The following is a 228,737-nucleotide window of genomic DNA, read 5'->3' on the forward strand; positions in this document are numbered from 1 at the left end:
GCAGCAGAATGTATGGGCTCTTGTCAGGTATATATTATTGGTGGCAGCAGAATGTATGGGCTCCTGTCAGGTATATATTATTGGTGGCAGGAGAATCTATGGGCTCCTGTCGGGTATATATTAGTGGAGGCAGAAGAGTGTATGGGCTCCTGTCAGGTATATATTATTGGAGGCAGGAGAATGTATGGGCTCCTGTCAGGTATATATTATTGGAGGCAGGAGAATGTATGGGCTCCTGTCAGGTATATATTATTGGAGGCAGCAGAATGTATGGGCTCCTGTCAGGTATATATTATTGGAGGCAAGAGAATGTATGGGCTCCTGTCAGGTATATATTATTGGAGGCAGGAGAATCTATGGGCTCCTGCTAGGTATATATTATTGGAGGCAGGAGAATGTATGGGATCCTGTCAGGTATATATTATTGGAGGCAGGAGAATGTATGGGCTCCTCTCAGGTATATATTATTGGAGGCAGCAGAATGTATGGGCTCCTGTCAGGTATATATTATTGGAGGCAGGAGAAAATATGGGCTCCTGTCAGGTATATATTATTGGAGGCAGCAGAATGTATGGGCTCCTCTCAGGTATATATTATTGGAGGCAGCAGAATGTATGGGCTCCTGTCAAGTATATATTATTGGAGGCAGGAGAATGTATGGGCTCCTGTCAGGTATATATTATTGGAGGCTGCAGAATCTATGGGCTCCTGTCAAGTATATATTATTGGAGGCAGCAGAATGTATGGGCTCCTGTCAGGTATATATTATTGGAGGCAGCAGAATGTATGGGCTCCTCTCAGGTATATATTATTGGAGGCAGCAGAATGTATGGGCTCCTGTCAGGTATATATTATTGGAGGTAGGAAAATGTATGGGCTCCTGTCAGCCATATATTATTGGAGGTAGGAGAATGTATGGGCTCCTGTCAGGTATATATTATTGGAGGCAGCAGAATGTATGGGCTCCTGTCAGGTATATATTATTGGTGGCAGGAGAATCTATGGGCTCCTGTCGGGTATATATTAGTGGAGGCAGAAGAGTGTATGGGCTCCTGTCAGGTATATATTATTGGAGGCAGGAGAATGTATGGGCTCCTGTCAGGTATATATTATTGGAGGCAGGAGAATGTATGGGCTCCTGTCAGGTATATATTATTGGAGGCAGCAGAATGTATGGGCTCCTGTCAGGTATATATTATTGGAGGCAAGAGAATGTATGGGCTCCTGTCAGGTATATATTATTGGATGCAGGAGAATGTATGGGCTCCTGTGAGGTATATATTATTGGAGGCAGGAGAATGTATGGGCTCCTGGCAGGTATATATTATTGGAGGCAGCAGAATCTACGGTCTCCTGTCAGGTATATATTATTGGAGGCAGGAGAATCTATGGGTTCCTGTCAGGCATATATTATTGGAGGTAGTAGAATGTATGGGCTCCTGTCAGGTATATATTATTGGAGGCACCAGAATGTATGGGCTCCTGTCAGGTATATATTATTGGAGGTAGGAGAATGTATGGGCTCTTGTCAGATATATATTATTGGAGGCAGGAGAATGTATGGGCTCCTGTCAGGTATATATTATTGGAGGCAGCAGAATGTATGGGCTCCTGTCAGGTATATATTATTGGAGGCAGCAGAATGTATGGGCTCCTGTCAGGTATATATTATTGGAGGCAGGAGAATGTATGGGCTCCTGTCAGGTATATATTATTGGAGGCAGGAGAATGTATGGGCTCCTGTCAGGTATATATTATTGGAGGTAGGAGAATGTATGGGCTCCTGTCAGGTATATATTATTGGAGGTAGGAGAATGTATGTGCTCCTGTCAGGTATATATTATTGGAGGCAGCAGAATGTATGGGCTCCTGTCAGGTATATATTATTGGAGGCAGCAGAATGTATGGGCTCCTGTTAGGTATATATTATTGGAGGCAGCAGAATGTATGGGCTCTTGTCAGGTATATATTATTGGTGGCAGCAGAATGTATGGGCTCCTGTCAGGTATATATTATTGGTGGCAGGAGAATCTATGGGCTCCTGTCGGGTATATATTAGTGGAGGCAGAAGAGTGTATGGGCTCCTGTCAGGTATATATTATTGGAGGCAGGAGAATGTATGGGCTCCTGTCAGGTATATATTATTGGAGGCAGGAGAATGTATGGGCTCCTGTCAGGTATATATTATTGGAGGCAGCAGAATGTATGGGCTCCTGTCAGGTATATATTATTGGAGGCAAGAGAATGTATGGGCTCCTGTCAGGTATATATTATTGGAGGCAGGAGAATCTATGGGCTCCTGCTAGGTATATATTATTGGAGGCAGGAGAATGTATGGGATCCTGTCAGGTATATATTATTGGAGGCAGGAGAATGTATGGGCTCCTCTCAGGTATATATTATTGGAGGCAGCAGAATGTATGGGCTCCTGTCAGGTATATATTATTGGAGGCAGGAGAAAATATGGGCTCCTGTCAGGTATATATTATTGGAGGCAGCAGAATGTATGGGCTCCTCTCAGGTATATATTATTGGAGGCAGCAGAATGTATGGGCTCCTGTCAAGTATATATTATTGGAGGCAGGAGAATGTATGGGCTCCTGTCAGGTATATATTATTGGAGGCTGCAGAATCTATGGGCTCCTGTCAAGTATATATTATTGGAGGCAGCAGAATGTATGGGCTCCTGTCAGGTATATATTATTGGAGGCAGCAGAATGTATGGGCTCCTCTCAGGTATATATTATTGGAGGCAGCAGAATGTATGGGCTGCTGTCAGGTATATATTATTGGAGGTAGGAAAATGTATGGGCTCCTGTCAGCCATATATTATTGGAGGTAGGAGAATGTATGGGCTCCTGTCAGGTATATATTATTGGAGGCAGCAGAATGTATGGGCTCCTGTCAGGTATATATTATTGGTGGCAGGAGAATCTATGGGCTCCTGTCGGGTATATATTAGTGGAGGCAGAAGAGTGTATGGGCTCCTGTCAGGTATATATTATTGGAGGCAGGAGAATGTATGGGCTCCTGTCAGGTATATATTATTGGAGGCAGGAGAATGTATGGGCTCCTGTCAGGTATATATTATTGGAGGCAGCAGAATGCATGGGCTCCTGTCAGGTATATATTATTGGAGGCAAGAGAATGTATGGGCTCCTGTCAGGTATATATTATTGAAGGCAGGAGAATCTATGGGCTCCTGCTAGGTATATATTATTGGAGGCAGGAGAATATATGGGCTCCTGTCAGGTATATATTATTGGAGGCAGCAGAATGTATGGGCTCCTCTCAGGTATATATTATTGGAGGCAGCAGAATGTATGGGCTCCTGTCAGGTATATATTATTGGAGGCAGGAGAATATATGGGCTCCTGTCAGGTATATATTATTGGAGGCAGCATAATGTATGGGCTCCTCTCAGGTATATATTATTGGAGGCAGCAGAATGTATGGGCTCCTGTCAAGTATATATTATTGGAGGCAGGAGAATGTATGGGCTCCTGTCAGGTATATATTATTGGAGGCAGCAGAATCTATGGGCTCCTGTCAAGTATATATTATTGGAGGCAGCAGAATGTATGGGCTCCTGTCAGGTATATATTATTGGAGGCAGCAGAATGTATGGGCTCCTCTCAGGTATATATTATTGGAGGCAGCAGAATTTATGGTCTCCTGTCAAGTATATATTATTGGAGGCAGGAGAATGTATGGGCTCCTGTCAGGTATATATTATTAGAGGCAGGAGAATGTATAGGCTCCTGTCAAGTATATATTATTAGAGGCAGCAGAATCTATGGGCTCCTGTCAGGTATATATTATTGGAGGCAGGAGAATGTATAGGCTCCTGTCAAGTATATATTATTGGAGGCAGCAGAATGTATGGGCTCCTGTCACGTATATATTATTAGAGGCAGGAGAATGTATAGGCTCCTGTCAAGTGTATATTATTGAAGGCAGCAGAATCTATGGGCTCCTGTCAGGTATATATTATTGGAGGCAGCAGAATCTATGGGCTCCTGTCAGGTATATATTATTGGAGGCAGCAGAATCTATGGACTCCTGTCAGTTATATATTATTGGAGGCAGCAGAATCTATGGGCTCCTGTCAGGTATATATTATTGGAGGCAGGAGAATGTATGGGCTCCTGTCAGCTATATATTATTGGAGGCAGGAGAATCTATGGGCTCCTGTCAGGTATATATTATTGGAGGCAGCAGAATCTATGGGCTCCTGTCAGGTATATATTATTGGAGGCAGGAGAATGTATAGGCTCCTGTCAGGTATATATTATTGGAGGCAGCAGAATGTATGGGCTCCTGTCAGGTATATATTATTGGAGGCAGGAGAATGTATGGGCTCCTGTCAGGTATATATTATTGGAGGCAGGAGAATCTATGGGCTCCTGTCAGGTATATATTATTGGAGGCAGCAGAATCTATGGGCTCCTGTCAGGTATATATTATTAGAGGCAGGAGAATATATGGGCTCCTGTCAGGTATATATTATTGAAGGCAGCAGAATGTATAGGCTCCTGTCAGGTATATATTATTGGAGGCAGGAGAATGTATAGGCTCCTGTCAGGTATATATTATTGGAGGCAGCAGAATGTATGGGCTCCTGTCAGGTATATATTATTGGAGGCAGGAGAATGTATGGGCTCCTGTCAGGTATATATTATTGGAGGTAGCAGAATGTATGGGCTCCTGTCAGGTATATATTATTGGAGGCAGCAGAATGTATGGGCTCCTGTCAGCTATATATTATTGGAGGCAGCAGAATGTATGGGCTCCTGTCAGGTATATATTATTGGAGGCAGCAGAATCTATGTGCTCCTGTCAGGTATATATTATTGGAAGCAGGAGAATGTATGGGCTCCTGTCAGGTATATATTATTGGAGGCAGCAGAATGTACGGGCTCCTGTCAGGTATATATTATTGGAGGCAGAAGAATCTATGGGCTCCTGTCAGGTATATATTATTGGAGGCAGCAGAATCTATGTGCTCCTGTCAGGTATATATTATTAGAAGCAGGAGAATGTATGGGCTCCTGTCAGGTATATATTATTGGAGGCAGCAGAATGTATGGGCTCCTGTCAGGTATATATTATTGGAGGCAGCAGAATGTATGGACTCCTGTCAGGCATATATTATTGCAGGCAGCAGAATGTATGGGCTCCTGTCAGGTATATATTATTGGAGGCAGCAGAATGTATGTGCTCCTGTCAGGTATATATTATTGGAGGTAGGAGAATGTATGGGCTCCTGTCAGGTATATATTATTGGAGGCAGCAGAATGTATGGGCTCCTGTCAGGTATATATTATTGGAGGTAAGAGAATGTATGGGCTCCTGTCAGGTATATATTATTGGAAGCAGGAGAATGTATGGGCTCCTGTCAGGTATATATTATTGGAGGCAGCAGAATCTATGGGCTCCTGTCAGGTATATATTATTGGAGGCAGGAGAATCTATGGGCTCCTGTCAGGTATATATTATTGGAGGCAGCAGAATCTATGGGCTCCTGTCAGGTATATATTATTGGAGGCAGCAGAATCTATGGACTCCTGTCAGTTATATATCATTGGAGGCAGCAGAATCTATGGGCTCCTGTCAGGTATATATTATTGGAGGCAGGAGAATGTATGGGCTCCTGTCAGGTATATATTATTGGAGGCAGGAGAATCTATGGGCTCCTGTCAGGTATATATTATTGGAGGCAGCAGAATCTATGGGCTCCTGTCAGGTATATATTATTAGAGGCAGGAGAATATATGGGCTCCTGTCAGGTATATATTATTGGAGGCAGCAGAATGTATGGGCTCCTGTCAGGTATATATTATTAGAGGCAGGAGAATGTATAGGCTCCTGTCAAGTATATATTATTGGAGGCAGCAGAAACTATGGGCTCCTGTCAGGTATATATTATTGAAGGCAGGAGAATCAATGGGCTCCTGTCAGGTATATATTATTGGAGGCAGCAGAATGTATGGGCTTCTGTCAGGTATATATTATTGGAGGCAGGAGAATGTATAGGCTCCTGTCAGGTATATATTATTGGAGGCAGCAGAATGTATGGGCTCCTGTCAGGTATATATTATTGGAGGCAGGAGAATGTATGGGCTCCTATCAGGTATATATTATTGGAGGCAGGAGAATCTATGGGCTCCTGTCAGGTATATATTATTGGAGGCAGCAGAATCTATGGGCTCCTGTCAGGTATATATTATTAGAGGCAGGAGAATATATGGGCTCCTGTCAGGTATATATTATTGAAGGCAGCAGAATGTATAGGCTCCTGTCAGGTATATATTATTGGAGGCAGGAGAATGTATAGGCTCCTGTCAGGTATATATTATTGGAGGCAGCAGAATGTATGGGCTCCCGTCAGGTATATATTATTGGAGGCAGGAGAATGTATGGGCTCCTGTCAGGTATATATTATTGGAGGTAGCAGAATGTATGGGCTCCTGTCAGGTATATATTATTGGAGGCAGCAGAATGTATGGGCTCCTGTCAGCTATATATTATTGGAGGCAGCAGAATGTATGGGCTCCTGTCAGGTATATATTATTGGAGGCAGCAGAATCTATGTGCTCCTGTCAGGTATATATTATTGGAAGCAGGAGAATGTATGGGCTCCTGTCAGGTATATATTATTGGAGGCAGCAGAATGTACGGGCTCCTGTCAGGTATATATTATTGGAGGCAGAAGAATCTATGGGCTCCTGTCAGGTATATATTATTGGAGGCAGCAGAATCTATGTGCTCCTGTCAGGTATATATTATTGGAAGCAGGAGAATGTATGGGCTCCTGTCAGGTATATATTATTGGAGGCAGCAGAATGTATGGGCTCCTGTCAGGTATATATTATTGGAGGCAGCAGAATGTATGGACTCCTGTCAGGCATATATTATTGGAGGCAGCAGAATGTATGGGCTCCTGTCAGGTATATATTATTGGAGGCAGCAGAATGTATGTGCTCCTGTCAGGTATATATTATTGGAGGTAGGAGAATGTATGGGCTCCTGTCAGGTATATATTATTGGAGGCAGCAGAATGTATGGGCTCCTGTCAGGTATATATTATTGGAGGTAAGAGAATGTATGGGCTCCTGTCAGGTATATATTATTGGAGGCAGGAGAATGTATGGGCTCCTGTCAGGTATATATTATTGGAGGCAGCAGAATGTATGGACTCCTGTCAGGCATATATTATTGGAGGCAGCAGAATGTATGGGCTCCTGTCAGGTATATATTATTTGAGGCAGGAGAATGTATGGGCTCCTGTCAGGTATATATTATTGGAGGCAGGAGAATGTATGGGCTCCTGTCAGGTATATATTATTGGAGGTAGGAGAATGTATGGGCTCCTGTCAGGCATATATTATTGGAGGTAGGAGAATGTATGGGCTCCTGTCAGGTATATATTATTGGAGGCAGCAGAATGTATGGGCTCCTGTCAGGTATATATTATTGGAGGTAGGAGAATGTATGGGCTCCTGTCAGGTATATATTATTGGAGGCAGCAGAATGTATGGGCTCCTGTCAGGTATATATTATTGGAGGTAGGAGAATGTATGGGCTCCTGTCAGGTATATATTATTGGAGGCAGGAGAATGTATGGGCTCCTGTCAGGTATATATTATTGGAGGCAGGAGAATGTATGGGCTCCTGTCAGGCATATATTATTGGAGGCAGCAGAATGTATGGGCTCCTGTCAGGTATATATTATTGGAGGCAGCAGAATGTATGTGCTCCTGTCAGGTATATATTATTGGAGGTAGGAGAATGTATGGGCTCCTGTCAGGTATATATTATTGGAGGCAGCAGAATGTATGGGCTCCTGTCAGGCATATATTATTGGAGGTAGGAGAATGTATGGGCTCCTGTCAGCTATATATTATTGGAGGCAGGAGAATGTATGGGCTCCTGTGAGGTATATATTATTGGATGCAGGAGAATGTATGGGCTCCTGTCAGGTATATATTATTGGAGGCAGGAGAATGTATGTGTTATGATCTGCTACAGGAACTAAGGAAAGACAGGAGAATTGTCCCTACAATAGAACTAAACTAGATCCCTACGATGTAACGAGGAACCTGATCCTGCGATCAGACCCGCTAAAGTCCTCGGCTAGTCTGAACGAAGACCTATAGATGTGAGGGAGGGATCCCTACAAGAACTAGGGACTGGGATAAGTTGGACACCTCTTAGCAGAAATAGTAGCAGTCAAAGACAAACACACAATAAAAAGCATAGAGGTCAGAAGACCTAGCAAAACTAACAGAGAACGGCAACAGAGCACCAAGCTAGCTCAAGAGTTGTAAATACAATGAAGTCCAGCAAGACCAGGAGGGCGGAGCCGGATTAAATAGGCAAAAATGGTCATGTGACCTGCAAACTAAAAAAAAACTAACAGGAGAGTTCAAACAGTATGGGCTCCTGTCAGGTATATATTATTGGAGGCAGCAGAATGTATGGGCTCCTGTCAGGTATATATTATTGGAGGCAGCAGAATGTATGGGCTCCTGTCAGGTATATATTATTGGAGGCAGGAGAATGTATGGGCTCCTGTCAGGTATATATTATTGGAGGCAGCAGAATGTATGGGCTCTTGTCAGGTATATATTATTGGAGGCAGCAGAATGTATGGGCTCCTGTCAGGTATATATTATTGGAGGCAGCAGAATGTATGGGCTCCTGTCAGGTATATATTATTGGAGGCAGCAGAATGTATGGGCTCCTGTCAGCTATATATTATTGGAGGCAGGAGAATGTATGGGCTCCTGTGAGGTATATATTATTGGATGCAGGAGAATGTATGGTCTCCTGTGAGGTATATATTATTGGAGGCAGGAGAATGTATGGGCTCCTGTCAGGTATATATTATTGGAGGCAGCAGAATCTACCGGCTCCTGTCAGGTATATATTATTGGAGGCAGGAGAATCTATGGGTTCCTGTCAGGTATATATTATTGGAGGCTGTAGAATCTATGGTCTCCTGTCAGATATATATTATTGGAGGTAGGAGAATCTATGGGCTCCTGTCAGGTATATATTATTGGAGGCAGCTGAATGTATGGGCCACTGTCAGGTATATATTATTGGAGGCAGCAGAATGTATGGGCTGTAGTCAGGTATATATTATTGGAGGCAGCAGAATGTATGGGCTCCTGTCAGGTATATATTATTGGAGGCAACAGAATCTATGGGCTCCTGTCAGGTATATATTATTCGAGGCAGCAGAATGTATGGGCTCCTGTCAGCTATATATTATTGGAGGCAGCAGAATGTATGGGCTCCTGTCAGGTATATATTATTGGAGGCAGCAGAATCTATGGGCTCCTGTCAGGTATATATTATTGGAGGCAGGAGAATGTATGGGCTCCTGTCAGGTATATATTATTGGAGGAGGAGAATGTATGGGCTCCTGTCAGGTATATATTATTGGAGGCAGGAGAATGTATGGGCTCCTGTCAGGTATATATTGTTGGAGGCAGCAGAATGTATGTGTTCCTGTCAGGTATATATTTTTAGAGGTAGCAGAATGTATGGGCTCCTGTCAGGTATATATTATTGTAGGCAGGAGAATGTATGGGCTCCTGTCAAGTATATATTATTGGAGGCTGGAGAATCTATGGGCTCCTGTCAGGTATATATTATTGGAGGCAGGAGAATCTATGGGCTCCTGTCAGGTATATATTATTGGAGGCTGGAGAATCTATGGGCTCCTGTCAGGTATATATTATTGGAGGCAGCAGAATGTATGTGCTCCTGTCAGGTATATATTATTGGAGGTAGGAGAATGTATGGGCTCCTGTCAGGTATATATTATTGGAGGCAGGAGAATGTATGGGCTCCTGTGAGGTATATATTATTGGATGCAGGAGAATGTATGGGCTCCTGTCAGGTATATATTATTGGAGGCAGGAGAATGTATGTGTTATGATCTGCTACAGGAACTAAGGAAAGACAGGAGAACTGTCCCTACAATAGAACTAAACTAGATCCCTACGATGTAACGAGGAACCTGATCCTGCGATCAGACCCGCTAAAGTCCTCGGCTAGTCTGAACGAAGACCTATAGATGTGAGGGAGGGATCCCTACAAGAACTAGGGACTGGGATAAGTTGGACACCTCTTAGCAGAAATAGTAGCAGTCAAAGACAAACACACAATAAAAAGCATAGAGGTCAGAAGACCTAGCAAAACTAACAGAGAACGGCAACAGAGCACCAAGCTAGCTCAAGAGTTGTAAATACAATGAAGTCCAGCAAGACCAGGAGGGCGGAGCCGGATTAAATAGGCAAAAATGGTCATGTGACCTGCAAACTAAAAAAAAACTAACAGGAGAGTTCAAACAGTATGGGCTCCTGTCAGGTATATATTATTGGAGGCAGCAGAATGTATGGGCTCCTGTCAGGTATATATTATTGGAGGCAGCAGAATGTATGGGCTCCTGTCAGGTATATATTATTGGAGGCAGGAGAATGTATGGGCTCCTGTCAGGTATATATTATTGGAGGCAGCAGAATGTATGGGCTCTTGTCAGGTATATATTATTGGAGGCAGCAGAATGTATGGGCTCCTGTCAGGTATATATTATTGGAGGCAGCAGAATGTATGGGCTCCTGTCAGGTATATATTATTGGAGGCAGCAGAATGTATGGGCTCCTGTCAGCTATATATTATTGGAGGCAGGAGAATGTATGGGCTCCTGTGAGGTATATATTATTGGATGCAGGAGAATGTATGGTCTCCTGTGAGGTATATATTATTGGAGGCAGGAGAATGTATGGGCTCCTGTCAGGTATATATTATTGGAGGCAGCAGAATCTACCGGCTCCTGTCAGGTATATATTATTGGAGGCAGGAGAATCTATGGGTTCCTGTCAGGTATATATTATTGGAGGCTGTAGAATCTATGGTCTCCTGTCAGATATATATTATTGGAGGTAGGAGAATCTATGGGCTCCTGTCAGGTATATATTATTGGAGGCAGCTGAATGTATGGGCCACTGTCAGGTATATATTATTGGAGGCAGCAGAATGTATGGGCTGTAGTCAGGTATATATTATTGGAGGCAGCAGAATGTATGGGCTCCTGTCAGGTATATATTATTGGAGGCAACAGAATCTATGGGCTCCTGTCAGGTATATATTATTCGAGGCAGCAGAATGTATGGGCTCCTGTCAGCTATATATTATTGGAGGCAGCAGAATGTATGGGCTCCTGTCAGGTATATATTATTGGAGGCAGCAGAATCTATGGGCTCCTGTCAGGTATATATTATTGGAGGCAGGAGAATGTATGGGCTCCTGTCAGGTATATATTATTGGAGGAGGAGAATGTATGGGCTCCTGTCAGGTATATATTATTGGAGGCAGGAGAATGTATGGGCTCCTGTCAGGTATATATTGTTGGAGGCAGCAGAATGTATGTGTTCCTGTCAGGTATATATTATTATAGGTAGCAGAATGTATGGGCTCCTGTCAGGTATATATTATTGTAGGCAGGAGAATGTATGGGCTCCTGTCAAGTATATATTATTGGAGGCTGGAGAATCTATGGGCTCCTGTCAGGTATATATTATTGGAGGCAGGAGAATCTATGGGCTCCTGTCAGGTATATATTATTGGAGGCTGGAGAATCTATGGGCTCCTGTCATGTATATATTATTGGAGGCAGCAGAATCTATGGGCTCCTGTCAGGTATATATTATTGGAGGCAGGAGAATGTATGGGCTCCTGTCAGGTTTATATTATTGGAGGCAGGAGAATGTATGGGCTCCTACCAGGTATATATTATTGGAGGAAGGAGAATCTATGGGCTCCTACCAGGCATATATTATTGGAGGCAGGAGGATGTATGGGCACCTGTCAGGTGTATATTATTGGAGGCAGCAGAATCTATTGGCTCCTGTCAGGTATATATTATTGGAGGCAGGAGAATCTATGGGCTCCTGTCAGGTATATATTATTGGAGGCTGGAGAATCTATGGGCTCCTGTCATATATATATTATTGGAGGCAGCAGAATCTATGGGCTCCTGTCAGGTATATATTATTGGAGGCAGGATAATGTATGGGCTCCTACCAGGTATATATTATTGGAGGCAGGAGAATCTATGGGCTCCTGTCAGGTGTATATTATTGGAGGAGGAGAATGTATGGGCTCCTACCAGGCATATATTATTGGAGGCAGGAGGATGTATGGGCTCCTGTCAGGTGTATATTATTGGAGGCAGCAGAATCTATTGGCTCCTGTCAGGTATATATTATTGGAGGCAGCAGAATCTATGGGCTCCTGTCAGGTATATGTTATTGGAGGCAGCACAATGTATGGGCTCCCGTCAGGTATATACAACCCCTGGCAAAAATTATGGAATCACTGGGCATGGAACATGGAATATTAAACAACTGTTCATTCAGTTGTTTAATGTTGTTGAAAAAAAGCAGATCACAGACATGGCACAAAAGTAAAGTCTGTTCAAATGGCAACTTTAGGGCTTTAAGAAACACTAAGAGAAATCAAGATTAAAAATGTGGTACTCAGTAGGGGTAATATTTTTTTCAGACCAAGCAGAGGGAAAAAATTATGGAATCACTCAACTCGGAGGAAAAAATTATGGAATCACCCTGTAAATTTTCATTTCCAAAACTAACACCTGCATCAAATTAGATGTGCTCTATAGTCTGTAGCTAAAAAGGAGTGATCACACATTGGAGAGTTGTTGCTCCAAGTGGACTGACATGAATCATGGCTCCAACACGAGAGATGTCAATTGAAACAAAGGAGAGGATTATCAAACTCTTAAAAGAAGGTAAATCATCACACAATGTTGCAAAAGATGTTGGTTGTTCACAGTCCGCTGTGTCTAAAATCTGGACCAAATACAAACAACATGAGAAGGTTTTTAAAGGCTGTAGACCAAGGAAGACATCAAAGTGTCAAGACCGGAAACTTAAAGCAATATGTCTCCAAAACCGGAAATGCACAACAAAACAAATGAGGAACGAATGGGAGGAAACTGGAGTCAATGTCTGTGACCGAACTATAAGAAACCGACTAAAGAAAATTTGGATTTACATACAGAAAAGCTGAACAAAAGCCATCATTAACACCTAAACATAAAAAAACAAGGTTATAATGGGCTAAGGAAAAGCAATCGTGGACTGTGGATGACTGGATGAAAGTCATATTCAGTGATGAATCACGAATCTGCATTGGGCAAGATGATGATGCTGGAACTTTTGTTTGGTGCCGTTCCAATAAGATTTATAAAGATGACTGCATGAAGAAAACACGCAAATTTCCACAGTCATTGATGATATGCATGTGACTGCATGTCAGGTAAAGGCACTGGGGAGATGGCTGTCATTACATCTTCAATAAATGCCCAAGTTTACATTGATATTTTGGACAGTTTTCTTATCCCATCAATTGAAAGGATGTTTGGGGATGATGACATTTTTCAAGATGATAATGCATCCTGCCATAGAGCAAAAACTGTGAAAACATTCCTTGAAAGAAGACACATAAGGTTAATGTCATGGCCTGCAAATAGTCCGGATCTCAATCCAATTAAAAATCTTTGGTGGAAGTTGAAGAAAATGGTCCATGACAAGGCTCCCACCTGCAAAGCTGATCTGGCAACAGCAATCAGAGAAAGTTGGAGGCAGATTGATGAAGAGTACTGTTTGTCACTCATTAAGTCCATGCCTCAGAGACTGCGAGCTGTTATTAAAGCCAGAGGTGGTGCAACAAAATACTAGTGATGTATTGGAGTGTTCTTTTGTGTGTTTGTTTTTCATGATTCCATAATATTTTCCTCAGAATTGAGTGATTCCATAATTTTTTCCCTCTGCTTGGTCTGAAAAATAAAATACCCTTACTGAGTACCACATTTTTTATCTTGATTTCTTTTAGTGTTTATTAAAGCCATAAAGTTGCTATTTGAAATGACTTTAGTTTTGTGCAATGTCTGTGATCTGCTTTTTTTCAACAACATTAAACTGAATGAAAATCCTCTGAGCCAGGTGATTCCATAATTTTGCCAGGGGTTGTATTATTGGAGGCAGCAGAATGTATGGGCTCCTGTCAGTTATATATTATTGGCCTATACATTCTAGCCATTTCACTATTAAAGACAATTGGAAGGTTTAATGGTGGTATATATTAGTGAAGGCATCAGAATATATGGGCTCCTGCCAGATATACAATAGGTACATCAGAATCAGGGGCATAATGTACCTGGTGGATAAGGGGCCAGCTGACGCCCGCCTCTAGTCCTTGGACACACATTCCGCTGAAGTGTATTGCAGTGCAAAAACTTTCCGGATCCGGATCCATACTGCCGACCAATCAGAGGCCACCGGGGGTGCATGGCAGTGACGTAATGTGCTCCCGTTAGACACCAAAATCAACTACCGGCTTCAGAAGTGGACGCTGCATGGCGTGAGAGTGCTAGGAAGGTGAATATTGACCAACAGCGGTGCCATATACAAGGATGGGCTGTGCATTATACTGTATGGATGACTTTGGGGCTCATTAAAGTGTATGGAGGAGTATGGGGAGTGCATTATACTATATGTAGTAGCATTACACTGTGTGCCGAATTATTAGGCAAATGCGTATTTTGATCACTTCGATACTTTTTGTACATGTTGTCCTACTCCAAGCTGCATAGGCTTGAGAGCCAACTACCAATTAAGTAAATCTGGTGATGTGCATCTCTGTAATGAGGAGGGGTGTTGACTAATGACATCAACACCCTATATAAGGTGTGCTTAATTATTAGGCAACTTCCTTTCCTTTGGCAAAATGGGTCAGAAGAGAGATTTGACGGGCTCTGAAAAGTCCAAGATTGTGAAATGTCTTGCAGAGGGATGCAGCAGTCTTGAAATTTCCAAACTTTTGAAGCGTGATCACCGAACAATCAAGCTTTTCATGGCAAATAGCCAACAGGGTCACAAGAAGCGTGTTGGCCAAAAAAGGAGCAAAATAACTGCCCATGAATTGAGGAAAATCAAGCGTGAAGCTGCCAAGATGCCATTCACCACCAGTTTTGCCATATTTCAGACCTGCAATGTTACTGGAGTATCAAAAAGCACAAGGTGTGTGATACTCAGGGACATGGCCAAGGTAAGGAAGGCTGAAAAACGACCACCTTTGAACAAGAAACATAAGATAAAACGTCAAGAATGGGCCAAGAAATATCTTAAGACTGATTTTTCAAAGGTTTTATGGACTGATTAAGTGAGAGGGACTCTTGATGGGCCAGAGGCTGGATCAATAAAGGGCAGAGAGCTCCACTCCGACGCAGACGCCAGCAAGGTGGAGGTGGGGTACTGGTATGGGCTGGTATCATCAAAGATGAACTTGTGGGACCTTTTCGGGTTGAGGGTGGAGAGAAACTCAACTCCCAGACCTACTGCCAGTTTTTGGAAGACAACTTCTTCAAGCAGTGGTACAGGAAGAAGTCGGTATCATTCAAGAAAAACATGATTTTCATGCAGGACAATGCCTCACCACATGCATCCAACTACTCCACAGCGTGGCTGGCCAGTAAAGGTCTAAAAGAAGAAAAAATAATGACATGACCCCCTTGTTCACCTGATCTGGACCCCATAGAGAACCTGTGGTCCATCATAAAATGTGAGATCTACAGGGAGGGAAAACAGTACACCTCTCGGAACAGTGTCTGGGAGGCTGTGGTGGCTGCTGCACGCAATGTTGATCGAAAACAGATCAAGCAACTGACAGAATCTATGGATGGAAGACTGTTGAGTGTCATCATAAAGAAAGGTGGCTATATTGATCACTAATTTTTTTGGTTTTTGTTTTTGCATGTCAGAAATGTTTATTTCTAAATTGTGTGCACTGATATTGGTTTACCTGGTGAAAAGAAACAAGCGAGATGGGATTATATTTGGTTTTTATTAAGTTGCCTAATAATTCTGCACAGTAATAGTTACCTGCACATACAGATATCCTCTGAAGATAGCCATATCTAAAAAAAACAACAACTCCAACTTCCAAAAATATTAAGCTTGGATATTTATGAGTCTATTGGGTTGATCGAGAACATAGTTGTTGATCAATAATAAAATTAATCCTCTAAAATACAACTTGCCTAATAATTCGGCACACAGTGTATACTGTAGGGGGGACTATGGGGCATTATAACGTCTGTGGTCACATCGGGGAGTATAATGCCCCCAGAACAGGGGATATATATAACAGTATGGGGCTCTAAGATAAGGGACATATACCAGGATGGAAATTATATACAGTATAGACCAAAAGTTTGGACACATCTCATTTAAAGATTTTTCTGTATTTTCATGATTATGAAAATTGTACATTCACACTCAAGGCATCAAAACCATGAATTAACACATGTGGAATTATATACTTAACAAAAAAGTGTGAAACAATTGAAAATATGTCTTATATTCTAGGTTCTTCAAAGTAGCCACCTTTTGCTTTGATGACTGCTTTGCACACTCTTGGCATTCTCTTGATGAGCTTCAAGAGGTAGTCAATGGAAATGGTTTTCACTTCACAGGTGTGCCCTGTCAGGTTTAATAAGTGGGATTTCTTGCCTTATAAATGGGGTTGGGACCATCAGTTGTGTTGTGCAGAAGTCTAGTGGATACACAGCTGATAGTCCTACTGAATAGACTGTTAGAATTTGTATTATGGCAAGAAAAAAGCAACTAAGTAAAGAAAAACGAGTGGCCATCACTACTTTAAGAAATTAAGGTCAGTCAGTCTGAAAAATTGGGCTAACTTTCAAAGTGTCCACAAGTGCAGTTGCAAAAACCATCAAGCGCTACAAAGAAACTGGCTCACATGAGGACCGCCCCAGGAAAGAAAGACCAAGAGTCACCTCGGCTTCTGAGGATAAGTTTATCCGAGTCACCAGCCTTAGAAATCGCAGGTTAACAGCAGCTCAGATTAGAGACCAGGTCAATGCCACACAGTTCTAGCAGCAGACACATCTCTACAACAACTGTTAAGAGGAGACTTTGTGCAGCAGGCCTTCATGGTAAAATAGCTGCTAGGAAACCACTGCTAAGGACAGGCAACAAGCAGAAGAGACTTGTTTGGGCTACACAAGGAATGGACATTAGACCAGTGGAAATCTGTGCTTTGGTCTGAAGAGTCCAAATTTGAGATCTTTGGTTCCAACCACCGTGTCTTTGTGCGACGTAGAAAAAGTGAACGGATGGACTCTACATGCCTGGTTCCCACCGTGAAGCATGGAGGAGGAGGTGTGATGGTGTGGGGGTGCTTTGCTGGTGACACTGTTGGGGATTTATTCAAAATTGAAGGCATACTGAACCAGCATGGCTACCACAGCATCTTGCAACTGCATGCTATTCCATCTGGTTTGCGTTTAGTTGGACAATCATTTATTTTTCAACAGGACAATGACCCCAAACACACCTCCAGGCTGTGTAAGGGCTATTTGACCAAGAAGGAGAGTGATGGGGTGCTGCGCTAGATGACCTGGCTTCCACAGTCACGAGACCTGAACCCAATCGAGATGGTTTGGGGTGAGCTGGACCGCAGAGTGAAAGCAAAAGGGCCAACAAGTGCTAAGCATCTCTGGGAACTCCTTCAAGATTTTTGGAAGACCATTTCTGGTGACTACCTCTTGAAGCTCATCAAGAGAATGCCAAGAGTGTGCAAAGCAGTCATCAAAGCAAAAGGTGGCTACTTTGAAGAACCTAGAATATGACATTTTTTCAGTTGTTTCACACTTTTTTGTTAAGTATATAATTCCACATGTGTTAATTCATAGTTTTGATGCCTTCAGTGTGAATGTACAATTTTCAAAGTCTTGAAAATACAGAAAAATTTTAAATGAGAAGGTGTGTCCAAACTTTTGGTCTGTACTGTGTATATATTTTTTCTGGTGGTAGAGAAGGGTGGTCCAAATTTTGCACCAGGCCTATCACTTTACTTACGCCTCTGATCAGAATATATGTGCTCCTGTACGGGATATGTTAGTGAGGACATTATAATGTATTGCCTCCTGGTATGTATTTATTAGTGATGACCTCGGAATATATGGGCTCCTTTCAGGTATATATTAGGAAAGGCATCACAATAAATCCTAGCCCGTTTACTAGGGAAGACAATACAATGTATGCATAGCTCCCAACTCTCCCGGATTCAGCAGGACTGTCCCTATTTGACGTCTCAGTCCAACTGTATCGGAACGTGCGGTCTTTGTCCCATCTTCTTCTCACTGTCTTCGCTGGCTCTGTAGCTCCTCCTCCTTTTGGGACACGTTTGATATCAATCTGCACACATTCATTAGTTAAATAAACAATTCTCTTCTGTGATCTCCCCAAGACTTGAACTAATGAACTGCATGTTCGCAGGCAGGAGCTCTAGCAATGAGCCATATCCCACACTGAAGAAGATTGAATCATTTGGCTGTATTGCAGGCTTTGACCCTAGAAGCCAATTATACAGGTTCATATAAATATAGATACATTGAAGGGATGTATGTCCTTGCAGTATAAGGGTGAAGAAATAATCATTTTTTAAGCAAAATAAACACAAAATTGTCAATTTTATTCCTAATTGCAAAAATTTAATTTTCTCTTTTTTTGTGAGTGTTGTAGGCACTTGAATTTACATCATCTACAACTGCAGGCAGGAGCTAAACCTATGGGTCACAGGCTCTGCTGATGACAGTGGGATCATTTTGTTTTATACTTTAAGCTGCATTTTAGGCTGACTACACAGGCAGATTATACTGGTAGTATGTCCCTTTATTCTACAGGAAGAAGACTTTTTCTCTTTCTCTAAATTTACACAAAAAAAAAATAAAGGAAAATAACATTTTTAATATGCTTTAAAAAAAATAAATATCACAAATCAGCAAATAACATGAACATATTTAGTGTAACGACTAGTGATGAGCGAGCACTAAAATGCTCGGGTGCTCGAAACTCGGGTCGAGCACATTGGAATACTCGGGTGCTCGACCCGAGCAACGAGCCCAATGTAAGTCTATGGGAAACTCGAGCATTTTTCTGGTGGTCCCCCCCCCGGCGGTCTGCAGAAGGTCAAAAATTGCCCAAAGCGATGGGAACGGTGCTCAATTAAACGTCAGGCAGGCAGAATATATAGGCAGGTAGGGTATATAGGAGGGTGCATGAAAAACATAGCAGGGCACTTGGAACACACTAGTGCCCTCCAATTTTCATGCACCTGTCTCTTTAAAAAAGCTGGCCGGCAATTCATCAGCGGCATACACCGGTACCCGACAATTTAGAACAGAAAGAATAGAGCATCACAGATGGATTAGATAGATATTATATATGTGACTGACATGTTTCTATCTAATCTGTGATGTTCTATTCTTTCTGTTCTAAATTGTCTGGTACCGGTGTATGCTGCTGATGAATTGCCGGGCGGCTTTTTTAAAGAGACAAAAACACTATTATTTTTTTTTAATAAAGCCTTTATTTTAACACTAAATAACAAGTACAGTAGCCAACACTGTCACTGTACTTAGATATTATATATGTGACTGACATGTTTCTAAGTACAGTGACAGTGTAGAAAGAACAGAGCATCACAGATAGATTAGATAGATATTATACATGTGACTGACATGTTTCTAAGTACAGTGATAGTGTTAATTACTGTACTTGTCATTTAGTGTTAAAATAAAGGATTTATTTAAAAAAAAAAAATTGGCGTGGGGTTCCCCGTAATTTTAGTCTCTAGCGGAGGTTAAGCAGACGGCTGGGGCAGATGTTTGAAGCCTGGGAAGGAGGTAATACTCACGGAGCTTCCCAGGCTACTAATATCAGCCCCCAGCTGAATACCTAGCCTTTACTAGCTATTAAAATGGGGGACCCCCAAAAAAATGACGTGGGGTCCCCCCTATTTTAATAGCTAGCAACGGCTAGGCAGACAGCTGGGGGCTGATATTAATAGCCCAGGAAGGGTGCCATGAATATTGGCCCCCTCCCAGGCTACAAACACCAGCCGTCAGCCGCCCCAGAAATGGCGCATCCATAGGATGCACCAATTCTGGCACTTAGCTTCGCTCTTCCCACTGCCCTGTAGCGGTGGCAGTGGGGTAATAGGGCTGGGGTTGATGTCAGCTTATAATGCCAGCTGACATCAAGCCCAGGTTAGTAATGGAGAGGCGTCTATAAGACACCCCATTACTAACCCCATAGTCAAAGTTAAAAAAAAAACACAAAACACACAGAATAAAGTCCTTTAATTGAAATAAACACAATTCTTTATTGTTCTAAATTAAACCATACTTACCATCACGCCCATTCCAGCTGAAGCCAACGATCTCCTGCAATAAAAGTAAAATAATAAAGCAACATCATCCTTACCTTTCCATGGTTCCCAAGACGGCTCCAGCTCCGCTACATTCACATGACAGGCTGGACCGCAGCAGAACGCTGCCATCCAGCTTGCCATGCCGCAGACACTGAGAAGCACATGTTAAGGAGCTGAAACTCCTAAACCCTTCATCCAATTTTAATGTGGATACCCTCAAATGAAAGCTGAAAGTCTGAACTTCAACTGCATCTGAATTGTTTTGTTTAAAATTCATTGTGGTAATGTCTAGAACCAAAATTAGAAATATGTTGTCTCTGTCCAAATATATATGGCCCTAACTGTGTGTATATATATATATATATATATATATATATATATATATATATATATATATATATATATATATATATATATATATATACACATATACATACACATATACATACATACATACATATATACATACACTGCTCAAAAAATAAAGGGAACACTCAAATAACACTTCCTAGATCTGAATGAATGAAATATTCTCATTCAATACTTTGTTCTGTACAAAGTTGAATGTGCTGACAACAGAATCACACAAAAATCATCAAAGGAAATCAAATTTATTAACCAATGGAGGCCTGGATTTGGAGTCACCCTCAAAATTAAAGTGGAAAAACACACTACAGGCTGATCCAACTTTGATGTAATGTCCTTAAAACAAGTCAAAATGATGCTCAGTGTGTGGCCTCCACGTGCCTGTATGACCTCCCTACAATGCCTGGGCATGCTCCTGGTGATGTTGCGGATGGTCTCCTGTGGGATCTCCTCCCAGACCTGGACTAAAGCATCCGCCAACTCCTGGACAGTCTGTGGTGCAACGTGACGTTGGTGGATGGAGCGAGACATGATGTCCCAGATGTGCTCAATCGGATTCAGGTCTGGGGAATGGGTGGGCCAGTCCATAGCTTCTATGCCTTCATCTTGCTGGAACTGCTGACACACTCCAGCCACATGAGGTCTGGCATTGTCCTGCATTAGGAGGAACCCAGGGCCAACCGCACCAGCATATGGTCTCACAAGGGGTCTGAGGATCTCACCTCGGTACCTAATGGCAGTCAGGCTACCTCTGGCGAGCACGTGGAGGGCTGTGTGGCCCTCCAAAGAAATGCCACTCCACACCATTACTGACCCACTGCCAAACAAGTCATGCTGAAGGATGTTGCAGGCAGCAGATCGCTCTCCACGGCGTCTCCAGACTGTCACGTCTGTCACATGTGCTCAGTGTGAACCTGCTTTCATCTGTGAAGAGCACAGGGCGCCAGTGGCGACTTTGCCATCCTGGTGTTCTGTGGCAAATGCCAAGCGTCCTGCACGGTGTTGGGCTGTGAGCTCAACCCCCATCTGTGGACGTCGGGCCCTCATACCACCCTCATGGAGTCGGTTTCTAACCTTTTGTGCAGACACATGCACATTTGTGGCCTGCTGAAGGTCATTTTGCAGGGCTCTGGCAGTGCTCCTCCTATTCCTCCTTGCACAAAGGAGGAGGCAACGGTCCTGCTGCTGGGTTGTTGCCCTCTTATGGCTTCCTCCACATCTCCTGGTATCTGCTCTGGACACTGTGCTGACAGACACAGCTACCCTTCTTGCCACAGCTCGCACTGATGTGCTATCCTGGATGAACTGAACCACTTGAGCAACTTCTGTGGGTTGTACTGTAGACACCGCCTCATGCTACTGTACCTCTAGGGGTGAGAGCAATGGCAAATTGAAAAAGTGACCAAAACAACAGCCAAAAAGGAGGAGAACGGAGAAATGGTCTTTGGTCACCACCTGCAGAACCACTCCTTTATAGGGGGTATCTTGCTAATTGCCTATAATTTCTACCAGTTGTCTGTTCCATTTGCACAACAGCAGAAGGAATTGATTCACAATCAGTGTTGCTTCATAACTGGACAGGTAGATTTCACAGAAGTGTTATTGACTTGGAGTTACATTGTGTTGTTTAAGTGTTCCCTTTATTTTTTTTGAGCAGTGTATATTTTATCAGCAGGGGTACCGTTCTATAAAGGCCAGAATTGGAGTGCCTCCCTTCCAGCTAAACTGAATCGTCTCTGCGATCTGTCTGTTCTATTAATCCCATTTATTTTGTGTAACTGTATATTCTGTACTGTATAGTCCCCCTTTGTAAAACGTTTTGTATATTTTTTCATAAACTCTGCCTCCCTTTTGGATTAAATATAAAATGTAATAGTCCTGTTTCTTTTGCTCTGTAATCGTTCATTCCCCGAAGCCATATGCTACCAGAAAGCAGGCGTCCGATCAGGCCTGTACTTGAATATTTTAAAACGGATGGTTGGTGGCAGTGCATAATCTAATTAGGTTATCGTGAAACGGGCAGTGATCTACGGGGGCATACACACATATTCCATGCGCTGGAATTCGGTGGCGTGTACGCCATACACTCATTGATACTTAGTGAGTAATCGGGATCATCTGTGTGTGCGAATCCCTGACAAATTGACAACACCGGTGGGATATTGTATGATCCTTCTGGTGTTGCTTCTTCACAATTGGTGGCAGCAGTGGGATATTACAGAACATCAGTGGCTGGATTAAGCAATCATTCCTGTCACTGAAAACTTTCACAGTTCTTGCGAGAATTCTGTGCAAAGTTTTAAAGAATCAGACTCAGTGTTTTAATATTTTTTATCTGGTTCATTACTGTACATGTAGCAGTTGCATCCCCCCTTCTCTTGCTTGTTTTTCTGTCCTATCTTTTGTTTGGCAATAATGGCTACAAGTGGAGAGTCCTGGTATCACCGGCAGTTAAAGGACACTTTCACTGTACTCTGTGAGCTGGGACAGATTGAAAAAACCGAGGCCCAGCTGATTACTGAACTGTTGCAAGGTGCTAGAGAGCCAGTGGGACAGCAGAGCCCTGATGATGGGGCGGCCAGCCAAGGCACGGAGGCGCCGCTGCAGGGGTCCCACCTGTGATTGCCAGCCATACCCGCAGCCAGGGTAGTGTCGACCCCCACCTGCAGGTGGCCTTGGAGCAGCTCGCGGCAGATGATCCTGACGGACGACTGCAGCTGATCCTGAAATTCCAGGAGTGAGCAGAGCAACAGGCCCAAGCTGACCGAGAGGCTGCTAAGCGATGGGCCCAAGCGGCCCCGCAGGAGTGGGCAGAGCAACGAGAGGCTGCCGAGCGGGAGCTACAGTACCAGCTGGAGCTTTCCTGGATTCAGAAGGAACCATCCCCCACACAGACCCGTGAGTTCAACAGTGCCAACAGCTTTAAACCCTGTCCTGAGCATTTTCCTGTAATGGAAAGGGATAGGGACTTGGACATATGTCTGTGAGGATTTGAAAAAGCCTGCAGACAATACCAGCTGCCCGAGGACCAGTGGGCCAGATATTTAACTCCAGCGCTCAGAGGAAAAGCTCTGGAGGTGTTTGCGTCTCTCCTTCGAGACGAAGATGGAGACTATGAGGCCATCAAGCAGGCCCAGATAAAAAAGTACCAGCTTAAACCTGAAAAAGTTCAGAGCCCTTAAACGTAGGCCACATGACTGCTATGGTGATGTGGTAGATGGGCTCAGGACTAACTTTGAGCAATGGGTCCAAGGACTGTCAGTCACCACCTTGAACGACCTGAAGGATCTGATGGTGAAGGAACAGTTTCTTCATCTTTGCCCTGTGGAAGTGGTGGAAGTGAGACAGTTTGTGCTGGACCGAGAGCCAAAGGAAAAGCCAAAGCAGCCCACATTGCAGATGCCTATGAGGCCAACCACACACCAGAGGTACGGAAGTCAGCCACCGCCAGCTGGAGAGGGGGTAAGCCGACAACCACCCCCAGTGTTCCAGCCAGCCGGCCCTCAGGGGGTTCTGCCCCATCTTCCAGCACCCGGCCTGCATTTGACTCCCGTAGGTGTTATACTTCGACCAAACGGGTCACATCAGCCTTGTCTGCCCAGAGAGGCAGAAGATGAACCCCACACCTGAGGCCCCAGGGCCTACTGCAGCCATTCTTTTTGTGGCTGGGGCGGTTGGCAGAGCACGTGAGAACTTACAACCGGTTAGAGTGTGTAACACCATTACTGTTGGGCTTAGGAACACTGGTGCAGAATGTACCCTCATCCGCCTTGAGTTCGTGTTACCAGAAGAATTCATTCCTGGAAAAACCCTCACTGTCATCGGGTTTGGGGGTGTTCGCCATCCCATACCAATGGCCCAAGTTTTCCTGGACTGGGGTGAGGGGAGGGGGTTACGGGAAGTGGGGGTGTCAAAGAATCTCCCCACTAATGTACTATTGGGAACTGATCTGGGACAGTTGGTTGTCTGATACTTTCCTGACAACCGTCCCAGATCTGATATTTAATGTGATGCAACAGTCAATAATGTCGATTTGATCCATAATGAAAATGTGTGTTGTGGTAAAGGGGAACTCAGCCACATCAAGCCGTGGAGTGATGCTGCTGAGGATGCCCTAAAGGGACCTAGTATAAGTGATATAGGCGATGGGAGCAGGTGTAGCACCCTGAGGATTCGGCTGCTACAGGGGTATTGCACCTCAACCCAGAGGTGTGATATTCCACTCCCGGGTAAGGATGGAGTGTGGAACTGAGCTCGGTAGGCTGCATGCACTACACACATCCCATTTCCGAGGAGCAGACCGACGGTACTCCCACTTAGAAATGTGCAGGTACGACCGAGTCTGTTCCTGGCTGGAGTGGGAGGGGGGTGGAACATCCCAAGTAGTGTAGGGGCAGATAGGGGGAGCAGCCTGGGTAAAGATAGGAGCTCATTGGGTGCTGGTCACCTGAGCTCACACATAGAGGGTGTATATAAGGTGGGCACCAACTAAGAACAGGGTCAGTCAGTCTGTGAGTCTTTGCAGAGAAGTCAGAGGAAGAGGAGCAGAGCAGTCCCAGAGTGAGAGAGGAGAAGAAAGAGAGACCCAGAGGGGGTGAAAAGAAAGGACTCTGAGAACCCAAATTCAATCCCCGGGTGAAGAGTCGGCAATAGGGTACCGGATCCCAAACTGGTGGGGGCAAAAGCACACCCTAGCCAGAGACCGGAGGCCGTGGGCAGCGTCTGCCACGGCCACCCACCACATCCACCCCGAAGGCAGACCACGTGGAGGGTCAGGGAACCCAAGGCCAAGGGTCTCCCAACAGAAGGCCCGAGGGAGCTGGACCTGGGTGGATCACTAGTGGGGACGGCCAGAGAAAGGACAGAAGGAGAGCTCAGGGTCACGCTCCGGACTCGCTTGGGGGTTGGCTGGATCCAGGACCTGGTGGACGCAGCACGGCTCGGGTGGTCACTTGAAGCTGGAGTGACCGGAACATCAGCAGTGAGTAAATACCCTAAACTGCACAACCCGACTCTGTCTTCATTACCATCTATGCTGCACCACCACAACCCCCATTCTCTGCACCTGACCCCCTGAGGCTATACCCCACCCGTTGGGGGTTATACCATCAAAAGCTGCACCTACACCATCAGCCTCAGCGGACCCTGCTGCAGCGGCGGCCATAGTGACCGCAATACAACGGGTGGCGTAGTCGACATTAAGAACTTATTAACATCTGTAGGACTGCCACATACAACTGAGTTTGACACCCTGGGCACGGACCGGGTCACAGCCACTCGGAAGACTACAACCCCCATCTGATCCGGCTCCGGATATTCCCCCTAAAGAATATGGCCCAGGGGGCGCGTCAACTTTGGCGTAGTCGGCAGGATTACGTGCCCGCAACACCCGGGTACTGCGTGCCTGAAGAAAAGAACGAGTTTACCTCAAAAAGAAGTCCCCTGCCGGTTCCGGAGGGTCCCCGCCATCGGACCCCATCACCAGTCGATTCCAGCCGGTTGTCCGCCATTAACAGCGTTTTCCCGCCATCTGCAGAGTTTCCCGCCACTGGGAAGCGATTCCCGCCATTTCCAAAGGTTTCCCGCCTTGGAAGAGCGGACGCCATTATGGGCGTGCCAGAGGGTGGCGAGAGGCCACCTCCCATCGTGGGCCAGGACCGAAAATGGCGCCAAAAGTGGAAACCGCCCCCACCAACAGAGACTGTGATGCTAGAGGTGTCTGTCAGCGTGAAAGAACAGCCCCTGGAGCTGACAGTCACCAAGTGGCCCCGGGACCGCCCTCGAGGGGGGAGGAGACGAAAGAAGAGAACAAAGATGGGTGCCGCCTGGAGCAGTCTGGAGCGAGCGCACCCGGAGGCAAGAAGCCTGGAGAAGAATATCGGAGGAGCTTACCCGGAGATGGCGAGAAAGCAGAGCAGCACCGGCCCGTTGGCCAGGAGCCTGCTAGAAACAGAGGAGGGAGCGCAGAGCAGCACCGGCCCGCTGGCCAGGAGCCTGCTGGAGACAACAGTAGGAGAGCAGAGCAGCACCGACCCGTTGGTCAGGAGCCTGCTGGAAACAACGACCCCACTAGGACTAGTGGAGGTCCTAGCACAGCTCCCCCGAGACCGGGAGTGTGCACAGACCGCTCTGGAGGGCCTCGCAAGGAGGATGGCCCGGGTGCAGCGAGAGACGTTGGCGGAGTGGAGCCGTGAGATGGCCCAGCAGACCGAGACCTGTCAGCGGAGCACGCCACCCGAGACGAGGAGACAGACCGCCTCTGAGGATGGCGCAGGAGGACTGAAGGCCGGAGACGGCGCCGAGAAGGGAGCCGAACGAAAGGAGGCAGGTAAAGGGGACGTCTATACCCCAAACCGGGAAACCGCGTACCTGCCCCAGCTCCCCGTCGCAGAGCCCGAAGTCTATCCTGCCGTGCCCGTCGCTGCAACGTCACCGCCGCAGACTAGGCCTCAAACGGGAGCCGCGACCCCTGTGACGTCACACGCCTCGACCCAGAGCGTGACCAAGCAGGAAGTACCACCAGCCTGGTCGCAAGGCCTAGTACCCCCGGGCGCCGCAATACCAACAGCGCCCCCTACCTCCGCGGAGCCCCCGGCCTGGTCGCAGGGCCAAGTAGCCCAGGGCGCCGCCGTCCTTACGGTGCCCTTTACCTTCCAGATTCCCCAGGCCTGGCCGCAAGGCCCGGGCAACCCGGGCGCTAACACCACCGCGCCCATAAGACCAAGAGTGCCGCATCTGGGAGAGGACCGATACGCCCAGCATACGTGCCCGGATGGGCAGCCATTTATATGGCCACCGGAGTTCCACCATCCCCGACTCCGGAGAGAGAGACCCCTGGATGAACCCCTGATCCCGGCTCCAAAGCCCGTAAAGAGGATCTCGCCCCCGCTAGCGGAAGCACAGTTTGAGTGGGACCCCACCGGAGAAGATCTTATGGGATTCACTCAAGAGACTCGGGCAGCTGCAGCGGAGCGTGCTGAGTGCTGCCGCCAACAGCTCGAGGACTTCGAGAGGGAGCGGAGAGAGAGGCGGGTCCGGGAACAGCAAGCTCAAGTAAAGAGCGCGGAGCAGAAGAGCCGGGCCAGGAGAGACCCCCGTGCAGCGCATAGTCCCCGCACCACCGGGACTGTGATAAAGTTTAACATGCAGCATGGGTGGGGCTTCATCCGAGACCACCGCACCCTAGGCGACGTCTTCGTGACGAGGAGAGACGTTGAGTCCCACCTACCGGAGGGACACAGAGGTCGTGACCTTTACATCGGGGACGAGGTCACCTTCACCCGGCACAAGTGTGCCAAAGGACCCTACGCCCTCCATGTGCATCGCCTGACGGAGGAAGAGCTGCGGTGTGAGGAGGAAGAGCAAGAGGACCCGGACGGGTCTGAAGTTAAAGGTAACCACAAAGAAAGAGCAGGAGGACGTCATCGTTGAGTACAGCAGAGTACAAGCTGTATATAGTTGCCCGTCGGGGCACAGTGAACTGTTGTTGCTATTATAGTCCCCGTTGGGACCAGCAAATTGAACTGTTACCCGTATTTCCCTTAACCCCTCTGACCGAGGACTGAGAGCGGTCATCCCTTTCCTAAATACCTGGCCGAGGACTGAGAGCGGCCATATCCCCTTGTAAATAGTTGCGCTTCCTAAAGCGCCCCCTACCGGTTTTATAAGAAAACCAGTTTTCCAGAGAGACTGTCGCACTTTACCCGGTCACACGTTGCACAGTGACCGGAGGAGGAGCCAGAGGCGACGAGAATGTTTTATATTGAAATATATATATATAATGTTTTATATGTTTTATATGTTTATGCAAAAATTTGTATGTTTTTGGTGTTATGTCTTACAGCCCGAGGACGTGCTGTGATTTACCAGGGGGGAATGTAGCACCCTGAGGATTCGGCTGCTACAGGGGTATTGCACCTCAACCCAGAGGTGTGATATTCCACTCCCGGGTAAGGATGGAGTGTGGAACTGAGCTCGGTAGGCTGCATGCACTACACACATCCCATTTCCGAGGAGCAGACCGACGGTACTCCCACTTAGAAATGTGCAGGTACGACCGAGTCTGTTCCTGGCTGGAGTGGGAGGGGGGTGGAACATCCCAAGTAGTGTAGGGGCAGATAGGGGGAGCAGCCTGGGTAAAGATAGGAGCTCATTGGGTGCTGGTCACCTGAGCTCACACATAGAGGGTGTATATAAGGTGGGCACCAACTAAGAACAGGGTCAGTCAGTCTGTGAGTCTTTGCAGAGAAGTCAGAGGAAGAGGAGCAGAGCAGTCCCAGAGTGAGAGAGGAGAAGAAAGAGAGACCCAGAGGGGGTGAAAAGAAAGGACTCTGAGAACCCAAATTCAATCCCCGGGTGAAGAGTCGGCAATAGGGTACCGGATCCCAAACTGGTGGGGGCAAAAGCACACCCTAGCCAGAGACCGGAGGCCGTGGGCAGCGTCTGCCACGGCCACCCACCACATCCACCCCGAAGGCAGACCACGTGGAGGGTCAGGGAACCCAAGGCCAAGGGTCTCCCAACAGAAGGCCCGAGGGAGCTGGACCTGGGTGGATCACTAGTGGGGACGGCCAGAGAAAGGACAGAAGGAGAGCTCAGGGTCACGCTCCGGACTCGCTTGGGGGTTGGCTGGATCCAGGACCTGGTGGACGCAGCACGGCTCGGGTGGTCACTTGAAGCTGGAGTGACCGGAACATCAGCAGTGAGTAAATACCCTAAACTGCACAACCCGACTCTGTCTTCATTACCATCTATGCTGCACCACCACAACCCCCATTCTCTGCACCTGACCCCCTGAGGCTATACCCCACCCGTTGGGGGTTATACCATCAAAAGCTGCACCTACACCATCAGCCTCAGCGGACCCTGCTGCAGCGGCGGCCATAGTGACCGCAATACAACGGGTGGCGTAGTCGACATTAAGAACTTATTAACATCTGTAGGACTGCCACATACAACTGAGTTTGACACCCTGGGCACGGACCGGGTCACAGCCACTCGGAAGACTACAACCCCCATCTGATCCGGCTCCGGATATTCCCCCTAAAGAATATGGCCCAGGGGGCGCGTCACAGGCACAGACACCAGGAAGCAGGTCGTCAAGTGCAGCTGACCAGTGTCAGGACAAATGGTGACATGGTCGGTGGTAGCTGGCCCATGACTAGCACGGCTCCAGAGGTAATGGGAAAGAATGGGAACATGGGGATCATAAAGAAGGTGGTCCCGTGCAGTGACCAGGAACCACATGGCCAATGGCAGCTGCCCCATAATTAGCCCAGTTCCCAAAGTAACAATGAAGGGTGGGAAGGTAGGCCCTACAACTGGGCGGGGTGAAGGAAATGTGTGTCCCACTGTCTGTCAGGTGTATGGGGAGAATATACCCATAGCCTGTCTCAGAGGGGTGGGAGAAAGATACCCCGAACCGTTCAAGGTGATCAGAAAGCTGAATTTCCAGTTGGTCAGGGTGGTGGGCGAGTTGGGTCCATAGCTCGTCGGACGACTAGGAAAAGGTGGTTATCCCCCAGGGGGACGGCCTATCTAGCTGCTGTCACCAATAGCCCGGGAGTCTAGAACGCAGGTCGCACCCTGCCTTCCAGACCCTCGTCATGCAGCGGGGTAATAAGGCCAGTGACTGCCCCAAAACCGGTACCGGATGGTTCCGGTGAGGTTCGGGGCTTAGCTTCGCTTCTGGCTACCTCCAGCCAGGAGTCCAGCACCGGTCTAGTGACGCAGAGTGGCTCCCCGGAGAAGCACAGGATCCAGGAAGGGTGTCCCATAAGTTAGACTTAGGGGGCGATCTCTAAATTAGCCCCTATGCTACCTCAAAAAGAGGGGGATGTCATAGAAAATATTTAGAATCTCTCTCCCCCTCCTCTATACCATTTGTCAAAGGAACAAGAGCTTATACTCTAACCTGTTGCCCATATGCAAATAGCAGGAGCCACTAAGTGTCAAGGCTAATCGTCTGCGTGCGCGAATCCCTGACAAATTGAAGGCAGCGGTGGGTAACTGTATGATCCCTCCGGTGTCGTTTCTTTACAGTGTACGACGTGTGCAGAGCCATGTGTGTACGTGTGCGGAGTGGAGCCATATGTACGAAGTGTGCGGAGCGGAGCCCTGTGTGTACGACGTATGTGAAACTGAGCCGTGTGTGTACGACGTGTGCGGAGCCGTGTGTGTACGGCGTGTGCGGAGCGGAGCCGTGTGTGTACGACGTGTGCGGAGCGGAGCCGTGGGTGTACGATGTGTGCGGAGCTGAGCCGTGTGTACTGAGCGGAGCCGTGTGTGTATGATGTGTGCGGAGTGGAGCAGTGTGTGTACGACGTGTGCGGAGCGGAGCAGTGTGTATTCGACGTGTGCGGAGTCGTGTTTGTACGACGCATGCGAAGCTGAGCCGTGTGTGTATGACGTGTGCGGAGCCGCGTGTGCATGAGGCATGTAAAGTGGAGCCGCGAGTGCACAAGGCGCGTGCACGACATGTACAGAGCGGAGCCGTGTGTGTACGATGTGTACGGAGCGGAGCCGCGTGTGTACGGAGTCCTGTGCGTAGCACGTGTAAGGAGCAGAGTCGTGTGTTTATGAAATGCACGGAGCGGAGCCGCGTGTGTACAAGGTGTATGGAGAAGAGCTGAGTGTGCACGACGCATGCGGAGCCACGCGTGTACGAGGTGTATGGTGCGGAGCTGCGTGTGTACTAGGTGTGCGTGGCGGAGCCACGTCTGTTCAACGTGTGCAGAGCTGCATGTGTGTGGAGTGGAGCTGCATGTGTACGAGGCGTGCGGAGCAGAGCCGCGTGTGTACAAGGCATACGGAGCTGAGTCGTGTGTAAAAGGCGTACGGAGCGGAGCTGTGTGTACGAGGCATACGGAGCAGAGCCGTGTGTACAAGGTGTGCAGAGTGGAGCCGCGTGTGTACGACATATGTGGAGCGGAACCGTATGTGTACAAGGTGTGCGGAGCCGCGTATGTACGAGGTGTACGGAGCGGAGTCACGCGTGTACGATGTGTGCGGAGCAGAGCAGTGTGTGTACGATGTGTGCGGAGCGGAGCAGTTTGTGTACGATGTGTGCGGAGCGGAGCAGTGTGTATACGACGTGTGCGGATCCGTGTTTGTACGACGTATGCGAAGCTGAGCCGTGGTGTATGACGTGTGTGGAGCCGCATGTGCATGATGTGTGCGGAGCCTCGTGTGCATGACGTGTGCGGAGCAGAGCCGCATTTGCACGAGGTGTGTAAAGCGGAGCCGCGAGTGCACGACGTGTACAGAGCGGAGCCGCGTGTGTATGTGGTGTACGGAGCGGAACCGCGTGTGTACGGAGTCCTGTGCGTAGCACGTGTTAGGAGCAGAGTCGTGTGTGTATGAAATGCACTGAGCGGAGCCGTGTGTGTACAAGGTGTATGGAGCAGAGCTGAGTGTGCACGACGCATGCGGAGCGGAGCCGTGTGTGTACGAGGTGTATGGTGCAGAGCTGCGTGTGTACTAGGCGTGCGTGGCGGAGCCACGTCTGTTCAACATGTGCAGAGCCACATGTGTGCGAAGTGGAGCTGCATGTGTACGAGACGTGCGGAGCAGAGCCGCGTGTGTACGAGGCGTACGGAGCTGAGTCGTGTGTAAAAGGCGTACGGAGCGGAGCTGTGTGTACGAGGCATACGGAGCAGAGCCATGTGTACAAGGTGTGCAGAGTGGAGCCGCGTGTGTACGACATATGCGGAGCGGAACTGTATGTGTACGAGGTGTGCGGAGCCGCGTATGTACGAGGTGTACGGAGCGGAGTCGCGGGTGTACGAGGTGAGCGGAGCTGTGTGTGTCTGAGGTGTATGGTGCGGAGCTGCGTGTGTACTAGGCGTGCATGGCGGAGCCACGTCTGTACAACGTGTGCAGAGCCGCGTGTGTGCGTTGCGGAGCTGCATGTGTACGAGGCGTGCGGAGCAGAGCCGTGTGTGTATGACGTGTGCAGAACGTGTGTATGATGCGTACAGAGCAAAGCCACGTGTGTACGACTTGTGCGGAGCGGTATGTGTATGACATGTGCTGAGCGGAGCCACGTGTGTACGATGCGGAGCAATTTGTGTACGAGGTGTAGGGAGCGGAGCAGTGTGTATACGAGGTGTACAGAGTGGAGTAGTGTGTACGAGGTGTACGGAGTGAAGCTGCGTGTACGAGGTGTATGGACCGAAGCCGTGTGTGTATGAGGTGTACAAGCGGAACTGTGTGTGTACGATGTGTAGGGAGCAGAGCTGATGGTCTCAGAGAGTCTTTGTGCCCTCTTGCTTCTCAGTCCCAAGTCTGCCCGCTACAGAAGCAGGTCCCTTAAAATAGTTACAGCTGTCCTCATTTCTTATTGCTTGAGCATTTAATGAATATGCTTAATTAGTCCTTCTGACTTGTGAGTCAATAAGCCACAGGGTCCACAATGGTTAAGCAACATAATTAGCAAACATTCATTGTTCCAGAATCAAAGAGGAGACAACAATCAGGGTTATGCAAATACTGGTCTGTTCTTCCCCAGCCACAGAAATGCACATACACTATCTTTATGTTGACTTGTGAATGTATTTATCTTGCATTAACAAATCTAAACGTCTGGCTTATTAAGATTATAGGCTGTATCATCACACTCACCCTTCCTCTGACTCGCCGTGATTAGAGCAGCTGCGACTTCAGGGCCTCCAGGGCCGAATACTCCCACCCGTGACACCCCGCTTTTGGCGGGCCCCCAAAGAGAGAAGGCAACGACAAGCTTAGGAAGCTGACAGTCCATTGAGGTACATGACAAGGTGACAGGAGGGTCCCAACCTGGTTTTTCCGAACGTCTACATGGGGCCAGGTGATCGGAGGGTTCCTACCTGACTTCTCCGATAGTCTCCATGGGGCAAGGTGAACGGAGGGTCCCAATCTGGCTTCCCCAAACGTCTTCATGGGTTAAGTGATGGTCAATGGAGCAAATTTGTATTCTTCCTGCTAGGTAAGTGGTCCCTTAGCCTGGCATCCTGTAGCTATGTTCCTCTTGATGGAGCCATGGTATCCCGCTGTTCTGTAGAATCTCTTCTTTTTGCAGAAGGATAGAAATCACTTTTTATACCCACATCTGTGGTTCAGGCCATCATCCACATGTCAGAGGAAAGGTTGGATAAGGTCAACTCTCATTGTTTGAGTATTTAATCAAACTGGAAAGTTTGTTCTTCACTGTTTGCGAGTCAACAAGCTACATGGACTTATACAATGGGTAATCAACATATTAGCAAACAACAGTTGTTCAATAACCCTGAATCCCTGTTTCCCAAAAATAGCAGTAAAGTAAACTGTAGGAGCTGATATAAGGGGTAAACAGCAGGTATTCAGCAATTCACAAACACCAATTCAAGAGTCAACTTTCAGCAACAGTCTATGTTGCTTGACCTACCTAAGATAAAACAAATTCAAGAGTCAACTTTCAGACTCATATGAACAATAGTCTATATCTCCTGGCCTACTGAAAATATATGTTAGGCATAATTAAGATTAAATACTGTGTCATCACAGTATCAAATACTTATTTTCCCCACTGTACATCAGTGTGGGACAGGAGGAGAGAGCAGTTCTGTCAGTGATCGGGAAGACACTGTCTCAGCATTCTCCACCGTCACAGGAAGCTGCCTCCAGACTAAAAGAGGCACTCACTTATTACCAAGATATTTTCATGTTAAAAGTGGTGTCTATTAATCCAAAAAGACAGTAACTTCTAAATTAATTTCATTTTCACATTTAATTATAAGACTGTTATATGTTTTTTGTACAATTTGTCAATAAAATATATAGTTTCTCCCCACATGCATTATATTTGATGTTTAACAAAATATGTTTTCTATTAAATAATTTGTAACATTCCAAGTAAGATAATGGCTTCTCCCCTTGTGGGATTTTAGAGGTTTAAGAAAATAGCATTGTTGTTTAAAACGTTTCCCAGATTCTTAGTATGAACATTGCTTCTCCCTTTGTGTGAATTCTTTGGTGCTCATCAAGACTTGATTTATATGTCCAACATTTCCCACATTCTGAACAAAAAAAGTCTTTTAACCTGTGTGAGTTCTCTGGTGTATAACAAGATGTGATTTCTGTTTAAAATATTTCCCACATTCTGAACATAAAAAAGGCTTCTCCACTGTATGAGTTCTCTGGTGATTCTGAAGGTGTGATTTCCGTACAAAACATTTTCCACATTCTGAACATGAAAAAGGCTTCTCCCCTGTGTGAGTTCTCTGGTGTGTAAGAAGATATGATTTCTCTACAAAACATTTCCCACATTCTGAACATGAAAATGGCTTCTCCCCTGTGTGAGTTCTCTGATGACTAACAAGAACTGATTTCCATACAAAAGATTTTCCACATTCTGAACATGAATACGGTTTCTCCTCTAAGTGAGTTCTCTGGTGTCTAACAAGGCGTGATTTCTCTACAAAACATTTCCCACATTCTGAACATGAAAAAGGCTTCTCCTCTATGTGGGTTTTCTGGTGTCTATCAAGGTATGATTTCTCTACAAAACATTTTCCACATTCTGAACACGAATATGGCTTCTCCCCTATGTGAGTTCTCTGGTGTATAACAATAAATGATTTATTTGAAAAACATTTCCCACATTCTGAACATGAAAAAGGCTTCTCCCCTGTGTGACTTCTCTGATGTTTAACAAGCGATATTTTCTGTGCAAAACATTTACCACATTCTGAACATGAAAAAGGCTTCTCCCCTGTGTGAATTCTCTGATGTGCAACAAGCGTTGTTTTATGTCCAAAACATTTCCCACATTCTGAACATGAATAAGGCCTTTCCCCTGTGTGAGTTCTCTGGTGTTTAACAAGCTGTGATTTCTGTACAAAACATTTCCCACATTCTGAACAAAGATATGGCTTCTCCCCTGTGTGACTTCTCTGATGTGCTATAAGATTTGATTTCAATCTAAAACATTTTCCACATTCTGAACATGAATATGGCTTCTCCCCACCAGTATGAATTATCTCATGCCTAACAAGATCCGATTCCTGGTTAAAATATTTCCCACATTTGGAACAAGAAAATCTCTTCTCCTCTGTGTGAATTTTTTGATGTTTAACAAAATAGGTTTCAAGGGGAAAACTATTTCCATATTCTGGATGTGTAATTGGCTTCTTTGCTTTAACAGCAGTTCGGGTTTCAATGCCTCTCTTCTGACTTTTATTTTTTTTCGTAGTCTGTAATGAATCAGAAGATAGGACCTGTTTCATAGGATCAGATGATAAATCTGTGCTGTGAAGGGATGATGGTATATCTGGAGTAATGACATTCACTTCAAATGTATCCTGTGTGATCTCAGAGTCATCTGATATAAAAATTGAAGAGGTCAGTTGTCCATCTGATCTCCTGGTACCGTCATCTGCCAACAACAAAAAAACCAATTATTTATTTTTGAAAAAAATATCCTGGAAATTTATATTTTTGAACATTTCTACTCAAAATGTCCATAGAAATTGTAAGTTACGTAGTAAAATTTAATTATTAACTTAGACAATAGCAGTTCACATGATTAATAGAAGACCTCATAGCATGAACCATTAGAGCATGGTGTTCAACTGTTTGTTCATTCTGCCACCTAAATATTGGAACCAAAAATTGTTATGTAGGCAAAAATAATAGTAATAAAAACTTCTATTTATCCCGCAAAAAGCAAGCCCCTATTCAGGTGTCAAAATAAACACTACTCCTATAGATGAATTCACTTTTCAGCCATTCTGTAACACTGGATCTGCAAATGGTGTGTCACATCTCCTCTGGGATGTGCTCCTGCGATGTCTGCTTCTATCACCAGTCGCCGCCATCATTCATTCTGCGGGCGGCACTGGTGCTCAGCTCCCGGCTTGTGTATTTGATCCTGGCCCATTTATTGACTACTCTTGTGTCTCCTGATTTTGTATTTTCTTTGCCCTCTAAAGTCTAGTCCCCTCAAAGTAATTTCAAGAGTGATTTGTTACCCAAAAAATAGCTTTTGTAAATTTAATTAAACATATAAAAACTTATTGCTAAATTTGTAATCCGCCATCATGCAATGGAGACCTTTTTTTAACCGCTTCACCTCTTTGCCTGTTTTCACCTTCCTAATCAGGCCAATTTTTTCAATTATGACCAGTGTCACTTTATGAGGTAATAACTCTGAAACGCTTCATCAAATCCCAGTGGTTCTGAAGTGTTTTCATGACATGTTGTACTTCATGTAAATTTTAGTCGATATGATTTGCATTTATTTGTGAAAATATAGAAAATTTGACAAAGAAAATGTGAAAATTTAGCAATTTTCAAACTTTTAATTTTTATGCCCTTAAACCAGTGAGTTATGTCACACAGAATAGTTAATAAATAAAATTTACCACAAGTCTACTTCACATCAGCACCATTTTTGAAACATAAAAAAAGGAAGTTAGAAGGGTTAAACTTTTATAAACAATTTTTCCCAAAAATTTACAAAACCAATTTTTTTAGGGACCACTACCAATTTGAAATAACTTTGAGAGGCCTATGTGACAGAAAATGCCCAAAAGTGACACCACTTTATAAACTACATCCCACAAAGTGCTCAAAGCCACATTCAAGAAGTTTATTAACCCTTTAGAAGCTTCACGAGAATGAAAGCAACGTAGAAGGAAAAAATTAAAATGGTACTTTTTCCCCACAAAAAATATTGCTTTAGTCACAAAAGATGTAGTTACTTGCCGGTAACGAGATTTCTCAGAGCCCATGACGGCACCTCGGAGAGAGGGGATCCATGCTTCAAGGACAGGAAACCTACAGATAAAAAGGGCGGTACCAGTCTCCCGCATCAGTTGTTTACAGAGCACGAGAGGACCTCCAGGTTAATAACACAATACACAATATTATTATGATGCTTATCAGGAACACCATGTGACTATATATAAACTACAAAAGTAAGTGTGCACACCAACGCGTGAAGGGAGGGAATATATGGGTGCCGTTATGGGCTCGGAGAAATCCTGTTACCGCTAAGTGACTACGTCTTTCTCCTTCCCCCACGACAGCACCACAGAGAGAATTACAGAGAAATGTAATATTAGGGAGGGGCGACTGCTTCCAGAACCCTTCTACCAAAAGTAAGGACTGAAGAAGAGGCTAGGTCCAGCCGATAATGATTAAAGAAAGTAGAGAGAGATGACCATGTAGCAGCTCTACATATCTGTTCTATCAAAGCCCCAGCTCTTTCCGCCCAGGAGGCTGCCACTGCTCTTGTAGAATAAGCCTCCAGATTCTCCGGGGTGGCTTCACCACGTGAGGAGTATGACAGGGTGATGGCTTCACTTATCCATCGCGCCAACGTGCCTTTAGAAGCTTTCCGCCCCTTTCGAGGTCCCTGAAAGCACATAAAGAGAGCCCAGTCCTTCCTACACTCCTGTGTGGCCACTAGGTACTGGGTTAGGCACCTTCTGACGTCTAGTGTATGCAAGTCCATTTCTCCCTTGTTTTTGGGATTGGGGCAAAAGGAAGGGAGGGAGACCTATGAAAACGAGACACCACTTTTGGTAGGTAGGCTGGGTCTGTTTTAAGGACAATTCTATCCTCCAAGAATTGAATTGTGAATGGATGGCCTGCAGATAAAGCCTGGATATCACTGACCCTACATGCCAACTTGAGTGCTACTAGCAGTGATGTTTTAAGGGAAAGGGTTCTTAGAGATGAGTCTGCCAAGGGCTTGAAGGGAGGTTTGGTCAGAGGTGAAAGGGCTAAGTTTAGATCCCAAGGAGGCGAATTCTGAGAGGAAATAGGTCTAGGATGACAAGCTGGCCCCGGCGAAAGAAGGTCCGGAAGTTCTGGAAGCACCCTGGGGTCGGAGATGGACATCATCCTCAGCAAAGAGAACCATGTCCTCCTCGGCCAGAAGGGGGCTATTAAGATTACCTTTGCTCTGTCCTCCCTGATCTTCTTTAGAACTGCCGGAATCAGGGCAATCGGAGGAAAAGCATAGCCTAGTGTCACGGGTGTGTTGCCACGAAGATCGTCACGAGTACACAGCCTGACTTCTCGCAGCTGACTTGTTGGTGCTTTGTGTTTTCTCGGCAGTGTAGGAGTTAATTCTCTCTCTCTCTGGGCTAGCTGAGGTCCAGCCTCGCCCAGCTGCAATCAATGCTTCTTTAGTGAGACTCCTTTATATTCCTGCAGGTCTGTTTGGGAGGTGTCGGTGAAAGCTTTTCATTCAGACTTACAGAGCGGATCGTGGTGTTTGGAGTTGCTGAGATAAGTGTATTTGGAAGTGTTTTTTCCCTTTCCTCGCTTTATCATTTATCTCCTTTCCCGTTGGTGTTCCCTCTGTTGTAGTTGTGTAGAAGTTGTATGCAAGGTGGTTTTGGTTTTTCCCTTGTACTGTCTCGTTCGTCTAAATACTGTGTGTGGGCATATTATTTCTGGTTCCCAATTGTTGTGATCGGGGTCCTTCTCAGGACTAGATTACTTAGGTGCAGGGATCCTCAGGAGGTAGGGGTTACGCTGGCGGCCTGGACCTCTGTACCTTTAACAGTACCTCCAGGGTGAGGGATTAGTCAGGGCCCCAGCTTAGGGTCAGCTTAGGCCCCCTACCTCCAGTATTCTGTGACAGTGTGACATTTTCACCGACCAACTTAGTTTTTCTCCAGCTACCATGGATCCAGTAGCCGGTCTAGCTCGGCAGTTGCAGAGTTTGTCCATGGGGCTGGCGGACGTTAGGTCCAAGGTTTTGCATCCTCTGGAGCAAGCCGGACCAGAACCTAAAGTAGCTCTCCCTGACAGGTTCACTGGGGGGCGGGACAAGTTTTTTGTTTTCCGGGAGGCATGCAAATTGTACTTTCGGCTGCGGCCTCGGTCATCGGGCAGTGAAGAACAAAGGGTGGGAATTGTCATCTCGCTCCTACAAGGGGACCCACAATCTTGGGCGTTCTCTCTTCCCCCAAGCTCCCCGGTTCTCCAGTCAGTGGATAGGTTTTTCGCTGCTCTGGGACTCGTATATGATGACCCAGATCGGATCTCCCTTGCTGAGTCTAAGTTACGTAGGATTCAGCAGGGAGATCGTCCGGCGGAGGAATTCTGTTCGGAGTTCCGTAGGTGGGCCACGGACACCCAGTGGAATGACCCGGCTCTTAGGAGCCAGTTTTGTCATGGTTTATCCGACAAATTACAGGATGTGTTGGCACAGTATGACTCTCCCGCGTCACTGGAAGCCGCTATGGCCCTTGCTATTCGCGTTGACAGACGGCTTCGGGAGAGGTGCGGGATAACTCTACCCCCTGTAATGTCTCCACCTCCTACAAGGTCCCCTCATATGGTGGTTCCCCTGGTCAGTCCGGAGGAGCCTATGCAATTAGGAGGGACATCATTTCGGGGAAGGGGACCGGTGGTGCGCCATAAGACAGGAAGGTGTTTCCTCTGCGGGAAAAAGGGACATTTTATTGGGGGGTGTCCATCCCGTCCCTTGCAGAGTAAAGAGTCGTCGAAAAAACTGTTGATCCCAGGTTGTGTGGTGGACGGCAATCTGGGAGTAGGTATTTCGTCCCTAGGTTCGTCTCAGTTTCTCGTACCGGCGGAGGTGGTGGTGGGTACGAGAACTGAGAGGATATCTGTTCTTCTGGATAGTGGGGCCGGGGCTAATCTGGTTGATGCTCGGTTTGCCCGGGTTCAAGGTATGCGATTGAGTGAGTTGGCTAAACCCATCCCCATATTCTCGATCGATGCCAGGCCTCTCGGTCAGGGAAGTTTTTTGCAAGCTGTGCATGGCGTAAAACTTCAAGTGGGGGCAATACATAAAGAACTGTTGTCTTGCTACGTGTTGGAGGGTCTTCCCACTCCTATAGTGTTGGGCCTTCCTTGGTTAGCTAAGCATAACCCGGTTATTAATTGGCAAACCAGAGAGATAAGCCAATGGAGTAAATTCTGTAATAAAAACTGCATGAACACGGTCATCGGTGCGGTTACTCCTTGGGTCTTACCTCCATTTCTGGCGGACTTTGAGGATGTATTCTCGGAGAATGGGTGTCAGGAACTACCTCCTCATCGCGAGTATGACTGTTCTGTAAAACTGCTCCCTGAGGCCAAGTTACCTAAAGCTAGGTTGTATAACCTTTCTGGTCCTGAGAGGCAGGCCATGAAGGATTATATTTCTGAAAGTCTGGCTAAGGGGCATATTAGACCTTCATCTTCACCGGTGGCCGCGGGGTTCTTCTTTGTTAAGAAGAAAGATGGAGGCCTACGCCCTTGCCTGGATTTCCGTGAACTTAATCGGATTACGGTCCGAGATCCGTATCCGCTCCCACTTATTCCCGATCTCTTTAATCAGATCGTGGGCGCCAAATGGTTCTCTAAGTTGGATCTCAGGGGGGCGTACAATCTGATTAGGATGAAGGAGGGGGATGAGTGGAAGACGGCTTTTAACACTCCGGAGGGGCATTATGAGAACCTTGTCATGCCATTCGGTCTGACTAATGCCCCGGCGGTGTTTCAACACTTTGTTAATGATATTTTTCGCCACCTGGTGGGACAGTTTGTTGTCATATATCTGGATGATATCTTAATTTACTCGCCGGATCTGGTGTCTCATCAGGAGCACGTTAGACAGGTGTTACAGATCTTGCGGGATAATAAACTGTATGCCAAGTGGGAAAAGTGTGTGTTCGCCGTACAGGAACTCCAGTTTTTAGGCTTCCTGGTTTCAGCGTCCGGTTTTCGTATGGACCCTGGGAAAGTGCGGGCAGTTCTTGAGTGGGATCGGCCGGAGAATCTTAAGGCACTACAACGTTTCCTGGGGTTTGCTAACTATTACCGGAAGTTCATTCGTAATTTCTCGTCCATGGTTAAGCCTCTCACAGACATGACTAAAAAGGGGACGGATTTTTCTAGGTGGTCTGACAAGGCTTGTCAAGCATTCTCCTCCTTGAAAAAATGTTTTGCCTCGGCACCTATACTCATTCAACCTGATGCGTCTCAGCCATTCTTTGTAGAGGTAGACGCTTCCGAGGTAGGGGTGGGAGCAGTATTGTCACAGGGTTCGTCCCCTGGTAAGTGGCATCCGTGCGCCTTTTTCTCTAAAAAATTGTCGTCCGCTGAGAGGAATTACGATGTCGGCAATAGGGAACTCTTGGCCATTAAGTTAGCTTTTGAGGAGTGGCGCCATTTTTTGGAGGGGGCAGTTCATCCGGTCACCGTCATCACCGATCACAAGAACCTGCTATATCTGGAGTCCGCTAAACGTCTGAATCCCAGACAAGCTAGGTGGTCATTGTTTTTTACCAGGTTTAATTTCGTCGTTACATATCGTCCTGGGTCTAAAAATGTAAAGGCGGATGCCTTATCTCGTAGTTTCCCTGGGGCCGGGAATACGGACGACCCGATTCCTATTCTTCAGGAGGGGGTGGTGGTTTCGGCAGTATGCTCTGAGCTGGAGGAGGAGATATTGGAGGCTCAGGGGGACGCCCCTGTTGGACCTCCGGGGAGACTGTTCGTTCCAGATCAGTTGCGACAAAAGGTGATCGAGGCACACCATAACTCAGTTTTTGCAGGACACCCGGGGAGTAAAGCAACTGTGGATCTCCTCTCGCGTCGGTTTTGGTGGCCTAACTTACATAAAGAGGTGGTAACTTTTGTCGCGTCCTGTGGGGTTTGTGCGCGCTCTAAGACCTCACATACCCGTCCGTCTGGGGCCCTTTTACCTTTGAAGATCCCGGAGCGTCCTTGGACTCATCTGTCTATGGACTTTATTACGGACCTCCCTCCGTCTTCGGGTAAAACGGTCATACTCGTTGTAGTGGACAGGTTCAGCAAGATGGCACATTTCATCGCTCTTCCGGCTCTCCCTAATGCTAAAACTCTTGCGCAGGTGTTCATTGGGGAGATTGTGAGGCTTCACGGGGTACCCTCCGAGGTGGTGTCTGATCGGGGGTCTCAGTTTGTGTGCAAGTTCTGGAGGGCGTTTTGTGCACGGCGGGGGATGCATTTGTCATTCTCGTCGGCTTTTCATCCTCAGACCAATGGTCAGACGGAACGTATGAACCAGAGCTTGGAGACATATCTTCGGTGTTTTGTGTCAGAGAACCAGGAGGACTGGGCTTCTTTCCTACCTCTGGCAGAGTTTGCTCTCAATAATAGGCGGAGCGAGTCCACTGGTAAGTCCCCGTTTTTTGGGGCATATGGTTTTCACCCCCAGTTTTGTACTTTCACTAGGGGGGGCTCTTCGGGAGTTCCGGAGGAGGAACGATTTTCCTCATCTCTCGCTTCAGTATGGAGAGGGGTGCTGAAGAATCTGAATACTATGGGGAACCGATACAAACGTATGGCTGATAGGAGGAGAGTGTCTGGTCCGGACCTAAGTGTGAACGATCAGGTATGGTTGTCTACCAGGAATATTAAACTTAAGGTTCCCTCCTGGAAACTGGGTCCCAGGTTCATCGGGCCGTACAGAATCAGTTCTGTTATTAATCCGGTGGCATTCCGTCTTGACCTCCCCCCTACGTTTAAAATTCACAACGTGTTTCACAGATCATTGCTTAAGAGGTATGTGGCGCCGGTGGTACCGTCACCTTTACCTCCCCCTCCTGTGGTTGTCAATGGTAACTTGGAGTTCCAGGTATCGAGGGTCATTGATTCACGCTTTAATCGCCGGTCCCTTCAGTACTTGGTTCATTGGAAGGGGTATGGTCCTGAGGAGAGGATGTGGGTTCCTGCGTCGGATATTAACGCAGACCGATTAGTTCGGGCCTTCCACACGACTCACCCGGATAAACCTGGCCCTGAGGGTCCGGAGGCCCCTCGTAGAAGGGGGGGTACTGTCACGGGTGTGTTGCCACGAAGATCGTCACGAGTACACAGCCTGACTTCTCGCAGCTGACTTGTTGGTGCTTTGTGTTTTCTCGGCAGTGTAGGAGTTAATTCTCTCTCTCTCTGGGCTAGCTGAGGTCCAGCCTCGCCCAGCTGCAATCAATGCTTCTTTAGTGAGACTCCTTTATATTCCTGCAGGTCTGTTTGGGAGGTGTCGGTGAAAGCTTTTCATTCAGACTTACAGAGCGGATCGTGGTGTTTGGAGTTGCTGAGATAAGTGTATTTGGAAGTGTTTTTTCCCTTTCCTCGCTTTATCATTTATCTCCTTTCCCGTTGGTGTTCCCTCTGTTGTAGTTGTGTAGAAGTTGTATGCAAGGTGGTTTTGGTTTTTCCCTTGTACTGTCTCGTTCGTCTAAATACTGTGTGTGGGCATATTATTTCTGGTTCCCAATTGTTGTGATCGGGGTCCTTCTCAGGACTAGATTACTTAGGTGCAGGGATCCTCAGGAGGTAGGGGTTACGCTGGCGGCCTGGACCTCTGTACCTTTAACAGTACCTCCAGGGTGAGGGATTAGTCAGGGCCCCAGCTTAGGGTCAGCTTAGGCCCCCTACCTCCAGTATTCTGTGACAGTGTGACACCTAGCGGGAAATTCCATGGAATCGTGAAGGCGTCCAACGCTAAGGGGTTCCCTTTGGGGTCTATTGAGCAGAACACCTCCACTTTCCTGTTTTGACTGTTGGCGAATAGGTCTATGGTAGGACGTCCCCACGTCCCTATGATCTGACTGAACACTGATTCTTTCAGTTCCCACTCGCCTTGTCTCAGCTGGGTTCTGTTCAGGTAGTCTGCTCTGCGATTTTCTACCCCCCTTATGTGGAGGACCGATAGGGACTTCAGATTGCTTTCGGCTAACTGAAAAATGGTCTCTGTCACTAGCATCAGAGGACAGGACCGGGTACCCCCCTGGTGGTTTAGGTATGCTACTACAACCCGGCTGTCCAAGAACACCCTTACGTGGTGACCCCACAAAGTGTCCAGGAATTCCAAAAGGGCGAATTCCACTGCTAGCAGCTCCTTCATGTTTGAGGAAACTGAACTTGGGTCCTTTGTCCAAACCCCTTGAGCTACCTGGTCGTTCAAATGAGCCCCCAGCCTCTGGGGCTTGCATCTGTGGTCAGGATTTGATGGACTGAAATCGCCCATGGAATACCCCAGGTCAAATTGTCCATCCTTATCCACCATCCCAGAGAAGACGTAGTTTTTGATGATAAAGTTAGCTGACCTTCTAAAAGCCCTTTTAGAGAGCTTTCGGCTCCTAGAATCTCCCACTGCAACTGTCTGGTATGTATCTGAGCCCATTGAACAGCAGGAAAGCAGACTGTCATGGAACCTAGGAGGGACATAGCTTTTCGTACAGACATGGACGGGTGATCCTTTATCCGAGAAATCTGAGCTATAATCTTCGTAACCTTTCCTGCCGGGAGGCGACATTCTTGATTTTTTTTTTAGATTTAAAAGCCAACCTAAGCTGATCAAGGAATCCATGACTCTCGTTAGTTGGTTCTTGCAATGCTGGAAAGAACGGCCTGTTACTAGGAAATCGTCCAGGTATGGGACAATCAGTACGTCTTGTTCTTTCAGGTGTGCAGTTACCTCCGAAATTATTTTGGCAAATACCCTTGGGGCTATGGCTAGGCCAGATGGGACAGCAGCAATTAACTGGAATTCCTTTGGGGGGGCGAAGAGCCATAGCGTGTTTCCAGAACCTTTGTGCTACCAGTAACGTGGACAAATGATGGACTTGATTGGGGAACTTGTTTTTTTTGGGATTTATGGATCGATTTGAAGCTTTTGTTGTGAACATTTTACATAACATTTTGGATCACATTTACAATCACATTGGGGTTTCCATTTAAATCTCCATATGATGTGATTTTGATGAAACCCCCGAGGGATCCATTCACTATAATGAGGCAGCAGAGTTACTCTGGACTCCGGCTGGCCTCTGTTCAGCGGTGTCCTTTTCAGAGGTGCACAAAACTGTGGCAAATCACACTTTTATGCACGCCTAAAAAGACGGACACCGCTGGATCATAGGCCAGACTGCGTCCACAGCGCCTCCATCTGCCTCATTATAGGGAAAGTTCTGCCAGGGAATCCGTCTGAATCATGTATTTCAGAGATTTACATGGAAATCCCAGTGTAAGCGCTTAGCGTAGAGCGCAGGATAAATGTGAGCTGAGCCTTACTGCGATATCTGGGAGGCAGAGTAAATAGTACGTCAAGAATAGATTTGATTTTTTAAGTCGTTCCTCGTGCTGTATAAGTGATTAGATGACTTTATTCTTCAGATTGGTGCAATTACAGAGAAACCAGATCTATATAGTGTTTTATGTTTGACTGCTGTCACACACAAAGATGCTTTTTTGGGGGGCAAAATCAAGTTTTTGCATCAACATATTTTGAGAGATATAATTTTTCGATATTTCGGCCAACAGAGTCATATAAATATTACTTACATAGGGCTGCGGTCTGGGGTCTGCATCGAGAAAGAGTGGGTGCTGTTACTTTTGTGGGGCTGCATGCTGGCGGTCTGCTTGTGGCTTGTTTTTTTGTGGGAAGAATTGATGTTTTTATTGGTACCATTTTCATGCACATAACATTTTTTTATCACTTTCTATTCCAATTTTCGGGGGGCAGAATGTACAAAAACCAGCAAGTCAGGAATTTTTTTTTGTTTGTTTGTTTTTTTTGCGATACCACATTTATATACTTTTCTTACGTTTTCCGCTTTTACACAAATAAAACCATGTTATAGAAAAAAGAATTGTTTTTGCATCGCTATATTCTGAGAGCTATAACTTTTTTACTTCTCCACTTAAAAAGCTGTATAGCGACTTATGTTTTGCGGCACAAGATGAAGTTATCAGCTGTACCATTTTTAGTTACATTTGACTTTTTGATTGCGTTTTATTCCACTTTTTGTTAGGCTGTATGATGAAAAAGCACAGCTTTTTGCCTCCCCACTTTTTTTTTTCTTTTACGGTGTTTACTGAAGAGGTCAACTAGTGTACCAGTTTTACAGTTCGGGTCGTTCAGGACATGACAATACCAAATGTGTACTTTATTTGTTTATTTTCGTTTTTACATAAATATACCTATTTATTGGTGTAATTTTCTTTTTTTTTTAATTAATTTTTTTTTACTTAAACCATCTATGGGACTTCAACTTTTATTTTAACTCTAATGGCTGATATAATGCATTGCAATGCACCAGCACTGCAATGCATTATACCTGCCAGTATTACACTGACAGACCGTGCTCCTGGCATGTTTCAACAGGCTTGCCAGAGGTCGTTATGACGACCACGGGTTGCTCCGGTCGCTGGTTCTGCTCCGGTATCCTTGGTCTCCTGCTCTGGTCTCCTGCTGCTGCGGTAAGCTGTTGATCCTGCTGCTTGCTAATCCTGTTGCTGTTGAAAGAAGAACAGAGAAGACTTTGGTAAGTCCATCTCTGATCTCCCCTCATCCACCCCAACCCCCTCCCCCCACCCCCTCCCCCTCGGTGGGGATGTGTGTGGGGGGTACCCGGGTACCATCCGCACATTGAACCGCGTGATATCCGCTTGTGCACATGTGCTCGTACGGATATTATGCGATTCAATGCAAGACAATGGCGGCGATTACGCTGCGTGTACGCAAAATTAATGGACATGCTGCATATTTTTCCGCAATGATAATCCGCAGCGGAAATTTCCGCAGCATGTGCACAGCACATGCGGATTATCATTGGGGACCATGGGACACGTATTACCAAGCGTTTTTTAAGCGTTTTTGCTGCGGAGATTCTGCGGCAAAAACGCTTGAAAAATGCATAGTGGGCACACAGCCTCACACTCCAGTGTTCCGAATGGCCATGACCCGGACACATTTTGAGGCCATATACAAGCTCTTGCATTACAACGATAATGCAAGGTGTCCTGCACGAGACGACCCGAACTTTGATCGTGTTTTCAAAGTTCGGCCGGTCATCAAGCACTTCAACAACAAGTGTGCCCCAAAGGGACATCTGCGTGGATGAGTCTTTAATCCATTTTAAAGGGGTGGCTTGGATTCCGGCGTACCTGCCCATTAAGAGGGCCAGGTACAGAATCAAGCTGTATAAACTGTGTGATAGTACCTCAGGGTACACTCACAAGTTTAGAGTTTATGAAGGGAAGGACTTCCGGACTGAACCCCCTGAATGCCCCCCTGTTCTGGGAGTGAGTGGGAAAATTGTGTGGGATTTGGTGCACACACTGCTGGATAAAGGTTATCACTTCTACTTGGATAACTTTTATACCACTGCACCTCTCTTCAAGTCCCTCTCTGCGAGAGGTATCGCAGCCTGCGGTACTGTCCGCAAAAGTCAGAGAGGCCTCTCGAAGACGCTAATTGGGCAGCTGCTCAGAAGGGGTGAGAGCAGAGCCCAATGTAGTGACCATCTGCTGGTGATCAAGTACAAGGACAAGAGGGATGTCCTTTTCTTGACCACCATACATAGTGATGGTAGCACCCTCAGCACTGTACGAGGTTCCACTACACAAGTCATCAAACCAGACTGTGTAGTGGGTACAACAAGTACATGGAGGGAGTTGATCTCTCTGATCAAGTCCTCCAGCCGTACAGTGCTTTGAGAAAGGCCAAGGTGTGGTACAAGAAGCTGGCCGTGAACATCGTACAGATGGCAATGCACAACGCTTTCCTTCTATCACAATGTGAAGGCCAATCTTCTACGTCGTACCTTCACTTCCAGAAGGTAGTGATCAAGGCCCTCATATTTGGCAGTGGTGACGGAGTGGACCCCAGTATTTCCGGAACTGAAGGACCTTGAATTATACAAGGCCAGCATTTCCCAGGGGAGGTCCCTCAAACAGGGAAAAAAGGTAAGTCACAAAAGTGCCGAGTATGTTACAAAAGGGGAATACAGTCATGGCCAAAAGTTTTGCGAACGACACGAAAATTATATTTTCACATGATCTGCTGGCCTCTGGTTTTTATTAGTGTTTGTCTGATGTTTATATCACATACAGAAATATAATTGCAATCATATTATGAGTACCAATAGGTTATATTGACAGGTAGAATGAGTTAATGCAGCAAGTCAATATTTGCAGTGTTGCCCCTTCTTCTTCAAGACCTCTGTAATTCTCCCTGGCATGCTCTCAATCAACTTTTGGACCAAATCCTGACTGATAGCAGTCCATTCTTGCATAATCAATGCTTGCATTTTGCCAGAATTTGTTGGTTTTTGTTTGTCCACCCGTCTCTTGATGATTGACCACAAGTTCTCAATGGGATTAAGATCTGGGGAGTTTCCAGGCCATGGACCCAAAATCTCTATGTTTTGTTCCATGAGCCATTTAGTTATCACCTTTGCTTTATGGCAAGGTGCTCCATCATGCTGGAAAAGGCATTGTTGGGCGCCAAACTGCTCTTGGACGGTTGGGAGAAGTTGCTCTTGGAGGACATTCTGGTACCATTCTTTATTCATGGCTGTGTTTTTAGGCAAGACTGTGAGTGAGCCGATTCCCTTGGCTGAGAAGCAACCCCACACATGAATGGTTTCAGGATGCTTTACAGTTGGCATGAGACAAGACTGGTGGTAGCGCTCACCTCTTCTTCTCCGAATAAGCCGTTTTCCAGATGTCCCAAACAATCGAAAAGGGGATTCATCAGAGAAAATGACTTTGCCCCTGTCCTCAGCAGTCCACTCCCTGTACCTTTTGCAGAATATCAGTCGGTCCCTGATGTTTTTTCTGGAGAGAAGTGGCTTCTTTGCGGCCCTCCTTGAAACCAGCCCTTGCTCAAAGAGTCTCCGCCTCACAGTGCGTGCAGAAGCACTCACACCAGCCTGGTGCCATTCCTGAGCAAGCTCGGCACTGCTGGTAGTCCGATCCCGCAGCTGAAACAGTTTTAAGATACGGTCCTGGTGCTTGCTGGTCTTTCTTGGGCGCCCTGGAGCCTTTTTGACAACAATGGAAGCTCTCTCCTTGAAGTTCTTGATGATGCGATAGATTGTTGACTGAGGTGCAATCTTTGTAGCTGCGATACTCTTCCCTGTTAGGCCATTTTTGTGCAGTGCAATGATGGCTGCACGTGTTTCTTTAGAGATAACCATGGTTAACTGAAGAGAAACAATGATACCAAGAACCAGCCTCCTTTTAAAGTGTCCAGTGATGTCATTCTTACTTAATCATGACTGATTGATCGCCAGCCCTGTCCTCATCAACACCCACACCTGTGTTAATGGATCAATCACTAAAAAGATGTTAGCTGCTCCTTTTAAGGCAGGACTGCAATGATGTTGAAATGTGTTTTGGGGGTTAAAGTTCATTTTCTGGGCAAATATTGACTTTGCAAGTAGAGTAATTGCTGTTAAGCTGATCACTCTTTGACATTCAGGAGTATATGCAAATTGCCATTACAAAAAATGAAGCAGTAAACTTTGGAAAAATTACTATTTGTCTCATTCTCAATACTTTTGGCCATGACTGTACGCAAGGACACCATTTATCAATGAGACACCTGCCCCGACAAACCTGGCCTGTGCATGAAAGAATGCTTCAGAAGGTACGATACTTTCATGCACTACTAAATTAATTTCTGACGTATGACAACCTGATGAACACTACACAACTGATGTATGACACTACATTATATAATTCACAAATCAATTATCAGTTCGAAAAAGGGGGCACTTGTTGGGCATTTCCACTGTTTAGGCACATCAGGGGCTCTGAAAATGTGACATGACGCCCGCAGCCCATTCCATCAAAGTCTGCATTCCAAAGCGTCACTCCATCCCTTCTGAGCCCTGCCGTGCGCCCCAACAATGGCTTTCTCCAACAAATGGGATATCAGCGTACTCAGGAGAAATTGCACAACAACTTTTGGGGTCCAATTTCTACTGTTACCCTCGTGAAAATAAAAAAATTGCGGCTAAAAGATCGCTTTAGTGGGAAAAAAAAATATTTTTTTTTCTTCACGGCTCTACGTCATAAACGTTTGCGAAACACTTGTGGGTTCACCACACATCTAAATAAGTTCCTTAAGGGGTATAGTATCCAAAATGGGGTCACTTGTGGGGGTTTTCCACTGTTTAGGCACATCATGGGCTCTCCAAAAGCGACATGGCGTCCGCTGTCAATTCCAGAGAGTTTTGCGTTGAAAATGTCAAGGGGTGCTCCTTACCTTCCAAGCCCTGCTGTGCACCCAAACAATGGCTTTCCCCTACATATGGGGTATCAGCGTACTCAGGAGAAATTGCATAACAACTTTTGGGGTCCAATTTATTCTGTCACCCTTGTGAAAATAAAAAAAATGGGGTCTAAAGTAAAATTAGAGTTAAAAAAAAAAAAGTGAAATGTTCATTTTTTCTTTCATGTTCGATTAATTGCTGTGAAGCACGTGAAGGGTTAATACACTTCTTGAATGAGGTTTTGAGCACCTTGAGGGTGCAGTTTTTGGAATGGTGTCACTTTTGGGTATTTTCTGTCATATAGACCCCTCAAAGTGACTTCAAATGTGATGTGGTCCCTAAAAAAAATAGTTTTGTAAATTTTGTTGTAAAAATGAGAAATCGCTGGTCAACTTTTAACCCTTATAATTCCCTAGCCCAAAAATTTTTTAGTTCCAAAGTTGTGCTGATGTAAAGTAGACATGTGGGAAATGTTATTTATTAACTATTTTCTGTGATAGATCTCTCTGATTTAAGGGCATGAAAATTAAAAGTTTGAAAATTGCGACATTTTAAAAATTTTGTCAAATTTCCGTTTTTTTCCACAAATAAACGCAAGTCATATCGAAGAAATTTTACCACTATCATGAAGTACAATATGTCATGAAAAAAAATCTCAGAATCAGGGGGATCAGTTGAAGCGTTCCAGAGTAATTACTTCATAAAGTGACAGTGGTCAGAATTGTAAAATTTAGCCTGATCATTAACGTACAAACCACCCTCGGGAGTAAAGGGGTTAATGTTATCGATCATAAAAGTGATGTTTGGCCAGAAAGACTGGACCGGGTCTTGTAGGGACCATATGAGAACATTCAGCAGCACAGACGGGAGATAAGGTAGATTCATCTAATGAGATAATCAGAATTCTAGGAAGGTAACAGCATCATTACCCTCCACTTTCTCTTAGAGACCCATCATAATAATTTTGATTGAATGATTTTCTAAATTGTCAGCACATTCTACGTACGCTGTCATTTGGCTTTGTAGTTTACAGATCTGGGCAGGTAAGGGTTAACTTCTAATTTCAGGAGGTAGGTAGATCCTCCAGGTTATAAGCTCTATAGAAGAAGGGCTTTCAATGCCCAAAGTAATTTGAAAAGTATCGGGTTTAGGAATATGTAGGGATATAACAGCAGAATGGTGATCACATGACTGCAATATGTCCGGACTTCACCACCGAAAAAGCAGTGAAAGCTGATGACTGAGAAGAATCTGTGACTTCTCTGTATTTAATGATTACTACTCACCTGGCCAGTTATCTGTAGGAATCTCCTCTTTACACCACTCATCACACCTCACATATGTCTCTGTAGTATTATTATGGGTCAGATCTTCACCCTGAAACAAATATTGTAAAAGTCACCGACATATGGAGAAGTCACATCTATGATCAGCTCTAATCCTGCCATCTCCACCATTCTCATTACACAAGTATAAAACATATAACATTAGTGGATTAAACAAGACCTTCACAGCTGTCTACACATCATAGGGGAGATCTCATGACACCTTCTCTCCATTTACCTGATGATCCTGAGGAACATTGGGATCTTCTTGTTTACAGTCTTGTGGAAGAAGAGGACGGGGACATCTCTCTGGTGTTGTCCTCTTACTGGTTAGATCTGGAGGAAACACATACAGGGACTGAATTCAATCTTTACATACAGATCATTATAGGCCATGTGTATTTAGTCCTCTCTATTACCTGGTGATGTGAGGGGCTGGCGAACCTCCATCATGACGTCCTGGTACAGATGTTTGTGTCCTTCTAAATACTCCCACTCCTCCATGGTGAAATAGACGGTGACATCCTGACACCTTATAGGAACCTGACACATATAATGATATTGTCATCCCCCCATTCCCTCATGGCATTACTATATAATGTCCCAGCATTCCCAGCAGTGTCACCTCTCCAGTCAGTAGCTCAATCATCTTGTAGATGAGTTCTAGGATCTTCTGGTCATTGAGGTCCTCATGTATCAGGGGGTGAGGTGGAGGCCCCATGATTGGGCTCAGTGGTCTTCCCCATCCCTCAGACACAGAGTCCTGACAGCGCTCACTAGAGGTCTTCTTCACTACTGTGTAATCCTGGTAATGGAGAGACACATTAATAAATCTCACTACAGACATTTCCAGAGTCCTCACCTCTCCAGTTCTGTCCATCTGTTATTCCCATAGATAAGAATGATGTAATGTGACGTCATCAGAATCTCTCACCTCTCCAGTAATCCGGAAGAGGATCTCTAGGGTGAGGTGTAATATCCTCTCTGCCATTTTGTTCTTGTCCATATCCTTCCTTGATTGGTAAATCAAAAAAATTGTCTAAATATAGAAGAACTCCACTGAGAAGATCCGGTATTATAGGGACCTGAATGTGAAGAAGATTGGAACGATGTAACATCATAAAGAATCCCATGTAATACTACAATTACTGGAGATAATAAGGGGAAACATATGAAGAGATATAATTTGTAGACTTTATATTCTCTAGTCTCGTATGGAGTGGAACATAAGTTGAATTGCTGACCAAGTCATCTCCTCCATGCTCCCAATCACTGGCGATGTTGGCCATTGCTTCTGCAACTAATTGGCCATAGGTATCTCAAGATTGTTGGGACTGACCAGGAAATAGAGAGACTGGTGGAGGACTCAAGCAGTGGTGGCTCAGGAGTAGTGTGGAATCATCAATGTGTTACTATCTTTACTACATTCTGTTATTTTTCTTGTCATCTAATAAAACCTATATACTTTAGATCACGGATCAAACAACAGTGTATGTCTCTACTTCCCAACACTGTTATTGCTATTGTTACAGCTAACAAAGAAATTCCCTAAAATATCAATATCTATTAATCCATTTAAAAACAATCCTAGAAAAACCCACTATGGTGAGGAGATATGTCAGCTAATATAGTGGAAATAGATGCCCAGCTGATAATGTGTATAGCTGAAGGCTTTTGTCACTCTATAAAGGGACCATATTGATGACATCACACACTCCCAGAATGCTAGAGGGCTAATGCAGTGAGAACAAGTGTCGCCAAATGGTGCATAGCGCATGGACGCCGGCAGCAGGATCTTCCAGGGAGCATGTGCAGGTATTCCAGACACAAGAGGACAAGATTGCTATTTGCAAATGTGTCCTGGGCCTCATATAATGTCAGGTTATGTAAAACAGCGCCCCGTACTGTTGCATGAGCAGTACGAGTCCATCGATGCCGAGCGCACGCCCCGCTGTCACAGCAACAGTCAGTTGCCTGGACGAGGCGCCTCGTTATGCTCTCCATAAAGTTCACAAACGGTTAGACCCACAAAGGGTTAGATCCCTGTGTAAATTTCATTAGTCAGTACACAGGAATCTAAATAGACAAGCTACTCCGCCCCTTTTTCATTTCGATGCCTTCAGATGTCAGGGATACAGCTGATCTCTTGGTGAAATTGAATGGTACATGGCATATAAAAGTTTGGGCACCCCTAGTCAAAACTACTGTTACTGTGAACAGTTAAGTAAGTTGAAGATGAAATGATCTCTAAAAGGCCTAAAGATGAAGATAGGTAATAGGAAAGACGATGATCCAGCTCCAGAGACTCCAATAGTAAAAACAAATGTCTTTTATTTAGAATTTTTTAAAAATATCCAGATAGCGATAATGTAACTCCAGCTGGTCGAAGAACAAAATGGAAGGGAAACACAGGGCACCAAGGAGGGGTGCGCTACCATTTGACGCATTTCGAGCGAAGACCGCTCTTAAATTTGGTATGAATAAGTGTCAGACATCCCTTCTTATGCTGGCACTAATCAAGAAAGGTGCTGCAGGTGTGTAACAACCCAAGATTGCAAAGAAAAAAAAAATAATAATTTTTGTAAGAGTAGTGAATTAAAAAGCAACGGGAATTTTTAAAAACGAGAATGAGACACCAAGTCAGTAATGTAACATGAACTCTTTTATATAATTTAAGCCTGAGGGAATTCTAGTATCCAATACATAAAATTCAAAACGCCTCCCTATTTCCTATTTCTGAGAGTATTTTGTCTGTCTCCGCCACGGATGTGGCGGGGAACATTTTCTATAGCATTAGCTAATAGGCCTTTAATGCATTTATTATGACAACTGATAAAATGTGTGGAAGCACCAGACATACTACGATTAGATTGATGGGAAATATCATATAAATGTTCCCTCAGGCATACTTTGAATTTCCTAGTAGTTGATCCGATATATTTTAGATTACAAACAGTGCACTCAATAATGTAAATAACATAATCAGTGTTACAATTCAGAAACCCTTTTATTGGATATACCTTGGAATTATTTTTATCCGTAAATGTTAATTTTTTTTATGAAACCAGGTGGTAGCGCACCCCTCCTTGGTGCCCCTGTGTTTTCCCTTCTATTATTGTTCTTCCACCAGCTGGAGTTACATTATCGCTATCTGGATATTTTTAAAAAATTCTAAATAAAAGACATTTGTTTTTATTATTGGACTTGGATCATCGTCTTTCCTATTACCTGTCTACTGAGCGCAAGCAGCAGCGCTGATCACGGATCCCGGAGACACCCAGCTGGTTCATGGAGGTGAGCTGTTTTTTTTTCTTTTCCCTTCCCTAAAGATGAAGATGACACATTTCCTTTGTATTTTAGGCAAAAAAATAAAATAATAATAAATATATATATATAAAATGGCCCAATACAATATTTTGGCCACTCTGCATGGTTAGTGAGGGCCATTGTAAAACCCTCAGCTTGTGTCTTTTGAGGTAGTCTATTGTGGATTTTGACGTGTGTTTGGGATCATTATCCATTTGTAGAAGCCGTCCTCTTTTCAACTTCAGCTTTTTTACAGGTGGTGTTATGTTTGCATCAAGAATTTGTTGAAATTCCATTGAATCCATTCTTCCCTCTACCCGTGAAATGTTCCCCGTGCAATTGGCTGCAACACAACCCCAAAGCATGATTGGACCACCCTCATGCTTAATGGTTGGCGAGATGTTCTTTTCTTGAAATTCTGTGCCTTTTTTTCTCCTCACATACCTTTGATCATTGAGTCAAAGAGATCTATTTTAACCTCATTGGTCCACAGGACTTTTTTTTAAAAAATGCATCAGGCTTGTTTAGATGTTCTTTTGCATACTACTGACACTAAATTTTATGGTGAGGAAACAGGAGAGGTTTTCTTCTGATGACTCTTCCATGAAGGCCATATTTGAAGGCCAATGTGGGTAAGGAGGGGTTCCTGTTACTCGTGTAGGTCTGCGTGGGGAAGAAGGGGGGATTTGTTACTTCTATTGAGCTGCGTGCTGGGGGTCTGGGTGAGAAGGAGGGGTGTGGATAACTGCATGGGCTGCATGCGAAGGGGTCATATTACTTGCATGGGGCTGCAGTCTACAAGGAGAAAGAGTGGGTGCTATTACTTTTTGTGGGGCTGCATGCTGGCGGTCTGCTTGTGGAAAGAGGGGGTGTGGTTATTTGCGTGGATCTGTGTGCTGGGGGGTCTGCGTGGTGAAGGACAGGGTGCTATTACTTGTGTGGGCTGCGTGCTAGGGTTCTGCGTTGAGGAGGGGTCATGTTACTTGTGTGGGACTGCGTGCTGGGGGTCTGAGTAGTGAAGGAGGGGGTCCTATTTCTTTCATGGGGCAAAATGCTGGGGGTCTGTTTGGAGAAGGAGGAGGTGCTATTACTTGCGCGGGACTGCGTGCTGGGGATCTGAGTGGGGAAGGATGGTGTCCTGTTACTTGCATGGGGCTGCATGCTGGGGGTCTGCATGAGAAATAAGGGGGTGCTGTTACTTGCATGGGGCTGTGTGCTGGGAGACGGAGTGGGGAAGGAGGGGGTCCTTTAACTTGCATGGGGCTGGGGGTCTGCGTGGGAAAGGAAAGAGTGCTGTTACTTGTGTTGAGCTGTGTGCTAAGGTTCTGTGTGGGCAAAGAAGAGGTGCAGTTACCTTAGTGGGGCTGCGCGCGGGGGTCTGTGTGAGGAAGGAGGGGTGCTGTTACTTTTGTGAGGAAAAAGGGTGGAGACACGAGGGTGCTCTCGTTCGCTGGCCTGGCTGTCTTTAGATAAACCACATAGACCAGGGCTCTTCCCACTGAACTCCCGTACTCCTTCCCTGTGGGCAGAATACTACTCAGACCACACAGAGAGGGTAACACAATGTATCACCAACAGACAATAATATATAGTACAGTCCCAGCAAGAACACAAGATTGTAATTTGCACTGAGTCTCACCCTTTCGTTGGCTCGCCGGGTATTAGAATCACTGCGATTTCGGGGCTTCCAGGGCCGACTACCTCAACCAGTAGCACCTCGCTTTATGTGGGCACCCACAGAGAGGAGGTAGCGATAAGCTTAAGAAGCTGACCGAGTACAGCAACGTATGTGGCCAGGTCACCTGACTGTCCCAACCTGGATTCTTCAGACGTCTTTGTGTGTTCAGTGATGGTCAGAGAAGCAGATTTGTATTCCTACAGCTGGGGCCTGGGTCTCTTAAGCTGACATTATGTACAGTCTCTTACAGAAGGAAAGAGGTCTCTTTTCTACCCACAAATGTCAATCAGGGCTTTTTCCACAGGCTTGGGGAAGGGTGGGAGGAGGCATTCTCTCTCTCTCATTGTTCCAGTGGACAATTAACCTGCAGATTTCTTTCCTGCAATGTTTGCAGACAGTCACCAAATAACAAACATCAATTCTTCAAACAACCCGCACCTTTGTTCCCAAGGAAAACAGAACAATAAGCTGCAATGGCTGATACAATAGAGAATCAACAGCCATTCACCAAATCATCATACAACAGACAAATCTACAGGAAGATGTACAGACTGGTGTGAACGACGGCTCATGTGCCCTGAACTATGAAATAATACAACTGCTATAATTAACAATAAATGCTGTGTCGTCATAGAACGGGGGCTGTTACTTCCGTGGGGCTACATGCTGGGGGCTTTGTGGGGTAGGAGGGGGTCCTGTTACTGGCGTGAGACTGCGTGCTGGGTGTCCGCGTGGGGAAAGGGGGTTCTGTTACTTTCGTATTGAAGGAGAAGGTCCTGTTTCTTCTATAGGGCTGCGGTCTGGGGGCTGCACGGGGAAGGAGGTGGTTTGGCAGGTTTGTGGATGATGCGCTCCTTGACTGGAAAGGAGACAATTCCATATACCTAAAATTAATTTCTTATTTAAATTTTAATACTGGCAACATCATAGTAGTGTGGAATCATTAATTTGTTACTATATTTACATTTTCTTTTTTCCCTGACATCTAATAATAAAACCTATATAAATGTACATTAGACCACACATCAAACAAAACAAAAAGAAGTGGTCATGAGCCCTCAGCTATGTAGAAAATAGTTTTCTTTTACCAAATAAAGAGTTTAAGTCCAAAAGATGAACACAGCAGTTTAAACAGCGTCATCCACAGCCCACCCCAAGAGGAAGGCAGGGCTGGCGCCATTCCAGCAGGAGAGGACACTTATGGGTCGATGTATGTCTCTACTTCCCAACACTGTTACTGCTATTGTTGTATATTCAGCTAACAAAAAAATCCAATAAAATATCAATATCTATTAATCCATTTAAAAATAAACCCAAACAATACGAGATATAGAAAAACACAGTATGGTGAGGAGACATGTCATATAAGATCTGTAGACAGTGGAAATAGATGCCCAGCTGATAATGTGTATAGCTGAAGGCTTTTATCACTCTATAAAAGAGACCATGTTGATGACATCACACACTCCCAGAATGCGAGAGGGCTAATGCAGTAAATGGTGGATAGCGCATGAACGCCGGCAGCAGGATCTTCCAGGGCGCATGTGCAGGTATTCCAGACACAAGAGGTCAAGATCGCGATTTGCGAATGTGTCCTGGGCCTCAGATAATGTCAAGATGTCTAAAACAGCGTCCCTTACTGGTGCATGTGCAGTACAAGACATTCGATGCTGAGCGCACGCCCCCGCTGTCACAGTAACAGTCAGTTACCTGGAGGAGGCCCCTGCGTGGCGTAGCAAAGGATAAGATATATCTGCAGTTTACAAAAAATGCCACGAGAACCAATAAATGTCAAAGCAAGTGCGATATTAAGGCTATGTGCCCTCGATGCAGAAATGCTCCGGATTTTTCCTGACCGTTTCTGCATCTCCCTGGCAGAAAAAACGCATGAGGATTTTACATGCGTTTTTCCTGCCAGGGACAAGCGTAAGTTAAGCGTTTTGATCATGCGATTTCGCATGTGGATTGTCAAGCGCTTTCCAAGCGATTTTAGCATCACTTGGAAAGTGCTTGACGACTTGGTCACACTATATAAATCCATGCAACCGGCATGGATTTTATATAGTGTGACCAATTTAGTTAAAAAAAAAGATAAAAATGGTAAAAAATAAAAAAAGTAGGCATTAGACCTACTGGTAATAGGGTTTCCAGGAGTCCCTCATGACAGCACCATCAGGAGGTCGTCCTTCATATCCTTGATAGGGACAGGAAACACACAAGAGGTTAAAAGGCCCCTCCCTCCACCCTCAATCCAGTGATTTTCCAAGTACCACACCAGGATGGATGCAACTCTATTTTATTTGCCTTTCAACAATCTATGTTAATTTCACATAGCCGTTTAGGAATATTTAGGGAGGGAATATAATGGGTGCTGTCATGAGGGACTCCTGGAAACCCTATTACCGGTAGGTCTAATGCCTACTTTCCAGGACGTCCCTCCTGACAGCACCATCAGGAGAATACCAGAGTATACATTTAGGGGGGACCACTGCCTGGAGGACCTTCCTTCCGAAGGCCATCTTTTGGCCTGATAGAATGTCCAATTTATAATGTTTACAGAAGGTGTTCAGATTTGTCCAAGTTGCCGCTCTGCAGATCTGGTCCACAGATGCCCCTGCTCTTTCCGCCCATGATGCGGACATAGCTCTGGTAGAATGGGCTCTAATATTTTCTGGAAGGGACTTCCCCTCGGCTAAATAGGCTAGACTAATTAATGATCTGACCCATCTTGCTAATGTAGCTTTTGTTGCTTTTCTCCCCCAAACTATAAATAGGTTGGAATCTATACACCAGTCCTTCGTGACCTCTAGGTATTGTAGAACTACTCTCCTGACATCAAGTGAGTGGAAAGTTAGTTCCTGATCATTCTTATAGTCCTGATAAAAAGAGGGTAGAACTACCTCCTGATTAATATGGAAAGGGGTAACTACTTTTGGCAAAAAAGCTAGGTCTAACCTGAGGATAATACAATCGTCTAGGCATTTCAAGTATGGGTCTCTGATTGAGAATGCTTGAATTTTCCCTATCCTCCTCGCTGTGGTTATTGCGACTAGGAATACTGTCTTAAGTGAGAGGAATTTTATGTCTGATTCTATGAGAGGCTCGAAGGGTTTGTTGCATAGGCTCTCTAGGACCATATTCAAGTCCCATGGTGGGATATGGGTTTTAATTGTTGGTCTTAACCTTCCTTAACAAATCTTTCTACCCATGGATGGTCAGCTAGTGGGTAATCCATGAAAGCACTCAATGCAGCGATTTGTACTTTTAATGTGCTGGGCCTTAGACCTTTTTCAAACTTGTCTGCAAGAATTCTAATATTTTGGGGAAATCTGGAACGGAACTCTCAGATGCTGTTTGGTACTGTAAACAGAATCTCTTCCAGATTTTTGTATGGATGGCCGATGTTACCGGTTTCCTACTATTTTGCATGGTTGAGATTACTGCGTCTGATAGGCCTCTAGATCTCAGGATCTGCCTTTCGGGGTCCATGCCGAAAGCTGGAGAAATTTCACATCGGGATAGAATATCGGGCCCTGAAACAGCAAGTCCTCCCTCTCCGGAAGGATTATTGGATCCTCCAGGGATATTTTCTTCAGTAAGGGGAACCAACTTCTCTTGGGCCAGAAAGGTTGGATTATTATAACCCTGGCTCGGTCTTCCTGAATCTTCTTTAGCACCCACGGTATCAGGGATATAGGAAGGAATGCATATGCTAGATTCATGTTCCATTTCTGAGATAACGCATATCCCTTCTGGTCTGTCTTCTGGATTGAGGGAGAAGAATTTTCCTGCCTTTGCGTTTTTCCAAGTAAAAAGATCCCATTGGGGAATGCCCCATCAATGTGTTACCTGACGAAACACCTCCCAGTTCAATTCCCATTCTGACTGTAGAACAGTTTCTCGACTGAGGAGGTCTGCTACTGTATTTTGAGAGCCTTTTAGATGTACTGCAGATATTGAAAGGACCGAACTTTCTGCCCACTGGAAGATTTTGCCCGCCAAAGATAGTAGAAGGTGGTGACGAGGACCTCCCTGATGTTTGAGGAAGGCTACTGATGTCATGCTGTCTGTTAATACTCTGACATGTTTACCTTTTAGATGTTCTTGACCCCTTTTCAACGCCTCCCAGATGGCCTGAAGCTCTCTTAGATTTGATGATCTAGGACGATCCTGCGTTCGCCAGGTACCTTGTAGATATTGACCGTTTACGTGAGCCCCCCAGCCTCTGCTGCTCGCATCGGTAGTGAGAGTCACGAATGGGGTCAACCTCCATATGACTCCTTCGTGTAGGTTGGCTTTGGAGGTCCACCAAGTCAATGATCTTTTGGTTACCTTTGATAAGGAAACCTTTTTGTCCAGATCGACCATTTTCCGACTCCAGGTTGATAGAATTTGTTGCTGCAACTGTCTTGAATGGAATTGGCTTCACCTGACTCCCGGTATAGAAGCTGTCATGAGACCCAGGATTTTCATACATTCCCGAATGGTAACTTTCGTGTTCCTCATGAATTCCTTGATCTTGACTCTGAGCTCTGTCTGTTTCTTTTCCGGCAGAAAATACATTTGTTGTTCTGAGTCTAGAAGGATTCTCAAAAAAAAATCTTTCTTCTTTCTGGTACAAGATGTGATTTTTCCCAGTTTATAATCCATCCTAAATTTTTCAGGGTCAGGATGGTTGATGTTAGTTTTGTCTTCAGCTGCTGTGGAGAGTCTGCCAATACCAGGAAGTAGTCTAGATACTGAATAATTAATATTCCTTGTTCCCTGAGGAACGCCATAACTTCGGCCATCAGTTTGGTAAAGATACGTGGAACTGAAGAAAGACCAACCGGAAGACAAGTAAACTGGTAATGCAGAATGCAGTCTCCTTCTTTTACAGCAAACCGTAGAAATTTTTGACTGTGACGGTGAATTGGGACATGATAATAGGCCTCTTTGAGATCTATTGTACACATCACCATGTTGTGTCCGATTAAGGGAATTGTCGACCTGATTGATTCCATTTTGAATTTTTTGTAAACGACTGATTTGTTTAGAGATTTCAGGTTTATTATGGTGCGCTAATCGCCCCCGGGTTTCTTTATTGGAAAAAGACCCGAGTAAAAGCCCAGGAACTGTTCTGCTTTTGGTACTGGTATTACTGCTCCCGATTTTATTAGCTTCCTCACATCTGTTAGCAGCCTTTTGGAGATCTGGGCGGAATGGGTTGTTGTCAGGTGAAACCTTCCCTGCGGAATCTGTCCGAATTTTATCTTGTAGCCCTCTGCGATAGACTGGAGAATCCATGGGCTGTTGGTAATCTTCATCCAAGCTCCGTGGAAAAGTTGGAGTCTTCCTCCCACTTTCCTGGCATCATCTTCTACGTGTGTTAGCACTTGTAGAGGGAAGGGGATTCCTTGAGATACCTCCCTTCTGGTAGCTCCATCTACCTGACTTCCCTTTTCCGGAATTTCCTCCCTGGATGTCTTCCTCCTCAGGTGGTCTTCCAGTTGTTCCAGCCATGAGTATATACTCATGGATCTTGCAACTGAAGTGGATGCGATATTGGCTTTTATTATTGCTGCAGATGTTTCCCAGGTCTTTTTATGGAGACTGTCTGCTTTCCTATTAATTGCATCCTTTAGAGATGATGAATCCTCAAACGGGATGGATGTTTTTTTCACTACCCTGGCAATCAGGATATCAATTTTTGGGGTTTCCGTCCATAATTTTATATCTTCTGGTTCGAACAGTAGGAGAGTTCTGAAGCTTCTGGGAATTATTAACTTCTTCTCTGTGTCCTCCCACTCTTCCAGGATCATTGCCTTAATGTAATTATTCACGGGAAAAACCTTATTCCTGCGGGTTCTCAACCTCCCAAACATCTCATCCTGCACTGATGATGGTTGGTGAGTGTCTTCTATCTGCATAGTGTTTCTTACTGCAGTTAACAGTGTATCGGTATCTTCCCAGGAGAAGAGATATTTTTTCTTCTCTTCTGGAGGGTTAATGATAGAGTCTTCCCTGTCCTGATCGGAGGCAGAAAAATCCGACAACTCTTTTTCCCCAGAACTGGACTCCAGCTCCTGACGTGGCCTCTTGAGACGGGGCGCACCCTGAGGAGCTTGTGGAACGACTAAGTCTGTGACAGTACTCTGCACTTCCTCTCTTACTATGGCTCTTAAGTCTGACATGAAGGAGGAATGTTCTTCTTTGACAATTTTTGCAATACAGGTAGAGCATAACTGTTTTCCGTATGTGTCCGGTAGTTTCTTGTTACAGATGGCGCATCTCCTTTTCTTAGGAGCTGAGGTCATCGAGTCTTTTTTAGGTGTCTCCTTGTCCTAAAAAGACACGGAGCACAAGACTTTTACTACCGTATATCAATGGGAATGAAGTGAGAAGAGGGGAAGTACCCAGTAAACTTACTTGGGCTGGAGGTTCAGTCAGAGTGTCAGAATGACCAGTGGATTGATCTGCCATTGCTGGTGTGCTGGTTGACTGATGACCTTAGTCCCACCCACCCCTTAAATAGATCTCACCTGTCTTCCATCTGAATCATCAGAAAAAAAGGGCATTTCTCCTTTAATTTTTATTTTGGCGCCATTTTTTTCAAATTTTCCGGAAGTGCGTTCCACCGTGGAACGCATGCCGGTTACTAGAGGTTCGCGTATCGCTCTCTCTGTAACCGGAAGTGCCGTCTCCGCCATCTTGCGCACGCTGGAGTATGCAGGGCTGCAGCAGCCGGAACCAAGAGCCCCCTTTGCGGGGAAAATGGTTCCACTCCCACCGGAAAAAAAGGCTGAGGGACCCCTGGATTCAGTGGGGTGTCAGCCTCTGGACCCTGGCAGGAGGGAGGGGAGGAGTGCGAGGACCCCAGCCCGATCCTCCTGCGCCCGGCTTCAGGAACTCCTGCTACCGGTATGTAACCTCTTCTGTGTCGGTCCCTGATAGGGACAGGAAAAACACTGGAGTGAGGGGCCTTTTAACCTCTTGTGTGTTTCCGTCCCTATCAAGGATATGAAGAATGACCTCCTGATGGTGCTGTCAGGAGGGACGTCCTGGAAAAAAACATACTCACCTATCCGATGACCCCCGGTCTCCTTATCCGGTGCGTCCGGTCTCCCCGATGTCTCGCGGTTGTGTAACAGGACCTTCCATGACGTCATTTAGTCATGTGACAGGTCACGCGACCACCGACGTCAGCGGTCGCGTGACCCGTCACATGACTAAATTACGTCATGGCAGGTCCTTTTAGACCATCGCGAGCCGCCGGAGAGCCAGGACGCATCACTATGGAGACCGGGGGCCATCAGAAGGTAAGTATAATGTATTTTTTTATTTTAAAATCCTTTTTTTTTTTTTTTTTTTTTTTTTTTTTTTTACAGGTACTATGGTACCCGGGTTTGGAGGAGAGTCTCCTCTTCTCCAGACCCGGGTACCATCCGCACATTGAATTGCTTAATATCCGCATGTGCACATGTAGTCATGCGGATATTAAGCAATTCAATGCAAGTCAATGGTGGAGTAAACGCCGCGATTACGCAAAATAATTCGTAGTCCTGCGGATTTTTCCGCAATGATAATCCGCAGCGGAAATTTCCACAGCATGTGCACAGCACATGCGGATTATCATTGGGGAACATTGCAGACCTACTAAGAGTTTTTTAAGCGTTTCTGCGGCGGAAATGCCGCTGCGGAAACGCTTAAAAAACGTATAGTTGGCACACAGCCTAACATCTATAAGGGAAAATATATAATGCAAGAGATTCATATAAGTTACTACAGATATTTACATATCTTATTAAGAGCTAAAATAGATATAATCAGAATCAATATGTACAGTTGCAATTTCTCTGTAAAAGCCCAAAATAGGCAGATTAGTATAATGTAGATACATATATCAGTCAGTGCAATATTGAAAGCATGAGTGTGTGGAATAAAACCTGGGGCTCATAGAACAGTAGATATCACCTGTGGTGTACACCATGATAAGAGGTGTCTAGCAATGCAAAACTTGGCTCTCTTGTATGGAGTCAGAAGTAGTGTAACCGGCTTACAGTAGAAATTCCCATATATAGATCCTAAATAAAACCACCAAGGTCATCTATTCATTCAATCCCGTGGGGGCGAGAGTCCAAATGGAAAATCCACAGGCATTCTATTTGGAGGATTAGTTTATTCCAATCTCCTTTTCCGACATTTTGTCTGACAACCTCTAAAATACAAAAGGAAATAGCTCTGTTGTCACCCTGAAAATACTCTCTAATAAGTCTAGGTATCCCTTTTATGTCTGTTGTTGCTAAAGGTGTTCACTGATGAGTCTTCTAATCTCCCTTATAGTTTTTGCCCAAAGTCTAAATATTATGACATTCTTACTAAAATTTTGGTTGAGGGTCTGGATAAAAAAACTAATCTCAAAGAATGAATCTGAATTCATGGCACCTAATTGTCACCATTCTCACTTTTTATGTTCTCAATAAAGTTCCCAAAGGGTTAGACCCACTTACAGGATGACAAAACCTAAGATAAAAACAGAATGAACATATTTCCTACTATAAGTAAGTAAAAAGCAAAAGTGCATATAAGGCTGTGTGCCCACGTAGCGTTTTTCAAGCGTTTATGCTGCGGAATTTCCGCAGCGGAAACGCTTGAAAAATGCTAGGTAATCCGCACCCCATGGTCCCCAAGGGGATTCCGCATGTTCTATGCACATGCTGCGGATTTTTCCGCAGCGTTTATGCTACGTACAAAAATCCGCAGCATGTCATTTAATTTTGCGGAAGTGCAGCGGAACTCCCGCCATTGACTTGCATTGAGACGCACAGAAACCGCGACTGTACATTTGTACAAGCGGCTTCTATGCGTCTCTATGTGCGGATGGTACCCAGTTCTTGAGGAGAGGAGACTCTCATCCAGACCTGGGTACCATTGTACCTGTAAAAAAAGTATAAAATAACAAATAAAGTTATATTCACCTGTCCGGCGGCTTCTCTCTGAATGCCGGCATCGCTTGAGGACCTGCGGTGATGTCACAGTCATGTGACCGCAGGCCCTTCACCGCTCTGTCTCGCGATATGCCGGCAGCCGGGAACCAGACAGGAACGAGCGCTGCTGCACACACCGGGGCCTCGGGGGTGAGTATAGCTTTATTTGTTTTAATTTTTACGGTTCACACTGTATAAATCCATGCTGTTTGCATGGATTTATACAGTGTGACCTAGTTGTCAAGCACTTTCCAAGTGATGCTATCGCCTGGAAAGTGCTTGTCAATCTGCATGCGGAAACGCATGTGAACCCGCATGTGGATCCGCATGTATTCTGCAGGAAAAACGCATGCACAATCTGCATGCGTTTTTTTCTGCCAGGGAGATGCAGAAATGCTGCAGAAATTTTCTGCTTCATTTCTGCATCGTGTGCACATACCCTTAATAACATAGGATACTTAGTAAACACTGCTTAGGATTAAAAAAAAAAAAAAAAAAAAAAAGGGTAAAAGCCATCTATGATTTAGGTTCTTGCACTCAGTGCACACAAGGTTAAGGCCTCCCTTTCTTCGAGCCAAACATTACGTCATTTTTGACACATGGTAAGGTTTTATTACTAGAGGTTAGGGCCTTCAATACTAGGTGCTGATGAAATGGATTTTACACTTTTTTTTTTTTTTAATCAAAACAGTGTTTACGAAGTATCCTATGTTATCTATATGCACTTTTGCGTTTCATTTAGTTTCTATCTTAGGTTTTGTCTGTATAATGACCAGTGTGAACATGCTCCTACAAGTTGTATGTATACCAACTTATATTCCAGTTCATTTCTTTCCGTTTTGCTGCACTTAGAGGACAAACAATATGGTCTGAAATAAATTCCATTAGTCAGTACACAGGGATCTAAATAGACAAGATACTCCGTCCCTTTTGTCATTTCAATGCTTTCATATTTCAGGGATACAGACGATCTTTTGGTGAAATTTAATGGTATGGTCATAGAGGACAACATGATTTGTCTTAAATAGATGTAGAGGAACAATATAGCAATATTCCCGATGAAGTAGGGATCATGGAAGCTAATGATTTCTTTAAATCCAAAACCATGCAATGTAGTGACCATAACCAATTTCTTTCCAAATTACTTCAATTTATACTTACCCATAACTATTTCCTATTTAATGGGAAGACATTTCACTAGCTCAGAGGGACCACAATGGGGTGTCTCTGTGCCCTCTCTTATTCAAATCTACTTATGTGCTGGTGGGAGGAGATAGTAGTTTTCCAGTAGTAGGCTTGATGGAACTCCAAGACAATGTTCTGGGCCATATACATAGACGATGTGTTCCTTCTATGGTCCGGATCCGCTATAGGAATTCAATTCATTGTTGAGTGCTGGAATATCAACAACATTGGCCTCAAATTCACACCAGAAATTGGCAGCACAAAATGGCCATTCTTAGACCTCATCATTAGAAGGGATAGGCAAGGAAATCTGATAACTCGCACATGCCGTAAACCAACTGACACAAAAAAATTTACTCAAATGGGAAAGTCACCACCCTGTCCCTCTCAAAAAAAGGTTTCCCTAAGGGACTATGTAATGTACCAGAGTACTGGGGCCAGGAGGCACTTTTAGGCCCAGATGTAGGTGCCACGCGGTGGTATGACTCTTCTGCGGTGTAGTGCAGTTTGGGGTGTCACGGTGCTCCTACCTGGTTCTGGCGCTTCAGACCCGTTCACAGGGTACATCTAATGGATTTAGAGGTAGGTAGGAAGAAGGCAGACCAGACCTTGGTATGAACAGTTCAAATTGTTTACTGCATCACAGATCAAGTAATCACTGCTTCTCCAGCATTTAGCTGCAACACTGGTTTTCCATACAGGTGGCGGCTGAATGGCAGCAGGACTGATACTCTGATATGGTGAAAGGTTTGGCCTTGCTGCGATGGGCTCTAAAAAGACTGTCTGGCAAGGTATTTAATCCTGGCAGCCCTTGTGCCCTACACCTAACCTCTAGACAGGCTTGACTCTAACCGCCAACTGCCCCCAGGTCAACATAGTGACCAGACTACAGAGAATGTTGATCAGACATCCTCTAATACAGGGTTCCCCAACTCCAGTCCTCAAGGCCCACCAACAGGTCATGTTTTCAGGATTTCCTTACTATTGCTCAGGTGATAACTGCATCACCTGCACAGGTAATAATTACACCACCTGTACAATACTAAGGAAATCCTGAAAACATGACCTGTTGGTGGGCCTTGAGGACCGGAGTTGGGGAACCCTGCTCTAATACAGCCCTTTGACGACCCTTATACCACCACCTGCTGGTCTCCAGTGCTATTACAGAGCAACAATTTACATTTAATTTAACAAAATGACACCAGGCAATACATCAAAGCATGACTTATTCCACAGGCTCATATGAATGCAGAAATGTTTGTAATGGCCCCTTTTGGGTCATTACAACTCTATCTCCTTATTAGAAGAAATTGTTCACAAATTAATGAATTTAGGATGTAGACGATGAGCTTAAGGAATAGATTCATCCAGAGAGGGTAGCCCAAAACAACTTTTGATTCAGCGAAAGAGGGGACAATAAAATAATAGTAAGAATTATAGGCACATTTGACAATCAAATCAGGTCTATTGGATAAATAAAAAACATAGAGGCATACTTTGAGCAAATCCGGATGTAAGGGATATCATTCCACCTAATTCAAGTATCACCTACAGAAAAGGTCCATCTATCAGAAACTGACTAGTCCACAGTTTTAATAAAAACCAACACAGGAAGGTACTTGGCTAGACCGTAGAACCTGTGGCACTTTTATATGTGGTGACTGTGATTTCTGTAACTGGATTAGACAGTGTAGGAGCTTCACTGGGGAATGTTCAAACAGACAGTTTTTATAAAAGATTTTGCAAACTGCAAAGCAACAGGTGTTGTATACAGTATATGGCCTCATGTATCTGCCCTTTAAATTATGTGGGAAAAATAAAAGGAATTTAGAATACGCATCAGTGAACACCTCTGGGGCATCAGACATAGAAGGGATACAGAGGCATTTATAAAAGCTGACCGGTGTTATTTGATGCTAAAATCTACATGAACAGGGTTTTAGGTTTTGTTCTTTACTATGGATGTGATTTTTTTTTCTGGCATTTTCTCCTTAGGCTTCTCTATATTAAATGAAAAATTCCAGAAATAAAAAAAACTGGAATCAACAATGCTTGTAAAACACTAGGCAAACATCATGAGACACTTGGTGCACCTTTTATATCACATATTTAGAAAAAATCTCTCTTTTTTGCACATCATACATGTATGTTGCAGATATGTTATGGGTACGACTGTAATGCTAATGATGCCAATTTAATTATTTGTCAAAAGTACCAATGACATCTAATAAGGTTAACGGAGTTACAGGGCTTCCTCATTTACCCTTCTCATCCGCTCAATTTAGGGGGCGGCTGGGTTTCTATGTCGCCTAAATCCCTAATAATGGGTCCGCAATATACAAAAGTCTATTAGGTCGATCTAGATCCTCTATGTAGATTGTGAGCCCCAATGGGGACAGTGCCCATAATGTCTGTTAATTGTAAAGCGCTGCGGAATATGTTGGCGCTATATAAATAAAAAGATTATTTTTATAGATGCAGCGTTCAATAAGTTACCTCTTAAGGCTCCCATACACATTAGATTAAAGCTGGCAGAAACCGCTGATTTCATTGGGAATTGGCCTCCAGCCATATGATGTCAGAGGAGAAGGATCTGGCATGCAGATTTTGAGCAGATGATCTGTTTGCTCTCCCTGGAGATAATCCTCTGCCCATGACTCTCTCATAGAGACCACAGGAAAGCTCGACCAAGTAAAACAGCTGTGTGTGGGGGAGTCGGGAGAAATAGACATCAACTGAATGTTTGACCGGCCAACTGTAATCTCATGTGTATGGGGCTATTAGTATTACACTGACAGGCAGGAATAATTCACCGCACTACAGTAGTTCAGTGCATCACCAGAGCAATCAGAGGCTTGTATGTTGTATGATCGCACTAATGAGGGTTGTGGAAAAAAAAGCTTAAAATATTTTAAAGACAAAAAATAAATATCACAGGTTTAGTAAGATCGAAAGAGAACATTCTCCATTCTTGATGAAGACAGAGAGAAGACATCTTCTATATATCTGAGGTAACTGAAAGACAACATCCATTATTTTATTTGAGGCAGAAAGACAGAGGCAGAGAGCCTCCTCCATTATATCTGGGGCACAGAGAGGGGGAGCCCTGTGCTCCCCACAGACACATCCCAATATATCTCCATGACAGCCGGAGCCTAACAATGGAGTCCTAGAACGATGTCATTAAATTATCAAGAGAAAACAAACAAGATAAAATACAGCGACATTCACTAAAGAGATAAGACGATCTACTTCTGGAATAATCTGTCCCCAGAATGTCTCCATTACAATATACAGCTCATACAGCAGATAACAGCCCCTCATACATCTATAGCACCGGCCCCCCGGCCCAGATCCACATCTCCAGACTGAGAAACTGATCCAGGAGGTCGGTGCTGTGTCCCGGGGTCATCTGTATCTGCATCAGGAATGAGGGGAGGGAGGGTTTATATATTAGGAGGTGGGTGGGTGGTGCCAAGATGTGGGAGGCAACTTGTACTATTTTACTGTGTGTGGGGGGATAGCTGTCAGGCAAGGTGTGGCAAAGTGCAACACAAAGGGATAAGGGGAAGGGAGCCCAGACATTAGGGAAAGGGAAGTGGAGACCTCCTAGGCTGATTTGATATCACCCTGTCTCCCCTATCATCCCTATATTGGTTCCTCACCAACTGCCGCACAGGAACCTAAAACCCTGTATTTAAGTAAAGCTAGGCCCTGGCTACGGAAGGGGGGGGGGGGCGTGAGCGCTAGTCAGTCCCCTCTAACAACTAAAGACAACAAGGTACACAGACATGTAGGAAAGTAACTTAGCTTGAGCCGACTTTGGAGAGATAGCACACACGTCCTTTTAGCACCAGAGAGTAAGTAAGAACTGCACTTGTTCCAAGCCTTCACAAGGAAACATGTGAATATCACCGATGCCACCCTATAGCAGACTGAAAGTATTTAAACATCCAGGCCAGCGTTTTAATTAGAGCAGGAGGGAGGTGGCCGCTGGGTCCTAGAGTGAGACAGCTTCTAAGAAGGCATCTGTAATGCCAAACAAAGATCTCCTGCAAACAACTGCAGGGCGACTGTCTGTCACATCTGACACACCTGTGACAGTATCCCATCCTCTACGAGTGGCCTCCGGACACTCAGGACCGGGTTTCTCAGGATAAGAGGTGTGAAATGAACGAATCAACCTGGGAGCGTTCACCTCTGATGCTGAAACCCACATCCTCTTCTGGACCATAACCCTTCCAGTGCACCAAGTATTGTAGGGAACAATGTTGGAGACAAGAATCTACAATCCTCGAAACCTGAAACTCCAGATTGCCATCAACCATTACTGGGGGCGGTGCTAGGGGTGATGGCTCAAGAGGTTCCACATATTTCTTGAGTAAGGACCTGTGGAAAACATTGTGGACATTAAGGGCCTGAGGAAGCTCAAGACGAAACACTGCTGGGTTAATGAAGGCGGTTATTTTGTACGGACCAATAAACCTAGGCCCCAGCTTCCAAGAAGGGGCCTTCAATTTGATATTCCTGGTAGACAACCACACAGTCATTCACATTCAGGTCCGGACCTGGCAAGCGTTTTCTGTCAGCCATATGTTTATACCTGTCTCCCATGATCTTCAAATTACTCAGGACCCACTGCCACATCGAGGAGAGTGACGAAGCAAAATGGTCCTACTCAGGAACTCCCGAAGCTCCTCCCCCACTAAAGGTACCAAACTGTGGATGGTAACCGTATGCACCAAAGAACGGTGACATGCCAGTGGATTCTTGACAATGATTATTAGTGACAAATTCTGTCAGCAGTAAGTAGGATGTCCAATGCTGAGTTTTGGAGACAAAACACCTCAGGTAGGTCTCCAAATTCAGATTGATGAGCTTGGTCTGACCACTTGACTGAGGGTGGAAACCATAGGAAAAAGGACAGCTGCACCCCCAGTCGAGAACAGAACACTTTCCAGACTTTGGAAACAAACTGGCTCCCCCGATCTGACACCACATTGGAGGGAACCCCGTGAAGCTTCACAATCTCATTTATGAACACCTGAGCAAGTGTCTTGGCATTTGGAAGAGCAGGTAATGTGACGAAGTGAACCATTTTACTGAACCCATCTACAACCACCAAAACCAACGTTTTGCCTGCAGAAACAGGTAGGTCAGTAATAAGATCCATGGACAAGTGTGTCCATGGCCTACTAGGGATAGGTAGCGGAAGAAGAGTACCAGACAGACAGGCAAAACCTTAGAATGCGCGCAATTACTACAAGCAGATACGTGTTCAATCACATCCCAATGCAACCCCGGCCACAAAAAATGACGAGAGAGGAGGTCCGTGGTTGCCTTACCATCTGGATGACCAGTGTGACGACACAGCTTTTCTTCTTAATTATGCCAGACAAATTCAGTAAGCCAGGAGCCATATGCTTTTAGCTTCATATTGACTTGGTGTTCCACTTTGGTTGATGAACACAGGCTATTGTTTGAATAATCCTGAATGTTGACACTTGAGTTGAGATGTACTGCAACATATTGTCTGCAAATCTAGCAAGATAGAGACATGGAGTACATATTATACCAAACCCTGCAAGTTGATAAAATGCTCAAACAATGAGTAGGGTTGACTGAGTATAGGTGCAGTGGCAACATAATTCTTTAAAGGGAATCTGTGACCCCCTGGCACTTATCTGACCTCTAATATGGGCATACAGGTGATAGAAATGTGAATCTATAAATACCTGTATGCCTCATATTAGAGGTCTTGTTGCTGTGAAATGTCTTTTTATTCCTACAAGTTTCTGATGCTGTGGAGCCGGTGCCTGGAAGAAATCCCTGCCTCCTGTGTGAATTACCATGTTTCTCCCCTCCCCTGTATGTCACAGTGCCCTGTGATGTGCAGTTGAAGAAAAATCCAGCCACTGTGACATGCAGGGGAGGGGGGAAGCATTGTAATTCACACAGGAGGTGGGGATTTCTTCCAGTCCCCGAGACTGGAATACATCAGAAACTTGTAGGAATAAAAAGACATTTCACAGCAACATGACATCTAATATGAGGCATACAGGTACTGTAGGTATAGATTTACATTTCTATCACCTTATGCCCATATTAGAGGTCAGACAAGTGCCAGGTGGTGACAGATTCCCTTTAAGGAAGAAAAAGCCTGGAGGGAGGCATCCCACCATTTGGAAAAATCAGACCCTTTCTTGTTCATGTCAGTAAGGGGCTTCCCAATTACAGAGTAATTTTGAATGAATTTCCAGTAAAAATTAGTAAAGCCCAGAAAACATTGTAGAGCCTTCAGGTTCTTGGGACGGTCCCAATCAAGGACTGCACGGATCTTCTCCAGACCCATCCGAAAACCTGAAGATGACAACAAGTACCCCAAAAACTGCATCTCCTGAATAGAGAAAACACATTTTTCTAGTTTGACATATAGTTTGTTATCCCTTAATATCTGGAGTACCTGTTTAACATGCCCCCGATATGTCTCTAAATCAGGTGAGTAAAAAAAAATATCGTCCAGATAGACCACCACAAACCTCCCCACCAAATGATGGAAAATGTCATTTATGAACTGCTGGAATACCGCAGGTGAATTAGTCAAACCAAAAGGCATAACCAAACTCTCGAAATGCCCTTCAGGGGTATTGAACGCTGTTTTCCATTCGTCCCCTTCTCTGATTCTAACCAGATTGTAGGCTCCCCTTAAATCCAATTTGGAGAATACCTTAGCTCCCACAACCTGGCTGAACAAATTAGGAATCAGAGGAAGAGGTTATGGATCACGGATGGTAATTTAATTACCGGAAATCTAAACAGAGATGTAGATCGCCATCTTTTTTCTTTACGAAGAAGAACCCTGCCGCCACAGGCAAAGATGAGGGCCTATTGTGTCCCTTCTCCAGACTTTCCACAATGAAATCCTTCATGGCTTGTCTCTCAGGGCCAGAAAGATTATACAGTCTGGACTTCGGCAGTTTAGCTCTGCAGGTCAGGTTAATAGGACAGTCATATGCCCGATGAGGAGGCAAATCCTGAAACCCCATCTCAGAAAAAAACGTCCACAAAACTAGACAGAAAAGCAGGTAATATTAACAGAGACTGTAGCAAGGGAAATATCTAAATAGTTCTCATGGCAGTAATCTCCCCATTCAATAATCTCCCCGATTTGCCAATACACCAAAGGATTATGTTTCACCAGCCAGGGAACAAAACAATTGGGGTGGGAAGATTGTCCAGGACATAGCAAGGGATTATTTCACAATGAACCAACCCCACCCTCAGTTTTACATTGCGTACAATCTGAGTAAATGCTTTCTGTGCAAGTGGCGCCGAGTCGATGGTGAAGATAGGCTTAGCTAAAGTACAGCAAACAAGACCATGAGTTTTCACAAACTCAGCATCAACCATGCTGACTCTGGCTCTACTGTCAAACACAGACATTTTCTTGGTTTTGCTCTCTAGCACCACCTCTGCTGTCAGGACAAACCAGGAACTACAGGTTGGAGACAAATGCGCCGTTTGCTTATCCAACTCCAGACTACCAAGAGTTAATAGTCTCATTTTTTTCAGGAATTGAAGGACAGGTCCTTTTTTCCCACAAAAAAAAAAAACCACACGCCTTTTTTCTTGCAAATATATGATGTAGAAACACCCCCTAACTGCATGGGTTCCTCCACCTCGCCCAGTACTGGTTCACCGCCAAACCGCTCCCCTGGCAGAGGTACATAACCCCGACAAGAAGGCCCCAGAGAAGGTGGTCTCACCCGTCTATCCCAAAGGAGTCTATCAAGATGTATGGCCAAAGACATGGCAGCCTCCAAGGACTGAGGGGTTTCATATACTGTCAAAGCATCTTTCAACCTTTCAGTAAGACCCTCATAAAATTGGCTTCTAAGAGCTAAGTCATTCCATTTAGAATCTGTTTCCCATCTACAGAATTCAGAGCTGTATGTCTCCACTGACGATTCCCCTGCTGAAGGCGATGTAGCCTAGAGTCAGCCAAGGCGACTCAGTCAGGGTCACCCCCCCCCCCCCCCCCCCGGCTGCAACCGGCTCTGACATTCGCTGATGTCACGTCATGATTCCGGATGCAGCCGGGGGTCTCGTTACCCCGTACGTCACACCCAGCATCCACCGAGAGCTCTCCCTCTCCCCAATCATTGGGAAAGCGCGTGGTGAATGCTGGGTGTGACGCGCTGGGTAATCCCACCCACAGCCCTGCATCCACCGAGGGGAGCGAGGGACGTGACATCAGTGGTAGATCACGTGATGCCTGTAAGCGGCCAGCGATAGCGGCGCTCACAGGCACTATCTGTAACACAAGGTAATTACAAAATCCCTCAGGGGCCCCGGGGGGATGCATTGGGGGGGGTTATAAAAAGTTGTGAACAACTTCTTTAATCAACTTGCATAGTTTGTCCTACATTGCTGGCAAATCAACAACACCCTTGGCTGCTATAATACGTAATCAGCATATTATGAAACAGTATTGCTCCATTACCCTATCTTGCAAGATTTGCAGACAATAAATTGCAGTACATCTCAACTCAAGTGTCAACATTCAGGATTATTCAAGCCGTAGTCTGTGTTAATCAACCGAAGAAGAACACAGGTTAAAAAAGTCAACATACACTGTGTTCCAAATTATTATGCAAATAATATTTTCTTAGATTTTCCCAAATTACCTATATGAACTGCAGTCATTGTAATTTTCCAGTCAAACAACTATTAGAGTACAATTGAAAGGTTTTTGTACAAGGTTTTTCCACATACCTCCACCTGCAGAGCCGCCACCACATATATGGCTGTTCTGTGCGCACAGGACCTGTGATGAGGTCACAGGAGGGGAGGAGTCAGGGGTCACATGATCAGGGGCCTCCGTGGATGCAGGACTCTGCTGTGCTGGTTGTCATGGTGCTGGATGAGGGGAAGGTTATGTGTGGGGTCAGGAGGGGTTTACAGTGTGGATGTAGCAGAGCCGCGTGTGTACGGAGCGGAGCCGCGCGTGTACGAGGCGTACGGAGCGGAGCCGCGCGTGTACGAGGTGTACGGAGCGGAGCCTTGCGTGTACGAGGCGTGCGGAGCGGAGCCGCGCGTGTACGAGGCGTGCGGAGCGGAGCTTGTACGAGGCGTGCGGAGCGGAGCCATGCGTGTACGAGGTGTGCGGAGTGGAGCCGCACGTGTACGAGGCGTACGGAGCGGAGCCGCGCGTGTACGAGGCGTACGGAGCGGAGCCGCGCGTGTACGAGGCGTACGGAGCGGAGCCGCGCGTGTACGAGGCGTACGGAGCGGAGCATGTACGAGGCGTGCGGAGCGGAGCCGCGCGTGTACGAGGCGTGCGGAGCGGAGCCGCGCGTGTACGAGGCGTGCGGAGCGGAGCCGCGCGTGTACGAGGCGTGCGGAGCGCAGCCTGTACGAGGCGTACGGAGCCGCGCGTGTACGAGGCGTGCGGAGCGGAGCCACGCGTGTACGAGGCGTGCGGAGCGGAGCCTGTACGAGGCGTGCGGAGCCACGCGTGTGCGGAGCCGTGTGTGTACGAGGTGTGCGGAGCGGATCCGCACGTGTACGAGGCGTACGGAGCGGCGCCGCGCGTGTACGAGGCGTACGGAGCCGAGCCGCGCGTGTACGAGGCGTACGGAGCGGCGCCGCGCGTGTACGAGGCGTACGGAGCCGAGCCGCGCGTGTACGAGGCGTACGGAGCCGAGCCGCACGTGTACGAGGCGTGCGGAGCGGAGCCTGTACGAGGCGTGCGGAGCGGAGCCACACGTGTACGAGGTGTGCGGAGCCGTGTGTGTACGAGGTGTGCGGAGCGGAGCCGCACGTGTACGAGGCGTACGGAGCCGAGCCGCGCGTGTATGAGGCGTACGGAGCCGAGCCGCACGTGTACGAGGCGTACGGAGCCGAGCCGCGCGTGTACGAGGCGTACGGAGCCGAGCCGCGCGTGTACGAGGCGCACGGAGCCGAGCCGCGCGTGTACGAGGCGCAGGGAGCCGAGCCGCGCGTGTACGAGGCGTAGGGAGCCGAGCCGCGCGTGTACGAGGCGTAGGGAGCCGAGCCGCGCGTGTACGAGGCGTAGGGAGCCGAGCCGCGCGTGTACGAGGCGTAGGGAGCCGAGCCGCGCGTGTACGAGGCGTAGGGAGCCGAGCCGCGCGTGTACGAGGCGTAGGAAGCCGAGCCTTGTGTGTATATTATTGAGTTTCCCACTTACAACCCCATTTCTTTGCCCTGCACTCCCTGTATTATAGATTTGGGGCATCTTGGTAGAAGTTTCTCCCTGTCTCTTACCTAGACCTTGTTAAATGGTTCAGTATTTGATCAGTATTTTACCTCTGTATTTGTAAGCCTAAACCAGTAGTGGGTGATAAATACAGAAGTGGTAACGTGTTACTGTTATACTTTCCCTCTTATTGTTCCGCTCCTGTTTTTTGCTTACAAATACTGATATAAAATACTGATCAAATACTGAATGTGTCCTTACACTGACTCTTGGTCACGGTTACAGCATTATTTGCTCCGCACTACGGGCACAATTACCCCGCGACCCTTTTCTACACAGTTTTATGTGTGGAATGCAACGTGTGATTTCTCTTCTTGGAGACACACACACAGGTGGTAATTATTACCAGTCACCAGACGTCTGCGATATGGCGATATTAGGTTTTTGAATGTCCTCTTATTTTTTAGGACGTTAAAAGTATGTTAAGTTTAGCAGGAAATTTTCAGAATGGATCTGTCTTTTTTGTGATCTATTGATTTCTGAAATGTCTTTTCGGGGCTGAACTATTATCCTGCAGTAAATGCTTCACCTCTGGGAGTTTTCATCATCGCATTTAGTAAGATTGGTAAAGGGGTTGTCAGGAGCCTCTCCGCTTCAGAAGTGAGCAGCTCCAGTAACGTTCCGACCCCACACACATGCACGATCAGCAGGTATAGTTATTAGATATTGATGACAGGTAGATAGTGATGAACGAGTGCTCGGTACTAGAATTGAGCAGGTCGGACGCTCGGACGGACTCAACTCGAGTACCAAGTATAATGGAAGTTCATGGGAAACTCGAGCATTTTTACAGAAGAAGCTAATAGGAGGGATGGGGGGCAGGAAAATCGCTGTAATGGATGGAAACCGCTCTAATGGAAAGGGAACAGCATGGGGAAGACGTCTGGACGCATCTCTGACTCCAAGGTCGCTGCTGAGAACAGTGTTGTCAAACTATTACTCCTTTTAGTGTACGTTCCCACGATCAGTGTTTGTTCAGACTTTCACGCAGCTGAATTTCCATGTGATGCCCGCACCTCAGCTCACTTGCGTTTTTGTACGTGTTTTTCCTACATGCGTTTTTGTCCCTTTTTGCTATGTTATTAGGTGTGCAAAGATATACACTGCTCAAAAAAATAAAGGGAACACTTAAACAACAGAATACAACTCCAAGTAAATCAAACTTCTGTGAAATCAAACTGTCCACTTAGGAAGCAACACTGATTGACAATCAATTTCACATGCTGTTGTTCAAATGGAATAGACAATAGATGGAAATTATTGGCAATTATCAAGACACCCTCAATAAAGGAGTGGTTCTGCAGGTGGGGACCACAGACCTCATCGCAGTACCAAAGCTTTCTGGCTGATGTTTGTTTTGTTGGTTATGCTTTCACACTTGTGGTAGCATGAGACGGACTTTACAAACCACTGAAGTTGCTCAGGTAGTGCAGCTCATCCAGGATAGCACATCAATGTGAGCTGTGGCAAGAAGGTTTGCTGTGTCTGTCAGCGTAGTGTCCAGAGGCTGGAGGCACTACCAGGAGACAAGCCAGTACACCAGGAGACGTGAAGGGGGCCGTAGGAGGGCAACAACCCAGCAGCAGGACCGCTACCTACACCTTTGTGCAAGGAGGAACAGGAGGAGCACTGCCAGAGCCCTGCAAAATGACCTCCAGCAGGCCACAAATGTGCATGTGTCTGCACAAACGGTTAGAAACCGACTCCATGAGGGTGGTATGAGGGCCCGACCTCCACAGATGGGGGTTGTGCTCACAGCCCAACACCGTGCAATGACGCATGGCATTTGCCACAGAACACCAGGATTGGCAAAGTCGCCACTGGCGCCCTGTGCTCTTCACAGATGAACGCAGGTTCACACTGAGCACATGTGACATTGTCTGGAGAAGCCGTGGAGAACGATCTGCTGCCTGCAACATCCTTCAGCACGACCGGTTTGGCAGTGGGTCAGTAATGGTGTGGGGTGGCATTTCTTTGGAGGGCCGCACAGTCCTCCATGTGCTCGCCAGAGGTAGCCTGACTGCCATTAGGTACAGAGATGAGATCCTCAGACCCCTTGTGAGACCATATGCTGGTGCGGTTGGCCCTGGGTTCCTCCTAATGCAGGACAATGCCAGACCTCATGTGGCTGGAGTGTTCCTGCAGGATGAAGGCATTGAAGCTATGGACTGGCCTGCCCGTTCCCCAGACCTGAATCCGATTGAGCACATCTGGTACATTATGTCTCGCTCCATCCACCAACGTCACGTTGCACCACAGACTGTCCAGGAGTTGGCTGATGCTTTAGTCCAGGTCTGGGAGGAGATCCCACAGGAGACCATCCGCAACCTCATCAGGAACATGCCCAGGCGTTGTAGAGAGGTCATACAGGCATGTGGAGGCCACAAACAAGCCTCATTTTGACTTGTTTTAAGGACATTACAAATAAATCCGCAGCATGTTCATTAATTTTGCGGAAGTGCCCCCATTGACTTGCATTGAGACGCATACAATGCGCGTCTGTACATTTGTACAAGCGGATTATATGCGTCTCTATGTGCGGATGGTACCCAGGTCTGGAGGAGAGAAGACTCTCATCCAGACCTGGGTACCATTGTACCTGTAAAAAAAAGAATAAAATAATAAATAAAGTTTATATTCACCTGTCCGGCGGCCCCTGCAGCGCTTACCTTCCAGGACCTGAGATGACGTCGCGGTCATGTGACCGCAGGCTGTCTCGCGAGATGCCGTTAACCCGGAAGAAGCCAGGACGAGCGCGACAGCACACGCGGCGGGGGATCTGGGGTAAGTATAGCTTTATTTTTTTATTTTTACGGTCACACTGTATAAATCCATGCCTTTTGCATGGACTTATAGTGTGACCTAGTTGTCAAGCACTTTCCAAGTGATGCTATCGCCTGGAAAGTGCTTGTCAGTCCGCATGCAGAAACACATGCGTTAACGCATGTGGGTACTCATGTGAATCCGCATGTATTCTGCAGGAAAAACGCCTGCACAATCTGCATGCGTTTTTTCTGCCAGGGAGATGCAGAAATGCTGCAGAAATTTTCTGCTTCATTTCTGCATCGTGGGCACATAGCCTAAAGAATGGAGAGGTCTGTAATTTTTATTGTACGTACACTTCAACTGTGAAAGACAGAATCTACTAATAAAAAACAGAAAATCACATTGTATGATTTTTAAATACTTATTTCATACAATAAAATGCTAATTAATTATGTAATTAATTTACTAAAAGTCTGAATGTGGGCTAACACTGATGGGAGGGGAAGTTTCATATTTCTATTTTTGCTCCTAAGTCTGTGTGCCCACAATGCATTTTTTAAGCGTTTCCGCAGCAGCAATTTCGCCGCAGAAACGCTTAAAAAACGCTTGGTAGAAGGCCTGCCATGTTCCCCAATGATAATCCGCATGTGCTGTGCACATGCTGCAGAAATTTCTGCTGCGGATTATCATTGCGGAAAAAAACGCAGCACTACCAATTATTTTGCAGAAGTGCTGCGTTTTCGTCGCCATTGACTTGCATTAGATCGCATGCATTCCGCTTCACTGGATCTGTACATGCGGATTACATGCGTTTCAATGTGCGGATGGTACCCGGGTCTGGAGAAGAGGAGACTCTCCTCCAGACCCGGGTACCATAGTACCTGTAAAAAAAAGAATAAAATAAAAAATATACATTATACTTACCTTCTGATGGCCCCCCGTGTCCTTGTCTCAGCTTGCTGGCAGATCACGGTGGACTGAAGGACCTGCAGTGACGTCATTTAGTCATGTGACGGGTCACGCGACCGCTGACGTCGGCAAGTCCTTTCAGTGTACCGAGAGCAGCTGGCAAGCCGAGACGCATCAAATAAAGGATCCGGGGGCCATCAGAAGGTAAGTATAGATTTATTTTTTACCATTCTTTCGGTCACACTATATAAATCCATGCCGGTTGCATGGATTTATATAGTGTGACCAAGTCGTCAAGCACTTTCCAAGTGATGCTAAAATCGCTTGGAAAGCGCTTGTCAACCCGAATGCGGAAATGCATGTGAAGAACGCTTCACATCCGCATGTCCCTGGCAGGAAAACGCATGTACAATCCACATGCGTTTTTTATGCCAGGGAGATGCAGAAACGCTCAGGAAAAAATACGGAGCATTTCTGCATCGAGGGCACATAGCCTAAAAGTTCTTATTGGCTCATAGTTCATATGGAACTTTTCCTTTGTCTGTGAACCTATTTAAGTGCCTACATGTGCAGAATAAAGCAGAAGTCCTGAGTACATGATACAAGGCTGTGCTGTATTGATTTCCTGAGCGCTTGTAAACAAATCTTATTTATTTAGAGTTTGAAAGGCACAGAAGAGAGTGTATTTCGCTCACACAGTTTTCACAAGTTGGAGAGTTAGTATGTGTTAACGGACAAGAGAGAAGGTTAGAGATAGAGGATGAGTAACAGATGGGGAGAGCTGATTATCAGTGGAGATGTCAAAGGCTACTTGCTATGTAAAATAACAGTATTAACCTGCAGATATGGGGTTAATCTGAAAGTTCAAACCATTCTGACCTGGTGCGGTGCCAACCCTGAAAGGCCCACTGCCGGGGTAAATTGAACTTTATTCCCCCCAGCAGCTTCACTCTTTCTGTCATAGGGGAGGCAGTTTCTGTGCGTAGAGAGCGGGGGCTATAACCACACCCCTGGCACTCACTGACAGCCGGCCCTAATGATTAGTCAGCTGTCAGTCAGTGCCGATGCAGAGGTTACAGCCACCATTCTCTATACACAAAGCAGTGACTGAATCCACATTGGCACCTCCCCAATGACTGAAAGAGCAAAGATTAATTTCCTACCGGCAGTGGAGCTCTCAGGGCAGGAGCCAACCGCTACTAATCTGTAGATTAACCCCATATCTGCAGGTTAACATTATTTATTTTACATGACAGATTCCCTATATGGTCTTCGCAGTCTGCTATATAAGGTTCTATGAGCTCAGCCTTAGGTCTTTGTGATTTCCATTATGTGCACAGCTGCTTCTCTATTTTGGTTGATGGTAAAGACTTTGCTTGTCCCTGACCACGTTCTTCAGTTTCCTGATAGCCTTATAATAATGTATGTGCCCACGATGCAGAAATGCTCAGGATTTTTTCCTGAGCGTTTCTGCATCTCCCTGGCAGAAAAAAATGCATGCGGATTGTACATGCGGATTGTACATGCGTTTTCCTGCCAGGGACAAGCTGAAGTGAAGCGTTCTTCCACATGCATTTCCGCATGCGGATTGTACATGCGTTTTTCCTGCCAGGGACATGCGGATGTGAAGCGTTCTTCACATGCATTTCCGCATGCGGGTTGTCAAGCGCTTTCCAAGCGATTTTAGCATCACTTGGAAAGTGCTTGTCAACTTGGTCACACTATATAAATCCATGCAAACAGCATGGATTTATACAGTGTGACCCGAGAGAATGGTAAAAAATAAATATATACTTACCCTCTGATGGCCCCTGGTGTCCTGTTTCCCTCCGTTCTCCCTTGCCAGCAGCGGTACACTGAAGGACCTGCCGACGTCAGCGTCGCGTGACCCGTCACATGACTATGATGTCAGCGCAGGTCCTTCAGTCCATTGTGAACTACCGGCATGCGAGGAGGAGCGCATCGGGGGCCGCCAGAAGGATAAGTATATATTTATTTTTTATTTTATTCTTATTTTTTACAGTTTTCTATGGTACCCAGGTCCAGAGGAGAGTCTCCTCTCCTCCACACCTGGGTACCATCCGCACATTAGAAAGCATGAAATGCACATCTACATATATAATGATGCGTAATCCATGCGATCTAATGCAAGTCAATGGCGGCGAAAACGCAGCACTTCCACAAAATAATTGGTAGTGCTGCGTTTTTTTCCGCAATAATAATCCGCAGCGGAAATTTCCGCAGCATGTGCACAGCACGGATTATCATTGGGGAAAATGGCAGGCCTTCTACAATGCTTTTTTTAAGCGTTCCTGCAGCGTTTTTGCCGCTGCGGAAACGCTTAAAAAACGCATCGTGGGCACACAGCCTAAACTGGTGTTTTCTGACTGACTCATCAGCTGTTTCTCGCAGACACTACATTGTACAATCCATCCGTGGCAATGAGAAAGAGAAGGTCGCCTCCATGTTATCTGAGGTACACCGAAAAAGCCAAAAATAACAGCCCCTCATACAGCAGATCTGCTGAATGTCCCAGATCCACATTTCCAGACTTGGGAAACTGAACTAGGACGGTGCTGTGTCCCGGGGTCACCTATAGCTGCATCACTAAACTTAGTATTGTTACTACATGTACTACTAGATCCCTTATTTTGCAACTTGAGCATTTATCTTCCCAACTAAAGGGGAAAGCTTCTGGAGATCAGATTCTGGAGAAATATTACCGCACTGTTTCTCTATAACGTCAAAAAATAGAGGCCAAAAGTCCTAAGTGCTTAGTGGAAGCTGCTAATCTTATACACATGATAAATACTTTTTAGGCGTCAAGTTATTACAATTATGTAATCATAATCGGCAGGTTTGGTTGGAGACTTTATGTTTTTTTATTAGTGAATGTAGAAGATCTGACACTGGACACACACTGTAAAACTGCAGTAGGACGTTTATTGTTTCTTCAACATAAATTGATAACATTTAGATGGATTCAGACAAACCTTCCTACAAAACGTGATTAACAAAGTCATTACTACAGGACTGTATGAGAAAGTGATTTATTCTACAAGAAACGGATACTTCGGGCCTGGCCTCCAACATGTTAGTCCCAGATGGGGTCTTTGTCCCTGGAGCTTCTCTACACGGTATAATGAGACTCACTGATCTTGTTCATATAAAGAGCATTTAAGAATAGAAACCGCCTAAATATGAGGACCTTGTCTGATCTATATGTCCTTGTATAAAGAACTATGGAGATAGCGCTATTTTTCTGTATAAAATATGTGAGGTTGCTGTAGCCCTAATATTCCTGTGCAGGGGTCTCTGTATAGATAATATTACCCCAGCTTTTTCGATAAGAAGAATGGAAAAGGGGATTGGGGACATTTAATTGTGATTTCCCTTTAATCCCTTGTCTTATATGTACAGCACTGCGCACCGCTATGATAGAGTGCGGAGGTCAGCTCTATATAAGAGCTGACATCAGCAGCAACGCCCACGATTGGTGCTGGCACCAATCGCGGGCGTTTAACCCCTCTAAGGAGCATCGCAGAGGGAGTGAGCTCCCTGTCTGCCCCCATCGGCACAATGCGATCACAATTGCGTTGTACCGATGGTCTCCATGGTAACCCTGGAACGCAAGATGGCCGCGGGGTCACCCAGTGGCAGTGGCCTATCAGCTCCTGCTCGGAGGAGGAGCTGACACGCCTTCTCCTAGTGTGAGAGACGCTGCTCTGATGCCCTGCAGTGCAGAAGCATTGCAGAGTAATAGATCAGCGATCTGTTCGTGTAAAGTTGATGTCCCTTCCTGGGGTAATGTAAAAAACTAAAAACAAAGTTGTTAAAAATATATAAAAAAAAAATCCCAAAGTAAAGAACAAAAAAAATAAAAATATTAATTCAATAAATACCAAATATATATACTTTTTTATATTTTTTTACATAAATAAATGAATGTATCTCCGCTTCCGGAACGACCCGACCTATAAAACTGTCACACTAGTTAACCCCTTCAGTGAAAGTGAACACAGTAAAAAAATAAATAAAAAACAAGGTAAAAAAAAACTATGCTTTATCATCATACTGCCAAACAAAAAGTGCAATAAAATGCGATCAAATAACGAATGTAAATAAAAATGGTATAGCTGAAAATGTCATCTTGTACCGCAAAAAACAAGCTGCCATACAGCTCCATCAACAGAATAAAGCGATGCAAAAATAATTATTTTTTCTATAAAATAGTTTTTATTGTGTAAAAGCGCTAAAACATAAAAAATATATAAATGATCAATTTTACCACACGCAGATCATAAAAAAAAAAAAACACTTCCTGAATTGTTGGTTTTTGTTCATTCTGCCTCCCAAAAATCGGAATAGAAAGAGATCAAAAAATGTCATGAGCCGAAAAATGGTACCAATGATAACTTGTCCAGCATAAAAGAAGCTGTCACATGACTCTCTCGGCTGAAATATGGAAAAATTATAGCTGTCTAAATAAGAGTATGCAAAAACTTGTATTTACAATAAAAAGTGTCTTTTAGAGTGTGACAGCAGCCAAACATTAAAAACCTAAATAAATCTGATATCGTTGTAATCACACGGACCCGAAGAATAAAGTCGCCTAATCACTTATACCACATGAGGAACGACATAAAAAATAAATAAAACCAATTCTTCCCCTGCTGTTGATTTGTTCATTCTGCCTCCCAAAGATCGCAGTAAGGCTTGGCTCACATTTATCCTGCACTCTACGCTGACCGCTAACACCAGGGTTGCCGTGTAAATCTCTGAAATATGTGATTCAGATGAAACCCCCGAAGAAGATTCTCTTTAATGCGGCAGATGGAGGCACTGTGGACGCTGTCTGACCTGTGATCCGGCGGTGTTCATCTTTTTAGGCATGCATAAAAGTGTGATCCGCCACAGTTTTGTGAACTTCTGAAAAGAAGGGCAGGTTTCATCGGTCACGTCACTTTAGATTTAGATGGAAACCCCAAAGTAAGTAACCCACTCAGGTCCGTCATATGTCAACGGAAACATAGGGGGCTTCCACTTTACTTGTTGTACAAAGGTTCTGGAAAAGCACTATTGCTCCTCACCCCCTAAAAGAAATTCTGCAAATTCTGCGTTCCCAAATCCAAATGCCCCCCTCCCTTCTGAGCCCCAGTGTGTCTAAACCACATTTAGCGTCCACATGTTTGGTATTTCTGTGGCGAAGAGAGCCTGCCTAATTTATGAGTGCGTGTCTCCAGAAGAACGCGCTGGTCAGTACAACGTACTTGTCACTGCAATGGCAGTTTAAAATTTTCAATCAGCAACATCCACTACTGCTTGTTTCTGGAAAAAACACATGGAGTCAAAATAGTCACTACATCTGTAGATAAATTTCCAAAGGGGTATAATTTTCAAAATGGGGTAACTTGAGGGGGGATTCTGCTCTTCTAGCACTTAGGGGCTCTGTATATGGAGTCCGCAAACAATTCTAGGAAAATCTGCACTCCAGGAGGCAAATAGCACTCCATCCCTCCTGAGTCTTGCCATATGGCTAAGCAGTACTGTACAGCCAGATATGATATATTTCTACATTCAGCAGAAATTGAGAGACACATTGTGGTGCAATTTTTACTCATTTCCCAGTGTCAAAATGTATAATCTGGGGCTAAAACAAAATTTTGGTGGTAAAGATTAGGGGGTCTACCAATGTGACATGGCACCCTCAAACCAGTCCAGCAAAATCTGAACTCCAATATGGTGCTTCTTTCTTTCTGAACATTGCAACAGGGCCTCAAAAGTAGTTTTTGACCATAAATGGGGTATCGGTGTGGAGAAATTGTACAACAAATTTGGTGTTCATTTTCTCCTATCCTTGTGAAAATGAAAAGATTTGGGGAAAAAAAAAACATTTTTTGTGGGTAAAATTTTTTTTTTTACACATCAACGTTGTAAAATTCTGTGAAGCACCTGTGGCTTCAAGGTGCTCACCACACATCTAAATAAGTTCCTTGATGGGTCTAGTTTCCAAAATGGGGTCACTTGTGGGGGGTTTCCACTGTTTAGGCACATCAGGGACTCTCCAAACGCTAATTATGCCAGCAAATCTTACATTTCAAAAGTGAAATGATGCTCATTCTCTTCCGAGCGCCCAAACAGAGGTTTTCCCCCATATATGGGGTATCGGCGTACTCAGGAGAAATTGAACAACAAATTTTGGAGTCCAGTTTCTCCAGTTACCCTTGTAAAAGTAAAAACAAATTGGGTCTAAAGTAACATTTTTGTGAAAAAAAAAGTGAAATGTTTATTTTTTCCTTCCACATTCCATTAATTCCCGTGAAGCACCTGAAGGATAAACTTCTTGAATGTAGTTTTGAGCATCTCGAGGGTGCAGCTTTTAGAATATTGTCATTTTTGGGTATTTTCTGTCATATAGACCCCTCAAAGTCACTTCAGATGTGATGTGGTCCCTAAAAACAAGGTTTTGTAAAAATGAGAAAATCGCTGGTCAATTTGAACCCTTCTAACTTCTATAAACAATCTCTATAAGGTAAATGGATGGGTGTTTACGTGTCCATAACCAGACAAACCTACATGTGTGACACACAAACTACATTGTTTGTAAAATATAACATTTATTAGTCAATATACTAAAAGCCACATAATAGAGATAAAATAGGGAAAGGTAACACAAACAAAAGGACACAGGGGTGGGTACCAGCTATCACCGAGTTTACATACAACAAATCAATTCATTAGGACCAACCTCCACATAGATATACTGCAAGTATTTAAATAAAGACAACAGTAAAGTGCATAGTGCTAATTGTATGGTTCCACAAAAGTAGATATATAATAATGCAGCATAAATGAGTGAATGTGGTGTGCGGCAATAAAACATGTATGGAGTGACAGAGCTTATACTAACCCGTGTGACCAGAATCCGACACGCGTTTCGCCAGGAGCTTTGACGAGGACTAATAAATGTTATATTTTACAAACAATGTAGTTTGTGTGCCCTTCTAACTTCCTAAAAAAAAAATATTTTTCAGAAATTGTGCTAACGTAAATTAGACATGTGGGAAATATTATTTATTAACTATTTTGTGTGCCATAAACTCTGATTTAAGGGCATCAAAAATAAAAGTTGGAAAATTTCAACATTTTAAACATTTTCACCAAATTTCCGATTTTTTTCACAAATGAATGCAACTCATATCAAAGAAATGTTACCACTATCATGAAATAGAATATGTCACGAGTAAACACTATTAAAATCAGTGGGATCCGTTGAAGCGTTCCAGAGTTATAACCCTATAAAGTGACACTGGTCAGAATTGAAAAAATTGGCCTGGTCACGAAGGTGAAAACAGGCTTCAGTATGAATGGGTTAAAAAAAGACATAATAAAAAAAAACTAATTGAAAAATATACAGGTCCATTTTCCCACCACTTTGTCTGTGCTCTCAAATATTACAATTTGGATACAAAACCAGAATTATAGAAAATGTGTTCAAACACCTTGTGTGGAAAGGTGGAGATTGTGAGCTGAAAGTAACTAATAAATGGCAGATCACTGACATTGGGGGTCAGGAAGGAGAGGGGGGAGGATATTTGGGATATTTTTTTTTCCAGGGTGGGGGTAAGGGTTGCTATATTTGTTCATATAGTGTATAGATATAAATATACAGTATTGTTCAAAATAATAGTAGTCCAATATACAGGTGCTTCTCACTAAATTCAAATATCATCAAAAAGTTAATTTCTTTCGGTTCTTCAATACAAAAAGTGAAACTCATATAGAGTCATTACAAACAGAGTGATCTATTTCAAGTGTTAATTTCTGTTAATGTTACGGATTATGGCTTACAGCCAATGAAAACACAAAAGTCATTATCTCAGTAAATTAGAATACTTTATAACAACAGCTTGAAAAATGGTTTTAAAATCCGAAATGTTGGCTTACTGAAATGTATGTTCAGTAAATGCACTCAATACTTGGTCAGGGCTCCTTTTGCATCAATTACAGCATCAATGCGGTGTGGCATGGAGGCGATCAGCTTGTGGCACTGCTGAGGTGTTATGGAAGCCCAGGTTGCTTTGATAGCAGCCTTCAGCTTGTCAGCATTGTTGGGTCTGGTGTCTCTCATCTTCCTCTTGACAATACCCCATAGATTTTCTATGGGGTTAAGGTCACGCGAGTTTGCTGGCCAATCAAGCACAGTGATACTGTTGATTTTAAACCAGGTATTGGTACTTTTGGCAGTGTGGACAGGTGCCAAGTCCTGCTGGAAAATGAAATTTCCATCTCCAAAAAGCTTGTCGGCAGAGGGAAGCATGAAGTGCTCTAAAATTTCCTGGTAGACGGCTGCGCTGACTTTGGTCTTGATAAAACACAGTGGACCTACACCAGCAGATGACATGGCTCCTCAAACCATCACTGATTGTGGAAACTTCACACTAGACCTCAAGCAGCTTGGATTGTGTGACTCTCCACTCTTCCTCCAGACTCTGGGACCTTGATGTCCAAAGAAAATGCAGAATTTACTTTAATCTGAAAACAACACTTTGGACCACTGAGCAACAGTCCAGGTCTTTTTCTCCTCGGCCCAGGAAAGATGCTTCTGGCGTTGTCTATTGGTCATGAGTGGCTTGACACAAGGAATGCGACACTTGTAGCTCATGTCCCAGATAAGTCTATGTGTGGTGGCTCCCGAAGCAATGACTCCACCAGCAGTCCATTCCTTGCGAATCTCCCCCACATTTTTAAATGGCCTTTTCTTAACAATCGTTTCAACGCAGCGGTTATCCCGGTTGCTTGTGCACCTTTTTCTACCACACTTTTTCCTTCCACTCAACCTTGCATTAATAAGCTTGGATACAGCACTCTGTGAACAGCCAGCTTCTTTAGCAATGACCTTTTGTGGCTTACCCTCCTAGTGGAATGTGTCAATGACTGCATTCTGGACATCTGTCAAGTCAGCAGTCTTCCCCATGATTGTGGAGCCTACTGAAACAGACAAAGGGAACTTTTTAATTGCTTAGGAAGCCTTTGCAGGTGTTTTTTGTTAATTATTCTAATTTACTGAGATAATGACTTGTGTTTTCATTGGCTGTAAGCCATAACCATCAACATTAACAGAAATAAACACTTGAAATAGATCACTCTGTTTATAATGACTCTATATAATATATGAGTTTCACTTTTTGTATTGAAGAACTGAAATAAATTAACGTTTCGAGGATATTCTAATTTCTTCATAAGCACCTGTATATAGTATATATAATAGACCCTAAGAAAGAAGTAGTGAGTCCTTCGAAACGCGTCGGGTTTTTTTTGGCCACACTAAGGCTTCATGCTTTTGGCAGTGACATCACCATTGCCTCGCCACGGCTGTCTTGCGATCACGCGTCAGCGCTTCCAGCGCGACGCTTTTGAACTTACACACAGGGATACCTACAAGAGGACGCTCCCGCTTCATACAGCCGGCTCATCCAGGATCCATAACTGCGCAGTGCACATTACACACTCAGGCAGGAAACATTACCTGACACGGCAACTGTCCTCTGCTTCCCGTTACTTACGCAGTGCCACACTGGAAGCCGCCTATTCTTCAGCACAGTAAGTGGATCATTTACAATCAGGGCTCGTAACTACTCATGTGGCATCTTCTTATTCTACAGCTGGCCATGAGCTTTAATATGGGCATAAATACAGTATCATAACACACTCTAGGCACTTACTAGCACGGTAGTTCTCAACATTTCTTTATAGTAGTCCAATATGACTAACCAGATAAATCACTGTTTTTGGTATAAATTATATTACCACTTGGCAAACAATTTACCAGTTGGTGCAGTAGATTCTAAGAAAACCAACAGACTCAGCATTCATGATCTGCATGTTTTTGAGTCTGTATATTTGAATAATTAATTGAAAGGGGGGTTGTTCAAAATAATAGCAGTGTGGAGTTCAGTGAGTGAGGTCAATCATTCTGTGAAGAAACAGATGTGAATCAGGCGGCCCTTATTTAAGGGTGAAGCCAGCACATATTGTACATGCATTTCTCCTTGAAAGCCTAAGAAATATGGGTCATTCGAGACATTGTTCAGAAGAACAGCGCACTTTGATTAAAAAGTTGATCGGAGAGGGTAAAACTTATAAAGAAGTGCAGACAATGATAGGCTGTTCAGCTAAAATAATCTCCACTGCTTTAAAATGGAAAGCAAAACCAGAGAGATGTGGAAGGAAACGGAAGACTACCATTCGAATGGATCGAAGAATAGCCAGAATGGCAGAAAGGCTCAGCCAATGATCAGCCCCAGGATGGTCAAAGACAGTCTCAAGTTACCTGTGAGTAGTGTGACAGTTAGAAGACGCCTGTGTAAAGCTAATCTCTTAGCAAAAAGTTCCCGCAAAGATCCAATGTTAAAAAACCCCACATGTACTGAAGCGGATACAATTTGCCAAAGAACACATCAACTGGCCTAAAGAGAAAAGGAGAAACATTTTGTGGACTGATGAAAGTAAAATTATTTTTTTTGGGGCCAAGGGTCGCAGAAAGTTAGTCAGACGACTCCCAAACTCTGCATTCAAGCTACGGTACAGTCTGGTACAGGTGGTGCAAGCATCATGATATGGGCATGTTTCTCAAACTATGGTGCCGGACCCATTTACCGCATACCAGGGATCATGGACCAGTTTGCATATATTATAATACTTGAAGAGGTCATGTTGCCTTACACTTTAGAGGATATGCCAGTGAAATGGGTATTTCAACAAGACAATGACTCTAAACACACCAATAAATGAGCAAAATCTTGGTTCGAGTCCAACAAACTCGAGGTTATGGAGTGGCAAGCCCAACCTCAAGACCTTATCCAATAGAACACTTGTAGAGTGACATCAAAAATGCACTTTCTGAGGCTAAGCTAACAAATGCCAAAAAGTTGTGGGATGTAGCTAAATTATCCTGGGCTGGAATAACAGTTGACAGGTGCCAGAAGTTGGTTGACTCTACGCAACATAGATGTGAAGCAGTTCTAAAAAAACTGTGGGTATACAACTAAATATTAGGTTAGTGATTCACAGGAATGCCAAATCCTCAAAAAAAGGAGTACATATTGTGAGTTTGTAAATACAAATGCTGACACTACTATTTTTTAGAACAGTCCAATGTTCATTTTTTTTTAAATTTTCTGTAAAGTAGTTAAAAATTATATACATTTCTCTTCATGTTTTGAATTAGAAAACAGTGCAATGTTCCTAATGCATGGAAATAAAAACTAGTATAAAGATTTTGTGCTCAACTCATGTTTTTGAACACACTGCTATTATTTTGAACAAAACTGTATAACAATGAGAAACATTCAGTGCACATAGAATATTGCTTTTTATTTCCTTATTACATCAAAGATATTAGTAACTGCAGATATTTTTAATTCTAATTATACAATTCTAATTCTGTATTTTTCGGACTATAGGACGCACTTTACCATAAGACGCAAGCCAGGTTTAGACAATAGAAAATGGGAAAAACATTTTCCTTGGTGTAAAGTTCAGGAGTGAATATCACTAATTGTAATGCACTGGGAAGTAATAAATATATTGTTAGTGTTATATTTACACTAGCTATAGAGCCCTTTCTACGCCCGCGTGGCGAGCATTTTTATTGGTATATGGTCTCCCATGCTGGTATGTGCTGCCCCCATCCTGGTATTTGTGCTCCCCAATCCTGTTCCTCCATCCTGTTATGTGCTGCCCTCATCCCTATCCTGGTATGCATGGCACCCCTCACCACTAATCCTGGTATGCATGGCACCCCTCACTCCCAATCCTGGTATGTATGGCACCCCTCACCCCCAATCCTGGTATGCATGGCACCCCTCACTCTCAATCCTGGTATGCATGGCACCCCTCATCCCCAATCCTGGCATGCATGGCGCCCCTCATCCTGGTATGCATGGCCCCCCCAGATCCCTATCCTGGTATGCATGATACACCTCATCCCTATGCAGGTATGCACGGTAACCCTCATCCCAAATCCTGGTATGCATGGCACCCCCTCATCCCCAATCCTGGTATGCATGGCACCCCTCATCCCCAATCCTGGTATGCATGGCATCTCTCATCCCCAATCCTGGTATGCATGGCCCCCTGATCCCAAATTTGATATACATGGCACCCCTCATCCCAATCCTGGTATGTATGGCACCCCTCATCACCCAATCCTGGTATGTATGGTACCCAATCCCTCATCCTGGTATGCATGGCTTCCTCATCCCCAATCCTGGTATGCATGGCACCCCATCCCTCATCCTGGTATGCATGGTCCCCTCACACCCAATCCTGGTATGCGTGGTCCCCTCATCCCCCCAATTCTGGTATGTGTGGCCCCCTCATCCCTCAATCCTGGTATGTATGGTACCCCTCATCCCCCAATCCTGGTATGTGTGGCCCCCTTATCCCCCAATCCTGGTATATGTGGCCCCCCCATTCCCCAATCCTGGTATGTGTGGCCCCCTCATCCCCCAATCCTGGTATGTGTGGCTTTCACACTGTACACACATACAAAAAAAATAAACACTTATACTCCCCTTTCTTCCTTCTCCTCCAGCGCTGCTGTGTCCTGTTCTGCCGGAGGAGTGCGGCGCCGGAGCACCTCGCTGTCCGGCACCATTTTGCTGAAGACACACTGCAAATGTGTCTTCAGTAAAATGGCCCCGGATAGCGCTATGCGCATGCGCCGATTCCGACGCCTTCACTCCGGCCAGAAGAGAGGCGCAGCGGCAACGCTCCTCCTGGTCAGGAAAGTATGGCGCCAGAGATCGCGGTATGCGTTCAGTGTCTACGCATACCGCGATCTCCGGCGCCATACACTCCTCTTGCCTGTAATGGCTCCATGCATTCTTCTGTCTGGAGCCAGACTGCGCAGGCGTGTCGCGCTTGCACAGTCTATAGAGGCTTCAGACAGAGGGACGCTTGGACAATTATATTATAGATATAGTATCACAGCACCGGCAGTAATGAGCACTCTGCAACGCACATACATACACACACAACACTGCTGAACACCCTGCACATTTACATACACACAGCTCTGCTACATTTGCACATTTACATGCACAAACCTCTATTTTTATTATGCTTTGCTTATATAGCGCCATCTTATTCTGCAGCGCTCTACAGACATTATCACTGCTGTACCCAATGGGGCTCACAATCTAAATTCTGTATATATCAGTATGTCTTTGGAGTGTAGGACGAAACTGGAGAACCCAGAGGAAACCCACGCAAGCATGGGGAGAATATACAATCTCCTTGCAAATGTTGGCCTTGTTTAAATTTGAACCCACGACCCCAGCGCTGCAAGGCTGCAGTGCTAATCACTGAACCACCATGCCGCAGCTCTATAACAAACAAACATTCATACACAGCTCTACTACATACAGTGGGTACGGAAAGTATTCAGATCCCTTTAAATTTTTCACTCTTTGCAGCCGTATGGTAAATTCTAAAAAGTTCATTTTTTTTCTCATTAAAGTACACTCTGCACCCCATGTAGAAATTTTTGCAAATTTATTAAAAAAGAAAAACTGAAATATCACATGGTCATAAGAATTCAGACCCTTTGCTCAGTATTGAGTAGAAGCACCCTTTTGAGCTAGTAAAGCCATTAGCCTTCTTGGGAATGATGCAACAAGTTTTTCACACCTGGATTTGGGGATCCTCTGCCATTCTTCCTTGCAGATCCTTTCCAGTTCCGTCAGGTTGGATGGTGAACGTTGGTGGACAGCCAATTTCAGGTCTCTCCAGGGATGCTCAATTGGGTTTAGGTCAGGGCTCTGGCAGGGCCAGTTAAAAATGGTCACAGAGTTGTTCAGAGCACTCTGGAAGAGGTTTTCATCCAGGATGTCTCTGTACTTGGCCGCATTCATGTTTCCTTCAATTGCAACCAGTCGTCCTGTCCCTGCAGCTGAAAAACACCCCCATATCATGATGCTGCCACCACCATGCTTCACTGTTGGGATTGTATTGGGCAGGTGATGAGCAGTGCCTGTTTTTTTCCACACATACCGCTTAGAATTATCACCAAAAAGTTCTATCTTCGTCTCATCAGACCAGAGAATCTTATTTCTCATAGTCTGGGAGTCCTTCATGTGTTTTTGAGCAAACTATGCGGGCTTTCATATGTCTTACACAGAAGATTCCGTCGGGCTATTCTGCCATAAAGGCCCAACTGGTGGAGGGCTGCAGTGATAGTTGACTTTGTGGAACTTTCTTCCATCTCCCTACTGCATCGCTGGAGCTCAACCACAGTGATCTTGAGTGTTACGGATCCGGGTGGTGGAACCTCTGTGCTGCGGTGCAAGGAGGGACCAGAGGGGCGTAACTAGGTATCAACTGGGACCGGCCAAGGCCGTATGGTGGCTCAATCGACTCCGTGACTAGGGAAGGACCGAGCAGAGGGACCAGGTGCAACTCTGGGGACCGACCTTGTATGAGAGCAGGTGACTCCTACGGGTCAGAAGGCAGGGACTGACCGGTACAGCAGATGAGCATGGCAGGCAGGCTGACGGGTGATCCGGGCAGACGGACTGGCAGGCACGGCAGGTAACAAGCAGGAGCCTACAGGTAGGTGGGTTGGTAGGCACGGCTGGTAACAGGCAGGAGCCTCCAGGTAGGCTGGCTGGTAAGCACGGCAGGTAACAGGCAGGAGCCTCCAGGTAGGCGGGCTGGTAGGCACGGCAGGTAACAGGCAGGAGCCTCCAGGTTGGCTGGCTGGTAGGCACGGCAGGTAACAGGCAGGAGCCTCCAGGTAGGCTGGCTGGTAGGCACGGCAGGTAACAGGCAGGTGCTTCCAGGAAAGCAGGTGGACAGAGACCATAGACAGACTGGCGGATTGGACTGTAGACAGACTGTCGGGCTGGAGAGTAGACGAGCAGGCGGACTGGACTTGTAGTCAGGCTGACGGGCTGGACTGGTAGTCAGGCTAGCAGCGGGACCTGAGGGCTGAAGCAGAGTATCACACACAAAGCTACAACCTTGCACGGGCACTACCATATTGGAGGAGGTGCCTTTTATAGGGGAAGTCCTCCGGCCATTGGCCGGGGACTTTTTAGGACGGCGCACGGCCCCTTTAAGAGGGAGGGAGAGAGCGCGCACCCTAAGCACAGAGCCGGGGAAGCTGCGTGCACCAGCAGCAGCTGCAGGGAGGCCAGAAGACGCCGAAGCAGGACCACGGCGGTACGGGGGACGGCGTCTCTGCCGGGCAGGAGGCAGAGACGCCGATGCTACAGTACCCCCCCTTTACGCCCCCTCTTTTTCAGGCCACCAAGAAATTTTTTAAGGAGAAGCGGGGCGTGGATGTTCTCCCTGGGTTCCCAAGTTCTCTCCTCTGGGCCGAACCCTTCCAATCCACCAGAAAAAAGTTTTTTCCTCTTACCCTTTCGGTGGCCAGAATGTTCTCTACCTCATAGACGTCCTCAGCGGAGACCGGAGCTGGGGAGGTACCTGGATTGTCGGAAAAAGAATTAAGCACAACTGGTTTGAGGAGAGATACATGGAAGGAGTTGGGAATCCGTAAGGTGGCCGGGAGTTTTAACTTGTAGGCTACTGGGTTGATTTGCTTGAGGACTTCAAAAGGGCCGATGAACCGTGAACCCAACTTATAGGAGGGTATTTTGAGACGAACATGTTTGGAGGAGAGCCAAACCTAGTCTCCCGGACGGAATTGAGGTGGATCCAAATGTCTCTTATCAGCATGCTTCTTCATCTGCTCGGAGGATTGAAGAAGTGCGGATCTAGTGTCCTCCCAAATAGTGGAAAATTTGCTGATCAGAGACTCCGCGGCTGGGTTGTCCACTGAAGTGGAAACGGGAAAAGGAATCCGGGGATGTTGACCGTAGACCACAAAGAACGGGGACTTGGAAGAAGATTCGCTCTCATGGTTGTTGTAGGAGATCTCGTGGTAGGAGCTCCACCCAATCGGTATGGTGAGCGTTGACGAAGTGCCGGAGGTAGCTGGTAAGGATCTGGTTGATACGCTCCACTTGGCCACTGGACTGCGGATGGTAAGCGGAGGAGAAATCCAGGGTGACATCCAGCAGCTTACACGTAGCTCTCCAGAAGCGCGAAGTGAACTGGACCCCTCGATCAGACACAATGTGGAGGGGAAGGCCGTGGAGACGAAAGATGTGATGGATGAAGTCCTTAGCCAGCACAGATGCAGACGGGAGACCAGGCAAAGGGATGAAGTGAGCCATTTTAGAAAAGCGGTCAGCGACCACCCAAATAACCGTACAACCGGCAGAAACAGGGAGATCAGTAATAAAGTCCATAGCAATGTGTTGCCACGGGACAGCAGGTACGGGAAGAGGCAGGAGACGGCCGGCAGGAAGATGTCTGGGAACCTTGTTGCGGGCACAGGACGAACAGGCCGTGATGAAGTCTACCACATCCTGGCGCAGGGTAGGCCACCAGTAATGCCGGGTAATGAGCAGGAAGGTCTTCTTCTGGCCAGCATGGCTGGCTAGTTTGGATGAATGACCCCAGCGAAGAACCTTCTTACGATCCAGAACCGCTACAAAGATCTTACCGGGTGGGAGACTAGACAGATCCAAGGGGGCCACATTCAACACTTTGGAGGGATCGATGATATGCGTAGGCTCCTCCTCTTGATCGGAAGACAGGAAGGATCGGGACAAGACGTCTGCTTTAACGTTCTTGTCCGCCGGGCGGTAATGTAGGGTAAAGTTAAAGTGGGCGAAGAACAAAGAACACCGGGCCGGACGCAGATCGAGTCTTTGGGCGTTCTGAAGATAAGCCAAGTTTTTGTGGTCAGTTTAGATGACCAGCGGGTGCAGAGTCCCCTCGAGCAGGTAACGCCACTCCTCTAGCGCCAATTTGAAGGCTAACAGTTCTCGGTATCCTATGGAGTAGTTGCGCTCAGATGAGGAGAAGAGCTTGGAGAAGAAGCCGCAGGTTACCATTCTCCCGGATGGAGATTTCTGGGTGAGCACCGTTCCGGAAGAGGAAGCATCAACCTCCAGAAAGAATTGTTTGTTGTTATCCAGACAGTGCAGCACAGGGGCAGAAGAGAAGGCTTGTTTTAAAGAGAGGAAGGCCTCATCCGCTTTGGATGTCCATTCTTTAGGATTAGCACCCTTAAGGGTGAGCGCAGAGATGGGTGCAGTCCGGGAAGAAAAATGCGGGATGAAGAGACGGTAATAGTTGGCGAAGCCCAGGAATCGCCTTCAACCCCTCCGGAGGGCCACTTTAAGACGGCAGAGACCTTCTCGGGGTCCATCCGTAGACCTGTCTTAGAGATAATATAGCCCAGGAACGGAAGAGAGGACTGCTTGAAGAGGCCTTTCTCAAATTTTGCATATAGGTGATTCTGAGGGAGCCTAAGCAGGACCTGACGAACATCCCTCCGATGAGAGGGAAGATCGGGAGAGAAGACCAAGATGTCGTCCAGGTACACCACCACGCAAGAATATAAGAGGTCACGGAAGATGTCATGAACTAATTCTTGGAAGATGGCGGGAGCATTACAGAGTCCGAAGGGCATCACACAGTATTCATAGTGACCGTCCCGGGTATTGAATGCCGTCTTCCACTCGTCTCCTTGGCGGATCCGGACCAGGTTATACGCCCCACGAAGATCGAGCTTGGTGAAGATCTTCGCGCCTTTAAGGCGGTCGAACAGCTCAGAGATGAGCGGCAGGGGGTATTTGTTTTTGACAGTGATTTGGTTGAGTCCTCTATAATCGATACATGGGCGTAGTGAACAGTCTTTCTTTTTAACGAAGAAGAATCCGGCTCCAGCCGGGGAGGAAGATTTCCGGATGAATCACCTAGCCAGATTTTCTTCAATGTACTCCGACATGGCCCGGGTTTCGGCTAACGACAACGGGTAGATAAGCCCACGGGGTGGAGTGGCACCGGGTATCAGGTCGATAGGGCAATCATATGGCCTATGGGGTGGCAGAGTCTCTGCCTCCTTCTTGTCGAAGACATCAGCATAGGACCAGTAAGGTGCCGGTAGACCAGGTAAATTAGTCGGAGTAGATGGGGGTCGAGCCGGGCGAACCGGAACCAGGCAGGTCTCATGGCAATCCTGCCCCCAACGGAGCACCTCACCGGATTGTCAATTCAAAACGGGTTAATGTTTCTGTAGCCAGGGTAGACCTAGCAAAAGGGCGTGAGAGAGACCGGAAAACACATGGAAGGAGATCCTCTCTGAGTGCAGCATTCCCACCTGCAGGGTTACAGGCTCTGTGACGAGCAAGATGGTCACCGGAAGGAGTCTTCCATCCACGGAAGCGACGGCCAATGGTTCGGCCAGAGGTTTCGTAGGAATCTGATACTTCTCTACAAGGGACTGGGATATGAGATTCCCAGTGACTCCGGAATCCAGATGTGCGGTTTCAAAGAAGAGGTTCTCTCCACAGGAAATAGAGACGGACAAAGTCAAGAACGGAGAGGATTTACTTTTGCCTAGGATGACCTCTCCGAGCGGTCCTAGACATTGGAGTTTCCCGGCTTCACCGGGCAGGAAAGAATCAGGTGCTCCTTATTACCACAGTAGAAACAGCTCCCCTCGGCTCGGCGTGTCTCTTGGCGAGATTTGACCATCTTGGTCTGGTCGATCTGCATAGGTTCGGGCGAGCGTGCCCAGGGAGTTGCAGGTTGGGAAGCAGGTTTCTGGAAAGCAGGAGCAAGACGAGGAAATCTTCTCTCCCGGGTAGTCTCCTTAGCACGTTCTAGGAAACGGATGTCAGTCCGGGTTGCTAGTGACACCAGGTCATCCAGGGTGGTAGGAACGTCCCGGCCGGCTAACTCGTCCTTAATTTCGGCCGGAAAGGCCCTCCCAGAAGGTGGATACCAGGGCCTCGTTGTCCCAGGCAAGCTCAGAAGCGAGGGTACGGAACCGTATGGCATTCTGGGCCATGGTGAGACTCCCTTGGCGGAGACGGAGCAATGAGGAGGCAGTAGAGATCCTTTGTCCGGGTTCATCGAAGACCCTCCGGAAGATCGGACACCAGGGAATCCCCTCTCTCCCATAGAGGGTTAAGCCATACCAATGCTTCCCAGGTGAGGTGAGACATGATGAACGCCACCTTTGCCCGGTCGGAGGGAAACTGATGCGGCAGAAGTTCAAGATGCAGCGTGCACTGGTTCAGAAAGCCCTGACATAGGACGGGGTCACCTCCAAAACGAGGAGGCGCAGAAAGCCGGGGGCCTAGGCTGGATGCCGTGGTAGCGGCGCTGCCGGAGCGGGTGTCGCTCGACTTGAGGCAGACACAGGTGGGACCGACAGCGTGTCCAGGCGAGAGTTGACAGACCGCAGGTAGGTCAGGATGGTTTCCTGTTGGGATCTCTGACGAGAAACCTCCTGGTACAGGTCAGCAAGCGAAGGGGCCTGGGGGCCACCGGGTTCCATGGCCCGTGCAAAACTGTTACGGATCTGGGTGGTGGAACCTCTGTGCTGCGGTGCAAGGAGGGACTAGAGGGGCGTAACTAGGTATCGACTCGGTCCGACCAAGGCCGTCCGGCGGCTCAATCGACTCCGTGACCAGGGAAGGACCGATCAGAGGGACCAGGTGCTACTCTGGGGACTGACCTTGTATGAGAGCAGGTGACTCCCACGGGTCAGAAGGCAGGGACTGACCGGTACAGCAGATGAGCCCGGCAGGCAGGCTGACGGGTGATCCGGGCAGACGGACTGGCAGGCACGGCAGGTAACAAGCAGGAGCCTACAGGTAGGTGGGTTGGTAGGCACCGCTGGTAACAGGCAGGTGCTTCTAGGTAAGCGGGCTGGCTGGCATGGCAGGTAACAGGCAGGAGCCTCCAGGTAGGCTGGCTGGTAGGCACGGCAGGTAACAGGCAGGAGCCTCCAGGTAGGCTGGGTGGTAGGCATTGCGGGTAACAGGCAGGTGCTTACAGGTAAGCAGGCGGACTGAGACCATAGGCAGACTGGACTGTAGACAGACTGTCGGGCTGGAGAGTAGACGAGCAGGCGGACTGGACTTGTAGTCAGGTTGGCGGACTGGACTTGTAGTCAGGCTGGCGGGCGGGACTTGTAGTCAGGCTGGACTTGTAGTCAGGCTGGCAGCGGAACCTGAGGGCTGAAGCAGCGTATCACACACAAAGCTACAACCTTGCACGGGCACCTCCATATTGGAGGAGGTGCCATTTATAGGGGAAGTCCTCCGGCCATTGGCCGGGAACTTTTTAGGACGCCGCGCGCGGCCCCTTTAAGAGGGAGGGAGCTCGCGCGCGCCCTAAGCGCAGAGCCGGGGAAGCTGCATGCACCAGCAGCAGCTGCAGGGAGGCCAGAAGACGCCGGAGCAGGACCGCGGCGGTAAGGGGGACGGCGCTTCTGCCGGGCAGGAGGCAGAGACGCCGATGCTACATTGAGGTTCTTTTTTTACCTCTCTCACCAAGGCTCTTCTCCCACGATTCAGTTTGGCTGGACGGCCAGGTCTAGGAAGACTTCTAGTGGTCCCAAACTTCTTCCATTTAAGGATTATGGAGGCCACTGTGCTCTTAGGAACCTTGAGTAATGCAGAAATTCTTTTGTAACCTTGGCCAGATCTGTGCCTTGCCACAATTCTGTGTCTGAGCTCCTTATGCAGTTCCTTTGAGCTCATAATTCTCATTTGCTCTGATATGCACTGTGAGCTATAAGGTCTTATATAGACAGGTGTGTGCCTTTCCAAATCAAGTCCTATCAGTTTAATTAAACACAGCTGGACTCCAATGAAGGAGTAGAACCATCTCAAGGAGGATCACAAGGAAATGGACAGCATGTGACTTAAATATGAGTGTCTGAGCAAAAGGTCTGAATACTTATGACCATGTGATATTTCAGTTTTTCTTTTTTAATAAATTTGAAAAAATTTCAACATTTCTGTTTTTTTTTCAGACAAGATGGGGTGCAGAGTGTACTTTAATGAGAAAAAATGAACTTTTTAGAATTTACCAAATGGCTGCAATGAAACAAAGAGTGAAAAATGTAAAGGGGTCTGAATACTTTCCGTATCCACTGTATGCACATTTACATACACACAGCTCTATTACATATACACATTTGCATACACATATACTGTGTATACATTACCACATTTTGCAGTTCCTTCCAGGTCATGTGAAAGGTTCTGGAGCTAGTTAGGTGGAATGTCCTTCAGCTGCTCACTCAGAATGAACAGCCTCTGGGCAGGTCTAGTTATATTCCTCTCCTGCCCTGCAGCGACCACAAATATTAGTGTTCGGCAGGAGGAGAGAACAGTACCGTCAGTGATCGGGAACGGCTTTGCATTCTGCTCCGTCATTAGCAACAATTTTGTGTGCTAAAAGTGCGTCTAATAGTCCAAAAAAATACAGTAAGTTCTAAAGTAATTTCCCTTTCTCGTTTAATTATAAGACTGCCTGTTATATGGTTTTTGACAATTTGTCAATAAAATATATAGTTTCTCCCCATGTGCATTATTTTTGATGTTTAACAAAATGTTTTATAGTAATTCATTTTTCACATTCCAGGTATGATATTGGCTTCTCCCATTGTGGGATTTTAGATGTATAACAAAATAGTATTATTTTTCAAAACATTTCCCACATTTTTAATATGAACATTAATAGAGGAGAACTGTGTGAATTCTCTCGTGCTTAACAAAAACTGATTTCTTTACAAAACATAATCCCCATTCTGAACATCAATATTGCGTCTCCTTTTGTGAATTCTCTGGTGCTGAACAAGACTTGTTTTATCTGACCAACATTTCCCACATTCTGAACATAAATATGGCTTCTCCCCTGTGTGAGTTCTCTGGTGTGTAACAAGGTGTGATTTCCATGCAAAAGATTTTCCACATTCTGAACACGAAAAAGGCTTCTCCCCTGTGTGAGTTCTCTGGTGTATAACAAGGTGTGATTTCCATGCAAAACATTTCCCACATTCTGAACACGAAAAAGGCTTCTCCCCTGTGTGAGTTATCTGATGTGTAAGAAGATATGATTTCTGTCCATAACATTTTCCACATTCTGAACATGAAAATGGCTTCTCCCCTGTGTGAGTTCTCTGGTGAGTAACAAGCGATGATTTACGTACAAAACATTTTCCACATTCCGAACATGAAAACAGCTTCTCTCCTGTGTGAGTTCTCTGGTGTGTAACTAGGTGTGATTTCTGTCCATAATATTTTCCACATTGTGAACATGAAAACAGCTTCTCTCCTGTGTGAGTTCTCTGATGTGTAACTAGATGTGATTTCTGTCCATAACATTTTCCACATTCTGAACATGAAAAAGGCTTCTCACCTGTGTGCATTCTCTGGTGTATATTAAGGTGAGATTTCAGTGCAAAACATTTCCCACATTCTGAACATGAATATGGCTTCTCCCCTGTGTGGGTTCTCTGGTGAATAACAAGATTAGATTTATGTTTAAAACATTTCCCACATTCTGAACATAGATGTGGCCTCTCCCCTGTGTGAGTTCTCTGATGTGTAACTAAGTGTGATCTCTGTCCATAACATTTTCCACATTCTGAACATGAATATGGCTTCTCCCCACCAGTGTGAATTCTCTCATGCCTATCAAGAGCTGATTGCTGGTTAAAATATCTCCCACATATGGAACACGAAAATCTCTTCTCCCCTGTGTGAATTTTTTTATGTTTAACCAAAGACGTTTTGAGGGGAAAACTCTTTCCATATTCTGAATGTGTAATTGGCTTCTTTGCTCTCAGAGCAGTTTGTTTTGTAATGCCTCTTTTCTGATTTTTATTTTTCTTAGTAGTCTGTAATGAATCAGAAGATAGGACCTGTTTCGAAGGGTCAGATGATAGTTTTTTGCTGTGAAGGGATGATGGTATATCTGGAGTAATGGCATTCACTTCAATTGCATCCTGTGTGATCTCAAGGTCATCTGATTTAAAAATTGAAGATGTCAGTTGTCTCTCTGATCTCTTGGTACCATCATCTGCCAAGAATAAAACCAATTATTTATTTTTTAATAAAATATCGTTGAAATTTCGATTTTTGAACATTTCTACTCAAAATGTCCATAGAAATTGGAAGTTATATAGCAAAATTTAATTATTCACTAATACAATGACAGTTCACAGTCTAAAAGAAGACCTCATAGCATGAACCAGTAGAGCGCGGTGTTATTATTATTATTTATTATTATAGTGCTATTTATCCCATGGCATTTTACATGTGAAAAGGGGTATACATAATATAAACAAGTACAAGAATCTTAGACAATAGAAGTTACTCACTGGTAACAAGGGCTCACAATCTAGGTTTCAACTATTTGTTCATTCTGCCTCCCAAATATTAGAATAAAAAGCCACCAAAAAATGTTATGTAGACGAAAACGATACAAAAAAACTTCTACTCATTCTGCACAAAACAGGTGATTGAGGAAACATTGGGAAGCGCAGGCCCTGTCCAGCCACTAAGAATAATGATTTCAAAAGTTATTTGTTACCCAAAAAATAGTTTTTATAAATTAAATTTAACATATAAAAACGTTTTGCTAAAGTTGTCATCCTTCTATGATCCTAAAAAAATAAAATAAAAGAACGTTAAAAAAAACCCAAAAACGGGATGTTGGACAAATGCTGCTGACCAAAAGTAGAAATACGGTAAATGTTATTTATTATTTTGTCTGGTATTATTATCTGATTAAGGAGCATACAAATTTAAAGTCTGAAAATTACAAATCTTACTAAATTATTTGTAATTTTCAGGTAATTTCAAAAATAAATGCAAAATGTATTAATCTAAAATGACCAGAAACATAAACTACAATGTGTCACAGAAAAAAAACATATTTCAGAATCACTGGAATCAGAAGAAGAATCCAAAGTTATCACCACATAAAGTGACACATGTGAGATTTGAAAACTGGGGCCTGGCTAGGAATAGAGATGAGCGAACATTTCAATGTTCGGTACGGAAATGTTCACCGAATATTTAGACATTTGCCAAATTTATTGGTCGAATGTTCGTCGAACATTACAGAATGCCATAGGATTCAATTGGGGAACAAAAAAAAGCATATGCAACACCTTCAAACAGGCCCAAAAGCAACTAAAACACATCAAATTAGGGGTAGACACCAGGAAAGTGCCATCAATTGACCCAAAGTACAAGTACTAGAATTATTATTATTATGACAGGGACATTTATTCCGTGGCGCATTACATGTGAAAAGGGGTCACCGACTGGTACAAGTGGAGAGAGGACCCAACCGCGAGGACGCACAAACAATGTACAAGGGATGGGTGAGGGTACAGTAGGTCAGAGTACAACTAGTCGTGCAGCGGTATGCTGGAGCGAGGCTTACCACAGATTGCATGCTTGTCACAGGAAGTGGGTCGTCAGCTTCCTTTTCAAGCTTTCCACAGTAGGCGACAGTCTGATGTGTTGGTGTACAGTGTTACACAGTAGGTGAGAGGTAAGGGACAAATCTTGTATGCGATTGTGACAAGAAGAGATAAGAGGGAAGTAGAGAAGGAGATCTTGGAAGGATGGGAGGTTGCATGCAGGTAACTAGTACAGGGAGACTAGGTCACACATGTATGGAGGAGACAGGTTTTCGATGGTTTGGTATGCCAAAGTTAGGCTTTTCAACTGGAGTCTCTGGGCAACAGGGAGCCAGCGCAGGGATTGACAGGGGGAAGAAGTCTGGGAATAGCGGGGTGACAGGTGGATTAATCAGCCAGCACAGTTTAGGATAGATTGGAGGGGTGTAAGAGTGGTAGAAGGGAGGCCACAGAGCAGGAGCTTGTAGTAGTCGAGGCGGGAGATGATGAGGGCGTGTTTTTCTAGACTCATGGTTGAGGAATGTGCGGATTCCCGACATACTTTGTAGTTGGAGTCAGCAGCAAGTGGAAAGGGCTTGGATCTGATGTTTGAAGGACAGATCAGAGTCAAGCTTGCGGAACTGGGGAGAGTGGGCAGCCATTCACTTTGATAGATAGATCAGTTGGGGGGGGGTGAATGAGATGGTGGAAAGATGATGCATTCTGCTTTATCCATGTTAATTTTTACAAATCTAGCAGAGAAGAAAGATGAAATACAGGACACACATTGTGGGATTTTGGTTAGTAAGGAGGTGATATCAGGTCCAGAGAGGTAGATCTGTGTGTCATCAGCATAGAGGTGATACTGAAAGGAGTGAGACTATGAGCTGTCCCAGGCCGAAGGTGTAGACGGAGAAGAGCCTAGGTCCTAGAACTGAACTTTGGGGGACACTGACACATGGTGGGTGAGATGAGGAGGTGGTGTGAGTGGGAGACACTGCATGTCCTGTCGGTTAGGTGTGAAAAGATCCAAGACAGGGCCAAGTCTGTGATGCCAAGAAATGAGAGTCTGAAGTAAGAGGGTATGGTCTACTGTGTCGAAGGCAGATGACAGGTCTAGGAGGAGGAACACAGAGTAGTCTTGCTTGGATTTGGCAGTTACTAGGTCGTTGGTGACTTTAGTCAGGGCAGTTTCAGTGGAATGGTGAGGTCAGAAGCCAGATAGTAAGCGGTCAAAGAGGGAGCAGGAGGAGAGGTGGGAGGACAGTTCAAAATAGGTGTGTTGATTCAGTAGTTTGGAGGCATAGGGGAGAAGTGAGATCGGGCAATAGCTAAACATAGGATGGGTCAAGGGAGGGCTTTTGGAGGATGAGTGTGATCAAGGTATGTTTGAATCATGAGGGGAAGATGCCAGTTGTTAGTGACAGGTTGAAGAGGAGGGTTAGGCTTGGGATGAAGACTGGGGTACAGTTTGGAAAGAGGTGGGATGGTATTAGGTCAAGTTCACAGTTGGTGAGATGTGTTTTGGAGAGTAAAGATGATCTTTTGTGATGGCGGAGAAGCTGGTTTTGGAGGAGAGTTGAGTCATTATGAGAAGCGGCTGTTGGGACTTTAAGCAAAAGCTTTGCCCTATATTGTCAATCTTCTGCTTGAAGAATGAGGCTAAGTCTTCAGCTGAGATGAAAGGATAGGGAGGGGGAGCTGGTGTACAGAGGAGGTACTTGAAAGTACTGAATAGCGGTTTAGGGTTGTGAGACACATATGAGAGATGAGAAGTAGGTTTGTTTTGCTGCAGTGAGCAATTGTGCAGCATTTTTAAAACTTCTGTTACTGGACTCCACTCCCTATTGTTGGCAGTCGAACAGCGGTACACCTTGTAGATGAGGGGCAGGAAGAACATGTGCTCCAGTAGATGACAAGCGCTTCATCAAGTGGCCTCTGCTCCTCTTCCTGCACCTTAAAATCACGCAAAGTACAGTCCTCAGAGGTGGCACCCTAATTACCCTTGTTTTCACCCACGTGACAACTCTCCAACCGGCCAACTGATTGTGGGGAACCACAGATGGGCGAGTCTGCAGAGCTTTTCACACATTCTATTTCGGGGCTTCAGAGGTCTGATCCAAAGCTTCACAGACTCAAAAGGGGGAAAGCATGTGTAGCAATGCCCAAAATTTTTTTCAGTTGATCCGGGCCCGGACGAAGTATGGTCCGAGAAGAATCCAAACCCTCATCACCAGACGTTAATTCCTGGGGGCAGGCATGGATGGGTTGGAGAAAGAAATAAATACACACCAGAACATGGAGAACTTAGCTAATATAAACTTAGCTGGAGAACTAACCTACTAAACAGCTAGTGTTGGAGAACTAAACCACTACACACCAGGGGATGGAGAACTAAACCACTAGACACCAAAGTGTCACTAGACAGCAAGTGTTGGAATCCCCAAGGCTTGCGAGACAAACCTCTGTATCTAACACTTCCTCCAATACTTCTGCATCCTCCACCTCCTCTCGGGCCTCCACCTGCGCCCTCAACCTCTGCCTTACTGAGACACGTGTTCCAACAGTGCAGAGAGAAACCCCCTACCTCTGTACTGCGCAGCCAGGGCTTACCGCATCAGGCAGTGTTAAAATTAATATGCCTTGCAGATTGCAGTCATACAGCTGAAGAGATGTGGACAGCTCTCCAGGCTGAATTTGAACAATGGCTGTCTCCACTGTACCAGGAGCAAGGGAAGGCTGTGTGCGATAACGGTGCAAACCCGGTGGCGGCTCTACGCCGGGGCAACCTCACACACGTGCCTTGCATGGCTTGCATCCTCAACCTGATGGTACAGCAATTTCTCTGCCACTATCCCGGCATGGATGTGCTGCTGCAGAATCCACAGTCTTTGCGCGCTCACTTAAAACTATAAAAATGAACAGGATCTTTAGTATGAAAACCAGACTACTAGACAATGAGCAAACTCCTTCATGGTGATAGAGGCCACATCTCCTTAGCTTGCTGGTACTTTTATGTGGGAATGAGCTTGTCTCCAACCAGCCAGGGATAACCAGTGAATGGCACACCACGGTTTGGTATTGGCACCCAGTACCAGAAGCGAAGCTATCCACAATTTCCGTACCTCAGGAATTTTATTTGGTAGACTGGCTGAGAAAACATTAGTTTCTCACAAAGGAGCTGAAGACACTAAGTGGCAGTAGGTGCAAGTTTCACCAGCATGACCTGTTTGTTATTGTTAGATATCAGAGGGAGAACTTAACTGGGCATTGCCAAGGTGCCATATTGCATCTTAAATTTATAGACCCTGCACATGTGGCCTTACATTCTACAGGATGGTGGGGAAGGAGACAGTAGGTTGTGGCGTTGCATTAGCTACGGTGGTGTTGAGGTGGCAGCGAAGCAATGGCAGGCTGTAGTCTGACTTGAAGAGATGGGCTTTCAGGTTGTGTCTGAAGGATCCGAATGTGGTGGCTAAGGCACAGAATTCCAGCGGATGGGGGATATTTGGTAGAAGTATTGGAGATGATTGGGTGAGGAACAAATAAATGTGGAAAGAAGGAGGTCTTGGGAGGACCGGAGATTACGGAAGGGAATATATAGGGAGATTAGTTCAAAGATGTATGGAGAAGAAAGTTTATGGATGGCTTTGTACGTCAGTGTTAGTAGTTTAAACTGGATACGCTGGGCAACTGGGAGTCAGTGAAGGGAGCTTCTAGATTGCAATCTTATGGATTGCTAGAGCCAGTCCACAGTAAAAGAGCAGCCATAGGGTGTCTTCACACAGACTTTTCTTAGACAGGGCCGCTTCTCGGCAAGGTTGGATGGGCCCACCAGAGAACTGGAGAATCCTCCGGTGGGCCCTGGCTCCTTCTTCAGGTGAGTTCATAGAGCAAACCTTGCAGGTTGTGATGATGATGAGGCCATCCATCTCCTTAATTTTCAGGTACTTAGAATGCAAGCGCAAGTATGCAGCCAGCCACCCACCCACAGGCAGCAATACTAACCTGGCACATTTCTGGACAGCAGCTTGCACTTGAAATGTTGCCTTTTAGGCTCATGGAGGCGGAAGCTTTTCACAACCTCATGTCGGCAGCGGCTGGGTCTCCGTACTTGGTCCCAGCCGCCACTATTTCTCCTGCTGTCATCCTCGCCTTCCACAAGCACAGGTCCCAGAACATTAATGCTGGTACTTTTCTGTGGGAACCTGCTTGGCCCCTACCAGCCTGGAATATTTACAGTGAAGTATGGCACGGCGCCATGGTATTAGCTGTACCTCAAGTACCAGTAGCAAAGCCATCCCCAATTTCCTTCTCAAGAGTTTAATTTGGTAGACTGAGTGGCTGGCCAAATACACTAGTTTCTCACAAAAAAAACCTGAAGATACTGAGTGGCAGTAGGTGCAAGTTTCTCCAGCATGTTAGATATCAGGAGAACAGAGAGGGCAGCACAGTGGCTCAGCGGTTAGCACTGAAGCCATGTAGTGCTGGGATCCTGGGTTTAAATCCCAGCAAGGACAATATCTGCAAGGATTTTGTATGTTCTCCTCATGTTTGCATGAGTTTCCCCCTCAGTAAAAAAGCAGCCATAGAGTGTCCAGGAACCTTCACACAGACTTATCTTAGCCAGAGCTGCTTCTTGGCATGGTTGGACGGGCCCACCAGAGAACCGGAGAATCCTCTGGTGGGTCCTGGTTTCTCCATCAGGAGAGTTCATAGCGCAAACCTTGCAGCTGTTATGGGGCTCTTTAGCGGGGAAGAAAGGTGGTCCCTCAGAATCAAATCCCCGGTTGGGTTTAATGTTCTTCAGTCTGACAAAGCTTCTTGGTGAGAGTTGTATTTCACCACAGCCATATTCCTTAGCTCGGTGAAAGGACTGGCATAGAGGGAAACCGCATCTACTCTGGCTGTCATTTCTCCCTAAAAGTCCTCTAATGCAGCTTGTTGCATAAGCAATGGCAACCCATCAAACCTCACCTTAGCTCACACTTCTCGGTGGTGCTCAGACACAGACAAAGATCTTTCTTTACGCCTTAAATTTAATCACTACAAAGTTGGACAATGGCCTGATCTGCAATGCGTTTTGAGAAATAATGTGCATAAGCAAAGACATGGTCTAGGCCACTGAAGGTCATTAAGTGAAACTCATACAGCTTTCCCACTGACTGAAAGAGGGTTATCAAGACTTCCAAGACAGCCAAGAGTTCCCTGTCCTCACCAAGAGAACGACTGTCCATGTTCTCCTCCTCATCCTCCTCATTATCACCCAATTCGCATTGAGATGAGATGAGGCTGGGCTGCATATTTCCTTGCTCCGCCTGCAATGCCTCCTCTTTAACTGTGAGTATCGAGCATTTAAGTAGACAGAGAAGCGTGATGGTGCCGCTAATTATGGCGTCATCGCCACTCACCATCTTGGTGCAGTCCTCAAAGTTTTGGCAGACGGCACAGATGTCAAACATCCATGCCCACTCATCAGCTCTTATGTGCGGAGGCTGACTTGAATGCCGATGGGAATGTTGAAGCTGGTACTCAACAACTGCCTTCTGCTGCTCACAAATCCTTCCCAACATATGCAACGTTGATTTCCAACATGTGGTTAAATAGCACAACAGTCGGTGAGCTGGAAGCTGCAAACGATGCTGAAGCACTGCTAGGGTAGCGGAAGCTATAGCTGACTTTCTGAAATTGGCAAACACGCATTGTATTTTTACAAGCAGCTCTGACAAATCTGGGTAGGTTTTGAGAAACTGCTGAACTACAAAGTTGAGCACATTTTGTGCTCTCTCATTACTAATTTGTACCCCTGTATGAAGAATAATATCAGCATCGAAGAATTAAAAGATGAAATATATCCTGCTTTATATACCAAGGTACTAAGAAAACTAATTTTGATTATATCTTGTGTACCTCTGTGACAAGAATAGCTGCACCAAAGAATTAATTTCAGTAAAGTAGAACTAGTATAATGGTGACCGACAACTCTTCCAGTACAGCCAACCCAGCAGATAGAGACCCAATAAGGATTCTCCACATTTCCAAAAATTAGTGTCAGACACCAGCAAAGTGGCATCAATTTCAGTACAGTAGAAATTGTAGAATTAGGAACTACACCTCTTCCATTACAGTCAACCCAGGAGATGGAAACCTAACCTGGAGTGTTCATGGTTCCCTAAATTAGGGCCAAACATCAGCAAAGTGGCATCAATTTCAGTACAGTAGAAATTGTGGAATTAGGAATGACACCTCTTCCCCTACAGCCAACCAAGTAGATGGAGACCCTTTCAGGATTCCCCACATTTCCAAAAATTAGTGGCAAACACCTGCAAACTCGCATCAATTTCAGTACAGTAGAAATTGTACAATTAGGAACAACCCCTGTTCCCCTACAGCCAACCCAGCAGGTGGAGACCCTATCAGGATTCCCCACATTTCCAAAAATTAGTGGCAGACACCAGCAAAATTGCATCAATTTCAGTACAGTAAAAATTGAAGAATTAGGAACGACATCTCTTCCACTACAGCCAACCCAGCAGATGGAGACACAATCAGAATTGTTCACATTTAAAAAAAATTAGGGCCCAAGACCACCATTTCCATGGCCTACAGATTGGAGATGGTGGCGTTCAACCTCTTAGCTTTGTCATGTGTAGGCATAAACAATCTTTTACGTGACCACAACTGCGGGATTGAGGGCTGGCTGCAGTGCTGAGAGAGGGCAGAGTAAGCAAACTGCTAGACCATGAGTGAGGTGCAGGTGGAGATGTGACAGTGAATTGAGAAACATATGTTGTGCTCAGTGAAACAAACACAACAGGCATGTCCGCTTCTGTTACAGCTGACGGGCTCTCACTCAGCCTGACTGGAGCGGGTTTACAACCATAGGTTCTGCAGTCGTAGACCTGCGTGACAATATTTGGCACAGAAACAGAATAAGAGGAAGAAGCAGCAGATGCATTTGATGGGGCGGCTGATGGTTGTTTATTGAAAACCAATTTTGATTTTATCATGTTTGTGTACCTCTTTGTGGAGAACAATATCTGTACCAAATAATTAATTTCATTACAGTATAACTATACTAATGGATGGAGACCAAAACCTCTTCCACTACAGCCAACCCAGGAGATGGAGACCTAACCAGGAGTGTTTAAATTTCTCTAAATTAGGGCCTAACACCACCAAAGAGGCATCAATTCACCAGAGTAGAAGTAGTTTAATGGAGACAGAAATCTCTTCCACTACAGCCAACACAATATATGGAGACCGAATCAGGATTCCCCACATTTCCAAAAAATAGTGGCAGACACCAGAAAAGTTGCATTAATTTCACTACAGTAGAAATAGTGTAATTAGGACCGAACCTCTTCCAGTACAGCCAACCCAGTAGATGGAGACTCAATCAGGAGTGCACATCCTGTCATTCACCACATGTCAGACTTGTACTCTGTTGTGCAGGTGCACAAGCTGGTCTAAAAAATGTGTGAAAGAACTCACAGAAATTGCTTCTGCCACTTACACTACTGCTGCTGCTAATATTTTGGCGTTGACGAATTGATGTGCCGGAGGTTGGAAGTGTAGAGTTGCGATGAACACTGTGTGCCTCACTGCTTGCTTGGGGAAAACCTATTTTGAGGTTGTGTAAAAGCGTGATTCGATACTCTAGCATTCGTGGGTCCCTTTCCAAGGCGGGAAGCATCTGGCCAAACTTACTCTTATGAAGTGGATCGGACAGAGTGGCAACTCAGTAGTCAGCACTATTTTGAATCATAACTATATGATGATCATGTTGCAGATAGTGCAACAAGAACACACTCATATGTCAGTCTCTTTCACGAGGTTCAAGCCTATGCTGTGTTGGTGGATGAGTAATTCTGATGCTCGTTTCCTCCTTCCCCTCCTGCCAAACACGAACAGAGAGGGGATGATTATCCTCTTCATGTTCTGACTGTTGCTCGCCCTTCACCTCTTCCTCTTCCATTTGTTCCTCGCCTTCACTAACACCTTCACTAACAGTTTTTCTGGTATCGCCAAACCTCCTCGAACACAGTGAACCATCCTCCCCTGGCACCCTGAGATGTCCCCTAGTGTATGATGTTAGTAACAGAAGAAAGTATTTTTTTTAGTGTGGATAAGGCCTGTAAAACATAGGAGATATTCTCCAAATTAATACAAACTGAGATGTCCCCTGCTGTATAACGTTAGGAATCAAAGAAAGTATTTTTTGACTGTGGATGAGGCCTGTATAACATAGAATATATGTTCCAAGATATTTCAAACTCAGGTCTAGCCTGCTGTATCACGTTAGTCACAGTAAAAAATAATTTTTTTTCCTCTGCATGAGCTCTGCACACAGTTGAATTTCACCGCCACTAAAATAGTAGGTGGCTTTTAGCAAAGTGTATCACGTTTGCGAGACAAAAAAAATCTTTTGTGGACTCTGCCTAGCAAGACAAAAAAAATCTTTTTTTTACTCTGAAAACAGCTGAAGTTCACCGCCACTAAGATAGTAGGTGGCTTTTAGCAGAGTGTATCATGTTTGCGACACAAAAAAAATCTTTTGTGGACTCTGCTTGCCAACAGAAAAAATATATTTGTTTTACTGTGCATGCAGCTGAAGTTCACCCACTAAAAAAATGACAAACTGGGCAAACACAGCTTGCACTATCACATTAGTAAATGATAAAAAAAGGTTTTTGTGCTCTGCACTCAGAAGCTTTGCACTGACAAGCTCTACTACATGATGCCCGCAGTGATGAGATGTGTGGGAGCTTCAGAACGCTCGCTGCAGAGACCGGAGCAGCAGGAGAACGAGGAGGAGAGGTGAGTATTGTATTTCTTTTTTTGTTAATCAATGAGTACATTCTGGTGGTCATAATACTGTATAGAGGACTATAGGGAGCGAGTTATACTGTACTGACTACGGGGAGCGCATTATACTACATGGAGGACTTTGAGGAGCGCATTATACCATATGGAGGACTATGGGAAGCGCATTATACTACATGGAGGACTATGGGGAGCACATTATACTATAATGGAAGACTATGGGGGATGCATTATTCTGTATGGAGGACGCATTATTCTGAACGGAGGACTATATGGATTATGGGGTGTGCATTATACTGTGGATTATGGGGTGTGCATCATACTGTATCGACTATGTGGAGTGAATTCTACTTTATGGACTAAGGGGAGTGGATTATACTATATGGAGGACTATGAGGGTGCATTATACTATATAGAAGACTATAGGGAGTGCATTATACTATATAAAGAACTCTTGGGATGCATTATACTGTATGAAGGACTATATGCAGTGCATTATACTATATGTGGGACTATGGGGAGCACATTATACTATATGGAGGACTATGGGGCCAGATGTGACAGCAACACGGGGGAAAGGTAAAGGGAGTCCAGACACTAGGGAAAGTGGAAGTGGCGACCTCCTAAACTGGACTAGCATCACCCTGACTTTCCCTACCGTCCCTATACAACCTCCGAAGCTGTCGCTGATCACGTGCCTCGCCCTACTATCCCTGGCGTAAGGCTATAGCTGGGGATGGAAGGAGATGAGCACTAGTCAACCTTCGCTAGCACTCTAAAGACAAAATGGGAAGACAACACAAGGGAATAACAACTTAGCTTTTAGAAGAAACTCCAACAGGGCACACGGCCTCAAGACTTCAAAGAGGACGTGATGCTGCTTTAGCCAAGATCCAAAGCAGAAATGCATATAACTGGCGAAGCCCACCTGGAGAGACCAGGTATATATACACCCAGGCCAGAGGGAGATAGTAGGTTGTCTTTAGAACCCAGTGACTATCTAGGATGCTGTCTGCAATGCCAAACGTGGAGATCTCCTACAGGCCACTGCAGGGCGACTGTCTGTCACCTCCGACACACCCGTGACATTATATGGAGGAATTCATTATACTGTATGGAGGACTATGGGGAGTGCATTTTCCCATATGGAGAGCTATGGGGAGTGCATTATACTATATAGAGGACTAATGAGGATCCATTATACTGCATGGAGGACTATGGAGGGTGCATTATACTATATCGAGGAATATGGCGAGCAGTAAGCTATATGGTGGAGTATGTGGCCCATTATACTATATGGGGCTATTATAATATTTGCAGGGCTATGTGGGGTCCATTATATAACATTTGGAGAGCTATGGAAGTTTGTGCGTGTGGAGGATACTGTGTAGGAGTTCATTATTGTGGTATCAAACTACGCTTGTGTGGCACTTTTGATGACATCAACCTTTATGGGTGCAATGAAAGGGGAATCTAAGCCTTCAGTAGGAGGAAAAAGACTGCAAAGTTGTGAGGTATGCTCTTCCGTGACAAGGCCAAATATCAATTTTTTATTTTTTGCTGGGTGCGGGGGCCCAATTAGAACTTCTGCTATGGGGCCCCATGATTTTTATGTACGCCCCTGAGTATATGGTCTGGATACTCTTGGCAATCTAAACCATTGCAGTAGCCCATATTTTCTGCCAGATGAGTTTCTTGAAGAAATACTATACATTTAAAGAAAGCTTTTTAAAATAATGCAGAGCTGAGGTGCCTTAAATTTAGATCTCAGGCATTTGGCAGAGACAAAGGAGACCTTTTATTAACCCCTTTACAGCCTGTTTTCACTTTCCTGACTACGCCAATTTTTTTAATACAGACCAGTGTCATTTTATGAGGTTATAACTCTGGATCGCTTCAACATGTCCAGGTGATTCTGAGAATGTTTTTTCATGATACATTCTACTTCATGCTAGTGGTAAATTTTGGTCAATATGATATACGCTTTTGTTTCTGAAAATATCGAAAATTTGACAAAAAAAACCCTTTAACATTTTGCAATTTTCAAAGTTTGAATTTTTATGCCATTAAACCAGAGAGTTATATCACACAAAATAGTTAATAAATAAATAGTTAATAAATAAAATGTACCATTGTCTACTTCACATCATCATCATTTATGAAAAAAATTGTTAGGAAGTTAAAAGGGTTAAAAATTTATCAGCAATTTCTAATTTTTCCAACCTAATTTACAAAACCAATTTTTTAGGGGACCACATCCCATGTTAAGTGACTGAGGGGCCTATGCCAGCGTTTTAAGAACTACAACCTTAAAGTGCTCAAAACCACATTCAAGAACTTTATTAACCCTTTAGGGACTTCACCAATATAAAAGCAATGTGGATGGAAAAATGAAAATGTTACTTTTTCCCACAAAAATATTGCTTTTGCCAAAAATTTTGAATTTTCACAAAAGTAACAGAAGAAAATGGACCATAACATTTGTTGTGCAATTTCTCCTGAGTACACCAACACATCATATGTGGTGAAAAACTACTGTTTGGGCACATAGCAGGGCTCGGAATGAACGCCTATCGACTTCTGGAGCGCAAAATTGGCTGGAATAGATAGCGCACACCATGTCGCATTTGCAAGTGCCCCTGATGTGCCTAAACAATGGAAACCCCCCACATGTGAACCCATTTTGAAAACTAAACCCCTCAAGGAATTTATCTAGAGCTTTGGTGAGCACATTGAACCCGTAGATGCTTCACAGAATTTTATAATGTCGAAAATGAAAAAATACACTTTTCCCATAAAATGTTCCTTTCCTTTAAAATGGAAAGCAAAACCAGAGAGACGTGCAAGAAAACGGAAGACTAGCATTCGAATGGATCGAAGAATAGCCAGAATGGCAAAGGCTCAGCCAATGATCAGCTCCAGGATGATCAAAGACAGTCTCAAGATACCTGTGAGTAGTGTGACAGTTAGAAGACGCCTGTGTGAAGCTAATCTCTTAGCAAGAAGTCCCTGCAAAGACCCAATGTTAAAAAAAACACATGTACTGAAGTGGATACAATTTGACAAAGAACACATCAACTGGCCTAAAAAGAAATGGAGAAACCTTTTGTCGACTGGTGAAAGTAAAATTGTTCTTTTTGGGTCCAAGGGCCGCAGACAGTTTGTCAGACGACTCCCAAACTCTGCATTTAAGCCACAGTACACTCTGAAGACATTGAAGCATGGTGGTGCAAGCCTCATGATATCGGTATGTTTCTCTAACTATGGTGTCGGACCTATTTACCACATACCAGGGATCATAGACCAGTTTGCACAAATTAAAATACTTGAAGAGGTCAAGTTGCCTTACCACTGAAGAGGCCCTTGAAATGGATGTTTCAACAAGACAACGACTCTAAACACACCAGTAAACTAGCAAAATCTTGGTTCGAATTTGAGAATGACATAAAAAATGCAGTTTCTGAGGCAAAGAACAAATGCCAAAAAATTGTGGCGTGTAGTCAAAGCATCCTGGGCTGAAATAACAGTTGACAGGTGCCAGAACTTGGTTGCCTCTATGCAACATAAAGATTCACAGGAATGCCAAATTCTCAAAAAAAAAAAAAAAGAGTAAATATTGTGAGTTTGTAAAGACAAATGCAGACACTGCTATTTTTTAGAACAGCCCAATGTTAATTTTTTTTATATTATATGTAAAGTAGTTAAAAATTATATACATTTCTTTTCATGTTTTTAATTAGTAAACAGTATACAATGTTCCCAATGCATGGGAATAAAAACTAGTATAAAGATTTTGTGCTTAACTCATGTTTTTGAACACACTGCTATTATTTTGAGCAATACTGTAAATGTGTGCTGAGCCTTGCTGTGATCTTTGGGAGACAGAATGAACAAATCAACAGCAGGTCAAGAATTGGTATTTCTTTTTTTACGCCGTTCCTTATGTGATATAAGTGATTAGACAACTCTATACTTCGGGTCAGTGGGATTACAGCAAAACCAGATTTATATCAGGTTTTATGTTTGGCTGCTGTCACACACTAAAAGATGCTTTCTTTTACAAAAAAAACAAGTTTTAGCATCGCCATATTTTGAGAGCTACGGTGGGGAAAAAAAAGTATTTAGCCAGCCACCAATTGTGCCAGTTCTCCCACTTAAAAAGATGCGAGAGGCCTGTAATGCATATACAACACCTAGAAAAACACTTCAAATTAGGTGTAGACACCAGGGAAGTGCCATCAATTGACCCATAGGACAAGTACTATAATTATCAGTACTGTGACAGAGACATTTATTCTGTTGTGCTTTACATTTCAAAAGGGGTCACCTACTGGTACAACAGGAGACAGGACCCTGCCTGCGAGGGCACACTGTCACGGACGTGGTTTGTGGAACCACTGTGCCACGGACCCCGGAGAGCCAGGAGGGGCGTGACTAAGCAAGCACCGGACTGTTCACTAGAGCCTCTGATGGTGAGGTTAGATTTGGCTCCTGATGAACGCCAGGTGCCACTCCAGGACAGACCAACGGACGCGCAGCAGCAGCTGGACCCAGTAGGACAGACTAGATGGTGCAGCAGGCAGAGTCTGTATCAGGAGTGCAGCAGAGTCTGTATCAGGAGTGCAGCAAGCAGAGTCTGTATCAGGAGTGCAGCAGGCAGAGTCTGTATCAGGAGTGCAGCAGGCAGAGTCTGTATCAGGAGTGCAGCAGGCAGAATCTGTATCAGGAGTGCAGCAGGCAGAGTCTGTATCAGGAGTGCAGCAGGCAGAGTCTGTATCAGGAGTGCAGCAAGGACTGGTACGCAACCATACACAACTTAGACTGCAGAACAGTAAGGTTCCACTACAGCCAACCCAATAGATGGAGACCCAATCAAGATTCCCAACATTTAAAAAAATTAGTGGCAGATGCCAGCAAAGTGGCATCAATTTCACTACTGTAGAAATAGTGTAAATAAGACCCACACCTCTTCCAGTACAGCCAACTCAGGAGATGGAGACCTAACCAGGAGTGTTCACATTGCCCTAAATGAGGGCCTAACACCACCGAAGTGGCATCAATGTCATTAGACTACAAGTAGTTTAACGCAGACCCATACCTGTCCCACTACAGCCAACCCAGGAGATGCAGACTCAATCAGAAGTGTTTACATATAAAAAATAGGGCCTAAGATCACCATTTCTGTGACCAACAGATTGGAGATGGTGGAGTTGAACCTCTTAGCTTTGTCATGCGTAGGATGAAACAATCTTTTACGTGACCACAACAGTGGGATTGAGGGCTGGCTGTAGTGCTGAGAGAGGGCAGAGTACGGTGAAACAAACTAACCGATAGACCGTGAGTGAGGTGCAGGCGGAGATGTTACGGTGGATTGAGAAACGTGTGGTGTGCTCAGAGAGACAAACACAGAAGGCATGTCCACTTCACTTACAGCTGACGGGCTGTCACTCAGCCTAACTGCAGCGGGTATACAGCTGGTTCTGTCGGACACCTGCGTGACATAACTTGGCACGGTAACAGAGGCGGAGGAAGAAACAGCAGATGCGTTTGATGGGGCAGCTGATGGTTGTTAAGGTGCGCTGGTCCGCATTTCATTGAGGTAAGATTCCCAGCGTAAAGAATGTTGTTTGAGCATGTGAACGTTCATGCATGTAGTAGTCAAATTATTGCAGATTTTCCCTCTACTGAGTTTTTTAAAGCAAAGTTTGCAGCTAACGTAAGTTGGCTTATCCTTTGCAGTGAGAAAAAAGGCCCATGCTAGGCAACCCTTGCTGCCCCTGCGAGCAGCAGACCTGAGACAGCTGCTGGCCATAGCCACGGTTATGGCAAAGGATGCATTGCTCTTCGTGCTTGCATCACTCCGTGTCTTCGCCGTAGGGTGAAATGTAACCTCCTCTTCTTACTTCCCCACCTCCTCAGATGAGCTACTCGGCTGCGTGACTCTGGGTTCACACCAAGTAGGATCTTCAACCTCGTCATCATCCAATGTGTTATCCCATTCCTCGCCCTCAGAGTGACCCCTCTCCTCTTGTTGCCCTGACAGCACAGCACAGTACAGTCCGCATGAGCCTCAGGTACCTGAGTCTCATCGCCATCACCTTCCTCCCCTGTGGTTAATGTCTGGTGAGGAGGGTCAGGAACCTGCTCGGACCCTACTTCATCCTGCCCCGAATCCAAGCTAAAAAAATTTTGGGCATCGGTGCAGATGCTTTCCTCCCCTTGACTCTGACTGTTTAGAGTACACTTCTGATGCCCATGGTGTAGAATGGGTAAGAGTTCTACAGACCCGCCCTGTCAGTTGGGCAGTTGTTCAGTTGTGACGCAGGGGGAAGCAAGAGTAATTGGGGTGCCACCTCTGTGGACTGTACTGCGTGTGATGTTGAGGTGGAGGAAGAAGAGGAGAGGGCAGTGGAAGCAGAGCTTGCCATCCACTGGAGCACCTGCTCTTTCTGAGCCTTATCTACAAGGCGTATCACTGTGCGGCTGCCAAAGGAAGGGAGTGCAGTAGGCCGTCCACTAACATAAGTTGTCAGTTGTCTTTGTATAGGACCTGTTTGTGTTGGTTCACTAGTGCTTTCACTAACATTACCACGTACCCCACGTACACCTTGAACACCAAGCCTATTCCCTCTTCCATCACGCCCTCTGTTTTTCACACTCATGTTAGTCAGATACAGTGGTAGGAGCACGCAATTAACTAAAGAAAAATACATTTTTTTCCTGTGCAACAGCTCAGCACACACCTGAATTTCAGCGACACTAAATGCAAAGGTAAGATATGCTCTGCCGTATAACGTTACTAACAGACAAAAGAAATTTGTTAGTGTGCATGAGGCCGATAAAACCTACGAGATATTCTCCAAACCATTTCAAACTGAGATGTCCCCTGCTGTATTACTTTAGGAACAGAAGAAATTTTTTTTTTGAATGTGGATGAGGCCAGTATGACATAGAATATATGCTCCAAAATATTTCAAACTCAGATCTAGCCAGCTGTATCACTTTACTCAGAGCAAAAGATATTTTTGGGTTACCCTGCATAAGCTATGCGTCCAGATGACTTTGACCGCCACTGACGTAGTAGCTGGCTTATAGCTCTGTGTGACTTTTGGCACAGGAAAAAACATTTTTTGGACTGGGCCTAGAAAGAGAATTTTTGTTTTTTTAACTGTGAAACCAGGACAAGTTCATTGCCACTAAAATAGGATCTGCCTTTTAGCAGACTGGATCAACTTTGCCACAGTAAAAAACCTTTGGTGGACTTTACCTCTCAACCAAAAATATATATAGGTTTGACTGTGCGTACAAGCTGAATTTGACCCCCACTGATGTAGTAGCTGGCTTATAGCATTGTATGACTTTTGGCACAGGAAAAAATATTTTTCAACTCCACTAAAATAGTATCAGACACTAAAAAAAAAAACTTTAGTGCACACAGCTTTCAATACCACAATAGCAACAGAAAAAAACACAGATTTTGTGCTCTGCAATAAGAAGCTCTGCAGACTGTGCAGTGCACAATTTCAACCCCACTAAATGAAAAGGTGCACTGCGCTTACTTGATCACATTAGCAAGAGCAAAAAAAGATTTACTGAGACATGGAGCTCTATACCGGCGGTGCACAGCACTATTGTATGGCATGGGCACTCTGTTTCTGTCAGAATCTCAGTACTTGCACAAGAACACCAAAAATGTGCTGCACCAGCGGTTGCAGAGGCACACAGGCCAGGAATTATCTACACTATCTGACTGCCACACAAGCGCCCATCTATCCAGCTAATATCTCTCATTACACAGGAGCACACTGAGCTGCGTTTGTCTCCAGCAGTGACATGGATATAATGGCGCTGAGGGAACATGACCGCTTTTTATATTGAGAGGACATATGATTTCTGCAGCTAATTGCAGAAGCCCTTATGTCTGGACAGTGTAGATGCTTCCTGCGCTATGACTTGCTGGCCGCAATTTCCTCAGTTAAAGTTACCACCCACAGGAAAAAAAAAAAAAACAGTGCGCCACTGATCTGACCTGTTCTAAGCTCTCCACAGCCCCCACACTCACCTTGCACATGTCACCGCTCATCATACACTTGCACTATGCTAACAAAACTGTTCAAAACGCCATGGTTGCCCGGTATTCGCGAACCCGCACAAATTCGTTGAACTTTTACGATTTTAAGAAAATTTGCTTGCCTTAGCGATCACGAATCCGAATGTGCCATAGTCGTGCCGAATTTAAAACTTTCAAACATTCGCCGAACAAATTCGCTCAACACTACTCTAGAGCAGTGATGTTTTGGGGATGTTGCAGGGCAACACGGACTTTCAACTCCCTCCAAAGATTTTCTATAGGGTTTAGTTCTGGAGACTGGCTAGGCCACTCCAGGACCTTGAAATGCTACTTACGAAGCCACTCCTTCGTTGCCCTGGCGGTGTGCTTGGGATCATTGTCATGCTGAAAGACCCAGCCACGTTTCATCTTCAATGCCCTTCTGATGGAAGGAGGTTTGCACTCAAAATCTCACGATACATGGCTCCATTCATTCTTTCATGTACACGGATCAGTCGTCCTGGTCCCTTGGCAGAAAAACAGCCTCAAAGAATGATGTTGCCACCCCCATGCTTCACATTAGGTATGGTGTTCTTTGAATGCAACTCAGCATTTTTTCTTCTCCAAACACGCCTAATTGTGTTTCTACCAAACAGTTCTACTTTGGTTTCATCTGACCATATGACATTCTCCCACTACTCTTCTGGATCATCCAAATGCTCTCTAGCAAACTTCAGACGGGCCCAGACATGTAATGGCTTAAGCAGGGGGACACGTCTGGCACTTCAGGATCTGAGTCCCTGGCGGCTTGGTGTGTTACTGATGGTAGCCTGTGTAACGTTGTGCCCAGCTCTCTGCAGGTCATTCACCAGGTCCCTCTGTGTGGTTCTGGGATTTTTGCTAACTGTTATTGAGATCATTTTGACATCACGGGGTGAGATCTTGAGTGGAGCCCCAGATCGAGGGAGATTATCAGTGGTCTTGTATGTCTTCCATTTTCTAATTATTGCTCCTCACACCAAGCTGCTTGCCTATTGCAGACTCAGTCTTCCCAGTCTGGAGCAGGGCTACAATGGTGGTTGACTAAATACTTTTTTCCCCACTGTATAGTGTTTTTATATTTCTGCCAACAGTCATGTGAGGTCTTGTTTTTTGCAGGACAAGTTGACATTTTTACTGGTACCATTTTCAGGCACCTAACATTTTTTGAACACTTTCTATTCTGATTTTCTTGAGGCAAAATTAACAAAGACTCATCGTATAGTAAAAGTGATAAGGTAGCTTTATTCTTCAGGTCAGTACGATTACAGTAATACCACATTTATATATTTTTTTATGTTTTGCTGCTTTTACACAATAAAAAATATTTGATAGAAAAAAGAATTGTTATTTGCATCACTATATTCTGAGAGCTACAGTCTTAAGAGTGAGATAGAGCTTTTTGCTTTTCTATAATACCCTATTTGAGCCCCAAACCAATCAGTAGTGTACACCTACAAGTACAAGGATGCTTATGGTATCTGCAATCCCTGATGAAGGAGGCCATAGCCTCGGAAACATGTTGGATTAGCGCTGGGTGAACCTCCTTTTAGAGCAAGCCCACAGCCTTTGTGACGTCACACTGATACATATCGAATACATCCTTGTTCTTATTTGCCACACAGGTGTGACCGGCCGGCACACATCACTGGCTTTAGGTGGATACCTTCATCTCAGTGTGCAGATTCCTGGTCAGACACTGGGTGGCACCCCTTGTCTTCATCTGCCTTGAACTATACACCTACTATTCAGCTATTACAGGAATATTGCAGCCTCTCCATACTGGACTCCCTGCTGACTGCCACTACACCAGCCTGACTGGCACGCAGCAAGAATCTGAACTGTACCGCCACATTAGCCGCACCGGCACACAACAGATCCTGCTTCATCGGATATCCTCATCATCCAGTAGCCACAGATCCAGATCTCCTGCACCGTTAATGCTATTCCTATCCACAGCAGTATCGTCTGCATGCTCACAGTCCTGAGCAGCTATCCAGGTGGATAGTGAACTGACAGGCCGTGTCAATAATTGTGCTGCACTCCCCCGCTGTCTGGAGCATTAACTATTAGAGTTTGGAAGGCTCATCATTTTTTCCTGTGTACAGCTATTTCGGTTGACAGGTAGGACCATTTGTCTAACATTTTTATAAATGAGTAGCATTGCAGCGCATCCTTGTATTCTTTATTAGCATTTGGCATTTTAGCACTGGGGCACATAGTGCTTTAGGATTGCAGCTCTTTTGCTAACTCATTAGCACATTCCTTAAGGCAGCAGCACTATTGCATTTCATTTACATATTGGTTATAGATTTCCTTTACAATTGTTTTTTGCCGCATTTTTGACGACGTTCACTTAAGAGATTCACTAGTGTGACAGTTTTGTATGTCAGGTCGTTTGGAACACGGCGATAACAAATATGTGTACTTTTTTTTGCTTATTTTTGTTTTTACATAAATATACCTATTTATTGGTATAATTTTCTTTTCTTTTACTTAGTCCCTCTATGGGATTTGAACTTTTATTGCTCAGGTCGCTGGTCTAATGCATTGTAATGCATTTTACCTGTCAATATTACACTGACAGAAGCCTCTTAGACCATGCTCCTGTCATGGTCTAACAGGCTTGCCATAGGTCTCTGACTCTCAGACCCTGAGGTCAACATGACAACCTTGAGTTGCCATGACAATGATCAGGCCCTTGCGATGATGTCGCAGAGGCACTAATCAGATGGGAGAAGGAGCCCCATCTCCTAGCCTCCCAAATGCTGCAATCGCAACATGTTACATTTCCAATAAGAAAGTATGTTCAGGGGAAGAATTACAAGACTAAACCAGAGATGCAGTCATTTATGGTGGACCATTGAAGCTACTAGGAGTTCTGGCCAGAAGAGTAGAGAAGGTATTAGTGCTCCACATTTCAGGAGATATTGTGCAGTAATCTGAATTCTTTAGGATTGAAAACAAACAGCTTAGAAATATATCATGGCACAAGTGTAAAGTTTTTTGTGTAGTTTACGACAATTCTCTTTGATTTAGTTGGTTTTAAAAGAAATTGGAAAATCAGGATAAAGGGAAACTCTGCTGTTATTGTACAGAAATCCACACTTGCCCTCACTGCATATTTAATGTTATTAATCGTAAAAGTGAACTTTGGCCTAGAAAAACTAGACCTGGTCTTGTAGGGACCATATGAGCACATTCAGCAGCACAGACGAGAAGGTAGATTCATCTAATAAGATTTCAGGGTTCTAGGAAGGTAACAGCATCATTACCCCCCACTTTCTATTAGAGGCCCGTCATAATATTTTTCTTCTAATTATTTTCCAATTTGTCAGCACATTCTACATACCCTGTCATTTGGCTTTGTAGTCTACAGATCTGGGCAGGTAAGGGTCAGCATTTTCTAATTTCAGAGGGTAGGTGGAATCTCCAGGTTGTAAGCTCTATAGAGATAGGGCAATCAATGCCCAAAGTAATTGTAAAAATTTTGAGTGGAGGAACATGTAGGGGTCTAACGGCAGAATGGTGATCACATGATTGTGATATGTCCGGACTACGCCGCTGACAAATCAGTGAAAGCTGAACACTCAGAAAAATCTGTGACTTCTCTGTATTTATTGGTTACTACTCACCTGGACGGTTATCTGTAGGAAACTCCTCTTTACACCGCTCATCACCCCTCACATATGTCTCTGTAGTATTATTATGGGTCAGATCTTTACCCTGAAACAAATATTGTAAAAGTCACAGACAGATGAAGAAGTCACATCTATGATCACCTCTAATCCTACCATCTCCACCGTTCTCTTTACACAAGTATAAAACACGTAATGCTGGAGGATAAAACAAGACAGAGCACAAGACCTTCACAGATGTCTACACATCATAGAGGAGATTTCAAGACACCTTCTCTCCATCTACCTGATGATGCAGAGAAAAGCTGGGATTTTCTTGTTTACAGTCCTGTGAGAGAAGAGGACGGGGACATCCCTCTGGTGTTGTCCTCTTACTGGATAGATCTAAAGGAAACACATACAGAAACTGAATTCTTTCTTTACACGCAGATAATGATATAATTATAGGCCGTGTATATTTAGTCCTGTCTATTACCTGGTGATGTGAGGGGCTGGGGAACTTCCATCACGACGTCCTTGTACAGATGTTTGTGCCCTTCTAAATACTCCCACTCATCCATGGAGAAATAGACAGCAACATCATGACACCTTATAGGAACCTGAAACATACAATGATACAGTCATCACCCCAATCCTTTCATAGCGTTGCTGTATAGTGTCCCAGCAGTGTCACCTCTCCAGTCAGCAGCTCAATCATCTGGTAGGTGAGTTCTAGGATCTTCTGGTCATTGATGTCCTCATGTATCAGGGGGTGAGATGGAGGTCCTGTGATTGGACTCAGGGTTCTTCCACATCCATCAGACACAGGGGCCTGACAGTGCTCACTAGAGGTCTTCTTCACTACTGTGTAATCCTGGTTATGGAGACACACATTAAAAAATCTCACTACAGACATTTCCAGAGTCCTCACCATCTAGTTCTGTCCATCTGTTATTCCCATAGATAAGAATGATGTAATGTGACATCATCAGAATCTCTCACCTGTCCAGTAAGTCGGTAGAGGATCTCTAGGTTAACTTGTAATAGCCTCTCCGCCATTTTGTTCTTGTCCATATCCAACCTTAATGGGTAAATCAGAAATTGTCTAAATATAGAAGATCTCCACTGAGAGGATCCAATATCGTAGTGACCTTGATGTGAAGAAGATGAGATCGATGTAACATCACAAAGAATTCTGTGTAATAATACAAATACTGGAGATAATAAGAGGAAACATATGAGTAGATATAACATGTAGGTGTTATGTTCCAGTCTGTACGAGACTAGAGAATACAAGTTGAATTGCTGACCAAGTCAACTCCTCCATGCTCCCAATCACTGGCTATGATGGTTATTGCAACTAATTGGCCATAGGTATCACAAATTTGTTAGGACTGTCCAGGAAATACAGAGACTGGAGGACTCAAGCAGCGGTGGCACAGGAGTCGTGTGGAATTATTAATGTGTTACTATCTGTACAATATTCTCTTTATTTCCTGACATCTACTAATAAAACTGATATAGTTTGGCCACACAGCAAACAAAAAAAAGAAACGGTCATGAGCCGACAGCTATGAAGAAAGCAGGTAAATTTTTATTAGATAAAAGAAGTCTAGGTCCAAAAGATGAACATAGCAGTTTCAACTGTGCCATCCACAGCCCACCCCAGAAGAAGGCAGGACTGGCACCATTCCAGAAAGAGGAATCGGTCGGGTCGGTGTATGTCTCTACTTCCCAACACTGTTATTGCTATTGTCGTATATACAGCTAACAAAGAAATCCCCTAAAATATCAATATCTATTAATCCATTTAAAAACAAATCTAAACAATACGAGATATAGAAAAACACAATATTGTGAGGAGATATGTCAGTAAATATTCGTAGATAGTGGAAATACAGTACAGACCAAAAGTTTGGACACACCTTCTCATTTAAAGATTTTCCTGTATTTTCATGACTATGAAAATTGCGCATTCACACTGAAGGCATCAAAACTATGAATTAACACATGTGGAATTATATACTTAACAAAAAAGTGTGAAACAACTGAAAATATGTCTTATATTCTAGGTTCTTCAAAGTAACCAACTTTTGCTTTGATGACTGCTTTGCACACTCTTGGGAATTCTCTTGATGAGCTTCAAGAGGTAGTCACCGGAAATGGTCTTCCAACAATCTTGAAGGAGTTCCCAGAGATGCTTAGCACTTGTTGGCCCTTTTGCCTTCACTCTGCGGTCCAGCTCACCCCAGGTCATTGTCCTGTTGAAAAATAAATGATGGTCCAACTAAACGCAAACTGGATGGAATAGCATGCCGCTGCAAGATGCTGTGGTAGCCATGCTGGTTAAGGATGCCTTCAATTTTGAATAAATCCCCAACAGTGTCACCAGCAAAGCACCCCCACACCATCACACCTCCTTCTCCATACTTCACGGTGGAAATCAGGCATGTAGAGTCCATCCGTTCACCTTTTCTGCGTCGCACAAAGACACGGTGGCTGGAACCAAAGATCTCAAATTTGGACTCATCAGACCAAAGCACAGATTTCCACTGGTCTCATGTCCATTCCTTGTGTTCTTTAGCCCAAACAAGTCTCTTCTGCTTGTTGCCTGTCCTTAGCAGTGGTTTCCTAGCAGCTATTTTAGCATGAAGGCCTGCTGCACAAAGTCTCCTCTTAACAGTTGTTAAAGAGATGTGTCTGCTGCTAGAACTCTGTGTGGCATTGACCTGTTCTCTAATCTGAGCTGCTGTTAACCTGTGATTTCTGAGGCTGGTGACTCGGATAAAGTTATCCTCAGAAGCAGAGGTGACTCTTGGTCTTCCTTTCCTGCGGCGGTCCTCATGTGAGCCAGTTTCTTTGTTGCGCTTGATGGTTTTTGCAACGGCACTTGGGGACACTTTCAAAGTTTTCCCAATTTTTCGCACTGACTGACCTTCATTTCTTAAAGTAATGATGGCCACTCGTTTTTCTTTACTTAGCCGCTTTTTTCTTGCCATAATATAAATTCTAACAGTCTATTCAGTAGGACTATCAGCTGTGTATCCACCAGACTTCTGCACAACACAACTGATGGTCCCAACCCCATTTATAAGGCAAGAAATCCCACTTATTAAACCTGACAGGGCACACCTGTGAAGTGAAAACCATTTCCGGTGACTACCTCATCAAGAGAATGCCAAGAGTGTGCAAAGCAGTCATCAAAGCAAAAGGTGGCTACTTTGAAGAACCTAGAATATTAAACATATTTTCAGTTATTTCACACTTTTTTGTTAAGTATATAATTCCACGTGTGTTAATTCATAGTTTTGATGCCTTCAGTGTGAATGTACAATTTTCATAGTCATGAAAATAAAGAAAAATCTTTAAATGAGAAGGTGTGTCAAAACTTTTGGTCTGTACTGTAGATGCCCAGCTGATAATGTGTATATATGGTGTATAGTGCATGTACGCCGGCAGCAGGATCTTCCAGGGCGCATGTGCAGGTATTCCAGACACAAGAGGTCAAGATTGCGATTCACGCATGTGTCCTGGGCCTCAGATAAAGTCAGGATGTATAAAAACAGCGCTCCTTACTGGTGCATGTGCAGTACGAGTACATCGATGCCGAGCGCACGCCCCCGGTACTGTGTGAACTCCAGTTCATGTCTTTCAGCTTTGCTTAGAGAACAATCTATAGTGCCAGGAGTAAGCTCCATTAGTCAGTACACAAAGATCTAAATAGACAAGATAATCTGCCCTTTTATCATTTCGATGCCTTCGTATGTTAGGGATACAGCAGATCTCTAGGTGAAATTGGATGGCATGGTCTTAGAGAACAAGTACAATACTATTTGGCTTCCATAGATGTAGAGGCACAATATAGCAATATTCCCATGAAGTAGGGATCATGGAGGCTAATTATTTCCCTAAATCCAAAACCATACAATGTAGTGAACACAATCAATTTATTTCCAAATTACTTCAATTTATCGTTACTTTTAACTATTTCCTATTTTATGGGAAGAAATTCCACCAGCTCAGAAGGACCGCGATGGGGTGTCCCTGTGCCCCATCTTATGCAAATCTCCTTCTGGGCTGGTGGAAGGAGATGCTAGTCTTCCAGGAGTAGGCTTGATGGAACTCCAAGATAATGTTCTGGGCCATATATAATGTTCGTTCCATGGTCCAGATCTGCTAAAGAGTTCAATTAATTTATAGAGTGCCTGAACATCAACAAGTTCAGAATACGGCTCTTCTGAATTTCACGTCATGCGCAGTGCGCCTTTGAAGCCGGAAGACGTACACCCGGCTACAGTTGCGCAGTGATGCTGCCAAAATGAGCGGCATGCATGTACGAGATTTGTATGAACTGGTAATAACGGCTGGTGCAAATTATGTTATCATGCCCACAGGAGCGTGATAACATGGAAAGAGGGCCGACTATTCTGGTGAAACTAATGCCACAATGACTTGCCAAAGCCCTAATTAGCACTGGAAAAGCAGACCCTATAAATGCTTTTATAAACATTAAATTTAATAATATTATAAAAGTCTGTTACGCAGGGATGTGAATGCTGCTGGGTTGCTGGGCATGGGGGACCCGACAGGTTCCCTTTAAGAGAAAAATAAATATCACAGTTTTAGCAAGAGGGAAAGAGAACATTCTCCATTCTTGATGAAGACAGAGAAGACATCGTCTATATATCTGAGGTAACTGAAAAACAATATCCACTATTGTATTAGGGTATGTGCACACAGTGCGCATTTGCTGTGGTTTTGACGCTGCAGAATTTCTGCACCATTTCTGCACCTAATATGCAAATTAGGTTAATTGCGGTTTTGCCGCATGGGTTTTTTGATGCGTTTTTTATGCATGCGTTTTTCATGTCTTCATGTTGAAATTTGCAAAGTTTCAGAGAACAGGGTTTTTTAAATAAACTTTATTGATCATGTAGCGTTTTTGTGTTTCCGCTGCGGAAACGCTATTGAAACACACATGCGGTTTTTAAGCATTCGGATTTTCCTTATCTAATGAAAGTCTATGGGGAAAATCCGAATGTGTTTCCGCAAGATAAATTGACATGCTGCAGTCTGGAAAGACGCGCCTCATGTCCGTTTTTTGCGCACCCTGCGGAAACTCATAGTGGGCATGGTATTTCTAGAAATCCCATCCACTATGCTTTAACATCTGGCCGCTGCAGTTTTGATGCTGCATAAAAACTCAGCGTCAAAACCGCAGCAAATCCGCACCGTGTGCACATATAATGGAGGAGGCTCTCTGCCTCTAAGGGTATCTGGGGAACACAGAGGGGGAGTCCTGTGTTCCCCACACACATCCCAATATATCTCCATGACAGCCGGGGCCTAACAATGGAGTCCTAGAACGATGTCATTAAATTATAAAGAGAAAACAAACAAGATAAAATACAGCGACATTCACTAAAGAGATAAGACGATCTACTTCTGGAATAATCTGTCCCCAGAATGTCTCCATTACAATGTACCGCTCCTACCGCAGAGAACAGCCCCTCATACATCTATAGCATCGGCCCCCCGGCCTGGATCCACATCTCCAGACTGGGGAACTGATCCCAGAGGTTGGTGCTGTGTCCCGGGGTCATCTGTATCTGCATCAGGAATGGGGGAAGTGGGGGTTTATATATTAGGAGGTGGGTGGTGTCATAGTGTGGGGGGGGTGGCGGTACTGTGGGAACATTATACTGTGTGTGGGGGGATGGCTGTACTGTACTATGTGAGTAAACGTGTTTCATTACTTCCTGTTTCCATAGTTGGGTCCTATGTATGTATCAGAGGAAAAGGAACTAAATGTCAGAATTCTTAGAAAGCGGCAACAAAAAAACACCAAACCAGTCTCAGCGCTGAAGGGGTTAATGCGGCATGCGCCCAGTAATGGGGAATCTCCACATACCTCCACCTGCAGAGCCGCCACCACATATATGGCTGTTCTGTGCGCACAGGACCTGTGACAAGGTCACAGGAGGGGAGGAGTCAGGGGTCACATGATCAGGGGCCTCAGTGGATGCAGGACTCTGCTGTGCTGGTTGTCATGGTGCTGGATGAGGGGAAGGTTATGTGTGGGGTCAGGAGGGGTTTACAGTGTGGATGTAGCAGAGCCGCGTGTGTACGAGGTGTACGGAGCAGAGCCGCGTGTGTACGAGGCGTACGGAGCAGAGCCGCGCGTGTACGAGGTGTACGGAGCGGAGCCGCGTGTGTACGAGGTGTACGGAGCAGAGCCGCGTGTGTACGAGGTGTACGGAGCGGAGCCGCGTGTGTACAAGGTGTACGGAGCGGAGCCGTGTGTGTACGAGGTGTACGGAGCGGAGCCGCGTGTGTACAAGGTGTACGGAACAGAGCCACGTGTGTACGAGGTGTACGGAGCGGAGCCGCGCGTGTACGAGGTGTACGGAGCAGAGCCGTGTGTGTACGAGGTGTACGGAGCGGAGCCGCGTGTGTACAAGGTGTACGGAGCAGAGCCGCGCGTGTACGAGGTGTACGGAGCAGAGCCACGTGTGTACGAGGTGTACGGAGCAGAGCCGCGCGTGTACGAGGCGTACGGAGCGGAGCCGCGCGTGTACGAGGCGTACGGAGCGGAGCCGCGTGTGTACGAGGCGTACGGAGCGGAGCCGCGTGTGTACGAGGTGTACGGAGCGGAGCCGCGCGTGTACGAGGTGTACGGAGCAGAGCCGCGTGTGTACGAGGTTTTTGGAGTGGAGTCATGTATGTACAACAAGTACGGAGCGGAGTCAAGTGTGCGTACTATGTTCATGTGTTATGCTTGTGTAACAACTCACTCGTGATAATAGGGAATATACTAAAAACTGCAACTGACCCTTCAGGTGCCTGTACAGACTAGAGATCCTGACCCCAGTGGTTCCTGCGTGACCAGACAGAAGATGGCAACAGAGACCTAAAAGGCCGTCGAGTTGCTTCACGTTCCTCCTAAAGAAGTGGAGGGCAGAGCAGAGTGTGAATTACAGTGGGGAAAATAAGTATTTGATACACTGCCGACTTTGCAAGTTTTCCCACCTACAAAGAATGAAGAGGTCTGTAATTTTTATCGTAGGCACACTTCACCTATGAGAGACTAAAAAATAAAAAAACAGAAAATCACTTTGTATGCTTTTTACATAATTAATTTGCATTTTATTGCATGAAATTTTTATTTATTTATTTTACTCACTTATATAACACCGTTAATTCCACAGCGCTTACAGACATTATGGGCACAGTCCCCATTGGGGCTCACAATGTACATTCCCTATCAGTATGTATTTGGAGTGTGGGAGAAAACCTGCGCAAAAACGGGGAGAACATATAAACTCCTTGCAGATGTTCTCCATGGTGGGATCTGAACCCAGGACCCCAGCGCTGCCGAGGCAGTGCTAACCACTGAATTAAGTATTTGATACAATAGAAAGACAGAACTTATTATTTGTTACAGAAATCTTTGTTTGCAATTACAGAGGTCAGAATTGTTATGGTAAATATTTATACTTTGTTTTATTATTTAGACAATTCATATATCTTTGATAATTTTGTATTTTAGTATTAGCTTTATAAGTGTTATTCATAAAAGCGATAACATAGGGCGTTGTCTCTGATATAGTGATGTCTTTGTTACAGAAGGCATAGAAAGCTGGGTAGAACCAGTTTTCTAGGAATTTAACAGTTTCCATGATTTAAGACCTAGTTTTTCCCAAACTTAAATATTCCTTTTTAGGTAAAGCCTGTAAAGACATTCCCTTTTTTCCTTATCTCTTTGCTTGTAATAAAGATATATGACCAGGCATCGGAGACTCAGACGAGTCTGGGACACAGAATTGGTTGTGTGTTTTCTTGTCTCCGATCGATCGACTCCCTGATTTGATCAAAACTGGCAAATGTGTGAAGCCTCTTTGCATATAGGTTTCCACATCATTACATGGTTCTGAAAATCCGGGATTGTCAGAACTGGACCTCCTTTGGACCCAACTGCAAGGATATCTCTCTCGGAACACTGAATGATGATCCTCGGTGAGTAGCCCATTGTGCTACTAAAAAATAAGTGTTACCTAGAGGGCTCCAAGACAGGTAATTGGTGGTCCGAACAAGACAATCTCTGTTGAACCATTGCCGGTATTTGAATTTTGTTTGTATATTTTGTGGTCTGTCATATGTTTCAATGTGTTTTTAGATGTATAACTGAGATTAAATGACGGTTGAATTAACATTGAATGAAGTGACAAGCCATCCTTGCCCAACGATTTTCGTTAGGTGCCATCGCAATTCTGCCTGTATATTTCAGGAGTCGGAAGATTGTTATATGTTGTCCTCATTGTCTATATGATTGTAAAGTCTGGAGTGATATTGTTGTAAAAAATGAGGATCCTTGAATGTGGGACTGAATGATTTTGAGTGACCAATAAGGGACTACGGTCTCTGTTTGATAAGGGATCCCATTAGGTGTGTTCCTTCACATGTGGTGAAGTGAAAAATTGGTTCCTAACAGAATCAGGGAAGTGTGACGGTTCATAACAGAGGAATCCTTCACGGTAAGGTAGTACTCCGAGGGTATTAATTGTCCCCTGTAAATTGATAAGGGCACTCTTGAACGAGGCGATGAATGCAGCCTTAGCCCGAAAACAGCAGGAGGATTTTATACCAGCAATTGTGAACTGTGGATTGAGTGACTGACGTATTGTAAAATTGTGCTGGCGAGTCAGAATCGTTGTTCTCAGTGTCTATGCTCTGTTTTATGTGACCTAGTTCTGATGAATCATCATCCTTGGTGTCTGTCCTGTGTGAACTCAAGAGAGACAATGTCATAATAGGAGTTGTAGTCTATATAGCCACTATATCCAGAGAGGGGAGACATAACACAGATTTCTTTGTCAAGCTGTGCCCCCTGCAGGATGTTGAAGGGAACTCCTTGTTCGAAGTACTTAAAACCTTACATTATGCTCTGATCTAGGTAACCCCTCCTCTTTTGTCCTAGATGTAATCTGTCTGAATCAGAGGAGATGGACAAAGGATTTGTAGAAAGATAATTTATTCTCCCATGACATGTTATTTTGACGAGTGGAAGTAATTGCAATAACTATTGGTAGTATAGTTTTTGGATTGTTATTTGTTTGGTTATGTATCAAAGTTGTATGTGTACATAGGGCTGATTACCTGATGTTGATATTTCAGGAGGACAGAGGTTCTGCGAGTTGAATTAATTCTCTTGCGAACTAATTGGAAGCTGGGAGAAGAATAGAGTCTTCTACGGTTAAGACTCGGTGGGCCCATTCATTTCTTCGGTTAACTGTGGGCCTTAAAGTTGGTCATGAGGACTGGCAACTGAAAGGAAGTAAGCAATCTGAGAGGTACCACTTTTGTCCATGCATGTGATATACTAAAAAGACAAAGAAGGAATGAGAGAAGTGTATTTGCAATTGGGAAGGATTACTGGAAGATAGATAAGAGCAGACTTGAGCTGGCTAGGATTTGGTTAGAAGTAGTCAAAGCGTCTCTCAATGAGTGAACATAAATCAGAGAAAATAGACATAGAACTGTTTATGTAATTTATGATAGTATGAAAACACAGAGATCTCTGCAGTCTCTGTGTACTTGATGTAAAACTTGCATGTTTTGCGACACCCCTACCTTATGCAGGAATTGCAGATATTGTGTACAGAATCCCCGTGGGGTTAATTACTGTGTCCTGTGGGTCCCTATGTCCATGGATGTCCAAGGTGCCTTTGCCCCCATGAGGACCACGAGTCATGTCCACTTTCTACCTCCTAGGATAGAGAATAACCTGCTGGTACATGATCCACCATAGGTATAGCCAATAGCATAATAGATTGGCCCTGGTCTCAAAGTGAGCTCATTGCTTGTTACCCAGCTCCCACCCCCCCTAACATTGATAATGCTTCTCCATGGTGTTGAGGAGGCATATTGGGCCACATGGGATGATCTAGTCTCAGTCATTTTATAGTGACTAGTGATGGGCGAGCGCTAAAATGCTCGTTGCTCGGGTCAAGCACATTTGAATACTCGGGTGCTCGACCCGAGCAACAAGCCCAATGTAAGCCTATGGGAAACTCGAGCATTTTTCAGGCTGCTCCCCCCGGCGGTCTGCAGAGGGCCTAAAAATTGCCCAAATCGATGGGAACAGTGCTCAAAGCGCATGGGAACATCATGGAGAAGACCCCGGGAAGCATTTCTGACTCCCAGGTCACTGCTGTCAACAATGTTGTCAGAGGTATTACGCCACTTTTACGGACTCACAATAAAACATACAAAAAAACTAAACCAAAATGGATTTTCCTGGGAAATATGTTAAGGAACATCCTTTCCAGGGTAATGACTATATATAAGGCAAAATAAATAACCAAAAACAAAAATGCTCCTCCACACCTTTGGCTATGTTCACATGTAGCGTTTTTGATGCGTTTTTGCACTGCTTTCAACCGTGACAAATGCATTCACCGGGAAATGTCATTTTAACATTTTACAACCTTATTTGACCATGTAGTGTGAGACATGATCAGACACATCCTGTTTCATTTATAAAGGAGGGACTCTGAAAGTCACAAAGCCTATTTTTATAGGGCCATCAGGCGGCCTCTACTATTCTTAAAGTGCCAGCAGTCTGCCAACACTATTCTTAGAGACCTATCAGCCGGCTAGGCTTTGTTGTTCCCATTACTAAAGAGTGGGTCTCCTATACTGTTATTGCGTATGCAGTGAGTGGCAGGGCTGCCCAAAATTTGGATGCACCCCAATACCCCTTTGAAGAGTCTCCTGAAAACAATGTTCCCATTATTAGGAAGTGGATCTCCCATAGTGTTGCCCTATGCAGTGAATGCAAGGGTTGCCAAAAATTGGGAGAGATTCCAATGCCCCTTGGAAGAGACTTGGAGGAGGGTCTCATAACATTTTTTTCCCATTAGAAAAGAGCGGGTCTCCTATACTTGTAATGCCCATTCACTAAGTGTGTGGGCTGACAAACATTTACCCCTGAGGGGTATACATGAACATACTGAATACATTTTTTTTTTACGGGCATCATAAACACCCTTTAAAAAAATTATGTGGGTGTTGCATCACGGACCCCGGTCACCCTGGTGATATGGTGGTGGAGGATGACGATGAGGAGAAGGAGGAGTAAAAGAGCAAATAGCCAAAATCAGGAAGTGTATACCCATGTGTGGCTGTGAAAAGGTGAATGGGAAAAAAGACACTGAATTTGAGTTTATGTTACGCTGCTATCATTCGGTGGTGTTGAGAAGTCTGGCCCAATCCAGCCCTTGTTCATTTTTATAAGAGTCAGCCTGTCAGCATTTTCAGTTGACAGGCGGATGCGCTTATCAATTATAATTCCACCAGCGGCACTAAAAACCCGCTCTGATAAAACGGTAGCGGCAGGGCAGGCCAGGACCTCCAAAACATAGAGAGCCAGATCATTCCAGGTATCCGGCTTGTATACCCAATAATTCTAAGGCACAGAGGAATCACGGGAGCACGTTGGTACGATTGGCAAGGTACTCCCTCAGCATCTTTCCAAACTTTGCACTCCTTGTGAGAGTACCCCGCGCCTCAGGGCCTGTGCGATGAGAGGGGCTGAGAAAATTCTCCCAGAACTTTGACAATGTTCCCCTGCCTCTGCTGCATTGGAGTTGTCTCACTCGCCTGTAGTCGATTTGGTTGTCCAAGGGTCTGTGAACTCTGCCGCCAGCATTTTCAGATGGGAATTTTTTTTTAATAGTTCTGCAACAAGGGCCTTCTGGTACAGCCCCATTTTTGTAGACCTGTCCGCCTCAGGAATAAGAGATATAAAGTTCTCCTTGTAGCGTGGGTCTAGAAGTGTCACCAACCAGTAATGACTGTCATCCAAAATTTTGAGAACGCGAGGGTCATGGGAAAGGCAGCGTAACATAAACTAAGCCATGTATGCCAGACTGCTAACAGGCAAGACTTCTGTGTCCTCACCAAGAGGACGACTGACCATGCTCTCCTCCTCTCCTCTCTGTCCTCAGGCCATCCACACTTAACAGACGGTATGACAGTTGTGCAGGTAGTACAGTCTATAGCGCATGAAATTAGCTCCTGTTCGTCCTCCTCCTCCTCTTCCTCATTGTCACCCAATTCACGTTGGGATGAGATGAGGCTGGGCTGTGTGTAATCACTCTGTATGGTTCCTTGCTCCATCTCATCGTGCTCTGCCTGCAATGCATCCTCTTTGATTGTGAGCAGAGAGCATTTCAGAAGACAGAGAAGCAGGATGGTGATGCTAATTATGGCGTCATCGCCGCTCACCATCTTGGTGGAGTCCTCAAAGTTTTGGAGGATGGTATATATGTCTGACATCCATGTCCATTCCTGAGGTCTTATGTGTGGAGTCTGAACTGAATAGCAACGGCCTTGTTGATGCTGGTACTCAACAACTGCCCTCTTCTTCTCACAAATCCTTCCCAGCATCTGCAGTGTAGAGTTCCAGCGCGTGGGGACATTACACACCAGTCTGTGAGCCGGAAGCTGCAAACGCTGCTGAAACACGGTGTTATGCTCGCGCCCGAACTGACTGGCGTGAGCGTGATAATTGATCCCACTGTACCATGAACCGAGGAGTGCCTGGAGGGGCGTAACTAAGTATCAACCCGATCCGACCAAGGTCGCACGGTGGCTTAGTCGACTCCATGGACCAAGGAGGAACCGAGCAGAGGGACCAGGTGCGACTCCAGGTCAGACCCCGGTCACAGTTGTTGACCCACACCGGGGAGTGCAGGAACAGGCAGGTTAGACTGGCATACAGGCAGGTGGGTATTGGCAAGTATGGCTGGTATGCAGACAGGTGGGTACTGGCAAGTACGGCTGGCATGCAGACAGGTGGGCACTGGCAAGCACGGCTGGTATGCAGACAGGGAGATACTGGCAAGCACGGCTGGAGTGCAGACAGGGAGATACTGGCAGGTTGGAGCACAGGCTGGATGGGGTCCAGTACAGACTGGGAGACAGGTACAGAGCCGCAGATGAGGTAGACAAGCAGAGTAAAGCGAAACCACTAGAGCGGAGGACAAGGCAGAGCAGAGAGGAACTGCTGGTGCGGTGAGCAAGCAGAGCGGAGCGAAAACCGCAGGTGCGGTGGGCAAGGCAGAGCAAAGCGGAACCGCCGGAGCGGTGGACAAGGCAGAGCAGAGAGAAACCGCAGGTGCGGTGGACAAGGCAGAGCAGAGCGGAACCGCCAGAGCGGTGGGCAAGGCAGAGCAGAGAGAAGCCGCCGGAGCGGTGGGTAAGTCAGAGCAGAGAGAAACCGCTGGTGCGGTGAGCAAGGCAGAGCCGAGAGAAGCCGCCGGAGCGGTGGGAAAGTCAGAGCAGAGAGAAACCGCTAAGGCAGAGCAGAGGGAAGCCGCCGGAGCGGTGGGCAAGTCAGAGCAGAGAGAAACCGCCGGAGCGGTGGGCAAGCAGAGCCGAACAGGGCTGAAGGTGCAGGCAGTGAGGACAGGGCTCTGTTCACATGGAACAGACGGGAAAATACAGGAGGATGGCTAGAACACAGGAGGAAGATACGGAGGAAGGGAAAAGGGACAAGCAGAACCAGATACACACAAGGTACTTCCTATGAAGTAGCGAGTGGACACAAAACTCACTAACAGAAGTACAGAGACAAAGAGTAGGAGTTAGGTGCAGGTTCAGATACTGCAGGAAAAGGGAAGGTACGGACATAGAGACAAACACGTAACAGGCTAGGATTCAGTTCAGACAGGAACTGCTACTGCAATGAGATGCAAAAACGAGCCAGAGTATACAGCCCCCAGAGTGGCGGAAACAGACTAGAAGTCACAGGTAGCAGGCCTGGGTATACAGCCCCCAGAGTGGCGGAAACAGACTAGAAGTCACAGGTAACAGGTCTGGGCATGCAGCCCCCAGAGTGGTGGAAACAGACTAGAAACAGGACAGCACCTGGCAATTCAGCAGCAAATACTGACTGAGTGAAGGTGTTGCTCAGGCATCTCCTTCTGGGTGGAGGGGGTTTAAATATCCAGTGACTCACAGCAATAGGCTGGAGATGCATTAGGGGTGCGCCCACAGCAGCTATAAGAATCAGGAAGTAACCGGGCCGCCGCCCTAAGCAGTCAGTCAAGAGACATGCACACAGCATGAACTGGAGCACGGTTTGCAGGCTGGACTGACAGGTAAGATTGCGGTCTTGCATAGTGGGAGGTGGTGCAATATGCAAGCACGCCGCCAGGGATGTCACACACGGCAAGGGCGGCGGAAGCTGTAGATGACTTTCTAAAATGAGCACACAGGCAGCGTACTTTAACAAGCAGATCCGGCAGCTCAGGGTAGGATTTGAGAAACCGCTGAACCACAAGGCTAAGCACATGGGCCAGGCATGGTACATGTGTGCTCACCTCGCCTCAGAGCCACCACCAGATTCCGTCCATTGTCACACACGACCATGCCTGGCTGTAGGTTCAGCGGTGTGAGCCATAGATCTGCCTGCTCTTTCAGAACTGTCCACAACTCTTCAGTATTGTGCGTTCTGTCACCTAAGCATATTAGCTTCAGCACAGCCTGTTGCCGCTTGGCCAAGGCAGTGCTGCACTGCTTCCAGCTTGTGACTGATGTGGTCATTGCGGAGATGGAGGCTGAAGAGAAGGAGGAGGCTGAGGTGCAGGAGCTGTAGACTGTGGGGGCAACCCTGATTGACCTAGGGCCCGCAATCCTTGGTGTCGGGAGGACATGTTCCGTCCCAAGGTCCGACTGGGTCCCGGCTTCCACTATATTAACCCATTGTGTCTTCAGCGAGATGTACCGTCCCTGCCCACAAGCACTTGTCCATGTGTCCGTGGTTGGGTGGACTTTTCCGATAACTGCGTTGTTCAGGGCATGGCTAATGTTTAGGGACACGGAAACGGCATACCGGGAGAAATAGTGGTGGCTGAGGACCGAGTACGGAGGGATGGCCGCCGCCATCAGGTTGCGTAATGCTTCAGTCTCCACGAGCCTAAAAGGCAACATTTCGAGCGCAACCAGTCGCGAAATGTGTGAATTTAGCATTGTGGCATGTGGGGAGTTGGCTGCGTATTTGCGCTTGCGTTCCAAGGACTGAGGTATGGACAACTGAACGCTGTGATGGGACAAGGACGTGGACTTTCTTCCTGATGCTGCTACTTGAACGTGTGCAATGACAGGTGCAGGGCAGGAGGCATCTTCACATGAACCACAGCTGATTGGTTGCATGCACAAGAGTGGAAGAAGCAGTGGTGCCACCCGCAGACACTGTTCCTGGACCCTGGGGTTCGGCCCACAAAGTCGGGTGCTTTGCTGCCATGTGCCTAATCATGCTGGTGGGGGTCAGGCTGGTAGTTTTGCCACCCCTGCTGATGCTGGCCTGGCAGGTGGTGCAAATGGCCTTTTTGGGATTATCGTCAGAGTCTTTAAAAAAAAAAAACAGACTCAACAGTTGTACTGGCAACTTCCTTTGTGTTGGTGTTACGGGGAACGGTTGCCTGCCTTCTGTCTGCAGCCACCACACTGCTTCTTCCTGCCTGTTGGGGTGCTCCCCCCCCCCCCGGGTGCTGCTGTCCTCGCTCTGCATGTCCTCCTGCCAGGTTGGGTCAGTTACTATATCATCCACCACCTCATCTTCCACTTCCGCACCCTGGTCCTCCTCCTGACTTTCTGGCAATTGTGTCTCATTATCGTCCACCTCTTGTGACACTTTCCCACCGTCGCCTTTGTGTGACCGTGGCTGCTCAAATATTTGGGCATCGCTACATGCCATCTCCTCTTGCTCCACTTCTAGTGGACCAGGCTAAAGGCCCGAATCTATAAATGGAAAAGTGAACAGCTCTTTGGAGTGTCCAAGTGTGGGATCACTTGTCTCTGGGCACTCGGCATGGTGGGAGGAAGGAGGTTCAGGGTGAGGAATATGCGGTCCAGACTCACAGCTACTGAGACTTGACCATATGGAAGACAGGGTGGTAGTGGTGGTGGCTGAGTGACTGGAAGCATTATCTGCTATCCAACCAATAACCTTTTCACACTGCTCTGTGTACAATAGTGGTGTTCTGAGGTCCCCTATTAATTGGGACAGGAAGGTCGAGCTAGAAGATGTGGGTGTTTGTTGTGGTACAATTTTAGCTCGCCCACGGCCTCGGCCTCTGCATGCACCATCACCATCACGTCCAGTTCCCTGTCTCTTGCCACGTGCCTTGCCCATTTTAAATGGAGGACAATATCTTCCACGCTCACTACAAATGGCTGAATTTGGAGCAAACTTATAGGTGATCCATGTGATGGACAAACCACAGTTTTAAATACCTGGCCTGTAGGTAATTCTTTTGAACAGCAAACCGGTGTTAAAAACTTCGCTGACACAATGAAACAAAATTTCAATGGAGGCCAGAAATGGCAGTATTTTCAGATCAATTATATGTGATCCGTGTGACGGACAAACCACAGTTTTAAATAGCTGGATTCTTAGCACTGTAATATGGAAAGGACCAGGCTGTATTCTGCAGTGCCAACAAGCAAATGGCGCAGATAAACTGTGTTCTCTAGATTACTTTTTAAACAAATAATGAGGATTAAGATCCTAAAAAAATTATTCCTGGCCCCTGAGACCTGTGCCTATATCTAGAAATGTCTAACAGCAGCAGCAGACAGAACTGCAATGGAGCCTCTTGTGCTATATGCACTGCAGTCTGCTATATACACTGCCTGCCTGATATCTCTGCAGATGGATTAGTCCTCAGAAGGACTGTTTGTTGAGATGGATATGTGTAATATGCTTCTGTTCTACCTACACTACCTAATAAACAAGCAAATCTCTCCCTAGCTCAGCAGCACCTCTCCCTACACTGTCTGATTCCGGAGTGACTGTGACGAGCATGGCGGCGCGAGGTCTGATAGAGACCTGATGACGCTGTGCGGCCAGCCAATCACTGTAATGCCACAAACAACATGGCAGTGACATTACAGTGAGTTCAAGGCAATCCCTGCATCTTCATGAGCTCTGTAAAGAGCGCCAAACATGCAGGGAGGGGACCAGAGTTCCTGCCGAGCAACCCCAGAAATACTCGGCGAGCGCCGAGCATCTCGAGCAGTGAGATGCTCGGGCGAGCACCGAGCAGCAGCGAGCATGCTCGCTCATCAATAATAGTGACCCTTTACTATTGCTGCAGTGATTCATGAATGGTCTTAGATATATAGTCCAGAACGTAGAATGCACTAGTCGCCAGGAGTGGCGCAATAGGTTGATCTGAAGGATCTGAATGATTCAGCCCTGGGTGCTGAAGTAGAAAGCATGTCAAAGAAAGAATTAATTAGGACCCTGCAGCAAGAAAAGAAAGAAGGAGGGGTAGAGGGGGAAGCAATCATCAAGCCATAGAGACTGCAGAAAAGTACATGTTGGTGTGGGAAAGAAAGAAAAAAAAGGCCTTTTTACGGCCAAATGTCCTACAAGATCAACAGATGTATCCCTGTGCCCTGTTGTCACTCCTCAGGGACCCACACTCACTGTCCCCATTTCTCTGGGGAGGGACAGACTGTTACATTCATGATAGATACTGGAGCAGCCAGTACAATATTAATGCAAAAACACAGATCAGAAGACATACTGTCCCCCGAATATGTCACTTGTGAAGGGGTAGGGGGACGAGCTACTAAATTACAAATGTCTCAGCCCCTTCGACTGAATTTGCATGAGTCAATTTTAATTGTGACAAAGGTTTTAGTTTCCCCTGATGTATATTTTGATTTGTTAGGGACAGACGTGTTGCAGAAAGTTGGAGCCTGCAAATAGCCCCAAGATGACCACCCCATAGACGAAGGCATCCTGTGTGGTCTCTTGTCCCTGACATTTCCTACAGCCCTGGACAGTACTCGCTCTGAACACCATTCCCTACATACTTAGTTCGAGAACATAACCAGCCAGCTGTGGGCATGTTACAAACTTGATTTGGGAGAACTACCCATTCCCTGGTGATAGTAAACCTTAAACCAGGTGCCCATCCCCCTGTATAAAGTAACATCCTATAAGTACTGTGGAGAATGCGGTGATACATGATAACACCCGAGAGCTCCAGAGAGGAGGTCTTATTGTCCCTATAACCTCCCCGTTTAATTTTCTACCATATAACTATCAAACGCTGTAATGTTCTAAATCCAGCTACGTTATTACCAGTGGATTTAGAAAAGGGAGGAGAATATCAGGGTGGGGAAGAGGGAGGGACTGTGAGCTAAAACCTGCCCCTGTAAATTAGCAGATGAGGAAGCTCAGTGTGACATTGACACATGAACATGACTGTCAGGCATTGATGGATGCAGACCAGTGGCGTACCGCCAATGGCAGCAGGCCACGCGACTGCTATGGGGCCCGTGAGCCGGGGGAGCCCCATAGCAGTCCAGGGGCAGACATACTGCGGGGGCCCCGCCGGTGCAGCTTCTCCCTGCTCACGGCAAGCAGGGAGTGATTCCTGCAGCTCCGCTGCTGACAGGAGAGAGAATGGCAGTGGAGATCCGTCCTCTGCTTCCTGCCCGCCGCTTCCTCCCTCACACAGGCATGCGCTTCTTGATGACGTCATCATGCAGCGCGGGCCGGCGTGAGGGAGGAAGTTGCAAACAACAAGGATGCTGCAGCCTGCAGGGGAACAGGCAGAGAGGTAAGTGTTTTTTTTATTTTTACTGAAATGCTGGGGAGGGGAAGTGGGGGAGAGCAATGATGGGGATGGTGGGGCTGGGGAGAGCAACAATGGGTCTGATGGGGATGGAGAGCAATGATGGGGCTGGGGAGAGCAATGATGGGGCTGGGGAGAGCAATGATGGAGCTGGGGAGAGCAATGATGGGGCTGGGGAGAGCAATGGTGGTGCTGGGGAGAACAATGGTGGGGCTGGGGAGAACAATGGTGGGGCTGGGGAGAGCAATGGTGGGGCTGGGGAGAGCAATGATGGGGCTGGGGAGAGCAATGATGGGTTTGGGGAGAGCAATGGTGGGGCTGGGGAGAGCAATGGTGGGGCTGGGGAGAGCAATAATTTGGCAGCTGGGGCTGAGGAAAGCATTGATGGGGCTGGGGAGAGCAATGTTGGCGCTGGGGAGAGCAATGGGGAGAGCAGTGGTGGGGCTGTGGAGAGCAATGATGGGGATGGTGGGGCTGGGGAGAGAAATGGAGGGGATGGGGAGAGCAATGACTGGGATGGTGTGGATGGGGAGAGCAATGATGGGGGTGCTGGGAGAGAGCAATGACAGGGGGTGCTGGGACAGAGCAAAGATGGGAGGTGCTGGGACAGAGCAATGATGGAGGTGCTGGGAGAGAGCAATGATGGGGTGCTGGGAGAGAGCAATGATGGGTGTGCTGGGACAGAGCAATGATGGAGGTGCTGGGACAGAGCAATGATGGAGGTGCTGGGGGAGATCAATGATGGAAGTGCTGAGACAGAGCAATGACGGGAGGTCCTGGGACAGAGCAATGACGGGAGGTGCTGGGACAGAGCAATGACGGGAGGTGCTGGGACAGAGCAATGATGGGGGTGCTGGGAGAAAGCAATGATGGGAGTGCTGGGAGAGAGTAATGATGGGGGTGCTGGGAGAGAGCAATAATGGGGGTGCTGGGAGAGAGCAATGATGGGGGTTTCCCTTAACTTGTACTGTAAAGTCTTGTATATTTTCCGTGTGCACATAGCCTTACAGTTAATTGGGGAGAGTCACAGAGACTGAATAATTTATATTATTGGCTGGTGGAGATTATAGTTAATGGGGGGCACAGTGCTGCTTATCACTTTACATTTTGATTACTAAGTGGCTAATAGTATATCAGTGTAGGGGAGTACATATCTGTAGTCAGGGGCGCAGTGCGGGGGAGTCACATGTATATATACAATATACGTGACCTTGTTATTTTCTAGGCTGGAGAACATCAAGACAAGATAAGTCGTGGTTGCGAGATGTCGACATGATGGTCTGACCAGATGGAGAAGAAGCAGCAGAAACTGACTCTGATCAGATGAGACGTCAGCGTTAAGTGCCTGGATGTAAATATTATTCTGTATCTGCGCTGTGTAACTTGGAGTGATCATATTATCTGTAAAATCCCATAGGCCACATTCTCACATTTGTGTGAAATGCCTGTGAGCTGCCAGATTTTTTTATTGGATGGTCCACGGACTTGTAGAGTTTTATAGATCCATTCACACATCCATGAAAATCCCGGATCTGAGAATGAGATATGTGAGGGTCAAAGAATGTCCTGTTCTGATCCGATTTTGATGATTAGAATAGGACATGCTCAATGCATCTGTAAAACAGGGCAGCACACCGATACTGCACACATACGAGGGGCGATCCAAAAGTAATGATAATCAATACTAAACACAATGAATATAGTCAAAAAAAAATTATTTTTCTACATAGTCTCATAACAAGTCTATACATTTAGTCCATCTCTTTTCTAAACTTAGAATTCCCTTCGAAAAAAATTCTTGATCTTGACCCTCACAAAAATCCCCAACAGCGGTTATCACGTCACTGTTGTCGTCAAATTTCTTGCCCCGGAGGTGTTCCTTGAGCCGAGGAAAGAGAAAGAAGTCACTGGGGGCTAGATCTGGCGAATAGGGGGGGGTGTTCCACCAGTTCAAAGCCCGCTTCTTGAATGGTAGCCATGGCAACTGCAGCTTTGTGAGCCGGCGCGTTATCTTGGTGAAACAGTACTCCAGCCCGCAGTTTGCCGCGCCTTTCCTCCTTGATAGCCTCCCGCAATCTTCTTATTTGTTCTGCGTAGTAGGAGCCCGTAATAGTGGCTCCCTTCTCCAAATAGTCCACCATAATAATTCCTTCAGCGTCCCAAAAAAGGGACGCCATAACCTTCCCTGCTGAGCTTGACACTTTGAATTTCTTCGGCGTCGGTTCGTTGGCTCGTTTCCATGTCATCGATTGTTGTTTCGTTTCGGGATCAAAGTGGTGGATCCAGGTCTCGTCCATGGTCAAAAAACATGACAAAAAATTCTCCTTGTCTGCTTGGAACTTTTCGAGATTTGCTATTGAAATGTCAACTCGTTTCTTCTTTTGCTCGTCGGTTAACATTTTGGCACCCAACGCGCCGAGACCTTTCTCATATGCAATTCTTTTGCAAGGATTCTTTGAATACTGCCATATGAGATCCCTGTGACCTCAGCTACATGCCTGATAGTCACTCTTCGATCGGCCAATACAACTTCAACTTTTTTCACGTTTTCTTCATTGAGGGACGTGGATGGGCGTCCTTCACGATGTTCATCTTCCGTCGATGTTCTTCCCAGCTTAAATTCCTGGGCCCAGCGTGCAACTGTGGAATATGGAGGAGAAGAGTCCCCCAATGTTTCCACCAAGTCGCTGAGTATGTCTTTGGTAGTCATTTTTTTCAAGCAGAGGTATTTGATGACAGCTCTGAGCTCGTTTTTTTCCATTTTGATGTTCACTCCTCGGCAGTTCCTATTCAAATGAATGTAGCTCCCGGGAATCGTGGCCTATTTAAGTGATTTTTTTTTTCCTGGACTAGTGGGTACCTAAGAGAGAAGAAAACATTTTATTTTAATTTCTGTGTGCAATAAAAATAACCGATTATCATTACTTTTGGATCGCCCCTCGTATGCAGGAATGTAGCCTTATTATGCATAGCACAGTCCCTTAGTATATAGCGTACTCCCTAATTATGTATAGCGCTATCCTTAGTTATATTGTTTCATCTTTTATTATGTATAACACCCTCCCTTATTACCTACCATCCTCTCTAGTGCTAGGGGGTCACCATACGGGGATTATACTGTGTTGGGTCAGCATACTTTACCCTTGGAGTTGAGGTGGGGTACAGTAGGATCATTATTCTGCACATGTGGAGGAATTCACCATGGGGGTATCATACTGTATTTGGGGGGGGGGCACTTTTATTGGCATCACTCTTTATGGGGCAATGAAAGAGGGATCTAGGACGTAAGCAGGAGGGAAATTACTATGTAAAGGCTGGAAAGTTGTGAGATATGTTCTTCTGTGATCCCGACAATTATTTTCATTTTTCTTGGGGGGGGTGGGGGCAATTAGAACTTCTGCTATGGGACCCCATGATTCCTATGTACTCCCCTGATGCAGACACATAGGGCTTGTTAGATATCACTGATGTCCCCTCACTAACCCCTGTGCTGAGTATTTTGTACATGGTTCCAGAGCTCGGGGCAGCGATCAAGGACAGTTCATCACCGGGTATGCAGTAGTCCACAATGGTAAGGGAGTAATGCATGAACCACTCTCCTCCAGCTGCTCTACGCCAGAGGCTGAGCTGACGACGCTCGCTGCAGAAGGCAATCTGGGTAAAGGTAAAGAGATTTATATATTTTCGGACTCGAGATATGTTTTAAAAGGTCGCACATGACTTTGGCGCCATTTGGCGGAGCCGTAATTTCCTGACCTCTGCTGGCAAACCTATGAGGCGGTAGAGCATCTACTCACAACACTCACCCTTCCCCAAAGGCTATTGGCACACACATAGAACAAAGCAACAGAAGAAAGGTGCAGAAAAAAATTCCACAATCCGCAAAGAGAAAATGCTTAGCTATACTTTCCCCGACTGGCTTTAACAACAACAGAAAGTCTGAACATCCATATGAAATGGGGTGTGTTCTGGCCGGACATGTGAGTGGAAGTGTGCTAGAAGAGTTCCTGGGATAACTAGCCTGCAGGAGGATCCACTGGGCCCCTAACTTCATAAAAAGCGGTATTACCCCTTCTATACACGTCCTAGCACTTACCAGTGTGCATAGGAGGAACGATCATGACCAGAGGAGCAGCAGCAAGATGACGGGGAGCAGCAGCAGGAGGGAATGGAGGCATCCAAGATGGAGCAGGCTCCTCTGCAGCAGGTATCAGAACAGGGAAGTCAGTGGCTGCAGGGACAGCACTGAGGCTGGCTGGCTGGCTTCGCTACAAATCCAGATACAGGAGCCTGCACTGCAATGAGGCACAGACACAAATCATTCAGGTGTCTAATCGTTTCTCTGTGCTCTCAGAGGAATTCAATAACACTGCTGATAAGATCTTTTCCAGCCGGGACATCCCAGCCCTGCACACACGTTCTAGACCAAATCAGGTGTACACTGCACAACGCCATTAGTGGCAAGGTCCACATAATCACCGATATATAGACCGCTAAGCATGGCCAGGGACATTACGTCTCCCTGACTGCCCACAGGGTAAATGTAATGTAGTGGCGGCTGGGACAGAGGCGAAAGGAGTTATAGCGCATGTCCTTCAACCACCAAGGACTGCTGGACGTTTCTCTGTCCAGGTTGCCTCTTCCTCCTACTTCAGTTCCTCTACCGCCTCCTCATCCTGTCACAGTACGAACTGCAACGCAACACTAACTTCAGCACAGCCAGGGGGAAACGACAACAGTCTGTTCTGAAACTCATCTTTTTGGGGGGCAAATCCCACACCGCACAGAAAATGTGGACGGGGATCAAACAGCAGACAGATGAGTGGTTGGTGCTGGTGAACCTAAAGCCCGACCTGGTGAAATCTCATAGCAGCTTTGTGTTTAGCCGGTTTGCAGCACATACCTTGCCCGGCGCATGAGCTGAATTTGGTAGCACGGAGCTTCCTGAAAAATTACCCACATATTTCAGAATTGCTGCTTAAAGTGTGGACACTGTTTGCACTTTCGGCGTTATCACCCTGCTGCTGCTCACCTGTCTGTGCTGCAGCATCACTTCTAGCTTCCCGCTCACCGCCTTATATGCAACGCACCAACAAGGTGGAACTCCACATTGGAAATGTTGGAGAAAGTGTGTGGGCAGCAGCAGGTAATAGTGGTGTTTCAGCTGCAGCATGCACGGCTGTGTCGCTTTGAGGAACAACAACAATTTACCACCAATAAGTGGGCCTACATGCGGGACGTGTGTGCCATGTTGAGCTGCTTCGAATACTCCACCATCGCCAGCACTGATGACGTCATGAGCGTTACTATCCCACTTCTATGGCTGCCGGAAAAAAACAGTTCAGGCGATGATGGATGAGGTGGTGGCACACGAGGAAGAGGAGCAGGAGGAACAGGGACCATTCTCACTGTTATCAAGACTGTCGTCCACGCATGGTTCAGAGGGAGGGTTACTGTACCAACAGTGTCCAAGTACACAACAGTCCAGGCAGGGGACAGTTTTGGAGAAGGAACTGTCTTCACAGCAGGGTGGCACTCAAAGCAGCCCATGGGCATCACTGGAGCGTGACTGGGGGGATACAGAGGACGCAGACCATACACCTCTCACCAAGGAAAGCTTGTCGTTGCCTCTGGGCAGCCTAGCACAAGTGAGTCATGCTGCTGTGACTGCACAATGATTGTCGAGTTGCCTGGATTGTTACCAGAGCTGAATACTGGATGGCCACCCTGTTGGCTCCCCGCTACAAGGAAAGCATACGATCATTATTTCCGTCATTAGACATTCAAAATGTGTGAGTACAAGCGCACGTTGGTAAAGGCACTACTAACGGCGTTCCCACCTGACATTGGGGGCTCAGTGGTAGAACAAGGCAGATGAGGAGGAAATTGCCAACAAAGCTGGGGTACTGGAACCACCTCGGAAGGGAGGGTTAGCATAGCCGAAATGTGGCAAAACTTTCTCAGCAAGCCACAACATCTGGCACCATCATCTGATGCAGTCCGCATTAGCAGGAGGCAGCGTTACAACAACATGGTGGAAGAACATGTGTCCACTCATCCCCATGTACTAACTGATGGGTCTGCCCCATTTAACTTCTGGGTCTCCAAATTGCAGAACGTGTACTGTTGGATTGTGTGTTTAGCACAGCAGGGGGTGTGATCACAGACAGACGCATCCACCTGTCCACAGCCAATGTGGGGAAGCTAACATTCATTAAAATGAAGCAGACATGGATCCCACCGGACTTGTATGTACCTTTAGCTGACTAGACAACTATACCAGCTGCACCCAGCCATTGTTGTACTTTATTTGCTATTTGTTTAATTTTGGGGCCTCCCCAAATAAAAAACAGTGTTGGATACCTTCTCCTCTGGCTCTTCCACCTACACCACCATGTACACGTCCTCCACTTGGACCTCCGGCTCCTGGTTCTAGCTTGTTATTATTATTTTCTTTAATTCTGTTGTTTTAAGTCATTTTCCTATCCACATTTGTTTGCAGGGCAATTGTACTACTCTTACCCCCATTCTGCTTCCTTTTTCAGCTCCCTAGCCCTTACTATGTCCATTTTAGAGCCAATTTAAAGCATCAACGTCATCTATTGCTCTGCTTCCCTGAATCATCTCATTGGTACATGCTCTGCTCGATATTTCTGCTTTATCTGTCACATTCCATTCAATACTCACATATGTCTGTCCTGTCCTGATGTTTAGAGGTGCTAAACTGCAGAGCCAAGAGTCCTAGCTCTGTCTTTGATCACCCAGCCATCTCCTGGTGATCAGAGCAGCTGGCAATTTAGCCACAAGCAGCACCCACAATGCCCCTCACCTAATGCTATAGCGTGCCCTATAAAATCAGAAGCTGTCTAAGGGGTGCACGCGTGTGGGGTTGTGCACGCGTCTTCTTGTGCAAAGTGGATTTCCAGCTAAGTGGTAGTTATTTCAGAGGCAGTTGGGCAGGAGTCAGGTAACTCACACTTTGACTGCTTACTCTCTTTCAACTATGTTTTTGTTAGCTTTCACCTTTTCCCCTATAGTCCTCCACTTTCTACTAACCCCTCTCACCTCTACACCTAGTAAGGAACTCTTCATCTCTCCCTCCATCATCCCCATTCACCTCACCTCCTCTTCAGAACTATTCATGAACAATCAATCCTGTATCTCCACCCCATGCCCTCTCCTACTTCCACCTGCTAACACTTTCTCTGCTCCTCCTCAATGCCGGCGACATCTCTCCAAATCCTAGCCCTCCTCACCACATCCCCACAGTCACTTCTACCTCCTATCCACGACCAACCACAAACTCTTGCAGCCTTTCAAACCTCATACCCATCCACCTAATCCCTGCTTCCCCAGTCGCACTAACAGGAGCTCTATGGAACGCTCGCTCCGTCTGCAACAAACTTTCCTACATCCACGACCTTTTCATTACTAACAAACTTTCCTTCCTCGCCATCACCGAAACCTGGCTCACCCCCTCTGACACAGCCTCCCCAGCCGCACTTTCGTATGGAGGATTCCACCTTTCCCACACACCCCCCGCCCCAATGGCAAACATGGTGGAGGCGTAGGTTTTCTCCTGTCAGATACCTGCGCCTTCACCGAAATCCCACTGCTGCCCTGTTTCACTCCCATCTTTTGAGGTGCACTGTGTGCGCATCTACTCCCCCTCCAACCTCCAACTGGCCATCATTTACTGACCCCCAGGGCAAGCCACCACCTTCTTAAACCACTTCACCACCTGGCTGCTTCACTTCCTTTCCACTGACATCCCCACTATCATAATGGGTGACTTCAACATCCCCATCGACACTTCCCACTCATCTGTCTCTAAACTCCTATGCCTCACTTCCTCCTTCGGCCTTGCTCAATGGTCTTCCGCAGCCACTCATAAATAAGGCCACACACTGGACCTAATCTTTACCCGCCTGTGTTCCCTATCTAACCTCTCTAACTCTGATTTTCCTGGATCTCTCTGCAGCATTTGACACTGTGGATCACCAGCAAATCCTCACTATGCTCCGCTCTATAGGCCTCAAGGAAACCGTTCTCTCCTGGTTCTCCTCCTACCTCTCTGACCACTCCTTCACTGTATCTTTTGCCGGCTCCTCTTCCCCTCCTCATCCCCTTACTATCGGAGTTCCGCAGGGCTCAGTCCTAGGCCCCCTCCTCTTCTCTCTATACACTGCCCCTATTGGACAAACAATCAGCAGATTTGGGTTCCAGTATCATCTCTATGCTGACGACACCCAATTATACACTTCTTCCCCTGACATCACCCCTACCCTAATACAAAATACCAAGGATTGTTTGTCTGCTGTGTCTAGCATCATGTCCTCCCTCTATCTTAAACTGAATCTCTCCAATACTGAACTTCTTGTGTTTCCCCCCTCTACTAACCTAACTCTACCTAACATCGAAATTACCTTGGAGGGTTCAACCATAACTCCCAAGCAGCACGCCCGCTGCCTTGGGGTCATCTTCGACACTAACCTTTCCTTTACTCCCTATATCCGATCACTCACTCGCTCTTGTCACCAGCAACTTAAAAACATCTCCAGAATCTGATCTTTTCTCACTTTGGAAACTGCTAAAACTCTTACTGTCGCTCTTATTCACTCTCGTCTGGACTACTGCAACTCTCGTCTGATCGATCTCCCTCTTACCAAAATTTCCCCTCTCCAATCTGTCCTGAATGCGGCAGCCAGGGTCGTATTTCTGTCCAGCCGCATCACCGATGCCTCCACCTTGTGCCAGTTATGACACTGGTTACCCATTCGCTACAGGGTCCAATATAAACTCATTGCTCTCACCCACAAAGCTCTCCACAGTTCTGCACCACCTTATATCTCCTCTCTCATCTCAGTCTATCGTCCTACACGTGCCCTCCGTTCCACAAATGACCTAAGACTAACATCCCCCATAATCCGAACCTCGTACCTCCATCTCCAAGACTTCTCTCGTGCTGCGCCAGTTCTCTGGAATGCTCTACCCCAGACGATCCGATTGATGCCTAGCCCCGATGTCTTCAAGCGCGCTTTAAAAACCCATATCTTTAAACAAGCCTACCATCTCAAATACCCAGTAAACTAACTTTCCCCTGTTCCCTCCTAAATACTATTCAGAATCTGCCCCCTACTGTTCATCTGTCTCTACACCCTCCATGCACACGATAACTGCACTCGGTAATTGAGTATTGCACTTGAACATACAGGCTGATGACTGGATCATACAGCTTTATATGATAATCCCGATTTATTATAATTGCCTGACCTGAAATAACAAGCACTTTCCACCTATTGTGTCACCCCATTTCCTTGTAGAATGTAAGCTTGCGAGCAGGGACCTCACTCCTGATGTAACTGTTAAACTGTCTCACCTTGTATTGAATTTATTGTTTGTACATGTCCCCGCTTAATTGTAAAGTGCTGCGGAATATGTTGGCGCTATATAAATAAAAATTATTATTATTATTATTATTATTATTATAACTCTCCTCTCCCTCGCTCAGACCACAACCTACTTACATTCTCTGCCCTCTCCTCTCCAGGTCCACAATCCCCAGTTCACAAACTTACACACCCTTGCAGAAACCTCAAACACTTTGACCTACACTCACTCTCTGAATCCCTTCTCCCTCTTACAGATATAAATTCCTTACACGATGCAGATGTTGCTGCTGCTTTATATAATACCATACTTTACATAATAACAGCCGCAGCTCTCGATTCAGTCGCCCCTCTCACACATACCAAATCTCGCACAATTAATAGGCAACCCTGGCACACGAACCTTACTAAAGAACTGCGACGGGCCTCAGGGTTGCTGAGCGGAGAAGGAAAAGGTCCCACTCCATCGAGCACTTCATCAAATTCAAACAATCCCTCACTATTTTCAAGTCCACACTCACTGCAGCAAAACAAACCTACTTCTCATCTCTCATATCCTCTCTGTCTCACAACCCTAAACAGCTATTCAACACTTTCAATTCTCTCCTCCGTCCCCCAGTGCCTACTCCCTCTCCTCTCATCTCAGCCGAAGACTTTGCCTCATTTTTCAAGCAGAAGATCGACACCATCAGATAAAGCTTTTCCCTAAAGTCCCCACAGCCCCTCCTCATATCTACTCAACATTCCTCCTCCAAACCCCACATCTCCACCATTACAGAAGACCAAGTCTCTTCTTTACTCTCCAAGTCACACCTCACCACCTGCGAACTTGATCCAATCCAGTCCCACCTCATCCCTAACCTTACCAGTCTTCATCCCAACCCTAACCCACCTCTTCAACCTGTCACTAACAACTGGCGTCTTCCCCTCATGTTTCAAACACGTCTCGATCACACCCATCCTCAAAAATCCCTCCCTTGACCCATCCTCTCTGACTAGCTACCGCCCCATTTCACTTCTCCCCTATGCCTCAAAACTACTGGAACAACATGTCCACTCTAAACTGTCCTCCCACCGCTCCTCATGTTCCCTCTTCGACCGCTTACAATCTGGCTTCTGACCACATCACTTGACTGAAACTGCCCTGACCAAAGTCACCAATGACCTACTAACCACCAAATCCAAGCGACACTACTCCGTCCTCCTCCTCCTGTACCTGTCATCTGCCTTTGACACAGTCGACCATTCCCTCTTGCTACAGACCCTCTCATCTCTTGGTATCATGGACTTGGCCCTATCTTGGATCTCCTCATACCTAACAGACAGGACTTCCAGAGCCTCCCACTCGCACATCACCTCCACATCTCACCCCCTATCTGTCGGTGTCCCCCAAGTTTCAGTTCTAGGACCTCTGCTCTTCTCCATCCACACCTTTGGCCTGGGACAGCTCAAAGAGTCTCACGGCTTTCAGTATCACCTCTATGCTGACGACACACAAATCTACCTGTCTGGACCCAATATCTCCTCACTACTAACCAGAATCCCACAATGTCTGTCCGCTATCTCATCCTTCTTCTCTGCCAGATTTCTAAAACTTAACATGGATAAAACAGAATTCATCATCTTTCCACCTTCTCATTCATCCCCCCCATCTGACCTATCCATCAACGTCAATGGCTGCCCACTCTCCCCAGTCCCGCAAGCTCGCTGCCTCGGGGTAGCCCTGGACTCTGATCTCTCCTTCAAACCACATATCCAAGCCCTTTCCACTTCCTGCCGACTCCAACTCAAAAACATCTCCTGCATCCGCGCATTCTTCACCATAGACTCTGCAAAAACACTAGTGCATGCCCTCATCATCTCCCGCCTCCACTACTGCAACCTCCTGCTCTGTGACCTCCCTTCCAACACGCTCACCCCCTCCAATCTATCCTAAACTCTGCTGCCCGACTAATCCACCTGGACCCCCGCTATTCCCCGGCCTCTCCCTTCTGTCAATCCCTTCACTGGCTTCCCATTACCCAGAGAATCCAATTCAAAACCTTAACCATGGCATACAAAGCCATCCACAACCTGTATCCTCCATACATCTGTGACCTAGTCTCCCGGTACTTACCTGCACGCAACCTTCGATCCTCACAAGATCTCCTGCTCTACTCCCCTCTTATCTCCTCTTCCCACAATCGCATGCAAGATTTCTCCCGTGTATCCCCCCTACTCTGGAACTCTCTACCCCAACATATCAGACTCTTGCCTACCACGGAAACCTTCAAAAGAAACCTGAAGATCCACCTCTTCCGACAAGCCTACAACCTGCAGTAACCACCGCTCCACAACATTGCTGCACGACCAGCTCTACCCTTACCTACTGTATCCTCACCCATTCCTCGTAGATTATGAGCCCTCGCGGGCAGGGTCCGCTCTCCTCCTGTACCAGTCGCTGACTTGATTTTTTAAGATTATTGTAAGGCTGTGTGCCCACGATGCGTTTTTTAAGTGTTTACACAGCGGCAAAAATGCTGCAGAAACGCTTAAAAAACGCATGGTAGAAGGCCTGCCATGTTCCCCAATGATAATCCGTGCTGTGCACATGCTGCGGAAATTTCCGCTGCGGATTATCATTGCGGAAAAATAAGCAGCATGTCCATTAATTTTGCGGACATGCAGCGTAATTGCCGTCATTGACACGCATATTATCCGTGTTAGCACATTTGCACACACGGATAACATGTGTTTCTATGTGCGGATGGTACCCGGGTGTGGAGGAGAGGAGACTCTCCTCCGGACCCGGGTATCATAGAACCTGTGAAAAAAAGGATAAAATAAAAAATAAATATTATATTTACCTTCTGATGGCCCCCGGTCTTCTTGTCTTCACTTGCCGGCAGCGTGCTGTGGACTGAAGGACCTGCAGTGACGTCATAGTCATGTGACGGCAGGTCCTTCAGTGTAGTGTACCGCGAGCTGTGGGCAAGCCAGGACGGAGCGAAGCAAGACTGCGGGGGCCATCGGAAGGTAAGTATAGATTTATTTTTTACCATTCTTTACGATCACAGTATATAAATCCATGCCGTTTGCATGGATTTATATAGTGTGACCAAGTTGTCAAGCACTTTCCAAGGGATGCTAAAATTGCTTGGAAAGAACTTGACAACCCGCATGCGGAAATGCATGTGAAGAACGCTTCACTTCCGCTTGTCCCTGGCAGGAAAAACACATGTACAAACCGCATGTACAATTTGCATGCGTTTTTTCTGCCAGGGAAATGCAGAAACGCTCAGGAAAAAATCCTGAGCATTTCTGCATCGTGGGCACATAGCCTAAGTGTTTTTGCTATGTATACCCCCTTTTTCACACGTAAAGCGCCATGGAATAAATGGCGCTGTAATAATAAATAATAATAATAATCGACGTTCGGATCCCCATTGACTTTTATTGGGTTCAGGGTCATGTTCCTTCCACTTACCATTGAGCTATACAGTCAAGTGATAGTAACTGGTAGCTTTTCTTGTCTTATGAGATCAACCATGAAAATACTCAGGGTGACAAAAAGTCATTGTGATTCTGATGTTTGAAGAAAGTCACACATCAGAATCTCACATCAAAATCACACATCATTTGAATTTGGCTTGCTTGCAGTCTGTGCATAAGTCCCAATGAGTTTAAATCAGGTTTGCACTGAAAATCATGTAACCAAAATCAGAACTCTCAGGTTTTTACAGCTGAGTTCATAGCTCAGTGGTTAGTGAACTGGCTTCTGGACAAAGAATTTTAGGTTCAAGTCCCATCCGCGAACAGTGACTTTTTTTTATTATTATATGAAAAAAAAACAGAGAAACTAGGAGTTTCTTGTACAAAAATATTACAAAATCTTTATTAAATACACATGTATACATATTAGCAAGAAGACAATATGTGTAAAAGCAGTGCGCATAAAGACCAGTGTCAGGAAACCCCCCCCCCCCCAGAACAAAAAACTGGTCAGAGGTTATCTATGATTGTATACTAGGTATGGGCCGGGAAAAGTGGAATATTTAAGGCTAATCATAACAGGTTAATCCAGGTAGTGTATATAAAGCAAGTAATCTACTATGTAATCGGCTTATCCCGTCAGTCTGTCCGTCCAAGAAATCCCGCGTCGCTGATTGGTCCGGCCGCGGCCAATCAGCGACGTGGGATTTCAGAACAAGATGGCGGCCATTAGCGGCTCATCTGCCGCACGGAAGTCAGCGGCGATGCAGCCGGGAGATGGCCGGCACTAGCCGGTCATCTCCCGGATGCTCGCAGGAGAAGTACCCCGACCGGTGGCCTAGGCGGCGCCGCTCCCTGGTCCTCCCTTCACTTGCCGTCGGGAGCTCAGCGGCCCTAGCGGTAGTCGGTAGCCGCATGGAGGTCAGCGGCGATGCAGCCGGGAGATGACTGGTGCTAGACCGGAAGTACCCGCACAGGCAGCGCCGCTCCCAGGTCCTCACTAACACGGTTCACTGCGATATTGGCACAAAATTTAAAACACCGCTGTCCTGATTCAGCGACTGACGCAGCCTGGCCGCGAATTGGCGCCGGATTTGAAACACGCAGGCCACTGTCGGGAGATCAACCGCGACGCAGCCGGGAGATGACCGGTGCTAGCCGGTCATCTCCCGGCTGCTCGCAACAGAAGTACCCCGACCGGCGGCCTCGCTCCTCGGTCCTCCTTTCACACTTGCCGTCGGGAGATCAGCGGCGATGCAGCCGGGGGATAACCTCGCCCACAGCCCGTCATTCACCGTGGTGCGCGGAACAGGAGACCCCTGGCTGCAGCTGCAAATAGTCATGATGTAAGCGGAAGCAAGAGCCGGCTGCAGCGGGGGAATTACGTGCTGGCTGTGCGTGGTCAGTGAAGTTATCACAAGCAGTATTGACAACATGATGTAATTACAAAATTCATTAGGGGCCCCGGGGGGATACATTGGGGGGTTAATTTAAAGTAGTGCACAACCCATTTAACCCCTTAATAACATCTGACGTACTAATACGCGTCTGTGCCCTGGGACTTAAGAGCCAGACCCGTATTAGTACGTCATATCTTTAATGCGGCACCGCGACTTAAGTCGCGGTGACAGCATTAAAGTTACGGTGCCATCTTACCTCCTGGTAGATTGCGTCATCATCCCGGGGGCTGTCGCCGCCCCCCCGCACCAGCGATCGCTGTGCTTGGCTGTTCAAATCTGAACAGCCAATCACAGCATTTCTCACTGTTTCCGGCAATGTGATTGCCGGAAACAGTGATCTGCAGCCTAGGATCGGTGCTCCTATGAGCACCGATCCTAGACTGTTGCTAGGACACCCCAGCCCTGGCCCCGGACTGCTATGATCGGTGCGATCGCCGATCACATCGATCGCACCGATCGTAGCGCGACCGCGCGGTGACAGGGCGGTCATGGGGCGGTGACCGGCTTGTGACCTGCCTGTCACCGCCCCATGACCCCCTGTGATTCAAGCCCCCAGACTGCTGTGATTGGAGCGATCGATGATGACATCGATCGCTCCAATCAGAGTACCTGAATACAGGTGACCAGGCGGTCACAGGGAGGTGTCACCCCTCTGTGACCCTCTGTGGTGCGTGCTCTGCTCCAGCCATGTCTGATTGGTGCAATCAGTGTCACCAATCAGATGGCTGGGGCACAACATGCACCACAGGGGGTCACAGAGGGGTGACACCTCCCTGTGACCGCCTGGTCACCTGTATTCAGGTACTCTGATTGGAGCGATCGATGTCATCAATGATTGCTCCAATCAGATTACCTCCACCTGTCACCACCCCATCATCACCCTGTGACCGTCCTGCAGACCCTCACATTTGGTGAGGATTTCTACAGAGCGATCACATCTGATGTGTCTGTGCTGGGCCTTGTAGTGCCACAGAATATTCTGTGACACCACAAGACCATCTTCTCACTGTTCCAGTCGCTGCTGCTGCCGCTGCTCCTGGATCTTCTGTTCCAGCGTCCTGGATCTTCTACTCCAGCTCCTGGATCTTCTGCTCCTGACCTGCTGTGGTTCCTGCTCCAGAGCCTGCTGCTGATCCTGCAGAGAAGACTTTGGTAAGTCTGTTCTCCCCTCATCCACCCCAATCCCCCCTCCCCCCTCTTTTTACCCCCCCCTTACCTTTTTTTTCTGCGTCCTGCAGCGGTCTCCAGCTCTGGTCCGAGTCTCCAGCTCCACTCCCGGTCACCAGCGCCGGGCTCCCAGTCTCCTGCTCTGGGTCTTCTGTTCCAGTCCTGCTGACCCTTTGGTAAGTCCATCTCTGATCTCCCCTCATTCACCCCAATCCCCCTCTTCCCACTCCCCTGTCTTTTTACCCCTCTTCCCACTCCCCTGTCTTTTAACCCCCCTTCCCACCCCAGTGTCCCTGTTAATTCTTTTGCTTCTGATCTCCAGCTCCAGTACCGGTCTCCTGCTCCGGGCTCCTGGTCTCCTGCACCGGGCTCCTGCACCGGGCTCCTGGTCTCCTGCACCGGGCTCCTGGTCTCCGGCACCAGGCTCCTGGTCTCCGGCACCAGGCTCCTGGTCTCCTGCACCGGGCTCCTGGTCTCCTGCACCGGGCTCCTGGTCTCCTGCTCTGGGTTCCTGGTCTCCTGCTCTGGGTCTTCTGTTCCAGTCCTGCTGACCCTTTGGTAAGTCCATCTCTGTTCTCCCCTCATCCACCCCAATCCCCCTCTTCCCACTCCCCTGTCTTTTTACCCCTCTTCCCATTCCCCTGTCTTTTAACCCCCCTTCCCACCCCAGTGTCCCTGTTAATTCTTTTGCTTCTGATCTCCAGCTCCAGTACCGGTCTCCTGCACCGGTCTCCTGCACCGGGCTCCTGGTCTCCTGCTCTGGGTCTTCTGTTCCAGTCCTGCTGACCCTTTGGTAAGTCCATCTCTGATCTCCCCTCATCCACCCCAATCCCCCTCTTCCCACTCCCCTGTCTTTTTACCCCTCTTCCCACTCCCCTGTCTTTTTACCCCCCTTCCCACCCCAATCCGCCTCACCCCAGTGTCCCTGTTAATTCTTTTGCTTCCGATCTCCAGCTCCAGTACCGGTCTCCTGCTCCGGGCTCCTGGTCTACTGCTCCCGGGCTCCCGGTCACCAGCTTCGGGCTCCCGGTCACCAGCTTCGGGCTCCCGGTCAACAGCGCCGGGCTCCTGGTCTCCTGCACCGGGCTCCTGGTCTCCTGCTCCGGGTTCCTGGTCTCCTGCTCCGGGCTCCTGCTCTGGGTCTTCTGTTCCAGTCCTGCTGACCCTTTGGTAAGTCCACTCTTCCCACTCCCCTGTCTTTTTACCCCCCTTCCCATCCCAATCTGCCTCACCCCAGTGTCCCTGTTAATTCTTTTGCTTCTGATCTCCAGCTCCAGTACCAGTCTCCTGCTCCGTGCTCCTGGTCTCCTGCTCCGGGCTCCCGTCTTCCTGCTCCGGGCTCCCGGTCTCCTGCTCCGGGCTCCCGTCTTCCTGCTCCGGGCTCCCGTCTTCCTGCTCCGGGCTCCCGGTCTCCTGCTCCGGGCTCCCGTCTTCCTGCTCCGGGCTCCCGTCTTCCTGCTCCGGGCTCCCGTCTTCCTGCTCCGGGCTCCCGTCTTCCTGCTCCGGGCTCCCGGTCTCCTGCTCCGGGCTCCCGGTCTCCTGCTCCGGGCTCCCGTCTTTCTGCTCCGGGCTCCCGTCTTCCTGCTCCGGGCTCCCGGTCTCCTGCTCCGGGCCCCCGGTCTCCTGCTCCGGGCCCCCGGTCTCCTGCTCCGGGCTCCCGGTCTCCTGCGCCGGGCTCCCGGTCACCAGCGCCGGGCTCCTGCTACGGGCTCCCGGTCCTGAAAGAACAGAGAGGACTTTGGTAAGTAATCTGATCTCCCCTCATCCAACCCAATTCCCCTCTTCCCACTCCCCACACATTTGTGCGCACATCCAGCAGCCGCCGAGTATTGATCGGTGGCATAGTTCACCAATCCACACTCGTGCTCGCTGTTTGCACCACATACAGTATTTCCTTTTTCCACACACTCTAAATAAAGTACTGACACACACACACTCTCAAAGAATTGACACACACGCACCACATACATAACAAACAATGTCCTGCTCATCCCAAACTCATTATTCAGCGGAGGAGGCTTGCGCTATTCTTGCCTCCGACACTGACAGTGAGGGTGAGGATCCCACATTTGTTTTTCCGACTCCTCGTCGTCTTCCTCCTTCTCTTCTTCCTCCTCTTCCTCAGGTTCTGCTGGCCCGCCCCGCCGTTGTCGCAGGAGAGATGTTCCAGCGCCCCCCACTACTGAGCCTATATGGACTTCGCCCCCCGAAAATTATGAGCCGCTGATTCCTGATTTCGTAGTGGAATCAGGAATCAAGTTTGACACCACCGGCCTCACAGAAATAGACTTTTTCAAAGTCTTTTTCTCTGAGGATTTTATAAACCTCATGGTGGGCCAAACTAATTTATACGCTCATCAATTTTTAGAACAAAACCCCTCTTCATCATTTTCTAACTGGTCTCCTGTAGACGCAGTAGAAATGATGAAGTTTTGGGGCCTGGTCCTTCTTATGGGGATCTTGAAGAAGCCCGAGCTTCGGCAATACTGGAGTGTTGACGTTTTGTATAACACTCCAGTGTTCCGAATGGTCATGCCCCGGACACGTTTTCAGGCCATCTACAAGTTCTTGCATTACCAAGATAATGCAAGGTGTCCTGCACGCGATGACCCGAACTTTGATCGTCTTTTCAAAGTTCGGCCGGTCATCGAACACTTCAACAACAAGTTTGGTGAAGTGTACATGCCCCAAAGGGACATTTGTGTGGATGAGTCCTTAATTTCTTTTAAGGGGCGGCTTGGATTCCGGCAGTACCTGCCCAGTAAGAGGGCAAGGTATGGGATCAAGCTGTATAAACTTTGTGAGAGTACCTCAGGATACACTCACAAGTTTAGAGTTTATGAAGGGAAGGACTCCCGGATTGAACCCCCTGAATGCCCCCCTGTTCTGGGAGTGAGTGGGAAAATTGTGTGGGACTTGGTGCACCCACTGCTTGATAAAGGTTATCACCTCTACATGGATAACTTTTATACAAGTATCAGGCTCTTCCAGTCCCTCTCTGCGCGACGTACCGCAGCCTGCGGTACTGTCCGCAAAATTCAGAAAGGCCTCCCAAAGACGCTAATTTGGCAGCTGCTCAAAAGGGGTGAGAGCAGAGCCCAATGTAGCGACCACCTGTTGATGGTCAAGTACAAGGACAAAAGGGATGTCCTTTTCTTGACCACCATACATGGTGATGGCAGCACACTCAGCACTGTACGAGGTTCCACTACACAGGTCGTCAAACCAGACTGTGTAGTGGGGTACAACAAGTACATGGGGGGAGTTGATCTCTCTGATCAAGTCCTCCAGCCATACAGTGCTTTGAGAAAGTCCAGAGTGTGGTACAAGAAGCTGGCCGTGCACATTGTACAGATGGCAATGCACAATGCTTTCCTTCTGTCACAATGTGCAGGCCAGACTTCTGCGTCGTACCTTCAGTTTCAGGAAACAGTTATCAAGGCCCTGATATTTGGCAGCGGTGACAGAGAGGGCCCCAGTACTTCTGGAATTGAAGGACCAAGAATTGTACCAGGCCAGCATTTCCCAGGGCAGATCCCTCACAGCGGAAAAAAAGGAAAGTCACAAAAGAGGTGCCGAGTGTGTTATAAAAGTGGAATACGCAAGGACACCATTTATCAATGTGACACCTGCCCTGACAAACCAGGCCTGTGTATGAAAGACTGCTTCAAAAGGTACCATACTTCGATGGACTATTGAATTAATTTCTGAAGTATGACAACCTGACGAACACTGCACAGCTGACGTAGTGTTCGTCAGGTTGTCATACATCAGTTGTGTAGTGTTCGTCAGATTGTCCTACACAACTGATGTATAACACTACATTACAAAATTCAAAAATCAACTAACACTACCAAAAAGGGGGCACTTGTTAGGCATTTCACTGTTTAGGCACATCAAGGGCTCTGAGAACATGACATGATGCCCGCAGACCATTCCATCAAAGTCTGCATTCAAAAGCGTCACTCCTTCCCTTCCGAGCCCTTACATGCGCCCAAACAGTAGTTTTTTTCCAACACATGGGGTATATGAGTACTCAGGAGAAATTGCACAACAACTTATGGGGTGCAATTTCTCCTAGTACCCTTGTGAAAATATTTTTTTTTGCATTTTTGTGGAAAAAATGTTTTTTTTTTATTTTCACAAGTCAACATTATGATTTTCTGAGAGGCACCTGGGGGTTCAATGGGCTCACCACACATCTATATAAGTTCCCTGGGGGGTCTAGTTTCCAAAATGGGGTCACTTGTGGGGGAGCTCCAATATTTGGGCACACAGCGGCTCTCCAAATGCAACATGGTGTCCGCTAACAAATTTAACGGAAAATCGGCTCAAATTGTTAGCGGATACCATGTTGCATTTGAAGAGTCCCTGTGTGCCCAAACATTGGAGCTCCCCCACAAGTGACCCCATTTTGGAAACTAGACCCCCCAAGGCACCTATCTAGATGCATAATGAGCACTTGGAACCCCCAGGTGCTTCACAAATTGATTCGTAAAATTGAATAAGTGAAAAAAAAACACTTTTTCATTTTTATGGATCAATTTGTGAAGCACCTGGGGGTTCCAAGTGCTCACTATGCATCTCAATAGGTGCCTTGGGGGGTCTAGTTTCCAAAATGGGGTCACTTGTGGGGGAGCTCCAATATTTGGGCACACAGCGGCTCTCCAAATGCAACATGGTGTCCGCTAACAAATTTAACGGAAAATCGGCTCAAATTGTTAGCGACACCATGTTGCGTTTGGAGAGCCGCTGTGTGCCCAAACATTGGAGCTCCCCCACAAGTGACCCCATTTTGGAAACTAGACCCCCCAAGGCACCTATCTAGATGCATAGTGAGCACTTGGAACCCCCAGGTGCTTCACAAATTGATTCGTAACAATGAAAAAGTGAAAAAAAAAACACTTTTTCATTTTTATGAATCAATTTGTGAAGCACCTGATGGTTCCAAGTGCTCACTTTGCATCTAGATAGGTGCCTTGGGGGGTCTAGTTTCCAAAATGGGGTCACTTGTGGGGGAGCTCCAATGTTTGGGCACACAGCAGCTCTCCAAACGCAACATGGTGTCGCTAACAATTTGAGCCGATTTTCCGTTAAATTTGTTAGAGGACACCATGTTGCATTTAGAGAGTCCCTGTGCGCCCAAACATTGGAGCTCCCCCACAAGTGACCCAATTTTGGAAACTAGACCCCCCAAGAAACCTATCTAGATGCATAGTGAGCACTTGGAACCCCCAGGTGCTTCACAAATTGATTCGTAACAATGAAAAAGTGAAAAAAAAAACTTTTTCATTGTTACAAATCAATTTGTGAAGCACCTGGGGGTTCCAAGTGCTCACTATGCATCTAGATAGGTGCCTTGGGGGGTCTAGTTTCCAAAATGGGGTCACTTGTGGGGGAGCTCCAATGTTTGGGCACACAGGGACTCTCTAAATGCAACATGGTGTCCTCTAACAAATTTAACGGAAAATCGGCTCAAATTGTTAGTGACACCATGTTGCGTTTGGAGAGCCGCTGTGTGCCCAAACATTGGAGCTCCCCCACAAGTGACCCCATTTTGGAAACTAGACCCCCATCTAGATGCATTGTGAGCACTTGGAACCCTCAGGTGCTTCACAAATTGATTCATAAAAATGAAAAAGTGGTTTTTTTTTCACTTTTTCATTGTTACGAATCAATTTGTGAAGCACCTGGGGGTTCCAAGTGCTCACTATGCATCTAGATAGGTGCCTTGGGGGGTCTAGTTTCCAAAATGGGGTCACTTGTGGGGGAGCTCCAAAGTTTGGGCACACATGGGCTCTCCAAACACAACATGGCGTCCGCTAATTATTCAAGCAAATTTTACAATCAAAAAGTCAAATGGCGCTCCTTCCCTTCCGAGCCCTGCCGTGCGCCCAAACAGTGTTTTTTCCCCAAATATTGGGTATCTGCGTGCCCAGGGGAAATTGCACAACAAATTTTGGGGTCCATTTTTTCTTGTTACCCGTGTGAAAATAAAAAAAATTGGGTCTAAAGTAACATTTTTGTGAAAAAAGTTAAATGTTCATTTTTTTCTTCCACATTCAAAAAATTCCTGTGAAGCACCTGAAGGGTTAATAAAGTTCTTGAATGTGGTTTTGAGCACCTTGAGGGGTGCAGTTTTTAGAATGGTGTCACTTTTGGGTATTTTCTGTCATAAAGACCTCTCAAAGTGACTTCAAATGTGATGTGGTCCCTAAAAAAATGGTTTTGTAAATTTTGTTGGAAAAATGAGAAATCGCTGGTCAACTTTTAACCCTTATAGCTCCCTAACAAAAAAAAATTTTGGTTCCAAAATTGTGCTGATGTAAAGTAGACATGTGGGAAATGTTATTTATTAACTCTTTTGTGTGACATATCGCTCTGATTTCAGGGCTTAAAAATTAAAATTTTGAAAATTGCAAAATTTTCAAAATTTTCGCCAAATTTCCGTTTTTTTCACAAATAAACGCAAGTGATATCGAAGAAATTTTTCCACAATCATGAAGTACAATATGTCACGAAAAAACAATCTCAGAATCAGGGGGATCCGTTGAAGCGTTCCAGAGTAATTACCTCATAAAGTGACAGTGGTCAGAATTGTAAAAATTGGCCCGGTCATTAACGTGCAAACCACCCGCGGGGCTTAAGGGGTTAAACACTGCTTCGCTGATTAGTAGAGCCCGGTCGGCCGCATACATATTCTAGAATACCCGATGCGTTAGAATCGGGACACCATCTAGTAGGAGTATAAACACACAGTGTGCCTGCTAAAATTCAAACTCCCAGGGCCACCATCAACACATATATAAGTACCAGAGTATTGTACCTCAAGATTTCCCTTGAGAAAGCAAAGCACAGGCAACGCGAAACGTGCATTGGGAAGACGCCAATCCACCCCAGCTACCGGTCTGAGGGTGTTTGGGACACTACAATTAGGGTAAGCAGTCTTAGGCTTTGTGGTACAATACTCTGGTACTTATATATGTGTTGATGGTGGCCCTGGGAGTTTGAATTTTAGCAGGCACACTGTGTGCTTATACTCCTATTACTTGCTTTATATACACTACCTGGATTAACCTGTTATGATTAGCCTTAAATATTCCGCTTTTCCCGGCCCATACAATGATAGATAACCTCTGACCATTTTTTTTTGTTCTGGGGGGGGGGGTCCTGACACTGCTCTTTAAGCACACTGCTTTTACCCATATTGTCTTCTTGCTAATATGTATACATGTGTATTTAATAAAGATTTTGTTATATTTTTGTACAAGAAACTCCTAGTTTGGCTGTGTGCCCACGATGCGGCAAAATCGCTGCAGAAACGCTTAAAAAACGCATGGTAGAAGGCCTGCCATGTTCACCAATGATAATTCGCATGTGCGGATTATCATTGCGGAAAAAAACGCAGCACTACCAATTATTTTGCGGAAGTGCTGCGTTTTCGCCGTCATTGACTTGCATTAGAACGCATGCATTCCGCTTCACTAGATAAGGACATGCGGAATGCATGCGTTCAATGTGCGGATGGTACTCAGGTCTACACTGTGTGCAGAATTATTAGGCGAGTTGTATTTTAGAGGATTATTGTTATTATTGGTCAACAACTATGTTCTTAATCAACCCAAAAGACTCAAATATCCAAGCTTAATATTTTTGGAAGTTGGAGTGTTTTTTTTTTTAGATTTGGCTATCTTAGGAAGATATCTGTTTGTGCAGGTAACTATTACTATGCAGAATTATTAGGCAACTTAATAAAAACCAAATATAATCCCATCTCCCTTGTTTATTTTCAAAAGGTAAATCAATATCAGTGCACAAAATGTAGAAATAAACATTTCTGACATGCAAAAACAAAAACCAAAAAAATGAGTGATCAATATAGCCACCTTTCTTTATGGTGACACTCAACAGCCTTCCATCCATAGATTGTCAGTTGCTTGATCTGTTTTCGATCAACATTGCAAGCAGCAGCCACCACAGCCTCCCAGACACTGTTCCGAGAGGTGTACTGTTTTCCCTCCCTGTAGACCTCACATTTTATGATGGACCACAGGTTCTCTTTGGGGTTCAGATCAGGTGAACAAGGGGACCCGTGTCATTATTTTTTCTTCTTTTATACCTTTACTGGCCAGCCACGCTGTGGAGTAGTTGGATGCATGTGATGGAGCATTGTCCTGCATGAAAATCATGTTTTTCTTGAACGATACCGACGACTTCTTGTACCACTGCTTGAAGAAGTTGTCTTCCAGAAACTGGCAGTAGGTCTGGGAGTTGAGCTTCACTCCATCCTCAACCCAAAAAGGTCCCACAAGTTCATCTTTGATGATACCAGCCCATACCAGTACCCCACCTCCACCTTGCTGGCGTCGGAGTGGAGCTCTCTGCCCTTTACTGATCCAGCCTCTGGCCCATCAAGAGTCACTCTCATGTCATCAGTCCATAAAACCTTTGAAAAATCAGTCTTAAGATATTTCTTGGCCCATTCTTGATGTTTTATCTTATGGTTCTTGTTCAAAGGTGGTCGTTTTTCAGCCTTCCTTACTTTGGCCATGTCCCTGAGTATCGCACACCTTGTGCTTTTTGATACTCCAGTAACGTTGCAGCTCTGAAATATGGCAAAACTGGTGGCGAATGGCATCTTGGCAGCTTCACGCTTGATTTTCCTCAATTCATGGGCAGTTATTTTGCACCTTTTTTGGCGAACACGCTTCTTGCGACCCTTTTGGCTATTTGCCATGAAACACTTGATTGTTCGGTGATCACGCTTCAAAAGTTTTGCATCCCTCTGCAAGACATCTCACAATTTTGGACTTTTCAGAGCCTGTCAAGTCTCTCTTCTGACCCATTTTGCCAAAGGAAAGGAAGTTGCCTAATAATTAAGCACATCTTATATAGGGTGTTGATGTCATTAGTCAACACCTCTCCTCATTACAGAGATGCACATTACCAGATTTACTTAATTGGTAGTTGGCTCTCAAGCATATGCAGCTTGGAGTAGGACAACATGTATAAAAAGTATCATGTGATCAAATTAATCATTTGCCTAATAATTCTGCACACAGTGCAGAGGAGAGGAGACTCTCCTCCGGACCCGTGTACCATATAAACTGTGAAAAAAAGAATAAAACAAAAAATAAAGATTATATTTACCTTCTGACGGCCCCCGCTGCGCTCGTCCTTTCATGCTGGCAGCTAGCGATGGACTGAGGGACCTGCACTGACGTCATAGTCATGTGACGGCTCAAGCGACGCTTATGTCGACAGGTCCTTCAGTTTACTGTGATCTGCCAGCAGCCAGGACCGAGTGAAGCAAGACTGCGGAGGCCATCGGAAGGAAAGTATAGATTTATTTTTTTATTTTTTACCATTCTTTCAGTCACACTATATAAATCCATGCCGTTTTCATGGATTTATAAAGTGTGACCAAGTTGTCAAGCACTTTCCAAGTGATGCTAAAATCGCTTGGAAAGCGCTTGACACCCGCATGCAGAAATGCAAGTGAAGAACGCTTCACATCTGCATGTCCCTGGCAGGAAAACGCATGTACAATCCGCATGTACAATCCACATGTACAATCCGCATGCGTTATTTCTGCCAGGGAGATGCAGAAACTCAGGAAAAATCCGGAGCATAGTCTTTCTCTGCTTTTTTTCATGTTGTTGGAGTTACATGGGCACACTCTTACTTAGGCATGCTGATTTACCCTAGTCTAGTATGTTCTTTGGAAACCTTTATATTATTAATTTATTATTATTACAGTTGTAAAAGTCACTTGTCAGAATCACTTGTCAGACAGGGTATTTAGCCTCAAATTGACATCATTCTGATGTTTGATATCTGATCATGTCCTGAAATGGTCACTGTAACTTACAACCTATGGAACTATTAGAAGCCTCCATTTTTTCCTGTAAAGGGTTAATGTCCCAGTGCCCAGTAATGGGGTCTCTCCACATACCTCCACCTGCAGAGCCGCCACCACATATATGGCTGTTCTGTGCGCACAGGACCTGTGATGAGGTCACAGGAGGGGAGGAGTCAGGGGTCACATGATCAGGGGCCTCAGTGGATGCAGGACTCTGCTGTGCTGGTTGTCATGGTGCTGGATGAGGGGAAGGTTATGTGTGGGGTCAGGAGGGGTTTACAGTGTGGATGTAGCAGAGCCGCGCGTGTACGAGGTGTACGGAGCGGAGCCGCGCGTGTACGAGGTGTACGGAGCGGAGCCGCGTGGGTACGAGGTGTACGGAGCGGAGCCGCGTGGGTACGAGGTGTACGGAGCGGGGCCGCGTGGGTACGAGGCGTACGGAGCGGAGCCGCGTGGGTAAGAGGCGTACGGAGCGGAGCCGCGTGGGTGCGAGGCGTACGGAGCGGAGCCGCGCGTGTGTGCGAGGCGTACGGAGCGGAGCCGCGCGTGTGTACGAGGCGTACGGAGAAGAGCCGCGCGTGTACGAGGTGTACGGAGCGGAGCCGCGCGTGTACGAGGGGAGCGGAGCCGCGCGTGTTCGAGGGGAGCGGAGCCGCGCGTGTTCGAGGGGAGCGGAGCCGCGCGTGTTCGAGGGGAGCGGAGCCGCGCGTGTTCGAGGGGAGCGGAGCCGCGCGTGTTCGAGGGGAGCGGAGCCGCGCGTGTTCGAGGGGAGCGGAGCCGCGCGTGTTCGAGGGGAGCGGAGCCGCGCGTGTTCGAGGGGAGCGGAGCCGCGCGTGTTCGAGGGGAGCGGAGCCGCGCGTGTTCGAGGGGAGCGGAGCCGCGCGTGTTCAAGGGGAGCGGAGCCGCGCATGTTCGAGGCGTACGGAGCAAAGATGCACGTGTACAAGGCGTACATGGCGGGATCGCGCGTGTAGAAGGCGTACCTCCTGAAAAAAAATTAATCAAGTGAAACAGTTTTTTGTATAGCGCACTTGTGTTAAATACAAAATAGAAAATGATAAACAATAATTTAAAACAAAAAAACAATGGGGGAGGGGCAGAAAAACCTAAAGCTTGTTGTGACACTGGAATTGGCACCCATTGCATTAAATTAGTATGGAAACACATTTTGACTCAGACACATTTCCAAGGGTATAAGGCCATCTCCAAAGACCTTGGTATCACAGTTTCAACTGCGCAATGTTATTAAGAAGTTTGCCAAGCATGGAACTGTCAAGAACCTCCATGGACGTAAGTGAAAGAAGAAAAGTGACAAGAGATGTCTTAGAAGGTTGGTGCGAATGTTGGAAAAAACGCCATGTCAAACATCCAAAGACCTGAAGACCAACCTGGAACAGGCTGGGGTCATGGTTTCAACAAGTACCATATGCCGCACACTAAGCCAAGCAGAGCTTTATGGGCAAAAGGCCAAGGAAGAAACCATTGCTAAAGAAAAGACATAAAAAGGAACGACTGATCTTTGCCAAAAAGAGTACCTTGACAAGCCCCAAATGTTCTGTGGACAGATGAAACAAAAAAAAGACCTTTTTGGCAATGCAAAGCAACAGTTTGTTTACAGATGGCGCAATGAAGCTTATAAAGTAAAGAACACCCTAACAACAGTTAAGCACGGTGGAGGATCCATAATGCTGTGGGGTTGCTTTTCTGCGTCTGGTACTGGAGGCTTTGACCGTATCACAGGAATCATGAAATCAGAGAATTTTAGAGCGAAATGTCCTACCCAGTGTAAGCAAACTTGGTTTTGGTTGAAGATCATGGGTCTTGCAGCAAGACAATGACCAATCACGAATACAAAAGTACGCAGGGTTTGTTCACAAAGAATAAATGGTCTGTTTTAAAATGGCCAGCAATGAGTCCGGACCTCAATCCCATTGAAAATGTTTGTGGTGAGCTGAAATCAGCCATTGGGAAAAAGAACCCTGCAAACATTCAAGCGCTTGAACAAACTGCCAAAGAAGAGTGGGAGAAAATTCCAGCTGAGAAGTGCAAGAAGCTTATAGATGGCTACAAGAAACATTTGGAGACTGTCATCAATGCCAAAGGGTGTTAAACCAAGTATTAATTAGGGGAGCCTTTATTTCTGCACATGCTGTTCTGTTTATTCTGTTTCTTCTTTGAAATTGCAACATGGAAGTTGACAAACTCTTTATTGTTATATTACTTTGGACCACTAATTAAAAAATCCTGAGGATATAACTTTGGTACATTTCCATTTATTTCTTAAGATATTGTACAGTCTATGAAAAGAATGATGGTGTGCCAATAACGGTGAGCAGCGCTGTATGAATGATAGAGCAAAGCTGCTAGAAGTAAATTTCAGTTCCTCACAGCAGTGGGGCTCTCAGGGTGAGTGCGCACGGTGTCAGAAAGCCACCAACCTGCAGATTAAAGCAAGCAATAAAGAGAACCTAAAATTTAACTTTTAATGTATATATTAAAACCAATCCTATTTTAGAAACCACACATATCCATCAAAGTATGGTAAAGTAAAGGTAAATAGCCACCAAGTTATATCTGGACTAACAACCAACAGGCAACAATCATACTAAAATGACTGCTTATAGAGAACAGCCATTCAATAAATTAGAAAAAAGGAACAATCTGACCCAGTGGTCCCACATATGGATGAGTAGTCCAGGCATTCAGCAGTAGAATATATCCAGTTCATAGGGGTCAGCGTGGAATGGAGCAAATCTGCTCCTGGGCTGGTGGGAGGAAATGATGAGGAGGAGTCCATGACTGATAAAATCAAAATGTGGGCCCGTTATATAGATGATATTTTCATCATATGGCATGGCACCACAGAGTTGGATTTTTTTGTCAAAAATCTAAATAAGAATCCGATTGGATTGCACTTCACCTACGAATCAGATCCTGCGCAGGTGGCTTTTCTAGATCTGCTTGCCAAGAAAAATGAGGATGGACTGTTAGACACATGTATATAAAGGAAACCCACCGCAACTAATTCGATCTTAAGGTGGGACAGTAGTCATCCTACATCCCTGAAAAGGGGAATACCGAAAAGTCAATACATGCGGGTAAGACATTACTGTTCGGATAAAGCAGTCTATAAACAACAAGCTGATAATATGAGGTTAAAGTTTAAACAGAGGGGATACCCTGATCGTGTTGTAAAACAAGCGTTTAATGACACTAAAAATTTATCTAGATCAGAAATGTTGGTGCCCAAAACGGGGGCCACAGGGAAGGGTAAGGAGGTGATGAGATTCATTACGACATTTTCTAATGGCTTGGCCAGTGTGAGGGACATCCTCTCGAGACTCTGGCCGGTCCTTATGTTGGATTCTGAGCTAAGAGGTACCCTGGGTGATCACCCTCAGATTACTTACAGCAGGGGGAAGTCCCTCAAAGACAGACTAGTGAGGAGTCACTTTTCAGTACAGAAGGAACGTACATGGTTGAACCGTAATGCCCAGGGATGCTATAGGTGTGGCAACAACTGTGTAGCATGCTCACATCTCACACTAAGTAGAACGTTTAGGTCTAGAATGTCCCAGGAGGAGTATGTGATCAAAAGCCTCATTAATTGTAAGACCCAAGGTGTTGTGTATCTGGCGGAATGTGAGTGTGGGATCCAGTATGTGGGCAAAACAAAAAGAGAACTGAGACACAGGGTGGGTGATCACCTAGGTGACATTGAACATGGGATACCCCGATAGCCAAACATGTTAATGGTGTCCATGGTGGCTCCAAGAGAGTGATGAAGTTTCTTGGGATTGATAGGGTGGTTAAACCAATAAGAGGGGGGGACTGGGATCGATTGATCTTACAACGGGAAACAAAGTGGATATTCCGTTTGAAATTAATTCTTACTCTCACTCCTATTCTATATAAGGATACTTTGTGTAAGTTAAGGGTTGTAACTAGGAGTAACACCTGGTAGCCATATTTGCATATGGTTACATGATTAATTGGCTATTGTAAGACTACTGGATATGCCAGTCCTCATTAAGATAACTATCTATTTTTGTGCCCTCTAGTTACATAAATATTGGTCTCATGGAGATAAGATTTTACAAATAGGTCTATCCACTTAATATGTTTATTTGGAGTTCTATGTATACCATCTGCATGTAATTATATTAGGTGACTGTTTCGCCAGGGTGCTGTATCTAACCTTTATGGTTAAGCTAATAGGGGCTGGTATGCGTGTGATCGTCAGACTGCGGTCCAATGACCGGATGTGAAGTTTGCTATCCTCCCCGGAGTCATACCAATATAGGAAGACATATGCGTGTCACCGTAGCTTTGCAGTTCAGCGACCGGATATGATTTAAAGGAAGTGAGAGAAGAGGGAGGGCCTTTGTGATCTCCCGGAAGTGGAAGTGGTTAGTTGCGTTCCACGCACGCACCTGATCTGGGTAGCGTGCAGTTCATACGGATAGCGACAGGTGGTGAGCGTGCAATTTTATTTGTAATGGACAAATCTATAGGGTATATAAAGCCTCTATACATGACAATGAGTGTAAGCCACTGCTACCTCTTGCCACCGCTAGGCAACTGGGGTGGTTTAATGATACATCGTGCACTTTAGCGCCCTTGATGAACCTGGAGGAGAAACGCATCGGGAGACGCACGCTGTGTGATTGTAGGACTCACCATTGATCAGAGATGTTTGTGGACTGCCCTTGTTAGGGCGGGAGCTTGGGATTGAGGGATAAATACCAATATAGGATATGAGGCTCCCTCCTTATGCTCCATTCCACGATAACCCCTATGAACTGGATATATCCTACTGCTGAATGCCTGGACTACTCATCCATATGTGGGACCACTGGGTGAGATTGTTCCTTTTTTCTAATTTATTGAATGGCTGTTCTCTATAAGCAGTCATTTTAGTATGAATGTTGCCTGTTGGTTGTTAGTCCAGATATAACTTGGCGGCTATTTACCTTTGTGTCCATACGTTGATGGATTTGTGTGGTTTCTAAATTAGGATTGGTTTTAATATATACATTAAAAGTTAAATTTTAGGTTCTCTTTATTGCCTGCTTTGATTTATATGAGAATATGGAGTGACTCGTTGATATTAACATTGAGTTTTCTTTTGCTGTATCTTAACCTGCAGATTAACTACAAAATTTCCCATATAGAATCCTAAGCATGTAAAATGATCACAAAAAACTCCTGCAATGAATTATAACACCTGTTTCACAGGCTAATAAATGCCTAGAAACTATATGAGTATATTAAACCAAACAGTCTTTATTATCAAAATAATTAAAACAATAATTAATTCCGAGTGCTTCACAGAAAATTGCAGGGTTACACATGGTATATCTATACCCATATATTAGTACCAACTAGCACAAAACAAACATGATTTATCCTGGTCAACTATATTACATATTATTGGAATATAAGAACACAAACATCAACTCACATTAATAATCATTAAGCAGGTGCCATCATTAATTTTTGTTTTATTAAGGTGATGTGGTGTGGTTAAGCCAGTCAATTATAGTTAGGGTTAATATGAAATCAATATACAAGAAAATGTAGTGAAATATCTATTGCACTTGGAGATAGTAAACCAGACCTTATAGATAATTCATTGAGCATGTAACTTACGTGGTTAATGTGGGTATAATGCCAGCCAATCCAATTAAATATTACAATTTGGATACAAAACCAAAAGCATTTAAAATCATAGAAAATACGTTCAAAGACCTTGTGTGGAGGTAAAGAGCCGAGGCTGAAGAGGCTTCATCTCCAAAAGTCTTTGTCCCTGGAGCTTCTCTACTCAGTATAATAACACTCACTGATCTTCTTCATATAAAGAGCGTATAAGAATAATAGAAACTGCCTGAATAGGAGGACCTTGTCTGATTATTATTTATTATTATAGCGCCATTTATTCCATGCCGTTTTACATGTGAAAAAGGGGTATAATACAAGAACAATTACAATAATCTTGAACACAATGTGACAGCGACTGGTACAGGAGGAGCGAGGACCCTGCCCGCAAGGGCTCACAATCTATCTATATGTCCTTGTATAAAGAACTATGAGATATTTTATACAGAAGAATAGCGCTATGTAATTTAGCTGGAGCCCTAATATTTCTGTACAGTGGTCTTTTTATAGTTAATATTACCTCAGATTTCTGGATTAAGAGAAGGGAAAGGGGGATTAGAGACATTTAATTGTAATGTCCCTTAAAAAAAAAAAAAAGACAAAAAAAAACACTGGTCCATTTTCCAACCATTTTGTTTGCGCTCTCAAATATTACAATTTGGATACAAAAGCATTTAAAATCATAGAAAATGTGTTCAAAGACCTTTTGTGAAGGTAAAGAGCCGAGGCTTAAGATGCTTCAGTGGGGGTTTTCCACTGTTTAGGCGCATCAGGGGCTCTCCAAACGTGACATGGCGTCCACTCTCGATTCCAGCCAATTTTGAGTTAAAAAAAAATAATCACACAGTGCTCCTTCCCTTCTGAACCCTGCCGTGCGCCCAAACAGTGTATTTTCCCCACATATGGGGTATTGGTGTACTCAGGAGCAATTGCAAAACACTTTTTTGGGTACATTTTCTCCTCTTAACCCTGTGAAAATAAAAAAAATTGGGGCTAAAAGATCATTTTGCGGGAAAAAGTTTGATTTTTTTATTTTCACGGCTCTACATTATAAACCTCTGTGAAGTACCTGGGGGTTCAAAGTGCTCATCACACATCCATCTAGAGTAGTAGTTCCTTGAGGGGTCTAGTTTCCAAAATGGGGTCACTTGTGGGGAGTTTCCACTGTTTAGGCACATCAGGGGCTCTCCAAACATTTAAAAAGTAAAATGGAGTTCCTTCCCTTCCGAACCCTGCCATGCGCACAAACAGTGTTTTTTCCCCACATATGGGGTGTCGGTTTACTCAATAGAAATTACACAATAAATGGTATGGTGCAATTTCTCCTGTTACCCTTATGAAAATGCAAAATTAGGGGCTGAAAAACATTGTTGTGGGAAAAATTTTAAATTTGATTTTTACGGCTCAATTTTTTAAACTTCTGTGAAGCACCTGGGGGTTTCAAGGGGCTCACCACACATCTAGATAAGTTCTTCGAGGGGTCTAGTTTCCAAAATTATGTCACTTTTTCTCTTCCACATTCCAAAAATTACTGTGAAGTACCTGAAGGGTTAATAAACTTCTTGAATGTGGTTTTGAGCACCTTGAGGGGTGCAGTTTTTAGAATGGTGTCAGTTTTTTTGGTATTTTCTGTCTTAACCCCTTTACAGCCTGTGCCGTATTCGTATGCACAGGCTGTAATCCCCCGGTTCACTGAGGGATCCAGCGCTGAGCCCGCACTGAACTGGGCACATGTCATTCTTACAGCTGACATGTGCCCGCAACAGCCGCGAGTGGAACCGTGATCCACCCGCGGCTGTTAACATGTTAAATGCCGCTGTTAATTTCTGACAGCGGCATTTAGCAGCGCCACACCGGAAGCACGTCACTTACCCCGCCCATCGGCGACCCCGTCACATGATCGCGGGTCACCGATGGGTGGTCATGACAACCCTGGGTCTGCAGCAGACACCAGTGGTTGTCATGAGCAGGTCGCTATGAGCGCCACCTACTGGTCGGCGCTCATAGCACAGGACCATTTCTGCTACATACAGGTGATCTGCTGATCATCTGTATGTAGCAGAGGCGATCAGACAAGTGCTGCTTCTAGTCTCCTATGGAGACTATAGAAGCAAGCAAAAAGTGAAAAAAAATGTTTTTAAAAATATAAAAAAAATTAAAAAAATATAAAAGTTTAAATCACCCCCCTTTCGCCCCATTCAAAATAAAATAATTAAAAAAAAAACCACATACACATATTTGGTATCGCCGCGTTCAGAATCGCTCGATCTATCAATATAAAAAAAGAATTAATCCGATCGGTAAACGGCATAACGAGAAAAAAATTCTAAACGCCAGTATTACGTTTTTTGGTCGCCGCAACATCGCAATAAAATGCAATAACGGGCGATCAAAACATAGGATCTACCCCAAAATGGTATCAATAAAAACTTCAGCTCAGTGCACAAAAAGTAAGCCCTCACTCAGCCCCAGATCCCGAAAAATGGAGACGCTACAGGTCTTAGAAAATTGCGCTATTTTTTTTTTTTTTTACCAAACTTTGGAATTTTTTTTCTCCACTTAAATAAAAAAGAACCTGTACATGTTTTGTTTCTACGAACTCGTAATGACCTGGAGAATAAGAATGGCAGGTCAGTTTTAGCATTTAGTGAAATTGGTAAAAAAAAAAAAAAAAAACAACATCTGTGGTATTGCACTTTTTTTGCAATTTCACCGCACTTGGATTTTTTTTCCCGTCTTCCAGTACACAATATGGTAAAACTAGTAATGGAGTTGAAAAGTACAACTCGTCCTGCAAAAAATAAGCCCTCACACGGCCATATTGACCAAAAAATAAAAACGCTATGGCTCTGGGAACAAGGGGAGCAAAAAACAAATATGCAAAAACGGAAAATCCCAGGGTTGCGAAGGGGTTAAAGGTCCCTCAAAGTCACTTCAAATGTGATGTGGTCCCTAAAAAAATGGTTTTGTAAATTTTGTTGGAAAAATTAGAAATTGCTGGTCAACTTTTAACCCTTATAACTTCCGTAACCAAAAAATATTTTGCATACAAAATTGTACTAATGTTAAGTAGACATGTGGGAAATGTTATTTATTAACTATTTTGTGTGACATATCTCTCTGATTTAAGGACATGAAAATTCAAAGTTTAAAAATTGCAAAATTTTCGGATTTTTTCACAAAGTATCGCAAGTAATAGCGAAGAAATTTTATCACTATCATGAAGTACAATGTGTCACAAAAAAACAATTTCAGAATCAGTGGGATCCGTTGAAGCGCTCGAGTAATTACCTCATAAAGTGACAGTGGTCAGAATTGTAAAATTGGCCTGGTCATTAACATGCAACCACCCTCGGGAGTAAAGGGTTAAAAATAGGCAGTGAAATGTTTTACCTCACAAAAGGAATCCTCTGCGATCCCCTGCTGTAATGTGTGTATTGTCTTTTGCTTCCTCGCCTGCTCAAGAGATGTATGTTCCTTACACGGTCAGAAACAGCCAATTTTTAAAACTAGAACTTTTGCTCGTGGGAAAACCCTTTTAACCCATTACTTGCCAAATTAGCAATTTTCATTTTTTGTTTTTTTGGACATAACTGAAGCAAAAAATTAGGCGTCCCAAAAAAAGGACATTGGTAGATAATGGGTTAAGCACTTTTTTTGTTTTTTCATCACATATTGTACTTCATGATGGTGTAAAAATTTATTCGATATGACTTGCGTTTATTTGTAAAAAAAAATTGGAAATTTGACGAAAATGTCACAATTTTCAAAATTTTAATTTTCATGCCCTTAAATCAGAGAGATATGTCACACAAAATAGTTAATAAATAATATTTCCCACATGTTTATTTTACATAGTCATCGATGTCCCCATGGAGGCTCACAATCTACATTCCCTATCAGTATGTCTTTGGAATGTGGGAGGAAACCGGAGAACCCAAAGTAAACCCACGCAAACACGGGGAGAACATACAAACTCCTTGCAGATGTTGTCCTTGGTGGGATCCGAACCCAGGACCCAAGCGCTGCAAGACTGCAGTGCTAACCACCGCGCTGCTCTTTAGGACAGAAAATACCCAAAAGTGACACCATTCTGAAAACTGCACCCCTCAAGGTGCTAAAAAACACATTCAAGAATTTATTAACCCTTCAGGTGCTTCACAGGAATTTTTGGACTGTAGAAGAAAAAAAATGAACATTTAACTTTTTTCACAAAAATGTTACTTTATACCCCAATTTTTTTTTATTTTCGCAAGTGTAACAGGCAAAAATGAGACCCCAAAATTTGTTGTGCAATTTGTCCTGAGCATTCCAATAGCCCATATGTGGGGGCAAACCATTGTTTGGGCGCACGGCAGGGCTCAGAAGGGAAGGAGCGCCATTTGACTTTTTGAATGTAAAACTTGCTTGATATTTGCTGTTTAGGCACATCAGGGGCTCTCCAAACGCAACATGGCATCAACTAATTAATTAAGTGGACGCCATGTTGTGTTGGAGAGCCCCTGATGTGCCTAAACAGTGTAAATTCCCCACAAGTGACCCCATTTTGGAAACTAGACCCCTCAGGGAACTTTTCTAGATGTGTGGTGAACACCCTGAACCCCCAGGTGCTTCACAGTTTATAACATTGAGCCGTGAAAATAAAATTTTCCAAATGTGTTTTAGCCCCAAATTTTGCATTTTCATAAGGGTAACAGGAGAAATTGCACCATACCATTTGTTGTGCAATTTCTCCTGAGTACGCCTTTTTGATCACGTTTTATTGCATTTTTTGTTTGGCAGTATGATGATAAAGCATCGTTATTTGCTTCGTTTATTTATTTTTTTACCGTGTTCACTAAAGGGGTTAACTAGTGGGACAGTTTTATAGGTCAGGTCATTCCGGACGTGTATATGTGTACTTTTGTTTGGTTTTTTTTTATGATATTTTTTTTCATGGGTACAGTATATTTTTTAGTTTTTTTCACTTTCTGAATCTTTTTTTTTTTTTTTTTTTTTACTTTTACACTTTGTCCCACTATGGGACTTTAATTTTTTTTTTTTTAATTTTTTTTAACCCTGATCGCTTGCATAGCACAGAAATGCTGCAGCAGCATCTCTAGCATAGAAATTCTGCAGCCCTGGGCACAAAGTTAGTTAGACCGTGCACTGAGCACGATCTACCTAACTTCCTGCTGTCTGGTGACCCGGATGTCATCATGACGACATCGGGTCACCATGACAACCACCGGGACCCTAGACAGACAGCGCGGGACGCCGGAGAGGAGGTAAGTAAGCAGCGCTTAACTTGTGTGCAGGCACAATCACATTACGCATAATAGTATGTTTCAGGCCCAACAGGTTCAGGGTATAAGGATGTTCTATTACCATATATGTCAGAAAGGGGTTAAACAATATTTTACCTCACAAAATGAATCCTCTGAGATCCCCAGCTGTAATGTCTTTATAGTCTTTTGCTTCCTCCCCTGCCCAGGAGCTGTGATATGTTCTGTACATGGTCAGCCACAGCTAATCTTTAAAATGAACTTTTGTTCTTGGGAAAACCCCTTTAACTTAATCAATTGGAAGGTCCTGCAAATGCTCAACTCCTGCAGCCTCCGCGCAGGTCCCTATCAGGAACTGCAGGATGTGGTAATGTATAGTGTGTGTGTGTGTGTATGCATATGTAGCAGAGCTGTTTGTGTATATATGTGTGCATATGTAGCAGAGCTGGGTTGTGTGTCTGTGTGAACATGTAGCAGAGCTGGGCTGTGTGTCTATGTGTGCATATGTAGCAGAGCTGGGTTGTGATGTGTGCATATGTAGCAGAGCTGGGTTATATGTCTATGTGTGTATATATAGTAAACCTGGGTTATGTGTCTGTGTGCATATGTAGCAGAGCTGGGTTGTGTGCATATGTATCAGAGCTGGGTTGTGTATCTAACGCTGCAGAGAGACACCAACAATAGATTTATTACCAACCTTTTCTACCCTAGTGCATTAAAATTACTGATAATGACCTTCTACTTTACACTGCCAGACAAATTATAATTAATAGGAAAAACATTTCTTCCCATTTTCTATTGTTTAAACCTGGGGTGCGTCTTATGGTAAGGTGTGTCTTGTAGTCCAAAAAAATATGGCAAACTCATATCTTGTTGTAGTTTAACCATGGCTTGTCGCTCCTTATGGGTCAAATTTTGGGCACAGAATCTTCGGTTTTTCTTTGCCATCATCTATTATAACCATGGTTTCAAATGTCAAAAAAGCATTTGAGTATTCATTGGTGGGATTAAATCGCAATTTGTTGGAAAGCGATGTATGAATATATTGGGGGCTTGGTTCTTGTACTTTGCTGTTCATCAGTTTGAGAAAGTATTTTTTAAGTGCCAGGTAATGTAGAGATTTTTTGATTCCTAAATAAAGGTTGAATGGGTTTGAATTTACAGTGGGAGCAAATTTGAGTCCATTTTGGAGGAGTTATTCTTCTTCACTGGATAATTTGTGAGAAATTAAAATTGGGTAGAATCGGTTGCTTTCATTTTCTTTTGGGTGAGTTTCCGCCAGCATGAACCTCTTTTGTTTTTTCTGTAGTGATTCTGAAAAAATCCAGACCCATTCTAAATTGTTGAATGTTGGATTGGCATTTGTTGGCATACTGCCTTTAGTATTTTTGTTTTTGGTTTTACTCTGGTTTTTGTATGGGTATTTGTTTGGGTTGGGGATTTGATTACTGGGTTGGGCTCCTCTTTTGGAATTATTAGGATTAGATGATTCTCTAGATTCTAAAGATCTATGGATAATGGGTCTAAGGCTGCGTGCCCACGTAGCGTTTTTCATGCGTATATGCTGCGGAATTTCCGCAGCGTAAAAGCATGTGAAACACTAGGTAATCCGCTCCCCATGGTCCCCAAGGGGATTCCGCAAGTTCTATGCACATGCTGCGGATTTTTCCACAGCGTTTATGCTGCGTTCAAAAATCCGCAGCAAGTCCATTAATTTTGCGTTTCCGCAAGCAGAATTGCCTTGTGCAATGCATTAAAAACGCAAGGCAATTCCGCATGTGGAAAACGCGCGATAAACGCATTTTTCCGGGAGACGACTTGCAGAAATGAAGCAGAAATTTTCTGCTTCATTTCTGCAACGTGGGCACATAGCCTAATAGTCTCTATATTAGAGCTAGAGGTATTTGGTGCAGCTTCTGGTAAGGATGAAAATAGAGGTAAAAAGCAATTAGACAATGGTACATCTAATTCTTCAATTGTGTCATAGTTAGACTGACACAATTGTTGGGAGGATATTGCGACACACTGTGGGGTATAGTGTTTTCATCATCGCAGGATAGGTCCTCCTCAAGGATCTGTGCTCAGAAAGCAGAATCTGAAATTAGAGAGACTGCTTCCTCCATATCCAAATTGGGATCATCAGAGGAGATCATGGATGTATCTGAAATAGCACAGATGGAAGTGGCATTATGTTCATCCAACGTAACAAATGATGATTGAGTTTGGGCTGGAGGGATAGATGTTTTATGAAGTGATTGCAAATTGCATGTAGCTGTAAAGGGTATATTGTCTCATCTGAATTTGCTTATTTTCTTTCTGTTTAATCCTTTTTTCAATATTTTGTGACAGCTCCTCAATTTATGGCAAATTGTTGAAAGGTTTGAGCAGGCTAAATATATTGAGAATCTCTCTATTAATTTTAATTAGGTTATCACGTCACTTGCTGATTATAAATTGAAGTGTTTGTTTGGAAAAGCTGCTGAACATAGAGTCCCATTCCTTAGAAATAGTAGGATCTTCAAAGTCCCCTGTTAGAGTTTTCATGACTAGTAGACCTCATGGTATGACACCCACCTGCTGATATCTCTCCAAGGAGGCTACTTCCCACAAGTCTCTCATTTCAGTAAATAGTAATTTTTCCAAAGTTCTTAGGAGATCTTGGCTAGATCAGAATCCTCAATGTTTGGGCTAATGGAGTTTTGGGAGAATTGTTGAACCTGGTGTATTCTAGGGCACAATTTGGCCAACGGATGCTTGTCCTCATAATAGAACTGCTGCAGTGTTACAGACAGAGAACTGCAAATATATGTAAAAAGAATATACAAACACCAGCGTTTAAGGGTTAGGAGTAAAAATGGCTAGAAGCTGCTGATAGTGAAGCGGGTCCTGTGTGATGACCCATATAATGGTAAATAGCTGAATAATGGAGACTATCGCGCTTAACAGCTTGAGAGAAAAGCAGGAAAAGAACCAATGGTACCGTCACACTTAGCGACGCTACAGCGATCCGGACAACGATACGGCCTGGCAGGGATCGTTGCTGCATCGCTATGTGGTCGCTGGTGAGATGTCAAACAGTCAGATCTTCCCAACGACGCAGCAACGATACGGCGACCCGTAGCGACCTGTACAACGATGTCGGCGGTCGTTGGAACCCTGTCACATAGCAGCTACTATGACGATTCAGACCTCGATGAGGGACGACTTCTCAGTTCTGAGTCGCCAACGAGGTCGTTGCTAAGGTGTTAAACACACCGATGCATGCTACCCAGCGGGACCTCAAGGATCAAAAAATGGTCCAGACCATTTCGACACGACCAGCGATCTCACAGCAGGGGCCTGGTCGCGGCTACGTGTCAAATGTAGCGAGATCGCTGCTGAGGTCGCTGCTGCGTCACAAAACTTGTGACTCAGCAGCGATTTCACTAGCGATCTCGCTTAGCGTGACGGGGGGCTTGAAAGAAGCTTTTGTGTTACAAGTACATATGGAACAATCAGAAAAAAAGGCAATGTGGTGATAGTTAAAATATATGAATGTATGCTAATAGCAATATAAGCAATTGCACACAAAGGGTAATAAAATATACACTAGTCAAATAATTCTGCTAATAGTCCCTAGACAAATAAAGGTAGATTGGTCCTCAGTACAGGAGAATAGCAGTCTTAATTGTCCAAATAAATGAGTAAAAACCCCACTTAAAAAATGAATTGTAATGCCCTGGGGTGAAAAATGAAAATAATAGATCTATTGTTAGTGTTTCTCTCTACCATGTGTTATGTTTACATATAGAGTGCACGGACATTAATGAGCACTCTGCAGCACACATATATACACAAAACACTGGTGGACACACTGCACATTTACATACACACAGCACTGCTACATCTGCACATTTACATGTGTACATTGCTTATATAATGCCAGCATATTCTGCAGCAGTTTACAGACATCATCATCGCTGTACCCAATGGGGCTCACAATCTAAATTCCCAATCAGTATGTCTTTGGAGACTGGGAGGAAATACACGCAAACACAGGGAGAAAATATAAACTTCTTGCAGATGTCCTTAGTGGGATTTAAACCCAGGACCCCAGAGCTACAAGGCTGTGCAGCTACCCGCTAAGCCACCATACTGCCCATGCTGTAGCTTTACTGCATATGCACATTTACATACACACATATCTCTACTACATATACACATTTGCATACACATACACTGTATATACATTAGCCCATTTTGCAGTTACTTCCAGGTCATGTGAAAGCAAGTCAGGTTGAAGGTTCTTCAGCTGATCACTCAGGATGTGTAGCCTCTGTGCAGGTCCCGGTATCTTCCTCTCCTGCTCCGCACCGATCACATAGATCAGTGTGGGGCAGGAGGAGAGAGCAGATTGCTCAGTGATTGGGAAGGCCACTGTCCCCAGACTATAAGAGGCACTCACTTATGAGCAAGAATATTTCATGCTAAAAGTACCTCTAATAGTCAAAAAAATACAGTAAGTAATTTCCCTTTCTCGTTTAATTATATGACTGTTAGTTATATGGTTTTTATACAACTTGTCAATAAAATATATAGTTTCTCCCCATGTGTGCTATTTTTGAGGTTTAGAATAATATGTTTTCTAGTAATTCATTTTTCACATTCCAGGTATTCTAATGGTTTCTCCCTGTGTGATATTTTAGATGTTTAACAAAATAGCATTACTGTTCAAAACATTTCCCACATCCTTAATATGAACATTGCTTCTCCCTTGTGTGAGTTCTCTGGTGCCTAACAAGACGTGATCTATGTGCCCAACATTTCCCACATTCTGAACATGAATATGGCTTCTCCCCTGTGTGAATTCTCTGGTGTATAACAAGGTATGATTTCACTGCAAAACATATTCCACATTCTGAACACGAATATGGCTTCTCCCCTGTGTGAGTTCTTTGGTGTATAACAAGATGTGATTTCTCTAGAAAACATTTCCCACATTCAGAACATGAATATGGTTTCTCCCCTGTGTGACTTCTCTGGTGTTTAACAAGACTTGATCTGTCGCTATAACATTTTCCACATTCAAAACATGAATATGGTTTCTCCCCTGTGTGACTTCTCTGGTGTTTAACTAGACGTGATCTCTCGCTATAACATTTTCCACATTCTGAACATGAATATGGTTTCTCCCCTGTGTGACTTTTCTGATGTGTAACAAGGTGTGATTTCATTATAAAATATTTCCCACATTCTGAACATGAGAAAGGCTTCTCTCCTGTGTGACTTCTCTTGTGTATATCAAAGTGTGATTTTGTTGCAAAACATTTCCCACATTCTGAACATGAATACGGCTTCTCCCCTGTGTGAGTTCTCTGGTGTGTATCAAGGTGTGATTTCTGTCCATAACATTTCCCACATTCTGAACATGAAAAAGGCTTCTCACCTGTGTGAGTTCTCTGGTGTGTATCAAGGTTTGACTTCTGTCCATAACATTTCCCACATTCTGAACATGAATATGGCTTCTCCCCTGAGTGAGTTCTCTGATGTGACTTCTCACCTGTGTGAACTTTCTGATGTGTAACAAGATGTGATTTCTGTGTAAAACATTTCCCACATTCTGAACATGAAAAAGGCTTCTCCCCTGTGTGAATTCTCTGGTGAGTAACTAGGAATGATTTTTGGTTAAAATATTTCCCACATTCGGAACAAGAAAATCTCTTCTCTGTTTGAATTTTTTCATGTTTAGCAGATGTTTCGAGGGGAAAACTATTTCCATATTCTGAATGTGTAATTGGCTTCTTTGTTTTAAGAGATATTTGTTTACTTTTCTTAGTAGTCCGTAATGAATCAGAAGATAAAACTTGTTTCGAAGGATCAGATGACAGATCTTTGCGGTGAAGGGATGATATATCTGGAGTAATGGCATTCACTTCAATTGTATTTTGTGTGATCTCAAGGGCAGATTTAAAAATTGAAGATGTCAGTTGTCCCTCTAATCTCCTGGTACAGTCATCTGCCAAAAATTAAACCAATTATTTTTCAATATAATATCCTTGATATTTATATATTTTAACATTTCTACTCAAAATGTCAATAGAAATGTGAAGTTATGTAGCAAAATTGAATTATTTAGTAAGACAATGACAGTTCAGTCTAATAGAAGACCTCATCATATAAACCAGTTGAGCGTGGTGTTCAACTGTTTGTTCATTCTGCCTCTCAAATATTGGAATAAAAAGCCAGCCAACATAAAACGTTATATAGGCGAAAATGATACCAATAAAAACCGCTACCCATCCCACAAAAACAAGGCCCCAGTCAGGTATCAAAATAGTCACTACTTTTATAGATTAATTCCCTGATGGTTATAATTTACAAAATGGGAGTCACTTTATGGTTTTTTTTTCTGCTCTAGTTTTCTGCCGTTCTGTAACATTGGGGTTTTTGCAAATGGTGTGTCACATCTCCTCTTGGATCTGCTCCTGCGATGTCTGCTTCTATCATTAGTCGCCACCATCATTCATTCTGTAGGTGGCGTTGGTGATGGACAAGACATTGTAACCAGAAGTTCTGCGCAACTCAGGCTCTGTCCAGCCACTAAGAATAAGTGGGCTGGAACTAGTACCATCCAGTCTGGTAGTAAGGGTGTGGTGCAGTCCTGCTGGAATAATCAGCTTCCTGCTTCAGATAATTGGAAAGCACCACACCCTACTAAAGCTCAAAAGCACACTGTCGGAAGCTGCCAGATACAACCTCGTTCTCCTTTGGTTGTGAGCATTTGAAACGGTTGTGATCCCGGCCCATTTACGGACTACTCATATCTTTTTATTTTGTATTTTCTATAACCTCCTTGTTCTATCTACAATCTTGGCCCCTCACAGTGATTTCAACATTGATTTGTTACCCAAAAATTAGCTTTTGTAAATTTAATAAAGCATCTAACAGCTTTTTGCTAAACTTGTAATCCTTTTATCATCTGAAAAAAGGATAAAGGAATATTGAAAAAACTAAAATATGGTAAATTTTACTTACTAGCTATTTTGTCTGGTATCACTATCTGATTAAGGAGCATACAAATTGAAAGTTTGAAAACTACAAGTCTTTCTAAATTTGCAATTTTTAGATATTTACAAAAATAAATGCAAACATATTAACCTAAAAGTACCAGAAACAAAGTAAAATGTGTAACATAAAAAAATATTTCAGAATCATTGGAATCAGAAGATCAAAGTTGTCACCACATAAAGTGACGTCAGATTTGAAAAATTGTTAAAGTGGTTAAATCAGGGCATTTTGGGGAGTAAAAAATGTGTTATTGTCTATAGTCACATCTACTGAAATGATCAAACACATCGCCACCCCCCCACCCGTTGTCGAAGGTTCATTTGTATCGGAATCCTGGATGCCGGTGCAGTTGAAAGCAATGGTGTAAAAGGGAGCGCCAGCTGATGCTTTCTCCTCCATCATTCTTTCTTGGCGTCTGATGTCTCAGCGTAGCAGGAGCAACAACGTCACTACATGATGCCCATTGTGCTGAGATGTGCATATGCTTCAGAATGCTCGCTGCAGAGACCCGAGCAGGGGCGGAACAAGGAGGAAAGGCGAGTATTGTATTTTTTTTTTTTTTTAAATCAAAGAGTACGTTGTGGTTGCTATAATACAGTATAGAGGACTACGGAGGCTGTATTTTACTATATTATTCATTATTATAGCGCCATTTGTTCCATGGAAAAAAACAAACAAGAACAATAATCTTGATCAAAAATGAGTCACTGACTGGTACAGGAGACGAGATGACCCTGCCCACGAGATCTCACAATCTACAAAAGATACAGTAGGTGAGGGCAGAGCTGGTCGTGCAGCAGTATGGTGGAACGAGGGTTACTGTAGGTTGTAGGCTTGTCAGAAGAGGTAGTTCTTCAGGTTTCTTTTGAAAGTTTCCATGGTAGGAGAGAGTCTGATCTGTTGGGTTAGAGCGTTCCAGAGTAGGGGGGATGCAAGGGAGAAATCTTGTATGTGATTTTGGGAAGAGGAGATAAGAGGGAAGTAGAGAAGGAGATAGAGAAGGAGATCTTGTGAGGATCGGAAGTTGCGTGCAGGTAAGTACCAGGAGACTAGGTCACAGATGTATGGAGGAGACAGGTTGTGGATGGCTTTGTATGGCAAGGTTAGAGTTTTGAGCTGAAGTTTCTGGGCAATGGGGAGCCAGTGAAGGAATTGACAGAGAGGAGAGGCTGAGGAATAGTGGGGGGATAGGAAGATTAGTCGGGTAGAAGAGATTAGGATAGATTGGAGGGGTGCGAGAGTGCTAGAGGGGAGGCCACAAAGCAGGAGGTTGCTGTAGTTGAGGCATGAGATGATGAGGGCGTGCACTAGTGTTTTTGCAGATTCTTGGTTGAGGAATGTGCGGATCTGGGAGATATTTTTGAGTTGGAGTCAGAAGGAAGTAGAAAGGGCTTGGATCTGAGGTTTGAAGGAGAGAACAGAGTCAAAGGTTACCACAAGGCAGTGAGCTTGCGGGGCTGGGGAGATTGGGAGGCATTGACTTTTATGGATAGGACAGTTGGTGGGGGGGTGAGTGAGATGGTGAAAAGATTAAGAATTCAGTCTTATCCATGTTAAGTTTTAGAAAACTAGCAGAGAAGAAAGATGAAACAGTGGACAGACATTGTTGGATTCTAGTTAGTAAAGAGGGGATATGAGGTCCAGAGAGGTAGATCTGTGTGTCATCAGCATGGAGGTGATACTGAAATCCGTGAGACTCCATGAACTGTCCCAGGCCGAAGGAGTAGATGAGAAAACCAGGGGTCCTAGAACTGAACCTTGGGGGACACCGACAGATAGGTGGGAAGGGGGGGGGGGGGCGAGGAGGTGGTATTTAAGTGGGAGACGCTGAATGTCCGGTCTGCTAGGTATGAGGAGATCTAAAATAGCTCCAAGTCTGTGATGCCAAGAGATGAGAGAATCTGTACTAAGAGCGAATGGTCCACTGTGTCGAAGGCACATGACAGGTACAAGAGGTGGAGGATAGAGTAGTGTCGCTTGGATTTGGTAGTTAGTCTATCAGTGATTACTTTAGTCAGAGCAGTTTCAGTGGAATGGTGCTGTCGGAAGTCAGATTGTAAGCAGTCAAATAGGGAGCAGGAGGAGAGGTGAGAGAACAGTTCAAATTTGACTTATTGTTCTAGTAGTTTTAAAAGGCACAGGGGAGAAGTGATAGTGCTAGATAGAGAAGATGGGTCAAGGGAGGGAATTTTGAGGATGGGTGTGATCGAGGCATGTTTGAAACATGAGGGGGAAGACACCAGTTGTTAGTGACAGGATGAAGAGGTGGGTTAGGATTAGGATAAAAACTGTGGTAAGGTTTGAGAGGAGGTTGGACAGGGTTGAATCAAGTTCACAGGTGGGGAGATGTAATTTGGAGAGTGAAGAGGAAAGTTGATCTTCCGTAATCCCAGAGAAGCTGGTTTTGAAGGAGAGTTGAGTAGTTATGAGGAGGGGCTGTGGAGTCTTCAGGCAAAAACTTTGCCTGATGGTGTCAATCTTCTGCTTGAAGATTGAGGCAAAGTCTTCAGCTGGGATGAGAGGGAGGCGGCGAGGGGCGACGGAGGAGAGAATTGAAAGTACTGAACAGATGTTTATGTTTGTGAATCAGGGAGGATATGAGAGATGAGAAGTATATTTGTTTTGCTGCAGTGAGTGTAGACTTGAAAGTAGTGAAGGACTATTTGAATGCGATGAAGTGCTCATTGGAGTGAGACTTTTTCCATCTCCGCTCAGCAACCCTGAAAGCCCATCTCAGTTCTTTAATCAGGCTGGTGTGCCAGTGTTGCCTATTCATTGTGCGTGCTTTGGTAAGTGTGAGAGGGCGACGAATTCAAGAGCTGCAGCTGTTGTGGTGCTATATAAAGTGGCAGCAGCCTCTTGATTGTGTAAGGAACTTATGTCTGTAAGAGGGAGAAGGGATTCAGAGAGCGAGTGTAGGTTGAGGTGTTTGAAATTTGTGCAACTTTGTGAAGTAGGGATTGTGAATCTGTAGAGGAGAGGGAGGAGAATGTATGTAGGTTGTGGTCAGAAAGAGGGCTAGGCGAGTTACAGAGGTTAGATCGTGAACAGAGGCGGGCGAAGATGAGGTCCAATGTGTGGCCATCTTTGTGAGTGGTTGCAGAAGAACATTGAGTGAGACCGAAGGAGGAAGTGAGAGACAGAAGCTTAGAGACAGCTGAGTGGGAAGTGTCAATGGGGATGATGAAGTCTCCCATGACAATAGTAAGGATGTCAGCGGAAAGGAAATTAAGTTGCCAGGTGCTGAAGTGGTTGAAGAAGGTCGCGGCTGGCCCTGGGGGGGGCAGTAAAAGACAGTCAGTTGGAGGTTGGAGGGAGAGTACATGCACACACACTGCACCTCAAAAGAGGGGAGAGGAAAGGAGGGCAGCAGTTGAATTTGGGTGAAAGAGCAGTTATCTGACAGGAGAAAACCAACTACTCCGCCATGCTTGCCGCTTGGGTGGGAGGTGTGGGAAAGGTGGAATCCACAGTACAAAAGTGTAGCTGGAGCGGCTGTGTCAAAGAGGGTGAGCCAGGTTTTGGTGATGGGGAGGAAGGAAAGTTTGTTAGTAATGAAAAGATCATGGAAGATTCAATGTAACACAACCTGAGCTTAGAAAAAAGCCCAATAGACCAAAGTCTTAACCCCTTCACAACCTTGGGATTTTCCGTTTTAACATTTTAGTTTTTTGCTCCCCTTGTTTCCAGAGCCATAGCGTTTTTATTTTTTGGTCAATATGGCCGTGTGAGGGCTTATTTTTTGCGGGATGAGTTGTACTTTTGAATGACACTACTGGTTTTACCATATCGTGTATGGGAAAACGGGAAAAAAATTCCAAGTGTGGTGAAATTGCAAAAAAGTGCAATACCACAGATGTTTATAATAATATAATAATAATAATAGTTTTTATTTTTATAGCGCCAACATATTAAGCAGCACTTTACAAATTTTATGGGGGGGACATATACAGACAATACAGAATAAGCATATCTCATATCGAAAGGAGTGAGGGCCCTGCTCGCAAGCTTACAGTCTATGAGGAAATAGGGGAGACACAAAAGGTAAAAAGTACATATATTGTATAATGCAGCCTTGATATACTGAATAGGATAAATAATAATACATGGACTGGTGTCCTGCCAGTATGTGTACCGTCCTGACAGAGGCTATTAAGTGCATGGTTGGTATGAACCTGAAGTTGAAGAAGATTTTAATATGGGGGAAAACTGGGACGGACAGAGTGTGTTTAGGCGATACGCCAGTCCAAAGAAATGTGTTTTTAGGGTTCGCTTGAAACTGTGGGTATTGGGAATTAATCGAACTCTCCTGGGTAGTGCATTCCAAAGAATTGGCGCAGCACGTGAGAAATCTTGGAGACGGGAGTGGGAAGTTCGGATTATGGAGGATTTTAGTTTTAAGTCATTTGCAGAATGGAGGGCACGTGTAGGGTGGTAGACTGAGACAAGGGAGGAGATGTAGGGGGGTACTGAAGCATGGAGCGCTTTGTGCGTAAGCGTGATAAGTTTAAATTGAATTCTATATTGGATGAGCAACCAATGCAATGACTGGCACAGGGAAGAGGCATTGGTGTAGCGGTTGGCGAGGAATGTGATCCTGGCTGCTGCGTTAAGGACGGATTGGAGAGGGGAGAGTTTAGTAAGAGGGAGACCGATTAGTAGAGCGTTGCAATAGTCAAGACGAGAATGAGTAAGAGCTACAGTAAGAGTTTTTGCTGAGTCAAAGGTGAGAAAAGTCCTGATTCTTGAGATGTTTTTGAGGTGTAAATGACATGAACGAGAGAGTGATTTGATGTGAGGAGTGAAGGAAAGATCTGTATCAAAAATGACCCCAAGACAGCGGGCTTGTTGCTGGGGAGTAATCGTTGAGCCACAAACGGAAATGGCAATATCAGGCACAGGTAGGTTAGTGGAGGGAGGAAAGATGAGTAGTTCAGTTTTTGACAGATTCAGTTTTAGGTAGAGGGAGGACATAATGTTAGACACAGCAGAAAGACAATCACTGGTCTTTTGTAGTAATGCAGGGGTGATGTCCGGAGCAGAGGTGTATAATTGGGTGTCATCAGCATAGAGATGGTACTGAAAACCGAATCTACTGATTGTTTGTCCAATAGGAGCAGTGTATAAGGAGAAAAGAAGGGGGCCTAGGACTGATCCTTGAGGAACCCCGACAGTAAGGGGAAGTAGGGAGGAGGAGGAGCCGGCAAAAGACACAGAGAAGGAGCGGTCAGAGAGATAAGAGGAGAACCAGGAGAGAACAGTGTCCTTGAGGCCAATAGTGCGGAGCATAGTGAGGAGGAGCTGGTGATCCACAGTGTCGAATGCTGCAGAGAGATCCAGGAGAATCAGCAGGGAGTAGTGACCATTAGATTTAGCTGTTAGTAAATCATTAGAGACTTTAGTGAGGGCAGTTTCAGTAGAATGTAAAGAGCGGAAACCAGATTGTAAAGGGTCAAGAAGAGAGTTGTCTGAGAGATAGCGGATGAGACGGGAGTGGACCAGGTGTTCCAGGAGTTTAGAGATAAAGGAAAGATTGGAAACAGGTCTGTAGTTGGCCATGCAGTTCTGGTCAAGGGATGGTTTTTTAAGTAATGGTTGTATGCTGACGTGTTTAAAAGAAGAGGGAAAGATACCAGATGAGAGGGAGAGGTTGAAAATTTTAGTTAGGTGAGTGGTGACAGCTGGAGAAAGGGACTGAAGGAGATGTGAGGGAATAGGGTCACTGGTGCAGGTGGTAGGGTGAGAAGATGCAAGGAGCCTGATCACTTCATCTTCCGTGACTGGTTCGAAGTCAGAAAGTGAGCAAGATACAATGTGGCGGGGGAGAGCATGCATAACATTTGGGGATTGGGAGAAAATTTCCTATCGGATATGGTCAATTTAGTGATGATTTAGTTATTGCCAACACCTGTTAGGTGCCACAGGTAAGTTACAGGTGCTGTTAATTACACGAATTAGAGAAGCATCACATGATTTTTCAAACAGTGCCAATACTTTTGTCCACCCCCTTTTTTAGGTTTGGTGTGGAATTGTATCCAATTTGGCTTTAGGACAATTCTTTTTGTGTTTTTTCATTGAAGACAAATTAAATGAAGATAATAATACCAAAGAATTTGTGATTGCAATCATTTTCAGGAAGAAACTGAGTATTATCTGACAGAATTGCAGGGGTGCCAATACTTTTGGCCACCACTGTATACCCAGATATTGTGATTGTGACGGAACAAGCTCACTTACAGTACAGATCTCATATAGCAATTCTCAAAATTTGAATTTTCATGCCCTTAAATCAGTGAGATATGTCACACAAAATAGTTAATAAATAACATTTCCCACATGTCTAGTTTACATCAGCACAATTTTGGAACCAAAATTTTTTTTTGATAGGGAGCTATAAGGGTTAAAAGTTGACCAGCGATTTCTAAATTTTCCAACAAGATTTACAAAACCATTTTTTTTTTTAGGGACCACATCACATTTGAAGGGACTTTAAGGGGCCTTTATGACAGAAAATACCCCAAAGTGACACCATTTTAAAAACTGCACCCCTCAAGGTGCTCAAAACCACATTCAAGAAGTTTATTAACCCTTCAGGTGCTTCACAGGAATTTTGGGAATGTGGAAGAAAAAAATGAACATTTAACTTTTTTCACAAAAATGATATAGGGAAAATATATATATTCTTGTACTGTGTTAGCCAGTAGATAGAAAAATATTTAGATTTGAGAGTCCTCAGTGGTTGATACCTTTTAATGGCTAACTGAAAAGATGGTTACTATGCCTGATGAAGAGACCTGAGTAGTCTCGAAAGCTTGCAATTTGTTACCATCTTTTCAGTTAGCCATTAAAAGGTATCAACCACTGAGGACTCTCAAATCTAAATATTTCACAAAAATGTTAATTTAGACCCCAATTTTTTTTTATTTTTGCAAGGGTAACAGGAAAAAATGGACCTCAAAATTTGTTGTGCAATTTCTCCTGAGCACGCCAATACCCCAATACCAATATGTGGGGGTAAACCACTGTTTGGACGCACGGCAGGGCTCGGAAGGGAAAGAGTGCCATTTGACTTTTTGAATGTAAAATTTGCTTGAATAATTAGCGCACGCCATGTTGCTTTTGGAGAGCCCCTGAAGCGCCTAAACAGTGGAAACCCCCCACACGTAACTCCATTTTGGAAACTAGCCCCCTCCAGGATTTTATCAAGGGGTATAGTGAATATTTTGAACCCAGAGGTATGACACAGAATTTGAGAACATTAGGTCATCATATTGAATAAGTTGTCATTAGTCTTGAGCGCAAGTGCTCGCTACTTGGGTTCGCATTGGGTACTCAGGTAAGCACCAAGTATCGCGGGTGCTCAAGTGACATACTCGAGTCCCCGCCCCACATATTTCACGGTTATTAGACACCCCCAAAAAAAACAATATGCAGGGATCGCTCGTATATGGCAGCCAATCCAAGCGAGTTTTTTTTGGCTATATAACATCTGCAAACATATGGGGCGGAGACTTGAGCATGTCACTCGAGCACCCTCTATACTCGGTGCATACCTGAGCACTCTATGCAAACTCAAGTAGCGAGCACTTGCGCTGAACATTAGTCGCTACATTGTCGTCATTTTTTTTTCTTTACTTTTGAAAAATCCCAATCCTAACCCTACCACAACCCTAACCCTAGAGTTTATTTTTTACACCGTTCCTCATGCGGTATAAGTGATTAGACCGCTTTATTCTTCGGGTCGGTGCGATTACAGAGATACTAGATTCATATCGGGTTTTAATTACTGACACCTGCACACACTAAAAAGACTAGTTTTTGCATCACCATGTTATGAGAGCTATAATTTTTCAGTATTTCGGCCGACAGTCATGTGACGGCTTGTTTTCTGCGGGACAATTTGACGTTTTTATTGGTACCATTTTTGGGCACGTGACATTTTTTGATCGCTTTTAATATTTATGGGTACAATATATTTTTTTTTGTTTTTTGGGATTATTTTTTTCATTTTTTTTTTTTTTAAGATTTTTACAATTTTTTTTTTTACATTCTGGTTCTTTTTTTACTTTTACACCTGGTCCCACTATGGGACTTTCACATTTTATTTTCAGATCGCCTGTATACCACAGGAATGCAGCAGCATCACTGTGCTATACAGGCTGTCACTGCTACAGAGGGAGAAGATACTTTGGTCATCCACTGCGCATGACCAAAGTATCTTCCTGCTGTCTGGTGACCTGGATGTTGTCATGACGACATCGGGTCGTCATGGCAACATCCAGGAGAAGCGGCAGATAGCGTTGGACGCCGGCAGGAGAGGCGAGTATCAGCGATCACCTCCCCTTGCCCCCGCAATGCTGCGATCGACTTTGCAGATGCAGACTATGGGGAGTGCATTATATTGCATGGAGGACTATGGGGAGTGCATTATACTATAAGAGGGAATATGGCGTGCTATATACTATATACTACACCCCATATTCCCCCATACTTTGTGGAGGACTATGCAGCTCATTATACTATATGGGGGCCATTATAATATTTGGAGTGCTATGTGGGGGCCATTATAATACTTGGAGAGCTAAATGGGGGCCATTATAATATTTAGCCGGCTATGTGGGAGCCTTTACACCTTATGGAAGCTTATGTGCGGGCCATTATACCTTATGCAATTTTCAAACTTTGAATTTTTATGTCCTTAAACCAGAGTTGTGTCCCACAAAATAGTTAAGAAATAACATTTACCACATGTCTACTTCACATTGGCATCAATCTGAAACATATGTTTCTTTTGTTAGGAAGTTAGAAAAGTTAAGAATTTATCAGCAATTTCAAATTTTTGAAAAAAAACATTTTCAAAACCAAAATTCTTTTTAGGGACTACATCCCATTTGAAGTGACTTTGAGGGGCCTAAATGACAGAAAATGCCCAAAAGTGACACCATTTTAAAAACTACACCCATCAAAGTGCTCAAAACCACATACGAGTTTATTAACCTTTTTGGGTCTTCACCGGAATTAAAGCTATGTGGAAGGAAAGAATGAAAATGTTACTTTTTTCCACAAAAAATATTGCTTTAGTCTCAAATTTTTCATTCTCACAAAAGAAATAGAAGAAAATAGACCATAAAATGTGTTGTGCAATTTCTCCCGAGTACATTGATACCCCCTTATGTGGTGGAAAACTACCGTTTGGACACATGGCACGGCTCAGAAGGGATTGAGCCAATTGAATTTCGAGCGCAAAATTGGATGGAATAGATGGCGGACACCATGTCGCATTTGCAGTGCCCCTGATGTGCCTAAACAGTAGAAAACCCCCCACTTGTGATGTCATTTTGGAAACTACACCCCTCAAGGAATTTATCTAGAATTGTATACAGCTAAAAATTTAAAAAAATACCGTTTTCCCACAGAAATGTTCCTTTGGCCTCAAATTTTTCCTTTTCAAAAAGAGGAACAGGAAAAAAAAAAAATCACAACAGATTTTGGGGTCCGTTCTCTCTTGAGGAAGCAGATACCCCATATGGGGTGGAAAATTACAGGTTGGGAGCATGACAGGGCTAAAAAAGGGAAGGAGCGCCAATTGAATTCTGAAGCGCAATTTTGACTGGAATAAATTGCAGAAGGCAAGTCACATTTAAAGAGCCCCTGACATACCAAAACAGCAGAAACCCCCACAAGTGACCCTATTTTGGAACTTACAGTTCTTGAGGAATTCATCTAGGGGTGTAGTGAGACTTTTTACCCGTCAGGCGAGTCACAGAATTGTATAACATTGGGCTGCGTCATAGGAAAATTACCATTTTTTCCACTAAAATGTGGTCTTGGCCCCAAGTTTTCCATTTTCAAAATGGATAATAGGAGAAAATGAACAGTAGAATTGGTTACGCAATTTCTCCTGAGTACTCCAATATCCCATAAGTGGTTGATAACTACTTTTGAGGCACATTGGAAAGCTCAGAAAAGAAGCAGTGCCATATTGGAAGTTAAGATTGTGCTGGAATAATTAAAGGGTGCCATGTCACATTGGTAGAGACCCTGAGGTGCCAGAAGAGCAGAACCCCCCCCCCCCATAAGTGAGCCCATTTTACAAAATATACTTTTCAGTTAATTCATCTAAGGATGCAGTGATCATATTGACACCACAGGTGTGTCACAGAATTGTATACCAATTGAAGTGAAGAAAAAATAATTATATTTTTACCACAAAAATTTTGTTTTAGCCCCAGATTTTACATTTTCACATGGGTTAAATAAGTAAAAATGGCACCAAAATTTGTCACACAATTTTGGCAGAACATGGCAATACCCCATATGTGGCTGTACAGTACAGTTTAGCCACAAGGCGAGACCCGAGTGAGATTGAGTGTTATTTGACTCGGACAAAAATTATAATAGAAAAGTTAGCAGACTACATATACACAGCCCCATTTTGGAAATTATACCCCTCTGTGAATTTATCTACAGGGGTAGTGACAATTTTGACTCCATGGGAGTTTTCCAGAAACAAGCAGCAGTACATATTGATGAGTGAAAATTGCAAATCTGCCATTGCAGTGCCTGCACATTGCTGTGCCCAGTACATCGTACTGCACATACATTGTAGTGCCCATACATTGTGCCCAGCTTGTGATTCTGGAGACACACTCTGTAAATTAAGCAGGCTTCCATTGCTAAAGAAATGTCAAACATGTGAACACTAAATGTGGTTTAGGCACACTGGGGCTCAGAAGGGAGAGAAAAATTTGGATTTGGGAGCACAGAATTTGCTGGATTTCTTTTGGGGTGCACAAAACTATGGCCAACGGCACTTTTATGCACATATAAAAAGATAGACATAGCTGGATCATAGGCGAAACAATGATTGCAGCTGTTGCTGCTAAGGGTGGCTCAACCAGTTATTAGGTTTAGGAAGCAATTACTTTTTCACATAGGGCCCTATAGGTTAGGATTTATTTTTCCTTTAATAATAAAGACCTTCATTTAAAAACTGCATTTTGTGTTTACTTGTGTCATCTTTGTCTAATATTTGTAAATATAATTGGAAACGTTTCGGGAGGAGGAACATGCAGGGGTCTAACAGCAGAATGGTGATTACATGATTATGGTATGTTCAGACTACACTGCTGATAAAGAAGTGAAAGCTGATGACAGAGAAGAATCCCTGACTTCTCAGCATTTTTTCTCTACTCACCTGTGCAGTTATCTGTAGAAATCTCTTTACACAACTCATCATCCCTTACACATGTCTCTGTAGTATTAATATGAGTCAGCTCTTTACCCTGAAACAAATATTGTAAAAGTCACAGACAGATGGAGAAGTCACATCTATGATCAGCTCTAATCCTGCCATCTCCACCGTTCTCATTACACAAGAATAAAACATATAATACTGGTGGATAAAACAAGACTGAGCACAAGACCTTCACAGCCGTCTACACATCATAGGGGAGATCTCATGACACCTTCTCTCCATCTACCTGATGATCCTGAGGAACAGTGGGATCTTCTTGTTTACAGTCCTGTGGAAGAAGAGGACGGGGACATCTCTCTGGTGTTGTCCCTTTACTGGATAGAACTGGAGGAAACACAAACAGGGACTGAATTAATTCTTTACATACAGATAATTATAGGCCGTGTGTATTTAGTCCTATTACCTGGTGGTGCGAGGGGCTGGGGAACCTCCATCATGACGTCGTTGTACAGATCTTTGTGTCCTTGTAAATACTCCCACTCCTCCACGGAGAAATAGACGGTGACATCCTGACACCTTATAAGAACCTGACACATACAATGATACTGTCATCCCCTCGATCCCTTCATAGCGTTACTGTATAATGTCCCAGCATTCCCAGTGGTGTCACCTCTGCAGTCAGCAGCTCAATCATCTTGTAGGTGAGTTCTAGGATCTTCTGGTCATTGATGTCCTCATGTATCAGGGGGTGAGGTGGAGGTCCCGTGATTGGGCTCAGGGGTCTTCCCCATTCATCAGTGATAGGGGGATGACAGCGCTCACTACAGCTCTTCTTCACTACTGTGTAATCCTGATTATGGAGAGAAACATTAATAAATCTCACTACTGATATTTCCAGAGTCCTCACCTCTCCAGTTCTGTCCATCTGTTATTCCCATAGATAAGAATGATGTAATGTGACGTCATCAGAATCTCTCACCTCTCCAGTAAGCCGGAAGAGGATCTCTAGGGTGAGTTGTAATAGCCTCTCCACCATTTTGTTCTTCTCCATATCCATACTTGATGGGTAAATCACATAAAATTGTCTACTTATAGATGTCCACTGACGGGATCCAATATCATAGAGACCTTGATGTAAAGAAGATGAGACTGATGTAACATCATAAAGAAACCCATGTAATAATGCAATTAATGGAGATAATAAGGGGAAACATATGAGGAGATATAACATGTAGATGTATTCTCTTGTCTCGTACGGAGTGGAACATCAGTTGAATTGCTTATCAAGTCATTGCCTCCATTCTCCCAATCACTGGCTATGATGGTCATTGCTTCAGCAACTAATTGGCCACAGGTATCTCAAGTTTATTGGGACTGACCAGGAAATACAGAGACCGGTGGAGGACTCAAGCAGTGGTGGCTCAGGAGTAATGAGGAATCATTAATGTGTTACTATCTTTACTATTTTACTACATTCTCTTGATTACCTGACATCTACTAATAAAACTTATATACTTTAGATCACACATCAAAAAAAAAAATGGTCATGAGCCCACAGCTATGTAGAAAGTAACTAAATCTTTATTAGGTAAACAAAGTCTAGGTCCAAAAAAATAACACAGCAGTGTAAACAGCGTCATCCACAGCCCACCCCAAGAGGAAGGCAGGACTGGCACCATTCCAGCAGGAGAGGACACTTATGGGTCCGTGTATGTCTCTACTTCCCAATACTGTTATTGCTATTGTTTTATATACAACTAACAAAGAAATCCCCTAAAATATCAATATCTATTAACCCATTCATAAACAATCCCAAACAATACGAGATATAGAAAAACACAGTATGGTGAGGAGATATGTCATATAATATCTGTAGACAGTGGAAATAGATCCCCAGCTGATAATGTGTATAGCTGAAGGCTTTTTTCACTCTACAAAGGGACCATGTTGATGACATCACACACTCCCAGAATGCTAGAGGGCTAATGCAGTTGAGAACAAGTGTCCCCAAATGGTGTATAGCGCATGTACGCCGGCAGCAGGATCTTCCAGGGCGCATGCGCAGGTATTGCAGACACAAGAAGTCAAGATCGCGATTCACACATGTGTCCTGGAACTCAGATAATGTCAGGAGGTCTAAAACAGCGCCCCGTACTGGTGCATGAGCAGTACGAGTCCATCGATGCGGACCGCGCTCCCCCGCTGTCACAGCAACAGTCAGTTGCCTGGAGGAGGCGCCCGCGTGGCGTAGGAAAGGATACAATATTGCTGCAGTTTACAAAAAATGCCACAACGAGAACAAATAAATGTCACAGCAGGTGCGATATTAACACCAATAAGGGAAAACATATAATGTAAGAGATTCATATAAGTTACTGCAGATATTTACATATCTTATTAAAGGGACGGGGCCATTAAAAAAAAAAGTAAAGTATTAATGTTTTGATTTTGTAAAAAAAATATCATTTGTTTTCAATAAAGTAAAATCTGGAAAATAATTTAAATAGGTTTGGTATTTCCACTTTTAAACACTAGGGGGAGCAGGTGCTGAAATTTAAAAAGTATTGTACAAATAGGTCATATTACTACTGCAGTAAAAGAGGGCGGGGTCTGGTCACATGGGTGTGATGTCACTTTTCCCCTCCCCTTCTGGTCCTTTGCAAAAGGATAACAAAGGATGAAGTTTAGGATCACAGTGTGGAGCCATTTTGTTGGTGACTGGCAGTGATACTGACAAGTACAGCGTCACCGAGGCCGTCCGGCAGCTAGCTGTATCATAAGCTGGGGTTAGATACGTGGAGTGTATCACACACTGGGTTTATTCACAGCACATGATAAACTACACGTATCTACATACAGGGCTTAGTGTAGGGTATGGCATGATGGGATTAGATACACCAGTCTAGGGAAAATCGCGCATGATCGGATTAGATACACCAGTATGGGGAGTATCGCTCATGATGGAATTAGAGACACTGGTTTGGGGCGTATCGCTCATTTTGTTGGTGACTGCCAGTGATACTGACAAGTACAGTGTCAACGAGGATGGACAACAGCATTGATTCTGTTAGATGGTTCTGCTAGCTGTATCAAAAGCTAGGGTTAGATACATGAGTGTATCACGTGCGCAATTAGATACGCGTAGAGTAACATGCTGGGATTAGATACAGGGCTAAGTGTAGTGTATCACATTATGGAATTAGATATTGAGCTCAGCAGCATGCATCACACAGGATGGGATTAGATACGCAGTATCTAATGTATGGAGCAAGGTCACACATTTCTAAGGGAGCATTGATGTAATGTGTGACCCCGCTCCATCCACTATATTACTGCTCCTATATAATGTACAGAGCGGGGTCACACATTACACCACCGCTCCTATATAATGTACAGAGCGAGGTCACACATTACACCACCGCTCCTATATAATGTACAGAGAAAGGTCACACATTACACCACCGCTCCTATATAATGTACAGAGCAGGGTCACACACTACACCACCGCTCCTATATAATGTACAGAGCGGGGGTCACACATTACACAACTGCTCCTATATAATGTACAGAGCGAGGTCACACATTACACCACCGCTGCTATGTAATGTACAGAGCAAGGTCACACATTACACCACCGCTCCTATATAATGTACAGAGCGAGGTCACACATTCTCAATCACAAATTCTTTGGTATTATTATCTTCATTTAATTTGTCTTCAATGAAAAAACACAAAAAGAATTGTCCTAAAGCCAAATTGGATACAATTCCACACCAAACCTAAAAAAGGGGGTGGACAAAAGTATTGGCACTGTTTGAAAAATCATGTGATGCTTCTCTAATTCGTGTAATTAACAGCACCTGTAACTTACCTGTGGCACCTAACAGGTGTTGGCAATAACTAAATCACACTTTCAGCCAGTTAACATGGATTAAAGTTGACTCAACCTCTGTCCTGTGTCCTTGTGTGTACCACATTGAGCATGGAGAAAAGAAAGAAAACCAAAGAAATGTCTGAGGACTTGAGAAACCAAATTGTGAGGAAGCATGAGCAATCTCAAGGCTACAAGACCATCTCCAAAGACCTGATAGTTCCTGAGTCTTCCGTGCGCAGTGTCATCAAGAAGTTTAAAGCCCATGGCACTGTGGATAACCTCCCTAGATGTGGACGGAAAAGAAAAATTGACGAGACATTTCAACGCAAGATTGTGCGGATGGTGGATAAAGAACCTCGACTAACATCCAAACAAGTTCAATCTGCCCTGCAGTCTGAGGGTACAACAGTGTCAACCCGTACTATCCATCGGTGTCTGAATGAAAAGGGACTGTATGGTAGTATACCCAGGAAGACCCCACTTCTTACCCCGAGACATAAAAAAGCAAGGCTGGAGTTTGACAAAACTTACCCGAGAAAGCCTAAAACGTTTTGGAAGAATGTTCTCTGGTCAGATGAGACAAAAGTAGAGCTTTTTGGCAAAAAGCATCAACATAGAGTGTACAGGAAAAAAAAAAAAGAGGCATTCAAAGAAAAGAACACAGTCCCTACAGTCAAACATGGCGGAGGTTCCCTGATGTTTTGGGGTCGCTTTGCTGCCTCTGGCACTGGACTGCTTGACCGTGTGCATGGCATTATGAAGTCTGAAGACTACCAACAAAGTTTGCAGCATAATGTAGGGCCCAGTGTGAGAAAGCTGGGTCTCCCTCAGAGGTCATGGGTCTTCCAGCAGGACAATGACCCAAAACACACTTCCAAAAGCACTATAACATGGTTTGAGAGAAAGCACTGGAGACTTCTAAGGTGGCCAGCAATGAGTCCAGACCTGAATCCCATAGAACACCTGTGGAGAGATCTCAAAATGCAGTTTGGAGAAGGCACCCTTCAAATATCAGGGACCTGAAGCAGTTTGCCAAAGAAGAATGGTCTACAATTCCAACAGAGCATTGTAAGAAACTCATTGATGGCTACCGGAAGCGGTTGTTCGCAGTTATTTTGGCTAAAGGTTGTTCAACCAAGTATTAGGCTGAGGGTGTCAATACTTTTGTCTGGCCCATTTTTGGAGTTTTGTGTGAAATGATCAATGATTTGATTTTTGCTTTATTCTCTTTTGTGTTTTTTCCTTGCAAGCAAATTAAATGAAGATAATAAGACCAAAGAATTTGTGATTGCAATCATTTTCAGGAAGAAACTGAGTATTATCTGACAGAATTATAGGGGTGCCAATACTTTTGGCCACCACTGTATATAATGTACAGTCATGGCCAAAAGTATTGAGAATGAGACAAATAGTAATTTTTCCAAAGTTTACTGCTTCATTTTTTGTAATGGCAATTTGCATATACTCCTGAATGTCAAAGAGTGATCAGCTTAACAGCAATTACTGTACTTGCAAAGTCAATATTTGCCCAGAAAATGAACTTTAACCCCCAAAACACATTTCAACATCATTGCAGTCCTGCCTTAAAAGGAGCAGCTAACATCGTTTTAGTGATTGATCCATTAACACAGGTGAGGGTGTTGATGAGGACAGGGCTGGCGATCAATCAGTCATGATTAAGTAAGAATGACATCACTGGACACTTTAAAAGGAGGCTGGTTCTTGGTATCATTGTTTCTCTTCAGTTAACCATGGTTATCTCTAAAGAAACACGTGCAGCCATCATTGCACTGCACAAAAATGGCCTAACAGGGAAGAGTATCGCAGCTACAAAGATTGCACCTCAGTCAACAATCTATTGCATCATCAAGAACTTCAAGGAGAGAGCTTCCATTGTTGTCAAAAAGGCTCCAGGGCGCCCAAGAAAGACCAGCAAGCGCCAGGACCGTATCTTAAAACTGTTTCAGCTGCAGGATCGGACTACCAGCAGTGCCGAGCTTGCTCAGGAATGGCAGCAGGCTGGTGTGAGTGCTTCTGCACGCACTGTGAGGCAGAGACTCTTTGAGCAAGGGCTGGTTTCAAGGAGGGCAGCAAAGAAGCCACTTCTCTCCAGAAAAAACATCAGGGACCGACTGATATTCTGCAAAAGGTACAGGGAGTGGACTGCTGAGGACTGGGGCAAAGTCATTTTCTCCGATGAATCCCCTTTTCGATTGTTTGGGACATCTGGAAAACAGCTTATTCGGAGAAGAAGAGGTGAGCGCTACCACCAGTCTTGTCTCATGCCAACTGTAAAGCATCCTGAAACCATTCATGTGTGGGGTTGCTTCTCAGCCAAGGGAATCGGCTCACTCACAGTCTTGCCTAAAAACACAGCCATGAATAAAGAATGGTACCAAAATGTCCTCCAAGAGCAACTTCTCCCAACCGTCCAAGAGCAGTTTGGCGCCCAACAATGCCTTTTCCAGCATGATGGAGCACCTTGCCATAAAGCAAAGGTGATAACTAAATGGCTCATGTAACAAAACATAGAGATTTTGGGTCCATGGCCTGGAAACTCCCCAGATCTTAATCCCATTGAGAACTTGTGGTCAATCATCAAGAGACGGGTGGACAAACAAAAACCAGCAAATTCTGGCAAAATGCAAGCATTGATTATGCAAGAATGGACTGCTATCAGTCAGGATTTGGTCCAAAAGTTGATTGAGAGCATGCCAGGGAGAATTACAGAGGTCTTGAAGAAGAAGGGGCAACACTGCAAATATTGACTTGCTGCATTAACTCATTCTGTCAATATAACCTATTGGTACTCATAATATGATTGCAATTATATTTCTGTATGTGATATAAACATCAGACAAACACTAATAAAAAACAGAGGCCAGCAGATCATGTGAAATTATAATTTTGGTGTCATTCTCAAAACTTTTGGCCATGACTGTACAGAGAAAGGTCACACATTACACCACAGCTCCTATATAATGTACAGAGCGAGGTCACACATTACACCACCGCTCCTATATAATGTACAGAGCGGGGTCACACATTACACCACCGCTCCTATATAATGTACAGAGCGAGGTCACACATTACACCACAGCTCCTATAATAATAATAATAATTTTTATTTATATAGCGCCAACATATTCCGCAGCACTTTACAATTAAGCGGGGACATGTACAAACAATAAATTCAATACAAGGTGAGACATTTTAACAGTTACATCAGGAGTGAGGTCCCTGCTCACAAGCTTACATTCTACAAGGAAATGGGGTGACACAATAGGTGGAAAGTGCTTGTTATTTCAGGTCAGGCAATTATAATAAGTCGGGATTATCATATAAAGCTGTATGATCCGGTCATCAGCCTGTATGTTCAAGTGCAATACTCAATTACCGAGTGCAGTTATCGTGTGCATGGAGGGTGTAGAAACAGATGAACAGTAGGGGGCAGATTCTGAATAGTATTTAGGAGGGAACAGGGGAAAGTTAGTTTACTGGGTATTTGAGATGGTAGGCTTGATTAAAGAGATGGGTTTTTAAAGCGTGCTTGAAGACATTGGGGCTAGGCATCAATCGGATCGTCTGGGGTAGAGCATTCCAGAGAACTGATGCAGCACGAGAGAAGTCTTGGAGACGGAGGTGCGAAGTTCGGATTATGGGGGATGTTAGTCTTAGGTCATTTGTGGAACGGAGGGCACGTGTAGTACGATAGACTGAGATGAGAGAGGAGATATAAGGTGGTGCAGAACTGTGGAGAGCTTTGTGGGTGACAGCAATGAGTTTATATTGGACCCTGTAGCGAATGGGTAACCAGTGTAATGACTGGCACAAGGTGGAGGCATCGGTGAAGCGGCTGGACAGAAATACGACCCTGGCTGCCGCATTCAGGACAGATTGGAGAGGGGAAATTTTGGTAAGAGGGAGACCGATCAGAAGAGAGTTGCAGTAGTCCAGACGGGAGTGAATAAGAGCGACAGTAAGAGTTTTAGCAGTTTCCAAAGTGAGAAAAGATCGGATTCTGGAGATGTTTTTAAGATGCAGGTGACAAGAGCGAGTGAGTGATCAGATATAGGGATTAAAGGAAAGGTTAGTGTCGAATATGACCCCAAGGCAGCGGGCGTGCTGCTTGGGAGTTATGGTTGACCCCTCCAAGGTAATTTCAATGTTAGGTAGAGTTAGGTTAGTAGAGGGGGGAAAGACAAGAAGTTCAGTTTTGGAGAGATTCAGTTTAAGATAGAGGGAGGACATGATGCTAGACACAGCAGACAAACAATCCTTGGTATTTTGTATTAGGGTAGGGGTGATGTCAGGGGAAGAAGTGTATAATTGGGTGTCGTCAGCATAGAGATGATACTGGAACCCAAATCTGCTGATTGTTTGTCCAATAGGGGCAGTGTATAGAGAGAAGAGGAGGGGGCCTAGGACTGAGCCCTGCGGAACCCCAATAGTAAGGGGATGAGGAGGGAAAGAGGAGCCGGCAAAAGATACAGTGAAGGAGCGGTCAGAGAGGTAGGAGGAGAACCAGGAGAGAACGGTTTCCTTGAGGCCTATAGAGCGGAGCATAGTGAGGAGGAGCTGGTGATCCACAGTGTCAAATGCTGCAGAGAGATCCAGGAGAATCAGCAGGGAGCAGTGACCTTTGGATTTGGCTGTTAGTAGATCATTAGAGACTTTAGTGAGGGCAGTTTCAGTGGAGTGTAAGGAGCGGAAACCAGATTGTAGAGGGTCGAGGAGAGAGTTTTCTGAGAGATAGCGGATTAGACAGGAGTGGACCAAGCGTTCCAGGAGTTTAGAGATGAAAGGAAGATTAGAGACAGGTCTGTAGTTAGCAGTGCAGTTCTGGTCCAGGGATGGCTTTTTAAGTAAAGGGGTTATGATGGCATGTTTAAATGAGGAGGGAAAGATACCTGAAGAAAGAGAGAGGTTAAATATTTTAGTCAGGTGAGTGGTGACCACCGGTGAGAGGGACTGCAGGAGATGTGAAGGAATGGGGTCACTGTTGCAGGTTGTAGGCCGAGAAGAAGCGAGGAGCTGGGTAACTTCTTCTTCTGTAACAGGCTCAAAGATGGCTAGTGAGCTTGAAGGGGAAGGGGATCCAGGCACTGAGAAGATTGGGCTGAGATGTCCTGATGGATGCGGTTGATTTTTTCAAAGAAATAAGTGGCCAGATCCTCCCCGCTGAGGTTGGTGGTGGGGGCCTGTGTTTAGGTTTCAGGAGGGAGTTTAAGGTTTCGAAAAGTCGTTTTGGATTGTTGGACATTGAAGTGATGAGGGTGGTGAAGTAGGATTGTTTGGCCAGATGAAGGGCAGAGTTATAGGTTTTGAGCATGAATTTATAGTGAATGAAGTCCTCTGCTAAAAGAGATTTTCTCCGCTGACGCTCAGCACACCTTGAGCAACGTTGAAGAAAACGTGTTTGCATTGTGTGCCAGGGCTGCCGTTGTCTGTGTCGGATCTTTCTGCGAGTAGAAGGAGCTGCTTCATCTAGGGCACTCTTCAGTGTATTATTGTAGTGTGACAATGCTAAGTCTGGACAGGAGAAGGAGGAGATGGGGGCTAAAGCTGTGTGGAGATTGTCCATAAGCTGCTGGGTATTAATGGTACGTGTATTCCTATAAGTGTGGTAAGTGGGGGTGTCCCGGGTGAGGAGACAATTCTTAACAGAGAAGGAAAGAAGGTTGTGGTCCGAGAGCGGGAGAGGGCAGTTGGTAAAGTCATCCAGCAAGCAGAGACTGGAAAAATACAGGCCCAGAGTATTCCCGTCTTCATGGGTAGGAGAATTATTAAACTGTGAGAGACGGAATGAAGAGGTTAGAGAAAGTAGATGAGAGGCAGATTGGGAGAGGGGGATCATCGATGGGGATGTTAAAGTCGCCCATGATGAGGGTGGGGATGTCACAGGATAGAAAGTGAGGAAGCCAGGTGGCAAAGTGATCCAAGAACTGGCGGGGGGGGAGCCAGGAGGGCGATACACGACTGCCACTCGCAGGGAGAAGGGTTTAAAGAGTCTGATGGTGTGGACTTCAAAGGAAGGAAACATAAGTGAGGGAACCAGGGGGATGACCTGGAAAGCACATTGTGAGGAAAGGAGCAGACCAACACCTCCACCCTGTCTGTTGCCAGGTCTGGCGGTGTGTGAAAATTTCAGCCCACCAAACGAGATAGCAGCAGTAACGGTGGTGTCTGGCTGCTAAATCCAGGTTTCTGTGAAGGCCAGAAGGTTAAGAGAATTAGAGAGGAAAAAATTATGGATGTAAGTTAGTTTGTTACACACAGACCGTGCATAATGGAAATCGATAGGAGAGGGCATGCACTGAACGTTAATAAGATTAGCAGGGTTTCTATATGCAGCTGGAGGAGAGTGGTGTATGCTAGTGGAGGGGGGCCTAGGGTTGGGGGAGATGTCGCCTGCGACTAGTAAAAGGAGAAAGAAGAGAGCAGGTGGTCTAATGATTTGTATGAACATTTTGAGTGCTGTATGGAGGTAGAGGATGGTTTGCAGTGGGTGAGGAATGTCAGTAGAGCCTCAGAGTTATACATGGGAGAGGGGAGAAGGGAGGGGTTGATATAGAGTGAGTGGACAGAATGTGTTAAAGGGCGGGTGAGTTGTGAGAGAGCAGAAGTGAAAACAAATAAAAAGCAGATTGATAAGACTAATGCATAATGCAGTATTAGTGACCGAGAAGCATGTTTGTATGAATATCTTATGCATCTTACCTGTCTCCTGCCATTGTAATTATTGCACGCGTGCTATTCCCAGCCAGAGCTGAATATATATGAAATGAAATGTCTGCTAGAGGCCAGCACCAGTTGGTCAAACTGAGTAATTAGCCAATTAGCACAGGGCTAGAGCAGGCAATGCTATGTAAGATAAACACAGAGGCCATAAACCAGTGAAAGAGAAGACTTTGAACATTTTAAAATAGAAACAAAACAAAAACAAAAAAGACACAGGACCAAGGAATTAAATACCATGGAAAAATGTTGCTAGAGAATGACTCTGTTCACACTTATCAGACAGCACACAAACGGATGGATGGATTAAATACCATGGAAAAATGTTGCTAGAGAATATGACTCTGTTCACACTTATCAGACAGCACACAAACGGATGGATGGATTAAATACCATGGAAAAATGTTACTAGAGAATATGACTCTGTTCACACTTATCAGACAGCACACAAACGGATGGATGGATTAAATACCATGGAAAAATGTTGCTAGAGAATATGACTGTTCACACTTATCAGACAGCACACAAACGGATGGATGGATTAAATACCTGTGTGAAGAAGAAGAGAGGAGAGTGGATTATCAGCTTCCGGCCATTGTATAACTGCACTTGTAATTATTGCACTTAAAATCTATTGCACCCGTGACCCAGCAAGCGTGCTATTCCCAGCCAGAGCTGAATATATAATCCTATATAATGTACAGAGCGAGGTCACACATTACACCACTGCTCCTATATAATGTACAGAGCGAGGTCGCACATTATACCACCGCTCCTATATAATGTACAGATCGAGGTCACACATTACACCACCGCTCCTATATAATGTACAGAACGGGGTCACACATTACACCACCGCTCCTATATAATGTACAGAGCGGGGTCACACATTACACCACTGCTCCTATAGAAGAATGGCGTCATATAGTGCCCAGAGTATAATGGTCCCATATAGTGCACCATACTAGAATGTGCCCCACAGTATAATGTGCTCCATATAGTGCATCCTGGAATATATGGCCCCATCTTTCCGGTATATATGTCTCCCAACCTCCTCCTAGTATATATGGCATATGGCCCCCATCCTCCTCCTAGTATATATGGCCCCCATCCTCCTCCTCCTAGCATATATGGCCCCCATCCTCCTCCTCCTAGCATATATGACCCCCATCCTCCTCCTAGTATATATGGCCCCCATCCTCCTCCTCCTAGTATATATGGCCCCCATCCTCCTCCTCCTAGTATATATGGCCTCCATCCTCCTAGTATATATAGCCTCCACCCTCCTCCTCGTATATATGGCCCCCACCCTCCTCCTCCTAGTATATATGGCCCCCACCCTCCTCCTCCTAGTATATATGGCCCTCATTCTCCTAGCATATATGGCCCCATCCTCCTCCTAGTACATATGGCCCCCAGCCTCCTCCTCCTAGTATACAGTACAGACCAAAAGTTTGGACACACCTTCTCATTTAAAGATTTTTCATGACTATGAAAATTGTACATTCACACTGAAGGCATCAAAACTATGAATTAACACATGTGGAATTATATACTTAACAAAAAAGTGTGAAACAACTGAAAATATGTCTTATATTCTAGGTTCTTCAAAGTAGCCACCTTTTGCTTTGATGACTGCTTTGCACACTCTTGGCATTCTCTTGCTGAGCTTCAAGAGGTAGTCACCGGAAATGGTTTTCACTTCACAGGTCTGCCCTGTCAGGTTTAATAAGTGGGATTTCTTGCCTTATAAATGGGGTTGGGACCATCAGTTGTGTTGTGCAGAAGTCTGGTGGATACACAGCTGATAGTCCTACTGAATAGACTGTTAGAATTGGTATTATGGCAAGAAAAAAGCAGCTAAGTAAAGAAAAACGAGTGGCCATCATTACTTTAAGAAATGAAGGTCAGTCAGTGCGAAAAATTGGGAAAACTTTGAAAGTGACCCGAAGTGCAGTTGCAAAAACCATCAAGCGCTACAAAGAAACTGGCTCACATGAGGACCGCCCCAGGAAAGGAAGACCAAGAGTCGCCTCTGCTTCTGAGGATAAGGTTATCAGAGTCACTAGCCTCAGAAATCGCAGGTTAACAGCAGCTCAGATTAGAGACCAGGTCAATGCCACACAGAGTTCTTGCAGCAGGCACATCTCTACAACAACTGTTAAGAGGAGACTTTGTGCAGCAGGCCTTCGTGGTAAAATAGCTGCTAGGAAACCACTGCTAAGGACAGGCAACAAGCAGTAGAGACTTGTTTGGGCAAAAGAACACAAGGAATGGACATCAGACCAGTGGAAATCTGTGCTTTGGTCTGATGAGTCCAAATTTGAGATCCAACCACCGTGTCTTTGTGCGACGCAGAAAAGGTGAACGGATGGACTCTACATGCCTGGTTCCCACCGTGAAGCATGGAGGAGGAGGTGTGATGGTGTTTTGCTGGTGACACTGTTGGGGATTTATTCAAAATTGAAGGCATACTGAACCAGCATGGCTACCACAGCATTTTGCAGCGGCATGCTATTCCATCCGGTTTGCGTTTAGTTGGACCATCATTTATTTTTCAACAGGACAATGACCCCAAACACACCTCCAGGCTGTGTAAGAGCTATTTGACCAAGAAGGAGAGTGATGGGGTGCTACGCCAGATGACCTGGCCTCCACAGTCACCAGACCTGAACCCAATCTAGATGGTTTGGGGTGAGCTGGACCGCAGAGTGAAGGCAAAAGGGCCAACAAGTGATAAGCATATCTGGGAACGCCTTCAAGATTGTTGGAAGACCATTTCCGGTGACTACCTCTTGAAGCTCATCAAGAGAATGCCAAGAGTGTGCAAAGCAGTCATAAAAGCAAAAGGTGGCTACTTGAAGAACCTAGAATCTAAGACATATTTTCAGTTGTTTCACACTTTTTTGTTAAGTATATAATTCCACATGTGTTAATTCATAGTTTTGATGCCTTCAGTGTGAATGTACAATTTTCATAGTAATGAAAATACAGAAAAATCTTTAAATGAGGTGTGTCCAAACTTTTGGTTTGTACTGTATATGGCCCCATCCTCCTCCTCCTAGTATATATGGCCCCCATCCTTTTACTCCTTCTAGTATATATGGCCCCTATCCTCCTAGTATATATGGCCCCCATCCTCCTAGTAAATATGGCCCCATCCTCCTCCTCCTAGTATATATGGCCCCCATCCTCCTCCTAGTATATATGGCCCCATCCTCCTCCTAGTATATATGGCCCCCATCCTCCTCCTCCTTCTAGTATAAATGGCCCCCATCCTCCTCCTAGTATATATGGCCCCCATCCTCCTCCTCCTAGTATATATGGCCTCCATCCTCCTAGTATATATGGCCACCACCCTCCTCCTCCTTGTATATATGGCCATCACCCTCCTCCTCCTAGTAAATATGGCCCCCACCCTCCTCCTCCTAGTATATATGGCCCCCACCCTCCTCCTCCTAGTATATATGGCATCCATCCTCTTTGTATATATGGCTCCCATTCTCCTACTCCTGCTAGTATATATGGCCCCCATCCTCCTACTCCTAGTATATTTGGCCCCATCCTCCTCCTCCTAGTATATATAGCCCCCATCCTCCTCCTCCTAGTATATATGGCCATCATCCTCCTCCTAGTATATATGGCCCCCATCCTCCTACTCCTAGTATATATGGCTCCCATCCTCCTACTCCTTCTAGTATATATGGCCCCCATCCTCCTCCTCTTAGTATATATGGCCCTCATACTCCTCCTAGTATATATGGCCCCCATCCTCCTCCTCTTAGTATATATGGCCCCCATCCGCCTAGTTTATATCCCCCTCCTCTTAGTATATATATATGGCCCCCATCCCTCTCCTCTTAGTATATATATATGGCCCCCATCCCCCTCCTCTTAGTGTATATATATATATATATATATATATATGGCCCCCATCCCCCTCCTCTTAGTATATATATATGGCCCCCATCCCCCTCCTCTTAGTATATATATGGCCCCCATCCCCCTCCTCATAGTTTATATATGGGCCCCCATCCCCTCCTCTTAGTATATACAGTACAGACCAAAAGTTTGGACACACCTTCTCATTTAAAGATTTTTCTGTATTTTCATGACTTTGAAAATTGTACATTCACACTGAAGGCATCAAAACTATGAATTAACACATGTGGAATTATATACTTAACAAAAAAGTGTGAAACAACTGAAAATATGTCTTATATTCTAGGTTCTTCAAAGTAGCCACCTTTTGCTTTGATGACTACTTTGCACTCTTGGCATTCTCTTGATGAGCTTCAAGAGGTAGAATATAAGACATATTTTCAGTTGTTTCACACTTTTTTGTTAAGTATATAATTCCACATGTGTTAATTCATAGTTTTGATGCCTTCAGTGTGAATGTACAATTTCCAAAGTCATGAAAATACAGAAAAATCTTTAAATGAGGTGTGTCCAAACCTTTGGTCTGTACTGTATACACGGCCTCCATCCTCCTCCTCTTCGTATATATGGCCTCCATCCGCCTAGTATATATCCCCCTCCTCTTAGTATACATATAGCCCCCATCCCCCTCCTCTTGGTATATATATATATATATATATATATGGCCCCCATCCCCCTCCTCTTGGTATATATATATGGCCCCCATCCCCCTCCTCTTGGTATATATATATGGCCCCCATCCCCCTCCTCTTGGTATATATATATATATATATATATATATATATATATATATATATTTGGCCCCCATCCCCCTCCTCTTGGTATATATATATATGGCCCCCATCCCCCTCCTCTTGGTATATATATATATATATATAGCCCCCATCCCCCTCCTCCCAGTGTAGATGGGCACCACGGTTTGGTTCAGGAGCGAGCACTCTTCTCCCTCCTCCATTATATCTGAAGTCTTATGCGCGAAAGAGAGCCATTTCATCTATGAGGGGTTAATGTCTCCTGCGCCCAGTAATGGGAACTCTCCATATACCTCCACCTGCGGAGCCGCACGTTAGATGTATGAGACAGGCTAAATCCAAGCGGGCATCTGCGGCTGATCTCAAGCCCATGTGACGATGATGTCACAGGAAGAGGCGGGGCTTCCTCTATTATAAACCCTGTAGCAGAAAGGCAGCGTCTAGTTTGGAGTGGCTCCGGTGAGTTGATGATGTCACCGGAAGGGGCGGGGCCTCTCGCAGTCCTGTGTGACGTATAGCAGGAAGCAGTGTTGTGGTGAGGCTGCTGAGGCTGCTGCAGTGGTTGTGGTAGAGACCTGCTCTCTCTCCTCTGGGCTTCATCTTTCTCACACTGAGCCGCTATTTCCTACTGGGCAGAGGGAGGGATCGGCTGTTTTCTCTATACGAGATGCTGAAGCCCAGTGGGCTAGTCTATACTATAATGGTGGATGTGTCCCTCTGTCTGAAGCCTCTATAGACTGTGCTGCGCCTGCACAGTCTGGCTCCAGACAGAACACATCCAGCCGTTACATGTAAGAGGTGTATGGCGCTGGAGATCGCGGTATGTGTAGACAATGAATGCATATTGCGAGCTCCGGCGCCATAAGCATATACCTCACCCGGAGGAGTGTTGCCGCGGCGCCTCTGTTCGGGCCGGGGGAGGAGTGCTGTGTCGGAATCGGCGCATGCGCACATCGCGCTGTCCTGCGCCAACTTAATGAAAACGCATGTCCAGTGTGTCTTCAACAAAATGGCACCAGACAGCGCGATATAGGCATGCGCGTACTCCGGCGCCACACTCCGCCTCCAGATGGGGGGGCAGCACATGACCGGATGCGGGCAGCACTCGAAGGATGGGGACAGGACAGGATGAGGGCAGCACGTGACAGGATGGGGTCGCAGGATAGGGGCAGCACATGGCATGACGGGGCAGCACAAGACAGGGTGGGGGGGCAGCACAAGACAGGGTGGGGGGGCAGCACATGACAGGGTGGGGGGGCAGGATGGGGGCAGCACATGACAGGATGGGAGCAGCACATGACAGGACAGGGGTGCAGGATGTGGTAGCACATCACAGGATGGGTTAGCACATCACAGGATGGGGATGCCGGATGGGGGCAGCTCATGACCGGATGGGGGCAGCACATGACAGGGTGGGGGCAGCTCATGACCGGATGGGGGCAGCACATGACAGGATGGGGGCGCAGAACAGGGCAGCACATGACCGGATGGGGGCAGCACATGTCAGGATGGGGGCAGCACATGCCAGGATGGGGGCAGCACATGCCAGGATGGGAGCAGCTCATGCCAGGATAGGGGCAGCACATGACAGGATGGGGGCGCAGGATGGGGTAGCACATGGCAGGATGGGGGCAGCACATGACAGGGTGGGGGCGCAAAATAGGGCAGCACATGACCGAATGGGGGCAGCACATGGCAGGATGGGGGGCGCAGGATGGGAGCAGCTCATGACAGGATTGAAGCAGCACATACCAGGATAGGGGCAGCACATACCAGGATAGGGGCAGCACATGACAGGATGGGGGTGCAGAATAGGGCAGCACATGACAGGATGGGGGCGCAGGATGGGGTAGCACATGGCAGAATGGGGGCAGCACATGGCAGGATGGGGACGCAGAATAGGGCAGCACATGACCGGATGAGGGCTGCACATGACAGGATGGGGGCGCAGGATGGAGCAGCACATGGCAGGATGGGGCAGCGCATGATGGGGACAGGACATGACAGGATGAGGGCAGCACTTGACAAGATGGGGGCACAGAATGGGGCAGCACATGACAGGATGGGGGCAGCACATGACAGGATGGGGGCGCAGGATGTGGTAGCACATGACAGGATGGGGGCGCAGGATGGGACAGCACATGACAGGATGGGGGCGCAGGATGGGGCAGCACATGGCAAGATGGGGGCGCAGGATGGGAACAGGATATGACAGGGTGAGGGCAGCATGTGACAAGATGGGGGCACAGAATGGGGTAATACATGGCAGGATGTGGCAGCACATGACAGGATGGGGGCGCAGGATGGGGCAGTACATGACAGGATGGGGGCGCAGCATGGGGCAGCACAAGACAGGATGGGGGAGCAGGATGGGAACAGCACATGACAGGATGGGGGACCAGGATGGCGGAGCATGGACCAGGATGGAGACCATATACCAATAAAAATGCTCACCACCCAGGCGTAGAACGGATTCAATAGCTAGTTGTGTGTGTGTGTGTGTGTGTGTGTGTGTGTGTGTGTGTGTGTGTGTATATATATATATATATATATATATATATATATATATATATATATATATATATATATATATATATATATATATATACACATACACACACTGTGTTCCAAATTATTATGCAAATAATATTTTCTCAGATTTTCCCAAATTACCTATATGAATTGCAGTCATTGTAATTTTCCAGTCAAATAACTATTAGAGTACAATTGAAAGGTTTTTGTACAAACTGCCTATGATAACAGTATAGTTTTAAAAAAATGAAAAACTCAAACTGCACTCAAAATGCATGTTCCAAATTATTATGCACAGCAGAGTTTTCAACCTTTTCCTTTTAATAAAGAACAAAACAAATGGTCCTTTTTGAAATTATAAGCATTAGCAGGTTATTACAAACTGAAATCAAACAGTTTTCAACTCAAAACTTTATTCTAGGTGGTTACATTTGCACATAGGACCCCTTGTCCGAAAGGAGCTTCTGAACTCTCTCGTCCATTGAATTTGTCAGGTTTTGGATGGTTTCTGCTTCCATTTGTTTTGCATGAGGACAGAATACCACTCCCAGAGCTGTTGCTTAGATGTGAACTGCCTCCCGCCATCATAGACACTCCTTTTGATGATGCTCCAGAGGTTCTCAATGGGGTTGAGGACAGGGGAGCATGGGTGCCACACCATAAGTTTGTCCCCTTTTATGCCCATAGCAGCCAGAGATGCAGATGTGTTATGTGCAGCATGAGATGGGGCATTATCATGCATGAAATGATCTCAATGGTCCAGATGGATGGAGTGGAGGATGGCTGGTTGATGGACACCCCATGCAAACACGGCTACGGCGCTAACAAGGAGGAGATGGAGTAATATTTTGGGCTGGAATCATGGGGAGAGAGATTGTCAGCCCTTTTAGGATCCCTGAAGGGGTAAAGATGAACTCCATAATGTATGTTGTTTCTCAAACAGCAGCACTTCCTTCCATGGTTCAAGAAGAAGAACCGTGCATTCCGCAGCAAGATCATTTTCATGCATGATAATGCCCCGTCTCATGCTGCACATAACACATCTGCATCTCTGGCTGCTATGGGCATAAAAGGGGACAAACTTATGGTGTGGCACCCATCCTCCCCTGACATCAACCCCATTGAGAACCTCTGGAGCATCATCAAAAGGAGTGTCTATGATGGCGGGAGGCAGTTCACATCTAAGCAACAGCTCTGGGAGGGTATTCTGTCCTCATGCAAAACAATTGAAGCAGAAACCATCCAAAACCTGACAAATTCAATGGACGAGAGAGTTCAGAAGCTCCTTTCGAACAAGCGGTCCTATGTGTAAATGTAACATTACCTAGAATAAAGTTTTGAGCTGAAAACTGTTTGATTTCAGTTTGTAATAACCTGCTAATGCTTATAATTTCAAAAATGACCATTTTTTTGTTCTTTATTAAAATGAAAAGGTTGAAAACTCTGCTGTGCATAATAATTTGGAACATGCATTTTGAGTGCAGTTTGAGTTTTTTATTTTTTAAAAATTATACTGTTATCATAGGCAGTTTGTACAAAAACCTTTCAATTGTACTCTAATAGTTATTTGACTGAAAAATTACAATGACTGCAATTCATATAGGTAATTTGGGAAAATCTGAGAAAATATTATTTGCATAATAATTTGGAACACAGTGTGTGTGTGTGTGTGTGTGTATGTGTATATATATATATATATATATATATATATATATATATATATATATATATACACACACACATATATATACATATACAGTACAGACCAAAAGTTTGGACACACCTCATTTAAAGATTTTTCTGTATTTTCATGACTATGAAAATTGTACATTCACACTGAAGGCATCAAAACTATGAATTAACACATGTGGAATTATATACTTAACAAAAAAGTGTGAAACAACTGAAAATATGTCTTATATTCTAGGTTCTTCAAAGTAGCCACCTTTTGCTTTGATGACTGCTTTGCACACTCTTGGCATTCTCTTGCTGAGCTTCAAGAGGTAGTCACCGGAAATTGTTTTCACTTCACAGGTCTGCCCTGTCAGGTTTAATAAGTGGGATTTCTTGCCTTATAAATGGGGTTGGGACCATCAGTTGTGTTGTGCAGAAGTCTGGTGGATACACAGCTGATAGTCCTACTGAATAGACTGTTAGAATTGGTATTATGGCAAGAAAAAAGCAGCTAAGTAAAGAAAAACGAGTGGCCATCATTACTTTAAGAAATGAAGGTCAGTCAGTGCGAAAAATTGGGAAAACTTTGAAAGTGACCCCAAGTGCAGTTGCAAAAACCATCAAGCTCTACAAGGAAACTGGCTCACATGAGGACCGCCCCAGGAAAGGAAGACCAAGAGACACTTCTGCTTCTGAGGATAAGGTTATCCGAGTCACCAGCTTCAGAAATCGCAGGTTAACAGCAGCAAAGATTAGAGACCAGGTCAATGCCACACAGAGTTCTATCAGCAGACACATCTCTACAACAACTGTTAAGAGGAGACATTGTGCAGCAGGCCTTCATGGTAAAATAGCTGCTAGGAAACCACTGCTAAGGACAGGCAACAAGCAGAAGAGACTTGTTTGGGCTAAAGAACACAAGGAATGGACATTAGACCAGTGGAAATCTGTACTTTGGTCTGATGAGTCCAAATTTGAGATCTTTGGTTCCAACCACTGTGTCTTTGTGCGACGCAGAAAAGGTGAACGGATGGACTCTACATGCCTGGTTCCAACCGTGAAGCATGGAGGAGGAGGTGTGATTGTGTGGGGGTGCTTTGCTGGTGACACTGTTGGGGATTTATTCAAAATTGAAGGCATACTGAACCAGCATGGCTACCACAGCATCTTGCAGCGGCATGCTATTCCATCCGGTTTGCGTTTAGTTGGACCATCATTTATTTTTCAACAGGACAATGACCCCAAACACACCTTCAGGCTGTGTAAGGGCTATTTGACCAAGAGGGAGAGGGATGGGGTGCTACGCCAGATGACCTGGCCTCCACAGTCACCAGACCTGAACCCAATCGAGATGGTTTGGGGTGAGCTGGACCACAGAGTGAAGGCAAAAGGGCCAACAAGTGCTAAGCATCTCTGGGAACTCCTTCAAGATTGTTGGAAGACCATTTCCAGTGACTACCTATTGAAGCTCATCAAGAGAATGCCAAGAGTGTGCAAAGCAGTCATCAAAACAAAAGGTGGCTACTTTGAAGAACCTAGAATATAAGACATATTTTAGTTGTTTCACACTTTTTGTTAAGTATATAATTCCACGTGTTAATTCATAGTTTTGATGCCTTCAGTGTGAATGTACAATTTTCATAGTCAAGAAAATACAGAAAAATCTTTAAATGAGAAGGTGTCCAAACTTTTGGTCTGTACTGTAGGAGCGGTGGCGTAGTGTGTGACCCCGCTCTGTACATTATATAGGAGCGGTGGCGTAGTGTGTGACCCCGCTCTGTACATTATATAGGAGCGGTGGTGTAATGTGTGACCTCGCTCTCTACACTTCTATGGGAGCAGTAATGTGGACGGAGCGGAGTCACACATTACACCACTGCTCCCAGAGAAGTGGACTGGGGGTTTCGGGGAGATATTGATGTCAGGAAAATGTTCTTCCATATTTCCCTGACATGGATATTGACCATTTCTCCCTTTTGCCAGTACCAAGCGGTCTCCATAAAAATCTCAGCACAAAGCCACAATTAACACAGCCATGAGTAAGAGCTTACTCAAACAAATGAGGTGCCACCAAGCTACTTAGAATGCAAGCATCTTGTCCCTGAAAGACTGTAGAAGGTAGTAACTGAGAAGGTTTGCTTTCCCGAGCTTAAAATAGAGATCTCCAGCCACGTCGACTCCGATATGAAATACGGAATTACTGATGTTCCGTAATTCTGACAATAACTGGACCCATATTTTTGGTGGCCGGGACAGCTCAGTTTTTCATAGTCGTAGGCCACTCTGGAGAGCTGTAGCGCAAAAACCCCAGAATAGCAGACTGTAACTATGCGATGTGTGGTCTCTAAATGAAGGTAAAATCATAACGGGAAAAAATGGCGTCGTTTGCATGCTTCTGTGATCAACGAGCGATGAGCTATCGCAGAAGTTAGCATTTTTAATAAAAATGTACAGGCTGGAGACCAGCCAACATGATGTCACCACAATGGGGGTGTGGGTTAATCTCCCCTTAGGTATAAGAGAACCCATGGACATTAGAGGAGCACTCATGGCCAGGGGGGTATAAGGATTATAAGCAATGGGTCCTGTTCGATAACAGCATAATCAAACTGGGGAGCCCCTCCTCCACCTATATTGAATCGTCACAGCGATCTTTATAGAGTAAGTTGACTTCTTTTATCCTGTTTATTTTATGTAACTGCTTATGTATTTTAATGTCTCCTTTGTAACATCCTTGTATGTATTTTTTCCTAAATACTGCCTTCCTTTTGGATTAAATATAAAATTTAATAGTTCTGTTTCTTTTGTCCTGTTATCGTTCCCTTCCCCGAAGCTATATACGCTACCAAAACGCAGGCGTCCGGCCAGGCCTCTATTATATTTCACTCGGCCGGTGGTGGCAGAGAAAAATAATAATTGGGCTATCGTGAAGCGGACAGTGACCGTACAGAGGGTGTAAACACGTATTCCATGCTTTGGAACCTAGAGGTGTGACGCAATACGCTCACTGGTCGCTTGCTGATACCCACGTAGCGAGTAGTCTGGATCATGTGCTTGCGATTCTGGATGAAATACTGACAGCGTGACGGCACGGTGAGATATTGCGTGATCTCCCCGGTGTCGTCCCTGTTTGGAATCCTTGATGGGGGGCACACATTACATATATTAGATATGCTGCGTTTTTCTCTTGCTTATTTTGTGCCTTGGTTGGGTTTTTGGAAAATAGAACATGTCACTTCTTTCAGCGTTTTTTTCACCCATAGGAAGTAATGGGTGGTGAAAAAAACGCTGAAAAAATACACCAAAAAACGCAGGTAAATTTTTTTCAGCGTTTTTTTTATGACAAAATAGAATGGGGTTCTTTTTTTCACAGAACTTTATGTACACGCATAAATAAAAACAGAAGGTCAGTGAAAAAAAAACACTGAAATAAAAGCACAAAAAACCGCAGCAAAATATGCATTTTTGACGCAGCTGATTTGTTGCCAGAGATTGGGTTTTACTGTAGATTTGTGACGCTGAAAACCCCAACGTGTGTAAACATAGCCTAAGTGTATCTAATCGTGCACGTGATACAACTCCATGTATCTAACCCCAGCTTTTGGTACAGTGAGCAGCACAGCACCAACTAGCAGAATCAGTGCTGACGGCCGTCCTCTGTGACACTGTACTTGTCAGTATCACTGGCAGTCACCAAAAAAATGGCTCCACACTGTGATCCTAAACTTCATTCTTTCTTATCCTTCAGCAAACACCCAGAAGAGAGACATCACACACCTGAGTAGATCCCACATTTACTGCAGGCGTAATGTGAGCTAGTTGTCCACTAGGTTTAAAATTTCAGCAGCTGCTCCCCCTAGTGTTTAAAAGTGGAAATATCAAACTTCTTAAAATTATTTTTCATATTTTACTTCATTAAAAACAAATGATATTTAAAAAAAAATTAAACCATTAATACTTTAGATTTTTTCCATTGTTGGATAAACATTTTTTTTTCATGGCACCTTCCCTTTAAGTTTTTGCAGCAGGTCACCCTCCTCAGGCATGCTGCAGACAGGTAAAACACAGGCTTCCCTGTCAGGGTGAGCTTTCAGCATATCCACATGAAAAGTTTTTCGACATTTGTTAAGTCCATCCAGGGTCACAACATAGTTAAAGAAGTTGTTCACTACTTGTCCTATCCGTAGGATAGGGCATCAATGTATGATCGGCCGGGGTACCGCACGCGGCACCCCCGCCGATCAGCTGGTATCGGTGGCGGTGGCTGCCGGCTGTAAGTCCTTACCTGCTGTGCTTGCTTGGCTGTCCATCTGTAGTGGCTGCCACGAGGTACTTACACATCCACCTCCCATTCAATTGAATGGGAGGCGGATGTGCAGTAACAAGCGCCGGCTACTACAACTTGGCAGGTAAGGACTTCCGGCTGGCAGCCATCGCCGCCGGCACCAATAACAGCTGATCGGCGGGGGTGCTGCGTGCGGGACCCCGAACGATCATACATTGATACCCTATCCTATCGATAGGGCATCAATGTGAAAGTAGTGGACAACCCCTTTAACATCATTTAAACATTCAGATACAGTGTACGGTCCTTCCCATGCAGCCTGTAATTTGTTCTGCAACATAGGAACTAACACCCAAACCTTGTGGTCATATTCCCATGAGCCAGGTCGCTCAGATTCTGCATTCTCTCAGTACATAGTCCACCACAGAGACTCCTGGACTTTTAGGGTCACCCTCCCCACAGTCCCTAATTAAATTACTAGGCCCCTTGACTTTTCTCCCATAAACGAGTTTAAAGGGGGAGAATCCTGTAGAGGCTTCAGGTGCTTCTCGGTATGCAAACAAGAAATGAGGGAGGTAACATTCACAGTCTTTCCCTTCAGTCTCCACCAGCATCTAGAGCATTTGTTTTAGAATCCCAACAAAACACTCACATAGTCCGTTGGTCAGAGGATGATAGAGACTGGCTACAAGATGTCGGTCATCTTCCCCTTTTCCCCCCAAAAAAGACAGACACCATGGCTTGGATGCAATTGGCCTCAGTGGCCTTTATTAACGCATAGTTATGAAGCGTTGTATATCTATATACATAAAGACGCGTTAAGGTCCTTGTAGCTAAGAAGGGTCTGGTGATCCCAATGACACAATTCCACTTGCTCCCAGCCGCACACCACCAGCCCAGGTGCACCACGAACCCCGCGACACCCGGGACTCGACATCCATTTGTCGTAAGTCCCACAAATCACCAGACCCCAAAACCACACATAACCGAGGGATTCATGTCCTGTGGACACTCCCTTACTAATTTAGAACCAACTTCAAGGACCCTAAGCACGCCACCACGAGAGTACTTGACGCCTTAAGTACTCGAGACCCACCCCCCAAAAGCCATGAAAAATCGTGCCTGATGTCTCTATCTAGTTCCCTACAGGGTCGAATTCCCCAGCCATTACCCCCGCGTGCAGCACCAGTATATTCTGGGGGCGGTCTAAGCGCACGACTTTTGTTACCTCCTGCAATACCTTGCTCCACTTTATCCCTCTAAACCCCAACCAGTGTGTAGTGGCCGTGTCCCTTGGGATGCCGAGTTGTTTTCCTTCTCTGTTTGATATGCTTTCCACGTGTTAAGAGATAGGGATGATTTAATTAAAGGTTGGGCTGCATGAATGCCAATTTCCATAAGTGTTGTGGGCACTCAAGCCCCTTCTCCTCCGCTTCTGGGGCCATCGACCAAAAGCGATCGTGTTTTTTTCGCCTGGTATGTGTGAGGCCGTTATACAGGCGTTTATCAATAAACATTCCAATACCAGTTGCCTTAAAACCCTTATCACTGGTGGGGAGGAGGCGGAGAGATTATTAACTGCCATTACTACTCCCATGTTATCGCAGTGGAAACTAATCCGTTTGTTGTGCAGTCGCTGGCCCTACAATGTTACTGCTATAATGATGGGGAACATTTCGAGCAACGCTTTGTTTTTTACTAGCCCTGTCTCCTTCCAATTGTTGGGCCACACCCCTGCACACCATTGGCCCCTGAAGTAAGCGCCGAACCCTATGCTACCTGCCGCGTCTGTGAACAGTTATAAATCGACATTGTTCTTCACCTCCTCCATTATCAACGAATGCCAATTATATCTTTCTAAGAATGTGATCCACACCGTCAAGTCCTCCCTATGGACTTTTGTCAGTCTGATGTAGGGATGTGGGGCCTTTACTCCTGTCGTCGCCCCAGCCAACCTTCGGGAGAAGATGCGCCTCATGGGCACCACCCTGCATGCGAAGTTCAGCTTGCCTAGTAATGATTGTGTCTCCCTCAAAGTCAACTTTTTAAGTTGCCTAGCCCTTCCTACTTCAGCCCTTAGCGCCACCACTTTAACTTCTGGTAACCGCAGTTCCCACTTCTCGGAGGCTATGACAATCCCCAGGAAGTGCATTTGTGCGGATGGGCCTTCCGTTTTCCCGGGTGCTAACGGAACCCCGAATAAATCTGCCACCCACTCCATGATGTTTAATGTGGATTTACACCGCAGCGAGTCTTTTTGGGCCGAAGCACAGGAAATCGTCAAGGTAATGTATAATTGGTCTTTTACGACCCATTCAAGGAAGCCACTGAACGCCTCGAATAGGGAGCAGGAAATGGAACAACCCATGGTCAAGCAGAGATCTATATAGTATGTCCCTTCCCAAAAACAACCCAGCAATCGAACACTATCTGTGTGTACTGGCAGTAATCTGAATGCCCCCCTCAATATCTGTCTTGGCCATTAGCGTACCCTTTCCTTCGTCGAAGGAGGTGTAGACAACTGAGCTTAGTTCAGTGGAGATGAAGTCATTCACTGAACTACCTCTCGGTTACAAAAGATGGTGGATTAGCCTAAATTTGTTGGGTTCTTTTTTAGGAACAACTCGGAGTGGGGACACCATAACATTTTTTTTTAACGGTAACTCCTTGAATGGTCCTGCCATTCTACCAAACGCTACTTCCTTTTCAACTTTTCTGTAACTACCGCCAGGTACTGATAGGCTGATTTTAGGTTTCTATTGGTAACAGGGACCTCGACTGTGATGGACAGAATTTTGAAGCCCGGTTCAAAGCCTGCTGCCAGCAGCACCGCTATTTCCCTGTTTGGGAACCTTTTTAGGAAGGGAAACATTTTTGCTAGCTTCACCGGCGTTGTTTCTTTGGGAATTTGCCGGGAGTGCCCCCCCTCTTCCTTTTCTAAAACATTTATCCGCCCCGTGTGATGTTCCATTACAGAAGGAGCAGGCATGCCTGTATTTACAGTCGGCAGCGTATTTGCACTGGCTTTCATTGAACTGACAGCATAATCCTGACCTGTCCACTCGTATGCCCTCCTTGTCTCATCTTTCCCCTTGGTTCCGTAGTGGCCGGATGACCCGGCCCAGCCTGGAAAGGGATGCCCTAACCTAGCCGGGGCCATTACCCTCAACCACAGCCCTATATCCTTCTGGTCCCATCTTATTGCTGGTCAAACTCCTTTTCCTTGGCAAAATTGTTTGTCGTATCTTAGACATGTTTGTCCCCCGTACACTCTATACGCCTCCCCGATAGCATCTTGATAGCAAAACAGGGCCAAGCAGTTCTCTGGTGCCCTCTCGCCTATGACACTTGCCAGGATGAGAACGCCTGTGACCAATTTGTGAATGTTTGTGGGATTAGTCGCCACCTCCATTTTTTCGTGTCCTCTTTCTTATCGTCGTTCTTATTCTTGTCTAAATTACATTTTTCTAACGGCAGTAGGGAAAATATCTCAATGTACTCATGCCTCCAAATTTGCTCCTTTACCTCCTTAAGTGTGCCCCAGGGGACCCTAGTAGCAGACCTCGCCCCGCGCCCTATCGTCCAGGTGAATCTTATCCCCTTTTTCTTTCGTATTCTGCTCTGCCACAGGCACCGGATTTGTGGCTGCTGCGCTACCCCTCGCCCATAGTTGCCTCGCCCCCCAATGGGACCCATGCTGACGCTGGCGCCTGCGGGTGGTTTTGCGCCTCTAGGGAAGCTACAAGATTTTTTAGGACAGTTAACATGTTCTGTATGCATGTTCCCTCCATGTTATCCCCTCCCCTTACTACCCGATCTACCTCTCCTGCCCTCTTGACTGTGACACAAGCCCTGCGACATTTGTGTAGGTGGAAATGGACACGACAAAAATTTATACTCACCGGACCACGTGAGTGGTCCCGCCACACCGGCCGGAATTCCCGTTTCTTGTGGTTCTTCGGGGGGGGGGGGGGTACGAAACTCCCGGGTGCCAATCGCGATGGGCAGGCCCCGGCACAGCCTAGGGGGCAGAGTAGGGCTAGTGGGAAGGGGGGTTATTGTGGGGGCAAAAACCAGCCTGTGACTGGCAGGTGGGCCCACTGGATCCTGTGACCAATATATGGAGTGGTGAGAGGAGGTAGCATGCTGTAAATGGTAGGGGATTTGCGGGGGCAGGGGCATGAAGGAGACTGTTGCTGAGGCCGCTGTCTGGTAGGGGCTATGGAGGGGCATGGCCTGAGGGGCTGTGCCCCCCCCCCCACATCCAGGAATGGCTGCTGGGTCCTGAGACCATGTGATTTCAGCAGCACCCGGCCGCTGGTACATATCCTCTTGGCAACGTCCTCATGGCAACGTGACCGCAGGTCCTAAGCTATATTACAACGTTCTGGTTTCTGACGCCCCTCCCCCGCGGCCGCGTGAGAGCAGGTCTTCCTGGTCACGCAACCGCGGGTGCTGTAGAGTTTCCCTCGCTTCCCGCTGCGATGAATCCGCGCCCCTCCAGGCCGTGCATGGGAGGCTGCCCGGCCGCAATTGTGCCCCGCGTTAGAACATCCTGGCATCTGAGGCCCCTCCCCGCTGGCCACATGACCGCAGGTGCTGCTGCGATCCATGCTGCTCGGTCACCGCCGAGCCACACCTATGCCATTCTAGGCCGGGCATGAGAGGCTGCTCGGCCACCATTGCCCCACCGCTGCCCGCTAGCGCTTCCCTGCCCCCAGCCACATCTCCGTCGCGTGGCGCAGTCACGGCTCACTCTGCCAGCAGAGGCCTGCTCCCGGCTGCAGCTGTGGGCCGCACTGGCTGTTTCCTTATAGCGCGGCCCCAGGCACATTTTTTTATTTTAGCGGGGGGGGGGGGGGGGGGGTGGGGGCTGAGGCTGCTATTAGGGACACTTAGGAACCCAAGGAGGAGTTTGGGGCAGGAAGATAGTGGGCCAGGTGGTTTGGTGTAATGTTAGGTACCTGGGACTCATGCACAGGGCATTTGTGGTAAGATTAGGCACATGGGGCCCCATGGAAGGACTCCCCCGGCGACGTCTGGGCCTCGGTGTCCAGTCTGGGGACAACCTCACCTGTGGCTTTGAGTGGCGTGGACGAAGCACCCTCGACTGATTTCCTTGTCCCCCATTGATGATCCGGGCCACTTGTTCCACCAACCAGGCAGAGGGGTCCTCCGTAGTTGCAATCCGCAGGGCCTCAAGCAGCTGCTCTTCCGACATGGTCTAGGTAAGACTTATCATGTCCTGAAGATAGGAAGAAAAGACCAAGCCACTCCCCCTGTGGCCCTATAAGCTGCCTTCACCTTCTCTATACCTGTCCCCACCTATGCCGCACCCCCGTCATGCCGGCTTCCGCCCTATTGACTTGGGCCAATTGCTCCAGCCTTTTTTTTTGCAAGGAAGGGACATGGTGGAATACCATTCAGCCCCTAGCATCACATTGGTAGGGATGGTGTCTGGTACACCTATTTCCCTCAGTCCTTTCCCTGCTTCCCAGTCTAGATACACACACAGGACATGGACATGGCAGGGTTTACCCCTCCAACTCTGGTTACAGACATTGTCTTCCCTAGAATTATATCCTCATGGGTCACCAGTTCTGGACGCACCTGAGTTACTTGTGCTCCAGTGTCTCTGAGGCCAACGGTGACTTTAATGCCCACAATGACAGATTGTCAGTTCTCATTATTCGTCACATCAGAGCCAGCCACAAATAAGACAAAAGATGAGGGCCCTGGCCGGTTGGTGGTCATACTGGGGCCTTTCTTCCTATCAGT

At 45.4% G+C, this 228,737-nt stretch overlaps 1 protein-coding gene, 1 long non-coding RNA gene and 1 pseudogene across 5 annotated transcripts; all 3 read right to left on the bottom strand.

Moving 5' to 3' along the window:
- Positions 1 to 34,447: 34,447 nt before the first annotated feature.
- Positions 34,448 to 134,017, bottom strand: LOC141271397 (uncharacterized; annotated as a pseudogene).
- A 13,328-nt stretch (positions 134,018 to 147,345) lies between these two features.
- Positions 147,346 to 170,148, bottom strand: LOC141271772 (uncharacterized). Its single transcript, XR_012321932.1, has 2 exons — positions 170,090 to 170,148; positions 147,346 to 147,507 (listed from the first exon to the last, which is right to left on the bottom strand). It is a non-coding gene; the product is annotated as an uncharacterized lncRNA (long non-coding RNA).
- Positions 170,149 to 180,312: 10,164 nt separating this feature from the next.
- LOC141271764 (uncharacterized) lies at positions 180,313 to 214,877 on the bottom strand. 4 transcript variants are annotated; one of them, XM_073681880.1, is made up of 8 exons: positions 214,762 to 214,852; positions 210,247 to 210,323; positions 200,142 to 200,290; positions 199,833 to 200,012; positions 199,626 to 199,749; positions 199,449 to 199,546; positions 199,163 to 199,250; positions 180,313 to 186,913 (listed from the first exon to the last, which is right to left on the bottom strand). In XM_073681880.1, exons 3-8 carry the CDS (start codon positions 200,217 to 200,219, stop codon positions 185,649 to 185,651), a joined length of 1,833 nt encoding a protein of 610 aa, XP_073537981.1. In that variant the 5' UTR covers positions 200,220 to 200,290; positions 210,247 to 210,323; positions 214,762 to 214,852; the 3' UTR covers positions 180,313 to 185,648. The 4 variants fall into 4 exon arrangements, with proteins under 4 accessions (XP_073537981.1, XP_073537980.1, XP_073537983.1 ...); XM_073681879.1 differs by lacking the exon at positions 210,247 to 210,323 and having other exon boundaries at positions 214,762 to 214,877; XM_073681882.1 differs by lacking the exons at positions 210,247 to 210,323; positions 214,762 to 214,852 and adding an exon at positions 210,324 to 210,450.
- Positions 214,878 to 228,737: the final 13,860 nt, after the last annotated feature.

This window comes from Phyllobates terribilis, unplaced genomic scaffold (genome assembly GCF_046119375.1).
Source record: "Phyllobates terribilis strain yellow unplaced genomic scaffold, ASM4611937v1 Scaffold_5__5_contigs__length_657084704, whole genome shotgun sequence".
NCBI lineage: Eukaryota > Metazoa > Chordata > Amphibia > Anura > Dendrobatidae > Phyllobates > Phyllobates terribilis.

Excerpts from the sequence above, each read along its gene's own strand:
- LOC141271764 (XM_073681879.1), bottom strand. The coding sequence starts at position 214,840 with ATGGGCTTGAGATCAGCCGCAGATGCCCGCTTGGATTTAGCCTGTCTC. Across the intron at positions 199,750-199,832 it reads TTGAGCTGCTGACTGCAGAG|GTTCTTATAAGGTGTCAGGA; the intron begins GTGACACCACTG and ends TGTATGTGTCAG. Across the intron at positions 199,547-199,625 it reads CCAGCCCCTCGCACCACCAG|TTCTATCCAGTAAAGGGACA; the intron begins GTAATAGGACTA and ends TGTTTCCTCCAG.